The sequence below is a fragment of the Dendrobates tinctorius genome, unplaced genomic scaffold (genome assembly GCF_039654945.1).
Source record: "Dendrobates tinctorius isolate UK_male_01 unplaced genomic scaffold, ASM3965494v1 ptg000007l, whole genome shotgun sequence".
Lineage (NCBI taxonomy): Eukaryota > Metazoa > Chordata > Amphibia > Anura > Dendrobatidae > Dendrobates > Dendrobates tinctorius.
Genome location: NW_027361675.1, coordinates 31221180 through 31472170, shown reverse-complemented (window position 1 = coordinate 31472170; position 250991 = coordinate 31221180). Strand labels below are relative to the sequence as shown.

At 46.1% G+C, this 250991-nt stretch overlaps 1 protein-coding gene across 2 annotated transcripts; it reads right to left on the bottom strand.

The window, feature by feature from the left end:
• Positions 1–15222: 15222 nt before the first annotated feature.
• MED13 (mediator complex subunit 13) lies at positions 15223–174181 on the bottom strand. 2 transcript variants are annotated; one of them, XM_073573172.1, is made up of 30 exons: positions 173461–174181; positions 166135–166369; positions 139285–139453; positions 107161–107306; positions 106808–107005; positions 104889–105077; positions 99336–99498; positions 94473–94583; positions 90545–91234; positions 76146–76359; positions 65476–65560; positions 63494–63615; positions 63246–63330; positions 62764–62945; positions 57408–57604; positions 56251–57170; positions 54388–54555; positions 53937–54160; positions 51927–52116; positions 50190–50589; positions 49789–50008; positions 49181–49372; positions 48680–48903; positions 48427–48569; positions 47443–47601; positions 45573–45749; positions 45099–45247; positions 42033–42206; positions 40864–40964; positions 15223–16968 (listed from the first exon to the last, which is right to left on the bottom strand). In XM_073573172.1, the coding sequence occupies exons 1-30, from the start codon at positions 173524–173526 to the stop codon at positions 16836–16838; spliced, it is 6426 nt and encodes a 2141-aa protein (XP_073429273.1). In that variant the 5' UTR covers positions 173527–174181; the 3' UTR covers positions 15223–16835. The 2 variants fall into 2 exon arrangements, with proteins under 2 accessions (XP_073429273.1, XP_073429278.1); XM_073573177.1 differs by having other exon boundaries at positions 65518–65560.
• Between the last annotated feature and the right edge of the window lie 76810 nt (positions 174182–250991).

Genomic DNA, 250991 nt, shown 5'->3' with positions numbered 1-250991 from the left:
AAAAAAACGGATCCGGTGGCTGGATCCGTCTTTTTCTGGATCCGGCGCCCATAGACTTTCATTGTGGCAAAAAGCCGGAAGCGTCGGATCCGGCGCTTCCGGCTTTTTCGCCGGAGACAAAAAACGTTACAGTAGCCGTTTTTTCCAGACGCCGGAATGAGACAAGTAGCTGGATCCGGCAAAAAACGGATGAAACGCAATGCCATCCGGCGCTAATGCAAGTCAATGGGGAAAAACTGGATCCGGCATTGCATTTCGCTGGATCCGGTTTTACAAAAAAAAGCCGGATCGCGCCTGACGGCAAAAAACTGATGTGTGAAAGAGGCCTTAGGTGAACAGGGAGCCCTGCATCAAATCCAGGACACTCCAGCCTGGCCCAAATGGGTTCTGGGCATAAGAATTGGCATCAAAGTGGGCAAACAGCCGATTTTCACCGATTTGAATAAGTAATGTTTTTAAGAGGTTAAATGACTTTGGGCCTCTGATCTCACACTAAGAATACACATACAGTGATGCCTCGCATCAAACCAGGTCCCTCTAGCCTGGCCCAAATGGGTTCTGGGCATCAAAATTGGCATCAATGTGCGCAAATAGCCACTTTTCACAGATTTGATTAAGTAACTGATGTTTTTAACGGGTTAAATGACTTTAGGCCATGTGCGAGTTTTAAAGTGCTCCAACGTGTACTCCTGTGTCCGCAGGAGAAGTAAGCTCCTGGCCGGGACTGTTCCGCTGGATCCGGGATGGTTGGGAGGTATGAATGCTCCCCACCATACACCTTGTACACGCACGGCTCCGCACACATCATACACACACGGTTCGTCTGTGTATGCCTCGTACACATGCGGCTCTGCTCCGTTCACCTTGTACACACGCGGCCACGCTACATACACCTCGTACACACATGGCTTCACTCTGTAAACCTTGTACACATGCGGCTCTGCTCCATACACCTCGCATTCATGCGGCTCCGCTCCGAACACTTCGTACACACAGGGCTCCGTTTCGTACACCCCGTACACACATGGATCCGCTCCATACACCCCGTACACATGCGGCTCCACTCCATACACCCCGTACACATGCGGCTCCACTCCATACACCTTGTACACACACGACTCCGCTCCGTACATCTCATACATACGCGGCTCTGCTCCGTGCACCTAGTACACACATGGCTCCCCTCCATACATCTAGTACACACATGGCTTCGCTCCGTATACCAAGTACACAAACGGCTCCGCACACCGCGTACACATGCGGCTCCGCTCCGTACACCTCGTACACACATGGCTCTGCTACATCCACCCTGTAAACCCCTCCTGACCCCACACATAAACTTCCCCTCATCCAGCAACATGACAACCAGCACAGCAGAGTCTGAGGCCCCTGATCATGTGACTCCTGATTCCTCCCGTCCTGTGACCTCATCACAGGTCCTGTGTGCACAGAACAGCCATTTATGAGCAACCCGAGCAGATGCAAGAGAGGAGAATCTGTCGCCCCTATCTTCAGGGACGCACCGCTGCCTGAGGCAAATGGTCAACTTGCCTCATGGTAGCTGCGGCCGTGGATGTGGGGATGCTTTGCTTCAGAGACATGAGGGCGCAGCGGGCAGCTGTCATCCTTGCTCACCTGGGACTAGTTGGACTCTACAGTTATGGGGTGTGGATGATACTTTGCAATCCTCTTACTGTAAGGCCACGTTCACACGGTCAGTATTTACTTCAGTATTTGTAGCCAAAACCAGGAGTGGGACAATCAGAGGAAACGTATAATAGAAACACGTCACCACTTCTGTATTTATCTCCCACTCCTGGTTTTGGCTTAGATACTTAGGTAAAATACTGACCAACTACTTAGAAGTTTCTTCCCACCTGAGAGCAGCATGATATAGACACATACTCCCCTGATTCCTGCGATATGTCACCTACTGGGCTGCTGTTGTGATAAAATTTGTTTGTTTTTTTCAGCAGAAGATTATCACTAGAGGACTAGTAAACCTGCTGCCATGCAGTTCTCCATATTTGAGAAATTTGTATAACCCTGCAACTGATTGGCAGCTTTATGCCTATGTACAGTGTACACAAAGTCGGCAGTGGTGTGGGCGGAGTTACACAGGGCTCAGCATTCAGAGAACTGGCAAAGATCTGCAGCAAACAGTGATTGTATTAAAAAATACAACACAGCCTAGTAAGTGATATATTGCTGGAATCAGGGTCTCTGCTTCTACATAATGTTGCTCTCAAAAAGGGTAGAAAAAAAACATGACAGATTCCCTTTACTGGGCAAATAGTTTTAAACAGGCTGTCTGTAAATGGGTTTTTGGCAGGGCATTTATCCCTGATCATGTTACAAGGTTCATTAAAGGGTCGGACATTACTACTTATCCTATGTGCAACTTCAGAGATAGAGAATAGAGATGGGCGGACACCTGGATGTTCGGGTCCGGCAAGTTCAGTCCAACAGTTCCAAAAAACTTCGGTTCAGGTATCTGAATTGTACCTGGACCCGAACCCCATTCACTTGAATAGGGGAGGGGGCCTGAACATCCAGTGTTTGCTGCGCTGTCATGTGCATGACAGCGTGGCAAACACTGCTTCTGTTTGGCGGTGAAACCATCCCCACTAGAGTTGAGCGACTTTGGTCGGATCGGGTTTCATGAAACAAAATTTGTTTCAGATGAAACTGGTCCTACTAGGGCAAAAAAAGTCGGAGTTTCGTCCGAAACCCGACCCCAATGCAAGTCAATGGGGAATAAAAGTCCGCATTAAGTGGATGAATGTCATCCGCTCAATGCCGACTTTTATTTCCCATTGACTTGCATTGGGGTCGGGTTTCGGACGAAACTCCGACTTTTTTTGCCCTAGTAGGACCAGTTTCATCTGAAACAAATTTTGTTTCATGAAACCCGATCCGACCAAAGTCGCTCAACTTTAATCCCCACCAATCAGAGCCGCGGTTCCCACGCTGTCAAAAGACAGCGTGAGAACTCAGCTGTGATCGGAGGGATAAAGTTTACCTCCGGTCACTGGTGTCAGTGGATGGGACTACTGATCCCATCATCCAACACATGCTACCGCTAATAACAGTGAGAGCAAGAGCCGCGGATGGGTGTATTCATTAGCCGGCTCCTGCGCTGTAAATAAATTTAAAAACCGCCGTGGGTTCCCCTGTATTTTTGATAACCAACCAGGCAAAACTCACTGCTGGGGGCTGCAACCCTCAACTATCAGCTTCAGCAAGGTTAGTCATCAAGAACAGAGGGGTCCCCACACTGTTTTTTTTTTTTTAATAATTTAAATAATTAAATAAAACAGCGTGGGGTCCCCCCATTTTTTTACAAGCAACCTTACGAAAGTTGACAGCTGGGGCTCGTATTCTCAGGCTGGTTAAGCGGCCATGGATATTGCCCCCCCAGCCTAAAAATAGCAGCCCGCAGCTGCCCAGAAAAGACACATTAGATGCGCCAATTCTGGTGCTTTGCTTGGCTCCTCCCACTTGCCCTGTAGGGGTGGCAAGTGGGGTTTATATTTGTGGGGTTGATGTCACCTTTGTATTGTCAGGTGACATCAAGCCCACGGCTTAGTAATGAAGAGGCGTCTGTAAGACACATATCCATTACTAATCCTATAGTTGTATATGGCAAATAAAGACACAGCCAGAATAAAGTCCTTCATTTTAAATAAGACTGAAATGCCGTGACCTCACAGTGCTAGCGGGGATCTCACCAAGGTCACCGCAGTTCAGCCCGGCTGGGAATGGAGCCTCGGTGACAGGACGTAACCTCTGACACCACCAACAATGAGGCCGCGCTCGCAGCCGCTCAGTCACCAATGGTTCTCAGCCTGGACGTTCGCATCTTGGCACCGTCCAGGTTGAAAACGGTTTATCCCCAGACATGGATTACGGCGTGGGACAGAACGATGGACACGTATGGTATGTTGTGTTTTTTTTTATTTTTGGTTTACTACAGGAGAACGAGGGCTTTGGTTTACTTAGGCGTTTAAATAAAAATGGAAAACTGTTTAGTCTTATTTAAAGTAAAGGACTTTATTCTGGGTGTGTCTTTACTTGCCATACAACTATAATGTAGGATTAGTAATGGATATGTGTCTTACAGTCGCCTCTCCATTACTAAGCTGTGGGCTTGATGTCACCGGACAACACAAAGGTGACATCAACTTCACAAATATGAGCCCCATTTATACGCTACAGGGCAAGTGGGAAGAGTCAGGCAAAGCGCCAGAATTGGCGCATCTAATAGATGTGCCTTTTCTAGGCTGCTATTTTAAGACTGGGGTGGGACCAATATCCATGGCCCCTTACGAGTCTGAGAATACCAGCCCCCAGCTGTCTGCTTTAGCAAGGCTGGTTGTCAAAAATGGGGGCGACCCCATGCCCATTTTTTAAATTATTTAAATAATTAAACAACATGGGACCCCTCTATTCTTGATAACCAGTCTTGCTGAAGCTGAAAGCTAAGGGTTGCAGCATCCAGCTGTGAGTTTTGCCAGGCTGGTTAGCAAAAATACAGGGGAATCCACACCATTTTTTAAATTTATTTACAGTGCAGGAGCAGCTAATGAATACTCCCATCCGCCGCTCCTGCACTCACTGTAATTAGCGGCAGCAGGTGTCGGATGATGGGATCAGTAGTCCCATCAGCTGACACCTGTGACCGGAGGTAAAGTTTACACCTCCGATCATAGCTGAGCGCTCTCAGTGTCTTTTGACAGCGTGGGTACTGCGGCTCTCTGACCGGGGAGGATGATTTCACCGCCGATCAGAAGTGGTGTTTTCCGCGCTGTCATGCACATGACGGCGAGACAAACTTCCGGTGTTCAGGCAGCCAAACCCGAACAGTAACAAGGACTTCCTGGTGATGTCTGTGTTCAGTGCCCGTACAGTAGGTTTTTAGTATGGACACCTAACTTTACTGTTCTGGTTCGCCCATCTCTAAAAGAATTTGCGTTTTTTTTTCCTTAGACATTAAACGTAGTGCATCTCTTCTCCACATTTTTATACTCTGGGACACATGAACTATGGGATGTCCTAAAACAGTCCCTGGGTTCTGGAAAACTAATAGCCAGCATTGGATTACCACCTGAGCAACTGGAGCTTGCAATACCCTTTTGCAAAGACTTGCATCCATAGATGCAAAGGTAAGAGCTCTGTAAAGATGTGGGCTGAAGATTTAGTAGTAGCCGTATGGACAGAAGAAAAGTCATATGACCCAGGAGTCTTTTACCAGACAAAGGAATTGAGCTGTGCCCTTGCAAGGCGCACTAGTTTAGCCTGATCAAAACTATTGGACTATGGTAGCCCAGAGGCAGTCCAACCTCTGTAAGAGCATACCGGAACGACCAATAAGGCTTCCAGTGAGACAGGAAGACGCTAAGCTAAATAGCTGGGTGTCGGCTGGCCAGGTGTGGGCTGTGGGAAGGAGCAGACTTTTTCTCTGAGACATATTCTTCGAGTTAGCCTCCAGGTGGCAGAATAACAACACGTGTTCTCTAATTAAGCATCTGAGAATGCGTTAGCACATTTGCAGCATGTCCGTTCTTTCAGGGGTTTTTTTTTAAGCGTTTTTCACCCATTTGAATGAAAGTAAAAACGGAGATTAGACCTACCGGTAATGTAATTTCCAGGAGTCCATCCTGACAGCACCATGGGGTTGTCCTTTCATCCTTCCAGGGACAGGAAATGCACGAGAGGTTAAAAGGTCCCCTCCCACACCACACTCCAGTGATTTTTCCAAGTACCACACCAGTATGATGCAATTAAATTTTATTTAGATTTAGTACAAGCATAATGATACCAATACAAATCATAGGGAGGGAACTACCAGTGCTGTCAGGATGGACTCCTGGAAATAACATTACCGGTAGGTCTAATCTCCGTTTTCCAGGACGTCCTATCCTGACAGCACCATGGGGAATACCAAAGTAAGAATTCGCTTAGGGTGGGACTACTGCTTGTAGCACTCTACGACCGAAGGTCGCCTGGCTAGCTGATAGTGTCCAACTTATAGTGTCTACAGAAAGTATTTGGTGTAGACCAGGTGGCGGCCCTGCATATCTGTTCTACTGAGGCACCCGCCCTCTCTGCCCATGAAGTCGCTATCGCCCTGGTGGAATGAGCCCTAAGCCCTTCAGGTACAAGCAAGCCCTTGGCCTCGTACGCCGAGGAGATTATTGTTGTTATCCACCTCGCTAGAGTCTGTGTAGCTGCACTTCTACCTTTATTTTTTCCGCCGTACTGGACAAATAGTTGTGTCCTGTCGCCAGTCCCGGGTGACTTCCAGGTAACGGGCGACCGTGCGTCTAACATCCAAAGAATGAAACAATCTTTCTTTATCATTCTTTGGGGCTGGACAAAACGAGGGCAGGATTATTTCTTGGTTTAGATTCTGCGGCGATACTACCTTAGGGAGAAACTTTGGATCTAGTTTGAGCGTTATGTGGTCCTCGAAGATCTGAATGTAGGGATTCTGGATTGAGAGGGCCTGGATCTCACCTAAACGTGTAGCTGAGGTGATAGCTACCAAAAAAGCAGTTTTTTGTGTGAGCTTTGAAATGTCTATCTCTGAAATTGGCTCATAAGGGGGCCTACACAGCGCGTTGAGTACCAGATTTAGGTCCCATGGGGGGACAGTTTTCCTCAATGTGGGTCTTAGCCTCTGGGTGGCTTTAGTAAATCGCGCTATCCATTAAGGCCGCTATCTGGACTTTGAGTGTGCTCGGGGTCAGGCCCCTATCGAATCCGGCCTGTAGGAAGTCCAGGATCCGAGGGATATCAGGCCGGGATAGGTCTAGAGGGGCACTACCACTTTCTGTACAGAATCTCTTCCAGATTTTACAATATATCGCTCTTGTCACCGGTTTTCGGCTGGCCTGCAATGTGGAGATCATCTGGTCCGAGAGGCCATTGGACTTTAGGATGTCCCTCTCAGGATCCATGCTGCCAGTTGCAGGCTTCCTGGGTCTGGGTGTAACACTGGACCCTGGGAGAGCAAGTCTGGTATTGTTGGTAGGTGGAGTGGCCCCCTCTGAGCCATCTTCCTGAGGAGGGGAAACCAACTCCGCCTGGGCCAAAAGGGTATGACCAGCATCACCCGGGCTCCTTCCTCCTGGATCTTCCTGAGGACCCTCGGTATTATGGCAATCGGTGGAAACCCGTATAGGAGTCCCCTTCCCCAATTCTGGTCCAGGGCGTCGATCTCTGCGGGATGGTCCGCCGGATTGAGGGAGTAGAATCTCTTCAGCTTGGCGTTTTTTCTTGTCGCGAAGAGCTCCAGCTGGGGTGTCCCCCAGCGATGGCAAAGATCCTTGAAGATCTCCTCTTTTAGCTCCCATTCGGTGGTTCGGACTTCTTGTCTGCTTAGACAGTCGGCTATCCTGTTTTGGGAGCCTTCCAGGTGCACTGCTGATAGGGAGCGAGAATTGTTTTCTGCCCAGGTGAGGATGCCAGCTGCTAGCTTCTGAAGTTTCCCGTGCCTTGGGCCCCCCTGGTGGCGTAGGAAGGCTACTGTGGTCACGTTGTCCGACATGATCCTTATATGTTGGTTCTGTAGTCTTGAACCGCTTCTCTTCAGTGTCTCCCAGACTGCTCGCAGCTCTCAGTAGTTTGAGGACTGTAAGCTGATACTCTTGGGCCACCTTCCTTGTAAGAATCTTCCTTCTAGGTGGGCTCCCCATCCTTCCATGCTGGCATCTGTAGTGATGGTCACGCATGGAGACAGGATCCAAGGAACCCCCCGGCTGATGTTTCTGTTGCTGATCCACCATTTCAGAGATGATCTCAGCGCCGGAGACGGTCGGAACTTCTTGTCCAGCGAGGACTGCCGTCTGTCCCATTTCGTAAGGATCTCCTTTTGTAGGATTCTTGTGTGAGCCTGGCTCCACATGACACAGGGTATGCATGCGGTTAGGGTGCCCAGGACTTCCATCGCGGTCCTTATCGAAACCTGATGTTGGCCGAACTGCCGCACCTTGTCCATGATGGGCTTCTTCTTCACCTCTGGCAAGAACGAGACCCTTCTTCTGGAGTCTAGCATTACCCCTAGGAATTTTTTCTGGGTGCTGGGCCGCAGATCTGATTTTTCTCTGTTCAGGATCCAACCTAGGCTCTCGAGGCTGAAAATTATTGAGCTGAGTTGTTCTTTTAATTCGGACGCTGACCGGGATATTACCAAGAAGTTGTCTAAATAAGGCACAATGATTATGTCTCTTTGTCTTAAGTCTGCCACGACTTCGGCCACCAGTTTTGTGAAAACACAAGGTGCTGATGCCAGGCCGAACGGAAGAGCCTGAAACTGGAAGTGGTAGTGTTTGCCTCTTTTCTCTAGGGCGAAACGCAGGAACCTCTGCGATTGAGGATGGATGGGAATGTGATAATATGCGTTCTTTAAATCTATAGTGCACATGGACGCGTTCTGGTCTATTAGCGGGATGGCGGTTTTCAGGGACTCCATTCGGAACCTTTTGTAACGAACCCATTGCTTTAAATTTATGATAGTTCGGCTTTCCCCCGATGGTTTTTTTATTGTGAAGAGTGTAGAATAGTGGCCCTGACCTCTCTCTACCTCTGGGACAGGAATTACTACTTCCGATTTTAACCGGTCTCTTATGTCTGCCCATATAGGGTCTATCATGGCTTCGGAACGGGGTTTTGTAACCACAAATCGTGCTGGAGGGGATCTTGTGAACTCGAGGGTATAGCCCTGGGCAATTGTATTGAGGACCCATGGGTTCTGGGAGATGCGCTGCCATGCCCCTGCAAAGTGTTTTAGGCGCCCCCCTACTGGCATGGCGTCATTGCCTTCTGCTCCTGGAACTTTGTCCGGAGCGAGACGGGGGAGCTCTACTTCTTCCCCCCCTCGAGTACTCCCAGCGAGAAGATCTCCCTTTCCCTCTATATTCCTGTCTCTGGTATGGGCGGGATCTCTGAAAGGGAAATTGCCTTTTCGGTTTTTCCTCTGGAAAACCTTTTTTGTCGTCGGAGGAACTCTCTAGAATTTTATCCAAAGCTGGCCCAAATACCTTCCCGCCCGAGAAGGGTATGGAACATAACTTATTTTTAGATTGGTAGTCCCCCGACCAGGTTTTGATCCATATGGCTCGGCGGGCTGCGTTGGATAGGGAATTATTTCTGGCCGCAAACCGTACCGATTCTGCAGAAGCATCTGCCAGAAAACCGGTCGCGATTTTCAACAGGGGAATACTCTCAAGGATATCACCCCTAGGGGTTTTATCCTTTAACTGTTGTTCCAAGTGGTCGATCCATAGGTGCATGGATCTAGCGACCGATGTAGCGGCTATATTTGCTTTTATCACTGCCGCTGAGGCCTCCCAAGCTCTTTTTAAGAGCACGTCGGCTTTTTTGTCCATGGGCTCCTTGAGACTGGAAGAATCTTCAAAAGGAATCGAAGTCTTTCTCGACACCTTGGCCACCGGTGAATCGATCTTAGGCACCTCGTCCCAAGTGCTGATGTCCTCCTGGTTAAATGGAAGTCGCAGCTTAAAGTCTCGCGGCACGATCAGTCTTTTCTCCGCATCTTCCCATTCTTCCAGGATCATTGCCCGGATATGGTCATTAACTGGGAAGACCTGACGAATCCTGGCTCTAAGTCCCCCAAACATTGTGTCCTGGATGGATTGTTCTTTCGGGGTTTCCTCGATCTGCATTGTACTTCTTACCAGGGCTGTGGAGTCGGTAAGCCAAACCTGCGACTCCGACTCCTCAATTTCCCTTACACCGACTCCAACTCCGACTCCACGACTCCGACTCCCACACATATTGCTTATATTTAAGTGAAAAATTTATTGTAGTACAATGTGAACCTCAGACATTTAATCATTTTTATGATCCAATAATCAAGATATTTAGATAGAACAGAATATATATTGGTGTACTACCCGGTTTTCATTCTTTTTGGTACAGATACGATATGGATAGACAGATATGGATAAATGGATAGATAGAGCAGATTTCTAATCTGCTTTTGCTATTGAGAACATTATCTATGAGCTCAAAACCTTTCAGGTGATGCAGTTTTTTAAAAAGATGATCAACTTTTGCAGCTGAAAAACGTATCCTCAAAAAACACAGGAAAAACGCTGTGTGTGAATGTAGCCTTAGATCAGGAATATAAGCCATTTATAGGACATTTCATAACTTTCCCAAACTCCTATGAAAAAATATTCAGCACATCCTGCAGTGAACTACTGTACCCAATTTATTATATATTTTAGGAGTCGGAGTCGGTCCATTTTATACTGACTCCACCAAAATGAGCACCGACTCCGACTCCACAGCCCTGCTTCTTACTGCCCTGAGCAGCTCTTCCGTGTTCTCTGATGTGAAGAGGTACCTTTTCCCTTTTTCTAGGGGTTCCGAGGTAATCTCGCCCTCTTCCTCCGAGTCCGTGCCCCGTATGTCTTCTTCCGATGATAGGTCGGACTCCCATCTAGGTCTTTTGGACTGGGACCGGCCGGAAGACTGAGTAGGTAGTATTCCAGAGACCGAGGCTTGAACTTCATCTCTGACTACTGCGCGCATCTCCGTGAGAGAGGCTGCCTGCTCCCACTCTGACGATTCGGAGTGTGCAATCCTCGCATAGGGGCTTCTTCCATGCGCTCGGCAGTTTACTGGCACAGATGGGGCATTTAGGTTTGCCTGATGTCCTGGCTGTTGCTGGCGCTGGTGTCGCCTTATCCTAAAAAGACAGGAGTCCTCCCTTTAAAACAAAAAGTTCCTGTCTCCGGCCATCCTGCCCCTGTGCCCTTTACTCACGGACGCTGGTTCTGGCTGGTCACTGGTCCTAGCGTCCATGCTGGCGGCGTTTGACAGAACTTAGGCGTCTGTCACCTCTCAATCTGCCTGGAGCCGGTGCGCTGGTCTCCCACTTCCCCCCGCTCTTATCCTACCTTGTCTTGCGCAGGAACACTGCTTCTGCCGCCCTCTGACGCGTCTTCCGTGCCCCGACCGGAAGTCGTCATCCCTGGGCGCCCGGAAGTGACGCGCCGCCGCTCTGCAATCTGGGCCTCGCGGGAGCCGCGCTGGGGGATGCGGGGATGAGTCCCGGAGCGACGCTCCACGGGACACCCGGCGGAGAACCCCCCTTAGGGGGGTGCCGCTTACATCGTCCGACCCGGAGGAGTTGGCGGTTAGGACCCCGCACCTCCTGGCCCCGGTAAGATCCTTTAGCTTGTATGCCGCGGCTGCGGCGCTCCCGTGCCTGTCCTTTCAGGGGCAGGAAAAACACTGGAGTGTGGTGTGGGAGGGGACCTTTTAACCTCTCGTGCATTTCCTGTCCCTGGAAGGATGAAAGGACAACCCCATGGTGCCGTCAGGATAGCATGTCCTGGAAAAACAATTTTTACGCAGCGTTTTTCAGCACAGAAAAATCTGCAGCAAATTGCACATACAATTTTTTTCTTGGTGTTACAATTACAATGTTGAGAAGTGTGTTATGCAACTTGTCTCTTCAGGGAGGAAAGGACTAGAACTCTAGTGCCACCTATTGGAGGTAGCAATCCTAAAAGTCAATAGCGACCCTTTAACGAGCCTTGTTACATGAAGCTAAGCCAGAATCTCAATTTGCAGATACTGTGTTTCGGGGTACTGCCCCTCGTCAGTACAAAGTGAGAGATCTGGTTTGGCTAGGTGAGAGAGGCGATATCCAAGACGTATAATTTCTCCTTGTGCAGAATGACATGCTAAGCATGTTGAGGTGAGGAGACTTAAAGCTCCAATGCTCCTCTGGGAAATATGCTAATTATGCAAATTGTCTCTTCAGAGAGGAAGAGGACTAGAACTCTAGAGGAGTGTATGTGCATATTACATATTGAACAAGTACTCAAGTGGGTTCTCGATTTCGCTTCATTGGTGTGGTCACAGGTGAATGGGGAAACTATTCCAGGGGTCTGTATTGATGCAGGCAGTTTTTTTCATCCTTCTCCCAGCTCCACTTGCGTTTGAGACCATAAGGGCTCATGCAGACGATCGTAGATTCTTTCATCTGAGAGAATCAGGCCAATTATGCAAATTACTCTCTGCTCAAACTCTAATCAAAAGTGTAAGCGTAGTGTGATCCGATTCGCTCAGATAGAATCATAGCACACTGAAGATGGAGAACAGAATTTCTCCATTGTGCCATGTCAGTGTGCAGATGTCATCCGAGTGCAGTCCGATGATTTCCATGCACTCATTCACTTGCATGGCCAAGTGCAATCCGAATATCGGATCAAACTTTGACATCAAACAGGTGTTTGGGCCAATAGAACACTGGTCCCAGTGCGCCCGGATGTTTGGTCAGATCACATTCAGACCGAAAATACAGTCGTGCGCACCAAGCCTTAGGCTGTATGTACAAGAGATAATTGTGAATGAGCACTCTAGGGAACACTTGCTTCACGATAATCTTACAGTCTGGCAATTACCCAATGAGCATCCTCCTGCAGAGAAAACTGGTAGCCTACGCACACAGAGATCTATTACAAATAGCTGACAGCTCGGCAATTACTTTGGTCTGCCTGTGTTAACAGGTTATTAATTTACCGATCAACAATTGGTTAGTGCTTCCAGTAGGTCCGTATAAAGGGATCCTTTGACACCCAATTTACACCAGGTGAGGTTAGCTTTACTGTCTGAGTTTTCTGTACATGCTGCAGGTCTCCTAAGGCATAGATAACAGAATCCCAAGTACAGAGTACATAATAGTAATCCTTCTTAAGTCAGCCTCAGTGACTTCTGCAGACAAATCCCCTATGGAGCTCCTGATATGTAATAACACCAAGCAAGCGGAGCAATGACCACCATACCAGAATGTCCAAAAATATTAAAGGAAGCTTTAATGTAATAGTATCAAAATATAAAATCCGCATAGATGAATAGTAAGCGCGTTTCACAGTTGCTTCCTCGGGGGGCCCCCCCAGGAAGCAACGGCAAAACGCGCGTAGGGGCGCATTCCTGCACACCAGACAAGGACATGGGTAAGATTAACCCCTGATTACTGTCACTATGCCGCACGTTTTTGTCCCATATACCTGGATCCATTTACTAGCCATGGTTACATGTGAACAGGGATCTACTACAGGGAAGAGAATAATATGGTGACTAGGGCTTATTCTCTGATGGCATTATACTATAGACTAAAGGATATGATCCTAATTAAAGAACTAATACTTCTTGTTTCTTAGCCCATTTACATCCATGTCTGGACGCAGGACTGCTTTTTCGTCTGTTTTTTCCCGGCTCATGTGTTAACTGTTTCGTGTTACATGCTGTACTATTCATCTATGCGAATTTTATATTTTGATACTATTACATTAAAGTCTCCTTTAAAATTTTTGGACATTCTGGTATTATGGTGGTCATTGCTCCATTTGCTTGGTGTTATTTCATAAGGCATAGATGTAGCTGTTGGTTCAGTTCAGGAGTCCTGTGAGTGGTCTAGAAATTGGTCTGTGCACCAACCAAGAAATGTGGATCTGTGAAGCCTGACTTCAATGGTCATTTTTAAGACCTAAATGCTTAGTAGTAGATCCAGTATAATAGACTTGTAATTCCGATTATGCAGTTTGTGTAGGTCATTGGACTAGTAGTCATACTGGGAACTTTTTCAGATCAATACTCTGGCGCAATAGCCATTCTATTATATATCTTACAGATCCATAGAAGTGTGATTTCTCCCCCGAGACGCATGCTACCTGATCAACTGTACTCTGTAATTGTGATAAATAGAATACATACATGTTGGGACTAATTTTTTTTTATAGGTAGAACAAACTTTTGCTAAGAATAGGGGTTGCCTCAAATTTGCATTCATCACAGATGTCCCACCTTTGTACAAACCTTACCGATGTACAGGTAGCAGCAAAGGGGTGTGGTGGTGGGGGTCTGCTAGACAAGGTTTAGAACCAATTTTAGAGACTTGATGGTTTTATACAAGTTGTCTGGTTCTGAAAAATACATTCACCATAATAGGCAATTTATTCTTTATAGAAAAGTGTTTTTCATGACCTTATCCAGAAATGTAAAGGCCCTACAAATAATGATCCACATTAACCATTGTTACGGTCAGAATTGTGGCATAAGTTGCATTTTTTGTGCAAATCAATTAAGGTAAAGAAGCATAGATGTGTGCGTCTCACCTGAGAAATTTCAAAACAGTCTACAAAATGGGGTATCAGCAGCAGGTGTTACAGGGAATCTGTCTGTAGGTTTTTGCTACCCCATCTGAAAGTAGCGTAATGTAGATAAAGAGAAGCTGAATCCAACGATGTATCACTTACATTACTGGTTGCACCAGTTCTGATATAATCAGAACTTTTAGATTTAGAATGAAGCAGAGCGGAGAAAGCTAACCACGCCCACATCAGGTTCTCTGAGTATAAAGTCCATAGACAGTGTGGAGCTTAGTGGCCAGACTAGACCTGCAATCTTAATCTCTTAGTGATAAAGCCTCCACTGTTCCTAAACTACAGCACACACTTTGACAAGTGACATCCCCGAATTCTGTATCAGTGTTTGTGATGATAATTTATTAGGATCGTGAGCAGCAACGTTCACAGTAGCTTTGCAGCGCTCGGGTCCTAGGTTCAATTGCCACCAAGGAGAACCTCTTCAAGGAGTTTGTATGTTCTCCATGTGTTTGTGTAGATTTCCTTCAGGTTCCCCAGTTTCCTCCCACCCTCCAAATACATACAGTTAAGGAATTTAGAGTGTGATGGTAATGTCTGTAAAGCACTGTGGAATATTATGAAGCTATGCAAGTAAAATAAATTCTCTCACTTGGGAATAGCGATCATACCACGCTTGGCGTTTGTGCATCCACACGGTTGTGAAGCTTGATGTAGTCTCAACATCACTACTATTAGCATATATTGAGGGGCAGATCTGGAGTAGCATTTAGGCTTCCATTAGAAATGAAAACTACAAAGCCAATATGAACGGAGCCCTAGTATCGCTCCCATAAGGTTAAGTCCACACGTCACCCACTGACTTAGAGATGTTAATACATTAATATTTTTGAATATTGAGAGGATCGGACCAAGATCATAATTAGATATAACCAGAGAAAAGTGTACAGATCCTCTAGGACTGGAATATTACTGTAAAAATACCCCCAGAGCATTTTACCCCTCAAATGTCTCCGGTTGTCCAGGTATAGTTTGCCAGGTAGAAGGTAAATAATAGCAAGCAAGACATACAAAGTGAATAAAAATATGACTGATTTAATTACAGATTGAAAATTTCCAACACATCAGAAAACATCTTTATCCCACAGAAATCTTAAGCAAGTAAGAGAAATGCCAACATATTTCCTGAGGCATTCAAATTACCTTTAGGAAACAAACAAAAATAAAAATATAGAGATTTCTGAAGTAAAATACTTTTTGATTGCACGGTTTTCAAAGAATGTCTGAAAGCTTTTGTCACCAAGTGTTAAACAAAATTCATCTCTTCTTAAATATTTATTTATATTTATTTATATATATATATATCTATGTATATATATACACACATACGCAAAATGCATACTGGATTCCTCCATGTAACTATATGAGCGTTAAAGGTAAATACTCTGTATTTACAAACTTAAAAAAAGTGAGGTTTCTCTGAATACAATTCAATTATTTCCAGGTACTGTGTGAATAGAGGAAGTTTTCATTCAAGATAATACAGATTTTAAAAGCTCAAGATTTCATAAAAGTAAAATTAGGAATCCTATCACCCAACCAGTGTGCGTCTAGATACACTGCACCATAACACCACATGTAGAACCCCATGATGACTGCTACCATTTCCACGTGGCGTACGCCACGCTAGATTTAAGATAATAAATGACACAGTCATCAGTTTTACCCATTTGCATTCAATGTTAACCAGCCATCACAAATGGGGGGAAAAAAGGGAAAGAAAAATAAAAATTTGGGGGAGGGGGAATAGAAGCTCTTATAAATATAAAGTAATGCTGTTTGTAGCAACAATTCTAATAAAAGCAGTCAAAGCCCTGAACCAAATTACAAAAAAAAAAAAAATGTGCACTTTTATTAGTTACTACAGGTAAATCACCTACAATTATCAATGATATATTGCCATTAGGTTTGCTGAGGTGCAATTATAAAAATTCTCTTTAAGACCCGGTACCTTTTTTTTCCAAATGTATAAACACAGTGTAGATCATTACTGTACATGTACTCTGCTGCTACAGCTTAGCTGTAAATCCCCCACACACAATGGTATGGACATTACCCTTCCTACCCCCAACCCTACTGTACATCCAACAATACAAAGTTTTTAATGTCTCCCTCCCACTTACAAAAAAAATAATACTCTAAAAGCGACCTACTGCAACTTTTAATTAAGACGAGTACATAGATTCGAAACCAATTGCTTTAAAGCAAGAAGGCAGTATAAACCTTCTAGAAAAAAATGTGTTTATAAAAGAGGTTAAGAAATATAAGACAATTTACACATTAAAAACTTACAATAAATAAGAGATGCAAGCATTTTCTGTATATTGATATTAGGTTTTAGAATCCACACATCTTTATGATGTTAAAAAGTCAAAGCTGAAACGCCTCGTTAGCGCAGGGCAACCCCTCAGCTTTCTCCAATCACTAAGTGCCAGAAGGTGAAGCAGATCCTACAGCAAATACTGAGACTGGAGATGATGAGCAGTGTTTAATGAGTGTCCGTTCTTGGAAAACAGCTTGGTGAAAATGCTGCTTGTCGAGTACAGAGTGGCTTCAGAGAAAGCTAAAGGATTTCCCAATCCGGCACGGCAATTAAAATCTTGTTCCTTCCAGCTTTTCTGGTGAAAATCACAGCAAATTCATGATAAAGTTATACAACTGGTTCAGCACCACAAAATGAACCGGCAGACACGACCGCCTGTCTTGAGTTGCAGGATCACAGGTTAGCCAAGAAAGGGCGTTATACTGTTCCAAAACAAACCTAGTAGTTTTAAAACAAAAAGACAAAATCAAAACATTATCAGAGATGTGTTCACATTAAATAAGGAAAAAAAAAAGTGTGTGAATGACACAGGTGCTTGAAAATATGTGAATCCCCCAGAATTGATTATTTTGGAATTATTTGGATCTAAAACTACATCAGATTTTCACACTACTCCTAAAAGAATGAGAACAAAATACAAAATAGTGAACCAGAGATTTACGGTATTTATTTTTTTATTGAGAAAAATTATTCAATATTACATGTCTGAGTGGCAAAAATAAGTGAACCTTTGCTTTCAAAATCGCGTGTAAGCATCTTGTGCAGCAATACCTGCGTCTATATATGCCCAGTAATCTATTCTATTATTTCTAAACACTATCTCCGTTCATACTGCACCCACTTACACAAATGATACACCATTTGAAAGGTAAACTTGCCCCCTTCAGCAAGAAAATATCCAAGTAAACCACACATCCACGATTTGATCACAAAATACAGTTTAAACATTAATTTTCATAAACCTGCAGTAAGGAAAAATGACCTGCAGGTGGCACTACAGTGCCCCAAAGCACACTACCACAAAGATGCTTACAGACATCACAAACAAATCCAAACATTTACCTTGGGTGATTTCAAGCTTGCTCAAGTGCTTGCCCAGCCAATTTTAGCCAAATTGGAGGATTGCACACTTCACTGCAGGTGAGGCACATATGCAAACACATTTGTAAACATGCACTTTTCGGTGATTACTTCTCCCCACACACACAAATGGTGAGTCACATATGCCAACACATTTGTAAACATGCACAGCTTTTTCGTTGATTACTTCGCCACACACACAAATGATACACCATTTGAAAGGTAAACATGCTTCCTTCAGCAAGAAAACAGCCAAACAAACCACACATTCATGATTGTATCACTAAATACAGTTTAAACATTCATTTTTCATAAACCTGCAGAAAGACACAATGACCTTCAGGTGGCACCTCAACCGGAAGATATTTTTAGGCCTCTACTTATCAAACCAATTTATTGTCTTACCAATCTACATATATAAATATCTGTCTTTATTCATCATCTCATGAAATAAATTTACATTTGACCAGCTTGCTTTTTCTGAAATTGCCTGCGCCCCCGATGACCAATGTGCGACAATCGCACGGGCCAAGCTAGTTACTGATTATTCCCAAACATCAGTTTGCAGGAATTTTAGCCCATCCCTCAGTACAAAACAACCCAACAACGTAAGTGGTGAAGCAGTCTCCCATGAGCTGCTCAGGTCCTTCCATAGCAGTCCTATAGGATTAAGGTCAGGACTTGGGACATTACAAAAAGTTATTTTTCTTTAATGTAATTTGAGGACAGCATGGAGGTTGGGTTTAAAACACCGAATTCAACAAGGTGTCATTTATTAATCCCTTAAGAACCAGGGGTATTTCTGTTCTTGCATTTCCATTTTTTGCTCCCCTTCTTCCTAGAGCCATAACTGTTATTTTATGGTCAAAATGGCCATGTGAGGGCTTGTTTTTTGCGGTACGGGTTGTACTTTTGAATGTCACCATTGATTTTACCGTATTGTGTACTGTAAAATAGGAAAAAAAAATTCAAAGTGCAGTGAAATTGCAAAAAAAAAAAATGCAATTCTACATTTTTTTTTTTCTTTTTGCCATATTGTGCACCCAGTAAATTAAGTGATAAATCATTGGTCTCTGGGTCTCTTAGCCCACCATCATGTTGCTCTCAGATGAGGTAGTAAAAACTTGCTGACATTCCCTTTAACCATTCTTTTGTAGAACCAATTGTGTACTTTGGATTATAGGCTTGCTGCATGTCCTACATTCTCAAGATTCAGCTCATGGACCGATGTCCTAACCTTTGCAATTAAAATGTGCTGGCATAATAAATGATCACTCAGAATTCATTGATCCATTAATAGCCAGCCATCCTGGCCAAAATGCAGAAACAGACTAAAACCATTATGCTAGTCACGTTTCACAGATCATACCAGTTTGTATGCTAGAATCTGTTTGTTTTTCTTTCTCCAAAACACACTTCATTTAAAGCAAAAAATCTATTTCTCTATCGCTTTATTGGGGGACACACGAAACCATGGGTGCATGCTGCTGCCACTAGGGGGCTGATACTATGCACAAAAAAAGTTAGATCCCCTTCCGCAGTGTACACCCCACAGATTGGCACTAGGTTAATCTATTTTAGCTTAATGTCAGTAGGAGGTGGACATTGGTCTTTTACTAGTCCCATATCTACCTCAGTTTTCATTGTTTTCCTGTAATGCCTCTTTCAGATGGATCTTCTCCTTGCCTCTGGAGCGATGCAGTGTGAACGGTCACACTGTACTCCCATGTAGAGACTGAGCATGGCGCGTACTGCCACCCCGTATCCTCATGTGTATCTGGCAGGACCCAGCCCCTAACACATGAAGCATGTTTAGGTGATCCGAACATTGGTCTGGCCCCATTCTCCAACCCACTCACCCACCAGAGCCTGTTGGTTTCAGGAGTAATAGACATCCCACATCCCCAAGAGGTTCGGACGTCTATGAAAGGTTTCATGGATGGAGAGGTAAATCTTTTTTTTCTCTCCATCAGGTTTCTCCAGAGACCACGAGGAGACGATTCAAGTAAAGAATTTTCAGGTAATGAAGAGAATAACAAAGATGAAGATTTGAATGGATAGGCTCAGAGTCAGCGCAGCATATCAGGGTCCTCCGATTCCCTCACTATTGCTTCTGCAATCCTCGTTTTTAACGGTGGGGCACCTTATTTCCCTCCTTTCACTTATTTCCCCGCTGGATTGGTAGTGCAGGCTGCATCACCAATATGTTTTTTGGTCCTCCATGCCGACTCCCATGCCTCTTCGGCACCACTATTCTTAATCCAGGCCCTGGCTTCTCCCCGGCCTAGTTCCTGCATTTGGCCCTGCCCCCTTCTCAGTGTCTTTGGGAGGGCTTTACTCCCACCCATTGCTGACACACCTCTTCCTGGCTTCAGCAGTTAGCTCGGCTCCCTCCTCCCAGCTCCAATAAGGGGTTTTCTTCTGCCTCGTGCTCCGACGGTTAGCTCCGCCCATCCTTCCGGCCTCAGTGAGCAGGCTTTTTCAGTCTACGCCGCCTCCTCTCTCTCTGCAGCGCAGCATCTGCGCACGTTTTCTTAGCACTGCTGTCCCTCCTCTTCCTCTCTGCAGGCGCCATTTTCCAGCATCTGTAGCCGGAAGATGGCTCATCTAGGCAGGTTCTGCATGTGCTCATCCTGCAATCACACTGCAGCTGTGCTTGTCTCCTGGACTACAGCCTGCTCGCAGTGTTTTCAGGACTGGATTCTGACCAGGCCTGTAAAATGAGAGACATGGTCCAGAGCCTCATTGTGGCGGTCAGACTTTTAACATTACAGATACCACTATGGAACCCGCAGAACAGGCAGTTTCCCAAGGTCTTTGCCACACACACAGAATTTGAGGTGGTAATTTCCAGAGAACGGGAAAACCTGACCAGATGCTTTCAAAGAGGGAAGCTCCTCGGCATCCTATATCCCTTCGCCCCTGAGCTCACGGCAAAGTGGACCGCTTCTCCAACTGTGGACCTTCCAGTTTACAGATTATCCACCAACACGGTCCTTCAAATTACGAATGGAGCATTTCTCAAGGACTCTAATGACCAGATCATAGTCTTTTGCTAAGTCAGCCTTTGAAGGGCCGCTTCTACATTGTGCCCGGCCTTTGCCACCACATTGGTCCATAGCTGCATGGGATATCTTCCAAAAGGTAGGGGAGAAAACAAGGGGAACTGCTACCTTGGATCTAATCCTTATAAACAGGGAGGAAATGGTTGAGGAGGTAAAAGTGGCTGGGACCCTAGGAGGCAACGACCATGCTATTTTAGAATTTTGGATAACTAGAGGAGGAAGACCTGTGAAGACTCAGACGTCAAGGTTAGATTTCAGAAAGGCAGATTTTAAGGGATTCAGAAAGAGAATTGGAGGGATCCAATGGCTGGATATCCTTAAAGACAAAAATGTCCAGGAAGGATGGGAAATCTTGAAAAATGAAATTCTCAAAGCACAGTTGTTAACAATTCCGAAAAGAGGGAAGAATTGGAAGCATTTAAGAAAACCAGGATGGATGAACACAGAACTTAAGCACATGCTAAAAAGGAAGAAAAAAATGTTTATAAAATGGAAAGAGGGAGGCATATCTAAAGAAGAATATAATGCTGTCTGCAGAACCTGCAGGGCACAAATCAGATTATCTAAAGCTGACAATGAATTGAGGCTTGCAAGAGATGTCAAAAGCAATAATAAAGGATTTTGGGGATATGTCAAAAGTAAAAGAAAAGTCAAAGATGCTATAGGATTTTTACAGGATGAAAATGATGAAATGGTAAGACAGGATGTTGAGAAGGCCGAACTTTTAAATTCCTATTTTGCATCTGTTTTCGCTCGAAAGGAAATGTAACATCAACTGTTCTTCACTGTCCTATTAAGGGAATAGAAGAATCCAGGATATCTATAAACAGAAAGATAGTGAGGAAACACTTAGCTAACCTAAATTAATTGAAGTATCCGGGTACAGATGAATTACACCCCAGAGTACTGAAGGAGATAGCAGAAGAAATTTTTGAACCCCTCTCCATAATCTTTGAAAATTCTTGGAGAACAGGAGAAGTCCCAGAAGACTGGAGAAGAGCAAATGTTGTTCCTATCTTCAAAAAGGGGAAGAAGGTGGACCCAGGCAACTATAGGCCGGTGAGTCTGACTTCTATACCAGGAAAGATCTTTGAACAAATTATTAAACATGTATGTCAGTACCTGGATAAGAATGAAGTGATTAAACAGAGTCAGCATGGGTTTGTAACTAATAAGTCATGTCAGACTAACTTAATTTCCTTCTATGACGGAATCACTGATTGGGTGGATCAAGGAAATGCTGTAGATATAGTATATCTTGACTTCAGCAAAGCATTTGACAAAGTATCTCATACAATCCTTATTGAAAAAATGACTAAGTATGGAATGGACAAGGCAACCGTTAGGTGGATTCATAACTGGCTTAGTGATCGGACCCAGAGAATGGTCGTAAATGGCTGCACATCCAGTTGGAAGAATGTCTCAAGTGGGGTACCACAGGGCTCTGTCCTGGGCCCTGTAATGTTCAAGATCTTTATTAACGATTTTAGATGAAGGAATTGAGGGTTAACTGATTAAATTTGCTGATGACACAAAGCTAGGAGGGATGGCTAATACTAGAGAAGAGAGAGAAAGGATTCAAAAAGATATAAATAAACTGGAGAAGTGGGCAGCAACTAACAAAATGGTTTTTAACAGGGAAAAATGCAAAGTACTACATCTGGGCAATAAAAATGAAAAAAGCATATACAGAATGGGAGGAATAGGCCTAAGCAACAGCACATGTGAAAAAGACTTGGGTATACTAATAAATCACAGACTGAATATGAGTCAACAGTGTGATGCAGCAGCAAAAAAGGCAAATGCAATTCTAGGATGTATTAACAGAAGCATACAGTCTAGATCACGTGAAGTCATTATTTCCCTCTACTCCTCTTTGGTCAGACCTCATCTGGAATATTGTGTCCAGTTTTGGGCACCACATTTTAAAAAAGACATCAACAAACTGGAGCAAGTTCAGAAAAGAGCAACCAGAATGGTGACCGGTCTGCAAACCCATGAGGAAAGGTTGCAGGATTTGGGATTGTTTAGTTTGCAAAAGAGAAGACTGAGAGGAGACTTAATAGCTGTCTACAAATATCTAAAGGGCTGTCACATTGTAGAAGGATCAACTTTATTCTCATTTGCACAAGGAAAGACTAGAAGCAATGGGATGAAACTGAATAGGAGGAGACACAGATTAGATATTAGAAAAAACTTTTTGACAGAGTGATCAATGAGTGGAACAAGCTGCCACGAGATGTGGTGAGTTCTCCTTCAATGGAAGTCTTCAAACAGAGGCTGGACAGACATCTGACTGGGATGATTTAGTGAATCCTGCTTTCAGCAGGGGGTTGGACCAGATGGCCCAGGAGGTCCCTTCCAACTCTACGATTCTATAATTCTAAGCAACTCCGTCAGGGAATTCTTGCTGGAGCCCGAACGGAGGAACTGGCAGACCTTGCGGACTAGATCTCTCATGCAGGGAAGTACATGGTATCATATCTGCATCCCTGGACGCGACTTCATGCGCGGCTTAGGCGTCTAGCAATATTGTGGCCATCCGACGGACTATTTGGCTTAAGGTGTGGCAGGTGGATTTATCTTCAAGAAAGTGCCTTATCAACTTGCCTTTCCAGGGTTCCTGTCTATCTGGCTTCCAAGTTCGACCAAATTATTAAGTCCAAACCTCGCCGGCTTCCTCTGAAGTGTAGGTTTCAATCGTTTCGCCGTTTCTTTGCGTCAAAGGATTTTTCCCGCCAAGATGCCACAGGCTCACCAGGCGTTCCCATAAAGGTGCAGTGTAGTTCCACCAGGTCTAAGACCTTGCAGATCTTCCTCTGCATGACCCATCTCCAAATTCCAGGGAATCTCCCAGACTGGGTGGCAGTCTCCGGTTTTTCAGAGACATGTGGCTTTCCTCGGTAGAGGACGCACAGGTCAGGGAGGTTGTATCCTCAGGATACAATATAGATTTCACGGCCCCGAGATGGAGGATGAGATTCGAATCCTCCAGGAGATGCATCTCTGGTTCCAGGGTTCTTTGAGTCCATTGCCTTCCTTCTCAGTTCAGGTGTCATCATTCCCGTCCCAGATCAAGAACGTTTCACAGGGTTTTAGTCAAACCTTGTTGTTGTGCCGAAGAACGACTGCGCGGTTCGCCCCTTCCTGGATCTAAAGTTACTGAACAAAAGGGTCCGTCTGCGACATTTCAGGATGGAATCCCTTCGTGCAGTAATTGCTTCCATGGAGTCGCAGGAGTTCCTGTGCTCCACAGACATCCAAGACGCCTACCTCCATGTCCCTATCTTCCCAGGTCATCAGAGATTCCTGCGTTTTGCGGTGCGGAAGGGCCGTTTTCAGTTCCTTGCCCTGCCGTTCAGACTTGTAACCGCTCCCAGGGTTTTCACAAACATCATGGCGGCGTTAATGGCCATTTTGCGAATCAGAGGTCTAGTGCTCATTCTGTACCTAGACAACATCCATATCAAGGCTCCGTCTTTTTATCAGGCCCAGGAAATGTCTGTCCATCATTCTAGCCACCCTGTCCCATTTCGGATGGCTAATCAACCGGGCAAAGTCTTGCCTTGTCCAAATTCAGCACCTCATTTTTCTAGATATGCTGTTTAACACCCGCCAGACAAGGGTTTTTCTTCCAAAGGAGGAGAGCAATCCCCCAGCAGGGGGTTTGCTCTCTGCAGGGTCCCCCTGCTTCCTTCTGCTCGGCCATGGCGGTCCTGGGAAGGATGGTTGCAGCGTTGGAAGTGATTCCTTTTGCGCAATTCCTTTCTAGACTGCTTCAGCAGGCCATCCTCTCTCAGTGGAACAAGTCTGTTTTCTCTCAGGATCATCCGGTTTGGCTCTCCTCCAGAATCAAACGATCTCTCAATTGGTGGCTGTCATACACTATTATCTTCCAATGTAGGTCCTTCCCGTTCACTGCCAGGTGGTGACAACGGACACCAGCTTTCTCAGGGTTGTTGGTCGGCAGAGGAATCTTCTCTATCAACATCCTCGAGATACGGGCCATTCTTCTGTCCCTGCGCCACTGGGAAATGCTTCCCAGGAGTCTGCCAATCCGAATTTAAAAAAAGACAATGCTATGGCAGTTGCATGTGTCAATCACCAGGGAGGAACTCGGGAGTCCCTTGGTGATGGCCGAGGTTTCTAAGATACACCTCTGGGCAGAGGTGAAGGTTTTAGTGATATTCGCATTACATATCCCTGGCGTGGACAATTGGGCCGTCGACGTTCTCTGCTGCGAGGGTCTCGCGATGGGAGTGTGGCCTCTGCATCAGGAAGTCTTCCATTAAATTTGCCTTCGATGGGGTACTCCGGATGTGGACCTCATGGCGTGCCAGCAGAAAACCACCATGGTTACTTACCGGTAGCCGGTTTTTCCGGAACCCATGACAGCACCACCTGAGAGAGGGATCCACCCCGCCAGGACAGGAACCTACTGAGACATAAGGGGCGGCACCTCTCCCCCGCTTCAGTTGGGTTACAGAGCATTGAGAGGACTTCCCGGTTAGTTACATGTTTAATCCAACACCACAACACTCAAAACACCCTACTAATTGTGCACACCATACAGTGAAAAAGGGGGGGAATGTACGGGTGCTGTCATGGGTTCCGGAAAAGCCGGCTACCGGTAAGTAACCATGGTGGTTTTCCCTTCACCCATGACAGCACCACCTGAGAGATTTTTGGAGACTTCGAAACACCTTAGGGAGGGACCACCGCTTGCAGCACCCTTCTACCAAAGGTTAAGTCAGCAGAGGAGGATAGATTTAATCTATAGTGCTTAAAGAAGGTTGAAGGTGAGGCCCAGGTAGCGGCCTTACAAATTTGTTCGATTGATACCTCTGCCTTTTCAGCCCAGGAGGTCGCCACGGCTCTGGTGGAATGAGCCTTGATGCCGTCAGGAATCGGGATACCACTAGCTGAATAGGCTACACTAATGGCTTCCCTGATCCATCTAGCAATAGTCCCTTTTGAAACCCCATAGCCTTTCCTGGCACCCTGAAAAGCTACGAATAGGGACTGTGACCTCCTCCACTGGCTAGTGGCAGATATATATTCTACAAGAGCTCTTTTAACATCCAGACTATGGAATTTTTCCTCCCCCAGATTTTTTGGATTTTCGCAAAAGGATGGAAGAACAATTTCCTGACCCCGATGGAAATCTGACACTACCTTGGGCAGATAACTGGGGTCTGTTCTTAACACTACCCTATCCTGAAAGACTTGCGTATAAGGAGGATTTACTGAGAGAGCCTGTAAGTCGCTTATCCTGCGGGCTGATGTGAGGGCTACTAACAGGATCGTTTTTAGGGTCAAAAACTTTAGGGGTAGCTGATGTAATGGCTCATACGGTTCTTTTGTAAGGGCTTCTAACACCAGGTTTAAATCCCAGGGGGCTATTCTAGGTATTGGAATAGGCCTAGCTCTATGGCAGGATTTAATAAATCTGGCTATCCACCTATCTGATGCCAGTTTGCAATTGTAGAGCGCCCCTAGTGCCGACACCTGAACCTTAAGTGTGTTTACTGCTAACCCCATCTGCAACCCAGATTGTAAGAACTCTAGGATGTCACTAATCGGGGGTTCTTTCCCTAACGGCTTACCCAAGAACTAACTTATCCCATGTTCTGCCGTAGATGTTAGTAGTCACCGGTTTCCTGCTTTTTAGCAGAGTGGCCACCAGCCCAGGGGAGAACCCCCTATCTATTAAAAGCGACCTTTCAAATTCCACGCCGTCAGATGGAATCCTTTGACCTGAGCGTGCAATATTGGACCCTGAACTAGTAGGTCCGGGATTTCTGGCAGAACCCAAGGATCGGAGAGGGACATCTTCCGTAGCAGAGCGAACCAGGGCCTTTTTGGCCAAAATGGAGCTATTAGAATCACCCTGGCTTGATCGTTTCTGATTTTTCTTACCACAGTCAGGATCAGAGCTACTGGGGGGAACGCGTAAGCCAGTCTGAAGTTCCACTGGATGTGCAATGAGTCCACTGCCCATGGGTTTTCTCTTGGGTTTAGAGAGCAGAACCTTTCTGTTTGCCTGTTGTGCTTGTTTGCAAAGAGGTCTATCACCGGTTCCCCCCAAAGCTGAATTAACTTTTGAAAAATGGATCGGTTTAGCGCCCATTCTCCTTGCCTCAGGGTATTGCGACTCAGGAAATCTGCCTCTATGTTTTCTGCCCCTTTTATGTGTAGGGCTGTCACGGAGTGTAGGTGATCCTCTGCACTGCTCAGAATGTCTGTTGCTGCTTCCATTAAGGAGTGTGATCTTGTCCCTCCTTGGTGGTTGATGTATGCCACTGCTACCTTGTTGTCTGACATGATGCGTACATCTCGACCCTGGAGTAGCGGAATGAAGTGGTTTAGGGCCTTGCCCACTGCCCACAGTTCTCTCAGGTTGGAGGATGCCTTCCTTTCTTGAGGTGTCCAGGAACCTTGACCTATGAGGCCCCTTAGGTGTGCCCCCCACCCCGAGGAGCTTGCATCTGTTAAAATTATATCTGTCGCCTGTCTGTCCCATGGTATTCCTAAGGTCAGATTTGTCTCGTTCAACCACCAGTTGAGAGAGTCTCTGGTTTTTAAGGAAAGCTCCAGCTTTCCTTCCAAACGCCCTCTTAGCGATCTTTGTGCTCTTAGTATCTCCCCCTGGAGTTGCCGGGTGTGAAACTGAGCCCACCTGACCGCCGGAATACAGGATGTTAGGGTACCTAGCAGGGACATTGCTTTTCTTAATGTCATACATGGTTGGTTTCGGCCCGCCAAGGCCAGATTTTGCACCTTCTCTATCTTGGACTCTGGGAGCAGACACTCTTGCCTTTCTGAGTCCAGTATAACTCCCAGAAAGGTCTGTTTCTTTAGGGGTTGTAATTTTGATTTTTTGAAATTGACACCCTAACTCTTGCAAGGTGTTGATCACCTGAGTCAGCTGTGCTGTACAGTGGTCCTCTGAACTGCCCACTATAAGAAAATCGTCCAGGTATGGTATTATGACCGTATCGTGAATCCGGAGAAAGGCTGTCACTTCCGCTATGACCTTGGTGAAGACCCTCGGGGCTATGGATATGCCAAACGGAAGAGCCCTGAACTGAAAGTGCCTTAGTGTGCCCTGAATATAAAGCGCTACCCTCAGGTATTTCTGGTAATCTGGATGGATAGGGATGTGGTAATACGCATCCTTTAAATCGACTACGGCCATGAAGCAATCTTGATGTAGCAGCTTCACTGCCGTAGTTACCGATTCCATCTTGAAGGTCGGGTTCTTTATCCGTAGATTGAGGCGTCTGAGATTTATGATTGTCCTGAACGACTGATCCGGTTTTTTTATTAGGAAAAGGGGTGAATAAAACCCCTTTCCTTCCTGTAAGCGTGGCACCTCGGACAGTACCCGCTTGTCTATCAGGCTCAGGATTTCTGTTTCTAAGGCCAGTTGTTCTTCGGTCATCTTCCTGATAGGTGTGATGACGACCACGGATTTTGGCTGACGAATAAAGGGGATTTTCAGGCCTTCTTTTAGGATGCTCAGAATCCAGGTGTTGGAGGAGATCTTTTCCCAGGCCTGGAAAAAGAGTGCCAATCTCGCTCCTACTGGAATACTGGCGTCACTGTGGTGACTTTTTGGAGGTGGAGGTGCCTCCACCAAACATAAACCCTGATTCTTTTTTCTTTTTATCCTCCCATCTTCTTCTGTCAGCGGGAGGACGCCCCCTATTGAATCTCCCCCTCCGAAAGGGCTGTCTCCTCTGATCCATAGGGAATCTGGGGAAGCCTTTTTTCTTATCGCCTGCTTTCTCCAGAATATCGTCCAAGTTCTTGCCGAACAGGAATCGGCCATCGCAGGGGAGAGAGCACAATTTGGCCTTGGACTGAAGGTCACCCGGACAGCCCTTAAGCCATAACGCGCGTCTAGCAGCATTTGATAGTGACGCTGCTCTGGCCGTCAATCGCATAGAGTCCACCGAGGTATCTGCCAGAAAAGCCGCTGCCCCGTGCAAGAGATACATGTCTGATAAGATCTTCTCTCTTGGGACCCTTGACGCCAGCTTCTCTTCTAACTGCTGCAGCCAGATCATGAGGGAGCGTGCCGTGCAGGTGCCCGCTATCGCCGGCTTAAGACCTCCTGCTGTCGCTTCCCATGCGTGCCTCAAATATGAGTCCGCTTTTTTGTCTAGCGGGTCTCTAAGAACCCCTGCGTCTTCCAAGGGCAGGGCCGACCTTTTGGAAGACCTGGACACCGCTGCATCTATTTTTGGGACTTTGTCCCATATTTCCGTATCCTTGTATTCAAAGGGGTATCGTCTCTTAGAGGCGGATGGAAGGGCCCCCGATTTTTCAGGCTTTTTCCACTCCTTCTCAATAAGCGCCTGGATTTTCGCGTTTACTGGAAAGGTTTGTTTTTTCCTCTCCTGAAGCCCCCCAAACATGACGTCCTCTAGGGTTTTAGCCGCCCTTTCTTCCTGTAGGCCCATTGTGGTTCTAATGGCCTTTAGGAGGGCATCTGTATCTTCTACAGGGAAACATGGCTTTCCCCCTGTGTCACTATCTGAGGAGTCTGAGGAGGATGATTTTTCCGCCTGAGATGATACTGATGCGGAATCTGAGGGGGAACTAGGGAAATCAAGGACTTAATTGAGCCTTCCATTTCTGACCTGAGGGCAGATATTAGATTGGCTGCGAAACTAGGCGCTTCCTCCGCCATAGTCCGCTGAATGCACGAAGCACAGAGATCTTTTTGCCAGTCTCTTGCTAGGGGAGATTTACATATAGCACAATCCCTATTGTTCTTCTTGCTTCCTGCTTTTCTGGGCCTTTCCTACAGGGTGAAGCATACAATAGAAAAACCCCCTATTAATATACTGCTGACATTCACGAAGATCACTCACCACCCGTAATCAAGGGTACCGGATTTGGAGGCTGCGTCGGAGCACCTGACCCGCGCTCTTTGGACCTTGAGGAGTGCCCCGACCTGCGGCTGGGGCGACTGCTGCTTGAATGGCTTCCATGCTTTCTGCCAGAGGGCTGTGAGGGAGGCAGGGACGCTGAACGTTCCTGCTCGGACTCCATCTTGCACCGCCGATCTACAGCTGTCTTTCCTCTTTTAAATTGCATGCCTCCGCCTGGTGAGCGTCTTCCTCCCCTCCCCCCTGCGACCGCCGGCCCGGCGCCATTACACCGTCGCCCTCTGCTGACGTCAGCCGGCGCACCCAGCATTCCAAGCGCCGCTGACGTCAGCGGCCGGAAGACGCCAGCGTCTCTCCCCTACCACGGGGATCGAGATGCGGCGTGCGCGAGGGGAGGGCGGCGCGGTGGGGGCTTCCCGGAGGCACCGGGATCCCATCCATGCCCGCACGAACCCGGAGCCCCAGGGACCCCGGGGACTGCGCTTCCAGGACCCGACGGCCGGCACTACAGGTAAGCTACCTGTTCTTCCCGCGCCGGGACGGGCCTGGGTCTTTATCTTTTCTCTTCGCCCATGACAGGCACCGCCACAGTGGGATTCCTTCCAGGACAGGAACCCAACTGAAGCGGGGGAGAGGTGCCGCCCCTTATGTCTCAGTAGGTTCCTGTCCTGGCGGGGCGGATCCCTCTCTCAGGTGGTGCTGTCATGGGTGAAGGGAAAAGGAAGGTTCCATGGTTCGCTTCCAGGTTTGTGATCCTCTTGCGATGGGCACCTACGCTTTGGAAATTCCCTGGCCAGTGTGTTCTTCCCTGTTTCCTCCCTTCCCCCTTCTACCAAGGCTGGTGAAGGTGGTCAAGGAGTAAAGGGTGCTGGTCATTCTGACTGCACCAGATTGGCCCAGGAGGTCTTAGTTCGCAGGGATCGTCAATCTTCTCACGGATGCACCCTGTCCCTGTAGGCTTCCAGACAGACTGGATCTTCTGTCCCAAGGACCGATCTGCCACCAGAATTCTCGGTCACTCGATTTAAGGGCGTAGCTGTTGAAAGTCGTAGTTACTCACCGGTTAACGGTATTTTTCGGAGTCCATGACAGCACCACCTGAGAGAGGGGATGGCGGCACCTCTCCTACACATCAGTTGGTTTCCTGTTCCTAGAGGATGGGACTTCCTTCAGATCGTCCGTCATGGAGTCGTCGAGGGATTCCCAGGCCGGCTGACCGACCTAGGTAGCGGGGGGTTCTCCTACCTCGGTCATGCTCGGGTCCCTGGAAGCGCCACGGTGGGGCCGGGTAGGTCGCCACGGCAGTGGTCGGAGCAGGTGGAGCACAGGGTCCGGTGGACAGCTGCCTCCATAGTGTCGGCACCAGGAGGTATGTATGCCCCGGGCCCCTCCTGGTGCGTTTCCCCCAGGGTCCGGTCCCCCTCTCCTATCCGGGCGGCAGGCATGCCGGAGCCGGGGGCGCCGTGCCAGCTCCTTCTGCGCGCTCCCGAGGGCTCAGATGAGCTGCGGAAGGGGCGGGGCCGGGAACGCCGAAACCGGAAGTCGGGTGCCGGACGGCTTTCCAGTGCGCGCCGCGTGTGCACGGCGATCCGGGGTGGCTTGCGGTGCCCGGGGCGGGGGTGGCCGGTTCAGGCGTGGGGAGGTCGCGGGGGGGGGGGGGGTTGGTTCCCGGGTGGGAGGTGCCGCTCCAGAACCCTGCTGACCCGGACACTGGGAGGCCTTAAAAGACAGGAGGCGACGCTGCTGGGGTGCTTCTGAAGGCCCAGTAATGGAGACGACAGAAGCCCCCATAGAGCAGCAGGACGAGGTGCAGGAGCGCCCACAGAAACAGGCCACGGTGAAGCCTCATGCGAGTGGCCAGCAGAAGAAACAGAAACGTCCGAGCGAACAGAGCCTCAGAAGTTCCTCCAGAATAAAGGACCCTCCTGCCTCCCTCCGTGATCCGGTACCTGCCTCATCTGCATGGGTAAGAGATCTCCGTGAGTGTTCCCTTATGTTTTTTTTTTTCGCAGGGGAGGAAAGCTACGGGAAAACAGAAGCACAGGCAATGTGCCCTCTGTAGTTGCCCCTTGCCAGACGGCCACCCTAAAAAGTTGTGTCAGCCATGCGTGCGACAAACGGTAGGGGTTGGATAGGGACGGGGGCCCAGGGGTAGATTGACAGGCCCTTACACTCTCCTCCGTCCATACAGGTAGCGGAAGAAACACCGGACTTCACCACAAGCCTGAGGGAAATTATCAGGTCGGAGATGCAGGCCCTATCTAAAAGGGATTCTTCTAAAGGAAGAGAATTTAGTCTCTCAGGTTCGGAGTCCTCGGCCGCCCCTAGGATCAATGACTCCTCAGATTCCCCGGCCTCCACTTCGTCGTCTACAGAGGAAGACTCAAGCCGATTCTGCTTCCCCTTAGATCAAATGGATAGGCTGGTTAAAGCAATAAGGTCCACCATGAGGGTAGCAGACGCAAAACCAGAACTTTCCGCACATTATGGCCCAGCTATGTGAATCAGACATTCTAGTAGTTCCCTACTTAGATGACTTCCTGATTGTAGGGAAAACTGTGAAACATTGTATGGAACAGCTACAAAGGGCAATGTCTGCCTTAGAGCAGTTAGGATGGCTGCTTAACATTTAAAAATCTCGGTTACAACCAGTGAGAGTCCAACAATTCTTGGGCTTGATCCTAGATTCTGAGAAACAGGAATGCCGTCTGCCTCCGGAGAAGCTTGTTCGCCTACACTATCAGGTCCTGAACGCTTCCAATAACCCTACCATGTCCCTCAGGAGAGCCATGTCCCTGCTGTGTTCTCTTTCATCCTGTATCCCGGCTGTCCAGTGGGCCCAGTTCCATTCAAGAACACTACAGGGCGAAGTTTTAGTACATCAAAGAGTGCTCGGAGGTTACTTAGAGGGCCAGCTAACCTTGTCCCGGAACACAAGGGAGTCCCTGGAGTGGTGGCTAGACAAGGGTAATTTATCCAGAGGGGTTCCCTGGGAGTATGACATATCCCGCATAATCACCACGGATGCTAGCCCTTCCGGTTGGGGGGCTCATATGGGTGAGATTCTGGTCGAGGGCCCATGGCAGCATAATCAGATAGAGATGTCATCTAACCTGAAAGAGTTGACAGCAGTAGAACAGGCAGCTAAGAGACTACTTGTGTATCTACAGGGCCATCATGTGCGAGTGTTCTCCGACAATCAGGTCACCGTGGCTTATATCAACCACCAAGGTGGGACTCGATCCAAACCCCTGATGAATGTGGCAGAACGGTTGTTCCAGCTAGCAGAGCAGCATTTTCTATCTTTAACAGCGCTACATATAAAAGGGAAAGAAAATATCACAGCAGATTTCTTAAGCCACTATCTACTAAGACAAGGAGAATGGTCCCTAAAAAGTTCCATCTTCGACCTGATTATACAAAAATGGGGACAACCAGAGATAGATCTCTTCACTACCATGGAAAACAGAAAATTAAGGCAGTTCTGCTCCCTAAATCCCAGAGAGAACCCCCTGGCGGTAGATGCCTTTCTGATAAAGTGGGACTTCAGGCTAGCATACGCCTTCCCTCCCCTATCACTACTACCCCTGGTGATGAGAAAAATCAGGAGGGACAGAGCGAGGGTTATAGTTATCGCTCCATTTTGGCCCAGGAGGGCATGGTGCTCATGCCTGAGGACCATGTCGGTGTCTGAGCCTTGGGTCCTTCCGGACATCCCGGATCTCCTATCCCAGGGCCCAGTCTTCCATCCTCAGGTGGCTGGCCTACATCTGACGGCGTGGAGTTTGAACGGACATTGCTAAGAGGAAAAGGCTTCTCCCCAGACCTGATTAACACTCTACTTAAAAGTAGAAAAATCATCACTACCAAAATCTATGTCAGGATTTGGAAGAGATTCCTTCAGAATTCCGGAATAGTCGCTGGGGGTTCAGCACCTATAAACCAGATCTTAGAGTTTCTTCAGAAAGGTCTGGATATGGGGCTTTCCACTAGTACCCTTAAAGTACAGGTATCAGCCTTGGGGGCCCTCTTTAGATGCAACATCGCGGGTAATTACTGGATCAGTAGATTCATTAAGGCAGCAGGTAGATCCAGGCCAATAGTGAAAGATAGGTTCATGCCGTGGGACTTAAACCTAGTCCTCACGGCTATGACAGAAGCTCCATTCGAACCTATTTCATCAGCTTCCATAAAAAAACCTGTCCCTTAAAGTAGCCTTCCTGGTAGCTCTAACCTCAGCTCGTAGAGTAAGCGACATCCAGGCATTATCTAGGCGTCCTCCTTATATACAGTTTAAGGACGATAGGGTAACACTCAGACCTGATCCGGCGTACCTACCTAAGGTAGTTTCTAGCTTTCACAGGACACAGGAAATAGTCCTTCCATCCTTCCTCCCTAATCCAGCTAATGAGAAGGAAGAGAAACTACACACCCTAGATGTTAGGAGATGCCTCATAGAATATCTGGCAGTTACCGATCCCAGGAGAAAAGATAATGCCCTGTTTGTCTCCCATCAAGGCCCTAAGAAAGGTTGTAGAGTGTCAAGAAGCACACTAACTAGGTGGATTAGAGAGGCGATTTCAATAGCATACACCTCCAAAAGGCAGGTCGCCACCCGGGAAGCTGAGGGCGCATTCCACCAGAGCCATGGCGACCTCGTGGGCCGAGAGATCAGAAGTCTCCATCGACCAGATATGTAAGGCGGCTACTTGGTCCTCTCCGAGCACCTTTTATAGTCATTATAGGCTAGTCTTGGGTGCTTCCACAGACCTCTCTTTTGGTTTAAGGGTACTGCAAGCTGTAGTCCCTCCCTAAATAGTTATTACTCTCTGTAATTCTCTCAGGTGGTGCTGTCATGGACGACCAAATAAAGTCGTAGTTACTCACCGGTTAACGGTATTTTTCGGAGTCCATGACAGCAACCGTATATTCCCTCCCTTTAGTTTAAAATTTGGGTGTGCACTTCTTCCCCTTATAGGTACACGGGTAATTTAAATAGTCGTGTAAAGTATTGTAGATAAATTATGCTATTAACCATTGTGGTCCTCTTGTGCTCTGTAATCCAACTGATGCGTGGGATAGGTGCCGCCTTTTTGTATCTGTAGGTTTCCTGTTCCTAAAGGCGGATCCCTTCTCTCAGGTGGTGCTGTCATGGACGACCGAATAAACAGCGGTTCAGAAAGCAGCCCGGTTTTCAGATCTGGTGATTCGAACCATGATCCAAGACTAGATCACCATCGTCCCGTGTCTATATCCGGACCTGAAGAGCCTATTTCAGCTAGTGTGAATCTAAATCACATCCCGCCTATGTCATTGGCTCTCCCTTCCATTCTGGCGTTTCTCCAGATGGGACTTGACGCTGGTCTTGCTCTTTGTTCACTAAAAGGCCAGGTGTCAGCGCTTTCTATTCTTTTTCAGAAAAACCTATCCTCCCGTTCTCAGGTCAGAACTTTTCTCCAAGGGGTAGCGCAAGATGCTCCCCCGTACCGGACACATGTGAACCCCTGGGACCTCAATCTGATCCTGGAGGCCCTTAAGAGTTCTCCTTTTGAACCTCTCCGAGAGGTCTCTGTCCTTTCTGTCTTGGAAGAGGGTGTTTCTTGTGGCCTTCACCTCCATTAGGCACATCTCAGAATTGGTGGCTCTTTCGCCCCCCCTTTTCCTTGATCTCCACCAGGACAAGGTGGTTTTGCGGTCTCTACCTTCTTTCCGTCCGAAGGTGGTGTCCGCTTTTCATCTAAATGAGGATATTGTCTTCCCTTCTTTTAGCCCAGCTCTGACTCATTCTTTGTAGCCATCACTAAACAGGTTAGACCTGGTCAGGGCGGTGCGGGTCTATTTGGTTAGGACTGCCCCCTTTAGGAAGACAGACCATCATTCCAGAGGGTGCACACAGACGCCTGCCGGCCTCCAAGGCTATGATTGCTCGCTGGATCCGGACGGCACTTTTGGAGGCATACAGGGTTAAGAACAGAGCGCCTCCCCCTGGGATTAAGGCATACACTACCAGGACAGTGGGCGCCTCCTGGGTGGTACACCATAGGACATCCACCCTGCAGCTCTGCAAAGCAGCAACCTTCCTACCACATGTTCGCCAAATTTTACAGGGCCCACACTTATGCTTCGGCAGACTCCAGCCCAGGTAGAAGGATCTTGCAGGCGGCAGTGGTGAGTTCTCCGACCTGATGAATGGAGTGAGTTTGCTGTTCCCTCCCCAGGGACTGCTTTTGGATGTCCCATGGTTTTCTGTGTCCCCCCTATGAAGCGATAGAGAGAACAGGATTTTCTTAATTATCGTAAAATCTGTTCCTCGGAGCCTTCATTGGGGGACACACCACCCTGCCACGATTATCAGCTCTACTGTGTTATATTGTTACAGTTGGAGATGTGTTCGTTTCTTTTATATGTTGCTTCTCCTACTGCTTTTTCATTACTACTGATTAACCTAGTGCCAGTCGGTGCGGTGTACACTACAGAGGAGCAGCTAACTTTTTTTGTGCAAAGCGGCAGCAGCATACACCCATGGCTTCTTGTGCCCCCCGATGAAGGCTCCGAGAAACGGATTTTACGGTGAGTAACCAAAAATCCTGTTTTTGATCTCATCCTTCCCAAAAATATTGATCAAATAGCCTTCCGGATGTCTAAGATGGTCTTTAGCAGACTGCACACGTGCAGCAATGTTCCTTTTGGAGACCAGTGGCTTTCTCCTTGCAATCCTGCCATGTACACCATTATTGTTCAGGGTACTCCTGAAGGTGGTATCAAACATTAATAGCTAATGTGAGAGAGGCCATTAGTTGCTTATAGGCTACCTTTGGTTTCTTTGTAATGTCTCAGTCTATTATCTTGGAGTGATCTTTGTTGGTCAAACATTCCTGTGGAAGGTAGTATTGGTCTTGAATTTCATGCATTTCTACACAAACTGACTGTGGATTGGTGGAGTCAAAACGCTGTAGAAGTGTGTCACGACACAGACAAGTTTTGATACAAATCAGGTTGTAAAAGTTTACAAAACCATTTCTACAAACATGTAAATGTGTTTAAGTTCAGATTTTCATAGAACCCAATTCTTTAAAGAAAGCAGGTTGCACACTCAGGCATGATTTTCAATCGATGGGATGACAACACCAGACTCTAATTTCACATTCAAATTCCCCTAAACCAATAGATTTACATACTTTTGCCACTCACAGAAATGCCATTTGATAACTTTCCTCATTAAAAAATGACAAAATCTAATAGGTTTTGATTTGGTCCTCTGTCTATTTTGCAGGCTTGTGAAATTCTGATGTTATAATAATAAATTTTATTTTTATAGCGCCGACATATTCCGCAGCACTTTACATTTCAGAGGGGATTTGTACAGACAATAGACATTACAGCATAACAATAATCACATACAGTAGATTATAACAAATACCAAGAGGAAAGAGGGCCCTGCTCGCAAGCTTACAGTCTATGAGGAAAGAGGGAGACACGAAAGGTGGGTGGTAACAGTTACCCTGATTGTATGGACCAGTCATAATGTTAAGTGTGTAACAGTACAGACACAGAGGGCTAATGGAGGCATAAAGCATGTGGGAACATGATGCGGGGAACCTGGTTATGGTAAAACTTTTGGCTCTGCCACACAGGGATAGATTAGGTTAATGTGTTGGGGTGGTAGGCCAGTCTGAATAAATGCGTTTTCAGGACACGCTTAAAATTGTGGGGATTGGGGACTAATCGTATTGACCTGGGAAGTGCATTCCAAAGAATTGGCGCGGCACGTGTAAAGTCTTGGAGACGGGAGTGGGAGGTTCTGACTATTGAGGATGCTAATCTCAGGTCATCAGCAGAACGGAGGGCGCGGGTAGGGTGGTATACTGAAACAAGGGAGGAGATGTAGGGTGGTGCTGAGCCATGGAGGGCTTTGTGAGTGAGGGTAATAAGTTTATACTGAATTCTGGAGTGGATGGGTAGCCAGTGTAATGACTGGCACAAGGTAGAGGCATCGGTGTAACGATTGGTGAGGAATATGATCCTGGCTGCAGCATTCAAGACAGATTGGAGGGGGGAGAGTTTGGTAAGAGGGAGACCGATTAGAAGAGAGTTACAATAGTCGAGACGAGAATGAATAAGAGAAACAGTAAGAGTTTTTGCAGAGTCAAAGGTAAGAAAAGGTCGAATTCTAGAAATGTTTTTGAGGTGCAGACGACAAGAGCGAGCCAGTGATCGAATGTGGGGGGCAAAGGAAAGCTCGGAATCAAGTATGACCCCAAGACAGCGGGCATGTTGCTGGGGAGTAATAGTGGAACCACACACAGAAATGGCAATGTCGGGTATAGGTACATTAGTAGAGGGAGGAAACACCAGGAGTTCAGTCTTTGACAGGTTCAGTTTCAGATATAGTGAGGACATGATATTAGACACAGCGTTTAGACAATCGCCGGTGTTTTCTAGAAAGGCTGGCGTGATGTCAGGAGAAGAAGCGTATAATTGGGTGTCATCAGCATAGAGATGGTACTGGAAATCAAATCTACTGATTGTTTGACCAATAGGGGCAGTGTACAAGGAGAAGAGGAGGGGACCTAGAACCGATCCTTGGGGGACCCCAACAGTAAGGGGAAGATGAGAGGAGGAGGAACTGGCAAAAGATACAGTAAAGGAGCGGTCGGAGAGATAGGAGGAGAACCAGGAGAGAACGGTATCCTTGAGGCCAATGGAACGGAGCATAGTGAGGAGGAGCTGATGATCCACAGTGTCCAATGCTGCAGAGAGATCCAAGAGAATTAGCATGGAGTAGTGACCATTTGATTTAGCTGTTAGCAGATCATTAGAGACTTTAGTGAGGGCAGTTTCAGTGGAGTGTAAAGAGCGGAAACCGGATTGGAGAGGGTCGAGAAGAGAGTTATCAAAGAGATAGCGGATAAGACGGGAGTGGACCAGGCGTTCCAGGAGTTTAGAGATGAAGGGAAGATTAGAGACAGGTCTATAGTTAGCGGCACAGTTTTGGTCGAGGGATGGTTTTTTAAGTAGTGGATGTATGATGGCATGCTTAAATGAGAAGGGAAAAATACCAGAAGAGAGAGAGAGGTTAAATATTTTAGTTAGGTGAGGGGTGACAGCAGGGGAAAGGGACTGAAGGAGCTGTGACGGAAATGGGTCACTGGTGCAAGTAGTTGGGCGCAGGGCTGTGGAGTCGGAGTCGTGGAGTCGGAGTCGGTGCTCATTTTGGTGGAGTCGGAGTTGGAGTCGGTATAAAATGGACCGACTCCTAAAATATATAATAAATTGGGTACAGTAATTCAATGCAGGATGTGCTGAATATTTTTTCATAGGAGTTTGGGAAAGTTATGAAATGTCCTATAAATGGCTGTTATATTCCTGATCTAAGGCTACATTCACACACAGCGTTTTTCCTGTATTTTTTGAGGATACGTTTTTCAGCTGCAAAAGCTGATCATCTTTTTAAAAAACTGCATCACCTGAAAGGTTTTTGAGCTCATAGATAATGTTTTCAATAGCAAAAGCAGATTAGAAATCTGGTCTATCTATCCATTTATCCATATCTGTCTATCCATATCGTATCTGTACCAAAAAGAATGAAAACCGGGTAGTACACCAATCTATATTCTGTTCTAAATATCTTGATTATTGGATCATAAAAATGATTAAATGTCTGAGGTTCACATTGTACTACAATAAATTTTTCACTTAAATATAAGCAATATGTGTGGGAGTCGTGGAGTCGGAGTCGGTGTAAGGGAAATTGAGGAGTCGGAGTCGCAGGTTTGGCTTACCGACTCCACAGCCCTGGTTGGGCGAGAAGATGCAAGGAGCCTGCTTACTTCTTCTTCTGTGACTGGTTCAAAATCAGAGAGTGAGTTCGATGCAGTGGGGGAGGGAGGACAGTGCATGGTATGAGGTGATTGGGAGATAATTTCCTGTCGGATCTGGTCAATTTTTTCTTTGAAGTAATTGGCCAGATCGTCAGCTCGGAGCTCCGTGGTTGGGGCCTGTACTCTTGGATTGAGTAGAGAATGAAAAGTGTCAAAGAGACGTTTCGGGTTATTGGACAGTGAGGTGATGAGGGTGTTGAAATAGGTTTGTTTGGAGAGGTGAAGGGCAGTGTTGTATGTTCTAAGCATAAACTTAAAATGGATGAAATCTTCGGGTAGATTGGATTTTCTCCACAGACGTTCGGCGCACCTGGAGCACCGCTGCAGGAAACGTGTTTGCACCGTGTGCCAGGGTTGTCGCCGTCTGCGTTGTGGTGTTCCATTTATAGGGGGTGCAAATTCATCCAGGGCACTTTGAAGTGTTTCATTGTAATGCTTCAATGCAGAATCAGGACAGGAGAGGGAGGAGATAGGGGCCAATGAAGACTGCAAGTTCTTCATAAGTTTCTGGGTGTTAATGGCCTGTATGTTTCTATAAGTATGGACAGTGGGGGTGACCTGAGCAGCATGGCAGTTCTTGATAGAGAATGAAAGAAGATTGTGGTCAGAGAGCGGGAGAGGGGAGTTTGCAAAATCATCCACTGCACAAAGCCGAGAGAAGACCAAGTCGAGGGAGTTTCCGTCTTCATGCGTTGGAGAATTAGTAAGCTGCGAAAGGCCAAATGAGGAGGTTAGAGATAAAAGGTGAGTAGCAGATGGTGAGAGGGGAAGAGCAATGGGGATGTTGAAATCACCCATGATGAGGGTAGGGATGTCACAGGAGAGAAAATGTGGAAGCCAAGTGGCAAAATGATCCAGGAACTGATGGGAGGGGCCGGGAGGACGATACACCACCGCCACTCGCATGGAGAAGGGGGTGTAGAGTCTGACGGCATGGACCTCAAAAGAAGGGAAGACAAGTGAGGGTACTTGAGGGATAACCTGAAAGGTACATTTTGGTGATAGGAGCAGACCAACGCCTCCACCAGCTCTATTGTCTGATCTTGGGGTATGAGAGAAGTGAAGCCCCCCGTATGAAAGAGCAGCAGCAGCGGTAGTGTCTGACTGCTGGATCCAGGTTTCAGTAAGAGCCAGGAGGTTAAGAGAATTAGAAAGGAAAAAGTCATGAATGAAGGAGAGTTTGTTACACACTGAGCGAGAATTCCAAAGTGCACAATTAAGAGAGACAGATGGCATGAAGGGAATATTAATAAGAGATGACCTAAAAGACCTAAAAGATGTTCTTTTAGGTCACATCTATGCAGAAATTAGCATAGTTCTGAAAGGTTCACAAACTTTCAAGCACCACGGCATATCCCCAAATCTCAACTATGACAGGTGTAACAATGCTCAGAGCCAGTTCCATACCTGAGGACATCTGAAGTCTGATTTGAATCCAGTGGGTGTGAGTGTTTGCTGTGTAGCAACTCATCTGATTGCACTGAAGGCACATGAAGGTGCAGAGAGGCCTAAAACCCAAAGCAAATTGTTCACCATTTATTTCTATATTAAGCAGAATGCGCAAAAGAAAAACGGCAAAACTTTTCAAGCAGGTGTTTAATTTTTTTGGCTGATGCAGTCTTCATTATGCCATATTCACATCACATTAGAGCTTTACTATTGTTGCATATAAATATTTATAGGTCTCCATTCACTCAAAGACATACATACAGTGAATCTTTTTAGCCTCTAACAGGCTGCTATACTTTTTATGCATAAAAAATGAAGTTAACGAAGAGGCATGCATACATTTTTTTGGCATGTGAATCTATGTTCAATATAAATCTATATAACGGAATGGTTTGAGCAATCTGCTGGGGGGATATGTCAAGCAATACTTTCTTGACCCCTGAGGCTCAGACTGAAATCACATGTTCCATTTTTTATGAGCCAAAGCTATAAGTAGATACAAAAGTAGTAAAAAAAAATTGCCAAAAAGACTGAAGAAAAAAAAAAAAACGACATTCAAGAAGTGAAATGTGACATGGAAGCTAGTTCTCTAAAAATGTGATAATTTGAGGTACAGGAGCTGCTTAGAATTTTAGAATATTGAAAGAAGCAAAGCTGCGTTAACTGGAAATTTACAGATTTCACATTCCAACACGTACAGTCATTTTAGTCAGGAAGGATAGATATATATTACACATAAAAAATATATATGTCAAGGAGTTGTCCAGGCTTGGGACGAAACTCTACAGTCACTCTAAGTAACTCTTAAGTGACTGCAGAATCGTGACAGCATGCGGTGGGCAAACCATCATGATTCCAGTAAGCAATCATGAAACTGCATTTGTGCGATTTGCCATCTTGCAGTCGACTTGACACAATTCAGTTTTATTGAGAGAAGCCAAACATGTCTAATCGGCACATGACCGCAAGTACACAGATCGCTTACATGCAGTCACGTGGCCAACTGCTCACAATGGAATGGCAGGGAATGACTGCTTGCAGTGCGCACACTGTCGCAAATCCTGGACAACTGCCTTAATGGAAAGCTAACTGATATGTAATATATCAACAATTCGACAGTCATTTACCTTAAGAAACAGTGGGCACTGATTTTGTGCTTGAGGACATGCTGACCAAAACCAGTCAGGCAATGGACCAGCTTTGGCAGTTGAAACAAAGTAACCTAGCGCCAAGGGTTGTTGTAAAATGTTGGTCACTTCATCATGAGATTCTGTAGACAGTAGTCGATCAGTTCCCTGACCCTAAAAAAAAAAAAAAAATATATATATATATAATATAAAAATATATAACTGTTTAAAATTGACCTAGCGGTGCCATAGCCTGACATGCGAGAAGAAGAAAAAAAAACGTGTCTATATAATGGTTGTTTACAGGACTTCCTGACGAAGCTGTCTTGCACAGCGATACGTGTGGGGTTCTCCCACTTACCCCTGGTGCATGTGGTTTGACTGCCCAATTGGGCTTTATGATGGCTCCTTTGCTCTGAACTACTTTGGTAGCTATCATATTCACATTCCTCTTCATGAAGCTTTAATTTTCAGAACAATTAGGTTGTGTGCCCATGTTGCGTTTTTTAAGAGTTTGTCGCGTTTTTGCCGCAGTGGAAATGCTTACAAAACACTAACAAAATGCCTCCCATGCAATCCTATGGGATTCTGCAGTTGCTGTGCCAATGCTGCGGATTTTTCCACTGCGGAATCACACACCGGAAAAATCTGCAGCATATCCATTAATTTTGCGGAATTGCGGCGATTCCACTGCCATAGGATTGCATTGAAACGCTCACTTTACGCATGTGGCTATGCCCACCATGCGTAAAGTGAGCGTTTCATGTGCGGATGGTACCCAGGGTCTGGAGGAAAGCAGACTCCCCTACATGCCCTGGCTACCATATTCCTGTAAAAAATAGAATAAAAAATAGGGAGCCCCCGGAGTCCTCAGCGGCACTGCGGGCAAGTTCGGTTCCCAGGCGTGCTTTGCGAGAATGACCTCTGATGACATAGCGGTCACGCAACCGCGGCGTCACAAACGGAACGCCTGGGACCAGGATCACCGCTGAAGAGATCGGGGGCTGCCAGGAGGTGAGTAAATCCATATTTTTTATTATTTTAAACATTCTCTGTCTTTTACTATTGATGCTTCATAGGCAGCATCAATAGTAAAAAGTTGGTCACACTACAAGTGACCAACCTGTCAATCACTTTTCCAAGCGATACGTCAAATCGCTTGGAAAAGCGCAAGCATTCTGCAAGCTAAAAACGCATTTTCAAGTGATTATATATTGTTAGCCTTATAGGATTGTGCAGTATGATCAGTTACTAGTATTTCTTGAAAGAGGATATCTATGATTTTTTTTTATATTAACATTTAAAGTTTGTGGAGTCTTGTATAAATATTATCCCATGCCAGAGATATTATTTCCAGGGGTATGTTTGGATCATCATACCGTATCCTGGTTTTAGATGTTTGTTGTTTGTCCTGGGTTTTTGCAATAAAGATTTTGCAATATTGTCTTATATTAGGTGTGCACGCCATTTTATGTTTGGTCTTTTTCTTCTCCTTGTTTTATAGCCTGACATGTGACATTTTAGGTTTTTTTTTTTGTTTACAACAAACTCACTGAAGAGGCTGTCCAGCCCACATAATAGGTTTCTAAATTGCAAATTAACATTGTACTTGGGGGTGGGGATGATGAGCGGACCGACAAGAAGGACCATGGGACCTGAGGAGCAACGTATATTCTACAGTGATGTATGTAGTGCCTTCATACTTATCACAATTATCACAGCTCCTTGATAGGCTCTTCAATAGCCAGATATGAAGTTGTTTTTTTGCTGTTCAGAATTAGATGTCTGGTTACTAACTGGTAATAGGAAACATTAATGCCTTAATGACCAATGATGGATCTATCCATCATTGGACGCCTCCCACTTTTTGGTGAGGGCTCCAGCGATGCGCCTGCACCTTACCGGGCACATGTCAGCTGTTCAAAAAACCTGACGTGCCGCTTACAGCCACGGGAGGAATCGCGATCCTCCCGCAGCTGTTAAATGCCGCTGTCAAACGCTGACAGCGGCATTGAACATGCATTTCTGGCAATCGCGCCAGAAATCCACCCAACTGTGACCCCTGTCACATGATCGCAGGTCACAGATAGGTTGGCATGACAACCAGAGGTCTCTTGGAGACCAATATGGTTGTCACTGCCAGATTGCTGCAAGTGCCACCCAGTGGTCTGCCCTAATTGCAAGTAAGCAATTCTGCTACATGCAGGTGATCCGATCGCCTGTATGTAGCAGAGCCGATCGGGTTATGTCAGCTTCTAGTCTCTCTCCCATGGAGACTATTGAAGCATGCCAAAAGTGAAAAAAATATATATATAAAAAATTCTTATCACCCCCCTATTGCCGCATTCAAAATACAAAAAAAAAAAAATCAAAACAGACATATTTGGTATTGCTCCTTTCAGAATCGCCCGATCAATAACAAAAAAAAATAAAAAAGTTAACCTGATCGCTAAATAACATAGCAAGAAAAAAAAAAAAAAACATAGAACGCCAGAATTACATTTTTGGTTGCCACAACATTGCATTAAGATGCAACAACGGGCGATCAAAAGATCGTATCTGTACGAAAATGGTATTAAAAACGTCAGCTTGGCACACAAAAAATAAGCCCTCACCCGACCAGAGATAACGAAAAATGGCACTTTTTTTTTTAAACAAAGTTTGGAATTTTTTTTCACCACTTTAGATAAAAAAGGACCTAGACATGTTTGGTGTCTATGAACTTGTAATAACCTGGAGAATCATAATGGCAGGTCAGCTTTAGCATTCAGTTAACCTAGCAAAAAAGCCAAAAAAAAAAAACAAAAAACTGGGATTGCCCTTTTTTTGCAATTTCACCGCTCTTGGAAACCAATGGTGTCGTTCAAAAGTACAACTCGTCCCGCAAAAAACAAGCCCTCACATGGCCATATTGTCGGAAAAATAAAAAAGTTATGGCTCTGGGGAAGAAGGGGAGCAAAAAATGAAAACGCAAAACCAAAAATACCTCCGGTCATGAAGGGATTAATATTGTTTATATTTTAGAATTAACACAATTGTATTCCAACAATGTAAATGATTATTCACCTTGCCAACATCACCTCCATGGGGGTAATGAGATCCAGGGGAATGGCCTGGGGATCCACTGGGAGATGCAGGAAAAATGTTTATAAGATCTGGATCCAAGTCTTCGGGTGTATCAAGCACATCAAAAATCCCCATGCCATCTGATCCATCTGTAGTAGAGAAGGACAGGGGGATAAAAAACAAAAATGAGGCTTGGCCACAATCCAACAAATCGAAGGTAAGAAGATTTCAGAACTTTGCAGCGCCAGGTACAGAGAGACTGGGGGCGATTCATAAAGGTGTTTATGCTAGAAAATCCGACATAAAACACTTAAGTCACAGTAATCTCTTTTTTTTTTACCAGACAAAAAAAAAAAAAAAAAAAAGCGAAATACACGTCTTACAGATGTCTACGAGTGTGTTCGGTGAACAAGGATGTGCCACACTTTGGAGGGAGATGCATATTTAAAAAGGCAAAGAAGCCAAAATACTCACCGTTATTTGTACTGAAAATATTCTCATTGGTGTTATTTACAGTTGCCACTTGCACAAGCGCTGATGTAGGGAAAACCAGAATGTGAGTGCAGGATGTGTCCTGCGGTGTATTTAGTTGTGAAGTTTGCATGGTTAATGTAGTGCTACGTCCAAAGACTGAACCAGTTGATACAGAATCTGAAAAAATAAGTAATATATATGTAATACAAGTAAAAAAAAAAAAAAAAAAGTCATTACAAACAGGCTTTATCAGGTGCTTAAAAGGGACTGTCAGCACAGACTAACTGTTCAAATCATGTCCAGGCACTCGGTGCATCACGGCAGGCCAATCATTTATATACACCTTCTCATCTGCTTAGTTTCCATCTATCTCCACCCTTTCCTAGCTCTATGAAGCCAGAGATGTCAAAGAATAGGGAGAGTGGAGATCGATTGAAGCCAAGCAGTTGGGAAGGTGTATATAAATGATTGGTACAGTCATGAACCACCGAGCGCCTGGACTTGGTTTGATCATTCATTGTGTACAGACAAAGTGCATTGTGTACAGACAAACAGAAATTCTCTGAATTTCCCCATGGTGGGACGATTATAGGATTATCTTAAGACCCTTTATTGATTAGAGATCACATTAGCTCTAGTGTGACCAGAACCATACACAGACCTACTACAGGCACACTTCATAGTATGTTGCAAAATGCTGGCAGATTTGTGAAATACTCAATGCACATGTATATTTTTTGCTATGAATTATGTTAACATGGTCAGATCTTAAAAGCCGGCTTTGTTTAAAACCTATATACAGTCATAAAAAGGATTATTATCTGCCCCACAGGATAAGGTGACAAAATGTCATACAGATAGGAGTCCAAATCTACCATTTTTTTACACTGTATCTGGGTTGAACAGAGCAGTGAAGTCAGGCATGTCGGAGAGTGATCAAAGCAATCTTCTTAGCTCTATCAAACATTAGATGGGGCAGCAGCAATCCTGTGCAACCATGCAGCTCCATTCAATTCAAATGCAGTGAGAAAGAACAGTAAAAAGTGATGAATGTCTTGTGAGAAAATGCCTTTAAAAGGGGGTTCAGGACTAGAGTATTCTTGACCTTTCTTTAGGGTTTGATCCCCCCCAACAGTGAGCTATTAGCAGGTACTCCAACTGACCAAAGTGCATAGTATACAGAGCCAAAACATCACAGCTCAAGATTTGTGCAGTGACCCGTTCTCATGTACTGCAGCTCAGTTCCTAGCAAGATGAAGACAAAGATAATTTCCTATCCATCTTCATAATCGGGCCAGGTTCAGACAGTCATACAATCATTTGGGACATGACTGGCTCCATGGTTGCTCTGCTATTTATATCCACGAGTCCAGTCTCTAAATCAGACCAGAATAATGTAGACCAATTTTTTTCCAATGTAGACCATTGGTTTGTGTGGAATACTGGCCATGTGCACTGACTATAATGGGTATGGGTGCTCTCGTGTGTTCTGGACACATGTCCATGTAACATTCATCTGAATAAGCTGTATGCCTGTTTGTAAAGTTCTACCCTTTTACCAACACAACTGTTCTAACATTTTAGGGTTAGGAGCCCAGTTTTTTGTTTAGAGCTTATAATTCCCAGCATAGGCAGAATGCTCACTATCTGGAACCACCTCTAGGCAGAGGGAAGCAGCTTATTGCTTCCCATGGGCAACACGAACAGTTTCCATTAGTCATGAAAATGCACTAAATATTTCTATATGGACACATCAGCTTCCTTGAATACAGGGAAACAGGCAAGTGGGTTGCCGACACACATCAAAGCACTGTATCCAACACAAGTAAAATCACATAACACGAACAGTGAGTTTTTATTTGATACATACCTGGCATGATCACAAATGAACCCTGTGGCTCCATAGCTACCAAACAAGCACTAAGAATGCTGGGAGAATCCGCTGCCGATATGCCACACATTCGACACGTATCCTTCAATCTCTTAGTCAGCGACTGCAAATTGCGTCTACTCAGTAGACCACTCCAATCTGTATATATTAGAATAATGCAATTGCATGACACATAAAAGTAACTATGATTTACATTTGTGGATGTTTCCATCCTGACCAAATTATGGTACATACTGTACATGTTAATGCTTAATAGCACAAATCTTTGTTCATGTGAGATGAAGGCCGGTTTCACACATTCATGAAACAGACTGTTCTTGCATCACAAGCCCTAGCCCTACTGCTGGCTCTACCGACCTGGGCTGACTGTTTCATACACAGCAATAGGATTGGGTCTTCTGGTGCGAGAACGGTCTGTTTCACACGGGTGAAATCAGAGTGATTGACAAATTCAGCTCCATGAACACACAAGATAACTTAGCAGAATTTGTTTGCAGGGTCAAAGAAATCTCAATGAATTGAGCCAGAATTTATTCTTTTAGGCTATGTGCCCACACTAGCGTTTATAAACGCTCAGGAAAAGGATCCCCTTTCCCAGAAAACGCGCGTCTTTTTACGCGCGTTTCTTGCGCGTTTGACACGTTTTTTGACACGCGATTTCTGGGAACATTGGGGATGGCTAAAAACGCTGAGCAATGCGGGAATTAATGAGCATGCTGCGTTTTTAGCCGCTAAGCGATTCCTGAGCGGTTAAAAACGCATGCATTGGCACAAAAAGTCAAAAACGCATGCTAATTAATTTGATGCATCTTTTAAGCGTTTCTGCAGCGTCTGATCCGGCTCAAACGCTGCGGAAACGCTTAACAAAACGCATCGTGGGCACACAGCCTCAAGGTAACACTGGCAATTAGCGTACAGTGATAAATATAGTTATTTTAGGTTTATGAATACTTCTGCACTTGCCTTTAAGTTCTCCGTGCCCTATTCTTCCCAGACGGCCAATGACAACTCTCCATGGTAAGGAGCTCATCTGTACAAGTCCTTGGCACCATTCCCATAGCTTCTGGAGTCCACTGCGGCGAGCAGAACCTTTTTTCCGACGAGCTCTGTGATTTAAAGCCAAACAACTTAAGCATTTCCTCTAGCAATATACACCAATATTACAAAAACACACCCGTACATTAGAATATAGTCTACAATATACGACTTCCCTTACCTATTTGGCACATCAATATTGATGATGCAGGTTTCCAAGAGCTCTCCGTAGAGATCTGTACAAGAAGCTAGGAGCCACTTTTGATCATGAGATAAGCAGTAACCAAGGAAGAGAACATTGTATTTTTGTCCAGCTTCTCCAAATGTTTCACCAAGTTCTGTCTGCTTGTCTTTTACTGGAGCCAAAATAAATGGTGGTGTGTAAAGTTTAATACATTCTGGCCTCTGCAAATAAAAAAAAAAAAAATAAAAAAAAAAGCATTAATACAGAAACTTATGAAATAACAAAATTTCTACAAATAAAAAAAATAAGCTTATAACCTATAAAAGATACTATATAAAGTTCATTGCTGACAAGCGAATTGTAAAAAGATAGGGACCACCAGGGTTATTTGGGTTACACTGACGGTCTGTGGTTGTCATGATGTATAAATTAGCAACTTTATTTCATTATTATTATTTATTATTATATTTCATGGAAAGTAACTGAAGTAAAACGTACTTCTGGACTTCTCAAAGAATTTTCAATGGCCAGACCAGGGCCAAATCCAGTTAAAGTTTTCACATTTGTGGAGTATGGAAGTGGTCTTCTGCACTGGGTAAACACAGAGAAAGCCAGGGACTTCAAATGCTGGGTGTAAATCTGCCGATCCTCATGTCTCACGGGTTGAATAAGATACTGGCATGGGACAATCTAGGGAAGAGAAATCAAATGTTAAGAGGCCCTTCTAATAGTTGTAATATGTCAATGTACAAACAAACTAAATTTTAAAGCATTTGCCTTAGGATATGGTTAGTTCCATTGCTTAGAAAGATCGCAACATCCAATGTTTGGTTTTTTTTAATAAAAACTACAAAGAAGTGAGCTTGTCTCACGATAACTACTTAAGCTTACAATTTGAAAAATTCCAGAAATATTTCCATATATACCTCGTAAATCCTGTTATTTTTTTTTTTTTTTTTAGAAATATTGAATCCTCTTAAAAAGGAAGAAGTTAGCATTATATTGTACATCAATATTAATCATGGGTTTGTTTGGTCATGGTTCACTTGTACCCGTCACATTTTCTAAATACCATTTTTGAACACAACGTGCAAGGAAACAAGTACCTGTACGGAGATAGTATTTCGGAGGTGTGGTGGAAGAATATGCAACATTTCCATGAAACAGCGGAGAAGCCCCAAGGACCACACACTAGACGAATTTGAGCCTTCATCTTTATTTTCATAAGTAAAGGGGTCAACGATGTAAACCACAATAGCTGGTGGATAGGTGATGGCATGAGACTCTCCATCAGTTGGAACTCCAACCTTATCACGATCCATGGTGCTAAATGGGAAACCGATGATAAAGGGTCAGTGTTTTATACAACCATTTATTCCCTTCACGTGACGTTAAGCCTCTGTATAGGAATAGTGTAATTTGTACACCGTTTTTTGAAAACAAGCGAACAATACAGGTATACCCAAAATGTACTTCAACACCATAGTTTCAGAGGCATGGATCTCACCTTTCAGTAACCTCAGATGCTGCTGCCTGCTCGCTTGACATCCCAGTGGCTTGCTGCGATCCTGATTGATTGTTCTGCACAGAGTTGACCTGTGCTGGGACAGCATTAGTGGAGTTGTTTATGCTCCCATAGGGAGGAAAGCTGGTATTTTTGTTTCCCGGTAAAGAATTTGTCCCATTTGTAGGAGGAGGAAGGCCTGGTGTGGTTGTAGGTGGCAGAGAACTGTTTGGAGTTGCTGAGGAGTTAGTGGATGGAGCTGGGGTCAGAGAAGAAGGAGTGCTGGGGTTTCCAGTGTTGCTTGTAGGAGGTGGATGAGTGGAAGCGGTCTGATTAACAGTGGATGCAAGGTTTGGTTGGCAGAGTAAAGAACTATCCAGTGGTTGAGAAGCAAGATATGGACCTATAAAATGAAAAGTGAATAAAGGGAAGGGTTGGAAATGTAATTAAATAACATTTCTTTAACTTTGTGGGAAAAAGGTACCTTAACCCCTTCACGACATGGGCCACACATGTACTGCACATGCCGTTCCCCCCCTCTTTGATGTGTGTTCACGCTTGAGCGACGTGACAAGCGGTAGAAGCCACGTCCTGCCTTGTGTCCATAATCACTGATCACCAATGCCTTACAGGGGTCCGTTACTTAGGTGCACTTACCTAAGATACCCATGGTAACAGAGAGCTTGACATATTTCCTTTATACTCCATATAACAGGAACTTACCCATCACTCTCCACTCTACCCTGCCACCTTAATTTTTTCTAGCAGTCGGACTGATGAAGGCCATGTAGGTCGAAACGTTTGTGTACAGACTGAATAAAATTTTCTCCTAATTAAGGACACTATAAGTTGAGTGCCAAGTTATTTTCACTATAAAAAAAAAAAGAATTAACCCAAATCGCTAAACGGCGTAACAAGAAAAAAAAAAAAAAAAAAAAAAAGACAAAACGCCAGAATTAGGCTTTTTGGTCACCGCAACGTTTGCATTAACATGCAATAACGGGCGATCAAAAGCTCATTTCTGCACCAAAATGGTATAATTAAAAACATCAGCTCGGCACGCAAAAAATAAGCCCTCACCCAATCCGAGATCACAAAAAATGGAGGCGCTATGGGTCTCGGAAATTGCACTTTGCACTTTTTTTTTGCAATTTCACCGCACTTGGAATTTTTTTCCCCTTTTTGAGTAAATGATATGGTAAAACCAATAGTGTCTTTCAAAAGTACAACTCGTCCTGCAAAAAACAAGCCCTCACATGGCCATATTAACGGAAAAATAAAAAAGTTACGGATTTGGGAAGAAGGGGAGCGCAAAACAAATGCAAAAACAGAAAAGGGCTCCGTCATGAAGTGGTTAAAGGGGTTGCCCTATAAACAACATATCTAGGATTGCTCAAGGTCTGGCTGTTGAGAACCCCAGAGATCATGAGAAAGTATGACCACTACACCTTTTACTGTCTATAGAAGGGACTGTCACACATACTCACTACTACTTCATTTACACAAGGAATCAGTGGGAGTCTCAGCAGCCAGACATCACACATGTATTATCTAGCTTGGGATATGATATACTACTTATCCAAGTTCCTTAATGCCAAAAATATTTTTATGGCATTTTTATTTTTTTATGGTACATAATTGGCTGCAAGTTTTTGACATGTCAATATGATATAAAAACTGTTTGACCAAAAGCTGCAACTAAAACTCATTACATCTGCATCTGAAGTGACAAGAACATACCTAACTCATATTTGCACACTTGTGCATATAATCGCAATTTGGAAAAGGTTTCATTGCCGCCAGTAGCTGCCTGAGAAAACCATTCTGCAACAGATTTATCAGAAACCTTTTTTGCGGCAGTGGACCCAACTCGCATGATGCCATCTGTAAGTTGTTTGGAAATCGCTCGATGCTGACCAAGTCTGCAAGACTGAAACAACGCACACAAATGATGAAATAAGGAATAAATGATGAATACATAACAGACCTCAAAATATTAATACAATAAAAAAGCTATTTAAGAGTATAATTTGTTCAAGTTTCAATAGAAAGTAGTAAATGGGGATGCTAAAAATAAAGGGACTTATTAAATCAGTAAAAGTGGTAAAAACACATACATTTAGCAGGGCAGTGCCATAGGGGGCCCTGTATTACCACACACTTTAAGGAACAGACAATTCTGAGGGTCTCGAGCTCGCCATATACATTAGATAGCTGTCGATGATTCGGCGGATCGTTCGGCTGGCGGCCATCTCCTCCATACAAGAGTGCTTGGTCAGCCAAGCGTCTGTTCTCTCCAAGAGAACTTATGATGGGCGTTCATTAAAGATTTCCCCTGACCCACTTCTATTTATCACAGGATGCTGAAACTGCATGTGTAATGATATAAGCCTCTATAGGTTGCAACTAAGAACTGATAACGGTCTTGATTTTACAGGTGCTGAAGTGGAGTGAGGTTTGATAACGGACCCAGTGGAATACAGAGCAGTCAAAGTTCCTTTACTTGAAAGGCTGCACACCAAAGGAGATGTTCGATGAGATGAAAGGTTTATGGTGATGATTCCCCATATTATGATGAAGTCAAGAACTAGCATTGTCAATTCAAATGTGGTCAGACTTCGGTGCAAACAGCTCCAATTCCAGGGCGACCCCACTCTGCTATTGATGAACACCATCCAGCAAGAGTTGGTCACCATTTTGGAAAATCGCCGCGTAACGATTCGCCACCCTGCCCAAAATGTCAAGATTAGTATGGGGTCCGTGGAAAAAAATCATACCAGACCATCTTCACATGCATAAGGTATCCGCTCGCTGGGTTCCCCGGCGGCTGCTCACACCTTTCCAGAAGCAGGACGAATCGAATGCTCTCAGGCTCTATTGACGATGTGCCATGGAAACCAGGAGGACTTTTTCAACAGACTGATCACACGATGATAGCTGGGTCCATCACTATGATGCCGAGGCTAAAGTCCATTCAATGCAATGGAAGCATCATGACTCATCGCATCTAAAGAAGGCATGTGCTCAACCATCGGCAGGCAAGGTCATGCTCCCAGTATTTTGGGAACAGCATGGAGTAGTAACGATGGATTTCACAGCAAAGGGTACCATGATCACTGGGGCATACTATGCTTCACTGCTGAAGAAATTGCGGAAGGCCATCAAAACCAAGAGACGCGACATGCTCACCAAAGGTGTCCACCTTCTGCAAGACAATGCACCAGTTCACAACTCACATGTTACCCAAATGGAAGAATGTCCCTGTAGCTTTGAAATTCTACTGCATCCCCCTTATTCACCTGACTTAGCACCATCAGTCTTCCACCTCTTTCAAGTTATTTTGAAGGACAAGCATTTTCCAGATGATGAGACTCTGATTTCCAAAGTCACAATGTGGCTTTTGGAGCAACCTGTTGACTTCTACAAGCAAGAGGTTTACAGTTGCTTAACGAGATGGGAGATGTTGTGTCCCCCTAGGTGGCACCTATGTAGAGGACTAATAACTGTGCCAAGTTTCATTGCTTTCAGTCCACAGGAAGAAATCTTTAATGAACACCCCTCGTATTTTTAGGAGAACAAAAGGATCAGTAGTTCAGAATCTGACATGTCGGATCCTTCATAATGAATTGTACAGGCTGCCATACCTACTGTCAGCAGAATCCACTAACTGCTAATGTAAATGTGGGCTTTAGGACTGCACTCAATAATAAGCAATTTATAAAAGGGGTCAACTAGATGTAACAGTCTTACCTCATACATAGCAGTAAGATCCCGAAAGAAACTTTTGGCTCCATTTAGAAGAGCCTCATTTTCTGGGCAGACCACAACATATGCAATGTCTCGTTGAGACCCATAAGGCTCTAGCATCAGCCTTTCCCAGTAAGGCAGAGCAAAGGGAGACAGCACCAAAAAGTCATAATCGTATCCAACCATAAATGTGGGGATTGGAAGTGGTTCTGGGGATTCATCTGTTCCTAGAGACACACCAACACAAACATTTCAGTAAAATCAGGTGTGGAAGAGGAAGTTCTGCTTAGATAGTAGGGTGCCAGTGTCTCAGCTGAGTCACTACATACTGTATGCATGCACCATCCCTAGCTACTGACTTCCATGCCATTTGATTAGCAAGTTACAATGTATTATTACAGACTGTATGCAGATTTTGGGTTGCGGCATTTCCAAAGTTTAAAACTTGATTTACCATACGAGCCACGACCAGCCATTTTGTGAAACTGTTGCCAGGTTAAGGGCCCCTGAACGCCCCACGATCGTACAGTTCGCTTCTTTTGAACAGCATCTTGCAAGACAGGTTGCAGAGAAAGAAGCATCCGGAGGATGTCTTGGGAACATTGCTTGCTTGAGTCTACTGCTGCAAAGCAAAAACGGAGAAGATTGCAAATGAGCAACGGTGCACTTATGCCTAGAATTGGCAAAATACACACACACACACACACATTCATTTAGGTTGATGATATATATGCTATGTCTGATCAATGGGGGGCTCCTTTCAGCTTTATCAAGGCAGTGCACGGTGTAGGAAGTGGCACATAACCCTGTTCATGTCAATAGCATATATAATGTAGAAATCAAAGTTACAGCTTATTACAGTGGAAGGGGGTCAAAAGACTCTCCAGGGTCTCAAATAAAAAACCTTCCTGCTCCAGCGCTGCTAATCTGGTAGCCCAAGGCCTTTTGTCAGCTGGCCTGGAGTGATATTACAAATCATATATGACTGCTGCCATCCGGTGGATCACACAGCACTATTCATGGTCTGGCATCCAATGCTCAGATTTTTTTCCTTTTTTACTTGGGGCTGTGAAAGTCCGGAGTCACATGCGGACATGTTTACGACTTGATCACCATGTACTTTAGAGAGAAGACTGTAGTAAAGCTGCAGTAAAAATCATTGCAATTCACATTTTTTTCTTTTTTTTTTTGTCAGTCACTCCCAAAACGCAATTTTTTTTTTTTATTTTTTTTTTGCAGGAAACAGACTCTCCAACAACCACACTAGCACTGTACCTGTCGTGGGTGTAGTGCCTGGTAAAATAACTTCATTCATATGCAAATGGCTTTGTTACACCCTCTTGGCCTGGCCAATATTTGGCGCACTGTTAACGCCTCCTCATTTCCACATTGGGGCTGCCCGCCTCCCACTTCTGATTGACAGCACTACATTTCCAGGTGTATTAGCGGAGCGAGGGTTGTCAGAAGTAAGGAGACAGAGGAGGAGAATCCTACTGGAAAATTTAGTTTGAGCTTTAATTTTTTTTTACTCCCCTTCTTCCAAGGGTCCTGACTTGTTAATTTTTATTCGATCAACAGAGCCATACGAGGGGTTGTGTTTTGCATCATACCAATCATATTACTAAGTAATTACTGAAAAATGAGGAAAGACCCCATAAAACATACTGAAAAGTGAAGAAAAAATACAATCTAAGTGAAGTAAAAATTCCCCCCTTCCCCATCATTTTTTGGGGGTTTGCATTCACAGCATTCATTATTTGAGACAAGAGATCCGTATAATTCAGGTCAGTACGAGTACAGCAATACCAAACTTATAAGGGTAATAATTATAGGAGATCTATATCTATCTCACTATTTTCTAAGACGTGTAACTTTCATTCTTCCATCAAGGAAACTGTGCGAAGGCTTGGATGTTGTGCATTGAGCTCACATGAGCTAACATTTATACACTTTTGGCACACGTATTTTGATCTATTTTTATTGCATTTTTTCTCTTGGGAGTACAGCAATTGGGGGTTCCAGATTCCCATTAACCATTATAGGGAAAATTTCTATGATTATGTACAGAAGCCAGTTTGTCAACTAAGCCCGGGGTGTGTTCAGCTGTCAGTGGAGAGATTGTTGAAATTTCCTCACAAACGAATGGAGAGCGCCATCCACATGTGTTACAATTCCGGCCACCTTTCCATTGACTGTAGCCACAGTTTGGGCAGTTTTAATCACATGACAGATTGCTTTAAACCTCCATGGTGAACACTGGCCTAGACCCAAACTAACACCATTGTTTAAATATATCAAAGAAAATCAAAGCACTCACCATTTCTTTTAGACCAGCGATGTAAGCAAGAACTTCTGACAAGTGCTTCATCCACTTTACCTCCAGACATGTTATCCATAAACTGTCGGCCGTGCTCCAGTGCCAAGTAGCAATCATTACAGCAGTCTTGTTCTTCCACACGAGCTGCGCAATTCACAATGCTGGTTTTTGTTGCTGGCTCTTCATCCATAATTCCAAACGGAGAAAATAAATTAGTGCACTGGTCATGCAGAAGTAGTATTAATTCATCTGGCATTTTTTCAGTATCCTTTAGCACCCCACGATCAGCTCCTGCAGCTCGAAGGGCATCAAAGCGCTTTTCCACTTCCTTAGAACATTCTGTATGTCTGCCAATTATATCCAACTCATCCTCCAAAAACAAGCCAGAGTTGTTACCAAACTTGCGATTCATCACTGCACTGAAGCCACAGGTGCAGCGGTACTGCACTTCTTGGGTGGGGTCAGGAATATACACGCCAACGTCTGCGCCTTTAATGTTCATGTTGCATACACAAATGCAGCAGCTGTCAAAATTGCAATCTTTGAAAAGATTCATTACAGATTCTGAAAGGATCAGGTTGACATAGAGGCTATGTGCCTCGGGTATCGATGGAACAGTTGCTGGTTCTACAGAGTTCAACGGTCTGCATGTTGAAGGTGTAGAGGCTGGAGAGTACAAATCAGAGTTTTCATATTTGACAGATCCTTGAACACTGGCTGGACCTGCTCTTGGGGTACGTGGAGTTCTTGGCGTTCGTGGAGTGGGAGCTGAAAAGCGAGGTGTGGCAGGAGAAGGTAGAATGCCTGCTCCGCCATTACTTGGTGGGGCACTGTTTGACATTCCAAATGGCGTATGGGTTTGTGGTGTGTACGTCTGAACATATTCTTGGTCAATTGCACTGCTGACGCTAGAAATATTCCTAAGAAAAGAAAAATCTATGTCAATTCAGGAAAGAATCTGCCCCCTACCGAAATATAAAATCCAAAGAAATTTAGCAAATAATCTCGTCTCGATGAGAAACATACTATTGTTTTCCATCACTTACATGCCTCTGTGGTCACAAACTACTAACACTTCTTAAATGCAAAAGTGTTCGACAAAAATGAAAGCTTCTATAAAAAACAGAAGTTAGATTGCCATAAGTTGGAGAACTTACCCATCTTTGATAAAAGGCATTGTGGGTACTGGGGGGAGCAGGTCTAATTTCCCAACAGTCCAACTAGGACGGTAAATGCACTCATCTGACAACTTGATGGGTGGCAAAAACTGGCTGGGTAGAGTCTTCAAGGGAGCAAACATGGTGCATCCCACCATTACTTGACAGGTTTCTGCTTTATATACGTATGAGAAATCCTGGGAAAAAGGAAAAACTATCTTTAGATTTAATCCTGCACATTTCCTCAAGGCAGATGGAGAGTCAGCATCATGTTCAATAGTTTCAGGAAAAGATAAAAAGCAAGTCAGTGAATCAAGGTGACCAATGTAGGTGGAACAGCATAGCAATAGTTTTGGTTCGTAACCAAACATCATGGGGATTGCAATTCCAACCATGGTACCAAACTATGAAAAGTATACATTCTAGAACTTTAAAAATTGTGGTAAAAGAGGGATTTTTGGTACTCACCGTGAAATCTTTCTTGAAGCCTTCATTGGGGAAAACAGGCAACCATGGATGTATGCTGTTGTCGCTAGGATGCCCACACAAATGCAAAATGAGGAAATAGCTCCTCCTCAGCAGTATACACCCACCGACTGGCACAAAGCTCGTCAGTTAGTAGTAAAGAAGTAGGAGAAGCAACAAAAACAACTTTGTAAAAGCCCAACAAAAAGGCACGTAGGCCCAACCAAGGCACAAAACCACCGAGGGTAGTGTCTCCCAATGGAGGACAATAAGGAGGTGCCAGGCGAGTGACACCTTGAAGGAAGGTCTTCATCTGCAGATGAGAGGCCAGATTTCAGTGAAAAATAACTGAAAGCACGGAGACCTGACCCTTAAGAGTACTGAGGCGAGACCGGAATCAAAGCCCGACTGTAGAAAGGCCAGTTTGGCCGGAAGGGAAAAGGACATAAGAGCTATTGTCTTTACGCCAACAATAGAAAGCCTTACAATATCTATAGTAAGTGCGTGAGGACGCAGGCTCTCTCGCATTTATCATGGTCTGTATAACATGAAGAGAAAATCCGGCCTCCCTCAAAACGGCGGCCCCACAGCCATGCCATTAAATTCAGAGACCGAGAACTCTGGTGGAAGAGGGAGCCCTGTGAGAGTAGGTCTGGAAGCCTCCAGGGGACGTCCGTGAGCAGGTTTACTAACTCCGCCTCCCAAGAACTTCTGGGCCAACACAAAACTATCAGGATTACTGGAACCCCTTCCGTCTTGTTCTTTTTTTTTTACAACTCAGAATCTGCAGTAGAGGAAAAAGATATTGCAGCTGAAATGGGGACCAAGGAATGACCAGAGCGTCGCAACCAATGGCTAGGCTAGAGGGTTGCGAGACCTGGTTACGAAACGAGGCATCTTCTGTTTCATCCGAGACTCAAATCAGACAGACGTCCGGGGTGCCCCATCTCTGATCGATCTGGTCGAAGACAGCGGTGTTGAGAGACCACTCACCTGAGGCGAGACCCTGATGACTCAAAGTCAAGGGCCCAATTGTCCAACCCCGGAATGTGGACTGCTGATATTACTGGTACATGGCTTTCTGTCCAAAGCAGCATCCATGCTACTGTCGCCGTGACTGGCTTGCTGGGTGTTCCACCCTGGTGATTTATATATGCCATATCTGTGGCATTTATGACTGAACCCGAACTGGATGACCCGCAAGGTGATTCTGTCAGTGGAGAAGGGAGAGGTAAATTGCTCTGATTTCCAGCAAAATGATGGGAAGAGCGGCCTCCTGAGGATTCCAGTGACCCTTAGCTGTGCGATGGGAGGAAAAAAAAAAAAAACACTCCCCATCTGAGGAGATTGGCGTCAGTGGCGACAACTTGACAGCAGAGTGGAAGAAATGAACGATTTCCTGTGTAGAATGGAGGTGGGAGGGTCCACCATGTCAGAGACTGTTTCACCCAAAGGGGTAGCAGAATGGGACGGTCCAGGGAAGAAATTTTCTTGTTCCACGCTGACAGAAGGGCCATTTGAAGAGGACAAGTATGGAACTGGGCAAAGGGTACAGCATCCATGTAAGCAATCATCTTCCCCAGTACGCTCATACAGGAGATGTGGAGATGGCAATCTCAGAGAGCGGATCCCCAGGCGTAGAGATGAGATTTTCTCCTCTGGAAGGAAGACCTTGGCGCGAGCTGTGTCTAACAACATGACCAAGAACACCAGACCTTGAGACGGGATCACAGAAGACTTACCTGTTGACTATCCAGCCAAAACGGGTAAGAGTATCCAGAGTGTTCTGAAGACTCTGGCGACAATCTCAGGAGGATAGACCCTTGATCAACAGATTGTCCAGGTAAGGGATGAGGAGTATCCCCTTGGATCGAAGAACGGCCATGACAGCTGCCATAACCTTCGTAAACACCCAGTGAGCAGAGGCCAGACCGAAGGGAAGGGCTCTGAACTGGTAGTGCTCCTCCTGAACCAGAGAAATCTCTGAAGTGGGGCGCCAATAGGGATGTGCAGGTAAGCATGATGAATGGCCACCGAGCAGAGAAACTCATCGGGTTCCATAGAGGCAATTACCGAGCATAGAGCCTCCATCTGGAAGTGACGGACTCGACGGTTTAACCATTTGATATCCAGAATCGGACGAAGGGAGCAGTCCTCCTTTGGTACCACGAAGAGGTTGGAGTAAAACCCTGAAAAGCGTTTGAGAGAGTGAACGGGTACTTTTACCTCTGTCCGAGGGAGGGAGGAAAATTCAATCTTGTAACCTGAGATAACAATCTCTCTGACCCAGGCGCCATCGACCACCAACAACTGAGTCCCGGAAGAAGAGAAGCCAGACCCCAACCAGGGAAGATTCCAAGGTGGGTGTGATCTGTCATGTTGAGGAAAATCTATTAGATCAGTACCCTGCGGGCTATGAAGATCCACCCTTTGGACGCCAGTGAGAGGATGGCTTGAAGGACTGCTTCCTGATGGGAGGAGGCCCGGGGAAGGACGAAAGGAACGAGACTAGAGAGAAGACCTCATAGGTAAAAGGGGCCTATTGGCTTAAGCTGAGGAAGGGAAGTGCTCTTACCGCCGGTAGCATTTGAAATTATCTGGTCCAACTTGTACCCAAACAGCCTAGAACCCTGGAACGGAAGATTGGTAAGAGACTTCTTGGAAGGTGAAAAACCATTCCATGCCTTCAACTACAGAAACCTCCGTATGGCAACGATATTGCTGGTAACCTGAGCAGAGCAACTGACGGCGTCCAAGAACGCCATCAGCAGATATTTGCCAACGTGTGAAATGTGAACTGCAAGGTCAGCTAGCTTATCAGGAGAGGCGGCTGATAAAATACCTTGTCGGAAGCGTATCCGAGGCAGAGATGGACTTGGCTATCCATGTGGAAGAGAAGACTTGACAAAGGGAGGCGCCAGCAGCTTCAAAGGCTGACTTAGCCAGGGATTCGATCTGTCAGTGGAGTCCGTAAGGAAGGATCCATCTGGCAGTGACAGAACAATCTTGGAGGACAGCCGGGAAACCAGCGGATTGAAGGTCGAAGACTCTATCCCTTTAGTTCTGACCCTCATTAACGAATGGACAAAGAATATTCAGTGATTTCCCAATGTTTGGTGAAGATTGCCCGAAATTCCTTGCAGTTGTAAAACGTTTGGGAAGGACATTCTACCCTCTTGAAAAAGACGGAGTGATCCTGTGGAGGGGGGGGGGGGGGGGGGGGGTGATCCGGCTTCCTGGACTTAGTTCTTGAACTGCACGTCTGACGGTGTTCAGGTGCATGCGAATCACAGTGGGAGGCGTTAGGAGCACTGCTGGAGGTGAACAAGTTTGGTAAATGTTCTACAGCCTTGACTGTGACACACTGGTCAGGTCATAAACTGATTGTGACATATCAACAGCCCACTCCTGGGGAGGGGGGTGTGCCTTCTCCCCGACATAGTGGATTATAGTAGAAGCGAGGCGGGCATGGGGCTCGCTGGGATTGGGCATAAGTGAGAGCCTTAGAGGTACTGCTGTGGGGAGCAATACTCCTGAAGAGAAAAAGAATAGGGTCAGTCAAGACAGAGACTCCCAGATGTCAGCAACGGTCCAGCTGTAGGTACATGGACTGCTGTATCCCCCAGATCCGTGGCTGTAAGCTGTAGAGAGCAGGGTTGCGTGCAGGCTGTAGACTGCAGCTGATGAGTGCTGGAGCCAGAAGAAGCAGGGACTGGACGCTGTACAGATGAGCCAGCAGTTGTACAGGTCGGGTAGTGTATGTGTGAAGGACCTACCTGCTGACTGGCCGTCCAGCCAAGGACGTGGACTGGCCTGAAGGAAGAAGCCCTGCGATAGGCCTAAAAGTGTGTGAGAATAACACACACTGATGGAGACGCGCATCCCGGTGAGTATGGCTGGCCCGGTATGGAAGAAGGGAGAGCTACAAGCTCGCTTATTTGATTAAAAAGTGCACGCTGATTGGCCAGAGAGCCGGGAAGGGGACATGGCGGAAAAAAGGGGGCCGAGCCTTATGAAGGCCCCAAGCCCGGGGACTAACTTTTGAAATTGCAGTGTATCGGAGCCTGCTGTATCTGGATCCCCCAAGTGGGATATGGCAACCTCCTTCCAGCACCGTCATGGATCGGAAAGGTGCAGAAGACTGTCAATCCCTAAAAGGGGGAAGGCCACAAACAAGTGACCACCGCCTTCCTCCTGGCCCGCTCTGAGGAGAGGGCAGGGGTGGGGAAAAAGGCTAGGACCGGCCACCGGGAATCACTCTGAAGCACTGTGAGGTGACAGGAGATTAGGTCCTACCCTGCAGATCAGAGAGTGGACAATGTGGGTGACACCGCGCTGTTCTCTTGGGTCGCAAGAGTGCTGGAAAACAAGGTAAGAAAAATACACCCTATTGCCCTGTAGAAGAAAACCTGAGATAAAAAGGGAAAAAAGAATAAAAAAAAATACAGGGTGACCTGAAAAGAAAAAGACGGACCTGGTATCCGATCCCAGGTCCACCTCCTACTAACACTACGCTTAAACTGACAAGCTTTGTGCCAGCCGGTGGATGTATAACGCTGAGGAGGAGCCATCTTCCTTTTTTTTTTGCATAGTGTCAGCTTCCTGGGAACAACAGCAAACATCCATGGTTACCCGTGTCCCCCAATGAAGCGATAAAGAAAAAGCTATTAACCTAAACCTTTCTGGACTTTGTCCAGTGACTTATCGGATGGCACAAGACCTTAATTCATGCAATGACAAAAGCATACAACCAACCAATCTAGATAGCAAGTGGTCATAATCACTGCTTGGCATAAACTTTAAGGAAAAGAGCCCCAAGAGTATAAATGTGTGACATGATACCAACTGTAGGGCAAAGTAAAACATGCAAGTAAAGATTTAAAGAAATCACCTTAATTTCCGAATGTTTTGGGCTACAGAACCCTTCGTCAGGTTCTATTTTGAATGGTGTTCCATCAAGGGTTGTTCCTCCCGGTGTAGTGTCAATGTTGCTGTTCATGTTCATAGGCGAGAAGCCCAAGTGCTGCTCTAAGGATGGTGGCGTAGGGTACATTTTATGAAGATCAGCTGAACCTGAAAAAAAAAAAAAAGCAATTCATATAAAGCCCATATGGCGCAGCACAGTGGGAAAGAATCTGAGGAGTGATCCACAACAATTCTTGTTCTCTTTCATAGAATGCTGCAAATCTACTGAACTTTCTGCCAAAGGCACCAGTCTCAGCAACCACGGAAACATTTTCTATCCAACACTTGATGCAAACCTTCATAGGAAGTGATTTGGATAATCAGTATATTATGGTATAGCCGTAGTTTGCCAATAGTTAAACTTCATAAGAAAACCTACAATTCCCATATAAAGCTGAAAAGACTTACTTATGCAGGACAAAGGGTCCAAATTTCCTGATTTTGACTCCTTGTTGGCCTTGTCATCATTGTTAAGAGTTCTTTTTGAGCCAGGCTAAATTAAAAATTATATAAAAGAACATTAAATTGAGATTTTGCAAGATAAAAATTTAATAGTATTTAAAAAAAGTGGATGGGGGAAAAACATATTAAACTAAAACAAAAAAAAACATCAGATTATATAAAGACCACTTGTTTATGCAAAAAGGAAATCTTACCGCAAGCTCATCTTCATCAGAATTAAAAAGATTATCCAGATCAGTGTAGGAAACCACAAGGTCAGTTTCATGAAAGAGGCTGGTGGAAGCGGTGCGGGCATGAGCAGCTGATCTCTGAGGATCTGAAACAAAAGGATTTTTTTTATACTTTAAAGACCCCCATCTATCAATACACCACTGCACAGGTAGACAGGTGTAGAGCACTTAACCAGCTTTAAACATTAAATCAAGTCACAGAAACAGTGCTCAGCATCTTGCCCCAATCCCAGGCTGCCCTTAGGGAAGCACAGAATACCTGACATATCAGTTAGGGAAACTCTCATATATACACTACATTCATAAAAGTAGCAACTCCCCAAATGTAAAATGCTATTACACACATATATGAATAAAGTAACACTAAACGTAGAAACAAATGACACAAGCAGACAGGAGATCATCTTGCCCACAAAGTTTCTTTTAGAAATTCTTTAACAAACACAGACTAATTTCATGTCAATCTGTGACATTTTCAGTTGTGGGATAGCGGAGGACACAGAGCTTAAAGTGACTGTCAGCAAAGAACCACTGTTCAAAGTACAGGCACTCTGTGCATCATGGCAGGACCAATCATTTAACCTCTTCACAACCCAAGCAGAGCCCACATCTTTCCCAGCTGATGAAGGTTGAAGTATTCAGCCATCATCTGCCTCTAAGTCTGCTAACCGGTTACATGCCTCAGTCAATCTCTGACAGTTGCATTTAACCCAGGACGACAGAGTGGCGTATCATTCTATGCGCCCTTAAGCACGCTCGTGACGTGATCGCTGGGTGCAGATGGGTTGCCGTGACAGTTTGGGGGGGGGGGGGGGTTTGGGGGGGCGGCTGAAGACACCCGTGCTCCTCATGACTATTCTCCTGTGAAAGCCAGCGTTTAGCTGGTACTCATAAGACTGATTTTCGCTATGCATAGCAGGGTGCTATGTATAGTACATCCAATGTCAGGTTCAAGTCCCATAGCGGGACCAAAATGTGAAAAAAGAAGAAGTTTAAAAACATGAAGAAAAAGAATACAAAAAGTTCAGACCATCCCTCTTTTGCCCCTGTTAAAAATAAACTAATTAAAAAATAAGTGTATTTTGCATCGCTGCGTTCATAAAAGTGTTCTGTGAAAATATAAAATAAATCATACTGATAGCGTAATGAGAAAAAAAACAAAAGAATTGAAAGGCTAGAATTACTTTTCTTTTGCCACTGCAACATTGCAATAAAAAGCAATAAGACGTAATCAAAATATCGTATCTACCCCAAAATGGTATCCATAAAAACACAGCTCAGGGTGCAAAAAATAAGCCCTCACACAGCCAGATATCCTGAAAATTGAAAACGGTACCGTCTCCAAAAATGGTGACAATTTATTTTTGAATTTTTTTTACCACTTAAAGAAAAACTGTGTGTTTGGTATCCACGTACTCATACTGACCTGGAGAATCACTATACCAGATCAGTTTTACCATACAGTGTACATAGTAAAAAAAAATAAAAAAAATTGTGGAACGCAAGGTATTTGCAATATCAAAGCACTTGGATTTTTTTTTCCCCAGCTTTCCAGTGCATACTGTATTTTTTTCCCTCACAAAACTATAAGCCAAGCTACTCCACTCCTCCTCCTCCACATAATGCTGTTTGCAGAATGGACTGCAATTTCATTGTGACAGGTTTTTAAATATTTTGCAGTACTGCAGGCAGGACATAGGGAGAAGTTCCTGCTGCAGTCTTACAGCCAGAAATGTGACAATTCAATTTAGAGAAGGAAGACGTAGCTAAGCTTCTGGAATTAGGAAGATTTCTTTATATTTTTTAGTTTTAATTTTAATATAAGGCATAAAAAAAGGAAAAGGAGATTTAGGAAGAGATCTTGTTGTTATGCATTTTCTATGTTTAGTGTTTCTTTATCTAGAGTGTACACATATGTGTGTAAATAACAGCTTTACATCTCTAACCTTGTTTAACTGAAGGGTTGAATAATGACATAGGGTCTTCACCTTCTTGAGATAAAACAGCAACATTGGACATTCCATCTTCTGCCTAAAAAAAAAAAAATAAATGTATATATATCATTTATTTTACTCATTTATATAGCGTCTTCAGTTCCACAGCATTTTACAGACATCATCATTACTGTCCCCGATAGGGAATTTAGATTGTGAACCCCATCAGTATGTCTTTGGAATGTGGGAGGAAACCCAAGAACCCTGAAGAAACCCATGCAAACATGGGGAGAACATACAAACGCCTTGCAGATGTTGTCCTTGAACCCAGCACCCCAGTGCTGCAAGGCTGCAGTGCTAACCACTGAGCCACCGAGCCGCTGTATGAAGAAGCATTAACCGAAGAGATGTAGCACAATGCATAAATAGTACAGATATCCCCTATAAACAGCCTACCCAGCAACCAAAGAATCCAGATGTTGGGGGAATGGTGCGCTTCTGCTTGAGAAGATGAGTACTCTTTAAAATGAACTTTTAAAATTGGGCTTGGCAGGAATAATTGCTTGTTCCCTAGCAGTCACTGTTGAGTCCTTGCTACAGCCGGTCAATAAAGGCAGGACCTGCAGCCGATATGTACACTTGACTTTTTTTCTACCCTGTGCAGGCCAAGGAACACAATTATTTGCAGAAACCTCTAACAGTTTTCAACAACCTATATGCTTTCTATGGCACATCAAGCAGTAGTGGGGGGTCCTCCTGAATAGGACCCTTCTAGCTAGAGCAAAGAGACACAGTAAATATATATATATCATCTCTAAAACAGACACTATTCATGTTTGCATTACATCAAAGACTTAATTTAAGAGAATCCGTCTCCTGTCACAAATATGTGAAGGAATATCCAACGCACTCTCAAAAATCGATATTGTCAAGATATTTTTATTGATTAGTAAATATCAAAGTAGCATGAACCAAATGAGACAGATTTGCAACAAAATGAAACAGACGTTTCAACCTGTCCCGGGGCTTTATCAAAAGGTGGCGGATTCTAACTGCTGTGGAGAAGTAGAATATTGCGGTCCGTTGATGTAGAATAAATGTCAGTAGATAAATTCTCATCAGTACTTATAATCACTAGAGTATCCAAAAAAGAAATCTTGGTGTTATCAAAATTCAAAGTGAATTGTAATTCTGTCCAGATGGAATTAAGTTTAACAAATTGTGACAAGGAGACAACAAGACCATTGTATATACAAAATGTAGCATCGATATCCATCTATACCAACAAGCGTGTGTACAGAACAGGTTATATTTCAAAGTGATCCATAAAGCATTTGGCATAGGCAGGAGCCACATTGGAGCCCCCAGCCGTGCCACAAACCTGTAAATACTAATGATCCCCAAATAGAAAAAAAGTTGTCTCGCAATATAATCGAGAGACGTTCAATACAAAATTTGTCTGAATTTACAGAAAGGTGAGAATTCTGAAGCATACTGTTGACGGCTTCTGTTTGTTGTGTGAAATGGACGTATACAGGCTATTAACATCTAATGTGCCTAACAGGTGATGAGGAGGAGCTGTAGCAAGTGCTTTTATTACTTCAAGAAAATAGCCAGTACCTAGGATAAAGGAGCATGTCTCTAATCAATGCTGCAAGAATCTGCTCAAAAAAAATAAAATAAAATAAAAAAAGATTTGTGTACTCACCGTAAAATCTCTCTTAGCCTCTAATTCGGGGACACAGAACCATGCGTGTTATGCTGCTGTCCACTAGGAGGCGACACTATGCATAATCTGAAAAAGATTAACTATGGCTCCTCCTCTGCAGTATACACCCCTGGACGGCGTCAGCCTTCTCCAGTTTTGTGCAAAAGCATTAGGAGGAACGTAACAAAAACGACATAACCATGCCTGTAAGGCGGCTACTATGTACGAGCTCAAAGAACAATATGAGAACTCAACCGTAAACAACGGCCCGTAAGGGCAACAGGGTGGGAGCTGTGTCCCCCAATTAGAGGCTTAGAGAAAGATTTTACGGTGAGTACACAAAAATCTCCTTTACTCTGTCGCCTCATTGGGGGACACAGAACCATGGGACATCCCAAAGCAGTCCCTGGGTGGGAAGCAATGGACGAATATTGTGCTAGCAGGTCCCTGAACTTGGGGCACTGCCGCCTGCAGAACCCGTCTACCCAGGCTTGCATTCGCTGAGGACTGGGTATGAACACTGTAGTGTTTCGTAAACGTGTGTAGGCTAGTCCAAGTGGCCGCCTCACACACTTGTTGTGCCGAAGCCTGGTGCCGAATGGCCCAGGAGGCCCCTACTGCCCGCATAGAGTGCGCCGTGATACCGGCCAGGAGAGAATTGTTAAGTCGGTAAGCCTCCTGTATGGTGAACTTGATCCACCTGGCAAGGGTAGCTTTGGAAGCAGGCAGACCCTTGCGAACGCCTTCCGGAAGAAGGAAAAGGGAATCAGACTTCCGGAAGGGTGCAGTCCTAGACACCTATATACGTAATGCCCTGACGAGGTCAAGCGCATGCAGAGCCTTCTCCACTCTATGAACCGGAACCGGGCAAAGGGATGGCAGTGAAATTTCCTCATTGAGGTGGAAGTTGGACACAACCTTCGGAAGGAAGGATGGCACTGTATGGAGAACCACCTTGTCCTGGTGAAAGGCTAGGAAGGGCCGTCTGCAGGAGAGTGCTGACAATTCAGACACCCTGCATAGTGAGGTGATTGCCACCAGAAAAACCACCTTCTGTGACAGAATGCGGAGTGGGACTTCCTTAAGGGGTTCGAAAGGTGGTGCCTGCAATGCTGTCAGGACCAGGTTGAGGTCCCACTTTTCCAGTGGACGTCCGTAGGGGGGATCTAATCGGGAAACTCCCTGGAGAAAAGTCCTTACTTGCGGCTTGTTAGCAATACGCCTTTGGAAAAGCACTGAAAGCGCTGACACCTGGCTCTTAAGCGAGCCTGGGGATAGCCTGGCGTCCAGGCCCGATTGAAGAAAACCGAGTACCTTCGGGAGGGAATAAGGGAGTGGGACCTGTCCGTGAGACTCGCACCAGGTAAAGAAAGCTCTCCAGGTACGGTAATAAATCTTGGCGGAGGCTGGCTTCCTTGCCCTGATCATGGTCGTAATGACATCCGGTGAGAGCCCAGCCTGGGTTAGAATCCAGGTTTCATGGGCCACGCCGTCAAATTGAGAGCCCCAGAGTTCTGATGGTAGAACGGACCTTGTGACAGAAGGTCGTGACGGTCGGGGAGACGCCAGGGGGCATCTGCTGTAAGCTGTATGATGTCGGCGTACCATGTACGTCTGGGCCAGTCCGGCGCAATTAGGATGGTTGGAACTCCCTCGTTTGATCTTCCTCATGACTCTGGAGATCAGGGGGAGGGGTGGAAAAATGTACAGAAGCTGGAACTGGGTCCAGTCCTGAACCAGAGCATCCGCTCCGAGCGACCGCGGGTCGCGTGTCCTGGCCATGAAATTGGAGACCTTGGCATTGAGATGGGGATGCCATTAGGTCCACGTCCGGGGTCCCCTAGCGATGGCAAATCTGGTTATAAATTTCGGGATGGAGAGACCACTCCCCCGAGTCCATTCCTTGTCTGCTGAGGAAGTCGGCTTCCCAGTTGTCCACACCCAGAATGTGGACCGCAGAGAGTACCGACCTCGTGTCTTACGCCCAGTGGAGGATATGTGCCACTTCTCTCATCGCCTGGGTAGTGCGGGTCCCGCCTTGGTGATTCACATATGCCACCGCCGTGGCATTGTCCGACTGTATCCTGATATGAGAGTCTGCCAGCAAGTGATGAAAGGCTCTCCGTGCCAGGAAGATGGCCCGAATTTCCAGGATATTGATGGGCAAGGTCGCTTCCACTGGTGACCACTTGCCTTGTGCCCTGTGATGTAGGTGCACCGCACCCCAACCTGTCAGGCTGGCATCGGTGGTCAGGACCTTCCATTGACCTGAGAGAAAGGATTTTCCCCTTGCAAGCGAAGTTGGCTTGAGCCACCAGTGTAGGGACCTCCTGGTTGACGATGTCAGCCGTAACTCCCTGTCGAGGGAGAAGGGATTCCTGTCCCAAGACTTGAGGATGGCTAGTTGAAGAGGCCTGAGGTGAAACTGGGCAAATGGTACCGCCTCCATTGCTGCTGCCATCCTGCCGAGGACTCTCATGGCAAACCGGAGAGATCGGGGAGGATTGCGGAGGAGTATGCAAACTCCCAGACGGAGAGCCAATGCCTTGTCCCTGGGAAGGAGCACCAGACCCCGGGAGGTGTCGAATAGCATCCCCAGGAAGTTCAGGGACTGACTCGGGGTAGTCGATGATTTTTGTAAGTTGACTAACCAGCCCAGGCGACTCAGTGTCGATTGTGATTGAGACGCTGACCTCGCAGTCCTTGAAGGTGGGAGCCTTGATGAGAAGGTCATCCAGGTATGGAATGACTACAATGCCTCTGGAGTGTAGAACGTCCATGGTGGCTGCCATGATCTTGGTAAACGTTCTGGGAGCTGTGGGGAGTCCGAACGGAAGAGCCACGAACTGGTAGTGGTCCTGGTTGATCGCGAACCTGAGAAATCTTTGATGGGCGGGAGCAATTGGTATATGCAGGTATGCGTCTTGTATGTCTATGGAGGCGAGATATTCTCCCTGCTCCATGGACGCAATGATGGACCGAAGGGACTCCATGCGAAAATGACGGACCCGTACATATTTGTTGAGTTGTTTTAGGTCTAGTATGGGCCGGACGCTGCCTCCTTTCTTGGGGACTACGAAGAGATTGGAGTAGAACCCTCGGAAGCGTTTGGTCGCGGGAACCGGTACTACGACTCCTGCTTGAAGGAGAAAAAGACCGCTTGGTGGAAGACACGAGCCTTGTCTGGCGGCTTTGGGGGAACAGAGAGGAAGAACCGGTTCAGTGGGCTGGAAGTGAACTCTATCTTGTATCCGGAAGACACTATTTCCCTGACCCACCTGTCTTCTGTAATAGGCAGCCAGACTTGCTGAAAGAGTTGAAGTCGTCCGCCTACTGGTGGGGTGTGTTCAGGAGTTTGTGAGTCATGATGAGGCGAAATTCTGAGGTTTTCCTCCCTTGGATTTCGCCTGTCCTGCTTTCGACTGCCAGGTCCTGTCCGGCCTCTGCGCCGCCCGTGAGTTGTCCCTGCGTGGAGAGCGGTTACGATTTTGTGCTGGGCGCTAGACGGACCAGCCCGAAGAATTCCGAAAGGATCGGAATCGTGTTTGGTCATGCCTTTTAAACATGCGTTTAGGTTTTAGTTGAGGGAGAAAGGTACTCTTACCCCCAGTGGCGTTGGATATCATTGTGTCCAACTTTTCACCGAAAAGCCGTCCACTGAGGTACGGGAGATGCGTGAGGGACTTCTTTGAGGCCGCATCCGCTTTCCATTTCCGCAGCCAGAGGATACGCCGAATTGTGATGGCGTTTGCTGCTATCCCCGCTACACCTCTTGCGGAGTCAAGGGCTGCATGAAGCATGTAATCTGCTACTACTGCTATTTGAACTGCTTGGTCCGACAGCTCAGGATTTGAAGCTTGGAGGCCATCTTGCAATGTTTTGGCCCAAGCTAGAATGGCCTTGGTCACCCAAACTGAAGCGAACGCGGGGGCCAGGGAGGCCCCTGCCGCTTCAAAAACTGAATGAGCCATGCGTTCTACCTGCCGGTCTGCTGCGTCCCTGAAGGTTGAGCTATCTGGCAGTGAGAGGAGGGTCTGTGCTGCTAGTCTAGAGACTGGGGGGTCCACTTCGGGTGGATCTGTCCACTGCTTGGTGTCCTTTTGTGGGAAGGGGTACCTAGCCTCCAAATATTTGCGATTGGTGAATCTCTTCTCAGGCTGCGAAAATTGCTTAGTAAGGATCGTCTGAAATTCCAGGTGGTTAGAGAATACCTTAGGTGGTTTCAGAACACCTTCAAAGCAAATCTTGTGTTCTGGGGCTTCCGGGGTTGGATTCCGTCCTCAACTAGCGCTGTATTGCTAGGGGGACAAGGGACCAGAGATCTCTCCGTCTCGTTGTCTGAGTCGGAGTCACAGATGCCTTCCGAATCCTGTGTATCGCTGAGGCGTTCCCTGGTGAGTGAGCTGGGGCGGAGGTCTTCTGTAGTCGGGGGTCGCTGCGGAGATCTGCGTTGTCTGTCTCTGGCAGGGGATGGTCTAGGCGACCTGGAACTACGGTGTCTCTCCCTGGAGGGGGATGACCATGTGCTATGGGATGACGCAGAGGAACGCAACATGTGGGTCCGCTTACGTCTGGGAGAGCCAGAAACAGCCTGTCCCTGAGAGGAGCTGTCCCTTTGCTGGGTGACGCTCATAGCCGAGACATGACCCTGCAGAGCCTGGAGTAATGTGGAGGTTAGGTTATCTATGGACTGTGTCATAGATTGCGACACCTGGGTAGCCCATTCCGGCGTGGTAGCAGCCGCTGAAGCATTGGTAGGAGCCTCTTGGGGTTCTGACCCAGTATTCTGGATACAGTCCCAACAGTGGGGGTACGTGCTGCCACTGGGGAGAGTGGTTCTGCAGGCTGTGCAGAATGCATAAAAGCAGTCTTGCCTGGTTCTCTTGTACCTTGAGCCTGGCATAGTGCTCAGAGCGAGGAAGGGCTGGCTATGAGAGAGCCCTACAGGGGTGGATATGCAGGGGAAACCTATAGGAGAGCCTTACAGGGAATCCGGATTCACAGCCGAGCACAAAAACCCGAGCTGTGATCTTACCCCACCAGTGTGCCCCTAGGTCCAGCGCCGAAGATCCACCGTCCTGTGCCCCCCGGAGACTGGCTGGCGTGGTGCTGCTGATGCCTGCGTCAGAAATAGCCGCTGAGAGGATGAGGAGGGAGAAGAAGGGGGCGGAGTGCTGAGAAAGAGCGCGCAGAGATGTGTAAAAACGTGCCCTTTCTGCCTTGATCCGCCCCTTCTATGACACTGTGGAGTGTCATATTTGTCATCCGGGGGGCAGAGAGGAGGCAGCGACCACAACTAGGCAGAAGCCGCGGCCTAAATTAGACACCTATGCCCAGAAAGGGCTCCAGGTAGGCGCGGTAGTCCGGGGGGGGGTCGGATTTTACCCCCCACCCCGGATTGAAAGGCAGGCTAGCAGTGGGGCCACAATCGGAAGCGGGGCCCTGTGATGGGTCCCCATGAGACACTATAGAACTGGTGCTGCCGCAGAGACAGGGGCGCAGGGAGCCTTGTGTCTGTATGTGCTATGCCTGCCCGCACTCCCCCCGGCCCCGACAAACCCTACCTGAGGCGTCTCAACCTAATACCCCTAGAGGGGGAATAGGGAGGGTGCTGCTGTCACCATCAGGGGGCTTCCTCCTCGCCTCGACCTCAACCTAAGACCAAAGGGAATTGGGGAAGGAGGGGGGGGGTCTCGACTTCGAACCAGCACCCGCAGGGCTGGGGAAGGCGCGACATGGGGAACTGCCATCTCAAGTTCAACTGGGCACCCCATAATAGGGGGACGAGGAAGAAAAAAAACAGAAAAAAAAAAATCTTTAGGTGTGCCTTCTTGCGACACTAAGCAAAAACTGGAGAAGACCGACGCCGTCCAGGGGTGTATACTGCAGAGGAGCCATAGTTAATCTTTTTCAGATTATGCATAGTGTCGCCTCTAGTGGACAGCAGCATAACACCCATGGTTCTGTCTCCCCCAATGAGGGGACAGAGTAAAATCGATAGGGGAGGACAGGATGGAATATATGGAGGGCACTATGGGACAACCTGGTGGGTAATGAAGGGACTTGTGTATTTGGTTAGTATAAAACAAAAATACAGGTGTCACCGGAGCCTGCTAGTCACATTAGATACTAATAGCTTATATACATCCATTTCACACAACAAACTTATAGAAGCAGTCAACACTATGATTCAAAATGATATATCCCACAAGAGAAAGTGCGGATGGCACCGCTGTTACCTTGAAATCACTAGTGATGTGCGGCAAACAGAAGACCAACAGCTGAGGATACCGGGTGCCAGACGTCGTAGTAATCAATCCTTGAATCCAAGCAGAGGAATAGTCGCACTCATCGAGATAATTCAATCACCAATTTATTGACATTATAACAACATGTCAGGTCAGAGGAGTGACAAAAGGAGTGCACAAAGGCTGACCCTTTATGCACTCCTTTTGTCACTCCCCCGACCTGACATGTTATTTATATGTCAATAAATTGGTGATTGAATTATCTCAATGAGTGTCACTATGATTCAGAATTCTCACCTTTCTGTGAATTCAGACAAATTTTATATTGAATGTCTCAACTAAATTACGAGACATCTTTCTATTTGGGGATCACAATTTACAGGTTAGTGGAACAGCTATGGGCTTCAATGTGGCTCCTTTTCTTGCTGGTATAAATTTATAGATGCTACATTTTGCATATACAATGACATCCTGTCACAATTTGCTAAACTTAAATCCATCTGGACAGAATTATAATTTACTTTAAATTTGCTAACTGAAAGATTTCTTTTTTTGGATACTCTAGTGATTAAAAGTACTGATGAGAATTTGTCTGACATTTATTGTAAATCAACCGACCGCAACAGTTTACTTCTCTACAGCAGCTATATTCTGTGACCTTTTGATAAAGACCCTGGATGGGTCGAAACACCCCTTTAATTTTGTTGCCAATCTGTTCATTTGGTTCATGTTTCTTTGATATGTACTAATCAATAAAAATGGAAATATCGATTGAGAGTGTGGTTAATATTCCTTCACATACGAACTGGACCACAACCCAGAGTTCAGAGCAATTTTCTACTTTAAACTTGTCACAAATATATGTATTTTTTTTATCCTAGTCTAAATGCTGCTGTTCCCTTAGATTTTGCAAAGTTTTTTTTTTTTCCTCTTCCTCATTCCTGCATCTTTCCATTTTTTTGAGAAATGTCCCGCTTTTTCATTTTGTTAATCTAAAGTTTTTAACAAGCGGCTTACAATCCTCAATTAGATGCCCAAAGAAAGGAGATGAAGATCATATCCCACCGGCTAAGAAGATTAGACTGATGGTTTCAATTTGTATAATCAATTTAACAGAATTTTTTAAAGTCCTACTAGAAGCTTTGATGGTGTAAAAATGTACTTGACCCCAATATGGTTTGGAGTAATTCTTAATGCAAAACATTACTGTTAGGGCTCATGCACACGCGTAGGAAAATTGTATAGCTCCTTTACTGCTATTAGAGTATTCATAGGACTCCAAATGTAAGCTCTAAAAGCAAAGTGGGTGCAATATACAGAGTTTGGTCCAAAAGCAAGAGAAACTTTGTATCCCACTGTAGAAAGTGTGGTACAACAGAGGGCTCCTATGGATGTGTGCATGTGCCCTTAAATTCCTATAGGCTAATAGGTATTAAATGGCAAAGTCCCGCCAAATGTCTGGCAGCCTTGGTGGCCAATCAGAATCCAAGTAATCAATTCTTCTAAAACTTTGATACTGTGTTCAGTTTTAACTGCAGCATCTAAGGGAATAAACAGCTGAGATTTTATTAGTCTACAATTGTGGATAACTATCCTAAAGCCCCCGTTACACACTACGATATCGCTAGCAATATCGCTGTAAAGTCACCGATTTTGTGACGTTGCAGCGATATTGCTAGCGATATCGCTACATGTGATACTTACCTCCGACCCGCTCCCCCGCTGGTTATCGCTGATCGCGCGAGAAGCTGCTGGACCATTCCTCGTCGTCCACTTCCTGCGGCGCTTCCTGCCGTGACGACGAGCGACGCGTGGAGCCGGGCGGGAGGACGCAGGATCGCCACGTCTGACAGGTAAGTAGTGATCCCCGTCCCCAGCGATGTCGCTAGTGAGATCTGCCTGAGTGGCAGCTCACTAGCGACCACCTAGCGATTCACCAGCGATCCTGACCGCGTCATATCGCTGGTCGGGATCGCTGGTGAGTCGCTAGGTGTAACGGTACCCTAATTCTTGCAGATAATACTTACAAGAAAATACACTTGGAACCTTGTAAAACTTGGTTTTAAAAGAGGTTAAGAAAAACTCATCACCTAGCCATTGGATAAGCGTGATAATTTGTTTATTGGTGGGGAAATCTGACCACTGGGATTTGCAAAGATAGACAGAATGGGAAATCTTAATCTCCGTTTGAATGAACGGACAGTGGCATGTGCAACCTGTCTTCCATCCATTCTCTATGGAGTTGCAAGCGCTGCACTTGGCATTTTCCGGAAGCCCCATAGAGAATAAATTTAATGGCGTTAGATATTTTATCTTGATCAACAAATTATCACCTGTCTTGTGGATATCTGATAAATTGTCCAATCAATTTAATATGCGAGAATATGAGGAACAAACAGCGAAACAACTTATGTCATAATGTGTGACCAAACATGCACAAAATAGTTCATTTTTTAATGGATTATGGTAAATAAATTTTGATTTACTTATATATACTGGAAGATGGATCCTTTATCTTTCTTCGATATACTTACCCAAAACACCATGCAGTGGCGTGCTTTCTGGGCTTTTATTTTGGAAAAAGGTGAGCTGGATCATTTTGTTTGTATGAACACAATCGCTATGACTTATACAGTTTATAATTTTTCCCAAACAGGCGGCCATGTTGACTTCAGATTAAATGAAATGCCACATTTAACTAGCAGACACAACAAAGCTGAACATACCTTATGCTTCTTTCCGACATCTCTTTCATTCACCGGTCTATCCTTTTTGGCATCAGAGAATACATATTCCACATCTCCATCCTCCACAAACGCATAGGGATCATTCTCTTGATCGCTATCTAATACAGCCATTGGGAAATATTGGTTCTTACTTTGATACTTGAGGAGCAATTGTTCTGAAATTTTCAGTGGCTTTTTATAGTGCACCATTAACCTGGACCATAGAGAAAATTAAAATATTTATAAAAAGGAGAAAGTCATTGCATAGAGGATAAAGGAAAACAGAAGATCTACTGGCTCTCCTCGCAGGTCTGTTTTAGTAAGTAATGGATGGACAAACTAACAGACCTGATAGACTGCATTCTTTCAGCTCCCGTGTCCTTAAAGTTCCTTCACATTACTATTCACAATATGCACACAAAGGGAATCTGTCACCAGGATTTAGCTGCCCAATCTGAGAGCAGCATAATGTAGGGACAAAACCCCTGATTCCAGTGATTTATCTCTTACTGTGCTTTCTGCTTTTATTTTGATGTACAATAATAAATTACATTGTGGTACAAGTGTTAGCCAGGAAAATCGATGTGAATACTTTTCCACACAATGATGACAAAAGTATTCTCAGGGTGATAACTCCAGAAAATACTATGTTTGCAGGCTTTCAGAGCACAGTGGCTCCTTCTTCAGGCAAGATAACAAATGGATTAATAAGAATTTTAAGGATGACAGAGGGAAAAATTTGGGAATTTAAGCTTAAAAGGATGTTCAACACTTTGACACTAGGACTCAATATAACACCTCGATTTATGACTCACTACATGGACACAGTTCACACTTCCACCAGAAGGACTTCAGACAACTAAAGGTACTGTCACACTTAGCGATGTACCAGCGATCCCAACCAGCGATATGACGCGGTCAGGATCGCTGGTACATCGCTAAGTGGTCGCTAGTGAGCTGCCACACAGGCAGATCTCACCAGCGACATTGCAGGGGTCGGGGGTCGCTACTTACCTGTCAGACGAGGCAATCCTGACATCCTCCCGCCCGGCTCCACGCGTCGCTCGTCGTCACGGCAGGAAGCCCCAGCAGGAAGCTGAAAGGAGAAACGGTCCAGGACGTTCTCGCGCGATCAGCAATAACCAGCGGGGGAGCGGTCGGAGGTAAGTATCAGACATAGCGATATCGCTAGCAATATCGCTATAACGTCACAAAAAACAGTGACGTTACAGTGATATCGCTTAGTGTGACATTCTCTTAAGAACATCATTCCCACTGCCTCTCCATTTGTAAGAAAATGCTAATTCCATTTCCTCGACTCATTTTTAGGAGGCATCACACCTCCCACCTAATGAAAAAATATCCTACTATAGTATCCCTTAAATGTTGTGCTTTTTTCTTATTAATCCATTTGTTATCTCGCCTGAAGAAGGAGCCACTGTGCTCTGAAAGCTTGCAAACATTTTCTGGTTAGCCAATAAAGGTATCACACTGAGAATACTTTTGTCATCATTGGGCGGAAAAGTATTCACATTGCTTTTATTTTGATAAACCGTTTTCTCTGCTACAGATCTAGCAGTTCTCTTAATGCTGAGCTCTATATAACAACCACCATCACCTCTGACTGGCACCTTTTGTGTACACTCCCTGCTTTCTGCATAAGCACAATCAGGGCAGGAGATCTAAAGAGACAACCTCTAGTGATAATCTCCTGCTAATAAAACAATGATTTTGTTGAGACTTAAAGAGCCCAGTATGTGATACATTGTTGGAATCAGGGTCTCCATGTCTACATTATGCTGCTCTCCTATTACACTGGCAGATTCCTTTAAAAAGAAGCTGTTCCCTTTCAGAAAATGTTATTTGCCGGCTGCAGGTTAGTTTAAAGCAACAAAACGTGCTATACTCGCACAGATCCACCAGTGAGTCTCAGCACTGTTCCCGATGTCTGGCTGAGGCACCTGAGGTCACGTTGATAGCCAATCTGATCTGTGAGTGGGTTTCTCTCTCTACATGGGTGCTAAACTGCTGAGTTCACCAGTTGGTTGTCACATTGTCAATGTGATATCAACACCAAAGCCAGACACTGGAATCAGCGACAAGACTCATCAGTGGACCAGAGGAAAGAGTACAGTGCGATTGTGGTTGCTTTGAAAAGAGACCTGCAGCTGTGGATTAACATTTATTGAAAGGGAAATAACTGCTGCTTTTCCAGGGGTAAGGATGCAGACATTAATTTCAATGTATGACAGGCCAGTCAGATTCCAGAGCATAAAATATTGTCATATGAGCCCAGAACAGCTTGAGAAAAGTGCAGGGCACCTGTGTGCTCCATAAGAACCAACGCTTTTGTTGACACTATAATGTTTTTTCCCAGGAAATCAGAATTAACATTTGGCCTTTTACCACTAATAACCCAGCGAGATACTAAAGCACGTTTTATTAAGCATACATGAAAGTTCAGTGTATATAACACTTTAAATGAACCAGTCTCATAGAAAATACTGCCTCACCTAGACAAGGACAGGAGCTGCTGAGCAGACAGACCTAGAACTGAATCTTTTCCACAAAACTATATGACTTGTATTTTAGAACTGCCCACTTGCTGAGAAAGCTTGGAATGAGCAGAGGTTTAAGGCTGGGTTCACACGTAGCGGAATTCCCGCGGAAGTTACCGCGAGAATTCCGGAATTCCATTCCACGGGAAAATCGCATTTTTAATTTCCTCGATTTTCCCGCGGAAAAACTAGCAATTTGGAAGCGTAATTAGCCTGCAGAATACTAGCGTTTTCCAAGCGATCTGTAGCATCGCTTGGAGAACTGATTGACAGGTTGGTCACACTCGTCAAACATGGTGTTTGACGGGTGTGACCAACTTTTTACTATTAAGGCTGCCTATGCAGCATCAGTAGTTAAAAGGTCTAATGTAAAAAAAAAAAAAAAAAAAAAAAAAAAAAAAAAATCGGGTTATATTCACCTGCCGGCGTCCCGCGCAGCGTCCCCAGGCCTCCACGATGCTCCGGCAGGTCCCGTTCCCAGTGATGCATTGCAGCAATGACCTTTGATGGCGTCGCGATTCCACAAATTAATGAGTGGGAAAATCCGCAGCATTAGCACAGCATTGTGGAATCCCATAGGAATGCATGGGATGCTGCTTTTTTGCGCTTTCGCGGTAAAAACCGCCGCGAAAACACGGAAAAACCTGAAAGTGTGAACGCAACCTATATGACTCGTTTGTTATATTGAATGTTTTCCCACAAAATGACAGCCATCTGCTTGGCCCCTACTAACCCATAGCATGCCGCCTGCCGATGGGACTGAACGGTCATGGTCACAGGTCCTCTGTATAATCCCATGTCACATTCAGTACCTTGTACAGCATATTCCATGAGCAGATAAAAACAAACTAAGATTGCTTTTCTGCCAAGATGTGATATACAGCCAGCCCTGACTCATACTGAAAGTGCCCCCTAGGTACGTTTATAAAGCAATGCATAGTGCCACCCATTATAGTCGTGAGCCCACTTTATAATCAGCGATGCCCATAGTCTGCCAGCATAGCTCATTTTTAGATCCAAGTCGCTGGCAGCTTCAGTTTACAAAAAGAAAGCTCATTATCAAGATCCATGAAAAAGGAAAATGAAACAAGGCAATTAAGAAATCTTTATCCAGACCAGATCTCCTGCGACAGATTCTCAGCTACATTATGTGCCATATATACACTTGCCATTGTTCTGGGGAGGACCATCCCTCTACAAGAACATTTTTAAATGCAATTTTGGATGGTGATCTATATAAAGTTATATGATGTATTCCTACAATGATCACTTTCTAGATGAAACAATTTATAAAAGCACAGGTCTTGTTCTGAACATGTCGCAGATTTAATCTCTTTAATGGATAGGGTTGTCAAGGTGAAAATATATTTTCTTATATAACTTTTATACTTTTATACTGTGAAACAATAAGTTTTTCCTAATTGCTTGCTAATGCAAATGTAACTGTATTAAAGATGGCTGCCAGTGTTCACTTTCACTTAAATTCAGTGTCTAAAGAGTTAAGTTTCATTTCTCCTAAAAAAAGATAACTCAGGAATGTGAAGAAGAAGTAACCATCGGGAGACTTTTTGACGAATCAGAGAGAGACTGGACACTAGATGTATACTGCATAAACCCCGCCTAATGCACGCCTTCCCCTAACACTCAATATAGTATTGTGTATTTGTAAATAAAGCCAGTTGTTGTACTGCTCCTGACAGGTGTGGATGCGGGACATTAGCTAAGACTGAATCAGCTGCGTGTCTGAGTCATTCTTAATTGGTACCAGATGTTTTGCGCTCGCACAATGATTTGGAATGACTGGTGAATGAGGATTTATTGTCGTTTACGACCCCGACAATTTGGCGCCCAACGTGGGGCGTGGACAGTGATCCGAGGCTCCTCTGGACCCATGCCTGGATGTCTGTGGATGATACCTGTAGTGGCTGACCTCGAGGACTGATCACCCTCCAAAACACGGTAAGTGAGATCATATACACTGTATGTGTCACACTTGCTAGTGTCTCAGCCGTTATTGGTTTGTCTGTGGTCTCCTTGGGTCTGAGGGGTGACCGGTCGAGTGGTGAGACTGAGTGCGATCCTGTGCCACGCTCTGAACCAGCAACTGAGAGACGTCGCATTCTGCGCGTCCTCGTGTACACCACACCTCCTCCACCGGTCATTGTACTCCATTTAACCACCTTACCCGTGACTATTGTCTAGTAGTGAAGTGGAGTGATAAATTGAGCTAGTTGCAGATTGTGGGGCAACTTAGAGGAAGGGATAGGAGACGCAGCCTCTGTGATATTGTACCAGCTAGGTAATTAAGACGTCCCGAGAAGGGACCACCTGTATTTCTGTGGAGGGCTCTCACTAGGAGACCGCCTCCCGACTGTTGGAATATCGTGGCAGGATAATCTGTTAATCACTGCTGTTCAAGGTTAGGGAAAGGAAATATTGAGCGCGAGGCTCTTTTCCTAGTACGTCGAACGTGAGGCTCCGTACTGTGGAACATCAGTGTTGATATCGCTACCAGTGGTTTTTCTGCAGAGAACCATAGTATTCTGTAAGAGTCATGCTGCGTATCTTAAAGCAGAAGAAGTCTGTGCCCCACAAGTTAGATGAGGATGCTGTGGAGGTCAAGGCAATAGTAGCGTCACGGGAAGGCAAGAAGGCAGTCAAGAATGTTGAGAGATTGTATAAGCATGTAGGATTGCCCTCGTCAGGGAGATTACAGCCGGCTATGTGGCATAATCTCATAGAGAACAAACGAGGCATGTTGAAAGATAAAGGATTGTTAGAACAAGCACAAGCTCATCTGCGAGTTGCACGAGGCTTGAAGAATGAAGGATGGAAAGAGATTGATGGGGAAGGAGGATCAGACAATGCGGAATCTGTGTTTGGTTATAAAATGCCTTTGAACTGTGATCTTATAGATTGTAAAATGGCCGCCGTGCCACTGATGATGAAAATGCAGTCCCAACCACCGCCCTATAATGGCGACAAGACGAGCTCTCCAGAAGCGTGGGTGTGTCCTGTTTGTGGCGTGCAGAATCCAACCTGGGTGGAAACCTGCCGTGTGTGTGGGGCGGGCCGTCCTTGGGGTTCCGCCCAGACCATGGACGGAAGTGGGGCATGCCACGCCTCCACCGGCAGCCATCTTGGTGCACCCGGAATTCCTCCCCAGCCACTATGTCCGCTGGTAACACTTTCCGGCGAGTACTATCAGGGACCACCACTTCCTGAGAAACCTCCGGCACCGACCGATGCTGTTCCCACCTCTAATGTTCCTGTTTCTGTTCCGGCCTCTGGGCCTAGTCTCCCGGTGCAACCCACTGTGATATTTGTAAATACACCTGGTCAAGGTCCCTTCACTCTTGATGCCCTGACCGGCAGTACGGCTTTCCGGTCCGTAATGCGTATGAGGCGCCAAGCTATCGGAGATGATGAGGGATCAGAAGATTCTGACAATCAGGTTGCTACAATTCCCCCTGCCCCGCCACTGCTATTAGGTCCGTTCGAATCCCCCCGGCCCGGAAGGAGCCCACTACCTACCCCTCTCAACAAATCCTCTAGGTTGCCCCATGACCCTGAAATCTGGTTCCCCTGTCATTCACGCTATTACATCACACCTCAGGGCTCCCAGGTTCTTTTCTCAGTGGGGTATGGGGACATAGTTACCCACCAGGTAGGAGCCATAGTGAACCCAGCTAACTCTACCCTGTCGCATAGAGGTGGTTTGGCCCAACAGATAGCTAAAAAGGGAGGCCCAGCCATAACCCAAGAGTGTCAGGCCTACCTTACCAATTATGGCCCCTTGCATCCAGGAGACGCTATGTCCACCCAGGGAGGGAATTTGCCCTGTGATATAGTGTTACACACTGCAGGCCCTATATATGATTACAGGACACCCGAGCATTGCCGTACAATATTGCAGACCGCCTTACAGACAGTGCTTATCTTTGCAGGACGGCTAGGGAGAGATACACTTCCTCGTAGAACTTTGGCTATACCATTGATATCTTCAGGACTCTTTGGATACCCACTGGGCCCCTGTATGAAGGAACACGTTGAAGTCATCAAGAATTGTCTCCAATCAACCCCAGATCTCGATTTACAAGAAGTTAGGATCGTCTGTTACCATGAATCCGGATTAGAGGGCATCATGCCCTTGGTTGCTGAATACATGATACCACTGATGCACACAGGTATAAAGCCCCTGGATGAGGTAATACCCACAGCACCCCCAACTGCCCCGAAGGATGAGGCAGTGACACATGACGAAGAAGCAGAAAAGGAAGCAGAGAAGGAAGCACAGAAGGACAAAGGCAAGAAGAAACCAGCCATGTATATGGCAGAAGCCTCAGAAGTACCTGTTATGGTGTATCAGGCTCAGGATCGGTATGGATCACCACGCTTGAGGCCGAGAGGGTCCCAGGGCCAAAACTACAGGGACAGACCAGTTCGTGATGACCAAGGGAGACCTCTGTGTTGGGAGTGTGCCAGCCCTGGTCATATGAGAAGTAGTTGTCCTCGCAGGGGGCACCCTCAGAGACCTCTTCCTCCTCCACACTCATGAAGTTCAGGCCAACCGGTGCCCACTTTTCCCGCCACCTGTACTTCCTCATCTTGTGGTACAGTGACCCTGGAAGTGGACAATCAACCTCTCAAGTTCTTAGTGGACACTGGGGCGGCCACCTCTGTTATCTCTTCATCTCAGCTGCCTCCTACAATCTCCCTGTCTTCAGATTTCCTCACATGTATTGGAGTTGAAGGTCAACAAACCTCATCACCACTCACTGTTCCCGTCCCAGCTGGCCCATTCTCTGGTGTCTTTGCCAAATTTCTGGTGTCTGAAACCTGCCCCGTCAACCTTCTAGGAGCTGACCTCCTTCAAAGGCTTCACGCTACCATCATCTTCGGTGATCAAGGGATGGAATTGCAATTACAAGATCCTGCCTCACAACAAGGCACTGAAGATCGTTGTGTCCTTAAGGCTTTCCCTCTGATGATGATGACTCTGCAAACGACACCTTCCCCGGATTTGCCCAATCTACCTACCACTCTGTGGTCAACTGGACCTGAGGATGTGGGTCTGCTCAAAGTGCCTCCAGTAAAAGTCCACCTCAAACCTGGGCACCCATACCCCAGACTACCTCAGTATCCGCTTAAGGCTGCCCAAGAGCGGAGCCTTGGAGTTCAGATTACCTCCCTCTTACATTCTGGAGTGCTAATCAGATGTGTTTCACCCTGTAACACACCCCTGTTTCCAGTGAAGAAGAAGACAGCTCCTGGAGACCCTCCGAAGTACAGACTTGTACAGGACCTCAGAGCAGTCAATTCAGCCACCATCTTGGAAACTCCTGTGGTACCCAACCCAAACACCTTGCTTTCTCAAGTGCCTACTTCAGCAACACTATTCACCGTTATTGACCTGGCTAATGCTTTCTTCAGTGTCCCGCTTCATGAAGACTCACAGTTTTTATTTGCCTTCACGTTTCAAGGATCTCAGCTGACCTGGACCAGGACACCACAGGGTGCCCAGAACTCCCCTAACCAGTTCACTCATGCTATGAAGATGGCCCTGGATCCGTGGGTGTTACAGAATCTTCATGTCACGCTTCTCCAGTATGTTGATGACCTACTCCTCTGTGGAACTGAAGAGAATCTGTTTGCTGCTTCTGAGTCCTTGTTCCTTTTTCTTCATTCTGCCAACTGCAAAGTCTCAAAGGCCAAGGTCCAGTGGTGCAAAGAGAAAGTCGTCTTCCTCGGACACTGCATCTCTCAAGGCTCGAGACACCTCACCGAGGACAGAAAACATGCAATCGAGGATATCCCTTATCCAAAGACATACTCTGCTATGCAGTCTTTCTTAGGACTCATTACCTACTGCAGACAGTGGATTCCGGATGCTTCAAGACTCATGCAACCTTTGTATGATTGCCTCAAGACTGGAGGACCGGACTGGGATCATGCTGAAAATCCGTATATCTATGCTCAGCAAAAGGACTGTTTCCTGGCTCTCAAGGAAGCTGTTGTCAGCGCCCCTGCTCTGGGTCTCCCTGACTACACTCAGCCGTTTCATCTCTTTGTTTCAGAATCTGAAGGACATGCCTCTGGTGTGCTGGCACAGAAACATGCTGATCGTTTCCGTCCTCTGGCCTACTACTCAGCCAGGCTAGACCCTGTTGCCAGAACTGCTCCTTCCTGCCTCAAGGCTGTGCATGCAGCCCATGTTCTTCTGGATAAGTCTGCTGACATAGCACTTGGTCATGACTTGGTCATTCAAGCTGGACATGATCTCTCTGCTGTCCTCCAACAAACATCTCCTAAGCATCTAACGAGCCAAAGACATCTCAGACTTCAGTGCTCTCTACTTCTGCCCTCCAACATCACCTTCCAGAAATGTACTACCATCAACCCAGCCACTTTGCTTCCACATTCTAGGGGGGAGTTCCCTGACGGGTATAAGGACTTACCAGACGGGAGGTCACCTGATGACCCGCATGACTGTGTAAAAGCACTGGAACAAGAAGCCTCTGCACCACAAAATGTGGTAACTCAAGAACTTCTCAACCCTGATTTGCAACTATGGACTGATGGATCTCGATTTGCAGACTCTTATGGCAAGTTCCACACTGGATATGCGGTCACCACTGAAACAGAAGTCCTTCTTGCTGAAGCCTTGCCACCTCACCTTTCGGCTCAAGAAGCCGAACTTGTGGCCCTACAACAAGCATGTTATCTAGCAGAAGGGAAGACGGCCAATGTCTACACTGACTCAAGATACGGCTATGGAATCTGTCACGATTTTGGATTCCTGTGGAAGTCCCGAGGGTTTATTACGGCTACAGGAACCCCTGTTAAACATGCACTAAGGATTAAAGCCCTGATGAAGGCATTGGAGCTACCTGTACAAATTGCGGTGATCAAGGTCAAAGCTCACGGGAAAGTCAATTCGAAGGAGACTAGAGGAAACCATTTAGCAGATCAAGCTGCCAAAGCTGCTGCCATAAAGAATGTCTCAGCAAAGTGGGAAGAAGAAGAAACAGCACCAGAAAAACCCTGTTGGGAAGGCACTGATACACCTGTGATGCCTGTGCTTACCAGAGCACAAACAAGAGAACAGGCAACCAAAGAAGCTACCCAAGCCGAAGAAGAACGAGACTTTGAGAAGTCCGAAGCCCGAAGAAAGAAGAGGGAGTTGATAGAAGACATGGAAATGGAATACCCTGCCACCGGATCTGTCTGGAAGCCAGCCCGACCACCTGAAGAGAGATTGTGGGAAGAACAAAAGTTGACCTCTAAAGAAGAAAAGAAGCAGTGGGAAGCTGCAGGAGCTATTCATGGGAATCGTAGTTCTGCCGGACAATACCAATTTCCTAGACTCTATAAGGTGGATGGGAAACCCTGTCTACCCAAAAGAATGTATCCAGCCGTTGCAGCATGGGCTCATGGATCAACTCATCGAGGAAAGAACCAAGCTCTGGCCTGTATCAAGAAGCTCTACTGGGCCCCAGGAATCTCTACCACTGTCACAGCCTACTCAAGAGCCTGCCCAGTCTGTGCCATCTGTAACCCAACAGCCACTGCCAAGGTTCCACTTCAGCATCTTGCCAAACCAGACTACCCTTGGCAGAGAATCCAGGTTGATCATATTCAGATGCCCAAGTCAGGAAAGTATGAGTACGTCCTAGTGGCTGTGGATATGTTCTCAGGATGGCCCGAAGCCTACTCAGTGACCAACATGACTGCCAAAACTACAGCTAAGAAGCTCATCACTGAAATTTCGTGCAGATTTGGAATTCCCGAAGTTGTTGAATCAGATCAAGGCCCAGCCTTCACTGCCAATGTCTACGAGGAATTGTGGCACATGTTAGGGACAGATTTGGGTCTGCACACCCCCTATCACCCCTCCAGTTCAGCCAAAGTTGAGAGAATGAACTCTACAATTAAGACCCAGTTGCTTAAAATGAGCCAGGACCACCCACTCCCATGGCCAGATTTGCTCCCCGTGGTCCTATACCATATCAGACACACCCCACAGGGAAAACACGGCCTGACTCCCTTTGAGATTCTTTTTGGTGCTCCACCTAAAATAGGAGACATTAGGCCACAAGAGTTGTCTGAGACAAATGATAAAGTTGTACAATTTGTGATTGCATTGTCTAAGGAACTGTCTAACACCCACTCTACAGTTTCTGCTTCTCTTCCAGAATCCACAGGTGACGTGGTCCATGACTTTGTGCCAGGAGACCTGGTGTATGTGAAAAAGTTTGTGCGCAGAGATTGTCTCCAGCCGAGATTTGAAGGACCCCACACGGTGATCCTGGTCACCCCCACTGCAGTAAAACTTGAAGGAAAGAGCACCTGGATTCATGCTTCACACTGTAAAAGAGACCGAACCAGTGTTTAGTCACAGTAGTGACTGAAGGGAAATGTTGCTGTTGTTTTTGACCTTGGGACTGGGGGCCATCCTCGCCCCTACCTCTTCGGCCCCTATTGTAAATAAGAATTCTGGTCCCTTTATTCTCTGGGTAAACCTGACAGCCCCGGTGAATATCTGGCGATTTGATTTCTGTGATGTAGTCAAGTGCCTTGAGACTGAACGGGTGGTAGAGGGGATCATCCAGTTCTATATGTGTGTTACCAGACAAGACAACAATAATTGTCATTATTGGACAGATGCTGCCTGGAGTACGGGGAATGATTGGGGATATAAACCTAGCGAAGCCATGTTCCCCAAGGATGGGACGGGTAGGAGTCTTTGTGAGAGAATGCATCTAACAGCCCTTCTGCAACCATTTAGGGGCTGTAAATGGGGTAGAAGCTGTCACCCCCTTCTCCTAAATCTTGAAAGCCCTCAATCTGCTGATCTGCAGACGTTCGTACTAGGAAGGCATTATAATTATGTATTTAGTGCTGGACCTTATGCGTATTTAGGCCATATACGGCTTCAGGATATTAGCTTCAGACCAACCAAGGCCCCCGTTACCAGTACACCTAAAATAGGCCCAGGTGAGCGTTTGCAAAATGTAGTTAATGAAGTGATCCCCATTCCAGGTCTCAGTTGGCAAGAGGTTTTCTCCATAGAAACACAAACAGCCCCAAGGAAAAATTTGTGGTTAGAATGGGTGAGGTACAATGTAAAAGTCCAGAATATCTCTGTAGGATGTATTGCTTGTGCTGCTGCGAATACACACCTATACACACATGCATTGCTTTTCCCTGATGACAACACCACTGCCTGTGTCATGAATTTGTTGAAAGGTTTGAAGCCCACTGATTGCCCAGATTACGTCCCACTAATTCATAAGGAACCCAAACTAAAGGTCCCAGGAGAAGTAACTGTATTAGCTGACAATTACACCTGCTATAATTCCCACGACACCACAGGTACACCAGTAGGGATCTTCGAGACAGGTTTCTGCAAAGAGAATAGTTCTCTAGATACTGACTTGTTAATCAAACATACACAATATATGTATGACATTTATTGGTTATGTGGAGATGGTAAGCTCCGTCCTAGGTTGCCAAATGCCTGGACAGGCCAATGCACCCTTGTTAAACTAGCTATGCAGTTCAAGATTCTACCCTGGGATCCAAAGATACCTGATGAACCTACCAGGAAAAGGAGAAGCCTCGATCAGCTCCATATGAGTTATGAAGAAGATCCACTAGTATATATTGATGCTATTGGAGTGCCAAGGGGGGTGCCTGACCAATTTAAAGCCCAGAACCAGATCTATGCTGGCTTTGCTTCTATAATCCCACAGGTGCAGATTAATAAAAATGTTGAATGGATCAATTACATATATTACAGTGAACAAAGGTTTGTCAATTTCAGCCAAGATGCCTTCCAAGGTATAGTTGAAGAATTGGGCCCTAACACTAGAATGACACTCCAAAATCGACTAGCCCTTGATATGATATTAGCTGAGAAAAGAGGAGTTTGTGGGATGGTGGGAGAGGAGTGTTGTACCTATATCCCTCAGAACTCTGGAGTGAATGGAAAAACCATGATAGCCCTTAAAAAGATAACTGGGTTAGCAGCAGAATTGAAAACTAATGCTGGAGTAGACACATCTTTCTTTTCCGGCTGGTTGGGTGGACTCAAGGGATTCCTTCAACAAGCTTGTATAGTACTGATTGCCCTCCTTGTAATTGGATCGATAACTCTTTGTTGTGTTATTCCCTTGTATAAAAAGGTTATTGCCAAAGCAACTCCGACTGGCACCTTCCTCAATCAAGAAGTAGACCCACCAGAGTACGATGGTACTGATCTAGGGGAGATCCCTAAGTATATTCCCCTCAAGAGAGTAGACAAAACCCCCCATTCTCAGATGATGTTAAGAGACTTAGTTTAGGGACAGCGGGAGAACTCCATGTGAGGTTAGTGAAGGGTTCAGCTGCCTGGAGGCCTCTCGCTAGGGGAGAGCTTCTGAGGTGTCTGGATGAAGAAATCCACCTCCCCTTTTCCCATCGCATGGACAGTCTCGAAGGATCTTTCATTAAGGGAAAAACTTAGTGTTTAGGGGGGATTGTCAAGGTGAAAATATATTTTCTTATATAACTTTTATACTTTTATACTGTGAAACAATAAGTTTTTCCTAATTGCTTGCTAATGCAAATGTAACTGTATTAAAGATGGCTGCCAGTGTTCACTTTCACTTAAATTCAGTGTCTAAAGAGTTAAGTTTCATTTCTCCTAAAAAAAGATAACTCAGGAATGTGAAGAAGAAGTAACCATCGGGAGACTTTTTGACGAATCAGAGAGAGACTGGACACTAGATGTATACTGCATAAACCCCGCCTAATGCACGCCTTCCCCTAACACTCAATATAGTATTGTGTATTTGTAAATAAAGCCAGTTGTTGTACTGCTCCTGACAGGTGTGGATGTGGGACATTAGCTAAGACTGAATCAGCTGCGTGTCTGAGTCATTCTTAATTGGTACCAGATGTTTTGCGCTCGCACAATGATTTGGAATGACTGGTGAATGAGGATTTATTGTCGTTTACGACCCCGACAGGGTAAAATCTGCAGAGAATCAGAAGCAAATTCTGCATGTAACATGTGGAATATGCTGCCCATTTGCAACTAAAGTCAGCCAAGTGTGGCCTAATCCTTAAAGAGGTTGGCCATTACTTTTTCATTGATGACCCATCCTTAGGATAGGTAATCAATATCTGATCGGTCAGAGTCCGACACCTGGCACCCCCGCAGACCAGCTGTTCTTGGCAGTCAATGGAGGAACTTGATAGTGGAGCTACTCAGTTTTCTTCCAGTGGCCACAGCTGGGTACTGCACATCTGCCTCACATTCAAAGCAACAGGAGTTGGATGTGCCAGAAGTTTGAGCAGCGCTGCAACCGAGCAGTTCCGGCTAGCAGCGGCTACTGTCTCCAACCAGAATAACTGATTGGCGGGATTATCGGGTGTCAGATGCCGATCGATCAGACATTGATTACCTATCCTAAGGAAAGTTCATCAATGAAACAGAAGTTGCCTACCTCTAACAGTAGGCAAGTGTATTAGACCAAAAAGCTGAGATTGCATGAGAGTATTTCACTTTCTATATACGGACTGTAATGCCCGGTATGGTGGCAGGTCTGCCAACCCCAACTTACAGCCCTATAGACACATGTAAGGCAGTAAGTTTGGGTTGGGAGACCAATGATCAGTCCACAGGCATGGATTGCGATCCATATACAGACCATGAAATACGCCTGTCTCAACCCAGTCTAACCTGCAGGCATTCCACATAGAATTGCGCTTACAATTGTAACCATATCCTCAAATAGCAGCCAGCACACTTCCCCATACGTACATTAAATATGTAACTACATTTGTAGTACTTACTCTGTAACAGAAGTGTTATTGTCCTTTCCAGCAGAACCAAAACCATCATCTCTCACTTTATCAACTGGAAGTGATGGAGGGAGAAACTCAGATTCCTTTCTCTTCGGGACCTTATAATACTTCCAGGTGTTGTCAGTCTCCCCTTCCTCCATGTGCACGGCAGTGCCGACATAAACTGTAGGTTCCAGAACTTCAGTGAAAGAAGGAGCAAAGGTTTGAGACATGCCATCTATTCGTTCATCTATTGCTTTAGCGGGAATTAAAGGATCTGGAGTGGGCATCTGATAGAAATGCTGACTTTGAGGGGTTGATGGGTTTTTTACGCTTTCACCGCCATCATCTAAAACCTCACAGGGATGAGGACTTAGTGGAGGTGGTGGAGGAGAATTGCTCATCTCATTACCATGCAATTGTGGAGTTTTTGCTACATCGCTTGGCCTGATATTTGAGAAACGCCCCCTAGTATCTTGAGAGCGTATTCCAAGTCTCTGGCTTGTAGGATCAGGTTCCATGTTCACATCATCACCAAGAGAAATACGGTGATGAAATGGAGTAAGTGGACGCTTCTGAGGCTTGTCACCTTTTTCCTGCTTCTCATTAGTTTTGTGCTTTTGAGCCGCTTGCTGCTGCAGCCCCGCGGGTGTCACCTGACTTGGCTGACCTGAATTTCTCTGCTTCAGATTTTTGTGCCTGAAATCAGATTAATAAAAGGAAAAAAGTTAGTCAACAGTAACTAGGTTATATCAAATGACAATACTTTTAGTAGTTCTGTAAAGGATGTGCTGTACATTTTTTCATAAGAATTTGGGAAAGTTATGAAATGTCCTATAAATGTCTCTTCTATTCCTAATCTAAGGATCTAGGCTAGACTTTTAGTTGAGGCCACAGAGCAGGAGGATGCAGTAGTTTAGGTGGGAGATGATGAGTGCATGCACTAGTGTATTTGCAAATTCTTGATTAAGGCATGTGCGGATCTGGAAAATATTTTTGAGTTTAAAGCTAGCAGGAAGTGGAAAGGGCTTGAAGGAGAGACCAGAGTCAAGGGTTACCCCAAAGCAGCAAGCTTCTGGGACTGGGGAATATTCGCAACCATTGACTTTGATGAATAGGTCTGTTGAGGTGTGTGTGTGTGTGTGTGTGTGTGTGTGTGTGTGTGTGTGTGTGTGTGTGTGTGTGTGTGTGTGGTGTAAAATGGGGAAAAGATAATGAATGCAGTTTTGTCCATGTTAAAGTTTTAGAAATCTACTAGTGAAGAGAGATGAAATAGCGGACAGACATTGTGGGATTCTGGTTAGTAGGGAGGTGATATTTTGTCCAGAAAGGTAGCTCTGTGTGTCAACAGCATAGAGATGATACTGAAAGCCGAGGGACTCCAAGCTGTCCCAGGCCAAAGGTGTAGATGGAGAAGAGCAGGGGTCCTAGAACTGTACCTTGAGGGACACAGACAGATAGAGGACCAGATGAGGAGATGGTGTGTGAATGGGAGACGCTGAATGTCCGGTCTGTTAGGTACAAGAGATCCAAGATAGGGCCAAGTCTGTGATGCCAAGAGAATCTGTAGTAAGAGGGAATGGTCCACTGTTTCAAAAGCAGGGACAGAAGTAGTGTCACGTGGATTTGGGAGCTAGTAGTTCATTGGACACTTTAGTCAGGGCAGTTCCAGTTGACGTCTTATAATGTCTTTTCTAGGTGGGAGAACCCGATGAGGTTTTCACGCAAAAACAGCTTCATAAAACACAAGTTTTTTCCCCACTCGTGTAACATCCCTATATGCGAGTTTTTTGGGCATTTTTGCTTTTAACTGGCATTTTCCAGATTTTTTTTTCTAACTCCATCATGACAGGAGGTATTTTTGTGCTTTCGTTTTTTCCTCCCCTTCTCGAAGCCATAACGGCTTTAATTTTCAGTCAAAATGGCCATGTGAGGGGTTGTTTTTTGAGGGACAAGTTGTACTTTTGAAAGACACCATTGGTTTTGAGGTACCGTTATGTACTGGAAAAACGGGAAAAAAAATCCAAGTGCGGTGAAATTGCAAAAAAAAAAAAAAAAAAGTGCAAATCCATAGTTTTTTTTTTTACCATGTTCACTAAATGCTAAAACTGACCTGCCATTATGATTCTCGAGTTCATAGACACCAAACATGTCTACGTTTTGTTTTTGTATTTAAGTGGTGAAAAAAAAAAAAAAAAAAAATGGCACCATTTTCCGAGTCCTGTAGCTTATTTTTTGCGTGCCGTGCTGACGTTTTTAGCGATACCATTTTGGTGTAGATAAGATCTTTTGATCGTCTTTTATTGCATTTTATTGCATTTTATTGCACAGTGGCGGCGACCAAACAAATGCAACTGGCATGTTGAATTTTTTTCTCATTGTGGCGATTAGTGATCGGGTTAGTTCTTTTTCTATATTCATAGATTGGGCAACTCTGAGCGCGGCAATACCAAATGTGTGTGTATATTTCATTCCTCTTTTATTGTTTTATTCTGAATGGGGCGGGGGGGGTAGTGATTTGATCTTTTATATTTATTAATATTTTTCAAAACTTTTTTTTTTTTTTTTTACTTTTTGCATGCTTTAATATTCTCTATGGGAAACTAGACGCTGCAGTTGTGCGATTGCCTCTGCTACACACAGGCGATTATCATATCACCTGTGTATAGCAGAAATGCTCACTTGCTTTGAACACCGACCACTGGGCAGCACTCATAGCAATTCGGCAATGACAACCATAGAGGTGTGCTGGAGATCTCTGTTTGTCATGCCGAACTATCGGTGACCCATGATCATGTGACAGGGTCACTAATTTTCGGGATTTCCGACGCACTTCCGGTAAGCGCAAGTTAAATGCCGCTGCCAAATCGACAGCGGCATTTAACAAGTTAACAGCAAAATTAGGTGCCTTGGCTTATATTCTGGTAGGTTTATACTCGAGTATATACACGATATATTGAAAAGTATTGAGCATCTTCATTCTCTGGGGTTTGGTGGGGTGGGGTTAAACACTGGGGCCCAAATCATGAATGCTTTTACGATACAAAAAGCGTAAAAGCTGTGTGAAGTTGCGGAAAAAAAATCTGCAACTTGACATTTTCACATCACTCTTAACACTCTTAAATCAGCTCCACCGAAATAGTCTGAGATGCAAAGGAGCCCATACAATTCATGAACAGTGGCAGCAGTTTTGTTTATTTTACGACAGAAATGCTACCTTAGTCATTAACTGGAGTAGCATTTCTGGCGCAGTACACGGAGACACACACCACTGAATGAAGGCGTCTAGTTCACCAAGTTGCATGTGCCTCTTAAAGGAAATCTGTCACCAAATTTGTGATCTGACTCATTAATATGGGCATACAAGGCTAAAGATTGCTATAAAAAGTCCTACCTGTGTGTCTCCCATCCGAGTTTTCTTGACAAATCATCGTTTATCACTTTATGTAAATGAGTTCTTCCATGCTATGGGGCATTATCTGCCTCCTCACTTCATTATTTTATCTTTCTCCTCCCACATCATCACTATGTCCCTATGATGTCAGGTGAGCGGCCGGAAATCTTGCACATGCTCATTCCGACTGCCATCGCTCCTCTTCATTATTCCGCTCTTCTATGGGCATTGACTTCACTTTTGTTTTGCACAGTCGCTAAAGTTACTGTAACGTGTTCTCCATCTGATATTAGGCACACAGGTTGGAATGTTTTCAGAATGCTATAGCCTGTATGCCCATATTAATAGGGTCAGATTGCTCAAATGTGGTAAGATTACTTTTAGTGAATTTGGCGCCTTTTCTACGCCATCAAGACAAGCATAGTGGGAGCTATGCTAAGCTTGATGAAATGACCTCATTGTGAGCACATACCCTAATGAAGGGAGACTGCCCAGGGAAATATTTCCAGATCTTGAATTGTGAGGGATGTGAATTGTGCTTACCTTGAACAGACACAAGTTGTTCTTTGTGTTGCTTCTACAAAATCCCAGGTTGTAGCTTTGTCAGATGGCTCATCGTCACACACCCCATTAGTAGTAGCAGAAAACTTCCTTCTGTTATATTAAAAAACAATTATGGCATGAACAGAAAAACACTATAGTTATACTCTCCCCATATACCAAACAAATAGGGAGGTGAGTCATGAAGTTTACAAGTAAAATACTATCAGTTGTCTAATTACAACTACTACTGGACCATGAATGAATTGTTACTTATGTGGCAAAGTCAATATATTAGTCACAATTATCAGCTTTGCAGGCTATTTATAATGAAATACAAATGCAGCCATGTTTCCTTTTTTGGCAATACAGGACACAGAATCACACTCTTATAAATTTCTTGCCTAATACATATGAACTACTGTCTTAGGCCACATGCACACATTGAGTATTTGGTGAGTTTTTTACCCCAGTATTTGTAAGCCAAAACTAGGAGTGGGTGAAAAATGCAGAAGTGGAGCAAATGTTTCTATTATACATTTCTTCTGACCGTTCCACTCCTGGTTTTGGTTTACAAATACTGGGGTAAAAAAAACTCACCAAATACTCAATGTGTGCATGTGGCCTTTAAAAGGGAACTTGTCAGCAGGCTTTCCCATATAACCACAAAACAGCACCTTTTATCAGTCTTAAAGATCACTGCAGTAATCTGTGTATACGACTCTAGCTACCAGCAGATACATGAAAAATATTTTTAAAATTCTTCAGCAACAGATGCAAATTGACAATGTTTCAATGGGTGTTGCGGATCTGTGCTCGGCTCCTATCTCCCGCCTTCCTATATTGAGGTAGGTGGATGATTTCTCCTACATCATCTACTAAACGTTGCAAATCTGGAGCTGTGGAGCTGATGCACAGACGTGCGCAAGCAAGCTTCACTTTAACCTGATTGAGCAGATTACCCTGAAGTGAAGCAGTCTATGGTGTATGTATATTACAGGGTTTTACTCAGCGATGCACACCTGTGCAGAGCTGGGATTCAACTGTACAGGCTCGAGAGTTGCAGCGCATTGAGCGTTATTATTCAAAAATTTAAACCCTCTTCACCCTCTTTTCCATACCCCATCCCACTACCTTCACGCTTTTCTTTTCTTGACAGAGTTGGAAGGGAGAGTATTGAGGAGAAGGGAGGGTAAGCTGACGTCGAGCGGGGTGCCATTTTGCGTACAAGTTTAGGATGCCAATCTCTGCATCAAGGCAGGGATAATGGACTAGTGATACCGGAAAGTGAATTATGCGAGTACAAACCCCGCCGGCAATCTCTAAAATTGTCTACTTGGCTTGTTTCTGGTTATCTGTTGGATAATTGTATAGAATATGTACCGTATATACTCGTGCATAAGCCGAGATTTTCAGCCCATTTCTTGGGGCTGAAAGTCCCCCCCTCGGCTAATACACGAGTCATATACCTGGGGGTCAGCGGGGGCGGTTTCTGCAGCCCCCCCCCCGCTGTCTCCCTTCCTGCCTTCAGCGGTCATGTGGTACCGCTCATTAAACTCATGAATATGCGCATATTCGTGAGTGTAATGAGTGGTATCACGTGACCGCTGAAGGCAGGAAGGGAGACCGTGGAGAAACGGGGCTGCAGAGACCGTGCCAGAAGGGGGTAAGTATAGCGATATTCACCTGTCTGGGTCCATTGCTGCTCACAGCAACAGACGACATATATAAATAAACATATATATATATATATATATATATATATATATATATATATATATATATATATATATATACACACACACACACACTCACTGGCCACTTTATTAGGTACACCTGTCCAACTGTGTGTTAAGACTTAATTTCTAATCAGCCAATCACATGGCGGCAACTCAGTGCATTTAGGCATGTAGACATGGTCAAGACAATCTCCTGCAGTTCAAACCGAGCATCAGTATGGGGAAGAAAGGTGATTTGAGTGCCTTTGAACGTGGCATGATTGTTGGTGCCAGAAGGGCTGGTCTGAGAATTTCAGAAACTGCTGATCTACTGCGATTTTCACGCACAACCATCTCTAGGGTTTACAGAGAATGGTCTGAAAAAGAAAAAAAATCCAGTGAGCGGCAGTTCTGTGGCCGGAAATGCCATGTTGATGCCAGAGGTCAGAGGAGAATGGGCAGACTGGTTCGAGCTGATAGAAAGGCAACAGTGACTCAAATTGCCACCCGTTACAACCAAGGTAGGCAGAAGAGCATCTCTGAACGCACAGTGCGTCGAACTTTGAGGCAGATGGGCTACAGCAGCAGAAGACCACACTGGGTACCACTCCTCTCAGCTAAGAACAGGAAACTGAGGCTACAATTTGCACAAGCTCATCGAAATTGGACAGTAGAAGATTGGAAAAACGTTGCCTGGTCTGATGAGTCTCGATTTCTGCTGCGACATTCGGATGGTAGGGTCAGAATTTGGCGTAAACAACATGAAAGCATGGATCCATCCTGCCTTGTATCAACGGTTCAGGCTGGTGGTGGTGGTGTCATGGTGTGGGGAATTTTTTCTGGGCACTCTTTGGGCCCCTTGGTACCAATTGAGCATCGTTGCAACGCCACAGCCTACCTGAGTATTGTTGCTGACCATGTCCATCCCTTTATGACCACAATGTACCCAACATCTGATGGCTACTTTCAGCAGGATAATGCGCCATGTCATAAAGCTCGAATCATCTCAGATTGGTTTCTTGAACATGACAATGAGTTTACTGTACTCAAATGGCCTCCTCAGTCACCAGATCTCAATCCAATAGAGCATCTTTGGGATGTGGTGGAACGGGAGATTCGCATCAGGGATGTGCAGCCGACAAATCTGCGCCAACTGTGTGATGCCATCATGTCAATATGGTCCAAAATCTCTGAGGAATGCTTCCAGCACCTTGTTGAATCTCTGCCACGAAGAATTGAGGCAGTTCTGAAGGCAAAAGGGGGTCCAACCCCTTACTAGCATGGTGTACCTAATAAAGTGGCCAGTGAGTGTATATATATATATATAAACATAGTTCATAAACATCGATCAGTGGTGAGCGATGGACCGGGGGACAGACAGGTGAATATCTCAGGTGCCGGGTCCTGAGCAGGAGAGGTGAGTATGGCTTTTTTTGGGGGCATCATATGGTGGCATAGTCTATGCGGCAGCATATGGTGGCATAGTCTATGCGGCAGCATATGGTGGCATAGTCTATGCGGCAGCATATGGTGGCATAGTCTATGCGGCAGCATATGGTGGCACAGTCTATGCGGCAGCATATGGGGGCATAGTCTATGGGGCAGCATATGGGGGCATAGTCTATGGGGCAGCATCTTCTGGGGGCATAGTCTATGGGGCAGCATCTTCTGGGGGCATAATCTATGGAGCATCTTCTTAAGGGGGCATAATCTATGGAGCATCTTCTTAAGGGGGCATAATATATGGAGCATCTTCTTAAGGGGGCATAATCTATGGAGCATCTTATGGGGGCATAACCTTTATACAGCATTATATGGGGGCATATTATTCTATGGAGCATCTTATGGGGGCATAACCTTTATGGAGCATTATATGGGGCATATTATTCTATGGAGCATCTTATGGGGGGATTATTAAACTTTGTGCAGCATTATATGGGGTGTATTTTGTATGGAGCATTTTATGGGGTCCATCATGAACTGTATGGATCATTAAAATCGGGCTCCTGATTCAATATGGATATTCAAGAAGATTTAACCTACTGATCTCAAATAATTTTACTTTTATTGGTGTCTTTTTATTTTTTTAAATTTACCAGTAGCTGCTGCATTTTCCACCCTAGGCTTATAGGCGAGTCAATAAGTTTTCCCAGTTTTTTGTGGCAAAATTAAGGGGGTCGGTTTATACACCGATCGGCTTATACACGAGTATATACGTATATTCTGGTACATAAATGGCATTGAGGACACGGGTTCCAAAGGATCTACATTAGTATTTGGTTTAAATTGTATGGGCAACCCCATCTGGGGGACCCTCCTTTGGTTTTACTGTATTGACATTTCCTTCCCTTACCTTTCTCTAAACATCTCGGTCAATTTATTTAAGTACTGGTTGCTACTGTGGAAGAGGTTTAATCCCCTAAGAGAATAGAGACATTGGTGGTGCTTTGCCCCCCTACTTATTTTTAAGTAGCCAGGGTCTCCTAGGGAACATCTAGGATAAGCCAACGGTGAGCGCTCGGAGCCACTTTGCGAACAAATTAGGGTGCCAACCACCGCAGCAAGGATGGGCTGATGTAGGACGTATCAGGGTCACCTGGGGTAGTTCATGGTTTTTCCTCACCTCTTACTTTGGTTTGACAAATTTGCCTGGTAAGGCGTAAATTAGTACATGTTTGCGGTGTTGGTTTTAAATAATCTTTTAAAAAAAAAAAATTTATATATATATATATATATATATATATATATATATATATATATATATATATATATATATATATATATATATTTTTTTTTTATTTTTTTTTACAGGGCTTTACTTAGCGATGAACACCTGTGCAGGTCTGTGATTCAATTGTACAGGCTCGAGAGTTGCAGTGCTAGGTGGATGACGTAGGAGACATCAGCCATGTCCATCAAGATAGGAGGGCTAGCTATTCAGGAAGAGAGGAGACTTGAAGCACAGATCAAAACACCCATCGGGCCAGACAGCGCCGATTAGCACATGGCTGGATCTGGAAGGGAGCCAGGGCTTATACACAGATTGCTGAAGCTTTTAAAAGGTGTTTCGTTTATATGGAGAAAAACTGGTAACAAGTTCCCTTAATGTGTTGCAAAGCATGCTTCAGGCAAACAATGCAAATCTTACTTGCTCAGGGATCGGTTCATGTTGCACTCTTGCCAAACTCTATCCACCACTTGGTTAGCCAACTTTCTTGGTATTTTACCACCATGATGGCTCGTACTATCCGAATTGAAACAATCGGACACAGAAGGAAACTTCATCCACTTCTGCGCAGACTGGATATCAACTGTGGAACATAAAAAAAGTGACAATTATTTTAAAGATAAAAAAAAAACCAAGAAAAATATAAATAATTTAAAAAAAAAAAAATACAGTTTGAGCGAAAAAATTAATTACATTTTAAGAATTAACGTACATGAAAAGCAATTTCAGAAACACTGGGGTAAATTTATCAAGATTAGCATGTTATACATCAGTCAAATTTAATTTTTTGTGACTTCACTTTTTAAAATCACAAGTTACGCCAATGTTTCACTTTTTTCACTGCTTTATAAACTATGACCAAAACGATAAAAACAGGATTTTTTGGGTTGCTTACCGTAAAATCTGTTTCTCGGAGCCTTCATTGGGGGACACAGAGACCATGGGTGTATGCTGCTGCCACTAGGAGGCTGACACTATGCACAAAAAAGTTAGCTCCTCCTCCGCCGTATACACCCCACCGACCGGCAGGAAATTCCTCAGTTAGTGAGAAAGCAGTAGGAGAAGTAACGGAATAGATTGAAAACAGAACGAACAACTCAACTGTAACCAATCGACAAACATAAGAACAGGAGTTGTAGAACATGGGAGGGTGCTGTGTCCCCCAATGAAGGCTCCGAGAAACAGATTTTACGGTAAGCAACCCAAAAAATCCTGTTTTCTCGTTCGCCTTATTGGGGGACACAGAGACCATGGGACGTCCCAAAGCAGTCCCTGGGGTGGGAAACAAACTTCCATCAGGCCAGTGGACTCACCACCGCGGCCTGCAGAATCCTTCTACCTAGGCTGGCGTCCGCCGAAGCATAGGTGTGGACCCTGTAGAATTTCACAAAAGTGTGAACCGAAGACCACGTTGCAGCTTTGCAAAGCTGCAGCGCGGAAGCTCTGTGGCGCACCTCCCAGGAGGCACCCACCGCCCGGGTAGAGTGCGCTCTGATCCCTGAAGGAGCTGCACGATGCTTGACCCGGTATGCCTCCAAAATTGCCGATCTGATCCAGCGAGCAATAGTGGCCTTTGAGGCTGGGTGACCTTTCCTTGCACCGTCTGGAATGATAAACAGAGAGTCTGACTTCCGCAAGGAAGATGTCCTGGCTAGATAAGACTCTCAATGCCCTGACCAGGTCCAGCTTGTTCAAGGATCGCTCCCGAGGATGAGCTGGGCTCGGGCAGAAGGATGGCAGAACAATGTCCTCATTGAGGTGAAACGAAGATACCACCTTCGGAAGGAAAGAGGGCGGAGGCCGCAGAACTACCTTGTCCTGATGAAGTACCAAGAAGGGAGAGCGGCAAGAAAGGGCCGCTAATTCCGACACACGTCGGATGGAAGTAATGGCCACCAGAAAGGCCACCTTCCAAGAAAGGAGGGCAAGGGAAACATCCCTGAGAGGTTCAAAAGGAGGACCTTGCAGAACCCCAAGAACGAAATTAAGATCCCAAGGATCCACGGGCGCTCGGTACGGAGGAACCGTGTGAGCCACACCCTGAAGAAAGGTTTTGACCTGGGGCCGGGAGGCCAGCGTCTTCTGAAATAAAATGGACAGTGCGGAAACTTGACCCTTAAGGAACTGAGAGCAAGCCCCGCATCCAGCCCTGTCTGAAGAAACGCCAGAACAGAAGGAAGCGAAAAAACCATGGCCGCAATGTCATTGGCCTCACACCAGGAGAAATAGGCTTTCCAAGTACGGTAATAGATCTTGGAAGAGGAAGGCTTTCTGGCGCGGATCATGGTATGAATCACTCGATCAGAGAATCCTGCCCGTTTCAAAACCTTGGTCTCAACAGCCACGCCGTTAAATTGAGCGACCGAGAATTGGGGTGGCAAATCGGGCCTTGCGACAGCAGATCTGCCCTGTCGGGAAGCTTCCAGGGGGCGTCCGCGAGAAGGTTGACAATGTCCGCGAAGCAAGACCTTCTGGGCCAATTCGGGGCGATGAGGACGACTGGAATCCCTTCTGCCTTGATTTTCTTCAACAGCTTGGGAAGAAGAGGCAAGGGAGGGAACAGGTAGGGGAGCTCGAACTGTGACCAAGGAACGGCCAGAGCGTCGGCGCCCCCTGCCAGGGGGCCCCGAGACCTGGACACGAATTGTGGTACCTTCCTTTTGAGGAGAGACGCCATGAGGTCTACGTCCGGGGTTCCCCACCGACGGCAGAGCAGATGAAACACCTCCGGATGTAGGGAGGATTCCCCTGCCGCGAGACCCTCGCGGCTTAGAAAATCGGCGGCCCAGTTGTCCACGCCGGGAATGTGAACCGCGGAAATTGTTGGAACAAAGGTCTCTGCCCATTGAAGAATTCTGGACACTTCCGCCAGGGCTGAGACACTCCGTGTCCCCCCTTGTCGGTTGATATACGCCACCGCTGTGGCATTGTCTGTTTGAATCCTGACAGGCAGGCCCTTGAGGCGCCGTTCCCAGTGGACGAGAGCCAGAAGGATCGCTCGTATCTCTAGGACATTGATCTGCAGAGCTGATTCCTGAGTCGACCATCGACCCTGAACAGTGTGATTGCAGAACACTGCACCCCAGCCGATGAGGCTGGCGTCCGTTGTGACAATCTGGGAAGAGAGGACCGCCCCGAGAGAATGAGGGGAGACGTCAACCACCAGTTGAGAGACCGCTTGATCCGGCATGAAAGACGAACCGGACGATCCAGAGACAGAGCCGACCTGTTCCACCTGGACAAAATGGCCTGCTGGAGGGGCCTGGCGTGAAAACTGGGCAAAGGGAACTGCCTCTATTGCTGCCACCATCTTCGCCAGAGTCCTCATGGCTGTCCTGAGAGATGAAAACCGTGCGATCTGTAGTGATCGGACGCCCTGCTGCAGGGAAAGAATCTTGTCTTGTGGGAGAAATACCCTTGACCGACGAGTGACGTGCTTGTGGCCTTTGCTGGTTGGAAGGGTTTTCCGCCGCATTGAAACGGCGGAAAGACCGAAAGGGACGGAACTGACGCCTTGGAGGAGGTCTGCGAGACTTGGATTGGGGGAGAAGAGAACCCGTACCTCCGGTAGCGTCCTTAATAATCTGGTCCAATTGGGACCCAAAGAGACGCACTCCTTGAAAAGGCAGATTAGTCAGACTTTTTAGAGGACAAGTCCGCCTGCCAGGCCTTGAGCCAATTTGTACGTCGGATTGCCACGATGTTGCTTGACGCCTGAACCGCGCAAGATGCGGCATCCAAGGAAGCAGAAAGCAGATAATCCCCCGCATGGGAAATCTGATTGGCGAGATCGGCCAAATGCTCCGGTTGTGCCTTATCCAGAATGCCCTGCCGAAGGTCCTCTGCCCAAGCGGATATAGCCTTTGCTGCCCAAGATGAAGCAAACACTGGACATACCGCCGCAGATGCCGCCTCGAAGGAAGACTTTGCTAGGGATTCTATGATTCTGTCATTAGAATCTTTTAGAGACGCTACACCCGACAGCGGAAGAACAGTATTATTAGAGAGTCTGGATACGGGAGGGTCCACTGAAGGAGAAGCGGCCCAGTTGTCCGTGAGCTCTTTAGCAAACGGATACAGCACGCCGAGACGCTTTCCTCTTTGAAAGCGTCTAGTCGGATCTTCCCTTTCCTTGGTAAAAATCTTCCCAAACTCGGAATGAAAGGGAAACACCCTGGAAGGTGTTTCCGCCCGTCTGAACGAAACCTCCTGATCTGAGGATTTCGCAGGGGCGTCAGTGATGTCGAAGGTATGGTGAATCGCGGCAATGAGGTTCTGCACCGTAACCTTCATGTTCGCATCCTGATCCGAATCCAGCTCTAAGACCCCTTCAGATTCCGAAAGCGCTTCACCTGACTCGGGAGAGGAGGCCCGAGAGGGAGACTGCTGGGGAGTATGGGGTGAGGTAGGGCGAGGAGAGGACTCCGCCTGGAGATCCTGCCTGGGTCTCTTGCGACTGACACTGGCTGGCTCAGATGGGACGTCCTGGGACGTGCTAGGTCCCGCAGAAGCTCCCAAGGGCAACTTATCCAGAACGGCTACTAGGGACCGAGACACCTTGGTGAGGTCTGCCACCGACTGTGATAGGGAGGAGGCCCAACCCGGCAAAGGGGGCTCACTCACCCCTGGGGCTATGGATGGCTCCTGAGCGGCGTCGGGCTGTGCAGGGGAGGGCCGAAGAGCGGGTACGATCAGCCTTAGGGATAGACATTGTGAAAAACCTGAGGTAGTGCCGGAAGGTTGGGGGACAGAGGGCGGAGAAGGGTCAGTCTGCCGTGCAGAACTACTCACGGTCCGGTGTCCCCAAAAGCGATGCTGCTCGACCTGTCCGGGGATGTAGATCAGGGAGAAGTCCGGCTGGCCGTCCCAAAGAGGCAAAAAGCCGCTTGCAGAAACTGCTCAGGGGCTGGGGAGCCTCTCCAGCTGCGTCCGGCTGGCAGGCTGTGAAGATGGCGCCTGCCTGTAGAAAAGCGCGGGTCCCGGGGAAGGGAGGTCCTCGCAGGGTTAATAATTGCTGCCCTCTAGCCATAATATGCTGGGCAGGAGAGGGAAAGGCGGGGGGAGGGCCTGTGGAGAGCGGGAGTGAAGCCCGCTTAGTAGAAAGGGGCGGGGGGCGTGGCCGCGACGCTGCGGTAGGCCCGAACACAAGCCGGGGCCTAAATTAGTTGCGGCGGCCGCCTGTCAGCAGGGGGTCGGCGCGGAAGACGCGTCGCAACACCGGGCCGCGTCCCTGCCCAGAACTGCTCGACTCCAGCGCTACCCCTGCAGAGATGGAAAAAAGGGGGAAGCACAGAACGAGGCCCGTGAAGACCCGGGGCCTGCATGGATGCGGTGACCGTGGGGGGATGCGGGGCGTGCAGGGACCCTAACGTGGTCCCCCTGGCGACCGCTCCAAGAGAAAACGCCGGGGGAAGACTGACATACTCACCCAGGCAGGGGGCCTTACAATAAAGGTACCTGAAAATCCCACGCTGTCTGTCTCTATGAAATCCGCGCCTCATCCAACCTTCAGGCTCTGGTAGGCGAGAGGGTGGGAGGCGGGGGGCAAGGACCGTCCGTGCGGCTGGCACCTACTTGTGCGAGGCTCCTGGTCCTGCTCCGGAGACCTGAGGATACGGGGTGGCAGTACACGCCGTACTCATAGTCTCTTTGTGGGAGTACGGATGTGACTGTTCACTCCGTATCCCTCCGGAACCTGCAAAGAAACGACGCACACTGAGGTAGATATGGGTCTAATAAAAGACCCGTGTCCACCTCCTACTGACACTAAGCTAAACTGAGGAATTTCCTGCCGGTCGGTGGGGTGTATACGGCGGAGGAGGAGCTAACTTTTTTGTGCATAGTGTCAGCCTCCTAGTGGCAGCAGCATACACCCATGGTCTCTGTGTCCCCCAATAAGGCAAACGAGAATTTGGTTTAACCCAATATTTACACCATTCAGGTAATAGAGTATATATTATAAGAATAGATTACTTGTTTGGACTTCTTCTGGCGAAGTTGGTGGTGTCAGTGTTACTGAAGACATGGCTGGATCTCGAGAAGGAGGCACTTGAACACCTAAATATGTGTTTGAACAATGAGTGGATCCAGATGAGCTGACTGTAGGGATGTCTGACTGAGGGACAAGCACAAAGCATGCTGGATAGACCATTCGAACTCCGGCTACAAAGAAAAAAAAACAAAACAATTAATAAAAACAGAAGATGATCTTGTTCATTACCTTTAGAACTGAAAAGCCAAATCAAATGCTACACTATAAAGTTTATAAAACTCTTCACCTAACCTTAGGATAGGTCAGCAACATCAGGTTGTGGTGGTCCAACACCCAGTACCAACAATGATGAGCAGATTTTTTTCCCAAGTAAATAGGAGCTGAGCTGGAGTTCACGGTAACATACACTACACGGTTCACTGGCCTGTACTGAAAATCAGTTCTGTTCATTTACTATATCGTTAGTCAGTGTGGGAGGTTATCGGACCCCCTTGATATGATACTGATGGCCTATCCTAAGGATTGGTCATCAATACTATAAGCCTGTATAACTCCTTTTATAAGGTATCACCAATCCACTGAATAGGTGATACTTAGATCAGTGTGTGGGCCCCACCCATAGGGACATCTACAATTATTACTGTGTGTATTTAACAACAAACCTGTTAGATATCATTTTCATTTATTTTACTCACTTGTATAGCGCCATTAAAGGGGTTGTCCGGGCTTTTCACATAAACTCACTGCATATCTGGAATGCTGACAATAAGTAATTTACCTTTTGTGGCCAGTTTCCAAGATATGATCTCTTGCTTCTATGAAAAACGTCCAGGGGGGGGGTTCTGGCATTGAAATGAGAACTGGTCGTTTCCTCCTCACTAGTTTCACTTTCCATAGATCACTGTTCAGCGTGTGTCTAGGGGAGGAGCAGGTGGGTGGTTCTGCTCTAGGCACTGAGGCTGCTAGAGGGGGAGGATTTGTTACTGTGTGAGAAGGGATAGGCTTCATGTGGACGGGGAGGGCCTGCAGCTATGGAGGGTGGGGTTGTTGCTATAGAGGGCATGTTTTTAGTAGAGTAGGAGGAAACGACCAGTTCTAATCTCAATGCCAGAACACACGACCCCTGGACGTTTTTCATAGAAGCAAGAGATCATATCTTGGAAACGCTGCAAACTGGCCACAGAAGGTAAATTACTTATTATCAGCATTCTGCAGCCCAGATATGCACTGAGATTATGTGAAAAGCCCGGACAACCCCTTTAATTCCACAGCGGTGACTATATAAAAAAAAAAAAAAATCACTGACCTCACTGGGGCTCACAATCTAAATTCCCTATCAATGTCTGACTGTGGGAGGAACCCAAAGAAAACCCACGCAAACAGGTGGAGAAGATACAAAACTACTTGCAGGTGCTGTCCTGTGGGGATTTGAACCTAGGACCCACACGGTTATGCCATCTTATTATAGAATGACAGTGCATTGTGGTCTCCACCTCTCAGCCTGGTTACATTATATTATGAGAGATTTGGGTTTTTAGCACTTATGTAGATAGTACGATTTAAGGAAATTGAGCAGCAAGAAAGCGGAAAAGAGGAAAAATTATAAAAGCAAAATCCACGTCAATAAAATGCTATCTAAAGTGGATATCAGCACCTGAACACTTTGTTCTTGGTGTATGCAGTAACAAGCCATTCATACACAGTCCATGCAGTATGTTTTCAGAACAAACTTTACCAGATTGCAGCAAGGTCATATGGTTTAGTCTACAATACCTCGTGTGGGAGACATACTACTACAACACACTTCCACTAATACTGAAACTTTCAGCTTTAACAACACAAAACAAACCTGGAAACCTTTACTGGAAAGCCTACAGTAAGAGACCTTTTCGAGACTCACCCACTAAAACCTCCACGGCTGCCAGCGAATCGTCCTCCCAATCCATTTCCTCCTGCTTTTCCTCTGGGCACTCTTTTATAGTGGATGAAATGGGATAAAACTGTTTCCATTCCCCTATTAATTTCTTGGTAGAAGAATCAGACATCTTGAATGATTGCCCTGTGAGGGTTCCATTTAAGCCAAATGGGCTCAAGATAACTGGAAAAGTGAAGAGTTTATTCAATTTTTACATATGTAGATGTACCAAGGAAAAAAAATAATTTGCTTTCCTGCCATAATCATTAATGCAAACACATGCACATATTACAGCAGGTGAAGTGACCGATATCTGCTTCTGAATGACACCACCATACCTTGAAATGGGCTACTTGACTGCTGGGCTAAGTTAAGGTGCTCCTCGCTGAGAAGGTACACTGGTTGGTGCTGGTTAATTTCTACACTTGTGCAAACATTGCTGTCCCCATGAAGAAAGAAGGTAAACGAGCAGGACAAATGCTCACTGAAACAAAAAGAAAGATTATTAAAAAAATAAATAAAAATAAATGAAAGACATTGCAAACCGGACAAACCGTATATGGATTCAGCAATTCCTTTCCCTATACCTGAAGAAAAAAACAAAACCACCCACATCTTCCACGAAAACAAATTCTCGAGTTTTCTTTTTCTCAAGAGAAAATATAATATTTCCTCATCTTCTTTCCTAGAGTACCAAATCCTCAAAAACACCATACAATCCTTTCTGGACCTAAAATTCAATTTCTCTGAAGCATCTGTAAAGTTATTGAATAATCATGAGCACCAGATCTTTTGGAGCCATAGCTTCATATATGATAATTTTAATAACACATTATTACTTAAAAATCCCTCAATGTTGAGTTGGGAGAAGGATCTCAACTCTTCATTCTCTGCTGAAAGTTGGGAGGACGCTCTTTCTTCAGCTTACCAATCTGTAATGTCCATCCCACTACAGGAGACCCACTATAAAACTATCTCCAGATGGTATTACACTCCCAACAAACTGGCTCACATAGGTTCCTCAAACTCCCCACTTTGTTGGTGAGGATGCAGCCAAAAAGGGGATATTCTGCATGTCTTTTGGGGATGCCCAATGACAAAATTGTTATGGTCTCAAATCTCTTCATGTATAATCAACAAAATATTTGGAAAGCCTTTCAACCTTACTCCCTGCATTGCCCTGCTTTCATTAAATTTGGACGAAATAGATCATTCACTGAGACCTATTTTCAATCTCATATGTCTCGTCACGAAGAACACCATAGCATACCATTGGAAATCCAATTTTTTGCCTAGTTCTAATGACAATTAAACTGATCAAACAACATAGATCACATGAGTTACAATTCGCTCTTCATAACGATCACTTCAACAAATTCTTCAAGAAATGGTCTGTATGGGACCATGTCTTCCCTCCCCCGTTAGTATGAGTTTGGTAGGATTTTTATTTAACAAAGTGGTCCCTCAACTTGATTTGTGACATACCGTTTATTGTACTTTATCCATTACTTCGATCGCTATGTTTGCGCTTGCACTTGATTTTGTATGATCTAATATCTGTTGCGTCAATTAATGACTCGATGTTATGGTCTTGTTTTATTATGAAAAAGAATAAAACTTTGGAAAAGAAAAACAAAACCACCGATCCGTCACTTGGATGAGTATTGCATAGAAACAGTCCGTGTGATATTTTGCATTCAAGGGGACCTAGGATATATACTATGAGCAATAACAAAGCGATAATGGAATTGGTCCCTATTCTGGAACTTAAAGGAAACCTGTCACCAGGTTTGGCCGATACAAGTTACGGCCACCACTTTTCAGGGCTGATATACAGCATTCTATAATGCTGTATATCTGCCCCCAACCCAACTTAGAACTGAAAAATAACTTATTATGCTTTCCTGCGGAGACGTCCGGTAGGTGTCGTTCTTCTTAGTCCAGCGCCTCCTATCTTCTTAAGATCACCATCCTCCTTGTTTCGTGTGGATGACGTGTCCCTGTATCATCCTCAGTGTCTCCCTGGCACTGCGCTCCTGCGCAGGTGTAGTTATCTGCACTGCTGAGGGCAGAGCAAAGTACTGCAGTGTGCAGGCGCAGGGCCTCTCTGACCTTTCCCGGTGCCTGCGCACTGCAGTACTCTGCTCTGCCCTCAACAGTGCAGATAACTACACCTGCGCAGGAGCGCGATGCCAAGGAGACTGCGTAGACGATGCAGGTACGCGTCATCTACATGAACCAAGAAGAACGACAGCGATTGTAAGAAGATAGGTGGCACCGGACCAAGAAGAGCGACACCAATCAAACCAGACCACCCCGCAGGTCAGTATAATAGAAGTTATTTTTCAGATCTTCTAGATTGGTTGGGGGCAGATATAGAGCATTATAGAATGCTGTCAAAAAAGGGATAAAAATTATCCAAAAGACACCACTTCACAAAGATAGCAAAAAAAAAAAAAAAAAAAAAAAAATCTTTATTAGAGATATAAACATACAAATGTAAAGATAGTATGAACCGTGTGTACCACGAAACATGTATGTGGTATAGAAAAAAAATGGGAAATCAAGTCCACACATATAGTGGAACAGACCAAAATTCAGGCTGCAACATACAGTGCCTACAAGTAGTATTCAACCCCCTGCAGATTTAGCAGGTTTGATAAGATGCAAATAAGTTAGAGCCTTCAAACTTCACACAAGAGCAGGATTTATTAACAGATGCATAAATCTTACAAACCAAAAAGTTATGTTGCTCAGTTAAATTTTAATAAATTTTAAACATAAAAGTGTGGGTCAATTATTATTCAACCCCTAGGTTTAATATTTTGTGGAATAACCCTTGTTTGCAATTACAGCTAATAATCGTCTTTTATAAGACCTGATCAGGTCGGCACAGGTCTCTGGAGTTATCTTGGCCCACTCCTCCATGCAGATCTTCTCCAAGTTATCTAGGTTCTTTGGGTGTCTCATGTGGACTTTAATCTTGAGCTCCTTCCACAAGTTTTCAATTGGGTTAAGGTCAGGAGACTGACTAGGCCACTCCAACACCTTGATTTTTTCCCTCCTGAACCAGGCCTTGGTTTTCTTGGCTGTGTGCTTTGGGTCGTTGTCTTGTTGGAAGATGAAATGAAGACCCATCTTAAGATCCTTGATGGAGGAGCGGAGGTTCTTGGCCAAAATCTCCAGGTAGGCCGTGCTATCCATCTTCCCATGGATGCGGACCAGATGGCCAGGCCCCTTGGCTGAGAAACAGCCCCACAGCATGATGCTGTCACCACCATGCTTGACTGTAGGGATGGTATTCTTGGGGTCGTATGCAGTGCCATCCAGTCTCCAAACGTCGCGTGTGTGGTTGGCATCAAAGATCTCGATCTTGGTCTCATCAGACCAGAGAACCTTGAACCAGTCTGTCTCAGAGTCCTCCAAGTGATCATGAGCAAACTGTAGACGAGCCTTGACATGACGCTTTGAAAGTAAAGGTACCTTACGGGCTCGTCTGGAACGGAGACCATTGCGGTGGAGTATGTTACTTATGGTATTGACTGAAACCAATGTCCCCACTGCCATGAGATCTTCCCGGGGGCTCCTTCCTTGTTGTCCTTGGGTTAGCCTTGACTCTTCGGACAAGCCTGGCCTCGGCACGGGAGGAAACTTTCAAAGGCTGTCCAGGCCGTGGAAGGCTAACAGTAGTTCCATAAGCCTTCCACTTCCGGATGATGCTCCCAACAGTGGAGACAGGTAGGCCCAACTCCTTGGAAAGGGTTTTGTACCCCTTGCCAGCCTTGTGACCCTCCACGATCTTGTCTCTGATGGCCTTGGAATGCTCCTTTGTCTTTCCCATGTTGACCATGTATGAGTGCTGTTCACAAGTTTGGGGAGGGTCTTAAATAGTCAGAAAAGGCTGGAAAAAGAGATAATTAATCCAAACATGTGAAGCTCATTGTTCTTTGTGCCTGAAATACTTCTTAATACTTTAGGGGAACCAAACAGAATTCTGGTGGTTTGAGGGGTTGAATAATAAATGACCCTCTGAATAAACTTTTCACAATTTAAAAAAAAATTAAACAAAGAAATAACATTCTTTTTTGCTGCAGTGCATTTCACACTTCCAGGCTGATCTACAGTCCAAATGTCACAATGCCAAGTTAATTCCGAATGTGTAAACCTGCTAAATCTGCAGGGGGTTGAATACTACTTGTAGGCACTGTAGTTAAATGATCATAGTAAAGCTCTACCAGGTCAGGTCTATAAAAAACCACGACCAAATGGAACAGTAAGTCTCATCAATTGATCTTACCCATGTTGCTGTAGGCCTCTGTCTGATACCACTGAACGCCCCCATACGCGTTTTGTGGATATGCTTTGTCAAAGGGAGTATAGAATGCTGTGTATCAGCGCTGAAAGGCGGTGGCCCTAACTCATATAGGCCAAAATTGCTGACTGGTTCCCTTAAGAGTATGTTCACACATTGTTTTTGCAGCCCTTTTCTCTGCTGCCAAAAACTTCACTCTTTGCAGTAAAAGTGCTGCATATATAACAAATGGCAGTGCTTTTTTACTGCATTTTTCAAGCAGATTACATGTGATTTGTCTACAGAATATGTTACTAAGTTAGCTTTATTCATCCAAAAATTCAAGGTTTTTTTTGCAGTTTCTCAAACATGATGAAAGAATTGGCTTGCCACAGATTTTACAAAGGTTTAGGTACATTTACACTGAAAAATAATTATGGAACAAGCGCTCTTAAAACGGCTTGCTTCATGATCATGAAGTGTAAACAGGCGGCTGATCACAAAACACTCCTTTATTGGCCAAAAATGATCGCTTGTGTGGCAAAAAAAAAAAATTCTTGGCGGTGTAGTGACCTGTGTACAGGAGTTGCACTGCCGAGAGCAATAGTAGACTATGTGCACTGAGGAATTTATTACAATTGGTCAGTGTGCATCGTTTGACTGGGTGGGTAAACCGCTTATTAAATGCCCACTGATCACTAAAGATTCATGTAGCCAGACTCTACTGTACTTTTAATGCTGCAGTCCTGCCTGCACAATCCATTTTCAATATGACTTTTAATGGTACGGATAATCATAAAAATAACCTATTGTTTCTGAATTTACGTGAAAAACAAAATTAAAAATCCTGAAAAATATTTTAGTGGTCAGTGTCAACCAGGGCTGTGGAGTCGGTAAGCCACAGTTGCGACTCCGACTCCTGGATTTTATCAGGCTCCGACTCCAACTCCTTCATAAATGGCCAATTCATAACAACAAATTTACTGTTGTAAAATATTAAACATCGTGCTTATTCAGTTTCTCACCATCATATAAGTAATCAGACCACTTAGAGCAGGGGTCCCCAACCGCCGGTCCGCGGACACAAGGGGAGCCGGGGGGCGGTGCAGCAGCTGATACTCACCCTGCATCCAGCGGCGGCTTCATCCAGCGGCGGCTTCATCCAGCGCTGAGCGGTCACGTGCTACCGCTCATTTAAGGTCATGAATATGGACGCCACTCATCTCCCATAGGCGTGGCGTCCATATTCATGGACCTTAATGAGCGGTAGCACGTGACCGCTCCGCACAGGAAGAAGCTGAAGCGCCGCGAGATGCAGGGAGGGAAGTTCAGCGACGTGAGGGTAAGTATGATGGGGAGGATGGGGGAGCCAAGCGGAGCCATAAATATAAGGGAGAGATAGTGGGAGCGGAGCCATATACACAGGGGAGGGAGAATGGGAGCGAAGCCATATACACAGGGGAGGGAGAATGGGAGCGAAGCCATATACACAGGGGAGGGAGAATGGGAGCGAAGCCATATACACAGGGGAGGGAGAGTGGGAGCGGAGCCATATACACAGGGGAGGGAGAATGGGAGCGGAGCCATATACACAGGGGAGGGAGAATGGGAGCGGAGCCATATACACAGGGGAGGGAGAATGGGAGCGAAGCCATATACACAGGGGAGGGAGAATGGGAGCGAAGCCATATACACAGGGGAGGGAGAGTGGGAGCAGAGCCATATACACAGGGGAGGGAGAGTGGGAGCAGAGCCATATACACAGGGGAGGGAAAGTGGGAGCGGAGCCATATACACAGGGGAGGGAGAGTGGGAGCGGAGCCATATATACAAGGGAGGGAGAGTGGGAGCGGAGCCATATATACAAGGGAGGGAGAGTGGGAGCGGAGCCATATATACAAGGGAGGGAGAGTGGGAGCGGAGCCATATATACAAGGGAGGGAGAGTGGGAGCGGAGCCATATATACAAGGGAGGGAGAGTGGGAGCGGAGCCATATATACAAGGGAGGGAGCGTGGGAGCGGAGCCATATATACAAGGGAGGGAGCGTGGGAGCGGAGCCATATATACAAGGGAGGCCGGGAGAGTGGGAGCGGAGCCATGTATACAAGGGAGGGAGAGTGGGAGCGGAGCCATATATACAAGGGAGGGAGAGTGGGAGCGGAGCCATATATACAAGGGAGGGAGAGTGGGAGCGGAGCCATATATACAAGGGAGGGAGAGTGGGAGCGGAGCCATGCATACAGGATGGGACAGGGGAGCCATGTATACAGGATAGAAGAGTGGGAGCAGAGCCATGCATACAGGATAGGAGGATGGGAGCGGAGCCATGTATACAGGATGGGAGAGTGGGAGCAGAGCCATGTATACAGGATGGGAGAGTGGGAGCCATGCATACAACAGGGGGAGCCACACAGAGCTGGACGGGGGGGACCACACATACATTTTCTGATGATTAGAAAATAATCAGCATGTACAGTACTCCAGTACAATTGTTCTTAAGTGCTCAATGCTCCATTTCCTTGTAGGTTCCAATCATCATTAGCAGTGACGGTCATCAGTAGAAGTAGCCCAGTGCTCCCACTGAGACAGAAACAAGCCAGGTGCTCCCACTCATTCAAAACCTATGGTGAGTTGAGTCACATTAAAAATGTTATAATTAAATGATAAATATGCACTGCTAAACTACAACCGCGTCCATAGCCCCGCCCCCTTATGACCAAAGTCCCGCCCCTGTCACACCTCCATCCCCGCCCTGCCGGGCCATGGAAGAATGGTCTTGGTTCAAGGCGGTCCCTGGTGCAAAAAAGGTTGGGGACCACTGACTTAGAGCAAAAACTACATTTATTAGAATACAATTAGAATATAGCAAATAACTTTTATAAACTTTTCTAAACTGTAAGTAAATATGCAATAAACACTTTTATGCAGTTAATAAGAAGAAATCTATAAATTTGTCCTCAGAAAAAGTATTGCCTCTGTCAGATCCTCCTTCATGGATGCCCTCAAATCTGATCTAATTATTTTGAGAGCAGAGAACAACCTCTCTACACTAACTTGTGTTGGTGGCAAAGCAGTAACCACTCGGGCAACATCTCTGACAATGTCAGGATACAGAGGAATCGCTTGTTGCACTGTTATTTTTGATGAACGGTCAAATTTCTCAATTTCTTTTAGTGCACATGAAAAATTCTGCTGAAATGTACTGGCTGTGTTCCTTGATGGGGATGACTCTTCTATGCGGGAACGCTTTGCACGGTCCTTGTGATCCAAATATTTTTCGAAATTAAATTCTTCATCAGTTGATGATGAGGGTGAAGATGTGGCAGGACGACCAAATTCTTCTTGTTCCTCCTGACTGTTCTGCAACCCTTTCATCCTTACTGCTATTTCAAACAGAGCTTCTTTTCCTTTACTTAGCTGTTGATCATCTAGAAGAATCCGATGCATTGGGTCTACATAAACAGCTGCCAAAAGAATGTTATTTTGTAATAGTAGCTCCTCTCTCCGTTTCATTGATGTAGCAATGCCACTTGCAATTAACCCTCCTCTTTGGGACAGGCGAAACATCAGGTTCTTCCACTCCTTTAAGAAAATACCTGGAGTTGAGTCCTCTGCTTGTAATTTTTTAGTCACTGTAAATGGGTGCTCTAGCAATTTTTCCAGCTCAGTCACCTGATTCCACTGACTTTCATTTAGCGTCAGTTGAGGGTTAGCCATGTCTAAAAGAAAGGTTTTCAGTTCAACCAAGCACTGAATCATTAAGTAAGTACTGCCCCATCGTGTGGCTTGATCAATAATTGCCCCTTTTCCAGCACGTCTCTTCAAAATTGAGTCAACTTTAGGGGTTCTGGCAACAGTAGCCAATTTTCTCACCTTGCCAAATCAGTGCAGCAGCATGTCCTTCTTGCAGACTGTCTCTTATAGCCAGCTGTAGCGTATGCACAACACAGCGCATGTGATGAATGAAAGAACATATTGACACAGTTTCAACAAGATCATCTAAACTATCATGTTGCTGTTCATCTGAAGCAACTTCAGTTTGCTCCTCAGTTACAATACTGTGTTCCTCTATTTCAAACATTTCTGTGTCTGTGGACCCAGAATGTTCTTCTAGCTGCTGGTCACCATCATTACTCTCATTCATTAGCTTAATAGTACTTATCATATTTGAAGCATTGTCAGTTACGACAGAAAGAACTTGCTCTTTTTTAAGTTCATAGTCTTGCAGAACCTTTTCCACCAAGACCTGGAGAAACTCACTGGTGTGATGAGCTTTGGTGTCTTTTACTGCCAATGTCTTGGTAACTATTTCATTTTTGTCACAAACAAATCGGACATTGATGGCAAAATAGTTCACTCTGTGACGTGTGCAGGCATCCATTTTAAGAAACAGAAAGCGTCCCTTGAGAGTTTTTTTAAGTTCTTCCTTTTGTTTAAAAGCTTCTTCGATTACTAATTTTCTAATTCTCTCTCCAGAGAAACACCAAGCTTGCGGGCCATTTCCCCATTCAGACACATAAAAGCTGGTCGTGAAAATAATGAAATAGGCACACTATCCTTTACAACAAGCTCTATGATCTGTTTTTTAAATGTATCTACTGTCATTGTCACAGTAACTTTGTCACTGACAAAATATCTTGCAACTGATGGCTGCAAAGTTCTCTGCTCCTTTGTTTGGCTGGAAGAGCTGGGCACTGGTTCATTGGTTTGGATGCAGTCTCTCATCCACTGCTTTCAGTACTTTTGGATGAAAGCGCTGTAAATGTCTCTTTAGATTAGAAGCTCTGGTAGGAGCATTTTTATCTTTGCCTGAATATGCACTCATCTTGGCTTCACAGCATTTGTTTTCGTCTGGATCATTTGTCATACACTGACAGACAATGTTTTCTATCTTGAGTGATGGTGAAATGTTCAAATACAGCTGATTTAATGTGATGCTTCTTTGACATTCTCAGGTTTTTAATTCTGCATTCACAATCCAAATGACAATTGTTTTTCCTAAAAACAATTGTACAAAATTATTGCCAGGTCGTACAACTGATATAGTGGTCAGTAATACTGTTATTATTCCTCATGTACTCACCGTTAACTGATGCAAAGTTTGTTGAAAGGATAATGCTTCTTACAGTCTTCCTCTTCTGAGTAGCAGGCAGCTGTGAGATGCTTGGAAGACGCACACGTAGTATGATCTAGTCTAGAGGAGGAGCTTTACTACTAAGAATTTGCAACACATTTTCACTTTCAGTTTCATACATTGTAAGTAGGGGGGTTGGGGCAGCACGAGGTTAACCAAGTATAAGATTAGATAAGGGCAGTGGAGAACAGTGACACACAAGAAGTAAGAAATGTCTATCTCCAGCAGAACTGCTTATCACTGTTGTTCATAGTTTGATAGAACATATATATTTGAGTAACATTTATAAAATTCATATGAAAGTTCAATTATGAAATATTAATACATTTTTTTTAAAGCTGGAGTCGGAGTCGGTACATTTCTACCGACTCCAACCAAAACTAACTCCGACTCCACGACTCCGACGCCACAGCCCTGGTGTCAACTGAGCTATAACTGCGGTATAGCAAAGACTATTCATCTTTTTAGACAGTTAGGGTGATCAATGAGTGGAACAAGCTGCCACGAGAGGTGGTGAGTTCTCCTTCAATAGAAGTCTTCAAACAGAGGCTGGACAGATATGTCTGGGATGATTTAGTGAATCCTGCTTTTAGCAAGGCGTTGGACCAGATGACCCAGGAGGTTCCTTCCAACTACCATTCTATGATTTGTCATCTTACTTACATCACAGGCTGGTTTCCAATTAATTACACCTATGTATAGATCATGTAAGATTCACCATTTGCAATAGGTGATGCAGCTCACCTCTACAGGTTACAGAGCATGCCTAGCACACTTTCCATAGAAAGCAATGAGCTTCTCTTGTCCATTGATCCCAGTGGTCCACAAGGCTGCTGTGAGGCATCTCAGTAAATGCTGGGAACATAAGTTTAGGCAAGATGGTTGCCCCCCTCTTGATCATGCCCTTAAAAAGGTAATATAAAAAAATAAAGTGATTAATCACAAGAAGCTGGTCCACCCTACTGACTCTTGTACAAGTCAGGCCGGAGGTCACACTTGCGAGAAACTCCCACGAGTCTCGCATCTCAATACCCAGCATTGCCGCCGCCACTCGGACCAGAGCAATCAGCTGTACAGAAGTACATGGAGCCGCACACTCCAGTCACGAGTGCCGGCGGCAGGGTTGGGTGACCCCGGACTCAGTGTGTCACTTTCTCCTCTTTCCAATCAAGCTTAGTTTTCGTGGTCTAACAGCCAACACTAGAGTATACTGTCCAGCCACATTCACCATATGACCATAGTGCTCCAAAATAGTAGGTCCACTTCCTGATCCACCAATACAAACAGGCGTCGGAAGCAACTTCCTGTGATGACACATCGCTTTAATAAAAAAAAAATAAAAAAAACCATGCCAGCTCCTTCTTTTGGGCAATTAGAATAAACACTCAATTTGTGTTTTTTTTATATTAAAGTAAAAATAAAGATGTAGGTAAAGGAAGACCTTGAAGACCATGAAGCGGAGTACACCCAACAAGAACCTGCCTTAAATGTACCAGAGTACCCAGCCACTATAGAGAGACTAAGCATTACCATTAATACATGGTCATGAATTCACATCATTGTATTTAACAGCAATGTCTTTTAGCTAATGACAGCATTTCGGCATTAACCCGGGTCATTAAAGATTGCAGTTTACCAGCAATATGCCGGGGAATCAATCTATACCGGTATATGCTGCAAACGCATTCGAAAGACCCACAAAAACCAGCCTAATCAAACAGTAAAACATTCAGAAAACACCACTTAAAAGCTGTGCATTGTGACAGCACACAACTGCGATCGTCATGTAAAACATTAATTATTACAGCTTTGAAAAAAGAAAACAAGACCGCTGCCAGTGAAGCTGGAGAGCTACCAAGGACAAGAAAAACAAACAAGGACTTTTCTGCTCATGAGCTACACTACATCCACGGCACTGCCGAAAAAAGAAAACATGCCTATTGCCTACCAGAAGCCATTTATCTCAGCCTCTTCATGTGAGCCGAGATATTCACCAGCTTGGAATCGGCTGGATTAAAGCACAGCATTTCACAAAGGTCTACACTGGATATTATAATATACATACAACAATTCCAATTCTATAATATACAACACCAATTCCAAAAAAGTTGGGACGCTGTGTAAAATAAAAAGAAAACAAGAATATCTGGAAATCTCATTTTATTCACATCAGAACACGGAAAAACACCTGACTTAACTTCTAATGTGTTCATCTAAAAAAAGAACCAAATTAGTAATTGATAGCAACACAGCTCAAAAAAGTTGGGACAGGGAAAACAAAAAAAAACAAAAAAAAAAAAAAAAAAAAAAGCAGGAAATGTAATTGGAACTAATGAAAAATATCTGGAGGGTGAATTTTCAACTAAATTACTTGACTGTATAAAAAAAGAGCATGATCGAGAGGCAGAGATTCTCAGAAGCAAAGATGGTCAGAGATTCACCAATCTGAACAACTGCATATAAGAAATGTTAAATTATAGAATATCAGACACTCTGGAGAAATCCATGTGAACAAGGCCAATGTTCAATAATGGATGCTCGTGATCTATGGGTCCTCAGGTGGCACTGCATTAAAAACAGGCATGAATCAGTCATAAAAATCACTGCATCGGCTCAGAAATCGTTGTCTGAAAACCGCTCGCAGTGCATTCCACAAATGCAAGTGAAAGCTTTATCATGCAAAGTCATCAAATCCATCCAAAAAGATTGCTGCGTTCTTCTCTAGGCTTATTTAAAATGGACCAAAATGGAAAACTGTTCTGTGGGCAGATGAATCAAAAAGTGAACTTTATACAAAACTTTATACAAACAAAAACCACAATGTTATGTGGACTCGAGAGAAGAGGGACCATCCAGCTTGTTACCAGTACACAGCTCAATAGCCTGCGTATTTGTTAGTATAGGGTTATATTAGTGCCACTGCATGGACAGCTTACATATCTTGAAAGGTACCATCAATGCTGATCATTATTTAGACGCAGTGTTCCCCCATCTCTAGTCCTCAAGAGCCATCAACGGTTCATGTTTTCAGGATTTCTTTAGTATGGCCCAGGTGACAATTTGCAGTACTAGTACAGACAAATGAAGGCGTGAGCACCGAGCCTCGCACATCAAAGCTCCCAGGCAAAAAAAAAAAATGCAGCTTTGATGAAAGGTCTATTGAAACATGCACTCAATTTTCAGTAAGCATTAACCCTCACATAAAAATACCTACACAGGTGTAGGAGAATATTCAGATGTGTGAACGATTAAGGCCCCGTCTCACATAGGGAGATCGCTAGCAAGATCGCTGACTGATGCGTCACCGATTTTGTGACGCAACAGCGATCTCACTACATGTGACACGCAGCGGCGACCGGCCCGCCTGCTGGATATCGCTGATCGTGCTAGAATGTTCGGGGCCATTTTTTCATCGTCTGGGTCCCGCTGGCCAGCATGCATCTGTGTTTGACCCCAACGAACAACCTCATTGGTGGCGCAGAACTCAGGGACGCAGGCTGGAATCGTTCAGAATAGCTGCTGTGTGACAAGGTACCAACGATCCTTACCAGGTCGCATCGTTGTCAGGATCGCTGGTGCGTCGTTATGTGAAACGGGACCCTTACTTATGGGGATATCTATCCTGCAAGCAAGACATGCTACAATGGATCTGCCAGCAGCAGGACGCACTTTGTTCATTTTATCTTGTAATTGTTGCTATGACTTAAAAGATTTAAGGTCACAGCAGAAAGGGGTTTTTCTGTTTTTTTTTTTTTTTTTTTTGTTAATCTACATACCTGGATGGGCAAACAGTGCATGCCCGAATAGCAGAAGTCATGGGAAAGGCACAAATGTATAACAGCGCGATATTATACAGTTGGCACTGCATAAGATCCATAAGATCAGAGAAAATTAAATAAGAAAAAAAAATTAAAGACTGGCATTTCACTTGCCAGCCTTAAAAAGGGGTGTTCTCGTTTTGTTCAAAGGGAAAAATACAGAATGCTTGCAAAACCAAGCAATCTACCACTTATTGAAAGTCCTCTATGTTCTCAAGAACTTTACTGCTCGATACCTAGGTATTCATTCATACCAGAGGCAACCAGTTTGCCAGGCAAGTGCTGTTCTGAGGCTGGCTGGGGTCCGGCTCTATGTCCCTGCCCTCCTCTAATGAGTATCACAGTGATCAAAAGGAACAATAGGAAAAATGTCCTACTGTGCCGGGTACTGGCCGGCAAATCTCGGCGGGTGCAGGATGACGCCGCAGAGGGCCATGGGACAGATAAGGAGGACCCTTGGGATCTCATAGCGCTCTTCTCTGATATGCTTGATCACAGAGGAGAGAGAAGTGAATTTTAACCCCTTCACGACCCATGACGCCTACGTAGGCATCATGAAAAGTCGTGCCCAAACGACCTATGACGCCTACGTAGGCGTCATGCTATAAATAGCCCCCCTGCGGGTCAGGTGACCGGGGTCACTGAAAGGTCACCCGACCCGCACACAAAGGACACTACAGTTAACCCCTGGGGGCGTGCTTAGCCCCCACGTGCCTACGATAGCTCTGATTGGCTGTTAAAAGTGAAACAGCCAATCAGAGCGATTTGTAATATTTCACCAATGAAATTGGTATCGTTCGCCGCCGTCATCATCTGCTCCCCCTCCCCTGTCTATCGCTCCCTCCCACCTTCCGATCCCCCCAGGACCTCCGATCGTGCTCCCGGCGTCCGGATCATGGGCGCCGCCATCTTGCAAAATGGCGGGCGCATGCGCAGTGCGCCTGCCATTGTCCAAGATGGCGGCGCCCATGAATTTGCCGGTTGCCCGTTCATTTTTCATTTTGATCACTGTGATACACTCTCAAAGTGATCAAAATGAAAAAAAAAAGTAAATACACCCCCCTTTTATCACCCCCATAGCCAGGCGCAAATAATAAAATAAAAAAAATATTTTTTTTTTCGGGTTAGGGCTGGAACTAGGGTTAGGGCTGGAACTAGGGTTAGGGCTGGAACTAGGGTTAGGGCTGGAACTAGGGTTAGGGCTGGAACTAGGGTTAGGGCTGGAACTAGGGTTAGGGCTGGAACTAGGGTTAGGGCTGGAACTAGGGTTAGGGCTGGAACTAGGGTTAGGGCTGGAACTAGGGTTAGGGTTAGGCTTGTAGTTAGGGTTAGAGTTGGGATTAGGGTTAGGGGTGTGTTGGCGTTAGGGCTGTGGTTAGGGTTATTATTAGGGTGGGATTAGGGTTAGGGGTATGTTGGGGTTAGGGTTGGAGTTAGAATTGAGGGGTTTCCACTGTTTAGGCACATCACTGGGTCTCCGAGCGTGACATGGCGCCACGATTTATTCCAGCCAATTTTGCGTTCAAAATGTCAAACAGCACTCTCTCCATTCCGAGCCCCGACGTGTGCCCAAACAGTGGTTTACCCCCACATATGGGGTATCAGCGTACTCAGGAAAAATTGCACAACAACTTTGGGAGTCTAATTTCTCCTGTTACCCTTGGGAAAATAAAAAATTGGGGGCTAAAAAAATGATTTTTGTGAAAAAAAATGATTTTTTTTGTTTTCACGGCTCTGAGTTATAAACTTTGGTGAAGCACTTGGGGGTTCAAAGTGCTCATCAAACATCTAGATAAGTTCCTTGGGGGGTCTAGTTTCCAAAATGGGGTCATTTGTGGGGGGTTTCCACTGTTTAGGCACATCAGGGGCTCTGCAAACGTAACATGATGCCCGCAGACCATTCCATCAAGTCGGTATTTCAAAACGTCACTACTTCCCTTCCGAGCCCCGATGTGTGCCCAAACAGTGGTCCCCCCCCACATATGGGGTACCAGCGTACTCAGGACAAACTGGACAACAACTTTTGGGGTCCAATTTCTCCTGTTACTATTGTGAAAATAAAAAATAGCGGGCTAAAAAAATCATTTTTTGAGGAAAAAAAAATATTTTTATTTTCACAGCTCTGCGTTATACACTTCTGTAAAGCACCTGGGGGTTCAAAGTGCTCACTATGCATCTAGATAACTTCCTTAGGGGGTCTAGTTTCCAAAATGGGGTGATATGTGGGGGAGCTCCAAAGTGTAGGCAGACAGGGCCTCTCCAAACACGACATGGTGTCCGCTAACGATTGGAGCTAATTTTCCATTCAAAAAGTCAAATGGCGCTCCTTCCCTTCTGAGCCCTGCCGTGCGCCCCAACAGTGGTTCCCTCCCACAAATGGGGTGCCACCGTACTCCGGACAAACTGAACAGCAACTTTAGGGGTCCAATTTATCCTGTTACCCTTGTGAAAATAAAAAATAGCGGGCTAAAAAATCATTTTTGAGGAAAAAAAGTGATTTTTTATTTTCATAGCTCTGCGTTTATAAACTTCTGTGAAGCACTTGGGGGTTCAAAGTGCTCACTACACATCTAGATAAGCTCCTTGGGGGGTCAAGTTTCCAAAATGGGGTCACTTGTGGGGGGTTTCTACTGTTTAGGCACATCAGGGGCTCTGCAAACGCAACATGATGCCCGCAGAACATCCCATCAGTCTGCATTCCAAAATTGCGCTCCTTCCCTTCTGAGCTCTCCCATGCGCCCAAACAGTGGTTTCCCCTGACATATGGGGTATCGGTGTACTCAGGACAAATTACACAACTTTTGTGGTTTAATTTCTCCTGTTAGCCTTGTGAAAATAAAAAATAGCGGGCTAAAAAAATCATTTTTGAGGAAAAAAAATTATTTTTTTATTTTCACTTTTCTGCGTCATAAACTTCTGTGAAGCACTTGTGGGTTCAAAGTCCTCACCACACATCTAGAAAAGTTCCTTGGGTGGTCTAGTTTCCAAAATGGGGTCACTTGTGGGGGAGCTCTAATGTTTAGGCACACAGGGGCTCTCCAAACACGACATGGTGTCCACTAACGATTGGAGCTAATTTTCCATTCAAAAAGTCAAATGGTGCTCCTTCCCTTCGGGACCCTGCCGTGTGCCCAAACAGTGGTTTATGACCACATATGAGGTATCTGTGCACTCAGGAGAAATTGCCCAACAAATTTTAGGATTCATTTTATCCCATTGCCCATGTGAAAATGAAAAAACTGAGGCTAAAAGAAAATTTTTGTGAAAAAAAAAGTCCTTTTTTTTTTATGGATCAATTTGTGAAGCACCTGGCGGTTCAAAGTGCTCACTATGCATCTAAATAAGTTCCTTGGAGAGTCTAGTTTCCAAAATGGGGTCACTTGTGGGGGAGCTCCAATGTTTAGGCGCACAGGGACTCTCCAAACGCGACATGGCAACCGCTAAATATTCCAGCATATTTTCCATTCAAAAAGTCAAATGACGCTCCTTCCCTTCTGAGCCCTGCCGTGCGCCCAAACAGTGGTTTATGACCACATATGAGGTATCAGTGTACTCAGGAGAAATTGCCCAACAAATTTTAGGATCCATTTTATCCTGTTGCCCATGTGAAAATGAAAAAATTGATGCTAAAAGAAATTTTTTATTGGAAAAATTAAAATGTTCATTTTTTCCTTCCACATTGCTTTAGTTGCTGTGAAGCACCTGAAGGGTTAATAATCTTCTTGAATATAGTTTTGAGTAGCTTGAGGGGTGCAGTTTTTAGAATGGTGTCACTTTAGGGTATTTTCTGCCATATAGACCCCTCAAAGTGACTTCAAATGTGAGGTGGTCCCTAAAAAAAATGGTTTTGTAAATTTTGTTGTAAAAATGAGAAATCGCTGGTCAACTTTTAACCCTTACAACTTCCCAACAAAAAAAATTTTGTTTCCAAAATTGTGCTGATGTAAAGTAGACATGTGGGAAATGTTATTTATTAACTATTTTGTGTCACATAACTCTCTGGTTTAACGGAATAAAAATTAAAAATGTGAAAATTGCGAAATTTTCACCAAATTTCTGTTTTTTTTCACAAATAAATGAAAACATTATTGACCCAAGTTTACCACTAACATGAAGCCAAATATGTCACGAAAAAACAGTCTCAGAATCGCTAGGATCCGTTGAAGCGTTCCTGAGTTATTACCTCATAAAGGGACACTGGTCAATATTGCCAAAAATGGCCAGGTCATTAAGGTCAAAATAGGCTGGGTCATGAAGGGGTTAAAACACTTAAAAAAAAAAAAAACGATCACGTGACAGGGGACCATAAAAACCGTCCCTGATCCATTTTCTACAGGGTATCAGTTACCCCGGTAGCCCAGACCCCAGAGATTTACCTAAACTAGGGGGCGCTATACCCTTATTCCTCAGCACGTTTAAAAAAAAAAAAAAAAAAAAGCACAGAGGAATAAATACCCTTAAATGCAGCCGTTAAAAGGTGTATCGGCGGTTGTTAAGGGGTTAAAGTGGCAAGGGAAGAAAAAAAATTCTGATTTGTGTCAGAATGTGCAACACCACCACAAAAGAGGAGCAAAACAGAAAAATTCCATCCAAAACGTTTATTTAAAGCAGGGGTCTCAAACTTGGCAGAGTAAATGGGCTGCACATAAAAAAAAAAAATTTAAGCTGGCGGGTCACATGCCTTTCAAACTTAAAGGGAATTTGTCACCCCATTTTTCGCCTTTCAGCTGCCGGCACTGCCATCAGGGGCTTATCTAAAATATTCTGTAATGCTGTAGATAAGCCCCCGATGTAACCTGAAAGACAAGAAAAATGGGTTATATTATACTCACCCAGGGGCGGTCTGGGTCCAGTCTTGGTCCGATGGGTGTCGCGGTCCGGTGCCTCCCATCTTGTAGTGGTGATGTCCTCTTCTTTGCTTCCCGTCGCAGGTGCACTGCTCTGCCCCGTTGAGGGCAGAACAGAATACTGCAGTGCACAGGCGCCAGACCTCTCCCGACGCCTGCGCACTGCAGGACTCTGCTCTGCCTTCAACAGGGCAGAGGAGTGGGCCTGCACCGGAGCCACTACAGGAAGGGAAGAAGAGGACTGCATCGTATAAAGATGGGAGGCATCGGACCGGACAGCCCCCTCCGATGAGTATAATCTAACGTGTTTTTCTTATCTTTCAGGTTACATCAGGGGCTTATCTACAGCATTACAGAATGCTGTAGATAAGCCCCTGATGCCAATGCCGGTAGTAAAAAAAAAAAAAAAAAAAGTGACAGATTCCCTTTAAGTCCCTGTCACTCCAGCTCTATTGCCCACTCAGCACCTCCTCTGCCGGCTAGACTGACAGCTTCTTTGCCTAAAGTCACATAGCATAGTGGCTGTCAGTTTATGCAGGAGGCAGCGCTAGGCGGGGAATAGAGGAACATTTGCTTAACAATTAAAACACTGATTTCCAAGTACCAAAAGGAATGAATGGCAATATAAAGCTATTGCAGGACTTGCATTTGAAAGAGCTACATGTGCATATAAGTAGATTGGGGATGGGGGGGGGGGTAGAAACCCTGCTGACAGATTCCCTTTAATGGAACACCACTACAATAAGAAAATCTGAGTGTCTGTGTTATGTGAACACACTTCTATTGCCTAGGACACAGGTTACATTATACCATCAGTAAATCCATTGAGGACCTGATGGCAGTGGTGGGAATCATTTCTCAGACACTGCTCACAATAACACACAAGTGAGAGTGGTGACAGGCTGGTTTCAGCCATGCTGTCATTAGAGGGAAGCACAACAAGCCGACAGCTCGTGAAGACAGCAATAATTCTAGAGCTCAATATTGACGACATAAGGTCAAGCCTGTAGCACAACCTGTAACTACACACGGTATGCAACATTACTTATCAGTAAAGGCATACTGTAAACGACCCAGATAAGAAAACCAGAAATATTCCATTTAACCTACCTGAACTATGAAGTCCAAAAATCACATCTGGTTCTTGATCACACAGAGTAACAGTGTGCAATAAATTAGCACACCAACACATTCTATAAGAAGAGTATAATTTTATACACTAAGCGTCTGAACATCTGAGCTTAATTCATTTTCCCTCGTTTCTTCCTACAGAAACAAAAATGACAGCTCCATTAGGGTGCGTGCACACGATCAGTAATCGCTGCGGGTTGGACGCCGTGTACTTGTGCAGCTTCCAACCCGCAGCATCCAGATGTTACAGCATAGCGGATGGGATTTTAAGAAATCCAATGCCCACTATACACCCAGAGATGCCCGCAGCGACAGGCATGCAGCGTGTCTATCCAGAACACAGCAAGCCAGTTTCTCTTGAGCAAGATAGATTTCATCCATACAATCTATTGGATGCAGTGAATCCGCACAATTCAGTAAACACATGCTAACTCACCTGCATTCAACAGACGGCAGCGCTATGGGCGCAGTGAACACGCACTGCGTCCAAAGCACTGCCAGTTCAGGATCGTTGGCACATACCCATTGCGCATGTGCTCACACTGCGGATCCACAGCGGATTTTCTGTGTGGAATCGCTGTAGATCCGCAAGTGTTTGACCATACAATGTTAACCAATAGAAAAATAAAATTGCTGTGCACATGCTGCAGAAAATTCCGCACAGAGTCCGCAGCGGTTTATTTTCCGCAGCATGTCAATTCTTTGTGCGGATTCCGTTGCGCTTCTACACCCATTTCATTATAGAAATCCGCAGGCCAAAAAACGCATGACAATCCGCACAAAATCCGTGTAAAAAACACACAGGTTTTTACCTGCGGATTGTGCTAAGAGACGCAGAATCCACTCAGGAAATTCCTGAGCCCAATCCGCAACGTGTGCACATACCCTTGCAGTATGCTTGCTTATTGTTCTGGTAGATTAATACACACCATAATGGAAACAAGACGGACAACACTGTAGACAACGGGGCTTTCTGGTGTTTGCATGCATTATGCAATGATCCATCCATCCCATAAATTCCTTGAATTAAATGGGTGTGATCAGAGTCTAAAGACCCCAATACACACTAGAAGACTGTCCACTAAATAATAATTTGATGGACAGACATGTCATCCGTCTCTACCATACACAGGAGCACTCGTTTCAGTTGAGCGCCAATGTGCACTATACGAGAAAGCCACAGACAGATCACAGTCGGATTTTTTCAGTAGAGCAAAGTGATACGAAATTAGACAAATCATAGAATTAAGTTGTTTGTCGCTCCTACACACTTGAGCATCGGCCAAACCTGCCGACATCAGCAGGTCCAGCGGGAACAAGTCTAGTATGTGTAAGGCGAGTATAAGGTTGTGTGTGCGCGCATGTTGCGGATTTGCTGCGTTTTTTTTTGCGCACGTAAATGGTCCAAAAACGCAATGAGATAATTTTCCAAGGCAAGTCAATGACAATCCTGAAGTGTTGTGCACATGATCAGTAGATTTCAGTCCATATTTGCAGCTTTTATTTTCTGCAGCATGTCAATTGTTTGTGCGCTTTTGACCCACTGAATGGACACGAAAAAAATGCATGCAAAAAAAACAAAAAACGCATCAAAAACATGCATATTTTCTGCTGCATTATTCTGACAAGAGATGCAGAAACCTTGCAGAAATTTCTGCAAGCAAATACACAATGTGCGCACATAGTATTGGGGGGGGGGGGGGAGAGGAGAGCTTTACAACAGGATTTTACGCCTCATTGGGGGACACAGACAGTGGGTGTTATGCTGCTGCCACTAGGAGGACACTAAGCAAACCGGAAAAAAATAGTTAACTCCTCCCCTGCAGTATACACCCCATCGCTGGATGAGATATCTCCAGTTCAGTGAAAAAAAAGCAGTAGGAGCTTAAACAGTCAACAATAACGAACTGTGTCAAAACCTAAGTATGCTACAAATGAGCCAGTTGGCTAAACAGGGTGGGTGCTGTGTCCCCCAATGAATGGCTCGGAGAAAAGGATTTTACGGTGAGTACACAAAAATCCCTATTTCTCCTACGCCTCATTGGGGGACACAGACAGTGGGACGTCCTAAAGCAGTCCCTGGGTGAGGAGCATACATCTGCTAATATGCCATGTACCTCTGAGTTAAGACTGAGGTACTGCCGATTGCAGAATGCGTCTGCCGAGAGCTGCATCTGCAGAGGCCTGAGAATTAATTTGGTAATGTTTTGAAAAGGTATGCAGACTGGACCAAGTTGCAGCCTTGCAGACCTGTTCTGCCGAGGCCTGGTGGCGAATGGCCCAAGATGCGCCCACTGCCCGGGTAGAGTGCGCCTTAATCCCCGCTGGGACAGGCGCATTCCTGACACGGTAAGATTTCTGAATCGCTGAGCGAATCCACCTGGCTAGCGTTGCTTTGGACGCGGCTAGGCCCTTCCTAAGGCCCTCAGGAAGTATGAACAGGGCATCTGATTTGCAGAAGGGAGCAGTCCGCGAGATGTACCGTCTCAGCGCCCTGACCACATCCAGGGTGTGGAGGGCCTTCTCAATGCAATGCACTGGCGCCGGTCAAAAGGAAGGCAAAACAATTTCCTCATTGAGATGGAAAGCGGAAACGACCTTGGGCAGGAAGGACGGGGACGTCCTCAGAACTACCTTGTCCTGATGAAAATTCAGGAACGGAGAACAGCGGGACAGAGCTGCCAATTCATTGCTACAAGAAAGACCACTTTCCAAGAGAGGATGGTCAATGACACGTCCTGCAGCGGTTCAAAAGGATCCTCTTGTAAGGCCCCGAGAACCAGTTTAAGGTCCAATGGTTCTAATGGCCTTCTATAAGGAGGCGTCACATGGGAGACTTCTTGAATAAACGTCTTGACCTGAGGTTTGGTGGCAATTCTTTGTTGGAAAAGCACTGACAAGGCCGAAATTTGGCCCTTGAGCGAGCTAAGCGCGAGGCCTGATTTTAATCCGGATTGAAGAAACTCCAGTATGCCCAGAATGGAGAACACCAGAGGGGAACGACCATGATCCTTGCACCATGAAAAGAAGATTTCCCAGGTGCGGTGATGGATACGTCTGGATACAGGCTTCCTAGCACTAATCATGGTGGAAATGACGTCGAGAGAGAATCCAGCCTGTGCTAAAATCCAGGATTCAACGGCCATGCCGTCAAAGACAGGACCCCGGAGTTCTGGTGGTAAATCGGGCCCTGAGAAAGCAGATACGAGTGATCTGGAAGTCACCAGGGGACATCGGCGACTAGCTGTAATAGTTCTGCGTACCATGCTCGGCGCGGCCAATCTGGCATGACTAGGATCACCCCCTCCGCTCTTGATGACCCTCGGAAGCAAGGGAAGAGGGGGAAAAATGTACGGGAGCCGGAACCGGTGCCATGGCAGAACTAGGGCGTCCGCTCCGATGGCGCATGGATCGCGCGATCGGGCAATGAACCGAGACACGTTGTTTAGCCTGGAGACCATGAGGTCCACATCGGGAGTCCCCCAACGAAGACAGATCTGGTGAAAGACTTCCGGATGAAGAGACCACTCTCCTGAGGCGATGCCTTGGCGACTGAGAAAATCTGCCGTCCAATTTTCTACGCCCGGGATGTGAATTGCTGAGATGGGTGAATGGTTGGTCTCGGCCCAATGGAGGATGTGACTCACTTCGTGCATGGCCATCCTGCTCCGGGTACCTCCCTGGCGGTGGATATACGCTACAGCTGTGGCGTTGTCGGATTGGATCCTGATGGGGTGACCTGCGAGATGGTGGAAACTCCGTAGAGCAAATCTGATCGTTCGTATCTCCAAAATGTTGATGGTGAGACGTGATTCTCGGGTTGACCAACGACTCTGTGCCGAGTAGTGACGAAAGACCGCACCCCAGCCGAGAAGGCTTGCGTCGGTGGTTACTACCAACCATCTTACTGGGAGAAAATACCTCCCTTGATTCAGGGAGGACCTCAGAGTCCACCACTTGAGGTCTTGCCTGACCCGCAGGGACAGAAGGATCCGACGGTCCAGGGAGAACGGGTTCTTGTCCCAAGCTGACAGCAACTCGTGTTGTAAGGAACGGAGATGGAACTGTGCCAACGGAACTGCATCCATGGCAGCCACCATTTTCCCGAGAACTCTCATGCTGAAACGAATGGAGTGAGAAGCTGGACGGGAAAGAGCCTGCACTGCCTGTTGTAAGGCTTGCGTCTTTTCCGGAGGGAGAATGACCAACCAGTGGGAAGTGTCCAAGATCATTCCTAAAAAGGAAATTTGCTGAGCCGGTTTCGGGGAAGACTTTGCGAAGTTTATCTTCCACCCCAGGCGTGAAAGTGTATTTATTGTTATCTCCACAGATTTTTCGCAGCAGGTCGTCCAGATACGGTAACACTACTACTCCAGAGAGTGGAGAACGGCCATGACAGCCGCCATGACCTTGGTAAAGACCCTGGGGGCAGTGGCGAGTCCGAAGGGCAAGGCCACAAACTGGAAGTGTTCCTCGTGAATTGCAAAACACAGGAACTGCTGGTGAGACAGGCAGATCGGAATGTGAATGTAAGCGTCCTTGATGTCGACGGATGCTAGGAACTCTTCTTTTTCCATGGAAGCGACCACAGACCGGAGAGATTCCATTCGGAATCGCCGAACCGTGACAAAGTGATTTAACAGTTTGAGATCCAGAATGGGTCGCATCGTGCCGTCTTTCTTTGGAACCACAAAAAGGTTTGAATAAAATCCTCTGAACCTCTCGTGATGAGGGACCGGAATGACTACTCCGTCCTTTAAGAGGGCCTGAACAGCCCGAAGGAAGGCTCTTGTCTTTCCCTTGGGCGGAGAGGAAAGGAAAAGCGAGTTGGAGGGGGAGAGGAAAACTTTATCTTGTATCCGGAGGACACCAGCTCCCTGACCCATTTGTCGTGGACGACCGTGAGCCAGGTGTGGCTGAAGGAAAGGAGGCGGCCGCCTACTTTGTCGGCGTCCACCGGATACCGCAACAAGTCATTGGGTGGATCTATGTACCCTAGGTCTGGGTTTCCAAGGGCGGTTAGGTCTGTACGAGACCTGGGAGCCTCTGTCTCCGCACGGAGACGTACCAGATCCGGAAGAGAAGGTAGAGGATGACCAACCGGAGTTGTTGCGAAAGGAATGAAAGCGCGTCGGCTGTTGGTTGCGAAACGGCCGAGCAGCCTTTTGTTGAGGGAGGAATTTACTTTTCCCCCTGGTAGCATCAGAAATGAGCTGATCTAGTTTCTCTCCAAATAGACGTGGAGCCATAGGGCTCTAATGGAGATCGCGTTAGCGGCAGTTTGAGCAGCGCAATTGGCGGCATCAAAAAAGGCGTTCACTACAAAGTCCGCAGCGTGAATTATCTGCCTGGCGACCGTGGTTGCTTCCGGAGGAAGATTGGTGCCCTGGAAGGAAGTAATCAAGACCTCTGCCCAAGCGGCCATTGCTTTCGTGACCCAAATTGCCACCAAAGATGGAAAAAGCGCTGCTCCTGAAGCTTCAAAAACTGAACGGGCAAGGTAGTCAGACGATCAGAGGGGTTTCTGATCGAGAAACCCTCAGACACGGACAGAAGCGTTTTTTGAAGCCAGACGCGATACAGGCGGGTCCACCGGAGGGGACTGTAACCAAAACTTCATTAGGTCTGGATCAAAAGGGTATTTAGCCTGAGTAGACTTTTGCCCTGTGAACCGCTTATGTGGATGATTCCTATGTTGCTGGATAATTTCCTTAAAGTCCGGATGGCTAGTAAATAACCTGCGCACACACACTTGGTTTTCTTGAGTGAAATAGGATGTGCTGTAGAGGGAACATTATCCTCATCCAACTTAGAATCCTGTTAACGGATTCTATAAGAGAATCAAGCGAATCCTGATCAGTTGGGGGATTCTGAGGGGCAGACGTGTCAGAATCGAATTCAGAGTCGTGCTCGCTGAGAACTCCAGGAAAGGGAGAGCGAGAGACAGGAGTCGCAGATGCAGAGGCGCGAACGGGGCTAGGGGAAGCGTCATGGGTCTGCGTTCTAGAGCCCCGACCATCCCTTGAACGAGTACGGCCCCTGCTGGTGGATGGTTCCCGTTCGACGCCAGAGCCTTCCTCGGGGGGTAAGGACGCCTTCTGGCTTAAAGAGTCCTCCCGGAGGGAGAATATAGCCTGGGTCAGAGACTCCACCGACCGTGACAGGGACGCAGCCCACTCAGGGGTACTAAACGCAAGAGACCCGTCAGCAGCGGAGGCGAGGGGCGATTGAGCGCAGGTCAGTGCGCAGGCCGGGTTGCACTCAGTGCATAACGGACTAGTCTGTGCACTAGGTAAGGCAGACTTGCAAGAGGTACACACGGTAAAAAACGCAGTGTGCTTTTTAGCAGCCCGTTTCGCTTCCTTAGATTGAGATATAGCGCTCCTGAAAGGGTTAACAGCAGAGTCTGCTGCAGGGAACGTGCCGGGAAGGGGTTAAGCTTTAATCTGAGGGCAGATGCAGCTTACCCGGTCCTATGCTGTGTCCCCCGGGAGGAATGGCGGTGGCCCTGCGGTGTCACCTGGTAACCTGCAGAATGCTCGCCACACAGCTCGTATCCAGAGCAGGCTGAGGTAAAAGGATATGGCCCCTGAGACTAGGATTGCGCGTCTCGTCAGGATGAGAGGCGCCAAGGCGAGGGGGCGGCGCCAATAGCACGGGCGGCACTATTCAAATTGCGGCCTAGTAGGCCGGAAAAGCCAAGGGCTAAATTCTTGAGCCTACCCGAGGTAGGCGGGCCGGGGCTATTTAAACTGCAGCCTAGCAGACCGGAAAGACAGGGACTAAATTTTTCAGGCTACCCACGGTGGTAGCACCGAGGGGAGGGGGGGGGGGCAGTGCACCGCCGCTGACGCTACATCAGCGCTTCTCCCGGGGAACAGGACCCGACCCCATACCTCTAACTCCAGTGCTCAGCGCTGTCCGGCCATCCATGCAGGCTCTCATCCTCCAGGGCTTATGTAGCAGAGCTGGAGGAGTTCTTGAAGGGGCCATACTCAATCGATCCCTCCCTGTGATAGGGGGATGGAGAGCTATGGGGCTGATTCAGTGCATACGTAAACGCTGTCCAGTCTTCTCCGTTACATGCGCCTGCCCTCATATTCGTGGATTACCGGACTCAAGCGTCATCGCTAATGCTAGAGGAATCAGCCCCAAAAGTTGCAGGAAAGTGTACGTGAAGGGTTACTCCATGTGCTTGCCTGTTGTTGGTTCGGGGGAGGGCGAGCCGTAGAAAGGAACCGTCGCCCCCTTCACTCCGTTAATTAAAAAATAAAAATTTACAGAAAAATTCAAAAATAAAATAAAAATGGTGGGGTCTGAAACCAGACCCAAGTGCCTCCTACAGACACTAAGCATAAACTGGAAATTTGTCTTTTCTGGTTTGCTTAGTGTCCTCCTAGTGGCAGCAGCATAACACCCACTGTCTGTGTCCCCCAATGAGGCGTAGGAGAAAATTATGTTTGTGCAATTTTTCTACCCGTGCAAGTAGCCGCATACATTATGAATCATTTTACGGTCCCGGCCTTCCCAACGATAGAAGGTCACTTGCTCTTTAGCTCCAGTAGCAGCAGGAACCTCGAAAATCTCGAGTGAAACATTCCAAATAAGCAAGTGACGGCTCAGCTCGTGCAGTTTATCCCGAGCTGGCCTACTTTCATCATCGCTCAGCTCCAGCTGTCCATTGTGTGCAGAAACCATCACCTGACACTGTCATTATATAAAGGCACAAAGTGAGACTTGTAGAGAAACTCACAGATTTTATGCTAAAATACACAAAGTGGTCACTGCTGGTGGTTACTTCCTATTTCAGCATCGAGCAGATTCACCAAATACAATATACTGGGGATGGGCAATTCATTCAATTATCTGGATTAAGCTGCCATTATAATTCAGCAAGGTTCTGATTGTCATCAGAATTGGGTTATAAATGTGAGCTTTGTTCCTGCAGTCAGGCTAATGTCAGGGCCAAAAAGAAGTATTGGGAGCAAGATGTGGAGGAGGAGGCGGCTGCCCCCCCGCCCCAGATCACCCCAAAGCATTCTACAAGGAGCACAACAGTGACAAAAAGGGGACAAACCATTAGTACCTGCAGTAGACGACCAGGAAGACATCAGCCAGAAGCAACGTAGGGACGCAGTCGGACGAGGTAGAACCTGGACCGAGATCGAACTGCAATGCTCCGACTGGCTGGTGGCTCTCCAGACCCGAGCGTGGCAGCTGCATAGAAACAAAAGCAGCTGTCACGCCCATTTCCGGAGAACCGCCAGCCAGTCTGAGCATGGCGATTTGATCCTGGTCAGATTTATATGACAGTCTGACTGCAACCTTAGTCACCGAGGAGGTACCGTTCACTCCACAGTGATTTCAAACATTACTTACTACCAGCAGCGCAGAGAGCAGCAACAGTATGGTCTGTAACAAAGATGCGCTACTAAGGGGTGTTTCACATTTCCGTTTGTTTCCATCAGTCAAAATCCACAGTTTTGAAAAAAAAAGAAAAAAAAACACGGATCTGCCTTTTTTTTGGTGAATCCGTTTTTTTTCCCCATTGACTTGCATTAGCGGCGGATTTTGATGGATCCGCCAAAATTTTGGCGTCCGCTGACTGGAGTGGACGGACAATGAAAGTTTTTTTTGTCTGCACGGATCCGCACTTTTACACTGAGCATGCCCGTAAGCACTTCCTTGCCAGAAAATTAACCCTAAATATCTCTCTCCTCCAGACCGCGGTTCCTTTAACTTTTCCCTGCATGCCGACTCCAGCGGATCCATCAAATACTTGGATCCGATGCCATACGTTTGCCACACGACGGAGACGGATCCGTATTTAACGGTTCTGGCGGATTTAGCCGGCCGTCAAAGTACGGAAATGTGAAACAGGCCTTAACCTCTCCACTAGTGAGTATGAGTGTTAGTGTCTCGTATTGAGGCCACATTCAGTATTTGGCGAGTTTTGTACCTCAGTATCTGTAAGCCAAAACCAGGAGTGGGTGATAAATACAGAAGTGGTGACGGGTTTCTATTAGACTTTTCCTCTGATTGTTCCTCTCCTGGTTTTAGCTTATAAATACGGAGGTAAAAAACTCACCAAATACTGAATGTAGAGGGGTGAAAAGCATAAACAAAGACCACAGGTTGCAGATTAACCTCTTTCAGGTCACGTTCACATGTTCAGTATTTGGGGAGTTTTTTTACCTCAGTATTTAGTCAGTATTTTACCTCAGTATTTGTAAGCCAAAACCAGGAGTGGGTGATAAATACAGAAGTGGTGATGTTTCTATTATACTTTTCCTTTGATTGTAATCCAAAACCATTAGTGGAACAAATGCTGAGGTAAAATACCAAATACTGACCGTGTGAACGTGGCCTTACAGCTCAGGCTGGTAATGCCCACTAAGAGGTGGTATAGTGGTCCTACCCTTGGGCATCAGAGTTCATATCTGTATTCCCAGGATCTTCTGCAATTGAACTACATCTCCCAACATGCACAAGCTGGGGGTTATAGTCCCAACACGTCTCTCCACATACAAGTTTAAGAGCGAAGATCGGCGTCATCAATGCAACCTGGGATAGCTCATAACTGTCTCAGGAATGAATACCCTTGTAAGCATAGAAGCCTAGCTGTACACACACTCTGGCTGTCCAGTGCTGCAGCTCAGGCCCATTCAAGCGTATCGTGCCAAGCTACACAAGGAGCAACAGTTCATGACAAGTATGTCGCCATCCTGTAGGAAGGGAAACAACCTCAGACACTAATGAAGTATGTCTAATGATTGTACATCGTGTCACAAACTGCGATTTAGCGGGAAATTCATAGAAGTACCAAGCTTAGCCGTTATTTAAAATGGGGTTATCCCAGAGTCTATATTTCCCAAATTCCCTTTAGCCAAATCATCTGTAAAGTAACCTAGCCATGTCTACAGATCCTCCCTGGCTGCATTCTTACGCCATAACTGCGCCTCTCTGCTCAGTGTGAAGTGGGGGTTCTGACCATGTAACCAGTGTAAACTACATTTCCCACAAGCACACTTCTTCAGTCACCATGCTGTCTCTTGTGTACAGCTGACATTAGCTATGCCTGTTGCAATTGGCAACAGGCGCAGAGCTGACAGACCTCAGTGTGACAATAGTTTGCTAGGGTTTTTTTTTTGTTTTTATAGTCATTTCAAATACAATCCTTTTCTGACCTCCGCCACCCTGTGTAAAAGTTTATAATCCCCCCAAAGAATTCTGTAGGCGCTTTAGATATATTCTCCCAGTGTTTGCTCTTCTAGCTTTTTGGTGGCCACAACCACCAGTCACAGTGCAGCTTTCATGTCACCAGTGCCATTTTAGAATTGAAAGCAGAGCAGTGACTGGATGCTGTGGACCACACACACAATTTCTCTTTCAGATAGTATAGACAGAGGCCCAGTGGTGCCTATACTGGGTTTATGGGAAGGAGGAGCACACTAACAAATATGGACAGAAATGATGATGCTTTTAATGAAAAAGATTATTAGTTGTTTAGTGGCTAGTAGGTCTCTGCTTAGTCAATAACAGTCGGGGAGGAGGAAAGCTATTTGACAGCAGCAAGTGCGTAGCGCTCATGTCCACCCTGTGCAGCAAGGATGGTGCAACCATGAATGATCAATCCCACATGCTCAGTAGATACCTGATGTTCTTCTAGCATTGACTACTACAGTGTGTCTCCGAAAAAAATAGACAGGATCTTATACTATTTTTTGCTCCGAAAGATGGGTTAGGGCTTACTTTCAGGAAAGGTCGTATTTTTTATCCACATTTATTCTTGAACAAATTTATTTTTTAAACACACATTTATTCAAATATAATCATATGATCACATTCTGGAACATCAACATAACTCCCCAAACCCTGAATTCCAACATGAATTTCTTGAGGTCCTATTTACTCTTTCCATGTACAACAATCTATTCTTTGCACATGCTTATGAACAATGGGGTTAGAACGATTACTACACGATCATCCTGTCCCCATACATATCATGCCATCAGCAGCACATCTATTTAGACTGAGGCGATGCTCATCGGCAACTTCCGTTCACAGGGATGCATTGCGCGAATGACCTCTGAGGACGTAGCGGTCACACAACGCTACGTCAGAGGTCATTCGCGCAACACATCCCTGGGAATGGAAGTTGCCGGCAGCACCGATGAGCACCGGGAGGACTCCGGGGGCCGACAGAAGGCAAGCATATCCCTAATTTTTATTTTAATTCTATTTTTTACAGGAATATGGTACCCAGGGCATGGAGGACAGTCTCCTCTCCTCCAGACCCTGGGTACCATCCGCACATAAAGCGCTCCCTTTACGCATGGTGGGCATAGCCACAAGCGTAAAGTGAGCGTTTCAATGCAATCCTATCGCGGCGGAATGGCGGCAATTCCGTAGAATTAACGGACATGCTGTGGATTTTTCGCGATTCTGCAGCGGAAAATTCCGCAGCATTGGCACAGCAACTGTGGAATCCCATAGGATTTCATGGGAATGCGTTTTGTTAGAGTTTCCGCTGCGGGAAAAATGCGGTGGAAACTCTTAAACGCAACATGGGCACACAGCCTAATGAAAGGCATGGCTGAAATCTGTGTTTTTCACCCCTACCACATGCAGTTATCAGAATACATTGCAAAAACCTGCTTAATTTCCCTTTAAAAGGGGGCAATGATTAATTATACACACACACACACACACACACACACACACACACACACACACACGTGATTCCTGCAATTAAGAGACCTTTGGTGACATTATGCTCCCATGACTGTCAAGTCACCAAAGGTCCTTAAGCAGTCTTAATCTCAGGATAGAAATGCTGGTGGCCCCGGGCAATTACCCAGTTTGACTCCTCCTAGAGCTGGCCCTTACTGAAACTAGGTGATTATATTTCAAGCATACTGCAAAAAATCCTGTAAAATTATGCTAGGGCATATTTTTTGGGGGTAGGTCTCATGCATGGGGAAACATGGTCGAAGAACAGCAGTTATCTACTGTGGGACTGGTACGAAAAGAACTGCAGAACATATCCATGGACAACCAGGTGAACAAAAGCCTCTGACATTTTCAGGGATAGATATTTGGAGCAGCGAGCACTTTTGGAAACTGATTGCATTTGACAAGTTCATTTTAGGATTGTAAGCCACTGCGCTATGGTTTATACCTGTGGGAATAACCTTTTATGGGAAATCTGTCAGCATATTTCCACTAATTAATCTCAGACCACCATAATGTAAGGGCAGAGACCCTGATTATAGTGATTTGTCACTTAGGCCTCTTTCACACTTCAGAATTTGGGGTTAATTCAGTGTCTGGAGGATCCGCCAGAGAAAAAAACGTTGCAAGCTCCGTTTTGAAATCTTTGAGGATGGTGACGGACAGCAACTTTTGGCGGATCCGCAAAAAAACCGGATGCAACGGATGGCAATCCGTCACAATCCGCCATTAATGGAAGTCAATGGGGAAAAAAACGGATCCTCAAAAGAAAATTGAGGATCCGTTTTTTTCAAAACCTGGCGGATTGTGACTGATTGTAAAAAACTGAAGTGTGAAAGAGGCCTTACTGGACTGTGTCTTGCAGTTTCACTGCAATCAGTCTTTTATTAGCAAGAGATAATCATTACAGGACATACTTGCCTAGTGCCTTAGTCCAACCACTCCCCCCCACTGATTAGCAGTACTCTGTCACTACACAATGTACACAGAAGGCTGTGGTGTCGGTGGGGTATAAACACTTGAACATCTGAGATCTGCTAAATCAGCAGCAGAATAAACGGATTCTATCATAACTGCTGCACCCAGTAAACGTGAGTGATGTGTCGCTGGAATCAGGGTCTCTGTCCCTACCTCATACCGTTATCAGATTATATAGCAAAAACATACTGACTGATTCCCTTTAAATGTTTTTCTATTGGAGAGCAAGTTGCATGTGATCTTTGAAAATTCAACAAGGTACCTTTGCAAATATTTTCACATAAACAAATAAGCAGTCCGCTTCACATAGCAGCAGTGGCACAATTTTACAAGTTACTCCATATTACAGACAAGTCAGAGACTTACACCTGAAATGTATGTACCAAAAAAAAAAAAAAAAAACGCATGGCACTTTATCACATTTTGCCGATGCAGATTGTTTATTGTAGCAGAATTCCACAAGAAATATAAAGGCAAACAGTATAAGGAATGAAACATTCTCAACACAGAAGAAAGCACTGAACTCACCTTTTATTAACTGGCTTCTCATCTTTCTCATATGGCTTCACAAACCATTTCCCTATGCGCACAAAATTCCGGTTCATTAAACATCGCTCCAGCAGGTTATGGATGGCCTTGAATAGCAGAGTGCGACAATCGTACGAGAGTCCATTATCCCAACTGCCATCCTCCTCCACTGAAAAGAGAAAAACAGAGTAAATGTTTATCACATAAATGAGAAGTAACAGCACAGCGATGTCAGCATGGCATGGGTGCACTACAGAGACACCTGGCAAGGATAGGTCATCAATATCAGATTGATGCAATCCGAGACGCAGAACCCCCAGATGTAAGAAGTGTATGACGCTAAACAGCAGAGATGCAGTTTGTTGCCACTGCCGATGAATGCTGCAGACTGCCTCCTATTGAAGAGGACACAATACAGATTGGGACAATGGTCTCCTAATGCCTGAGGAGGTGGCAGCACAGATGGCACACTTAACAGTCCCCAGGTAAATCCTAGTGAGAAACTCAGACTAGGCACCTATCTCACCACAACCACACTTATATAGATTCAATGGTGGTAATTATTCGTTTAAGACACTATTAAAAAGTGAATCTGCCAGCAGGTTTTGCCATTTAGTCTGAGGACAGCACGAGTTAGGGGTTAAAAAAAAAAATCACAGGATTCATGTGTCACTTATCAAGATGTGTTGTATCACTATGACATTGTCTTTGCTGTGACTAGCTGGGTGTGGGCTTTTGTCTGACTCTGCCCCCTCCTGTGATAAGCAGCTCGCTGTCAATAGATAATGGACAAACAGTCTGGTGTGGGAGGGGTTAGCTTTCTCAGCTCTGCAGCATTCTACATCTAAAAACTCAGAACTGCTGCACCCAGTAAACTAAGTGATACATTGTTGGAATCGGCATCTGTCTCTACATCGTGCTTGCTCCCTGATTGGGGTAGCAAAAATTTGTATATAGCTTTTAACCCCTTCGCACCCGAGCCCGTTTTTGCCTTCGTGACCGGGCCAATTTTTTCAATTCTGACCAGTGTCACTTTATGAGGTCATAACTCTAGAACGCTTCAACGGATCTTACTGAGTCTGACAATGTTTTCTCATGACATATTGTACTTCATGATGGTGGTAAAAAATTTTAGATATGATCTGCACTTATTTGTTAAAAAAAATCAAAATTTGGCAAAAATTTAGAAAATTTTGCAATTTTCAAACTTTTAATTTTTATGCCCTTAAATCAGAGAGTGATATCGCACAAAATAGTTAATAAATAACATTTCCCACATGTCTACTTTACATCTGCACAATTTTGGAAACATAATTTTTTTTTTTTTAGGAAGTTATAAGGGTTAAAAGTTGACCAGCGATTTCTCATTTTTACAACAAAATTTGCAACACCATTTTTTTTAGGGACCACCTCACATTTGAAGTGAGTTTGGGGGGGTCAATATGACAGAAAATACCCAAAATTGACACCATTCTAAAAACTGCACCTCTCAATGTACTCAAAACCACATTCAAGAAGTTTATTAACCCTTCAGGTGCTTCACATGAATGAATGGAATATGGAAGGAAAAAATAAACATTTAACTTTTTTTCACAAACATTTTACTTCAAAATCATTTTTTTTTATTTTCACAAGTGTAAAAAAAGAAAATGAACCACTAAATTTTTTGTGCAATTTCTCCCGAATACGCCAATACCCCGTATGTGGGGCTAAACCACTGTTTGAGCACACGGCAGAGCTCAGAACGGAAGGAGTGCCGTTTGACTTTTTCAATGCAGAATTGGCTGGAATTGAGATCGGATGCCATGTCGCATTTGGAGAGCCCCTGATGTACCTAAACAGTGGAAACTCCCCACAAGTGACCCCATTTTGGAAATTAGACCCCCCCAAGGGACTTATCTAGATGTGTGGTGAGCACTTTGAACCCCCAAGTGTTTCACTAAAGTTTATAATGTAGAGCCGTGAAAATAAAAAAAAAATCATTTTTTTTCCACAAAAATGATCTTTTAGCCCCCAATTTTTATTTTCACAAGGGTAACAGGAGAAATTGGACCCTAAGAGTTGTTGTCCAATTTGTCCCGAGTATGCTGGTACCCTATATGTTGGAGAAAACTACTGTTTGGGCACACGGTGGGGCTCGGAAGGGAAGTAGTGACGTTCTGAAATGCAGACTTTGATGGAATGGTCTGTGGGTGTCATGTCGCGTTTGCAGAGCCCCTGATGTACCTAAACAGTGGAAACCCCCCACAAGTGACCCCATTTTGGAAACTAGACCCCCCAAGGAACTTATATAGATGTGTGGTGAGCACTTTGAACCCCCAAGTGTTTCAGTAAAGTTTATAATGTAGAGGCGTGAAAATAAAAAAATCATTTTTTTTCCACAAAAATGATCTTTTAGCCCCCAACTTTTATTTTCACAAGGGTAACGGGAGAAATTGGACCCTAAGAGTTGTTGTCCAATTTGTCCTGAGTCCTGAGTACGCTGGTACCCCATATGTGGGAGAAAACTACTGTTTGGGCACACGGTGGGGCTCGGAAGGGAAGTAGTGACGTTCTGAAATGCAGACTTTGATGGAATGGTCTGCGGGCGTCATATTGCATTTACAGAGCCCCTGATGTACCTAAACAGTGGAAACCCCCAATTCTAATTCCAACCCTAACCCCAACACACCCCTAACCCTAATCTCAGCCCTAACCATAACCCTAACCACAAACCTAACACCAACACACCCATAACCTTAATCCCAGCCCTAGCCCTAACCCTAGCCCTAGCCCCTGCGATCTGACTCATAGTAACGCCACTTCACCTCTGATCATCTGTCAGTGTGAGATCAGAGGAGAAGCAGCGTTACTATGTGACAAGATCGCTGCCTGGCACATAATTGTGAGATCAGAGGAGAAGTCGCGTTATTATGTGCCAGGCAGCGATCTTGTCACATAGTAACGCTGCTTCTCCTCTGATCTCACAATGACAGATGATCAGATTGATGCAATCCGAGACGCAGAACCCCCAGATGTAAGAAGTGTATGACGCTAAACAGCAGAGATGCAGTTTGTTGCCACTGCCGATGAATGCTGCAGACTGCCTCCTATTGAAGAGGACACAATACAGATTGGGACAATGGTCTCCTAATGCCTGAGGAGGTGGCAGCACAGATGGCACACTTAACAGTCCCCAGGTAAATCCTAGTGAGAAACTCAGACTAGGCACCTATCTCACCACAACCACACTTATATAGATTCAATGGTGGTAATTATTCGTTTAAGACACTATTAAAAAGTGAATCTGCCAGCAGGTTTTGCCATTTAGTCTGAGGACACAAGTGTTAAAAGAGAAAATCAACCACAAAATTTGTTGTACAATTTCTCCTGAATACGCCGATACCCCATATGTGGGGGTAAACCCCTTTTTCAGCACACGGCAGAGCTGGCAAGGGATGGAGCACCATTTGACTTTTTCAACGCAGAATTGGCTGGAATTAAGATCAGATGCCATGTTGCGTTCGGAGAGCCCTTAATGTGCCTAAACAGTGGAAAACTCCAACAAGTGACCCCATTTTGGAAACTAGACCCATTAAGGAACTTATCTAGATGTGTGGTGAGCACTTTGAACCTTCAAGTGCTTCACAGAAGTTTATAACGTAGAGCCGTGAAAATAAGAAATCCATTTTTTTTTCCACAAAAACGATCTTTTCGCCCCCAAATTTTTATTTTTACAAGGGTAACAGGAGAAATCATACGCCCACAGTTATTATGCGATTTGTCCTGAGTACGCCGATACCCCATATGTAGGGGGGAACCACTGTTTGGGCGCATGGGAGAGCTCGGAAGGGAAGGAGCGCCATTTTGGAATGCAGACTTTGATGGAATGGTCTGCGGGCATCATGTTGCGTTTGCAGAGCCCCTGATGGGCCTAAACAGTGGAAACCCCCCACAAGTGACCCCATTTTGGAAATTAGACCCCCTAAGGAACTTATCTAGATGTGTGGTGAGCACTTTGAACCCCCAAGCGCGTCACAGAAGTTTATAAACGCAGAGCCGTGAAAATAAAAAGTCTTTATTTCCACAAAAGTGATTTTTTAGACCCCAATTTTTAGACCCCCAATGTTGGTAAATAGTGGAAACCCCTCAATTCTTGCTCCAACCCTAACCCCAACACACCCCTAACCCTAATCCCAACCCTTAACCCTAGCCCAACCCAACCCTAATCCCAACCCTTAACCCTAGCCCAACCCTAATCCCAACCCTTAACCCTAGCCCAACCCTAATCCCAACCCTTAACCCTAGCCCAACCCTAATCCCAACCCTTAACCCTAGCCCAACCCTAATCCCAACCCTTAACCCTAGCCCAACCCTAATCCCAACCCTTAACCCTAGCCCAACCCTAATCCCAACCCTTAACCCTAGCCCAACCCTAATCCCAACCCTTAACCCTAGCCCAACCCTAATCCCAACCCTTAACCCTAGCCCAACCCTAATCCCAACCCTTAACCCTAGCCCAACCCTAATCCCAACCCTTAACCCTAGCCCAACCCTAATCCCAACCCTTAACCCTAGCCCAACCCTAATCCCAACCCTTAACCCTAGCCCAACCCTAATCCCAACCCTTAACCCTAGCCCAACCCTAATCCCAACCCTTAACCCTAGCCCAACCCTAATCCCAACCCTTAACCCTAGCCCAACCCTAATCCCAACCCTTAACCCTAGCCCAACCCTAATCCCAACCCTTAACCCTAGCCCAACCCAACCCTAATCCCAACCCTTAACCCTAGCCCAACCCAACCCTAATCCCAACCCTTAACCCTAGCCCAACCCAACCCTAATCCCAACCCTTAACCCTAGCCCAACCCTAATCCCAACCCTTAACCCTAGCCCAACCCTAATCCCAACCCTTAACCCTAGCCCAACCCTAATCCCAACCCTTAACCATATCCCAACCCTAATCCCAACCCTTAACCATAGCCCAACCCTAACCCTTAACCCTAGCCCAACCCTAACCCTTAACCCTAGCCCTAGCCCAACCCTAACCCTAGCCTAACCCTAGCCTAACCCTAGCCCTAGCCTAACCCTAGCCCTAGCCTAACCCTAGCCCTAGCCTAACCCTAGCCCTAGCCCTAGCCTAACCCTAGCCCTAGCCTAACCCTAGCCCTAGCCTAACCCTAACCCTAGCCTAACCCTAGCCCTAGCCTAACCCTAGCCTAACCCTAGCCTAACCCTAACCTAACCCTAGCCTAACCCTAGCCTAACCCTAGCCTAACCCTAGCCTAACCCTAGCCTAACCCTAGCCTAACCCTAACCCTAGCCTAACCCTAGCCTAACCCTAACCCTAGCCTAACCCTAGCCTAACCCTAGCCCTAGCCTAACCCTAGCCTAACCCTAGCCTAACCCTAGCCTAACCCTAGCCTAACCCTAGCCTAACCCTAACCCTAGCCTAACCCTAGCCTAACCCTAACCCTAGCCTAACCCTAGCCCTAGCCCTAGCCTAACCCTAGCCTAACCCTAGCCTAACCCTAGCCTAACCCTAGCCTAACCCTAGCCTAACCCTAGCCTAACCCTAGCCTAACCCTAGCCTAACCCTAACCTAACCCTTACCTAACCCTTATGGATAACTGAAAAAAAAAATATTTTTTTTATTTCATTATGTGTGCCTATATAAGGGGGTGATAAACGGGGGGGTTATGTACTATTTTTATTATTTTGATCACTATGATCGTTTATCATAGTGATCAAAATAATAAATGGAATCTGCCAGCCGGAGCCAGCAGATTCCCGGCGGGCGCACTGCGCATGCGCCCGCCATTTTCAAGATGGCGGCGCCCATCGGATGACGGCGGCGGGCGCGGGACCACCGGGAGGGGACGGAGGACAAGGGAGAGGTACCGGGAGGGGACCCTATTTCTCTATCCTCTGATGTGCGATCACATCAGAGGAAAGAGAAATTAAATGTAAAATCGCGGCTTTTTTTTTTTTTTTTGCGGTCGCCGTTATAGGGTTAATAACGGCGATCGCAAAAGCGGGGGTCGGTAAAAACCGACCGATTCATGTTCTCTGGGGTCTCGGCTACCCCTGGCAGCCGAGACCCCGGAGAAAATCCGACACTGGGGGGCGCTATTCACTTAAATCACAGCGCCGTGAATTAACGGCGCTGTGGTTTAAGTACCCTTAATTACCGCCATTAAAAGGCGTATCGGCGGTCGTTAAGGGGTTAAAGGGGGTTGTCTAGTTAAAACAAGTTACCACCCATCTGCAAAATAGTTAAAAACATGCTGATTGTGGGTTTCTGACCACTAAGAGCCGCACCAAATCGGCAGAGGTATTAAAAAAAACAAAACAAAAAAAAAAAAAAAACAACACACACCACATTCTCAACTGGAAACTTTTATCCCAGTTACAAAATGAAGCAAGACCATCGTTCTATCCATTCCATGAGGCCACTACCAGAAAATAACGATGGCAGCGTTCAGCAGTCCCATAGGGAATGAACACTTGTACTGCTGCTCCATAATTACCGAGTCTCAAGGGTTAGAACCCCACCCACCCCATCACCATTGACCTTGTGGACTGTTGAAAATTAGAGGATCAGGTTAAAACAAATTATTCTGTTTATGCCACAATCTCCCACATTACTGTTAAAGAACTGCTGTTGATCTTATATCTGTTAAAGGGGTTATCCGGTCTAGAATGAAAAGTCTGCAGTCACTGCACACGCACTGAGCACTGCAAGGATTCACCCGGCGTCAGCGCCTGGAAAAAGCCATCAAGTATGCAATATGCATACTTCTGAGCGAAACCTCGCTCAATACGAGTGTATACGGAGAAAATGTATTGGGGAAGGCCGCAGCCACTAGTCAGGCTCGGCCCGGGAGTATGCATATTGCATGCTTTACAGTCGTTCCCAGAACAGACAATGGCAAATCCTCGCAGTGCACAGTGCCCCTGCGCTGGGAGGATTCCCAAGTCTGCGGTCACACAGTGACCGCAGAATTTTCATTCTGAACTGGACAACCCCTCTAAGGATCTCAAACAGCTATGATAATGTTCTCCCCTACTATCAGAACATTTTTCCAACAGATATCTCTTAAGGCTGTGTGCACACGGTGCGGATTCTGCTGCGTTTCTGCAGCGGTTTTTCCCCTGCGGAAACGCAGCAGTTCCGCTGACCAAGTACAGTACAATGAAACCCTATGGAGTTACAAAAACGCTGTGCTGACGGTGCGGTTTTTTCCGTGCGGTTTTGCTGCGGTTTACAAACCGCAGCATGTCAATTGTTTGTGCGGTTTCCGCAGCGGTTTCATACCTCTACCATAGTAGAGGTGTGAAACCGCAGGTCACTTTACCTGCGTTTCCGCGCGGAAAAAACCGCAGCGGAATCCGCAATGTGTGCACATAGCCTAACTCTCCATATAAAATAGCCGAAAATTCATGCGTTTTCATTTGGGACAGTTGTAAAACCTGCTATAAGATTAATATGAAAACAGGTTATAGGCTTGCATAACAGAGAGGAAGATAGCCGAATTGGGAGGTCTTCTCATACATACTAAATGGCCAGCGAATTCCACCGACTTATCTAATGTATACTGGTCCGTAAAAGCTATGTTAAAGCAAGCCAAGCCCAACCGATATGACATCTAAATGGGAAAATTTCACACGGCTCCGCCAACAATCTAAAGCGGTGTTCACAAACAGCAGCCATGGTATGTGCATAAGGCCACGTGCACACATTCAGTATTTGGTGAGTTTTTTACCCCAGTATCTGTAAGCCAAAACCAGGAGTGGGTGAAAAATGCAGAAGTGGTGACGTGTTTCTATTATGCTTTTCCTCTGACCGTTCCACTCCTGGTTTTGGCTGACAAACACTGAGGTAAAAAACTCAAATACTCAATGTGTGCACATGGCCCAACAGTAATTTTCCCAGACAAGGCTTTGAAAATGGTACTATACTAGATCACTCGCATAGTCTGCCACTGCTCGGCAGTGCGAGACCTCTTTACTGGATGAGCGAGCGCTTTTCTTGCTCGCTGGCAGCCCGGTTTCCACAGAACGATAAGCATGAAACAAGCAATTTTTAAACAACGCTTGTTCAGAATCCTACACTGTATGTGTCATTTAAGAGACCATCGGTTGAGTTCCCACTAGACTCCTTTTCCAACAGTTCTAGACCGAGAAAGTAGTATAAAAAGATAGCCAAATAAGTAAGATCGTTACAAGGGTGACAGAGGGAATCATTTCTTGGCGAAGTCACCAAATAAGATCGTATTCTACCAAATGAAACTGCCCACTCATTCATGTTTCAAAAATTTATTTTTTAGTAGTAAATGCAAGTTTAATATTGGATTTTTTTCTCTCCAAGGGCAAAACATTTTCCATAATATGAATGAATTATTTTGGAAACAAGAACCTGTAGGAAACGCTCTTATGAGCTGCTTTCTAGACAATTGTTCCAATAGCTTTTAAAAAAAAAAAAAAAAAAATTAAAATACTCATTGAAGGTCTATGGTCATTCCCTGGGGCTACAGTTTTGTCCGTGGACATACTGTACAAACTGCAGTCTATACTGATCACAATCCTCACCTCGAGGACAGAACAACAGTGGAATGTATACCCAAATGTTTCACTACTTTCTGAAAGAAATGAGCAGGATTTGTAAGTCAGGGGAAACCAGTTTAAACTTTCCACTCAAGTACTTAGGAAACACTGGGTTTGGCACACGTCCCATCTACTCCCTTTGTAGCCTGGGCGTGCTGCCAGATTTCAGCGAAAAGGAGCGGCCGATTTCCATATTTCTAACCACTCCTAGTTACAAGCCCAAAAGGTAAAATTATGTCACTGTAGCTCTTAATGTAGGTAATAAAACCAAGAGCTCAGATCAGCAGTATTGAATACAGAGAGCCATCATTTGTGCCCTCCAGTAGGGACCTGCCAATGCACCAAAACCTACTTCATAACTGCTTCTTGGGAATACGTTTCCTGAAATTAATCTGCATGTAAACAGTGATGCCAGCACTGACATGAAACCACAACCATTTGTAAGAGGGTAGAAGTCAAACGAACCCCATGGACGTAGCGATATTAACACTAGGCATTGGAAATTAAATTTGTGCCATTTCTAATTGAAAGCTAGTGGGGTTTTAATCTAGTTTACACATCTCCTAGAGCACTCACAGCTACAAAAGATAAAGTATGTACATGAGAAATAGAAATAATGTAATAGAAATGGGCCAAAAATACACTAACAAGGCCGAAAGAGTTGGCACACTTAAAATTGTTCCAGAAAATGAAGTATTTTCCCCTGAAAAATATTGCAATTACACATGTTTTGTTGTACACGTTTATTTCCCTTGTATGTATTGGAACAAAAAAAAATAAAAAACGTCAAGAGGACATAATTTCACATTGTTGGCACTCTCAATATTTGGTTGCACACCCTTTGGAATAATTAGCTGCAATCAATCACTTTCTATAACCATCAACAAGCTTCTTATATCTCTCAGCTGAAATTTTGAAGCACTTTTCTTTTGCAAACTGCTCCAGGTCTCTAAGGGTGTGTGCACACGCTGCGGATTCTGCTGCGGATTGATCCGCGCGGATTTTGCAAAATCCGCAGGTAAAAAGACCTGCGGTTTATCTGCGGTTTTGCCCTGCGGTTTATCACCTCTACAATGGAGGAGATGGTTAACTGCAGCGGAATCCGCAGAAAGAATTGACATGTCCATTCTTTCTGCGGATTAGAAACTGCAGCAATTCCGCACCGTCTGCACTGCGGTTTCCATTTCCCATAAGATATTATGGTACCGCAGCGTGTGCACACACCCTTATATTTGAAGGGTGTTTTCTCCCAACAGCAGTTTTAAGATCTCTCCACGAGTGTTCAAAGGGAATTTAGATCCAGACTTATTGCTGGTAGCTTCTGAACTCTCCAGAACTTTGTTCCCATCTGTTTCTGGTTGCTTCTTGAAGTACGGTTGGGTTCATTGTCCTGACCTAGCCTTCTAACATTGGGCACTACATTGCGACCCAAAATCCTTTGGTAATCTTCAGATTTCATAATGCATTGCACACAGTGTCAAGGTACCCAGCACCAGCAAAACAACCCCAAAACAGCTTTGAACCTCCACCATATTTGACTGTGGGAACTGTGTTCTTTTCTTTGCAGACCTCATTCCGTTTTCGGTAAACAGTAGAATGGTGTGCTTTATCCAAAAAGCTCTATACTGGTCTCATCTGTCCACAAGACTCTTTTACAGAAGGAATTTGGCTTACTCACGTACATTTTGGCAAACTGCAGTCTATTTTTTTCCTATCTGTCAGCAGTGGGGTCCTCCTGGGTCTCCTGCCAGAGTGTTTCATTTCATTCAAATGTTGACAGACAGTTCACGCTGACACTGACACACCTGTAGGATAGCTTGAATTTCTTTGGAACTTGATTGGAGCTGCTTACCAACCATCAGGACTATCCTGTGCTGCAACCTTTCATCAATTTTTCTCTGCTGTATAGGAAGATTAGCTACAGTGCCATGGGTCGTAAACTTCTTGATTATATTGCGCATCATGGACAAAAGAACATTAAGATCACTGGAGATGGACTTGTAACTGAGATTGCTGATATTGGTTCCCAAGTCCTCAGATAGTTCTTTTCTGCTCTCCTTGCTTAGTGTGGCATACACACTGGAAAGATTGAGTCAACATCTCCCCTTTTTAAATTGTTTCAGATGCGATTTCCATATTACCCACACCTGTTACTTGCCACGGGCAAGTTTGAATAAGTAACATGCTTGCAAAAAGTTGTTTACCCACAATTTTGGAAAGGTGCCAACAATTTTGTTCAGCCCATTTTGGGAGTTTTTTCTGAAATTAGGTCCAATTGGCCTTTTTTCCCCCTTTTTTGTGTTGTTCCAATACACACAAAGGAAATAAACATGTGTATAACAAAACATGTTTAATTGTAATAATTTTCTGGAACAATTTTACAGGGTGCCAACACTTACAACCAAGACTGTACACACAACCATTTTATTACTATTGCAGAAGCAGGCCAAAAGTATAAATTTACTTGAGAAGTATAACACAATCAATGAAGTATGGTTTGCACTTATAGTCTACTTTTAAGGGCTTATCCAGGACTTTATTATTTATTTTTTTAACTTTAGGGCCAAGAACTAACAGGCATGCGTATAAACTCGAATATAAGCCGAGATTTTCAGCCCGTTTTTTGGGGCTGAAAGTCCCCCTCTCGGCTTATATTCGAGTCATATACACCGGGGGGTCAGATGGGGAGGGGGGGCGGGGGTGTCAGGTCATACTTACCCGTCCTGACGCTGTCTCTTGAGCCCCCAGCTTCTCCCCGTGCTCTCTTCCTGCCTTCAGCGGTCACGTGGTGCCGCTCATTAAAACTCATGAATATGCGCATATTAATGAGCGGCACCACGTGACCGCTGAAGGCAGGAAGAGAGAGCGCGGAGAAGCTGGGGGCTCAAGACAGCGTCAGGACGGGTAAGTATGGCGATACTCACCTGTCCTGCGTCCATGGCTGCTTGCTGCTGTCTGTCATCGGTCACTGACTTCAGACAGCAGAGGGCGCGGTGACGTGGTTAGTGCGCGCCGCGCCCCCTGCAGTGTGAACGTCACTGACCGATGACGTGGCAGATAGCGGGGAGCAGCCATGGACGCAGGACAGGTGAGAATCTGACACCCAGCGACGGAGAGGTGAGTATGTCATTTTTTTATTTTTACATGCGGCAGCACATGGGGGAATAATCTTAGGAGCTTCTAATGGGGGCAGCACATGGGGGAACAATATGGAGCTTCTAATGGGGGCAGCACATGGGGGAACAATATGGAGCTTCTAATGGGGGCAGCACATGGGGGAACAATATGGAGCTTCTAATGGGGGCAGTATATGGGGGAACAATATGGAGCTTCTAATGGGGGCAGCATATGGGGGAACAATATGGAGCTTCTAATGGGGGAACAATATGGAGCTTCTAATGGGGGCAGTATATGGGGTAACAATATGGAGCTTCTAATGGGGGGCAGTGTATGGGGGAACAATATGGAGCTTCTAATGGGGGCAGCACATGGGGGAACAATATGGAGCTTCTAATGGGGGCAGCACATGGGGGAACAATATGGAGCTTCTAATGGGGGCAGCATATGGGGGAACAATATGGAGCTTCTAATGGGGGCAGCATATGGGGGAACAATATGGAGCTTCTAATGGGGGCAGCATATGGGGGAACAATATGGAGCTTCTAATGGGGGCAGCATATGGGGGAACAATATGGAGCTTCTAATGGGGGCAGCATATGGGGGAACAATATGGAGCTTCTAATGGGGGCAGTATATGGGGGAACAATATGGAGCTTCTAATGGGGGTAGTATATGGGGGAATAATCTATGGAGCTTCTTATGGGGGCAGTGTATGGGGGAATAATCTATGGAGCTTCTTATGGGGGAAGCATATGGGGAATAATCTATGGAGCATTTCCCACCCTAGACTTATACTTGAGTCAATAAGTTTTCCCAGTTTTTTGTGGCAAAATTAGGGGGGGGGTCGGCTTATACTCGGGTCGGCTTATACTCGAGTATATACGGTAGTCGCCAACTACCTGCCTGATGTGCCCGGCTCCGATCTCTGCCGGTACAGATTGCTTCTGCTGGCGATTCAGCGGCTTCTGTTAAGATCACATCGACAGAGCTGCATCTTCTCTTCCGCTCTGTTGACGGTGCGTGACAGCAAACATGTTAATTGACAGCCACCTCCAGCTGGCTAAGGGTACTGTCACACTTAGCGATGTACCAGCGATCCCGACCAGCGATATGACGCAGTCAGGTTCGCAGGTACATCGCTAAGTGGTCGCTAGTGAGCTGCCACACAGGCAGATCTCACCAGCATCATCGCTGGGGTCGGGGGTCGCTACTTACCTGTCACACTAAGCGATCCTGACGTCCTCCCGCCCGCGTCCATGCTCGTGGCTCGTTTCTCCACAGGAAGCGCCGCAGGTAGCTGACGACGAGAAACAGTCCAGGACGTTCTCGCGCGATCAGCGATAACGAGCGGGTCGTAGGTAAGTATCAGACATAGCGATAATCGCTAGCAATGTCGCTATAACATCACAAGTTATAGCGATATCGCTTAGTGTGACAGTACCTTGACTGTAGTGAGGCAGCTGTTAATCAGTCCTACCTCGTTAACAGAAGTCTGGACAAAGTGCTGCTCTGCTGATGTGGAGCAGCTGAATCGCCAGCACAGGGTAGAACAAGCAGGTAGTTGCATCTGTTAGCAACTAATTTCCTGTTAATCTATATATTTTGTTATACTATGGGGCTGAAAAAAACAAAAAAACAAATAGACCTGGATATCCCCTTTAAAAAGGTAAGTTGTCAGTCGATTGCATTGCTTCTCTCAAATGCTGGAGATGAGAATATTCTCAGGGGCACCCAGCTGGCTTTCCTAGGCAGCACTACATTTGATTAACATGCCTCTCCTGACTTACATAAATGGAAGAGAACCATCAACTAGGGCTGTGCACTGCAAATGAGTAGTCTAATCTCTGCTTATAGTCCCTGGCTGGATCTTCCTACTATAAACTTAAAGATACATGGGTGCAATTGCAGAGCCAGGCTCTGTTTCATGCTGCCCGTTTTTTTGGGCAGCATGAATTGAATGACAGGTTCCCTTTAATGCATCTTCTGGAAAATGTATAACGGACATGAGGGGGCAATATATTAAACCCGTGCAATTTGGGTGCAAGATTCTCCCCCAGAGCAGGGTACACCAAATTCATCAACAGGACACACTCCTTGTCCATAAATTTGCTGAAGTGGAAAGATGCCAGTTTAGATTTTGATAAATGTGTGCTTAGAGCAAACCTGAAGAACCACACATTAGTACATGTTAAAAAAAAAAAAGTAGTGCAGTGGGGGTTCAACCATGCCACTGATAAATCTCCCTCAAACTAGAATTAAGGTGATGTCCAGCCTTGGAGAAATTTTCAGCAAGCAATGCAACTTGCTGAATCCTAGGAATGGGTACTATATCCTTAAGCCCCCGTTACACACTGCGATATCGCTAGCAATATCGCTGTAAAGTCACCGATTTTGTGACGTTACAGCGATATTACTAGCGATATCGCTGCATGTGATACTTACCTCCGACCGGCTCCCCCGCTGGTTATCACTGATCGCGCGAGAAGCTGCTGGATCATTTCTCGTCGTCCACTTCCTGCGGCGCCTCCTGCTGTGACGACGAGCGACGCGTGGAGCCGGGCGGGAGGACGCAGGATCGCCGCGTCTGACAGGTAAGTAGCGATCCCCGTCCCCAGCGATGTCGCTGGTGAGATCTGCCTGTTTGGCAGCTCACTAGCGACCACCCAGCGATGCACCAGCGATCCTGACCGCGTCATATCGCTGGTCGGGATCGCTGGTGAGTCGCTAGGTGTAACGGTACCCTTATAGTCTGGCTTTGCTTGCTGGATCAAGCAGTTGTCACACAACCAGATGTATGATCTAGATAAGATTTTTTTTCACTTCTACAGCGCCAACAGATTCAGTAGCACTTTACAATTCAGAGACAATACTTGCAGTCACATGATGAGGAGCTATCATCCCCTTACTAAATGTTATAATACGAGCTATACTACATATGGCTAGAATTCAGTAAGGTGTAGTGCTTGCTGAAAATTAAACCAGAGCTGGACAACCCCTTTATTAAAAAAAAAAAAAAAAAAAAAAAAAAAAAAAGCACAATTTCTCCCCCCAGGTAATATGGGAAGGTACTACAAACCTAGAAACACATTCTTGCTTCACCCAGTAGGGAAGGAAACAAATGCATGTAACCAAACACCAGTGTTATTAGCAGGCATATGGCTCTTGCAGAACAAGCTGCGAGGCATTCCCAAATACAGCAGCGATTTAAATGGAGGATAGATCAAATTGCAAATATTCCTAGCTCATTAGTCAATGGACTTTTTCCACTTCAAAACCAAATGACATTTTGCTTTTTCTTAGTCATTTTACTGAATTAGATGATGATCTAATGAGTGTCTGTGCTTAGATCCAGGGTGCGATTCCTTCCTCCGACCAGTCATGATTCACCTTACTCTTAGGCTATGTGCACACGGTGCACATTCTGTTTAGGAATTTTCCGCACAGAATTCACTAAATCCGCAGGTCAAATGACCTGCATTTTTCCTGCGGATTTAGTGCATTTTTTGTGCGGTTTTCCCCCTGCAGATTTCTAGAATGGAGCAGGTGGAAAACTGCAGCAAAACCGCACAAAAGAAGTCACATGCTGCAGTTACCATTCCGCACCAAATCTGCGAGGAAAAAATGCACCATGTGCACAGCGGATTTTATTTTACATAGAAAAGAATGGCACTGTACATCACATGCAGTTCTGCTGCGAATCCGCAGCAGAATCCGCACCGTGTGCACAGAGCCTTAAAGAGCTCCTTGCTTTCACAACCTGTGTTTATGTAACTTAGTACCAGAAGTGCCGATACTTTGTAATACACAGACATACAAATCCGTATGGCAGGTTGTAGGGAAGCTTTGTGTCAAATCAATTTCAATGAAAACAACACTTAAATCTTTGCTGAGTGCAAATGTCATGAACTGTGCATTTAAAAAAAACAAAAAAAAAACTTAACTCCACTAAAAACAAAGTGCTGTGCAGAGCCGCAGTCTCGCTGTACCAAAGCCCTATTCTCAGGTCCCAGCTATTGGTGATTAAAATGCATTTCTAGGAATAACCCTTTAAAGAAAATCGCCATGTACAAGTTGACAGTGTAAACTGAGCACACAGGCCAGAAGGGAATATAGGTCCTATAAAATCAGGACTTTGCAGAATCTGAAGCTTAATCATAACTGCTTTTTAGGGTGCTTGGTGCACCCTTGATGTGGCTAAGAGGCTCCCTGCACCATTCAGCCCACTGGTTTTGCAAATCCTCACTTCTCACACCTCAGCACTGGAGCAAGCACAGACTGCAGAGAAAGATCAGGCTAGCCAGTGCTGAAAAACCAGTGACAGAGACTGAGACATGCAAGAATCAGTGGACAGAAGAGTGCTCCAAGACTGCTGGCCACATTAAGGGTGCATGGAGCACCGTAGTTGGCTATTTGATTAAACGTCCATTTCTGCAGAACGGAGCCAGTAATGAGAGCACTAGAATAGCCATTTTTAATAGGGATATATCCCCAAAAAGGCTGTGTGCTTAGTTTACACCTTGGTCTCAAACTCCCCTTAAAAGAGAATCTGACAGCTGATCCATGCAGCCCAGTCCATAGGCAGCATATATCAGACACTGGCTGTACAATTAAATCCACATGCATTTGAAATTCCTCAACGTTTCAGAGTTCGGGAAAAATATAGTTTAAAAGTCACAGGGCACCGAGCCATACAGGAGACTTGCCAGACCGGTGAGTCCATGGCGGCTTCTCCCAGTCCGATGCCAGTGATTGACAGGTCTCTCCCTGCGTGCACATGTAGAGACCGGTCACTCTAGGGGAGAGTGCGGGAGAAGCCACCAAGGGCCTGCCTGTCCAATAAGTCTCATGTGTGTCCTGGTTACCAGTGGCATTAAACTATATTTTTCTCTGAAATGCAGAAGTGGATACAAACATATGGATGAAATTATGCAGCCAGCATCTGATACATGCTGACCTTGGAGCAGGCAGCATGCATCAGCTGTCAGGTTCCTTTTAATGGTACAATTTATACACTGTGTTGCAAATTATTATGCAAAAAAATATTTCCTCCTATTTTCTCTAAATTACCTATATGAATTGCAATCATAGTTGTTTTCCAGTCATCTAATAGTCTAGTATAATTGCAATGTTTTTGAACAAACTGCCTATGAAAACAGTATATTTTTAAAAATAATAAACACTCAAAATGCATGTTCCAAATTATGAACAGCTGAGTTTTCAACCTTTTTATTTTGAACAAAAAAATGGTCAATTGTGAAATTATAAGCATTATCAGCTTATTACAAAATGAAATCAAACAGTTTTCAAGTCAAAACTTTATTCTAGGTGATGTTACATTTGCACATAGGACCCCTTGTTCGAAAGAAGCTTCTGAACTCTCTCGTCCATTGAATTTGTCAGTTTTTGGATGGTTTGTGCTTCAATTGTTTTGCTTGTGGACAGAATACCCTCCCAGAGCTGTTGCTTAGATGTGAACTGCCTCCCGCCATCATAGACACTCCTTTTGATGATGCTCCAGAGGTTCTCAATGGGGTTGAGGTCAGGGGAAGATGGTGGCCACACCATAAGTCTGTCCTCTTTTATGCCCATAGCAGCCAGAGATGCAGATGTGTTATTTGCAGCATGAGACGGTGCATTATCATGCATGAAAATGATCTTGCTGGGGAAAGCACGGTTCTTCCTCTTGAACCATGGCAGGAAGTGCTGTTTTAGAAACTCCACATAGATTATGGAGTTCATCTTTACCCCTTCAGGGATCCTAAAGGGGCCATCAAACCCCTCTCCCCATGATTCCAGCCCAAAACATTACTCCACCTCCTCCTTGTTGGCGCCTTAGCCGTGTTTTCATGGGGTGTCCATCAACCAGCCATCCTCCACTCCATCCATCTGGACCATCGAGTGTTGCACGGCACTCATCGGTGAACAAAACAATTCGGAAGTCAGTCTTCATGTATCGTTTGGCCCACTGGAGCCGTTTCTGCTTGTGTGCAGTGGACAGAGGTGGTCGACAGGATGGCTTACGCACAGCTGCAAACCTCTGAAGGACCCTGCATCTTGTTGTTCGGGGGACATTGGAGGCACCAGCAGCTTCAAAAACTTGTCTACTGCTATGACAAGGCATTTTTGCAGCTGCTCTTTTAACCTGACAATTGCCTGTTGGAAAGAGTCCTCAATTTTTCCTTATCAGCACGCACACGTGTGTGCTGGGAATCAGCTACATACTTCTTGATTGTGCGATGATCACGATGAAGTGTCTTGGCAATGTTGATTGTAGTCATGCCTTGACCTAAATACCCCACAATTTGTTGCTTCTCAGCAGCAGACACATCCTTTTTCTTTCCCATTTTGGCAAAAAATATAGGCTGCTTAATAATGTGGAACAGCCTTCTTAAGTAGTCTTGCCTTTATTTGGACACACCTGCCAAACTAATTTGCACAGGTATCTGCAATTGCTTTCAGTGATATAAAGAGCCCTGACACACATCACCATCAATGAGTTTAAATGACAAAAAAATTCTAACCTTATCACTCCTAAACTCTTTTTGCATAATAATTTGGAACAGTGTATTTAGTATTTACACAAGTCTGCTTTTCCAAAAATAATGTAGAATATTTGTGATTATGAAAAACACAACAAAAAACAACTTGAGAATACACCCTTGACACCCTATGGGTAAGCTTACACTAGAGTAATACTTCACTTACTAACAATTGCCATACCTTTTTATTGCAATATTATTTCCCTTTTTTTTCCCCTCAGATCTTTTACATTTCTGAAAGCTTAGGAATAACAAAATTCCTAAATAGAGTAATGTGTATGAGGGTACCAAATATGCAGCTAATAGAGGGATCAATGAACGACCTCCATGCTGCCTAATGGACTCCACTAGCATAATTGCTTCGGAGGAAGAATAACCTTATGGCACACAGATATTCGTTAGAATTGTGGCTTTGTTAGATCATGTTGTAGCTGTCCTTTCCCTGCCAGAAACAGGAGCGGAGAGAGTTAGAGCTCGAAGCTCTAGAACTACAACTACTAAAAAGTTAGGGTGTGCGCACACGCTGCGCACACGCTGCGGATTGATCCGCTCGGATTTTGCAAAATCTGCAGTTAAATCAGCAGGTCAAAAGACCTGCGGTTTATCTGCGGATTAGCCCTGCGGTTTATCACCTCTACAATGGAGGAGATGGTAAACAGCAGCGGAATCCGCAGAGAGAATTGACATGAAACCGCACCGTCTGCACTGCGGTTTCCATTTCCCATAGGATATTATGGTACTGCACACACCCTTATATTTGAAGGGTGTTTTCTCTCAACAGCAATTTTAAGATCTCTCCACAAATCCGCACGAGAAAATCCGCAGCATGTGCACAGCGGTTTCCATTTCCCATAGGACATTATGGTACTGTACACCGCAGCAGAAACTGCTGCAGATCCGCAGGGCCAAAACCGCTACGGATCCGCAGTGTGTGCACACACCCTTAATCATTACAGATGGAGCAAGCCACACAGGTTTCTTGGACTGTAACCAAAGGATACAAACATTGCACAGTTTGTTTTACACTACAGTACACCTATGCAAATAAAATAACAGATTAACATGGAACACTTTTTTTTCCAAGCTTGTAATAAAGTTGTGGATTAATCTCTTAATACACTGCAAAAGTGGCAGATCGCATCAATTAATGGGGATCTAATTCTTTTAGCAAACAGTGTCTGAATTCTCTGCCTGGAATACCAACTGGGAAACTGGGCATTTTTGCCAACCATCTGGGCATTTCTGAAGAGTCGAGTCTTCTCTGGGGGTACATGTTTTCACCCCTTTCTACTTGATGCTGTCAATCACAGTTTGCCAGCTGATCTAGTAGTATGCGAGTCTCAGATGCTGCTGAGCTGTGATTGGCAGCATCTGAGAGGGAGGGATGAAATTTCTGACTCCCAGAGAAGACTCTAAAGAAACGCCCAGCTCCCAGTTGGTCTTTCAGGCAGAGATTTCACACACTGCGCTTCAGAAGAAAAATATTTCTTCAATGGAGTGATGTAGCGCAAAATGGAAAAGAGTGACAGAATCAGGGGAGATCAGTGATGTTTATGAAAGGGTTTACATTTTTTCAAGCACGTGATGGGTACTTTTTAAAAAGCATACATTTTAAGGACGCATCCAGTCAGGAGGCATTATAGCTAAAGAAAAAAAACAAACACACAAAATAGAGTATGGCCCTGTTCACACAGCTTTTCTGTTTGGGCGATTCAGACAGACCCCTTACAGGGCCATAAACTGCAATGAAAGGAACAGTTTTTGTTCTAGGAACGAGTCCGTGGTCTGCTACACCTTTGTGGCCATCTCAAAAAACTGAAACATTCAGAAATTCAACCCCATTTTTGTCATTAAAGTCTATGGGATTTGGACAGCATCAGCTTAGTGCACTGCAGAGAGCACTGTATGAGCAGAGCTTTAATTTGCTAAAACACAGAAAAGCATTCTCCTGACATCAAAGTGCAACAGAATACTGATAGTCAAAGGGTGAGCAACCTGCAGCCGTGGTGCAACTTCAACTCCCAGAATGCACTGAAAGCTGGCAGATATTGGAAAATAAGCAGTAGCTAAATAACTAAATTAAAGACTGCCTGCTCTGCAAAGAATGGATGGGAGGACTGAATATAGCCCACCTAGCAGAGTCCACCAGTGATCTGGTGGTTGCGTCCATACCTCTCCTATAGCAAAGTGCATGTTAAGTCAGATGTGCAAACCATTTTCTGGTTCAAGGGCCATATAGTCATGCTGAATCACTCCCAAGAGCCACAATTAAACATATAGGGATAGTACCATCTGAAACATTGCCAACATATCAAATTAAAAAGGCTGACATATTAGTCCAAAAAGTGGAACCTTGGATTGATGGAACAATAGGAGGCCCCATAACCTCCAATTAGCACTTATGAGAGGTGAAGGCCAAGCGTGAATGTGGCTCTCCCCATTGTAAACTTGAGTACCATAAACGACATTCTAGAGAGCCAGAAGCATAGATGGCCGCTTGTAAAACTTGTATACACATCCTTCTAGAGTGACAAAGACGTATTGGAACACCATTCTCCTAAAATTAATGGGACACACAGATGACTGTGTGCCACTCCTTTGTCCTACGATATGGAAACGGGCACATATAGGCAAGCATCTGTGACCAAACGGCTGGAAGTCACACAGATTGGCATAGTGGACCACATGCTTGGGCATCTGTAGTCAATGAATGAAATCCACGAGCCAAGTGCCAGTGGCAAACTTAGCTCATACTTATGAGAGAGGAAATGGGTCAGGGGAAATCTTTAATTAACGCCCCTCGTATAAGTCACCCATTTCTGCCTCCACCAGAGCCAATGTTTTCCCTGGTTTCGTACGTATTTGATTCACTAATATAGCGCCATTAATTTCACAGCTCGTTACAGACATCATATATATATAGTAAACTCTAGATATGAGCAGACATATAGATCACACACATTCTAGTTCCACGCAGAAGACTACAGGAGTGTTCGGTAAGAGCAGTAATCCACAGAGAAGACCTCTCAGAAACGGCTGCACATTAGGAAGCATGTGAAGATACAAGTTTAGACTAAGTAACTGCAGATCACAGATCTCCTGCCACAAAAGGCTGCCGTTTACCCAGGACAAAAATAGCTCCCATTTACATGATGTTACCGCTTCCAGGCAAGGCTCACGAGCCAGCACGCAGGCTATGCACAGCGGTTAGGAGACATGTCTGAGGTTTTATCACTTTCACGACAAGACCAGAGCAGCGGCCAGCGCTAATCCTGTCACTAAACTGAATGATACTAGAAAGAACCCCGACAGGGCCCTTTAGAGGTCAGTACAGATGTGGCACAGCATTGTAGCTGCCAGAAGGGACAATGTGAAGTTCGCTGCAAACAGTAACAGAACGCATGCAAGGTCTCATTCACACCTTCATTCAGTGCAACAGTGAAAAACTGAACAAAAAAAAAAAAAAAAAAAAAAACAACAAAACACATCCACTGCTCAACACACAACATGCCAGCAAAGTAGGGCTTAGGGTAGGACGGCATGTGTCACAACGCAGAAATGTGTGCTTGAATTAGGCACAACAGCACCACTAGAAATGGCTCCTAGCAACAACAGAAAAGGCACAGATTTAGCAAAACGTAATCCTTAGACGGTGCAAACTTAAGGGGGTTTTACCCTAAGCAATATCGCTAGCAATATCGCTAAAACGTCACTGGTTTTGTGACGTTATAGCGATATTGCTAGCGATATCGCTATGTGTGATACTTACCAGCGACCGGCTCCCCCGCTGCTCATCGCTGATCGCGTGAGAATGTTCGGCTCCATTTCTCGTCGTCTGCTTCCTGCTGGGCTTCCTGCTGTGACGTCCAGCGACGCGTGGAGGCGGGCGGGAGGACGCAGGATCGCTGTGTGTGAATGGTAAGTATCGTGCGCTGCGTCGCTGCTGCATCGCTGCGAGATCTTTCTGTATGAAAGCTCACTAGCGATCATTTAGCGATGCACCAGCGATCCTGACCGGGTCGGATCGCTGGTTGGATCGCTGGTGCATCGCTAAATGTAAAAGGGCCTTTAGGCCATACTTACACTGAAAGATTTTCATGAACGGGCATTCTTAAAAACAGTGTAAACAGGCTGTGGATCACCCAATGAGCACAACGCTTGTTCGTAGGTGAAATGATTTTTGGTGCAGCACGACAGATCATCGTTCTCAGTGATGGATCATCCTGTGTAATCAGGACCTGCGCTGCCGAGAACAATGGCGACCTATGTGCACCGAGTGATCTATTACAGATTGGTCACTGCACTGTCGTAAAGACGCAGCAATCAGCGGTTGTTTCATGCCTCTGGTCACTCAGTGTAAATGGACCCGACAATGATATGGATCGCTGGTGCATCGCTAAGTGGTCGCTAGTGAGCTGCCACACAGGCAGATCTCACCAGCGACATCGCTGGGGTCGGGGGTCGCTACTTACCTGTCAGACGCGGCGATCCAGACGTCCTCCCGTCGCTCGTCGGCGCCACAGGAAGCGCCCGACGAGAAATGATTCAGGACCTTCTCGCACGACCAGCGATAATCAGCGGGGGAGCCGGTCGGAGGCAAGTATCAGACATAGCGATATCACAAGCAATATCGCTGCTACGTCACAAAATCAGTGACTTTGCTAGCGATATTGCAGTGTATAACGGGGGCTTTAGACTAGACAAGTCTTGACATGCACCATATTTAGCAATTCCTGCGGTCTGTCGGTTTTTAGGCCTGGTCTAAGCTGATGGCAACTATTAGATAGGGGCTTTACTGACTACCAATTCTATTAGAGGGCATTCTTTGTGCACAAATGTGAGTCACAATGTGTTTCTAAGCTACGCCCCTTTCCCAATAAGCCATGCCCTTTTACGAGGCCACGCCGCCAATTAGGATAAGCCACAAAGTGTTTCTACAACACATAAATATGGTGCAAGTCATGAAAAGCAGTTTTTTGGTACAAATGACATCCTGCTTGTCACACCAACGGTACCTAAGGTGCCCACTCTATGACAAGTGACTATAGTCAGTGTTATTTTGTTATATCAGTAGCCAGGGCCTCATCATTGAAAACAAAGATGAGATTCTCTCAAAATTCACAGACTAAAGGGGGTTTTACACTAAGCGATATCGCTAGCAATATCGCTAAAACGTCACTGGTTTTGTGACGTTATAGCGATATCGCTATGTGTGATACTTTCCTCCGACCGGCTCCCCTGTCCATCGCTGATCGCGCGAGAATGTCCGGCTCCATTTCTCGTCGGGCGCTTCCTGCTGTGACGTCCAGCGACACGTGGACGTCAGGCGGGAGGACGTCTTCATCGCTGTGTGTGAATGGTAAGTATCGTGCGCTGCGTCGCTGCTGCATCGCTGTGAGATCTTTCTGTATGAAAGCTCACTAGCGATCATTTAGCGATACACCAGCGATCCTGACCGGGTCGGATCGCTGGTTGGATCGCTGGTGCATCGCTAAATGTAAAAGGGCCTTAAGGCTATGTGCACACGTTGCGGATTCTGCTGCGTTTCCGAAGCAGTTTCGCTGACCATGTACAGTACAATGAAACCCTATATATTTCCAATGATTTTCAAGGGCCGATAGACATGCATGAGCGATTTTGATCTGTGACTCCAGGAGAAAATGGAAAAAAAAAAAAAAAAAAACACGGACATGTAAACAGCCCCATAGACTATAATGGGTACATGTTCTATCCATGAAAAACATAACTAGAACACATAGGTGAAGATGTAACATCTGAATGAGGCCTAAAAGAAGTGTGCGCAAATGGCATTCCCTAATTTAATAAGCATCTATCACCAGCTACAGCCCATAAAGAAGTTGCCTTACCCACGCACCTGAATTGTGAACCCATTCTGAACCACCTCTTTCACCTACAATGGAAGGATTAGCTCCCGCCCTGGCGAGCTGGCACATCCACGTAAAAAAAAAAAAAAAAAAAAAAACGCATATTAATCAGAGGAAAAATTCTGCATACTACCTAAAAGAAGGAGCCCAGATCTGGTAGGCCAAGCTGATGTGAAGACAGACTCACAAGCATTGCCTCCTACATGAGCCCAGCAAACACTACCAATCTGCTAAGGCGGCTCGGGCTCCAATTTATTTAGAGGGAACCAAGTGGGAGATTCCAACAATTTTCACTCAAAAAGAGTCCCAGAGGAAACGCGCAAATTTTTGTGCAACACCTTGTTGATCAAAAACATTGCAACTTTTAGGCTGTGCGCACACATTGCGTTTTTTTTGCGTTTTTCCCCTGCGGAACTGCCGCAAAAAAAACCCCGCATCCAATGCAATCCTATGGGATTCCGCAATGCTGTGGATTTTTCAGCTGCGGAATCGCATAGTGGAAAAACACGCAGCATGTCCATTCTGTTTGCGGAATCGCAGCGATTCCGCACCCATAGGATTGCATTGATCGGCTTACTTTCTACATGTGGCTATGCCCACCATGCGCAAAGTAAGTGGATCTATTGCGGATGGTACACAGGGTCTGGAGGAGAGGAGACTCTCCTCCAGGCCCTGGGTACCATAATCCTGTAAAAAATAGAATAAAAATAAAAAATAGAGATATACTCACCCTCCGGCGGCCCCCCCGAAGTCCTCCCGGCCCTCACCACGCTCCTGACATCTTCCGGTCCCAGTAACAGTAATGCTTTGCGCGAATCACCACTGATGACACTACGCTCTCGCGAGCGTGTCGTCATCTCAGGTCCTTCGCACAAAGCATTACTGGGACTGGAAGATGCCGGGAGCAACGCAGATCCCATCGGGGGTCGTCGGAAGGTGAGAACAACAATATTTATTATTTTTATTATTTTAACATCCTATTTCCAAGCGATGCTAATCGCTTGGAATGCGCAACCATTCCGCAAGCGAAAAACGCTTGCAAAACGCTTGTTTTCCGGTGGAAAAACACATGCGAATTCGCATGCGTTTTACCAGCGGCGGGAATGCAGACATGTTGCGGAAATTTCCACAGCATTTCTACAACGTGAGTACATAGCATTACAATCTATCCACACGCTTCGCCATCTTTTTAAAAAGCGGATGAAACTTAGTTGGAGACTGTGTCCCAGAGTCGCCATAGTTTCTAGCAAAGTTTCACTAATTATTACAGAAATGCATTTCAGTCCACGACTAGAGTACATTTTCCAAAAGTGGAGCACGGGCCACTTAAAAGAGAAACCAAGTTCATAAACATGTGCATGCCTCTCGATGAATTTGGTGCATCTTACACCAAGGGATTCTCATTAGGATTGTTGTACAATATGGCAGTTGTTAATGAAATGTCCACTTTAAATGGCGTATTCTCAAGTTTGGAACTTATCCTATATACCACTTAGCCGCACGATAGTGTAGGACATTGCCCCAAAGTCCAGTCCTCAAGAGCCACCAACAGATTAAAATTTCAGGGTTTCCTTTGTAGTGTATGGGTGAAATATTACCTGGAATTACTAAGGCTACTTTCACACATCAGTTTTTTGCCGTCAGGCAGGATCCGGCTTTTTTTAGAAAAAACGGATCCGGCATAAATTTTGGAGAACTGTAGAAACGGATCCGTTTTCTTGCTGGATCCGTCTCTGTTCCTGGCGGCTGGCCAATTGGATCTGAGCATGCGCAGACTTAAAAAAACCGGATCCGGTTGCTGGATCCGTCTTTTTCTGGATCCGGCGCATTCCGGCGCCCATAGACTTTCATTGTAGCAAAAAGCTGGAAGCGCCGGATCCGGCGCTTCCGGCTTTTTCGCCGGAGACAAAAAACGTTACAGTAGACGTTTTTTCAAGACGCCGGAATGAGACAAGTTGCCGGATCCGGCAAAAAACGGATGAAACGCAATGCCATCCGGCGCTAATGCAAGTCAATGGGGAAAAAACGGATCCGGCATTGCATTTTGCCGGATCCGTTTTTTCCAAAAAAAGCCAGATCGCGCCTGAAGGCAAAAAACTGATGTGTGAAAGAGGCCTTAGGAAATCCTGAAAACATGACTTGTTGGTGGGTCTTGAGGACTGAATTTGGAGAACCCTGGTGTAGGATAATGTAGGATTCCTTGGGGCCCCACAAGGTGTGGAAGACTTCCGAGTGGAGCAGCCACAAAGCAATCACAAGGTGATATCTATAGTGATGGTGTCTTCAATGAGCCTACATTTATCCCCTATACTGTAAATATGAGATACCTGTTTTTTGCATGGTAAACCCCTATACATAAATTAAACATATCCAATAACAGCACCACACCAGTGTCTTATTCTAAACAAGACACAATATTACATTGTTTGCGCAAGTGTTACCTTATCTTCTTACTAGCCAAGACTACACAGTGAATGAAAGCAGGCTGATGTAGAAGGGGGAAAAGAAAATCAACATAGAATCGCAATGTCAAAATTTCCATGATGACTAATCAACATATTTGTGTCAACCAAGCAGCCGGCTCCAAACGTCTTACACTGAAGCCCAGGGCTTAGGAATATGCCATCTATGAAGTCTGCCCTTTCAACAGCCGCAAAGCAAACACTATTAAAAATGGAATAGATCCAGCCTCTAAGAAGCACCTAGAAATCAAATCTTACCTGTCAAGTCATGATGAATTAGGTCAGAAAAATGGGGATCATCTCCCCACCAAAATATCCACAGTTCTCTCCGGCCAGGACGCTGATCTCGACGCCACACGCTTAACACATCGGCTTTGAGACACCGACTGAAGCTGCTCAGAATGGGATCCTCTTCTGTAACTGGGAAGAGGATCGGAGCAGAGGTAGGGCCCTGCCATACAAACTGCTTCCATTTGATCCCTGTAAGGTCCGCCTGGAAGGAAAAGCACTTTGTTAGAGTCTTTCTTCTGGTTATGGGCACAATAGAATAAAGTCCTACATGGTATGGACAGTGGTGTGTAATGAAAGGCACGCCAAAGCATCCAGCCCCCTCCTGGAGAAACAGTGACTCCAAGTGAGAGGAGGAGGGGGTGCTGGACAGAAAGACGAGCTGTCGAGCTGGGAGAAGCACATTCCTGGACTATAATTACTCGGAACACAACAATACAAACATCTCAAGGTTTAACATTGTGATCACTGCCTAACAGCTGGAATCCCAACCTCACTTCAACTTCCCTTACAGGGACACAAAGAGGGGGGATGGGTGTAAGAGAGCACATCTCACTATTCCCACAGACAGCCAGGCTGTGTGATGCCTACCTCTGACGCGAGGACATTTCGACACTGGCATGTTACCAAGACGCAGGTCTAGAGCCAGCCACATACATGAGGATTTATCTGCAGACCACTGGGAGATTACACAAAATTTGGAGACATCTACTGAGAATCTGATGCATAGGCATCTTTAGACTGTGTTCACACAAGCGTCTTTCAGGGTCCGTTTATGGACTGCAATGGCTAGACTGAGCAAGCATAGCTAGCGGAACTTACAGCCCCATAGACACGTGATGCTGTAAGTTTGGGGGAGAGAACTCACGGTCAGTCCGGGCTGTATATGGACCATAAGAATAATCTTTTTATTTATATGAAATACTATCATGTGAACCTGGCCACATTCTTACGCATATGACCACCACTGACATTGTCACTAGCTGACAGCTTGTTTGGTCAAGTTTTCTCCCAACTCCTACCTAATAGCATGCTCAGCCAAAAAGTGTGTGCACATGTGTTTCCCAACACAGAAAGGAGAAGACGTCCCTGGCAGTGGTTTATCCTCCCCATCGGGAACAGGATTGGGCATTCGAATACATGTGTTTAAAACGCAGCAGAATATGTTGGCGCTATATAAAGATTAATTATTATTTCTCTCCAGCCCCTGCGGCCCCCAAATACATAAGGATCGGGCAACCTTCCTCTAATGCGTGTAGGGGCCTGGTAGATAGTGGAATGTGCCAGTGGTCTGCAGATAAGTCTCTCCTGTACATATCTATTCATTAGAATATCGGCCAACGGACTGATGACACTGGCTCCTCCAGTATAAAGACTAGAACAGGAGCTCTTCCCATCTACAATTTCTAAGAAAAACAAGTTTTCATGAAGCAGCTGCACATTTTATTTAAAAGCGTATTCTCCAAAGGGTATGCCAAAAATGATGCCTCTGCTGGGACCTCTGTCTGGCACCATGTCTGCTGTGACTAGAGCGGTGGCATGCATGTGTTCACTGCTATGGAACGTCTAAAAACAGCCACACAATGTCTATGGTGAAAAGACATCTTTAAAAACAGTGAGATGTACTAGCGGCCATAATGCTTGTGGCCCAACTTTCCAACAGGGGTTGTCTAGGATTAGAGACACATGGCTGCTTGATTTGGAAAACTGTACCAATCCTGACCATAGATGTGTCTGCTACTAAACTTAGCGCCACTTACAGAGAATGGAGCTACGTTACAGTACCATGGACTAAGGTGGCGCTGTTCCAAAGAGGGCATGCGTTTCTGATCCTGGAAAAGCTGGGTAATGAGCATTATCTCACACTGTCAGCCAGTGTCATGAACGACGAGTCCGTCTAGTAATGTAGAGGACGTTGCTGTTGAACTGTAGAAATGTCCACATTCTGGAGTCTAATGTATGAGAGTTAATAAAGAATGTAAGCTCAGAAATTCAATAGAAGTTTAGGGGAGCATTACTAAACCAATCATATATAAAATACAACCTTTATTGAAGCTTATCTAAAAACAAGACAACCACACAGAAAAATCACCAAATAACCGTGTCACCTATTATGGCCCTACACTGGGGCCCTGATAGCAGCTACCTAACAGCGGAGGTTGGCGCCCCCGCTCCACGATGGCTGACCCTATTACTCCTATATAACCCTGGACTGGTGCCACAAGCAGTCACTCATTTAACCAGGAAAGGAGTGTACAGGTGCTGCCAATATAAAATAGGTCAATAGGCAACAATAGAAAGGTGCAAAAAAAGTGCTGTAAACACAAGACAAAGTGACAAGTGCAAACAATTGAGTACATGACTGAATTGTTCCCTGTGACTGAACACCTTCCTGTCAGCAGAGGTTGGCACCCTACTGGTCAGCGGAATGGCGCCCCCGCTCCACGACGGCTATCCCTTAAATCACTGATATAACTATTAAATCCAATAAGGATAGCGCAAACTAAATAACCAGAAGGTACAATTTAACCCATTGGTCCATTATTGACCCATATACGAGAAAATATAAATCATATTGATAACAGTAAAAGGGTACTCAAAGTTAGTAGTTGATGACATGAAACCTCAACGCGTTTCTCCTATTCGGATCATCAGGAGGTAGATAATCAGATGCTGTGTGAAAATTGTGCTCAGGAACGTCTGACATGCGCAGTACATTGCGGGGGCCCGGGAGATGATCTGGGCATGCGCGGGAATAAGCGGCAGTCCTTTGCCTATAGAGATATCTGACCTGCGCAGTAGACTGCTGACCTGCGCCTCTGCATGTGGAACAGCAAACGCACCCAGCGGCATCGCTCTCTGGCGGCACTTTCACAACAGCTGTGAGCTAATATGCACTCCATGTGGAACGCACGCCGACTATAACCGCCCAGTAGTCTATTAACTCATTGGCTACTAAGGTGATTGACAGCTGCATCCACCCATCATGGATTGATCTATTCATGTTACAAAGGATAACTGCAACCAGGCATGACATCTGATGCTCGGAGGGAACATTCATGATACATCATGGGCCTCCTGATGAACTCCTTTTACGGGAGGGAAACGCGTAGAGGCGATTTTTCATTGGCCATGAGCTAAGTTCTTACATATTTGTCAATTTTGTTGATTTAATACTTGGGGATAGTGCAATTTGAGCCGGGTGATCAATGGCTTATTGTTTTTGGGCATGAAGCAATATGAAAATATTCTGTTATGGGGGATTAGAGGTAATAGCAGCGGTTGGTGATTTGAGAAATGTTTATTAATGCTGTTTAAGAATACTCAGATGGTTGTATATCTGTTTTGATTGATACCTTACCCCCGTTATTTGAAACTGCCTTTGTCAAAGTACTAATCACCCCGCCTATATATATTGAGGTGATTTTTCAGTGGCCATGAGCTAAGTTCTTACATATTTGTTAATTTGCTGATTTTTTTTTTTTTTTATTATTATTATTATTAAAACATTTTTTGTCTTTGGGGGGGATTTTTTCAGGGATAATTCTAATTTATTACCCCTGTCTCACTTGGCCATATGTTCTGACACCCTCTTTCCTCTTTCTGGGTGAGAAGTGTAGGGGTCAGTAAGGGTCAGCCCACGTGGAGCGGGGGCACCAGAGTAACGTAGGGTGTAAAAGCTCCGCTGTCAGGCAGGGAGACACCTAATTAGGGTTATTTAGACCCCTTTTCCTCCCAAAGCAAATGTTTACAAATCTGCCAAAAATTAGAGTTTTTTCCAGTTACTATTCCTTATATTTTTGTCTTGGTGGTTTGTGGCATGGGGTTATTATCTATTATATTTTTGTCCCCGGCCATCTGTTGTACTCCAAGCTGATGTCATTTAGATAGGAGTCAACAGGGTGATTAGGGAGAGCCGCCGAGGAGCGGGGGCGCCATTTGCGTATCAAGAGGGTGCCAACCTCCGCTGTCAGGTAGGAGAGAGATATAGGGCCCTATAGGGACAAATAGGTTTGTGACCCTCTACCTGACATTGGAACGACTCTCTAAGTGTTTGTGGCTGGATTTTGAAAATCAGCAATAAGTCTATTTTTGTTTGCCTGTTTTTTGAAGTTTTGAAAACTTTTTAATGATTGGTTAATAAAGTATCTTTTAAGGATTGATTTTTTTGTATATGAGCCGTTGAATAATTAATCCAGAATTATATTTATTAAGAATTTTTGTTCCATAATAGGTGACAGTTATTTGGTGGTTTTTCTTTTGTGGTTGTCTTGTTTTTAGATAAGCTCCAATAAAGGTTGTATTTTATATATGATTGGTTTAGTAACATTCTGGAGTCTGGGACAGCTGGGTAGTAGAGTGGCCACCTTTCCCAGAAACACATACAACCATAAGGCTATGTGCACACGCTGCGGTTCCGCTGCGATTTTGGCCGCTGCGGATCTGCAGCAGTTCTGCAGACAGTGTACAGTAGCATGTTATCCTATGGGATTTACAATCTGCTGTGCACATGCTGCGGATTTTTAACTGCGGAAAAGCTGCGGTTTTGAATCCGCAGAAAGAAATGACATGTCACTTCTTTTCTGCGGATTCTGCTGCGGTTTACCATCTCCTCCATTGTAGAGATGATAAACCGCAGGGGAAAACCGCAGAGCATTTTACCTGCGGTTCCACAGATACAAATCCGCAGACCAATCCGCAGCGTGTGCACATAGCCTAAGAGTGCAGCACGCCCCAGAAGCTCCACCTAAAAAAACATATTCCATGTGCAAGAATTAAGAAGTCCTAAAGGTTTTCTACAGAATAGTGCGCCAGCTAAATAGAGACCCTGATAAGATTAGCCTGGGGAAAAGCAATGCCACAAGGTCAGGGACTAGACCGAGAACTGAGCAGTAGCCAAGAGACGGCAGATAGTGATGTTGTAAGATCCACCTCACCGCAGAAAACGAGCCATGTACAAGAGGAAGGGAACAAGATACGAGGCAGAAATGCTGGAGAAAAGGCAAGGCGCAGCCCGGATGGCTCCATACACAAGAGTCCTAGACAGATAAACACCGGCTAACAAAGTTCTGGCCTGAGCCGGCAGCACAGGCAGGAAAATGGCTGCTTCCTGCCTCCTCCCACACAGGAGAATAGGAAGAGGCTGAGGAGAGGAACAAGTCCAAAGAAAGTTTAGGAACACAATGTATGGAAGGGGATAGAGAATATGAAAGACAGGAGATGTGAGGGATGGATCTGGATCCATAGACGGTAGATCTCCACAGATCAGGAGATCTGTCCATAGAGTATAGATCCACAGCTATAAAGATCTCTATAGATACAGCTAGATCCACAGCTATATATGGCTAGAGGGATCTCCATAGACGAGGATAGATCCACAGCTATATGGCTAGAGGGATCTCCATAGACGAGGATAGATCCACAGCTATATGGCTAGAGGAGTCTCCATAGACGAGGATAGATCCACAGCTATATGGCTAGAGGAGTCTCCATAGACGAGGATAGATCCACAGCTATATGGCTAGAGGGATCTCCATAGACGAGGATAGATCCACAGCTATATGGCTAGAGGAGTCTCCATAGACGAGGATAGATCCACAGCTATATGGCTAGAGGGATCTCCATAGACGAGGATAGATCCACAGCTATATGGCTAGAGGAGTCTCCATAGACGAGGATAGATCCACAGCTATATGGCTAGAGGGATCTCCATAGACGAGGATAGATCCACAGCTATATGGCTAGAGGAATCTCCATAGACGAGGATAGATCCACAGCTATATGGCTAGAGGAGTCTCCATAGACGAGGATAGATCCACAGCTATATGGCTAGAGGAGTCTCCATAGACGAGGATAGATCCACAGCTATATGGCTAGAGGAGTCTCCATAGACGAGGATAGATCCACAGCTATATGGCTAGAGGAGTCTCCATAGACGAGGATAGATCCACAGCTATATGGCTAGAGGGATCTCCATAGACGAGGATAGATCCACAGCTATATGGCTAGAGGGATCTCCACAGACGAGGATAGATCCACAGCTATATGGCTAGAGGGACCTCCATAGACGAGGATAGATCCACAGCTATATGGCTAGAGGGATCTCCATAGACGAGGATAGATCCACAGCTATATGGATCTCCATAGACGAGGATAGATCCACAGCTATATGGCTAGAGGGATCTCCATAGACGAGGATAGATCCACAGCTATATGGCTAACGGGATCTCCATAGAAGAGGATAGATCCACAGCTATATAGCTAGAAGGATCCCCATGGGTGAGAATAGATCCACAGCTATATGGATCTCCATAGGTGAGAACAGATCCACAGCTATATAGCTAGAAGAATCTCCATAGATGAGGATAGATCCACAGCTATATAGCTAGAAGAATCTCCATTGATGAGGATGGATCCATAGCTATATGGATCTCCATAGGTAAGGATAGATCTACAGCTATATGGCTAGAAGGATCTCCATAGGCGAGGATAGATCCACAGCTATATGGCTAGCGGGATCTCCATAGGCGACGATAGATCCACAGCTATATGGCTAGAGGGATCTCCATAGGCGACGATAGATCCACAGCTATATGGCTAGAGGGATCTCCATAGGCGACGATAGATCCACAGCTATATGGCTAGAGGGATCTCCATAGGTGACGATAGATCCACAGCTATATGGATCTCCATAGGTGACGATAGATCCACAGCTATATGGATCTCCATAGGTGACGATAGATCCACAGCTATATGGATCTCCATAGGTGACGATAGATCCACAGCTATATGGATCTCCATAGGTGACGATAGATCCACAGCTATATGGATCTCCATAGGTGACGATAGATCCACAGCTATATGGATCTCCATAGGTGACGATAGATCCACAGCTATATGGATCTCCATAGGTGACGATAGATCCACAGCTATATGGATCTCCATAGGTGACGATAGATCCACAGCTATATGGATCTCCATAGGTGACGATAGATCCACAGCTATATGGATCTCCATAGGTGACGATAGATCCACAGCTATATGGATCTCCATAGGTGACAATAGATCCACAGCTATATGGATCTCCATAGGTGACGATAGATCCACAGCTATATGGATCTCCATAGGTGACAATAGATCCACAGCTATATGGATCTCCATAGGTGACAATAGATCCACAGCTATATGGCTAGAGGGATCTCCATAGAGAACAGAGCCACAGAGAGCAGGATCTCCACACAGAAGGACAGATCTGGCCAGAAGGCTGGACCAGACACGATCGTGCTCTGCACTCACCAGACAGAAGAGGTTGGAGTGGCAATCCTCCAGACTGGCCCCGTTCGGCACAAAGCATGAACTCATCCTCACAGGCAGGGATCACACGCCATTATCCCACCCGAACAAGAAAGAGACACAGCAGCAGTGGCGGGAGCGGCGATCACCTCCGGTCACCAGCAGACCGCCATCCTCAGAGTCCAGGCCGGCTCCCGATCAGTCGCTGCCCATCACACGTGACCCGGGCTGGAGGGAACACAATGTAGCGCGGTCGGTCCGCAGCAGTAGCGCCGTTACCAGCCCCGGGATCCGGGCGGTGTCTCAGTCCTCCCTCCCCCGCCGCTGGTCCCCCTGCTCGGGGCGCAGAGCATGGCGGGAACCCCCGGTCACCGGAGCGCTGGGGGGACGCTAGGCCTCCACCTGAGGAGCCCAGGACACAAAGGAAAGCGCAGAGGCCGCCGGCAGTCCCGGGTGCTCCTCGGCTTCTTTTCTCACAGGTTCGCCATTTTCCTCTCCTCCGCCTCCTCCCGACTCTCCTCCTGCGCACACACAAGTAGTTGCCGATGCCGACCCCCGACAGACCGTCTCCTCAGCGCCTTGTGGCAGGAGAGTCCCCAGCGGTGGGACGTAATCCGTAGTCACCAAAAATCGGATCAATGTCGGGCCAGCTTTCCCATTTGAATTTACAGATTCCTTTCTTTAATGGCGGCCGCGGTGCCTGCCCGGCCTCTCGCCGGTGGTTGGTTAGATTGCCGTCATGTGGCCAAAAGATACCTTCCCTGATTGGTTAGTCTAGGTTGTAGACTGGAACGAAGCGAGTGGGGGAGGATCGGAGAGGTTGTCATAGGAAGAGACCACTAGGGGGCGAGGTATGAGACCGTATTAGAGTGTGCGCCGCCTGCTGGTCAGGAGCTGCTACTACAGTCTGCTGTGCTAATGAAGTTCCTGGAAAGTTCAGTACAGGCTATACATTGTAGCTTCGGAGTATTCTGTCACTCAGGCTGGCTGGATGAGAACAGCACAGAGCCTTCTAGGCAGTGAAGCCAGGACCTTCCTTGTTCTGATCTGCCATGTTACTGGAAACTGAAGGACACGCGAGGTATGGGGGAGGGGGCCGGGAACAGAGTAGTGTTCCTGAAATAACCTCCATATCCACAGATGAGCAGATCAAACGTGTGCATGCTGTCCGTATGCAGGGCAGTTTCTAGGGAATTTGGCCAACATCGAAAAAGCAACCCCCCCCAACATTAACATGCTGAATACTTTGGATAAACGTGTCCTCATGTCACTGTTATTAGCGGCAGCAGGTGTAGGTTGATAGGCGTAAAGGTACTGTCACACTTAGCGATGTACCAGCGATCCCGACCAGCGATATGACGCAGTCAGGATTGCTGATACATCGCTAAGTGGTCGCTAGTGAGCTGCCACACAGGCAGATCTCACCAGCGACATCGCTGGGGACGGGGGTCGCTACTTACCTGTCACACTAGGCGATCCTGCGTCCTCCCGCCCGCGTCCACGCGTCGCTCGTCGTCACAGCAGGAAGCGCCGCAGGAAGCTGACGATGAGAAACAGTCCTGAACGTTCTCGCGCGATCAGCGATAACCAGCGGGGGAGCCGGTCGTAGGTAAGTATCAGACACAGAGATATCGCTAGCAATATCGCTATAACGTCACTAGTTATAGCGATATTGCTAGCGATATCTCTTAGTGTGACATGCCCTTAATAGTCCCAAAAGCCTCCGCTTGCTGTCATTGTTATCACCTTACTATAATGCTCCTCATTCTCCGCCGATCGCTGGCAGAGCAGGGGAGAATGATGAGAGCCGTCTTCAGCACCCGCTGCCGGGGAGCAGTGCTTATTGTAGCGCTTCTTCCCTGGCTGCCTCCTGTGTTGTACTGATATGTGTGCCGCAAGTATTAGGCTAGTTTCACACTAGCGTTTATTCAGCGCCGCTAAGCCCGGCTCCCTGCCCTCCCCATCCGGTCATCGCCGCCTACTATCGCACATGGACGCTTGCGATCTGCGCACCCTATCTTTAGCATAGGGTGCTCAGATCGTGCGCTAGTAGGATTTTGGTGTGCGCTGCGCACTTTTGAAGGTGCGCCGAGCGCGCCGAAATGCAACATGCTGCGTTCGGCGCACACGGGCGCACCTTCAAAAGTGCGCAGCGCACGCCAAAATCCTACTAGCGCACGATCTGAGCACCCTATGCTAAAGATAGGGTGCGCAGATCGCAAGCATCCATGTGCGATAGTAGGCGGCGATGACCGGATGGGGAGGGCAGGGGGCGGGGCTTAGCTGCGCCGTGCGCTGCGTGGAATTAACGCTAGTGTGAAACTAGCCTTACACACTCAGTCACGGATATCTCCGGTACCGGTTTTTCCGGTACAAGAAATATCAGGACGTGTGAAACCGGCCTCACACACAGTGACTCACAGACCCTGCGCTATCAATCTGCAAATTGCAAAGATTGCAGTGTGTGAACAATGTATGTAAGACATCCATCTCTATTCTAGGAAGCAATGGTTTTCATTTGGGATGATAACGTATGAGAATAACGAGTGGCTCCCGTCCCGTCACTGGGGCAGACACCGGGGTGTATACACATCACTGGGGCAGACATTGGGATGTTTACATCACTGAGGCAGACACTGGGGTATATACAGATCACTGGGGCAGACAGTGGGGTATATACACATCACTGGGGCAGACACCGCGGTATATACACATCACTGACGCAGACATTGGGGTATTTACATCACTGAGGCAGACACTGGGGTATATACACATCACTGGGGCAGACACTGGGGTATATACAGATCACTGGGGCAGACACTGGGATATATACAGATCACTGGGGCAGGCACTGGGGTATACACACATATCACTGGGGCAGACACTGGGGTATATACATCACTGGGGCAGACACTGTGGTATATACACATCACAGGGGCAGACACTGGGGTATATACACATCACTGTGGCAGACACTGTGGTATATACACATCACTGGGGCAGACACTGGGGTATACACACATATCACTGGGGCAGACACTGGGGTATATACAGATCCCTTGGGCAGACACTGGGATATATACACATCACTGGGGCAGACACTGGGGTATATACATCACTGGGACAGACACTGGGGTATATACACATCAATGGGGCAGACACTGGGGTATATACAGACACTGTGGTATATACACATCACTGGGGCAGACACTGGGGTATATACATCACTAGGGCAGACACTGGGGTATATACATCACTGGGGCAGACACGGGTATATACACATCACTGGGGCAGACACTGGGGTATATACAGACACTGGGGCAGACACTGAGGTATATACAAACACTGAGGTATATACACATCACTGGGGCAGACACTGGGGTATATACAGATACTGGGGTATATACACATCACTGGGGCCGAGACTGTGCATACAGTAACAGATGCTCCATGTCTGGACTCACCCAGATCCTGATGAGGGGAATATGAAAGGCGGGAACGCAGAGCAGATTCCATAGACAATACAGGCACAGAGCAGACTCCATAGAGACAACGGGACAGAGCACAAACTTCGCCCACAGAAAAACTTCCTTGCCGGAGTCAGACATGTGACACAGCAGAGGTTACAGGGAGAGTCGGCACCACGTTATCTGACGGGGGCCGCTCTGCCGCCCCCTGTCTTCAGGAAGCACTGCCACCTGAGGCAAATAGCTCAACTTGGCTCATGATAGGTGCGGCCCTGCAGGCGCCCCCTGGCTTGGGTGGCGCCCCGGGCGATCGCACCCCCTGTCCCCGCCTAAAAACAGCCCTGTCCGTATGTAGGCCTGATGGCCGCAGACTAGTGATGTAGCTCACATGGGTGTGGACCGCGCACGAATCTGACCAGACTCGCCCATAAAGCTAATCGGGTGCATGAAATGAATGGATGTAATCCAGACACCATCTATACGGGATCCGCAGATTCATTGCAATCATTAACTTATACTTTTCTGCCAACAAGAGTGTCCGATGAGGGTCATCCTTATTTAGGGTATGTACACACGTTAGAGATTACCCTGCCGATTTTTCCACGTGGATTTTGCTAAATCCGCAGGTAAAATTACCTGCGTATTTAGTGCAGATTTCCTGCAGATTTTCTGCAGATTTTGTGCGGATTTCCCCTGTGTTTTGACACCTGTGGATTTCTATAATGGAGCAGGTGTAAAAACGCTGCGGATCCGCGCAAAAAATTGACATGCTGTGGATTCAAATCTGCAGAAATTCTGCACGGAGAAATCCACAGCATGTGCACAGCGTTTTTTGGTTTACATAGGATAACATGGTACTGTACACCACAGGAGAATCTGCTGCGGATCCGCAGTAGAATCCGCAATGTGTGCACAGACCCTTACTGGCAATGGAAAATTGAATAGTTGCAGGATTTCAGAGCACGGAGGCTCCGTCATGCTGTGAAAACTTACAAATGTACCATTTTCTGGCTAGCCAATAAGGTGACCCTCCTAGGATGCTTTTGTCTATTTTGGCATAATAGTATTTACATAGAGTTTAATATAATATAATATTATAATATGTTATTTATAGTACGTTGCAATCATTAAAGGAGGATCCAGTAACTAAAATGTCCTTTCTGAAAATCTATCTTTACACCTTAACCACTTTTGTAATGAGCTTTATTACACAATACCCTACACTGCTCCCTGTCCTGCTAATCCCTAAATGTGTTTTTTTTTTTTTAAATTAATATCCTGTGACATTTCATTTGAGAGGAGTCAGTGGGAGGAGAAAGAATTAGTGAGTGACACTAGTGCCACCCTGCAGCTTCAATCACCACCTTCAAACGAATCGTCATCAGGGGTCGGCACTGGGGACATCTTTTAACAGATGTGGCAGCAGAGTGCTGGCGCTGCGCTCACCTCTCGCAGCTTCTATCACCATGATCATGGATCCAGGACATCTTCAGAAGGTTACAATGCATTAAACTGTAGTAAGTGCAGTGCTGCAAGCCGATGACGTCCTCTTCTAGGAGGGGCGATAGACTCTGCAAGAAAGTGAGTGCAGCCCCTGCCTCCCATGTAGTCACGTTTAAGGCCTGTTTCACACTTCCGTTTTTTCAAATCCGTCAAAATCCGTTGTTTTCCGTAAAAAAACGGATCCGCCATTTTTAGCAGGATCCGTTTTTTTTTGTCCCATAGACTTCCATTACGGTTACCGCGGATCCGTCAAAAAAACGGATCCGTTTTTAAAAAACGGATCCGTTTGCATCAGTTTCCGTCAAAAAAACGGAAACGGATCCGTTTGGCGGACACAAAAACGGAAGTGTGAAACAGGCCTTAGACTCTTCTCAAATAAAACATCACATGACGTTTAGTAGAAAACATTTAAGGATTTGCTAGATAGGGAGAAGTGTAGGGAATTTTATAATAAAGTTAATAATTACAAAAGAAGTTTGGGTGTAAAGATAGATATTTACAAAGGAATCTGTATTTGGTCTTTTCTTGTTTTATTTTGTTTAATTATTGACGTATAAAATATTTGCCATATAGATGGAAAAAAACAAGCATACTGGTGACAACACAAATGAAAAATCTTCAAATTTTTCTGAATGAAAAAAATTGGCGGTTTTACATAATGCTCGTCTGATTCACATACAATTTGCACACCAAACTTAACAATTTTAATAATAGGATACATTATTTTCAGACAAACCATGGATGCCATCCCATGTGCCATCCGATATAAATGCATACATGTGAATGCAGTCTGAAGGCTAGCCATACACATTAAATTAATATTGGCCAAACCCCTTAATTTCAACTGTAATTTGCGTATGGGTGTCACAACTGTCACCCATGGGGGGGGGAGATGTTGAATAGATGGATTGGGAAGTTCAATTTAAATAAGTCTAAGTCACATCACTGTTGCAGGACATCCTAGGGCTAGGGACTCCTTACCTCTCCATAAAGCTAGGGGTGCTCGTGCTATCCCTGCTTCCCAGAATATGTTTGATGGTGAAGACGCCTGAAAAACGTGCGTTGCTAAGCTCCTAAATCAGCCCTTATCTATTCACTCTATCACACAGGGAAGTTAGGAGTTGTAGTTTATTAGAATACACAAACCAGATGTCACGACTCTGTTGTTGGGTGTCCTGGGACCAGGGGCTGCTTCCTTCCTCTCTAGCTCACCCTGTTCCCCGAATTACTTCTGATGGTGAAGATGCCGAGGCCACGTACCTTGCCTTAGCTCCTGTATCCGTTTAGTTTGTACCCTTCCCCCACCTAGGGATGAAGGGAGTAGTAGTGTACAATGATACACCAAACAGGCTAACAAGGTAATACAAACAGGGATAACGAAAAATACCAATCATACAAATATACTCAAACAACAGAGGAATGCATCAGGGACTGGAGGATGGGGTTTGCTAAAGTAGGAGAAAAAGGGGAATTATCACACACTTAAAACCTAGCAACAGTCACAGATAAATCCAACAAACACCTCAGGTAAAAACCATAAACAACCTCCAGCCATGCAGCAAAAGCTTGCTCTGACAATGAGTGCTAGCCAATACCCAGATTATGTAGGAGGTGGGAGTGGTTAACTGAAGAGCTGAGCCTTAACTCAGGAAAGCATCCAGGAGTGCTCAACTGAGCAGATTAACCCCTGTTAGGCTAGCTTCAGACTAGCGCATTTTACATGCAGCACACGGCGCCACTAAGCCCCGCCCCCTGCCCGCCCCGTCCGGTCATTTCCTCCTACTATCGCACACGGCTGCATGCGATCTGCGCACCCTATCTTTAGCATAGGGTGCACAGACCGTGCGCTAGTAGAATTTTTGCGTGCGGTGCGCACTTTTGAAGGTGTGCCGACCGCACCAAAATGCAACATGGTGGTTCGGCGCACACCAGCGCACCTTAAAGTGCGCAGCGCACGCAAAAATCCTACTAGCGCACGGCCAACGCACGTTCTGCGCACCCTATGCTAAAGATAGGGTGCGCAGATCACATGCAGCCGTGTGCGATAGTAGGAGGAAATGACGGGGCGGGGTTTAGCGGCGCCGTGCGCTGCATGTAAAATGCGCTAGTCTGAAGCTAGCCTTAGGCGTCGGGTTCCGGGCGCTGCACAGCGGGAATCCCGAGCCTTGCCATCTGCGGTCTCCCATTCACCCCCGGCTGCAATGGAGCATGCTCAGCAGACTCCACGATCCTGGCATTCTGCCCATACCAGCATCGTGGGCTCGGTTACTGCTGCCACCTCTGGTCCAGTTATGGCAATGCAGCCTGTCCAGAAGCAAAAGACTCCAGAGCCTAAGTTCTCCCTTCGCTCCACTGAGCATGCTCAGGAGACGATCTCCCATTGGGGATCGGGAGTCACATGCTCAGGTCCTTCTCCAGTTCCGATTGGTCCATCTGGAGTATCAGGAAGGTCCCGAAAGGCGCGCATGGCCGCCCCGCCATGCGCTATGATAGACTCTGAGGCTAATGCATTTAGTGTATGTGTGATGATGGATGAATGAGCCTGGTGACTGACGCATTATAATTCCCCCCTCCTTGGATATTACGTATGTGTTAGGGTGAGGGATTAGAGTCAGTACGTTAGCTCTACACTGCATAGCGCCGCAGTGTTGCTCCACATCCACCTCTAGCGCCTGGGGCGTCGGTCAGTATAGGCCTCCTTGGCCACTGCTATCGCAGCATCCGCTAGTTACGCCGTGCGCTTTAGTAGCACTTTCCAGCCTGGTTATTAGGCTGATTAGTGGCGTCCGTCAGGGCGGATACTGCACACGTAGCAGCAGTTGGTCACCTCTGCACGGTGGGCCCTGGGCTGCGAACGCACCTTATATATTATTTCATCTCCAGCTCGGATTGGACCATCAGGAAGGTCCCGGAAGGACGCTGCTATAAAAGGTTCGCATGGCGGTCCAGGTAGAGGAAGAGTCAGAGACTGGCATCAACATCCACCGGTGGCTTTGTCTGTACGCCACGGTGCACATAGTCTGCACTCCTCTGTGGTCAGCGTTCATTAGAGGCGTCCGCAGATGCGACACCGCATGCTCAGTAGGTCTAGAGGGACTCAGACCTCGTGTCCTTGGGGCTGAGTTCTGTGACCACATACTGAGCGCTCTCTTGCCGAGTGCTGTGAGTTTAACAGGCTCCGGCATTTATGTTCAGCGGTAGTGCGTCTCTGTGTCTAACAGAGTTTGCTTCTGTTCACACTGGGTGACGTTAACCCATGGGTGATCTTTTGTATACCGCTTTATACTTCCGCCATTACTAAGCAGCAGTTTACCACCCCTGCATGGTGGACCCCGGGCTGTGAACGCACCTTACTATTATTTTATTATTTGGTGCGTTCGGCCAGCCCTAACACCTTTGGAGGGATTTGAAAGTCCGTGTTGCCCAGCGACAGACCCAAAACATCACTGCTCTAGAGAAGATCTGCATGGAGGAATGGACCAACATACCAACAGTGTGTGCCAACCTTGTGAAGACTTACAGAAAATGTTTGATCTCTGTCATTGCCAACAAAGAATATTTAACAAAATATTGAGATGAACTTTTGTTAATAGCCAAATTCTTATTTTGCACCATAGTTTGAAAACGAAATCTTGCCAAATCAGGCAAGGTGATTTTCTGGATTTGTTTTCTCATTTTGACTCTCATAGTTGTGGTCTACCTATGATGTTAATTACAGACCTCTCTCATCTTTTTAACTGGGAGAACTTGCACAATTGATGGCTGACTAAATACTTTTTTCCCCCACTGTATATATAGATTAGATAGATAGATATACAGGGTTCTTGAGAAAGGTAGCTCAAAAGCGAAACGTTGCCACACCATATGGGCTAATACAGTCCACTTTTTTTCACTATTTTTTCATGTGATGCCTGCTTTTTATATTGCTAAGATTATTATTATTTTTGCTTAATATACAGATAGATTCAGAAAGATAGATATACAGTTGTACTCAAAAGTTTTCATGCCCCGGCAGAATTTTTGCTTTCTTGGTCTTTTTTCGGAGAATATGAATGATAACACCAAACCTTTTTCTCCACTCATGGTTAGTAGTTGGATGAAGCCATTTATTGTCACACTACTGTATTTTCTCTTTTTAAATCATAATGACAACCCAAAACAAACAAATTACCCTGATCAAAAGTTTATGTACCCTGGTGGTTTTGGCCTGATAACATGCACAGAAGTTGACACAAATGGGTTTGACTGTCTACTAAAGGTAACATCCTCACCTGTGATCTGTTTGCTTGTAATCAGTGTGTGCATAAAAGCTGAGTGAGTTTCTGGGATCCAGACAGACTCTTGCATCTTTCATCCAACCACTGACGTTTCTGGATTGGGAGTCATGGGGAAAGCAAAAGAATTGTCAACGGATCTACGGGAAAATGTAGTTGAACTGTACAAAACAGGAAAGGAATACAAAAAGATATAAAAGGAATTGATAATGCCAGTCAGGGGCTCTGTAAAAAAAAAAAAAAAAAAAACATGGTCAGGTAGATCAACAAAACTTTCGTCCACAACTGCCAAGAAAATTGTTCAGCATGCAAAGAAAAACTCACAAATAACATCAGCTGAAATACTAGACTTTCTGAACACTAGAGATGTGGCTGATTCAAGAAGCACAATAAGGAGGCACTTGAAGAAAAATGGGCTGCATGGTTGAGTCGCCAGAAGAAAGCAATTACTGCGCAAATGCCACAAAGTGTCCCACCTATAATACGCAAAACAGCACAGAGACAAGCCTCAAAACTTCTGGAACAAGGTAATTTGGCGTGAAGAGACCAAAATTTAAGCTTTTGGCCACAACCATAAACATTACATTTGAAAAGAGGTCAGCAAGGCCTATGATGAAAGGAACACCATTCCTACTGTAAAGCACGGAGGTGAGTCGCTGATGTTTTGGGGATGTGTGAGCTACAAAAGCACAGGAAACTTGGTCAACGTTGAAGGAAAGAAGAATGTGGCACGTTATCATCTAATACTCCAATACTCCAAAGACATACTGATTGGGAATTTAGATTGTGAGCCCCATCGGGGACAGTGATGATAATGTGTGCAAAATGTAAAGCGCTGCGGAATATTTTGGCGCTATATAAAAATAAAGATTATTATTAAATACTGCTGCGCATGGGACGTACTTAGACGTTCCAACATGACAACGATCCAAAACACAAGGCCAAGTCGACCTGTCATTGGCTACGGCAGAACAAAGTGAAGGTTCTGGAGTGGCCATCTGAGCCTCCTGACCTCAATTTAATTGAGCCACTCTGGGGAGATCTCAAGCGCGCAGTTCATGCTAGACAGGCCAGAAATTTACAGGAACTGGATGTTTTTTGCCAAGAAGAGTGGGCAACTTTACCATATGAAAAAATAAAGAACCTCATCCACAACTACCACAAAAGACTTCAAGCTGTCATTAATGTTAGAGGAGGCAATTCACGGTATTAAGAAATTGGGTATGTAATCTTTTGATCAGGGTCATTTGGATGTTTTGGGTTGTCATTCTTGTTTAAAAAGACAAAACTAAAGTAGTTTGACACTAAATGGCTTCACCCAACCGCTAACCATGAGTGGTGAAAAAGTTTTGGTGTTATCATTCATATTCTCTGAAAAAAGGCCAAGAAAGCAAAAATTCTGCTGGGGTATGTAAACTTTTGAGCACAACTGTAAATATGTGAGTGAGATATATAATGAATGCTTTGCGTGTGTAGTTCACTGTACATGTATTTTATTTATAAATTCTTTTCTGAAAAAAAAATGGCGTGGGTCCCCAGAAATTTTATTACCAGCAGAGGGAAAGGGGACATCCTGGGAAGAGGATAATACCCATGGAGCTTCACAGGCTATTAATATCAGCCCGTAGATGTCTGCCTAGCGGGACCCTACGTCATTTTTTGAGGGTCCCCTATTTTAATAACCAGTAAAGGTTAAGTATACAGCTGTGAGCTGATATTAATAGCTTGGGATGCTCCATTGGTATTACCCCCTTCCCTGGCTATAAACATCAGCCCCCACCTGTCCGCTTTCTCTCTGCTAGCTAATAAAACTTCAGGGGCCCCCGCCAGTTTTTCAGAAAATAATCTATTCTGTTATTTCTAAACATTGTTTTTCGGTGATTACTTTGTATCTCCGTTCATACTGCATACACACACTAATGATACACCATTTGAAAGGTAAACTTGCCCCCTTAAGCAAGAAAATAGCCAAACAAATCACATATCCACGATTTGATCACAAAATACAGTTTAAACATTAATTTTCATAAACCTGCAGTAAGGAAAAATGACCTGCAGGTCGCACCACAGTACCCCAAAGCACACTACCACAAAGCTGCTTACAGACATCACAAACAAATACAAACATTTGCCTTGGGGTCTTTCCAGCTTGCTCAAGTGCTTGTCCAGCCTATTTCAGTCACATTGGAGGATTGCACACTTCACTGCAGGTGAGTCACATATGCAAACACATTTGTATACATGCACTGCTTTTTCGCTGATTACTTCACCCCACCACACAAATGATACACCATTTGCAAGGTAAACTTGCTCCCTTCAGCGGGAAAAGAGCCAAACAAACCACACATTCATGAGTTTATCACTAAATACAGTTTAAACATTCATTTCCATAAACCTATAGATAGACACAATGACCTGCAGGTGGCACCTCCACCGGAAGACATTTTTTGGCCTCTACTTATCAAAACAATTTATTGTATTACCAATCTACATATATAAATACCTGTCTGTGTTCATCATCTCATGAAATACATTTACATTTGACCAGCTTGCTTTTTCTGAAATTGCATGCGCCCCCGACAACCAATGTGCGAAAATTTCACACAGGCCAGGCTAGTTTATTTAGTAATAAAATACATGTACAGTAAGCTACATAAGCACTGTACTAATTATATATGTGACAGATTTTTATATCTCTTTTATGTATATATATCTATCCTATTTTGTCGGGTCATGCTGTGATTTTACTGTACGCGGCAGATGAAATATTGGGTTTTCAAGGACATGGGTTTGTAAAAATCAGATGGCACACACATAGTCTGAGTGCCGTGCCATTTTTTTATCACATTGACTTGTATTGGCGAGTCTCGTCTAAGATACATGGACAATCGCAGCATGCTGCAATTTTTTTCCCAGCCCGATCTGAGAAAAAAATTGCAGATGAGCAGGGACGCATACATTCACATTGGTCTGAGTGCAATACGATTTTTTTATCGGATTGCACTTGTCCGTTTTTCTTGCAAATAAGTATGGGCCCTAACACTGGCTAGCCATGATTGCCAGAGGTGAGTATATATAGCAGAGAGGAGTAACCAACACTGAAAAGCTCAGACCATCAAAGCAGGAAATCTCCAGAAGCGTTCAACTGAACAGATTAACCCCTGCACTACTAGAAGAAACCTACACTGTTTAATATGATGGGTTAGTGCTTCTAATTATTGCAGGAGTAAGTGAAATCAGACACTGTTGTCTTCTGGCCCCTCTCTGTCACGGTAAATTCATGACAGTACACCCCCCTTCTAAGAGGGACCTCAGGGCCGGGTCTATCAATGTGTGCCACGTGAAAAGACCGGATCGACCTGACCACATGGATGTCAGGTACTGGTGCCCACATTCTCTCTTCAGGACCGTAACCCTTCTTGTGTATCAGATACTGAAGAGACAGACAAACCAAGCGAGAATCAATGATCGTAGCTATCTGAAATTCCAAGTTCTCATCAACAATAACCGAGGATGGAGGTGGTGGTGATGGTTCAGAGGACACAGCATATTTTTTGAGTAGATTCCAATGAAACACATCATGAATCCTAAAAGTGGGTGGCAAGGCGGGATGCTACAGGATTGATGACAGCCACAATCTTATAAGGACTGATGAACCCGAGTCACAGTTTCCAAGAAGGAACCGTCAAAGTAATGTCCCTTGCTGACAACCACACCAAATCACCAACACACAGGTCCGGACACACTAACCTTTCCTCTTAATGTATTCATGAAGAAAGATTCCTATTAAAAGAGTAGAACTGAGGATAAACCAATATGCCCTGAAGAACGGGGACTTACCAGTAGACTCATGACAACTGTCATTCAACGCAAATTTAGCTAAAGATAAGTAAGTAACCCAATCCTCTTGATTCTCAGACACAAAACATCTCAAAGATACAAAACATCTCACTCACCTGCTTTCCCTTTCTCTGCTTCTCACTGCTGGTGACATATCCCCCAATCCTGGCCCCCCTCACCTCATACATCCCACTAATCCTCACCCCTATCTTTCTCACACTAAGAGAAACTACCGCAATCTCTCACACTTAAAACCTGTGCCAATGACCCCCACTCTCCCGCACCCTCTCTCTGGAGCACTTTGGAATGCTCGCTCAGTCTACAACAAGCTCCACGTGATCCACGACCTCTTTACCTCCTGCAACCTTTCCTTCCTGGCCCTCACTGAGACCTGGCTGACACCCCCTGACACGGCCTCCCCGGCCGCACTGAGTTATAGCGGCCTCCACTTTACCCACACTCCTCGCCCTGGCAACAGACATGGAGGAGTGGGTTTCCTTCTTTCTAAAAACTGCTCCTTTAAACCTATCCAACCCCCACCCTCCATTAGCCTCCCTTCTTTCGACGTTCACTCTGTCCGTACCTACTCTTCCTCTAATCTCCAAATGGCTGTCATATACCGACCACCGAGCTCAGCCACTGCCTTCATCGACCAATTCTCCACCTGGCTCCACTTTCTCTCTGCCGACATCCCCACCATCATCATGGGGGACTTCAACATCCCCATTTACACCCAGCAGCCTCCAAACTCCTGTCACCTCATTCTTTGGACCTACCCAGTGGTCCTCCACAGCCACCCACACAGACGGACATACATTAGACCTCATCTTCACCCGCCTCTGTTCCTTACCTAATCTCACAACCTCTCCCCTCCCCCTATCTGACCACCATCTACTCACCTCATCCTTGTCCTCACCTGCCCCCATGTCCAACCACTAGCACATCATCGCAGAAACCTCACACACCTAGACATTCACAGACTCTCAGACTCTCTTTTACCTCTGTCCTCCTTATCTTCACAACACGGACATTGCCACCGCTTTCTACAATGCCACCCTCACATCAGCCATAGACTCAGTCGCCCCTCTCATGCATGGCAAAGTGCGACAAATCAATAGGCAACCCTGGCACAACAACCTCACCAAAAAACTTCGCCAAGCATCCAGGGAGCTACGTTGGAAGAAAACACGCCTGCCAGATGACTTAACTGCTTTAAAACAAGCTATACTTGTCTTCAAATCAGCCCTCACCTCTGCTAAACACCTATTTCACAAACCTTGTATATTCATTATCCCACAACCCAAAACAACTGTTCAGCACATTTAACTCTCTCCTCCGCCCACCACTGCCATCTCCAACTCCCCTCATCTCTGCTGAGGACTTTGCCACCTACTTCAAAAACAAGATCGACCAAACAAGGCAAACCTTTACTGTCCCACCACCCCAACCACTCCACATACCAGACCTCAGCCCTTCCCTATTAACCTCCCTCTCCAACATCACTGAAGGAGAGCTTACTCATCTCCTTTCCAAATCACACCTCACCACCTGTGCACTTGACCCCATCCCTTCCCACCTGCTCCCCAACCTCACTAACATGATCATTCCAGCCCTAACCCATCTCTTCAACCTATCCCTATCTTCTGGTACCTTCCCCTCTGCCTTCAAACATGCCACCCTCACACCCATCCTCAAAAAATCAAATCTTGACCCAACCGCTATGCCCAGCTATCGCCCCATATCACTGCTCCCGTTTGCTTCCAAACTCCTTGAACAGCATGTCCATGCTCAACTTTCCTCCCACCTCTTATCTAACTCCCTCCTTGACATCCTCCAATCTGGCTTCCGCCCCCACCACTCCACTGAAACTGCCCTGACCAAAATTACTAATGACTTACAGCCAAAGCTAACAGACAGTTCTCCATCCTCCTCCTTCTCGACCTGTCCTCTGCCTTCGACACAGTCGTTTTTTTCTGGACTAGCATGGCTGGATTTCTGTCGGGTTCATTTGACACAAAAAAATGGCTGAATGATGCAAAAGAGGTATTTTCTGACATTGAAACTGATTCCCTGTCTACTACGGGTCCATCCCTTAGGGCACTGTTTTCTGATTTACTTGAGGCATTTAAGGATAATATCAAATCGTGGTGGGAGGTACAGTCATTAGAGAACTATATCAAACAAAAAATTGTCCCACGTGGGTTGCGGATACATTTGATGCCTGCTCCTCAATGTAGAACCCCGGTATTGCTAACTAAGTGGGAGGAAGAATTAACATCTTCATCCTTACGCCTGATGCAAGTTTTGTTGGATGAAGAAAAAATTACCCTTGAAAAAACGTCTCAGAAAGTAAAGGAACTGACAGAGTCTGTATTAAAATTTAAGACAGTCACTGATTTTACTACCAAGGAGGAGAATCTCAAAACTGCGGTTGAGAAATATCAACTGTATATGAAGGAGAGGAAACATAAAAGGTTCTTAAGAGACATAGCTGAATTCAAGGAAAAAAGAGCATATCCAGCTCTCAAAGATAATAATTATTGTCCTACAGATAGATCATCCTCGGAGGTTGAATCATCTGATACTGAGGGAAATTCGGGGTATAATAGTAGGAAAACTCATTTTAGATACAGGGGACATAGCCGTAGAAGTGGCTATAAGAGATGGCAAGGAACAGACAGGTACTATACAAGAACACCGGGGAGAGCATCAATGAATACTACTGTAGGGAATTCAAATCAGCCCTCCACCACAGCTGGGGGAGTATCATCGTCTTCCTCCTCTTCCTCTTTTTTAGAGACCAAAGGTTTGGTCCCCTACAGATTGAGGGAACGTACCAACCAAACAAGGTGAGGGTAGAGGAGGAATATAAGAATCAGATAATTAATCTGTCATCATATGCTCTCTCCAATGAGGAGATTGTTGTACTGAGGAGAGGACTCTCTTTTGTACCAACCACCAAATTTGATCCCTTTGAATGGATAAAGGATATTAATTTATTTACACGAAAATTGAAATGGAAAAAAATTTTTCTCTTGAGTGATAAGGCTAAATGTCAGCAACTTGGTATAACGTTGGACGAACTCCCTGATGTGCTCCTTTTAACAGAGATGGCGGAGGAGGGACAGCGGGGAGTGGGAACTGGACCATTTTCAGATTTGAAATTAAAAAGTAAAAAAACACCTCCGATAGGAGAGATTGGCTGTATTGATATTTTTCTACAGTTAGTCTCTGATGAGATACGGAATATAAATCCCAAAGTAGAACAGACCCTACCCAATCTCACGTATCGTGAGAGAAAAGCATTGGAGGGGCTGATGAATAATAAGCAGATTGTACTTAAACCCTCAGATAAGGGTGGCAACACGGTTATCTTGAATAGGGACAAATATATTGAGATGTGTTTAGCCATCCTATCTGATGAAGCAACTTATGAGATCTTGAGAATGGATCCAACTAAGGATTTTAGTTTGGGACTGTCAAAAATCTTGAAAATGGCTCTAGAAACCAAGCTGATTTCTAAGAAGGAACTCGATTTTCTGTTACCAAAATGGCCGGTAATTGCAACATTTTATGCACTACCAAAAATCCATAAGGGCACGGACCCTATTAAAGGGAGACCAATTGTCTCTGGGATTGATGCCTTGTGTCAGAACTCCAGTGTCTATCTTGACAAAATGTTGAGACCATTTGTGGTGACCCTCCCTTCCTATCTCAGGGATACTATGGATCTTCTTAACAAAATAGAGGGGATTGTAGTTGACCCAGGTACCATTCTTGCATCTATTGATGTTGAGGCACTGTACAGCAGTATCAGGCATGTGGAGGGCCTGATGGCGGTCAACTATTTCCTGAGAGGTAGGGGGGTACATTTGGGTGCACATAATAAATTTCTGTTGCAGTTGTTGGGAGTTTGTACTCTGCCATAATTACTTTTTATTTGATGGCAGGTACTACCACCAGCTCAGGGGCACTGCGATGGGGAGCCCTTGTGCCCCCACGTATGCAAATCTGCTCCTGGGCTGGTGGGAGGACACTATGGTCTTCAGTGACGAGGATGTCGTCTGGTCCCCGAATATTTTATTTTGGGGACGTTATATCGACGACATCCTCGTCCTGTGGACGGGTAATGGAGAATCGTTTAAATCCTTTGTGGATCATCTGAATACCAATGAGATGGGCCTATTTTTCACGTATGAGATTGGTGGAGAAAGCATCACTTTTTTGGACACCACCATATCAATTGCAAAAGATGGGTCTTTGACAACATCTCTGTACCGGAAACCCACATCTACAAATAGTCTTCTTAGGTGGGAAAGTCATCATCCTCTCCCCCTGAAACGTGGTATCCCCAGGGGGCAGTTTCTCAGACTTAGGAGGAACTGCTCCGATTGGGGTGACTTTCAGGCCCAGTCTAGGGACCTGTGTGATAGGTTTAAGGATAGGGGTTATCCCACCAATGTCATTCAGCCTGCCTTTAAATTGGCCAGACAGACTAGGAGATCTTCACTATTAAATCCGAGAGAGAAGAAAGATACGGAAAATCTGACTAGATTAATAGGTACCTTTGACGACCAGTCAAAGAGAGTAATGGAGATTTTGAGGAAACACTGGGACATACTCAGGACTGACCAAGATATTAGGGGAATAATTTCTCCCAAACCCTCAGTGACCTATAGGAAGGGAAAATCTATAAGAGATCTAGTGGTTAAGAGTCATCTGGAACCTCATAAGAAGGAGGGGACTTGGCTACAAAACAGGCAGGTTGGGACGTTTAGATGCGGACACTGTAGTTTTTGCAAGCATGTGGTACCATCAAAAACGTTTAGTAGTGCCTACACGAAAAGAACGTATAAAATGAACTCATTTGCTAATTGCAAAACTGCAGGAGTTGTCTATCTGTGCACATGTTCTTGTCCGTTGGATTATGTGGGCAAAACTAAGCGGGAACTCCGGATACAGATTGGGGAACATCTGGGAGACATTAGACACAAAAGAGAGACCCCATTAGCACGTCATGTTAATCTTGTTCATGGCGGTGATGAGAAACAGATTGGATTTTGTGTTATTGAAAGGGTTCAACCCACAGTGAGGCAGGGGGATTGGGATAAGAAGATCCTACAACGGGAAACACGTTGGATTTTTTGGCTAGAATCACAAAGCCCTAAAGGCCTCAATGAAAATTTAAATTTTACTAGTTTCTTGTAGTTAATGTATCTGATGGATCCACCATGCTATTTTTCATGCTCTTTTTGAGCAAAGAGATTGTTCTTGGATATTTATCATCCTATGTTTGGACCATTTGATTAGCTGGGATACATAGAGCTGTCTCCTGTAGGGGTTAATAATAACACTGTTTATGATGTCTAATGGATGCGGTTTATTATTTTGCGGATATATAATTTTCTTTAGTTTGTTTAGCCCTGGATAATGCTGCCTTTGGGCTTATGTGTTTAGTTACCCCCCTTTAATACATGTCCGTGGTTAATCACACGAATTGTGGCTGCGACCTATTTTGGTTTACTCCCCCACTGTGGCTCTGGTGGGGACGGCGGTTGTGGTCACGTGGGTGAGGATTTGTTATGCGCCGAGAGGGACATACACGTGATCGGGGCATGTCACCGGAAGTGACGATTAGGGTCACATGATGTGGCGGTGGGACTATACCCCAGTGTATTGATCACTAGTAGTGCGCGTAATTAGGATGCGCTACCGGAAGTGATGATTGTGGTCACATGACATGGGGGCGCGTCCCACTGCAATGATTGCAAGGAAGACACACAATCATGGCGTGATACCGGAAGTGACGTCGCAGTCTGAACGCGGTAAATATGAGCCGGCGGGAGACAGAAAACACGCCGCACACTGCATTGATCATTCGGCTGGGGTGATGGGCTGGGCTCGATATCATCTGATGGCTGATAAGTATTTTTTTGAATTTTTTATGCTGACAGACTGATGGATGGCAACTTGTTTATTGGGTCATTGGGTTATCCCATGAATGAATTTAATGGTGTTTTCTGCCATCCTCGTTTATAAAAGAGACTATTGTGTCTATTGTGAATTTTTGAGGACTATTATGTCCTTTGGACACGTTAGATCAGCAAATATGTTTTCCTGATGAACTCCTTTTGGATTTGATCTATGCATTGCTGTTATGTGTAAATGCTTTTTTAGAAAGCTACAGTCTGTCATCTATGCAGCATTTGGCATTTTTTCCTACGAGATAAGTTTCTAATTGAGCTGCAACCATAAGAATTTTTTACTACGAGATATGAGGGTGGATATATACCCACCACTCTGTGTTAAGATTAGGTGTACTCCTAGAGACAATACATGGTCTCTCCACTAGGGGTCATTTTTTTCGGGATTTGTGTGTGTTTGTGTTTTTTGTGTATCCTCTTCGTGGACTAGGGTCTGTTTAGGGTGCTATTAGGGTCACCGACGTTGAACGGGGGCACCATATCGCATATATTAGGGTGCCAACCTCCGCGGCAAGGAAGGGACGCACTAGGGCTTATTAGGGCGAGTGTAGTGCCCTGATATATTGCACAATTTGTATGTCAAAAATATCATGTACCCTGTTCCCTATACTGGTACTATCCAGGTTTTAAATATTGGAATAAAAGTTAATTTTTAGGGTCAAATTTATTTTTCTTTTTGCTATCTTGGTTTTTTTCACTGCCTACTGCTACAGATTCTTCCCTTGGCATCAAAGACCTTGCCCTGTCCTGATTGCCTCATACCTTTCTGACCACACATTCAGTGTTTCCCACTCCCACACTACCTCCTCATCCCACCCTCTCTCTGTTGGAGTCCCCCAAGGCTCTGTCCTGGGGACCCTACTTTTTTCCATCTATACTCTTGGCCTAAGACAACTCATAATGTCCCGTGGCTTCTAGTACCACCTATATAAGGACGACACTCAGATCTACCTCTCTGGCCCAGATGTCACCTCTCTGCTGTCCAGAATCCCGGAGTGTCTATCAGCCATATCCTCCTTTTCACCTCTCGCTTCCTAAAACTCAATGTAGACAAAACTGAACTCATTATCTTTCCTCCATTTCATGTATCTTCCCTACCCGATCTATCTATTATGGTGCATCACGCTCTCTCCTGCACTTGAAATCCGCTGCCACCTCCTGTCGCATCCAACTCAAAAATATTTCCAGAAATCATCCCTTCCTCAGCCCTCAATCTACTAAAACTCATGTACATGCCCTCATCATCTCCCGTCTTGACTTCTGCAACACTCTCCTCTGTGGCCTCCCTGCTAACTCTCTTGCACCACTTCAGTCTGTCCTCAACTCTGCTGCCCGACTAATCCACCTCTCTCCTCGCTACTCTCCTATCTCTTCCCTCTGCAAATCCCTCCACTGGCTCCTAATTCACCAACGAATCCAGTTCAAACTACTAACACGGACCTACAAAGCCATCCACAACCTATCCCCTCCCTATATCTCTGAACTAATCTCCCAATATCTTCCCTCACATAATCTTCGATCCTCCCAAGACCTCCTACTCTCCTCCACACTTATTCGTTCCTCACACAACCGCCTCCAAGATTTCTCCTGAATATCCCCTATCCTCTGGAATTCCATGCCTCTACACGTCCAATTATCCACCACCCTTGGATCCTTCAAACGGACCCTGAAAACCCATCTTTCCAGGAAAGCTTACAGCCTGCAATAACCATTCTGCCGCCTCCCCACCACCCGAGCTGCTGCCTCAAAACCACCAGAGCTGCTGCACTCCCGACCTTCTGTCTCTTCCCCACTATCCCATAGAATGTAAGTCCGCAAGGACAGGGTCCTCTCCCCTCTGTACAAGTCTGTCAATGTAAATTTGTTTACTGTTAACGATATCTATAACTTTGTGTGTAACCCCCTTCTCATGTACAGCACCATGGAATTAATGGCGCTATATAAATAAAAAATAATAATAAAGATAAGTCTCAAGATTCTGGTTAACACATTCAGTTTGCCCATTAGAATGTGGATGAAAGGCTGAAGAAAACAACTGATAGATCCCCAAACGAAACTCTTTCCAAAATTTGTAAATAAATTACAACTCCGATCAGAAACAATATGAGTACTAATCCCATGTAATTTCACAATTTCTTTGATAATAATTTGCCCCAAGATCTTGGCATTAGGTAAAGCGGGAAGCGCAATGAAATGAGACATCTTGCAGAATCAGTTTATCACCACCAAAATAGCTGTATTACCTGCAGTAGATCAGTGAAACAATATACCGATAAATGAGATCAAGGCCTACTGAGATTCGAAAATGGCTGGAGAGACCTAGACGGACAAGTATGAGGGGTCTTAGAATGCGCACAAAGCACAAACACTGCAGGCGGCTACATACTCCGGAATATCCTGGTGTTCCCCAGACCACCAAAAGCGTAGAGTAAGGAGGTCTGTGGTTTATCCTCTTTATATACATACATGCTGTCGGGAGGGGCAGAATCGGCCATAAGCTCTATTGAGAGGAAGGGGGAACGGCTCATCCCTAATGCGCAAAACGAGGAGTGGGACGAGATTCTAGAGTCTCCGACTGGAGTATCACCATCTATTAATAACAGAATGATACAACTATATATAATAAATCAATCGTATTTGACTCCATTGCGACTTTTTAGGATGGGCCGGCTTCAATCATCAGAATGTATACAATGTCACTTGCCGGATGCTGATTTTATTCATATGGTATGGCAGTGTCCCATTATCTTACACTACTGGAAAGAGGTGACTACACTACTGACATCCCTGGTGTAGGCCTCTGTCCCTCTAGAGCCATTGGTCTGCTTGTTTGGAGTATGGGAGGAAGAGACTTGGGATTGCTATACTGGGGTCTTCCTACGTGAGACACTGTTTATGGCACGGAAGGTGCTGGCATTGCGGTGGATGGGGGGGTTCATGTCCTTCCCTTAGATTTTGGATCGAGTTGGTAAATTCGATTGTTCCATATGAGCGCACGTTATACCAAAATAGGGGATGCCCAGGTAAATTTGAAAAGATTTGGGAGAGGTGGAATTCCTCTCACCTCACACGCGACATAATACGATACGGGAGACCAGGTTGCGGAAATAGTAGTTTTTAGTTAATGTAGTGGTAGTTGTAGTTTAAGAATTTTAGTTAGATTTTATTTCTGAATGGTATGACAAGGTTTGTGAAATTGAATTGATATACATGCTGGAAAATGTATAGGCAATTATCCTTTATGTATGTTTGAAGAAGGATAGGTACCAGGGCCGGACTGGGACAAAAAAGCAGCCCTGCCACACAAACCCCACCAGCCCACAAACTATAACACTCCTCACCCCGATCAGTGAATTTTGCTATTCTTTGTCATGCCCCTCACTCTCCTAAAAGGAGATATTTGAAGAGCCACATGTGAATGGCGCCACAGTGCGTATGATCGACCACAGCTGCATTTACATGATGCTCTACAGAGCTCCGATTTTCAGGATCATGGAAGTCCCAGCAGTCGGATCTCTAGCAATTGGAAAGTTATCCCCTATCCAGAGGAGATTACTTGGGATAATCCATTTAAACAGCTTTTCCAATATTTTATTTTTATTTGGCCATAGTAATATTGAAAATACTAAACCAACATTGACCCTTCCAAAGTCCAATGTCGCCTCTTCGACAACAGGACAGGACAAGTGGTATTGTGCAGTGTATACAGGGCCGGCTCCAGGTTTCTGTGGGCCCCAGGTTAAAGTCTCAGTGGGCCTCTTTAACACGTACCACAATTCATAATGCACAGATACAGCCAAAGAAATATAGGTACACAATGCCAAAGATTTCACTTCTTACATTACATGAGTGATAACTATTGTACATTCTACAAGAGGTCATAAATCAGAAAGTATAGTCCTCCATACAGTATTCTGGGCACCACATAACCCCCCCCATACAGAATAATGAACCCCATATATTGCTCCATACAGTATAATGAGCCCCATATATTGCTCCATACTGAATAATGAGCCCCATATATTGCTCCATACAGTATTATGGGCACCACATAGCCCTCCACAAATTATAATGAACCCCATATATTGCTCCTTACAGTATAATGAGCCCCATATATTGCTCCATACAGAATAACTCCATATATTGCTCCATACAGTATTATGGGCACCACATAGTCATCCATACTGTATTGTGGGCACCACATAGCCCCCACACATTATAATGAGCCCCATACATTGCTCAATACAGTATGAGCCCCATATATTTCTCCATACAGTATAATGAGCCCCATATATTGCCCCATACAGAATAATGAGCCACATATATTGCTCCATACAATATTATGGGCACCACATAGTCATCTATACAGTATTGTGGGCACCACATAGCCCCCCACACATTATAATGAACCCCATATATTGCTCCATACAGTATAATGAGCCCCATATATTGCTCCATTCTGAATAATGAGCTCCATACAGTATTATGGGCACCACATAGCCCTCCACACATTATAATGAACCCCATATATTGCTCCATACCGTATAATGAGCTCCATATATTTCTCCATACAGAATAATAAGCCCCATATATTGCTCCATACAGTATTATGGGCACCACATAGCGCTCCATACAGAACATGCCCCATATATTGCTACATACAGAATAATGAGCCCCGTATATTGCCCCATACAGTATAATGAGCCCCATATATTTCTCCATACAGTATAATGGGTACCACATAGCCCTCCAAACAATAATGAGCCCCATATATTTCTCCATACAGAATAATAAGCCCCATGTATTGCTCCATACAGTATTTTGGGCACCACATTGTCCTCGATACAGTATTGTGGGCACCATATAGTGCTCCATACAGTATAATGAGCACCATATATTGCTCCATGAGCCCCATATATTGCTCCATATATTATAATGAGCACCATTTAATGTTCCATACTGAATAATGATCCTCATATATTGCTCCATGCAGTATAATGAGCCCCATATAATGCTACAAACAATATAATGAGCCCCATATAATGCTCCAAACAGTATAATGTGCCCCATATAATACTCCATACAGTTAAAATGAGCCCTATATATTGATCCAAACAGAATGGGCCCTATATTAGTCTCCATATGAGGCTCCATATATACTGGGACCCATATGATGCTCCAGTATATAATGGGCCCCATATGATGCTCCAAGGTATGATAGGTCCCATATATTGCATTAAAAACATTAAAAACAAAAACTGAAATCCTCACCTCTCCTTGCTGGCCGCTGCTCTGCTCTGAACTCCTAAAGTTCGGCGTCTTCCGGCTCTCTGCACTGTGACTGTTCAGGCAGAGGGAGCACAGACGTGACGTCATTGTACCCTCTGACCTGAAACGTCACAGTCAGAAGACGCCGCAGCAGAGGAGCGGGAAGAGGTAAGTATCACAAGTGTCAGGGCCCTGAGCAAGCGGGGAGGGGTGGACTCTTTATTAGCCCATGTGGCAACATTTCAGTTCCACAGCAGAGAAAGGTTATGTTATGGATCTGAAACGTTGCCACATGGGTTAATAAAGAGTCCGACACTTTTTTCAAAACTTATCGGAGGATAGGAGAAGTATATACAGCTCCACAATATATACTGTGTTAAGGAATATTGAGTGGAGCTGTGTATATAATATATAGTGTAGAGATGTGCCAGAGTATATAGTGTGGATTCCACACTATATACCTACCATATACAAAGCAACATACTATATAAACATCTGTACATTCTATACTATATACACACAACTCTACATTATACACTATATTAAGACAGCATTATACTATATACTATATTATGTTGCATATATCATATAGGTGAGTGCTGTATATACAGTTGTGGCCAAAAGTATTGACACCCCTGCAATTCTGTCAGATAATACTCAGTTTCTTCCTGAAAATGATTGCAAATACAAATTCTTTGGTATTATTATCTTCATTTAATTTGTCTTAAATGAAAAAACACAAAAAGAATTGTCCTAAAGCCAAATTGGATATAATTCCACACTAAACATAAAAAAGAGGGTGGACAAAAGTATTGGCACTGTTCGAAAAATCATGTGATGCTTCTCTAATTTGTGTAATTAACAGCACCTGTAACTTACCTGTGGCACCTAACAGGTGTTGGCAATAACTAAATCACACCTGCAGCCAGTTGACATGGATTAAAGATGACTCAACCTCTGTCCTGTGTCCTTGTGTGTACCACATTGAGCATGGAGAAAAGAAAGAACACCAAAGAACTGTCTGAGGACTTGAGAAACCAAATTGTGAGGAAGCATGAGCAATCTCAAGGCTACAAGTCCATCTCCAAAGACCTGAATGTTCCTGTGTCTACCGTGCGCAGTGTCATCAAGAAGTTTAAAGCCCAGGGCACTGTGGCTAACCTCCCTAGATGTGGACGGAAAAGAAAAATTGACAAGAGATTTCAACGCAAGATTGTGCGGATGTTGGATAAAGAACCTCGACTAACATCCAAACAAGTTCAAGCTGCCCTGCAGTCCGAGAGTACAACAGTGTCAACCCGTACTATCCATCGGCGTCTGAATGAAAAGGGACTGTATAGTAGGAGACCCAGGAAGACCCCACTTCTTACCCCGAGACATAAAAAAGCCAGGCTAGAGTTGGCCAAAACTTACCTGAAAAAGCCTAAAACGTTTTGGAAGAATGTTCTCTGGTCAGATGAGACAAAAGTAGAGCTTTTTGGGCAAAGGCATCAACATAGAGTTTACAGGAGAAAAAAAGAGGCATTCAAAGAAAAGAACACGGTCCCTACAGTCAAACATGGCGGAGGTTCCCTGATGTTTTGGGGTTGCTTTGCTGCCTCTGGCACTGGACTGCTTGACCGTGTGCATGGCATTATGAAGTCTGAAGACTACCAACAAATTTTGCAGCATAATGTAGGGCCCAGTGTGAGAAAGCTGGGTCTCCCTCAGAGGTCATGGGTCTTCCAGCAGGACAATGACCCAAATCACACTTCAAAAATCACTAGAAAATGGTTTGAGAGAAAGCACTGGAGACTTCAAAGGTGGCCAGCAATGAGTCCAGACCTGAATCCCATAGAACACCTGTGGAGAGATCTAAAAATGGCAGTTTGGAGAAGGCACCCTTCAAATATCAGGGACCTGGAGCAGTTTGCCAAAGAAGAATGGTCTAAAATTCCAGCAGAGCATTGTAAGAAACTCATTGATGGTTACCGGAAGCGGTTTGTCGCAGTTATTTTGGCTAAAGGTTGTGCAACTAACTATTAGGCTGAGGGTGCCAATACTTTTGTCTAGCCCATTTTTGGAGTTTTGTGTGAAATGATCAATGTTTTGCTTCATTCTCTTTTGTGTTTTTTCATTTAAGACAAATTAAATGAAGATAATAATACCAAAGAATTTGTGTTTGCAATCATTTTCAGGAAGAAACTGAGTATTATCTGACAGATTGCAGGGGTGTCAATACTTTTGGCCACAACTGTACATTATATAGGTGATACTGTGACTGGTGTGTATAGGAGCAGTATCACCTATGTAACATCTACAGCAGTATCACCCATATATTGTATTTATAAGTCACAGTATCCCCTATATAATGTATATAGACTGCTGTATATACATTATATAGGTGATACTGTGAGTATACACAGATTTAGCAGCCAGTATCACCTATATAATGTATATACAGTATGCAGGTGATAGTGCAAGTGCTGTACATACATAAAATAAAGTTTCCATATTGGGACTCACCCAGGTCCCTGAGATGGGGAGGATGAACAGCTGAGGTGCGTCCATTGTTGGGCATGCACAGGAGCTGGTCTCTGGCTTGGACAGTAAGTAGGGCAGGAAACAAAAAAAGGGGGATATAAAGCACTGGCGGGGACAGGCATCGCCGGGGAGGCACATAGATCACCGGGGAGACACAGAAATCACAGGAGGGCACATAGCTGAAGGGCACAGAGATCACGGAGGGGCACAAATATCACAGGGGGGAACATAGGGGCACAGGAATCACAGGGGTGCACATAGCTGGGGCCACAGAACACAGGGGGTCACATAGCTGGGGCCACAGAGATCACACGGGGGCACATAGCTGGGGCCACAGAGATCACAGGGGGGCATGTAGCTGGAGACAGATCACAGGGGGGCATGTAGCTGGAGACAGAGATCACAGGGGGGCATGTAACTGGGGCCACAGAGATCACAGGGGGCATGTAGCTGGGGCCACAGAGATCACACCTGGGCACATAGCTGGGGCCACAGACATCACAGGGGGCATGTAGCTGGAGACAGAGATCACAGGGGGGCATGTAACTGGGGCCACAGAGATCACAGGGGGCATGTAGCTGGGGCCACAAAGATCACAGGGGGCACATAGCTGGAGCCACAGAGATCACAGGGGGGACACATAGCTGGAGCCACAGAGATCACAGGGGGGCATGTAGCTGGAGACAGAGAGATCACAGGGGGGCATGTAACTGGGGCCACAGAGATCACGGGGGGCATGTAGCTGGGGCCACAGAGATCACAGGGGGCATGTAGCTGGGGCCATAGAGATCACAGGGGGGCACATAGCTGGAGCCACAGAGATCATGGGGGGGCACATGGCTGGAGCCACAGAGATCACGGGGGGGCACATAGCTGGAGCCAGAGAGATCACAGGGGGCATGTAGCTGGGGCCAGAGAGATCACAGGGGGTGGGGGCACATGGCTGGAACCACAGAGATCACGGGGGGCACATAGCTGGGGCCAGAGAGATCACAGGGGGCACATAGCTAGGGCCACAGGGGTCACAGGGGGGCATATAGCTGGGGCCATAGAGGTCACAGGGGGGCACATAGCTTGGACCATAGAGGTCACAGGGGGCACATAGCTGGAGCCACAGAGATCACAGGGGGTCACATAGCTGGAGCTACAGAGATCACAGGGGGTCACATAGCTGGGGTTACAGAGATCACAGGGGGTGACATAGCTGAGGTCACAGAGATCACAGGGGGTGACATAGCTGGGGTCACAGAGATCATAGGGGGTCACATAGCTGGGGCCAGAGAGATCACACGGGGGGGCACATAGCTGGTGCCAGAGAGATCACATGAGGGGCACACAACTGGAGGGCACAGAAATCACAGGGGGAACAGAGATCATGGGGGGACATATAGCTATGGGGCACAGATTACAGGGGGGGCTCATAGCTGGGGCCATAGAGATTACAGGGGGGGTCACATAACTGGGGCCATAGAGATTACAGGAGGGTCACATAGCTGGGGCCATAGAGGTCACGGGGGGCACATAGCTGGGAGGCACATAGTTGGGGGGCCACAGAGATCACAGGGGGACATATATATCACAGGGGGCACTTAGCTGAGGGGCACAGATCTCCAGCAGACAGTCACAGAGCTGCCGGCACAGAGATCTCTCTGGCAGCAGCAGCTCCTCTAGTTCTGGGACAGTAGCAACTAGAATGGAGTTGATTGCATGAGGTAATGATGTCACTGGAAGGGGCGGGACTAGCGCTATCTAGATTGGAGTGGCTAAAATGACGAGGATGACAAAAAATCAACTCCAGTCTAGACGGTGCTAGTCCCGCCCCTTCCGGTGACATCATTACCTCATACAATCCACTCCATTCTAGTTGCAACCCTCGTGCCGGCAGATTTAAAGGGCCGACGGACAGAAAAACGGGCCGGTAGTCGGATCAGCGGGCATCACCGGCCCGCGGCCCACTACGATGGAAAACATCGCGGCCCAGCGGGAAAATGCCCGGTAGGTTACATTGCCTATCCGGGCCTGATAGGTACATATTGCCTTGTTTATAAGAGTGTGCAATTTCTCTGCATAATATTTTACAATGGACGGAAACACGTGTGCTATGTATGATGCTTGTTATCATAAGCCATTATGTATGTTGTACATTCTTTGTGTCCTGAGGTTCAATAAACGAATTAAAAAAAAAAAAAAAAAAGAAAAAGGAGGTCTGAGGTGGCTTTACTACCATGATGTCCGGCCAATACTGAATAATGATGTTCAATTAAAACTTTAAGACAGAGATTCACAGGTATGAACAATTTGCCTAATGGACAGGCAGCAGGGGAGTCCCCCTGAGCCTCTACCACCTCCTACTCAAGGTCAGAATATATAGATGCAATAATGACCCCTTTCTGTAGTATCAGAATCGGCTCACATTGATCTCCACCCTAAGAAAACGAGAGAATCCATCTGCCTTAATGCTCTTATTCCCTGGCCTATACGTCACAAAAAAGTTGAATCTGATGAAGAACAACGACCATATGGCCTGTCTTGGTGTCAGACATTATGATCAGTGAATACCGTGATCAGATGAACTGCCCCCTCCAGAAAATGTTGCCACTCTTCAAAAGCCCACTCAATTGCCAAGAGTTCACTATTACCAATGTCATAGTTTTTCTCCGTGGACAAGAGATTCTTTGAAAAATATGCACATGGACACCATATACCAGGAGATTCACTGTGTAACATTACAGCCCCCATCCCAGATTCCTCAACTTCTCCAATAAATGGCTGAGTAATGAATGTCAGGCTGTATAAGAATCGGTGCAAATACGAAACTTTTTTCAAAGTTTCAAATGCCTCCCTGGCTAGTCTGAACTATTTGGAAAAGTCCTTCCCTTTCCTGATCATATCGGTCAGAGGTTTGTCCACCTCTGAAAAAGTTTTTGATGAACTTAAGGTAGTAGATGGTGAAACCCAAAAACCTTTGCAATGCTTTTAAGTCCTCAGAATGATTCCAATCCAATACCACCCAGATGTTTGCCGGATCCATGCAAAATCTGGTGGATGATAAGAAATAACCAAGAAAAGGTACATACATTTCTTTGGTTTGAGAAATAATTTATTGTTTCTGAGTATCTGTAAGACCTGCCTGACATGTATCTGATGTGACTCAAGCTCAGGCAAATAAATCAATATGTCATCGAGATCAACACAAACTGGTGACTAAAAATGTCATTTACAAAGTGCTGAAAAACGGTAGGCGCATTAGTCAACCCAAATGGCATTACAAGGTTTTCATAGTGTCCCTCAAGTGTATTGAATGCTGTCTTCCACTCATCCCAGTACTTAATTCAAATGAGATTATGCGCCCCCAGACATCCAGTTTAGAGAACTATTTTGCTCCTATGATCTCATTAAAGAGGTCCGGGGTGAGAGGGAGAGGATATGGATCCCGGACCATGATCAGATTAAGTTAACCTAAGCAGGGGTGTAACCCCCATCGTTTTTCTTGACAGAGAAGAACCTCACTGCAATGTGAGATGAAGAAAGTCTGATGTGGCCCTTTGTCAGACTTTCAGTGATGTAGTTGTTCACGGCCTGCCTCTCTGGACCAGAGATATTATATAGCCTGCTGTTTGGCAGCTTGGCCCCAACTATAAAGTTAACGGCGCAATCATAAGGAGGAAGTTCTTGACACTTCTGTTCTGAAAACAGATCCCCAAAGTCAAGCAGGTATTCAGGCAGAGATTCAGGCTGGCTAGCTGGGTGCCCAAGCAGTGTCCTTGACAATACATGCTCCACTTTACCACCTCCTGAATCTGCCAGTCTACCACAGGATTGTCCAGCCTAAGCCAAGGTTGTCCAAGAACCACAGGAGAGGGCAAACCCTCCAGTACATAACAGTCAATAAGGGTTTAACAGGAGCATAATAAGGTCAGAGACTCGGTCAACTCTACCTTCAAGAGTACCAAATAGTTAGGGTCCCAGTTTCAGGGACCGTTGCTGCAGAGTTCTGCCAGAGCAGTCACTGGATCCATGATGGATACAAAAATGGTTTGGGCCAGTGTTAATGTCATGGCACTGTTGCAGGATATCCAGGGGCTAGGGGCTCCTTTTCTATCCCTAAATCTAGCTAACCCTGCTCCCTACATTACTTCTGATGTTGAAGACGCCGGGGCCCCATACATTTCTGAGCTCCTAAATCAGCCCATACCTATTCCCTTCTCCACCCAGGGAAGTGGGAAGTTGTAGTGTAGAATACTACACAAACCAGATTATTTATTCTATTTGAACATGTACTTACTATAATAAAGAAAAATTTAGATATAAAGTAGTTGGTTTTGCTTTTTTTCCTTTATTGGTTTATACTTGATTTTCTTCAGAATGGGAATAAGATTTTGATCTTGAAAATCTACTGCATATATGCCCCAGGTGCACATCCCCTAAAGGATTTTGTGTTATCCCCTAAAGGATTTTGTGTTTTAAATGCCTCTTACAGGGATATGAACTTTGAACTTTGCTGCTGTGCCTGTTGATTGCCTAATTTTACTTATAAAAGTAGCAGATCATAAATTAACTAGACAAAATGTTTATTTTGACATTCAATGACATTGTAAACTCAGCTTTATATACAGATAAAGTCATCATCATGCATAAGGTCTAATAGTTTATTTGTGAAATAAACCACAATGCCATAAACCCCAAAATAATGTAATCTTCTCCCAAATCAAATTCAGATGTAGCTGAGCCTTATTTCTTGTATCAGAACCTGGACCCACTGGAGCATTGTCTAGTTGGTAAAAAAACCTTTTGAAGTTTCACCAAACACTCTGCAATCTGGAGTTTGGATGGCATAGCGGGCTAGTTTAGGTTGTTGAACTAGTTTATTTAGTGTGAAAGTCATTCATAAGCTGGACCAACTCATGACCTCCCTGACATCAGATAAAAGCAGCTTTGCAGCAGTCTATAGTACTTTCCTATGTTATTAATATGGCATCCAACTGTACCTGAATTGCAGCATGGCGATGTACTGCCCCTGTAGACACCTGTACTGGCTCTGAGCGTACAGCCATGCCTTTAGATTGGGCCTTAGGCTCATACCCATTTGCATGAAAAAAGAGGTCCGATTTCCAGACCGAAAAAACGGACGAAAACTATGCAAGTGTAATGCAATTTCCATGCGATTTTTCCACGGAACATCCGTATGACATGCGTATGCAATCCGTATGCAATGCAATTTTAACATTAGCTTTTATATACAGCAGTTCTCTGTATGTAAAAGCTCATGTTAAAATCACATTGTTATACACAACTGTCCACATCGTTTTAAAAACAAATATCCTGCAAAACATATATATATATAGTATGTAAACCATGTCTCCTATCCTGTCGGCTTCTGCAATGTTTCTTCAGAACCCGACAAATGAATTATTGGCTATTCTGCTATGTATCTCTCTATGAAATATATATACTGTATATAAATGTGTGTGTCACTGACACATATTGTATATTTATATAGTAAGCCAGCGCTCACCGAGTGTATTGGGGGGCACTCACTTGGCAGCGCATTCGCGTCACACAGGAACACTTTCCGTTAAACAGTCTGTGGTTTATTTTATGCAGCATAAACCGCACCGTAGGTCATGTTGGACATCACAGACCTAACTCATAGTCCATAGTACTTCACAATACATGACATTATATAGCAGACTCTACACACGCCAGACTTCTCACTTCGTCCAGTTGCCGAGGGAGACCGAACAGTTCAGTAACCTCCATGGAACATCACAAGCAGTAACAGGTATTTCCACATGTCCAGGGTTACCTCTGAGGAGCTCCTGCTCCAGACTTCGACTCTTGGTTAGTCCTTTCTCCTGGGGAAGCGGCCGCATTGGGCTCACCGATCCGGAGAGTGCCTTATTCAGGGGGCCGCCCCACGGTTCCAGAACCACAGCCGGGCAGTGGCTTCCCCAAACGCAGGCCGTCACAGACTCTGCTTGCACACGTGGCCTGTCTGGGTGCTGTTTAGGGATCTGACTCTACTCCCTGGGTCTCCCAACACACCGGCCTCACCAAGTCCAAGGCCGCAGCAGGTGCTATTCAGGAAGACAGCACACCTTCCAACACCTAGACCTTCCAAGACCTCCCACATGAACCAATCAGGTCCATGCACTCTCTCACCATGTGACCAGACCTCAGGCACCTTATATGGTCCATAACCACACCCACAGGTGAGGTATGGATCACATGGTTATGACCTCACTAAAGGTCCTATATCACACACAGCCATACACACACAGGCTTTATCCTGGGCGTTCAGACCCACGCCCCTAGGTGGGGTTGTAGGTGACTGGTCCCACCCATCTCACCAAGTCACCTGGAAGCTTTTCCCAATACACTGCAGCAAACCCTCAGCAGTACCTCTGCTGATCCATACATGTTTCAGCTTCCATCACAAGGCACCCACCCTTGTGGTACATCTCGGCTATTTACAACCCTGCCGGTCACTATTTTCCCCATTACAATGAAGCAAGCTCCAGTCATCGAGCTGCATTTTTATTACGCAACACGAGCATTTGTTTCATCCGGAGACATTGTAGGTGCATCTCCTTCAGGATAGCCACCCTCTTCTCTGTGTCTTCCGTTTCTGCCAGTATCACCAACTGGTCCGACTCTGGTGCCCAGTTCACACTATAGGCCTTGACTGCCTTTTTAAAGGCCTCATGCACACCCTTGCTGGCACATGCTTCTCATATGTCTTCGGGTACCTCCATCACGCACTTAAAGCACGAAGCCTCACTCTCTTTATGGACAAACGGCTCTTGGTTTACGACGGCAACTTCCCTCAAGACATCTGCCCTGACCGGGTGACTGTCTTGTTCAGCTTTTAGCTCACACTCTTCCCGAGATTTACCCTCTTTAGGACACCTTGCCAAGATGGGCATTTGCAGTTCCGCCTTGTTATTACTCGGGCACGGCTGCGGTACGTCTTTGACCACCAACTTCTCTTTCTGCAGGAGACCTCTTACTGCTCCTCTGAGCACTTCCACCTCTTCCCTTAGGGTCTTATTCACATCTTGCCACGTTGTCAGGTGACCACTGAGCTCAGAGACTTCCTTCTCCAGCTCCTCCACTCTGTGCTCGGCCGTTTGTCTCAGGGCCTTGACTGCCGAGAGCTCGGACTCTAGGTGGCGCAGCCGCTCTAACTGCATGGAGTTGGCAACTTCCATACTCGCCACCTTCAAACATTCTGTCGCCAGCTGTTGACAGATCTCTTCGCGCCCTCTCCAAGTTTTGTATGTGCTCTTCTACCTGGTACAAACTGTCAGCTCGCTCTTTTCACGTGCACATTTCCGTGGTCAGTTTGTCTACTTGACCCTCTAGTTGTCGGGTGATAGTGGTTAAATGGGAGAGCTTCTCCTCTTTCTCTAGCTTCTTAGAAGGTGCAGTTTGTTCAGCCCCTTTTCGGCCTTTACCCATCCGGCGAGGGGACGAAGACTTGCCACTTAGTTCTGAGTCAGTCTTACTGTTCTCCTTTACCACTGTCGTCACCGTCTGACTGGGAGTCACCACCACCCGACTGGTTATCCTGTACGTCTTGTTGAGCACTGTCATCAGAGTGGGTCTGCACAACATTGTCCTCAGCCCTAGTGGTTGCTAACGGCAATAACATGTCACCACCGGTGTCTGTGTCACACCCCAGTGTATGGAAAATCCTCACATTGCTCTCTGTTATGAATGGGTCACCGAGGAGAAAAAGACAAAACAAGCTAAGTCACAGAAAACCAGAGAGGTTGGTAACTATGCAGATTGCAGATCCCTGATCCTAACAACACAACTAGCAGCAGCCGTGGAGCGTACCTACGATGATCCTAGACGCTTCGTCACAGCCGGAGAACTACATAAGCCTGAAGCAAGAAAGGGGAAAACTAACTGCCCCAGAGCAGACCCCAAAGGAAAGACAGCCCCCACACACGTACCGACGGTGAAAGAAGATGAAAGCACAAACACAGGCAGGAAAATAGGCTGAGCAAACGATGGGGCCCAAACTAACTAGAAAGGATAGGAAAGGAAAGACACTGTCTGCAATCTGCAAAAAACCCTACAAAAATAATGTCCAACACTTCTGATAGCAAAATTAACCCTGAAGTCACTAGACTTCTCCCACTATATCAGCACTCTGAAATATTCTGAGACAGAGCAAAAAGAGGCCAATCTAATAAGGGACAAAAAGCAAATTGGTAAATACAGGTAAGTAAGAGTGGAAATTCAGCACAGCCCCAGCTGGGGCTGGCTGACCACACAAAAAACTGAATAGACCAACAAAATCAAGTGTGAACATTAGCAGAAAAACTTAGCTTTAGATGACTGGAACAGAGCTGAAAACCAAGACCTGAGAAGCAAAAGGAATCACCAGCACCAGAAAAGGGCGTCGGCTGTCTTAAATCCAGTCTGAGATTCCTGAGGTCCAATCGTCATCCTCCTTATCAGCTGGCTGATCTCCACTGATTAAATCAGCCTCACTACCTCCTGTTACCACCAGAGGGAGCCTGGAAGGAGAACTCACAACTGGTGGACCAGAAAATAAACTCACAACAGCTCTCTGTTCGGGTGTCAGCTCCATTCTCTTTTTCTACCACATCATCATCAGTCACACTGTGGTACCCGTCAGGTGACATCATGTCCATAAGTTGGGCAGACTCACCCTTCCCTCTGGTCACCCAGATGTCTGACTCGTCAATGTTGGGATGTGTTACTGCCTTCATGTATGCAGCTCCATCAGGAGTGGGTCCTCCATCCTCCTGCTGTAGAGGAATTCCCTTCTCCCACATGTCTGAGAACAGCTTAGAGTCCTGGCCTATGATTACCGGACAAGATAAATTCAGGACTATAGCGACATCCTGTCCTGTACTGTCCCAGATTGTCTCAAAAATCACCCTGGCCACTGGATAGTCCTTAGTGCTCCCATGGACGCAAGTGACCCCGACCTTCCTATTGGGTATTACAAATCCCTGGGGCACCACCCTCACTAGAGACACCGAGCTCCCAGAATCAACCAGACTGCACATTTCCTCCTCGTTCATCTGCAGGGCACACCCACGTAGCCTCTTACCAGGTGGGTAGTTTATACAGCAAACTGGACACACATAGTAGCCTTGCCCCTGGCAACAGTCTGTCTGCACCACCCATTTAACTTTGGGATGCCCCGCCCCATTCCCCGGGACTCCACCCCCTTTTGGGCTGCTACTCCCTTTTGTGACTCCACCCCTTTTTGGACAACTACTCCCTTTTGGGATACTGCCCCCTTTTTGGACTCCACCCCTTTTCAGGCACCCATCACTGTTTCAGGTTACCGCCCCCTGTTTTGGGACACCACCCCTCTCTGGGTACACTCCGTGGACTCCCCCACGGCAGTCTCAGGACCGACTTCACACAGTTTCTTATGTCTTTCTGGGCTGGTACTGGCCCTTTAAGAGGCTGAGCAGTCTGTACCTCTGACGTCTCTATGACACCCCAGAAGCTCCTGCTGGCACTGCTACAGCTCCTGCTGTAGCCACAATCACCGGCACCTCCGGCTGCCGCTCACAAGCAGCTGATGGTGTCACTGCAGCTCCTGCTGCTGCAGAACCTCTTGCTGCAAATTGCAGCTGCAGCTCCTGCTGCCACAACTCCGTACACACTCCCGCTGCACCATCTTCGTGGACCCCCCGATCCCCCGCCAAGTTACAGCCAGCCTCTTGTCACCTTCGTGACCCCACCAAGCCACAGCAAGTCGACTTGAGGAAAAAAAAACACTTCGTACGTGCTTCCTGGACTGTTGCCCTTAGCAACCGAGTTTGTAGACCTTGTCCGTTGCCCCTAGCAACAAGGCTACAAAAGTGCCCTTAGCATTCTCCACCATATGTAAGGCAGCGCTCACCGAGTGTATTGTGGGGCACTCACTTGGCAGTGCATTCGCGTCATAGAGGAACACTTTCCGTTAAACAGTCTATGTGGTTTATTTTATGCAGCATAAACTGCACCGTAGGTCATGTTGGACATCACCGACCTAACTCATAGTCCATAGTAATTCACAATACATGACATTATATAGCAGACTCTACACATGCCAGACTTCTCACTTCGTCCAGTTGCTGTGGGAGACCGCATGCCGAATAGTTCAGTAACCTCCACGGAATATCACAAGCACCAACAGGTATTTCCCCATGTCCGGGGTTACCTCTGAGGAGCTCCTGCTCCAGACGCCGACTCTTGGTTAGTCCTTTCTCCCGGGGAAGCGGCCGCAATGGGCTCACCGATCCAGAGAGTGCCTTATTCAGGGGGCCGCCCCACGGTTTCAGAACCACAGCCGGGCAGTGGCTTCCCCAAATGCAGGCCATCACAGACTCACACATGTGGCCTGTCTGGGTGTTGTTCAGGGATCCGACCCTACTCCCTGGGTCTCCCAACACTATGGCCTCACCAGGTCCAAGGCCGCAGCAGGTGCTATTCAGGAAGGCAGCACACCTTCCAACACCTAGACCTTCCAGGACCTTCCACATGAACCAATCAGGTCCATGCACTCTCTCGCCATGTGACCAGACCTCAGGCACCTTATATGGTCCATAACCACACCCACAGGTGAGGTATGGATCACATAGTTATGACCTCACTAAAGGTCCTGTTTCACACAGCCACACACACACAGGCCTTATCCTGGGCGTTCAGACCCACGCCCCTAGGTGGGGTTGTAGGTGACTGGTCCCACTCATCTCACCAAGTCACAGGGAAGCTTTTCCCAATACACTGCAGCAAACCCTCAGCAGTACCTGCTGATCGATACATGTTGCAGCTTCCATCTCAAGACACCCACCCTTGTGATACATCTCGGCTATTTACAACCCTGCCGGTCACCATTTTCCCTATTACAATGAAGGAACGCCTGCATGCATGACCCATACAGCACCCCCTACCTGTCACAGGGGTCACTGCATCACAATATATACACATACACCTATTCTATGTGTATACATGTATCTTATCTTTTCTATTATAACATGTCAGTGTGATTTTACTGTATAGCAGCATATGAATTGACGACTTTTCAAAGGATACCGGTGCATAAAAATCGGACCGCACTCCCATGGTGCGAGTGCTGTCCAATTTTTTTCTCGCACCCATTGACTTGCATTGGCGAGTCTTGTCCGAGATACGCAGCAATACGCGGCATGCTGCAATTTTTTTCTCAGTCCGATTTCAGCTGAGAAAAAAAATCGTAGATGAGCTGTCACCCATTGAATAACATTGGTCCAAGTGCAATCCGTTTTTTTTAATGGATTGCACTCGTCCGTATTTCTCGCAAGTGAGTATGAGCCCTTACAATGATTATCCATCCCTGAATTAAAAAAAAATGTCATGGTGGAAAAAAAATAATGGTTTTATTAGAATACAGAACTTATTACTAACTTTATTGTTTGAATTTCTAATTCCTGAAGAAACTGGGGATGAAGTGTTTTGTTAGGAAATTGTATTCTATCGGCTTAAATTATATACATATGTCAATAGATTAATAATGCTCTACAAAGATATAACTCGATCCTTATTAACATAGAAAAAATATACCTTATTAGTTAATAATTGAAAGACCAGTATGAACCATCAAAGCCTTTTATTTCATATATACTGTAAGTATGAATACAGTAAGCATATGGTGACTTACCCAAACACTGTCTTCCACCTATTGTACTTCCTTCCCCCTACTGTGTCATCCTACCATCTGGTCCTGCTCTTGGGTGGCCAAGGCTCCCACCATATACATTTAAAGCAGCTGTGTTTGGTTTGTATATGCTCTGCCTAGAATAAAATTAATTTACCATAATGTTGCGTAATAAAGTTGATAAAAATACGAAGGTCAAGCGGGATATAAAATAAAATGGATGTCTAAATGATCTGTAAAAAATGTAATACAGAGTGGGCTATTAATATGGATACACCTGAATAGAATGGGAATGGTTGGTGTCCCAGATTGTTGCACTGAATTTGCAGAATGGGCAAAACAAAAATTGGAACAGGACCCTCAGTTTACACAGAACATTATGTTCAGTGATGAGGCAAACTTTTTTCGGTGGGCCATTTATATGGATACACCTAAATAAAATGGTAATGGTGACAGTTTTCTTGCGTACGGTGTCTTGCATTGGAATCTGCTGCAATGACCCGGGTACTGAGTTCGCAAGACATCAACACAATTTCTATCCGCTCCTCACGGGTTAACCTCTGCAACATGTCAATGGCTGTAAACAAAGAAAAACTTGTAAATAACTCATGAAAGAATAAAGTTATGTTAAATCCAAGCACACCGTTGTTTTTCTTGTGAAATTCTCAATAAGTTTGATATGTCACATGACCCTCTTCCCATTGAAAAAAATAATGTTGGATCCAAAATGGCCGAATTCAAAATGGCCGTCATGGTCACCACCCATCTTGAAAAGTTTTCTCCCTCCCATATACTAATGTGCCACAAACAGGAAGTTAATATCACCAACCATTCCCATTTTATTTAGGTGTATCCATATAAATGGCCCACCCTGTATAAATGGCACTACCCCACTTGTTTCACTTGTTAAAGGAGTAGGAATATTTAAATATGTGTAAATGTAAAGAATCAAGAATGTAGCACCAGAGATGGCAAGCGTGTCACAATGCAACACATCCCCAGACATGACAACTAGAGATGAGCGAACTTGTTCGGAAAACGTTCGCCAATCTCAAATTTGGCATGAACGTAGCACATTCGGATTCATGTTCAGTTTCATGAGCATTTTAACTCAAAGTTGGCAAACTTTGGTCACAGTTCGGTAAATCATCGCGCTTCCACAAATGATTTTGTTATTACTTTGGCTAGGATAGTGGTGCTGTATGATGAGCAGAGGGGGGAATGTGTTTGATAAGGGGAGGGGGTGTGGAGAGGTTAGAGGAGAGGCACGCTCTTTTTTCTCGTGTCACAGTGCAAAGAAGCTGCTTCTCATAGTGCTGCAAGTCAACTTGTCAGTTAGCTAGACAGGATCCTGTCCCGTGTGAAATCGATCTTCCAGCATCTAACTAGATTGTGCAAAAACTATGTGGCAGTCCCAGGAGACCCCATGTGCTAATCCAAATTATTTTTGATAAAACTGTATTTCAGTAAGAAATCAGAAGGAAAGATTTCCACTTAAAAATTGTTAAGCCTACTATTGGGGTGCAACCAGTAGGACCAATTAGCCAATCCAAATAGTTTGTGATAAAACTATGTTTCAGAGACAAATCAGAAGACCACATTTCCACTTGAAAATCATTAAGCCTATTATTGGGGTGCAGCGAGGAGGTCCAATTAGCTAATCAATCGTTTGTGATGAAACTGGAACACTAAGAAAATAAATAGTGTGCCACCACTCTTTTGGTGGGTGTCCCGGGACCAGTGACTTCTTCCCTGTCCCTAATGCTATAAACACCCTAGCTCGCCCCAATCACCGGATTATTCCTTATAGTGAAGACGCCAGGGCCACGTACCTTGCCTTAGCTTCTGAATCCGCCCGCAGTCTGTACCCTTCCCCAACCAGGGAAGAGAGGAGTAGTGTTCTGCCTTCTTCCATGTATGACGCTGTGTGGATTCCAGCATACAGCTTAACCTTTCATCCACTCCCAGAAACAAGACTGTATGGGTGCTTAAGTCTATTATTAATTGGGATGATATCGACAACGAATGGAGATGATAACAGATCGTATAGTAGAACACAGTTATGGATGATTCAGTAGATTGTTGTACAAAATGTGGACGATTCAGGTAAAAACTACAAGAGACAGATAATACAGCATGTCAGTACTGGTAGACAGTATACAATACACAAATACTGGCAGGTAATAGCAATGCAGGGTATTATCACACAGTAGCAATGATACAGGATGCTGTTATCATGCATTATATGAGAGCTGGACAATATAACATACACAGCAGCAAAGGAGAAAGATAACTAACACACTAATGGCTGCCAGCTTTACACTCACTGAACAGAGGATGCATAACTAGAGAATGCTTATAACAAACATGCAGTGAAATAACATCACAGGAGCTGAGTATGCAGTGCAAACATCATAGGGGGCTGCATTATGGCTGCTAACAGAGATGCATAACTAATAATTGCATTATCCTTACCAGAATCCACTTGTTATAAGCAATGGTTTGCAAAGAACTGAGCTGAGCAGGTGTGAGGTACTCCGGAGACGGCTGGAAAAATGGTTACATGTTGTTGACCAGGCAGAAAGAAGGGGCAGTTCTGCACAAATAACCATTTGGAGAACAGAAAATTCCAAACACATGAATAAAAGGAGAAGGGCAACTTATGACACCTACTAGCGATAGCTCGAACAGCACTTAAAAATATCTAGCTGCACAGAATGGGCAGGACAAGTAGTAATCTATCATAGTACACCAACCAGACTTGCAAGGTAATACAAACAGGGTTAACGAAAAATACCAAACATACAAATATACTCACACATATAACAGAAGAATGCACCGGGAAGTGGAGGATGGGGTTAAACCAAAGTAAGAGAAGAAAGGGAATTATCTCACAACCTAGCAACAGTCACAGATAAATCCACCAAACACCTTCTCCAATAAAAAGATTACTGCTGGATGTTATATAGGGACAACCCTGACAGTCTAATGTCAAGCACTTTTATCTTCTGCTCATATTTTGGTTTTTATTTTGCATGTGAAATTATTTTGGTTCAATAAAAACTGTTTTGTAAGATGAACCATTTTTTTCTGATATGTAGATTACTGTTTTCATAAAGTCGCCAGTATATTTCCTATAGCTTAGAATAATGATGCTGCTTCATGGAAACTATACGTGCTACTGAAAAACTATATACATTTTGGTAATCAGGACAAAAAGTTTATTCAGAAAAGTACAAAGTCACCTGCGATGATTACAAAAAATATTTTTTGTAGACCTGTTCTGTAACCAACAACAACTTCCAGCCATGCAGCATAAGATAACTCTGACAATGAGTCCTAGCCAGGACCCAGTTTATATAGGAGATGGGAGTTGCTAACAATACACAGCTGAGAGCCTTAATTCTCCAGGAGCTCTCAACTGAGCATTTTAACCCCTGCACTGCTACTGCACTGCTCGAAAAAAAAAATTACCGTTTTTTATTAAGGTGAAGTGCTTCTAATCATTGCAGGAGTAGGAAAAATCAGACGCAGCGGTCTTCTGGCTCCTCTTTGTTGCGGTAAACCCATGACATAGTGATTGTTGATTTAGTAACAGGTGACTGACAGCTGTGGGTCTTAGGTTGTGAAACAGCAGGTTACAAGAAGGCAAGGCTGCATGCAACATGAGAGGGAAAAAGCAAGGTCGTGGTGGAAAGGGAAAAAGGCTTGGTGTTCTATGTGTTCGTGGGTTAGGTGTTAATGTTAATGAAACCTCAATTGAGCAAACACCGTCTTGTCCCATCCAAAGACCACTGACAACATCTGTAACTGGTTGGGCTACTTTACTCTCTTTCTTTGGCAGCCACACAGAGGTACGACTTGTAGATGAGGCTCAAAAAGAGCATGTGTAACAGTGGATGGCAAGCGTTGTATCAAGTAGCCTCTCCTCCTCTTCCTCCAACTTAACATCACACACAGTACAATCCTAAGAGGTGGCATCCCAATCAAACTTTTTTCCCTCTGCATCACAAATTTCCAAATGCCCAACTGACTGTGGGGAACCACAGATTGGCGAATCTGCAGAACTGTTCACACATTCTTTTGTCTGCTCTGAAGAATAACAAAATCCAGAGGAGGAAAGCATATGCATTGATGCCCAAAATGTTTTCTTGTTGGATCCAGGGCCAGACAAACTAGGGTCCAAGCAGAATCCAGACCCTCCTCACCAGTGTTAGGCATCGAGTTTTCCCACTGCACAGGGGGAATCTCGAGCCATGCTCTCTGCAGTCTCCCATTTCTCTGCAGCCACAGAGATTCCTGCTCAGCAGGGTCGCCACTCCAGGCATCTTGCCCAGGCTGATGCTAGGCGTCTGGTTGCTCCTTCTGGCTCTGCTATAACTCCATGCCCGAATCAGCAGTAAGTAAACGCTTCTGGGACTAAGTCCTATATTTTCGGTACTGAGCATGCCCGTGGGACAACCTCTCATTGGAGGTCGGAGGTCACATGCGCAGGTCCCGCTCCTGCTCGGATTGGTCCACCACAGGGAAGTTAACCCACGTATAAGTAAACATTTAGCCACCATCTTATTCTGCCTGTACTCAGCAGCAGGTTCCATCTCTGCACGGTGGACCCCGGGCTGTGAACACACCACATATCTCCTTTCATATTATTTGGTGCGTTCTGCAGTCCCTAACATTATACTAGCGCCAGGGTCTGGCTAGTAAAGGCGGACGAGCAGCGACTGCATAGGTACATCCTGCAGCTGGAGGGCAGGTTGGCGCTAGAGCGTTCCACTTCAGCTGCGGATGTTACCTCGGTCGCTGTTCAAGCAGCCGCAGAGGCTGTCTCCCATGTCTCCACCGCCATTCCTGCTCCGACTTTGTTTCGCCTCCCGCTGCCCGAGAGGTTCTTAGGTGATAGTGCATCATGCAGGGGTTTCATGAGTCAGTGCTCTATTTACCTAGAGTTGCTGGCCACACGATTTCCCTCTGAGCGGGCTAAGGTGGGATTCATCATCTCCCTCCTGTCGGGCAGGGCCTTGGAGAGGGCTACCCCGCTGTGGGAGCGTGGGGATCCCCTGATATAGAGTGCCACCCATTTTCTGGTTACTCTGAAGCAGGTTTTCCTGGGGTCTCGGGTCACGCACGACACCGCACGTCAGTTGTTGGCCCTAACTCAGGGTTCCTCTCTGGTCAGCCAGTATGCCATCCTCTTCAGGACTCTGGCCTCAGAGCTGGAGTGGTCAGATAAGGTTCTCATACCTATATTCTGGAGAGTAAACACACAGAGAACATGGAGCCTATAATCCACAACAAAAAGTCTGAAAAGATATAAATATGAAAATGCTTTAATTATACACATATATAAGAACAGAATTATTTAGTTAATGTGTCACATCCGGTCCCCCTCGAAGAAGTTACCACGAAACGCGCGTAGGGGTGCGTGCCTGCATATGGACTCCAGCACGGGTAATAGATGAGTACACCCCTCCCATCCTCTCTGTGTCCCCTTCTTCCTGGGCAATTTAGCCATGTTAATACTAGATGTGTGGTGGCATCTCGGTGTTAGATGCCAGAGGGAACAAATGTGTTGTGGATCGAGTAACTAATTTGGCCCCCCATGTACCAAACCTGACATTGCACAGGCAGCATATATCATTCTTTGATGCTTTTTTAATTACTATGGATGATTTTTACTATGATGTATATGCTGAATATGGTGGTCCTTGCCCATGCTGTGTGATCATGTAATGGCATGCTTTTTTCATAACTGGTGCACCTTGATCCGTACTGTCTGATCTCTGTTTTTGTTTATCATATTAACTAAATAATTGTAGTCTGTTCTTATATATGTGTATAATTTAAAGCATTTTCATATTTATATCTTTTCAGACTTTTTGTTGTGGATTATAGGCTCCATGTTCTCTGTGTGTTTACTAGTTAGGAGGAGCTCCATAGGGTACTTACCTAATCCTAGATATTGAAAACTAGGAATGTGTTATTTATCATGTATTCTGTGCTTGAGATTGCGTTTCTCTATATTCTGGAGAGGTCTGGCTGATCATGTCAAATACGCCCTGGCCACCAGGGAGGTGCCCACCACTCTGGAAGAGCTCATTACTGTCTCCACCCGAATTAACCTTCGTTTCACGGAGTGAGGGCTGGAGTATAGGTTGGCCCCAACTTTTACTAGACCGCTGGAACCTCCCGGTCAGGCGCCCGAGTCCCCAGAGGCCATGGAGGTGTCCCGCACGGGTTCCAAGTTCTAGTCCGCGCGGGTACCCCCGGTCTGTTTCCATTGTCAGCAGACTGGCCACCTTGCCAACCAGTGCCCACAGCGGTCAGGAAACGCTGGCGTCTAGTGGTTATTGGAGAGGGGCCTACTTGACACAGCGACTTTCTCCTCCAAGCTCCTGTTTAAAGGGGCACTGGAGTTCAATTCATCCACTCTGATCGTGGAGGTTTGCGTGGAATCCGGGGCGGAGGGCCAGGGCCACCATCAGGGCATGACAGCCCTTACTGCTGTATGGGGCCCGATGAACATCAGTACAGAAGGGGGCCCGCAGATCAGGGGCCCCGCTCCTGTGCTGCCAGTCATCGGGCCCCAAGTGCTGTGCGTCATAGGGGCGCCGGGCAGGCCCCAAGTGTGCGCTGCGATCGGGCCTGCAGCGCACACATCAGCAGAGCCGCCACAGCGCCCGACATCCAAAAGATAGAGAAGAGCTGAAGGACCTGTGGTGACGTCATCATTATCACAGGCCTTCAGCATTGATCAGATCCGCCCCCTGATCACATGACGATGACGTCACCACAGGTCCTTTCAGCTCACACAGCAGCAGCTCCATCTTCAGCGCAGGAGTGAGGTCAGGTAAGAAGAAAGTTTTTATTTTTGAAAGGGGCAATATGTATCCCTGGCAAAATGGAGACACGGGGGCAGGATTGGAGACACAGGGGCAAATATGGAGACGGGGCAGGATTGGAGTCACACAGGGGCAAATATGGAGACAGGGGGCAGGATTGGAGACACAGGGGCAAATATGGAGACAGGGGGCAGGATTGGAGTCACACGGGGCAAATATGGAGACGGGGCAGGATTGGAGACATACAGGGGCAAATATGGAGACAGCGGGCAGGATTGTAGTCACACAGGGGCAAATATGGAGACGGGGGCAGGATTGGAGACACAGGGGCAAATATGGAGACGGGGCAGGATTGGAGTCACACACGGGCAAATATGGAGACGAGGCAGGATTGGAGACACACAGGGGCAAATATGGAGACAGCGGGCAGGATTGTAGTCACACAGGGGCAAATATGGAGACAGGGGGCAGGATTGGAGACACAGGGGCAAATATGGAGACAGGGGGCAGGATTGGAGACACGGGCAAATATGGAGACAGCGGGCAGGATTGTAGTCACACAGGGGCAAATATGGAGACAGGGCAGGATTGGAGACACACAGGGGCAAATATGAAGACGGGGCAGGATTGGAGACACACAGGGGCAAATATGGAGACAGCGGGCAGGATTGTAGTCACACAGGGGCAAATGTGGAGACGGGGCAGGATTGTAGTCACACAGGGGCAAATGTGGAGACGGGGCAGGATTGAAGTCACACAGGGGCAAATGTGGAGACGGGGCAGGATTGGAGACACACAGGGGCAAATATGGAGATAGGGGGCAGGATTGTAGTCACACAGGGGCAAATATGGAGACAGGGGGCAGGATTGGAGACACACAGGGGCAAATATGGAGACAGCGGGCAGGATTGTAGTCACACAGGGGCAAATATGGAGACAGGGGGCAGGATTGGAGACAGGGGCAAATATGGAGACAGGGGGCAGGATTGGAGTCACACAGGGGCAAATATGGAGACGGGGCAGGATTGGAGACACACAGGGGCAAATATGGAGACAGCGGGCAGGATTGTAGTCACACAGGGGCAAATGTGGAGACAGGGGGCAGGATTGTAGTCACACAGGGGCAAATGTGGAGACGGGGCAGGATTGAAGTCACACAGGGGCAAATGTGGAGACAAGGGGCAGGATTGGAGTCACACAGGGGCAAATATGGAGATAGGGGGCAGGATTGGAGTCACACAGGGGCAAATGTGGAGACGGGGCAGGATTGAAGTCACACAGGGGCAAATGTGGAGACGGGGCAGGATTGAAGTCACACAGGGGCAAATGTGGAGACAGGGGGCAGGATTGGAGTCACACAAGGGCAAATATGGAGACGGGGCAGGATTGGAGTCACACGGGGCAAATGTGGAGACAGGGGGCAGGATTGGAGTCACACAGGGGCAAATGTGGAGACAGGGGGCAGGATTGGAGACACACAGGGGCAAATATGGAGACAGGGCGCAGGATTGAAGACATACAGGGGCAAATATGGAGACGAGACAGGGGGCAGGATTAGAGACACACAGGGCCAAATATGTAGACACGGGGGCAAAATGCAAGACATGGGGGTAGAATGCAAGACATGGAGGCAGAATGCAGATATGGGGGCAAAATGCAAGACATGGGGGCAGAATGCAGACATGGGGACAGAATGCAAGACATGGGGCAGAATGCAGAAATGGGGGCAGAATGCAGACATGGGGACAGAATGCAAGACATGGGGGCAGAATGCAAGACATGGCAGAATGCAGACATGGGTGCAGAATGCACACATGATGGGGGCAGATTGCTGACATGGGGGCAGAATGCAAGACATGGGGGCAGGCAGAATATGACAGTGAGACACAGGAGGGGGCTGAATGTGACAGTGAGACATGGGGCAGAAAGGACATGGGGCAGAATGTGAGACATGAGGGCAGAATGTGAGACATGAGGGCAGAATGCAGAACGTGAGGGCAGAATGCAAGACATGGGGGCAGGCAGAATATGACAGTGAGACACAGGAGGGGGCTGAATGTGACAGTGAGACATGGGGCAGAAAGGACATGGGGCAAAATGTGAGACATGAGCGCAGAATGTGAGACATGAGGGCAGAATGCAGAACGTGAGGGCAGAATGCAAGATATGGGGGCAGAATGCAGACATGGGGCAGAATGTGACAGTAAGACACAGGGGGGGGCAGAATGGGACATTGAGACACAGGAGGGGGCAGAATGTGAGACATGGGGGCAGAATGTGACAGTGAGACACAGGAGGGGGCAGAATGTGAGACATGGGGCAGAATGTTACAGTGAGACACAGGAGGGGGCAGAATGTGACAGTGAGACACAGAAGGGGGCAGAATGCTCATGGGAGCAGAATGTGAGACACGGGTTCAGAATGGACATGGGGGCATAATGTGACAGTAAGACACAAGAGGGGGCAGAATGTGACAGTGAGACACAGGAGGGTGCAGAATGTGACAGTGAAACACAGGAGGGGACAGAATGTGAGGCACGGGGGCAGAATGTGACAGAGAGACACAGGAGGGGGCAGAATGTGACAGTGAGACACAGGAGGGGGCAGAATGTGAGACACAGGGTACAGGATGGGAGACACATGGTGCAGGATCATGGGGCAGGATGGATACGATGTAGACAGATGGGGCAGGATCTGGAGATCATGTGGGGGCAGAATGGATACTCATGAGGGCAGGATGAGAGAAAATATGGCTGGAGCCAGGATGGGGGATATTATTACCATAGGGGCTAATTAAGGGATATTATTACTGCAGTGATGTATTTATTTTATTTTTTTGAGGATACTGTTTTAAATGGGGGGAGGTTCTGTTACTGTGCAGAGCGACACTATGTCGCCTTTTTTTCTTCTTCATCTGGTGTAGTGTAGAAGTTGGGAAAAAAATTAAGTAATGTGTTCTGCAAGTGGAGCTCTAGATAACTGTGTTATTTCCTCCAGAGACAAGTCCTGACTGGAAGACGTGATGGCGATCTGTGCTGGATGAAAGATGAAAAGCAAAGATGAAGGACTTCACCTAGAGACATTACTGGTGAGTTTGTGTTACCTGTACATTGACACTATACACTATACACAGAGTGCCTTTGTACAATGTCACCAGTGATCACTGTATTACCTGTACACTGACACTATATACAGAGTTCCTGTGTATAATGTCACTGGTGATCACTGTATTACCTGTACACACACTACAAACTAAGTACAGATCTCCTGTGTATAATGGCACTTATGGTGATAGTAATATGTTTTTTTATTAATGATCAGTATTGTAGTATTCAGTCACCATGTGCTGGTAATATGTGGTCTGGTCATGGTGCGGTGGTATTTGTCCCTTGTATGTGCTATTATTCTGTCACTGGTGGTAATATGTGGCCTGGACATGGTATGGCTGTATTTGTTCCCTGTATGTGGTATTATTGGTCACCATGTGGTGGTAATATGGTGTCTGGGCATGGTGTGGTGGTATTTGTCCCTTTGGATGTGATATTATTGGTCATTTTAAAAATTGAAAAATAAATAAAAAAAATATACCTAAATTGTATTGGATATTTTAGCAAATGTTTAATAGGTTAGAGTAGAATAGGGCTCAGCCAAAAGAGTCTACCTAGTGGTGGCAGATTTAAAAAATCTTTTGGTCATAACAAGAGCTGCTGGCTATGTGTGTGATCTGGAGATGGGAACTGTTAATGTGTGAATGGTGAGAAGTGGAATTTTTCTAAGAGAGAGCGGTGGGGCTGTGGACAGTTTGAGGGGTGGAGGGCGGGGCTGGGGTGGAGCCTGGGTGGAGTCTCAAGGGGGCCAAAAATTTTTTGCCAGTATGGGGCCCCAAAATTCCTAGTGGCAGCCCTGCGGAGGGCAATTTCATGTCATCTGCCTTCGCCCAACAACAAGCAATCCCTATGGTCTTGCTACCCCAACCAGTCACTATCAGAGTGGAGAATGGTGCGACACTACCGTCCCAGATCACCCACCAGACGGCTCCACTGAGGCTCTCACTGTCTCCTTCTCATCAGGAGATGTTATCTCTCCTTGTTATGCCTGAAGGTATCGACCAGGTCCTCTTAGGGGTTCCCTGGCTACGATTTCACTCTCCTCATATAGAGTGGTCCTCGGGGAAAATTCTCGGTTGGAGCAAGTCCTGCGAGGGTAGGTGTCTGAGGGACTGCATACAGGTCGCTACCTCTGAGGTTCCCGCAGATCTCTCCTCGCTTCCCAAGCCCTATCAGCAGTATGCAGACGTTTTTTCCAAGAAGGCGGTGGAGACCCTTCCGCCGCACTGCCCTTACGACTGTCCTATTGACCTCTTGCCCGATGCTGAGCCTCCTCGGGGTCGAGTCTATCCCCTATCTCTCCCAGAGACAGAGGTCATGTCTCAGTATATCAGGGAGAATCTGGCAAGAGGATTCATTAGGAAGTCGGTGTCACCGGCGGGAGCGAGATTCTTCTTTGTCCAAAAGAAGAATGGAGAATTATGCCCCTGCATCGATTACAGGGGCCTTAACGCCATAACCGTTAAGAACAAGTATCCTCTGCCCTTGATATCGGAACTGTTCGATAGGTTATGTGGAGCGAGGGTATTTTCCATGTTGGATCTGCGGGGAGCCTATAATCTGATACGTATTCGTGCGGGGGGATGAATGGAAGACGGCCTTTAACACCAGGGATGGCCACTATGAGTATCTGGTCATGCTCTTCGGCCTCTGTAATGCCCCAGCCGTCTTCCAAGACTTTGTAAATGACGTCTTCCGGGATATGCTCTCTACCTCGGTGGTGGTCTATCTGGAAGACATTCTTATCTTCTCTCCAGATTTGGCTTCCCACCAGAGAGACGTCTTTAAGGTCTTTGACCGCCTGCGAGCGCACTCCCTCTACACCAAGTTGGAGAAGTGCCAGTTTGAGCAGGAGTCCTTGCCTTTCCTGGGCTATATCATCTCGATCCAGGGTTTGGCTATGGATCCGGCCAAACTACAGGCTGTAATGGACTGGCAGGAACCCCACTCCCTTAAGGCAGTGCAGCGCTTTTTGGGGTTCGTTAACTATTATCGCCAGTTCATTCCCCATTTCTCCACCTTGGTGGCTCCTTTGGTCGCCCTCACCAAAAAGGGAGCCAGTCCTAACGTATGGTCTGAACAGGTCTCCGAGGCCTTTTCCGCCATCAAGACACATTTCGCTGGCGCTCCCATCCTCCACCATCCTGATGTGGATAAACCATTTATTCTGGAGGTAGATGCCTCGTCCGTCGGTGCTGGAGCGGTCCTTTATCAGAAGGACGCTCAAGGTCGGAAGCATCCCTGCTTCTTCTTCTCTAAGACCTTTTCACTGGCAGAGAAGAACTATTCCATCGGAGACAGGGAGTTGCTGGCCATGAAGTTGGCCTTTTCTGAGTGGAGACACCTCCTGGAGGGTGCGCGGTTCCCCTTCCAGTTGTACACCGACCTTAAAAACCTTGTATATCTACAAAAGGCCCAGCAGCTGAATTCCCGCCAGGCCAGAAGGTCGCTGTTTTTCTCCCGCTTCCGTTTCACCCTTCACTATCTGTCCGGTGAGAGCAATGTCCGGGCTGATTGTCTCTTGCTCCGTGGTGTCACTAGAGGAAGAGGACACTGAGACTCGGCTAATCGTCCCATCCGAGAGTTTGAGGACTGTGGCCCCGGTAACTCTTGAATCAGTGCCCCCGGGCAAGACCTTTGTCCCCGCCCATCTGCGGCCAGAGGTTCTCACTTGGGCCCATGAATACAGGGTGGGAGATCACTTTGGGACGAAGCGGACCACTGAACTCTTGGCGAGGACGTATTGGTGGCCGCACATGGCACGAGATGTGGGAGATTATATTCGGGCATGTGTTTCGTGCGCCCAGTACAGGTCTTCTCGTCAGAGGCCTTCCGGGCTACTTTACCCCCTGCTGGTGGCGGACAGACCTTGATAGATGGTCAGCATTGACTTTGTGGTTGGCCTGCCCAATTCCAGTGGCAGCACGGTCATCTGGATTGTCAGCGATCAGTTTTCTAAAAAGGTGCACCTGGTACCACTCTCGCAGCTACCTTCTGCATGAGGCCTGGCAGCCTTGTTCATTAAACACGGCTTTCGCCTGCATGGTATGCCAGACAAGATAGTCAGTGACCGGGGCCCCCAGTTTGCGTCTCGGTTCTGGAGAGAACTCTGTAGTCTTCTCAGTATTGAGCTAAATCTCTCCTCGGCCTACCTCCCCGAGACAAATGGGTTGGTTGAGAGAGCCAATCAGACGCTGGTCACATACCTATGACATTTTATCTCGGCCAGGCAGGATGACTGGGCATCCTTGCTACCATGGGCAAAATTTGCGTTGAACAACGCGGTGGCCGACTCCACCGGTCAGACGCCGTTCCTCCTTAACTACGGCCAGCATCCGCGTGTCCCTGTCCCTATGCCCATGTCGTCCACCGATTCCAGGGTGGCAGACTGGGCGGTGGAGGATCATGACATTTGGGACCGCACTCAGGATGCCATCCGGGCCTCTAAGGAGAGAATGAGGGCTTCCGCCGACACGCATCGGCGCCCCGCTCCGACCTTTGCTCCTGGCGACTTAGTGTGGCTCTTCTCCAGGAATTTCAGGCTGCGGGTTGAGTCCACGAAGTTCGCTCCTCGCTACATTGGCCCCTTCAAGATCCTTGAGCAGAGCAATTCAGTGGTCTACCGCCTGGCCCTTCCCCCACACTTGGCCACCTTTCACGTGTCGCTTCTTAAGCCGGTTCACTTGTCCCGGTTCTCCGAGTCATCTGCCGGGACATCAGACCTGTCTTCGGACGAGTTTGAGGTCAATGCCATCATGGGATGCAGGGTGGTGCGTGGTAAAAAGTTTTATTTGGTGGACTAGAAGGGTCATGGTCCAGAGGCTCGGACCTGGGAGCCAGAGGAGAACATTCACGCTCCACTCCTTATTGCGGCATTTGAGCGTAGTGAGGCTCAGAGAGGAGGGGGCCCTAGGGAGGGTAATGTTAGGCGTCGAGTTTTCCCCACTGCACATGGGGAATCTCGAGCCATGCTCTCTGCAGTCTCCCATTCCTCTGCAGCCACAGAGATTCCTGCTCAGCAGGGTCGCTGCTCCAGGCGCCTTGCCCAGGCTGATGCTAGGCGTCTGGTTGCTCCTTCTGGCTCTGCTATAACTCCATACCTGAGTCAGCAGCAAGTAGACGATTCTGGGACTACGTCCTATATTTTCGGTACAGAGCATGCCCGTGGGATGACCTCTCATTGGAGTTTGGAGGTAACATGCGCAGGTCCCGCTCCTGCTCGGATTGGTCCACCACAGGGAAGGTCCCGGAAGGACGCCACTATAAAAGAGTCACATGGCCGCTCGGCCATGCGCTAGTATAGACTCTTATGCTTATTTGTGTGTATGATGATGGATGCATGTATCAGGTGACTGACTCATTAAGACTCCCCTCCCTTTGATACACATGTTGGTTAGGGATTCAGAGTGAGAGTCAACGCCAATGGGTGGCTATGCTCAAGCCACTGTGCTCCCAGTAGTCTACGCAAAACTAGCGTCCGACTGTGCCTCCCTGCTATGGGCACTGTCGTACCGCACCAGGTAGCTGTGACCACCGTGCGACGCCGTGCGCACCTCTAGCGCTTTCCTCCCTGTCCTGGGTGGTTAGTGGCGTCCGCCGAAGCGGCACTGTGTGCACTTGGTGCGATTAAATATATTATTACCTTTTGCTGGCACCGTGGTGCCAAGCGCTGATGGTCTAGAGGAGCTCTAGTCCGGTGTCTCTAGGACAGGGCTCTGTGATTCTAATTAGTGCTCACTCAGCCGAGCTCTGTGAGTTCAACAGGCTCCGGCGTTTGTTTCAGTGGCTCTGTGTAGTAACAGAGTTCGCCTCTATTCACACTGGGTGAAGTTAGCAAGTGTTTAGCCACCATCTTGTTCCGCCATTACTCAGCAGCAGGTTCCATCTCTGCACGGTGGACCCCGGGCTGCGAACGCACCACATATCTCCTTTCATATTATTTGGTGTGTTCCGCAATCCCTAACAACCAGATGTTAACCACTGAGGGTGGAGGTGATCCTGATGAGACTCTGATACCAGAGGCACATGCAGATGATACTGCGGTGTCAGGGCATGAAGAGGAGGAGGGTGACTCTCAGGGTGAGGAGTGTGAGAACAGAAAGGACAACGATGAGGTTGTAGATCCCTCTTTGTGTGAACCCAGAGGTATATAGCCGAGTAGCTCAGCAGAGGAGGTGGAGGAGGAAGATGAGGAGATTATGTTGTGTCGTCCCACACAGACACGAACTGATGCAACTACAACAAGCACTGCATCCTCAGCCAGAACTCTGGCTGTGGCCAGCACTGGTCACGAGTGTGCAGTTTGCAGGGGTGGCAAGGGTTGCCTAGCATGGGCCTTTATTGAGACTGCAAAGGCTGACCCAACTCACATTATCTGCCAAAAAAATGCAAAAAAAAGTAGAGGCAAAAATTGCAATAATTTGACAACTACATGCATGAATCCACACATGCGTGATCAACATGCCTTAATGTAGGAATCTCACTGCGCTAAAATACTGACTAGCCGGCCCCGCCAACCACATCTGCTGCTTCTTCCTCCACCGTCACCATGCCAAGTCTTCTCACGCAGGTCTCCGGCTGCCGAACCTCAACTTGTTTACCCCTACAGTCGGGGTGAGTGAGAGCCTGTCAGCTCTTATGGAAGTGGACATGACTGCTGTTTTTGTGTCACCTAGCATAACACATCTTTCTCAATCCACTATAACATCTCTGCCTGCACCTCAGTCCCAGTCCAGCAGTTTGTCCTGTTCTCCGAACTCCACCATCTCAGCATAGCAGCCAGCCATCGATGTTATGATTGAGTCACCGTAGGAGGCAAAAACAGAAATGCTAGCTAAGTCCAGAAAACCAGAGAGGTTGGCAGCTATCAGATTGCAGACCCCTGATCCTATCACAACAACTAACAGTAGCCGTGGGGGGTTCCTACGATGCCCTAGACCCCTCGATCACAGCCGGAGAATTAAATAGGCCTAAAGAAAGAAAGGGGAAATCTAAACTGCCCCAGAGCAGACCCCAAAGCAATAGGCAGCCGCCAACATATAATGACGGTGAAGCAAGATGAAAACACCAACACAGACAGAAAGATAGACTGAGCAAAGACGGGGCCCAAGCTAACTAGATAGGAAAGGACAGGAAGGCTGCTGTCTGCAATCCGTGAAAAACCCTATGAAAATAAGAGCCAACAGACTAACAGTGAAAAAGGCCCTGAAGACGCTAGGCTTCAAAAAAGCTATGTCAGTACTCAGGAATATTCTGAAGACAGAGCAACCGGCAAAAGGAGATTCAGCTCATCCCAGCAGGGAATGGCAGAATCCAGAAAAGCAAGGAAAACAAAAACAAAAGACAAATGCTAACATACAAAGCAGAAAACTTAGCTTTAGAGGAGCAGGAATCAGACTGGTGTCCTAGAAGTCCACAGAGAAATCACCCGCAGGGCAGAAGGGCGTCGGCAGCCTTATATCCAGTCAGTGACTCCACTCAGCCAGTCATCCTCATTAGGCTCAGGTGCCTGATAATCAGGCTCATTACCTTCCTTTACCAGAATAGGGAGTTCACCAGACCTCAGTGATGAAGGGGAAAATGAACTCACAACACATCGATTCCGCAGTTGTGGTCAAGTAAAAGAATGTTTTTTCCTACACATGCCAAAGCTAAGAGCTTGAACTCCATCATCTCCAATCTTTTGGCCACGGAAATGTTGCCTTTCCGCCTGGTGGATGTCATGATCCCAGTGTGGGTTGGACCCGCACGTTTGGGGCTAATGTCTGGAACCAGTGCTGGTGGACCTGCACTTCTGGGGTTAAATGTTATTATCTCAGTGCAGGCTCTTACCTGCACACCTGGGGCTTATTATTGTGGCCTCTCTTTGGTTCTGGGAAAGCTTTTTATAGCCTCAGGAAGCTCCAATCCCCTTGGTAGAGTGTGTTGACCCCTGAGTGTGTTTGTGCTGTGTTCTTGTTTGCCTGATACCTTGGTTTCGACTCGGTCTGTTCTCTGCATACTGTTTATTGGATTCTGCTTGGTACCTTCTATGTCTGTTTGGCTTTGACCGCTGCCTGGCCCCGACTATCCATTCTGTCTCATCCCTGGTACTGTACTGCTTTCTCTGTGTATGACCCCCGTTTGTCTGACCTGAGCATTCTTGTAGTTGTGTCCTGGTGATCTCTGGCAGCAGGACGCTAAGCCCCGCCCCTTGCAGTCACATGACCGTAGGTCCTTCACTGCTTGCTAACTTCAGCGTCTCCAGGTCCTGTGTCACGTCGCCATCAGACTCGGGGCCTGCTGTTCCGCCCTCAGCCACTAGGAGGCGACGGACTGTCACGCCGCCCTCGGGCTCAGGGCCTGCTGTCCAGGCCTCGGCCACCAGGAGGCGCCGGACTGACATGTCGTCGTCGAACTCGGGGCCTGCTGTTCCGCCCTCAGCCACTAGGAGGCGCCGTGGCTCGCGCTCGAGTGATGGCGGCAACAGTGAAAGGGCTTCTGCGCAGGCGTCTAGTGGATGCAGACTCCGCTCCTCTGTCAGTCATGAAGGGGTTGGTGCATCGTCATCAGGTCTGGTCCTGGGGGAGGTCCTGATGACACCATCAGCCCGGGAGCCTGTGAGGGATGACCTGATCCCTCAAATACCTTGGGACTGGGCTTGCAAGCCGCCGGATATATTCTTGGTTCCCCTGCGTGCTACTGTGTGAATTGCTATAGTTGACTGACTCTGACCTTGGCCTGGACTTCTGACTCTGCTTCTCCCTAACGATTCTGTACCTCTGATGCACTCCTGGTTTATGACTCTGACCTTGGCCTGGACTTCTGACTCTGCTTCTGCCTAACGATTCTGTACCTCAGCTGCCCTCCTGGTTTATGACTCTGACCTTGGCCTGAATCTGACTCTGGTACTGTCTACTGTTTTTGTACCTTGCTGCCCGACTGGTTTAGACCCGGTTACCTCTATGTTTTTGTCCTGTTTTGGAACACCTTTCTGGCGACCGTCCTGCTCTGGCCACTGCTCCTATTCAGACAGCGCCTCCTGGGCTCTGCTATAAATCCAGATCCCTGTATAGGGGTAAAGGGTATCAGTGTTTCTCGGGGTGTTGGCTGGCTGCAGCCCAGACCGCAGATGGACGTCACAATATATCCGGCCATAAAAAAAAAAAAATGCTTTTTGTGTATATGTCCATCTTACATAAAAGCAGTCTCCTGAATTTTTTTTTCTTTCTTCTTCTGACTGAGCTGATTTCCTGGCCTAACACCTGCTCCAGAGCACAGCCTGAAGGAACACTCCCATCTTCCTACACCAGCATGCTGCCGCCTGGAAGCTTCAAGGGAAATGCTGAGCGGCAGAAATCCACATTTCTGGGACGTCGGCCTCTGGGCAGCTCTGGTCGTGCTGGCCCAGAGGCTCAGGTATTGCCCGCAAATGCGGCTAAACTTTTGTTACCCGTCTCTCTCTCTATTTTTTGTTATACATAATTTATCTAATCCAGTTGTGTTAGGCATGCCATGGTTGCACCAGCATAATCCGGTTATTGACTGGCGCATAGGTGATATTGTGCGCTGGAGTCCACGGTGTCAGAATCACTGTATGTCACTGTCAGTGAACCAAATTAAAATTAAAAACCCCTCCATTCCATATGCGTTCAGAGATTATGAAGATGTCTTCTCCATAGTGGAGTCTGAGAAACTACCTCCTCATAGAGAGTACGACTGTCCTATAGACTTGGTCCCAGGTGCCCTTCTCCCTAAGGGGAGAATATTCAACCTCTCTGGTCCGGAGCGTTTAGCCATGAATGACTACATAGCAGACAGTCTACGTAAAGGCTTTATTAGACCTTCCACCTCACCTGTAGGAGCTGGGTTTTTCTTTGTAGAAAAAAAAGATGGTGGACTCAGACCATGCATTGATTATCGTGAGCTGAACGCAATTACTGTAAAAAATCAGTACCTGCTCCCACTTATTCCTGATCTGTTTAATCAGCTACTGGGAGCCCGCTGGTTTACTAAACTTGACCTCCGGGGGGCATATAATCTGGTCCGCATAAGAAGCGGTGACGAATGGAAAACGGCCTTTAATACACCTCTTGGTCACTTTGAGTACCTTGTAATGCCGTTTGGACTCAGTAACGCACCTGCCGTATTTCAACACTTTGTCAATGATATTTTCAGAGACATTTGTGGTGTGTATGTCGTCGTGTATCTTGATGACATTTTGATTTATTCTGCTGACCCTGTGACACATGCTCAACACGTCCGTTCGGTACTGCAGAGACTGCGAAAAACTCTTTGTTTGCGAAACTAGAAAAATGTGGGTTTTTTTGCCGAAGAGGTACAGTTCCCTGCCAAGATTCAACCTATTAAGGCTTGGGTGCAACACAAATCGCTGAAAGCGCTGCAGCGATTTTTGGGATTTGCGAATTATTACCGCAAGTTTATCAGGGGTTTCTCTGAGATTGCCAAGCCACTCACGGACCTTACCCGAAAAGGGGAGGACGTGACTAATTGGAATCCTGAGGCTATTCGGGCATTTTCCACACTAAAAGAGTGCTTCGTGGCCAACCCAGTTCTGATTCAACCGGACTTAGACTGCCCGTTTATTGTAGAAGTTGATGCCTCCGAAGTCGGAGTGGGAGCAGTGCTATCACAAAGGCACTGCATCCCTCACTCAGCTTCGCCCATGTGCGTTTTTCTCCCGCAAATTCTCTGCCACGGAGAGAAACTATGACATCGGTAATCGGGAATTATTGGCGATCAAATGGGCCTTCGAGGAATGGCGCCACTTCCTCGAAGGTGCCAAACACAAGGTTACTGTTATTACAGACCACAAAAACCTAACCTACCTAGAGTCAGCTAAAAGACTAAATCCCAGGCAGGCCAGGTGGGCCTTGTTTTTCTCCAGGTTTGATTTTTTAATCACCTTTCGCCCCGGTACAAAAAATGTGAGGGCAGATGCCCTCTCTCGCAGTTTTTGCCCCACACAGACCAAGGACTGTGAACCAGTCCCGATATTGGCTAATGGAATCGTCGTGTCGGCAGTGTCTTTGGACCTTCTGGAGGAGATCCGTAGGTCTTCAGAGCAAGTTCCTGACACTACGCCCCCCAAAAAATTGTTCGTTCCGCCTAACCTTCGTCTGCAGGTTCTAAAAGAATCACACGACTATGTCCTGGCAGGCCATCCGGGTCTCAATCATACCACCAGGCTGGTAACTAGGAACTTTTGGTGGCCGACGGTGGTCAAGGACTGTAAGGACTATGTTTCAGCGTGTGAAGTCTGTGCCCACGCCAAGTCCCTCCATAGTCGCCCTGCCGGCTGGCTTCAGTCCTTGCCCACCCCTGAGAGTCCATGGACCCACATCTCCATGGATTTCATTACAGACCTGCCGCCATCAGATGGGAAAACTTGTATCTGGGTGGTGGTAGACAGGTTCAGCAAGCAGTGCCATTTTATTCCCCTGTCTGGGTTGCCTAACTCTGAAACTTTAAGTAAGTTGTTCGTTCTGCACATTGTACGTCTGCACGGCGTTCCGGCAAATATTGCGTCCGACAGGGGTACCCAGTTTGTCTCGAAGTTCTGGAGGGCATTCTGTAGACGCATTGGTGTGGAGTTGTCCTTCTCCTCGGCATACCATCCCGAAACTAATGGTCAAACTGAGCGTACTAACCAAGCTCTGGAACAATACCTCCGCTGTTATGTGTCAGGACATCAGACCCATTGGGTGGAACATCTGCCATTGGCTGAGTTCGCCCTCAATAATCGATATCAAGACTCCATTAAAACTACCCCCTTTTTCTGTAACCTTGGACTACATCTGCGCTTAGGGTCGTTTTCGGCCAGGATGTCGGAGCTCCCTGGGGTTGAGCAAAATATACATCGGCTAAAAACGATTTGGTCTGAGGTTAATTCAAATTTGAAAGGGGCTCAGGTTAGACAGGCTTTGGCTGCAAATAGACGACGATCTAAGGGGACGCACCTGGGAGTTGGCGACAAAGTTTGGCTCTCTACAAAAGACATCAAGCTTAAGGTACCATCCGCCAAACTAGGTCCCAGGTTCATCGGCCCATACGAAATTATTGAGGTGGTTAACCCAGTAGCCTTCCGCTTAAAACTTCCACAGTCATTCAAATTGCCTAACGTATTCCACAGGTCTCTCCTCAAACCTTATCGTTCTCCCATTCACCCTGTTCAGTCCCCTCCTCCTCCTGTTTCGGTCGGGGGAGCTCTGGAGTATGAAGTCCAGGGTATCCTTGACTCCCGCCTTGTGAGGGGCTCAGTACAGTATCTGGTACACTGGAAGGGCTACGGCCCAGAGGAAAGGTCCTGGGTTCCTGCGGGGAACATCCATGTCAAGGCATTAATTAGGAGATTTCATCTCCTTCACCCTGACAAACCGGGTTTTGAGGGTCCGGAGGGCCCTCCTGGAGAGGGGGGTACTGTCACGTCGCCGTCAGACTCGGGGCCTGCTGTTCCGCCCTCAGCCACTAGGAGGCGACGGACTGTAACGCCGCCCTCGGGCTCAGGGCCTGCTGTCCAGGCCTCGGCCACCAGGAGGCGCCGGACTGACATGTCGTCGTCGAACTCGGGGCCTGCTGTTCCGCCCTAAGCCACTAGGAGGCGACGGACTGTCACGCCGCCCTCGGGCTCAGGGCCTGCTGTCGAGGCCTCGGCCACCAGGAGGCGCCGGACTGACATGTCATCGTCAAACTCGGGGCCTGCTGTTCCGCCCTCAGCCACTAGGAGGCGCCGTGGCTCGCGCCCGAGTGATGGCGGCAACAGTGAAAGGGCTTCTGTGCGGGCGTCTAGTGGACGCAGACTCCGCTCCTCTGTCAGTCATGAAGGGGTTGGTGCATCGTCATCAGGTCTGGTCCTGGGGGAGGTCCTGATGACACCATCAGCCCGGGAGCCTGTGAGGGATGACCTGATCCCTCAAATACCTTGGGACTGGGCTTGCAAGCCGCCGGATATATTCTCGGTTCCCCTGCGTGCTACTGTGTGAATTGCTATAGTTGACTGACTCTGACTTTGGCCTGGACTTCTGACTCTGCTTCTGCCTAACGATTCTGTTCCTCTGCTGCCCTCCTGGTTTATGACTCTGACCTTGGCATGGACTTCTGACTCTGCTTCTGCCTAATGATTCTGTACCTCTGCTGCCCTCCTGGTTTATGACTCTGACCTTGGCCTGGACTTCTGACTCTGCTTCTGCCTAACGATTCTGTACCTCAGCTGCCCTCCTGGTTTATGACTCTGACCTTGGCCTGAATCTGACTCTGCTACTGTCTACTGTTTTTGTACCTTGCTGCCCGACTGGTTTAGACCCGGATACCTCTATGTTTTTGTCCTGTTTTGGAACACCTTTCTGGCGACCGTCCTGCTCTGGCCACTGCTCCTATTCAGACAGCGCCTCCTGGGCTCTGCTATAAATCCAGATCCCTGTATAGGGGTAAAGGGTATCAGTGTTTCTCGGGGTGTTGGCTGGCTGCAGCCCAGACTGCAGACGGACGTCACATCCTGTTTGCTTGAGCTTCCCGGACGTACCTGACCCCGGGCCCCCCTGCAGTGTAGGTAAGTCCCTGCTCAGCGGTGGCTGCACGCCGGCGCTGACAGGACCGTGACATTATAACTGACCATTAAGTTTTTGGGGGTTTTTTTGTGCAGAGAATTATGGATCCCATACAGTCTCTGGCTGAACAGATGAAAAATCTGAGTCAGATGTTTCAGGGTTTATCTCTGGAGCAGCAAGCTCTTGCTTGTTCTCAGCAGCACATTTCTGAGACAGTGCGGGGGGCTTTATCTGTTGGGTCTCTGGGGGCTGGGGCGAGTGATGTTCTGGTGTCCCCGGAACCACCTGTTAAACTGCCTACTTCTTTTCTGGGAACAAAAAGGAGTTCAGGATCTTCATGGAGGGTTGCAAACTTTTTTGTAGTTTGAGACCACGTTCCTCTGGGGATGAAAGCCAGAAGGTAGGGTTCATTATGTCCTTATTAAGAGAGTCCCCACAAGCTTGGGCTTTTCCCTTCCTCCCACTGCCCCTGAGAGAGTGTCGGTGAATGCATTCTTTGAGGCCCTCGGGCACATATATGATGAGCCGGACCGAGTACGATTGGCAGAGGACATGGTGATGAATGTCTGTCACGGGAAACACTCGGCTGAGTGGCTTTGTACTGAATTCCGCCGCTGGGCCGCAAAGGTCTCTTGGGACGCCGCCACGCTTCGAGGAATCTTTCGCTGAGGCTTGTCCGAGCGGCTGCAGGATGCCTTGGTGTTACATCCCCCACCTAACTTTCTCGAGGACGCCATGACCCAGGCCATCCGGATGGACCGCAGGTTGCGGGCCAGGGGGGTGATGCAGGTGGAGACTCCATTATTCCCCAGTGGAAAAGAGACTGTCTCTGAGCTCATGGACGTAGGAGCTCTCTCCCTGAAGGATAAGGAGAGAAAACGCAGGAGGGAAAAGCAGTTATGCTTCTACTGCGGTAAAACGGGACATTGGAAAAGGGAGTGTCCTGATTGCCCATCCTCGACCCAGTCGGCGGGAAACGACTAGGTCTGGGTAGTCAGCGGGTAGACTACTCAGACCCTCAGGTACCCTTTTCCTCGTTTTCTAAGGTTTTGCTTCATGTGGAACAGTTAGTGGGCAGTTGTTCTTTTTCCTCTACAGCCTTCGTGGACTGCGGATCATCCATCAATCTTATTGACTCCCAGTTGGTCACACGCTGCAAGATAGGGACAGCTAGGCTCAAGGTTCCGATCAAGGTGGTGGCCATTGACTCCTCCCCCTCCACTAAAGAGGGAATTCTCTTTATGTCTGATTTGTTTTCGCTCAGAGTGGGCACTACTCATGTGGAAAACTTAAGTTTTTTTTGTTCTGGACAATCTACCAGCAGGGTTGGTGTTGGGCATCCCCTGGTTACAACGTCATAACCCAGTTATTAGCTGGAAAACGGGGGAGATTGTTCAATGGGGGTTTAATGATTCAAAGTTATGTGATAAATCTGCACTGCTGGTTGAACCTGTTAAATCTGTGTCTGTGTCATCTGTCGAGCCGGAAGGTATTCCGGAGTACCTGAAAGACTTCGAAGATGTATTCTCTGAAAGCGAGGCCGAGACGTTGCCGCCACATAGACCCTTTGACTGCGCTATCGAGCTAGTCCCGGGGGCTAAATTACCTAAAGCCCGTCTGTTTAATTTATCTGGCCCTGAGCCCTTAGCTATGAAGGATTACATTGCTGAGAGTCTTCGCAAGGGACACATCCGTCCCTCAGTCTCACCTGTGGTGGCAGGTTTTTTTTGTAAAGAAAAAAGATGGCAGTTTACGTCCCTGTCACGATTTTGATGAGCTTAATAAGATTACTGTACGGAATACGTACCCCCTTCCATTGATTCCCGATTTGTGTAACCAACTATCAGGGGCAAAATGGTTCTCTAAACTGGATCTTCGGGGGGCATATAATTTGATAAGGGTCCGGGAGGGGGATGAATGGAAAACTGCGTTCCTCACGTCCGAGGGACTGTTTAAAAATTAAGTCATGCCATTTAATCTTACCAATGCCCCCGCCATATTTCAGAATTTCATCAACGTAGTATTCTCGGATCTCATTGGTTGTTTTGTTATCTACTTAGATGATATTTTGATATACTCCTCCGACAGTCATTCTCATCTGAAACATGTACGAACCGTTCTCCAAAGACTGAGGGAAAATCATCTGTTTGCCAAATTGGAGAATTGTGTGTTTTTTGTTCAGGAATTGTCTTTTTTGGGATTAATTGTGTCCTGTGAGGGTTTTCGCATGGACCCCAAGAAGGTGCAGGCCATTGCGAATTGGGTGCAACCCCGAGATCTTAAGGGTCTTCAGTGCTTCTTGGGGTTCGCCAATTATTATCACAAATTTAATCGGGGGGTTTTCACAGGTGGTCAAACCACTCACAGATCTAACATGCAAAGGTGCGGATGTGAGAAATTGGTCCTCGCTCGCAAAAGAGGCCTTTATGACTCTGAAAAAATGCTTTGTCTGCTCCTGTGTTGGTACAGCCAGATCCGTCCAAACCATTTGTTGTGGAGGTGGAAGCCTCCGAGGTGGGGGTGGGGGCAGTGTTGTCCCAAGGGCCTGCCACTCTAACCAACCTCAGGCCATGTGCTTTCTTTTCCAGGAAGTTCTCTGCTGCTGAAAGAAATTACGATGTAGGCAATACAGAGCTTCTTGCGGTCAAGTTGGCGTTTGAGGAGTGGAGGCACTTTTTGGAGGGGGCCAGTCACCCGGTTACTGTGATCACCGATCACAAAAATTTGTCATACATTGAATCTGCTAAAAGACTAACGCCCAGACAGGCCCGTTGGTCGCTTTTTTTTCCCGTTTTCAGTTTACTATTACATTTCATCCAGGGTCAAAGAATGTCAAGGTTGACGCCTTATCTCGAAGTTTTCATCCTGTGTCTTCCCCTGAGCCACCGTCCTCCATTCTTCACCCTGGGGTTGTGTTAGCAGGGATCTCGTCTGAATTGGAACGGGAGATTGAGGGGGCCCAGTCGCTGGCTCCTGTGGCCAAGCCAGGGGGCAAGTTGTTTGTCCCAGAGCAACTTCGCCTTAAACTCTTGTAGGAGTTCCATAAATCCAAGCTGAGTGCTCACCCTGGTATATCAGCCACGCATCTGGCGGTGGCTAGGATCTTTTGGTGGCCTACCCTTGGTTCTGACATAAAGAAATTCATTTCTGTTTGTGGGGTCTGTGCTCGTTCTAAAAGCTCTCATAGCCGGCCGGCGGGGGAGCTGATGCCCTTGGCAGGTCCTGAAAGACCATGGACCCACCTGTCCATGGATTTTGTTACCAATCTTCCTTCATCCAGGGGTAATACGGTGGTATGGGTAGTGGTGGACAGATTTTCAAAGCAGGCTCATTTTGTACCCCTGTCCGCACTACCTTCAGCTAAGACTTTATCCAGATTGTTTGTGCAGCATGTGGTCTGGTTGCATGGGGTACCCCTGAGTGTGGTGTCTGATCGTGGTGTGCAGTTTGTGACTAAGTTTTGGCATGCTTTCTGCAAAAAATTAGGGATGTCTCTGTCCTTTTCGTCTGCATACCATCCTGAGAGCAATGTTCAGACGGAAAGCACTAATCAGTCTCTGGAACAGATCCTCAGATGTCTGACTTCTGCTAGACAAAATGACTGGTGTGATGTACTACCGTTGGCTGAATTTGCCTTCAATAGTCGGGTGAGTTAATCCACGGGTATGTCTCCTTTCTTGATCAACTATGGGTTCAGTCCTCATTTTGGTGAGTTTTCTCATCTGGATTCAGGGTGTCCCGGGGCTGAGGGCTCTGTTCAGCGATTAAAAAATACGTGGGCGGAAGTCCAGCAGAATATATCTAGGTCTCAAGGAAGGCAGGTATAAGTTTTTCGCGGACAGAAAATGAACACCTGGTCCCACGTTTCAGGTTGGAGAGAAAGTTTGGCTCTCCACGCGAAACATTAAGTTGAAGATTCCTTCAGCCAAGTAGGGCCCCAAATTCATTGGCGCGTACAAGATTGTGTAAAAAATCAATTCAGTGGCGTGCAGGCTGTGTCTTCCACCCTCTTTCAAGATCCCTAACATCTTCCATAGATCTCTACTGAAACCTTTTGAAGCAGTCAGGGGAGAGTCCGAGTCCGCTGCTCCTCCGATTTTGGTTGAGGGACATGTGGAATATGAGATTGATCATATCGTAGATTCCAGGTTGGTATGGCGGTCAGTACAGTACCTGGTTCATTGGAAGGGGTATGGGCTGGAGGACAGGTCCTGGGTGCCAGCCCGGTTGATGCTTGCAGATCGCCTAGTTTGGGCTTTCCATGCTAGGTACCCGGGCAAGCCTGGGGGTCCAGAGGCCCCCCGTTGAGAGGGGGGTACTGTCATGATCCCAGTGCGGGTTGGACCCGCACGCTTGGGGCTAATGTCTGGAACCAGTGCTGGTGGACCTGCACTTCTGGGGTTAAATGTTATTATCTCAGCGCAGGCTCTTACCTGCACACCCGTGGCTTATTATTGTGACCTCTCCTTGGTTCTGGGAAAGCTTTTTATAGCCTCAGGAAGCTCCAATCCCTGTCAGTAATACTTTCGCCCTTGGCAGAGTGTGTTGACCCCTGAGTGTGTTTGTGCTGTGCTCCTTGTTTGCCTGATACTTTGGTTTCGACTCGGTCTGTTCTCTTGATACTGCTTGTTGGATTCTCCTTGGTACCTTCTATGTCTGTTTGGCTTTGACCGCTGCCTGGCCCCGACTATCCGTTGTCTCCTCATCCCTGGTACTGTACTGCTATCTCTGTGTATGACCCCCATTTGTCTGACCTGAGCATTCTTGTAGTTGTGGCCTGCCAATATCTGGCAGCAGGACGCTAAGCCCCACCCCTTGCAGTCACATGACCGTAGGTCCTTCACTGCTTGCTAACTTCAGCGTCTCCAGATCCTGTTTGCCTGAGCTTCCTGGCCGTACCTGACCCCAGGCCCCCTGCAGTGTGGGTGAGTCCCTGCTTAGTGGTGGCTGCACGCCAGCGCTGACAGGACCGTGACAGTGGATACAGAAGGTTTTAGAAAGTTGATGGCCGTGGAAGTCCCCCATTGCCAGTTGCCCAGTCACCATTACTTCCTCCACTGCTTCTGGCTCCTCCACCATTTCTAGGGCCTTCATCTGTGCCCTCAACTTCACCCGTTAATCAGACATTGGTTCCAACAGTCCAGATAGAATCCCCCCACCTCCGTACTGTGCAGCCATGGCTCACCGCAATCAGGCAGTGTAAAAATTAATATGCCATGGAGGTCGTAGTCACATCTAAGAGTTGTGGACAGCTATCCAGGCCAAGTAAGAGCAATTGCTGCTGTCTCCACTGAACCTGGAGCCAGGGAAGGCCGTGTGCGATAATGGTGCAAATCTGGTGGCAGCTCTACGCCGGTGCAACCTCATCCACCTGCCTTGCATGGCTCACTTCCTCAACCTGGTGGTACAGCAATTTCTCTGCCACTATCCCGGCCTGGATGCGCTACTGCAGAAAGCACGGTTGCTGTGTGCTCATTTCGACTTGCATCGCTTCAGAGTTCTTTCTGCTCACCGGTTAACCGTTTGATTTGCGATGTTCCAACACAGTGGAATTTCACTCTGCACATGTTGCAGCGACTGAGGTAGTAGCAATGAACCCTGGTTCAGTATGTCCTTTTGCATAGCCTGGACCAATGCAGTACGGACATGGTGTAAATCACTCTTGCAGAGTGGGCACAGGTGAAGGACCTCTGCACCCTTCTGCACAGTTTTGAAATGCCTACTAAGATGGTTAGCGCTGACGATGCCATCATCAGCATCACTATGTCGGTCATTTATCTGATGGAGTACACTTTAAATAGTCTGTGTGAGGAGGTGATGGTTTCAGAGGAAGAGGTGGAAGCAGAGGAGGATGCGAAAGAGGGATAACAATATATCAAATCTCTCATCGCACGGCAGGTGCCATGGGAGGTTGCCTTACAGTGATCAAGGGTGGCTCTTGGTACCAGACAAACTGTTAGTGAAGGTGCAGGAGCCAAGGAACAAAGAAGGATGAGTTGATGGATGCTCATCAGTCAGGAGATGAAGAGAATAATGATGCCCTCTCTGTTGTTCGTGGTTGGCGGGAAGGAATGGAGGAAGCAACCTGCCCGTATTCTTAGGGTTAGAAATAGTGCTAACTAATGGGTTGCCACTCTGTTAGATCCACGGTACAAGAGTAAATTTAGCCAGATGCTTCCCTCGTGGAAAGGCATAAGCGCATGCTCGAGTTTCGAAACACACTTGTAAACAATCTACAAAACAGCAGTGAAGCACACAATATGCATCCCAGTTCTAGACATACAACCTCTGGAACGTCAAGGCGTCATCACAATTTCTGTGAGTCATTTCAAACATTTTTAGACCAGCCCGTGCGCCAGCAGAACAGAGTACAAGTCTGACATGTTCTGAACGACCGGAGAGGATTATGCAGCAGTATCTGGAGCTCAATATCAATGCCATCAGGGGAGGTTTAGATCCTTTTGCATTTTGGTCTTCAAAAATGGAAGAGTGGCCTAAGCTTGTCTGACACGCCTTGTAGGTTTTGTCATGCCCGACAGCCAGTGTTTTCTCAGAACGTGTCTTCAGCGCTGCTGGTGGTGTCCTAATGGATAAGCATATCCGGCTGTTCCCTGAAAGTGTAGACCGCCTAGCTTTCATCAAAATTAACAAGTCATGGATGTTCAATGACTTTTGCACCCCAGTCGCAGACTAGGTGATAGAGTCATTTTTAATGTCATGAATTCATCTTGCGTTATTGCAGTCTGTCTTTGTTGTGGCTTTTGTGCCTGCTGTTGCTACTGCTGCTAATGTTACAAACAATTTTTTAAAATGTGTGTACTCCAAGTTTGTTCTCTATCTGGCGGGTTGCCTGTAGTGGAATGTGTGTCAGAAGCCTATTATTCTGTTTCTACTCTGTGGAAATTGATGCCAATTTAGTGGTGTGTGACAATATTTTTTTGAAATGTGGAGAAATCCAAGTTAGGTCTCATTCATTTGTGTTGCTTGTAGAAGTAGGGCTCCCAGACTGGCAGGCATCCACCTGTATGACTATCCTTACATTTTTGTACCATTAGTACTCTATGAAACTTATGTTTGTGCCATCTGAGTTTGACTGGAAAAAAAAAAATTGGAGCTGTTGCATGAGGTATCAGGACTCCCGGCTAAGAAGGCATACACCACTCCCTTAACCATCAGGTGCTCATTGAAACTTCAAAGTTGTAAATGATGGCCCGCACCCTGATCAACCTCATGCATAGCCCATGGCAGACTGCTTCTGTGCCATTATAAAAAGTTCTACTGTGGGTCAGTTGATCAGTCAACAACCTGTGCTACTTCCCTTACATTTTTCTACCAATAGTATGTATGAAACTGATGTTTATTATTATTATTATTATTATTAGTTATTTATATAGCACCATTGATTCCATGGTGCTGTACATGAGAAGGGGTAACATACAAAGTACAGATATCACTTACAGTAAACAAACTAACAATCACAGACTGATATAGAGGGGAGAGAGGACCCTGCCCTTTCAGGCTTACATTCTACAGGATGGTGGGGAAGGAGACAGTAGGTTGGGGGGTTGCAGCAGCAACAGTGATGGTGAGGCAGTAGCTCCAGTAGTGGTGAGGAGGCAGTGGGGATCATTGCAGGCTGTAAGCTTTCCTGAAGAGATGGGTTTTCAGGTTTCGTCTGAAGGATCTGATTGTGGTTGATAGTCGGACGTGTTGTGGCAAAGAATTCCAGAGGATGGGGGCTATTCGGGAGAAGTCTTGGAGGCAGTTGGGTGAGGAGCAAATAAGTGTGGAGGAGAGAAGGAGGTCTTGAGAGGACCGGAGATTACGTGAGGGAAGATATCGGGAGATTAGCTCAGAGATATATGGAGGAGACATGTTATAGATGGCGTTGTAGATCAGAATTAGCAATTAGAATTGGATACGCTGAGGGAATGGGAGCCAGTGAAGAGATTTGCAGAGGGGAGAAGCGGAGGAGTAGCGCGGAGAGAGATGAATTAGTCAGGCGGCAGAGTTAAGGATGGACTGGAGAGGTGCGAGGGTGTTAGCAGGGAGGCCACAGAAAAGGATGTTGCAATAGTCGAGGTGGGAGCTGAATAGGGCATGTACAAGCATTTTAGTAAAATGAGGGTTGAGGAAGGGACTGATTCTGGAAATATTTTTGAGCTGGAGGCGACTGGAGGTGGAGAGAGCTTGGATGTGCGGTTTGAAGGACAGGGCAGAGTCAAGGGTTACTCCGAGGCAGTGGACCTCTGGTACGAGGGAAAGTGTGATGTCATCAATTTTTATAGATAGGTCGGGTAAGGAAGATCACTGAGATGGGGGAAAGATGATCAGTTCTGATTTGTCCACATTGAGTTTGAGGAAGCGAGAGGAGAAGAAAGAGGATATGGCTGATAGACACTCCGGGATTCTGGACAGCAGAGAGGTGGTGACTAGAGTTGAGCGATACCGTCCGATACTTCAAAGTATCGTATCGGATGGTATCGGCCGATCTTTAAAAAAAGTATCGGTATCGCCGATTCCGATACCGGAAGTCCCATTCAAGTCTATGGGACTTCCGGTATCGGAATAAGAAAAACCCTTTCCTGCCCTTGTACAGCCTCTCTGGGGTCTGTACGGGCCTTTCGGGGGGCTGTGCCGGCCTGCCAGGGGGTCTGTGCAGGCTCCGGTGGTCTGTGCCGGCCTGCCGGTGGTCTGTGCAGGCTCCGGGGGGCTGTGCCGGCCTGCCGGGGGGCTGTGCCGGCCTGCCGGGGGGCTGTGCAGGCCTGCCGGGGGGCTGTGCCGGCCTGCCGGGGGGCTGTGCAGGCTCCGGGGGGCTGTGCCGGCCTGCCGGGGGGCTGTGCCGGCCTGCCGGTGGTCTGTGCAGGCTCCGGGGGTCTGTGCAGGCATCGTCCGATGGGACTACAAGTCCCATCGGGCGATGCCTGCTACCATGACAGTGATTGACACATTAGCCAATGATGGGACAGTAGTAGTCCCATCATCCGGCTAATGTGTTAAATGTAAAAAAAAAAATAAAAAATTACATGCTACATACATACAACATGCATACTACATACATGCTACATTCATACTACATACTACATACATGCTACATACATACTACATATATACTACATGCATGCTACATACATACTACATGCTACATACTACATGCATGCTACATACATACTACATGCTACATACTACATATATACTACATGCATGCTACATACATACTACATACATACTACATATATACTACATGCATGCTACATACATACTACATGCTACATACTACATATATACTACATGCATGCTACATACATACTACATACATACTACATATATACTACATGCATGCTACATACATACTACATGCTACATACTACATATATACTACATGCATGCTACATACATACTACATACATACTACATATATACTACATGCATGCTACATACATACTACATGCTACATACTACATGCATGCTACATACATACTACATGCTACATACTACATATATACTACATGCATGCTACATACATACTACATGCTACATACATACTACATATATACTACATGCATGCTACATACATACTACATGCTACATACATACTACATATATACTACATGCATGCTACATACTACATGCTACATACATACTACATATATACTACATGCATGCTACATACTACATGCTACATACATACTACATATATACTACATACATACTACATACATACTACATACATACTACATACATACTACATGCATGCTACATGCATGCTACATACATACTACATACATACTACATGCATACCACATATATACTACATACATACAATACATTCATACAATACATACATAGACATACAGTACATATAACATAGAGTAACATACTTACCAATACTTGTCACATTGTTCCCCGAAGCCATTGTCTTTTCCGGGATAAATATTAACATAACAAACCACAAAAATACTCACCCACGATCCGAAGCAGTCCACGAGTGTGTCCCACGACGATCTTGGGTAGAGAACTGCAGCATCAGATGATGCTGCCGTTCTCTACGGGCTGCAGGAATCCAATGACGGAAGGTAGGTATCCTTCCGCACTGTATTCCTCCGCCACTTAAAAAAAAAAAGTCCCTAGTCTCACTTTATGCCATTGCTGTGTGGGAAATTCCCACACAGCAATGGCATAAAGTGAGACTAGGGACTTTTTTTTTTTAAGTGGCGGAGGAATACAGTGCGGAAGGATACCTACCTTCCGTCATTGGATTCCTGCAGCCCGTAGAGAACGGCAGCATCATCTGATGCTGCAGTTCTCTACCCAAGATCGTCGTGGGACACACTCGTGGACTGCTTCGGATCGTGGGTGAGTATTTTTGTGGTTTGTTATGTTAATATTTATCCCGGAAAAGACAATGGCTTCGGGGAACAATGTGACAAGTATTGGTAAGTATGTTACTCTATGTTATATGTACTGTATGTCTATGTATGTATTGTATGAATGTATTGTATGTATGTAGTATATATGTGGTATGTATGTAGCATGTAGTATGTATGTGGTATGTATGTAGTATGTATGTAGTATATATGTAGTATGTATGTAGCATGCATGTAGTATGTATGTAGTATGTATGTAGCATGCAGTATGTATGTAGCATGTATGTAGTATGTATGTAGTATATATGTAGTATGTATGTAGCATGTAGTATGCATGTGGTATGTATGTAGCATGCATGTAGTATGTATGTAGCATGCATGTAGTATGTATGTAGCATGCATGTAGTATGTATGTAGTATGTATGTAGTATGTATGTAGCATGCAGTATGTATGTAGCATGTATGTAGTATGTATGTAGTATATATGTAGTATGTATGTAGCATGTAGTATGTATGTAGCATGCATGTAGTATGTATGTAGTATTTTTTTTTTTTTTTTTTTTTAACATTTAACACATTAGCCGGATGATGGGACTACTACTGTCCCATCATTGGCTAATGTGTCAATCACTGTCATGGTAGCAGGCATCGCCCGATGGGACTTGTAGTCCCATCGGACGATGCTTGCACAGACCCCCGGACATCAGCACAGCCCCCCGGCAGGCCTGCACAGCCCCCCGGCAGGCCGGTACAGACCCCCACAGGGTGCACAGACCACCGGCAGGCCGGCACAGCCCCCCGGCAGTCCGGTACAGACCCCGGGCAGTCCACACAGCCCCCCGGCAGGCCGGCACAGCCCCCCGGAAGGCCCGAAATGACGGCGCATCATGATGCGCCCACACCGCGCATCATGATGACGTCAGGCCGTCAATCAACTGAACTTCCGATTCCGATGCCGAATTCCGATATTGAAAAAATATCGGAAGTCGGTATCGGAATTCCGATACAGCAAGTATCGGCCGATACCCGATACTTGCGGTATCGGAATGCTCAACACTAGTGGTGACGTCTGGGCCAGAGAGGTAGATCTGAGTATCATCGGCATAAAGGTGGTACTTGAATCCATGGGACTTTATGAGGTTCCCCAGACCAAGTGTATAGATTGAGAAGAGTAGAGGAACTAGAACAGAGCCTTGGGGGACTCCAACAGAGAGGTTGGGATGAGGAGGTAGTGTGGGAGTGGGAGACGCTGAATGTGCGGTTGGAAAGGTATGAGGAGATCCAGGATAAGGCGAGGTCTTTGATGCCAAAGGAGGAGAGGATCTGTAGTAGGAGGCAGTGGTCAACTGTGTCGAAAGCAGGGGACAGGTCTAGAAGTAGGAGTATAGAGTATTGTCCATTAGCTTTGGCTGTAAGTAGGTCGTTGGTAATTTTGGTCAGGGCTGTCTCAGTAGAATGATGGGGACGGAAATCAGATTGTAGATTGTCAAAGAGCAAGTTAGATGAGAAGTTGGAGGAAAGTTCAGCGTGGACATGCTGTTCCGGGAGTTTATAAGCGAATGGGAGCAGCGATATTGGGCGATAGCTGGAAATGGCTGTTGGGTTGAGGGTTGGCTTTGTAAGTAGAGTTGAGCGACTTTTGTTTTTTTAGGGTCGAGTTTCGTTTCGTGAAACCCGACTTTTCCAAAAGTCGGGTCGAGCAAGATCGGCCGATTATAGGGAAAAGTCGGGGTCGTCCCGAAACACGAAACCCAATGTAAGTCAATGGGGAATAAAAGTCGGCAGTGAGAGGAGGACAGGAAACACACCTACAGTGCCCATTTGAATGCCAAAAGCATCAATTCTTCTTACTTAAGCTTGTCAACCTTAATTAACTTCATAATACAAGTTACGCACTGAAAAATGGGGGTTATTTGGCTAAAGTTGTGGGGGGGGTAGGGCTGGCTCCAGGTTTTCATGTGCCCTGGGCGAAAGAGCACCCCTTTAACACATACCACAACTCATCATGCTCCGATACGGCAGAGAAATAGCGGTATAGTACAATGAAAAATACTTCACTTTTTACATCTCATGACGAGGCCCATCTATTTCTCCATACAGAATCATTGGTCCCATATAATGTTTGAAACAGTATATGATGAGCTCCACATAATGCTACAGTATATGTTGGTCCCCATGGATGAAGCTCCACTGTCTTATGGGCCCAAATAATGCTCCAAACATAATGGGCCCCATTTCTAATGCTCTAGTGTATAATGGGCCCTGTAAATGCTGCTCCAGTGTCTGATGTCCACCTTTGGAATGTTCCAGTGTATGGTGGGCCCCATCTATCATTCTCCAGAGTATAGTGCTCCCCAAAAATTGCTGTCCCAACATTGAAAACAATCAAATAAGTCTCCTCGCTAGGGAATCCCTGTACTAGTCTGGACTCCTCGTCGTCCCCATCTTCCATCTCACTGCACAGTATTTCAACCTTGCAAGTGCTGTGATCCTGAGCAAGCAGGGGGGGCCCACTCGTTGGCGATGGCACTGGCACAGGGCCCCTGATAGTACGGTGGTGTGTCTGATGGCGGGTGGGCCGAACCTGCACTTTCATCTGCAGCTTCCTCTTTGTCACCGTGTAAGACGGAACTGTATATGGGAAGGGTAACCTGAGTTTCATCAGGGTCAGATTCAGGCCATGTAGCGTGCGAGGGGAATGTAGCGGTCTGGGTCAATGTACCAGCAGATTCATCGAGCAGTGGCTGGGCATCAGTGCACTTGTGTCGCCCCCAGGAGTACGGTCGCCACAGTGGCATTACCTTCCTCCTAGGGAGTGTGATGTCATGCTTGGGAGCAACGAAGGATCTCTCTAGCAGGTTAACTGATTGGGCGGCGTTATTCCCACGAGTCATGACCCTCCAAACAGCGTTCATGAAGGCAAAGTGTTTGTTTTACGTGGGCAGTATGGTTGCAAAGCTGAACCTTAAAGGAATGTCCAGAAGGGCACTACCAGGAGTGGAGCCTACGGTTAAATTCGACTCCACCTGGGAAACCTCAACCATGCCAGCTACAGAACAGATGCACACATTGCAAGCTTAATTCCGTTAACGAACGAGACTCCGCCATGCCCCGAGGTCCGAGTCCGGCTTACTAGAGGGACACGTGAGGCTCTGGCACATGAGATTGGCCAATAACTGGTGTGTCATGCCCTTACATGTCCGTGGCTGCATGTGCGCTACACTGAAAAGGCCAGCGTTTGTCGCTTACAGGTGCAGATAACCCGCTGAACAACGTTAGTGATGGGGATCACTGATTACAATTATTACCAGCGAACGATGATTTCCCAGTAAGTGCAGGTCAACCGCAGTTCCGGAATTAGGCCTAACCGTCATTCCTGAAAAAATGAAAAACTTACGTGTGCAAACCACAGGTGCTGTAGCTTGCTTAACAGCTCGCCAGCCGTTCTCACGCCCAGTATGGATTGCACGTGATTGCACAAAGGTGAGAAAGGGTACCGTATCCCCGGATAACATGTATGGATAGCGTACACATTCAAAATATATGTCTATACATCAGGAGGCAGGCTCAGACGGTGTTAGGCCCAGTATGGCTTGCACGTGATTGCACAAAGGTGAGAAAGGGTACCATATCCCCGGATAACATGTATGGATAGCGTACACATTCAAAATATATGTCTATACATCAGGAGGCAGGCTCAGACAGTGTTAGGCCCACTATGGCTTGCACGTGATTGCACAAAGGTGAGAAAGGGTACCGTATCCCCGGATAACATGTATGGATAGCGTACACATTCAAAATATATGTCTATACATCAGGAGGCAGGCTCAGACGGTGTCAGGCACAGTATGGATTTGACGTCCCAGACTACACAGCGGAGGAGCAGGGAGAGGTAAAGATTGCAAATGCTGGGGCCCTGTCCAAGCAAGGGGGGGCCACTCGTGGGCGTCGGTACTGGCACTGGGCCCCTCATAGTACGGCGGTGTGTCTGACGGCGGGTGTGCACCACCATCGTCAGAGACACTTGATTGCACTATGAGGGACCCTGTGCCAGTGCCCGCGCCCAAGAGTCGGCCTACCCACCTGTCCAGGGCAACGTGCGCTAGGTGGTGACCCCGGCCATGGGGGGGGAGGCAGCACAGTTAGGGAGTTTTAGAAAGTGGCATATGTTGATGTTGGACATTCAGCTGATGCAAAAGGCGAAATAGGTCAAGTCCCAGGAAGAGGTGGACCAAAACAAGCCATTTTTCTGTCACCCTATGTGTCATCAGGGGAAGGTGGGACAAAGTCCTTGGAAACCCATGCATGGTTCATTTAATGAAGGTTAGATCATCCACATTTTGGGTTGACAGACGGGTCCTTTTTTCTGTCAGGATTGATCCAGCTGCACTGAAGACTCTTTCCGATAGCACACTTGCAGCTGGGCAAGCGAGCTCCTGTAAGGCATATTGTGCCAATTCAGGCCAGGTGTCCAGTTTAGCGGCCCAATAGTCAAAGGGGAATGACCTGTGTGGGAGAACATCGATATGGGAGGAAAAGTAGTTTGTAACCATAGTGGACAACTGCTGTCTCCTGTCACTTTCCATCGATGCAGTATTACCAGTTGTGTGAGCGGTCCATGAAAAATCAGTCCACAACATTGTCATGAAACCCCTGTCTCCCACGCCACTTCTGCTGTGTGCACCATGAACACCTCTGCCAAGCTGCCCCCGGCCCGTACGGCTCGTGTGAGAACCATCACCGCTGCTGTGTGCTGGGAATGCCTCAAGCAACCGATTTACCAGAGTTGCTTGTTTATTAGCCAATATTAGGTCAAGGTTCTCCTGTGGCATGATGTATTGTAATTTGCCTTTATAGCGTGGATCCAGGATGCTGGCCAACCAGTAGTCCTACGTCATCGTTCATCATTTTGGCAATGCGGGGGTCCCTTTTTAGGATCTGCAAGGCATAATCTGACATGTGGGCCAATGTTCCCGGTGTCAATGATGCACTGCGAGTGCTGGGTGGAGGAGCACTTTATGGCAAATCCACATCCCTCCAGTCACGCACAAACCCTGTACCAGACCTTGCCACGCCAACATTTCCATTTGCCCCACGAGATGCATCCTCCTCCCCTAAGTAATCATCCCCATCATCATCCTCCTCCTCCTCTTCTTCCTCCACCTCGTCCAGGAGAGGTCCCTGAGCAGACAATGGCTGAATGTCATCAAGGATTCCCTCCTCCTCTTCCTCCTCATCAACATTGGCTGCAGACGCCTGCTCCTTAAGGTGCGTCAAAGTTTGCATGAGCAGACGCATAAGTGGGATGCTCATGCTTAGGATGGCGTCGTCTGCGCTTACCAGCCGTGTGCATTCCTCAAAACACTGAAGGACTTTACAGAGGTCTTTCAGCTTCGACCACTGCACACCTGTCAACTCCATGTCTGCTCTCAAAGTGCCTGGCCGTGTATCCTCCCACAAATGCATTATGGCCTGCCTCTGCTCGCACAGCCGCTCCACCATGTGCAGGGTGGAGTTCCACGTTGTTGCAATGTCGATAATGAGGCGGTGGTTGGGAAGGTGGAGCAATCGCTGCAGCTTCTGCATACGAACGGAGTGTACAGGCGACCAGCGGATGTGCGCGCACAGTCTTCGCACCTTCTGGAGCAGGGCTGTTAACTCCGGATAATTTTTGAGGAAGCACTGCACCACCAGGTTCAAGGTGTGAGCCAAGCAAGGTATGTGGCTGAGTTTTGAAAGGGCTATGGCTGCCACAAAATTACGGCCGTTATCACTAACTACCTTGCCTGCCTCAAGATGTACACTGCCCAGCCATGACTCAGTTTGTCGCTTCAAGTACTCGGCCAGCACCTCGGCGGTGTGTCTGTCGCCCAAACACATCATCTGCAACACAGCCTGCTGACGCTTTCCACTAGCTGCTCGATAGGGGGACACCTCGTGTGCAACAGTGGCAGCTGCAGATGGAGTGCTCGTACGACTGCGCTCTGTGGACGAGCTTTCGCTTCTGGAGGAGGAGGAGGAGGGTCGAACGCCTACAGCCAACTGTTTCCTATACCGTGGGCTAGGCAGCACTGTCCCACCACCGTTGTCCCCTGTGGACCCTGCATCCACCACATTAACCCAGTGCGCAGTGATGG

Coding starts and splice junctions, on each gene's coding strand:
- MED13 (XM_073573172.1), bottom strand. CDS start 173,526: ATGAGTTCATGCTTTGTGCCGAACGGGGCCAGTCTGGAGGATTGCCAC. Junction 63,616..65,475: donor CAACCCTTCAGTTAAACAAG/GTTAGAGATGTA, acceptor CTTTTGTTTCAG/ATCCTCAGAGATCAGCTGCT. Junction 45,248..45,572: donor TATTTTCAGTACAAATAACG/GTGAGTATTTTG, acceptor TCTCTACTACAG/ATGGATCAGATGGCATGGGG.